Genomic DNA, 222547 nt, shown 5'->3' on the forward strand with positions numbered 1-222547 from the left:
GCCCTGGTTATAACAGGAAATACCTGCTCTTGCATCTCAGCAGGAGAGTCTCCTCTCGCAAGGTCAGGCTGAAGAAGGAAGTAGGAAATGAGGTCCGCAACCCTATCAGTCTAACATCTGAGTGAAGGTCAGCACAGGTTAAATCAGGAGGACCCTCTAGGAAGCTTGGAGGTTCCTCTCTTTGTCTACTCTTTCCCATGCACGCACATCAGCCTTCAGTGAGAGCCGACACTTCCAACACAGGGAGGCACTCAAATGTGGGGGAACACGTGCCTTTGGATGTAGAAGATCCCAGATTCAATCTCTAATTAAAAGAAAGATGATGTGAAAAACCACTGGCTGAGATCTGGAGAATTATGGCAGACAATACTAGGTAAGAGAGGCAAATTGCCAGACCTGGCCTAAAGCAACTTCCTATGCAAATGCATGCAGACTCATCTACATTACGAAGGCTGCCATCCTAGATCCACCCCACTGGGCAGGGGGTGGGGGCTGGATGGGATTGAGGTCTCCCTCTGTCCAGCCAAACAGCTCTTCTGTCCTTTGCTCATGGAGTGACACCAGTATCACTTCTCTGGCATGGAGCTCCCTGTTCCACCTTCTGATGGGATTCCCACCAAGAGAAGGCCCCAAAATGTTGTGTTCTGGGGTCGAGGGGTTGGGCCAGCCTGGGATCCACCCTAGTTTCCTCACTGCCATTACTTAATGGCATCAGGCCCAGTTGCTATGCCAGCTCACACATCAACCTGCTTTCAATGCTGTTTGAGCCTGCAGATGTTTTGGGGCAGCCACACTGCTTGATTTCCCATCAGTGCATATCCCATAACTTTCTGCTGAAGTCCCATAGATTTGTATACTACAAATGCTCTGTTTTATTTTTGTCCTGCTCCTGTTGTGCTATAGCCCCTCCGGACAGATATGATGCAATAGTACTGGAGAAGCATCGCAAAATGAATCCCCTGCTGATGCGCTAATATTGTGTCAAGTGAAATAAAAAAATTAAGGTCTTATATATATAATAAATGTTCATAAATGTACCAAGCAAACACGTACATAAATATATAAACCACATGTCTGAAGCAGCACAGGAAAACAGCCCTGAAACCATTTTGACTCCCAAACTGACCAAAGGAAAATGGAAAAGCCTCCCCATTGTCTTTTCCTTCACAAATCCTGTCTTAAGGGTACAGTATATCTGTGTATGAATAGGGTGAGCCTGTGATCTGGCTCAGGAACTAAGTATATCATTACAAAAGACTGGCCAGGCTCCCCAGGGTATCCAATCAAGTAACCATTAACAGGTCTGCCAGACAGGAGATAAACAACGCAATCAGATTTCTGTTGTAGACTGCTCTTTCTGTGATGTATGTAAGATGTTTCTGGGGGTTGGTCTTGGACTCCAGGGCGGGCAATTTAAAATGTCTATATAAGGGTGGGCACACCTTGGTTCGGGGTCCTCCTCCTTTCCTGCGTGTGAGGGGAGCACCCTGTTGAAACAGTTCAATAAAGATCAGGCTTACGAGCTGCTTTGCTTCTCCATATTCTCTGCTTGGCCTCATGTTATTTTCTCCTACCGATGGAGAACCTACAAAGGGCTCTATAAGGGCTCTTGTGACCCCCACAAGGGAATAAGGGCAGATTTTTGTTTATTACACAAGAACATGCTGCCAAATACACCTGCAAGAAAACCCCAGTCCGGAGGAGTCCCTGCTGCAGCACAGGTCAAGGGTGTCATTCCCGTGTATTCTGAACAAATTCAGGCCCTCCAATAGTTCACAGGCAAAGCCAGCAACCTGGCTGTGTTCTTGCAACATCCCTAATCCTAAACACACCGAGTACTAGTTCCTGCAACTTCTCCCAATTTCTTTGCATGCAGCTGTACTGCGCCAGCTCTGTTAGTTTACTCAGCCGGAGCCCTGGTTTCACACTGGCTTCAGAAGCAGGGTGTGGATCTAGTAAAACTGACCAGAGTGTTAAAGAGAAAAACCCAGACACACGACATTTGCCCTCTGATCCACCGCGTGTTTGCTTAGAACAAAATCAAGTGCCTGCAGGATTGCGGTCGTAGGTACACAAATGTATCCCCACTTTCCATTTGTGAAAATGGTGGAGCGTCTTAATCATTAGGCTTGGAGCTCTCTGCACAGCGCGACTCAGATAAGCCATAATCTAATGGAGAGCGCAAGGCTGAGCTGTGACTGTGAGTGACGTGAGGCTGCAGTGGAAGTGCAGAGAGTGATAAAGCATGAAGCCAAGGAAAGGGGCCCTTGAAAAGGTCTCGTTCTGTGGTGTGTGTGTGCTTTTGCGGGGGTGTGTGTGTGTGTCAAACTGTTCCCACCACCTGGCTAATTATGGTGATATTCATCCTGGGGCCTGTGTTTACAGCGAGTTTCCTTTGAGCCGTCACTTGTCAGCAGTAGCTCTGAGCTGCAGGGAGCCAGGCCCCATGCAGTCCTTCTCCAGGCAGCAGATCGCGCCACGTGCAGACCCTATATAGCCATGGCAGGCAGAGCGGAGCCCGGCTTGCTCGCAAAGTGGGATGTGAGTCCTCTGGTCTCCCTCTCCCTCAGCCGCACGGTGTCTGGGGCAGCAGGACGCTCCTGAGCAGGGTGGAAGCCAGAGCGTGCCTGTATGTGCGAGATCAGGGGGGTTAGGTCAGGCGGCTGATTTCTGATATTGGCCAGATGCAGAGAGTGGAGCCAAGCCTGCTCCCTGCTCAGCACTGCCAGGGAAGAGTGCGCAATCCTGTGCACAGTTGCCGGGGAATAAGTCCCTTGGGAAGCAATGGAACTTACTTCCAGGTATCCATGCACAGGATTGCACTGGAAGAAGGGAGTGGGCAATCCTAAAACTGAACTACAGGCCAGGTTCACCTGAATGGTCACTTCCTTCTCTAGTCCAGCATCCTGGTCTCACAGTGGCTGACCCTGGGGCCCCTAGGGAAGTCCCAGACAGGAAATCTGTTTAGCACTGGTTGGTAGGGAGCATCTGCCCAGCCCAGTCTGGCTCTGGCCATGTTCACACCATCATTTAAAGCAGCGCCATGTCACTTTAAGCAGCTGTGCCTTCCCTCAAAGAATGCTGGGAGCTGCAGTTTGTTAAGGGTACTGAGAGTTGTCAGGGGATCCTTATTTCCCTCACAGAACTACAGTTCCCAGAATTCCCTGTGAAGATGAGTTGATTGCTGAGCCGCTCGTGAGAACTGTAGCTCCATGAGGGGGCTGGGGGCCTCCTAACAACTCTCAGCACCTTTAACAAACTACAGCTCCCAGAATTCTTTGGGAGAAACCACAGCTGCTTAAAGTGGGGTCATAGTGCTGTAAATGTGTAGTGAGAATGTAGCCTCTGTCATCCTCCTCTGCTGGGGGAGATCCATTGGTGGGGAAGTCCAGTCCCCCGCCAATGAGGAGTATACCAGTGCACCTGCCCAAGCAGCTACTGCCACCACCAGCATCCCGACTGGTGGTAGAGAGGCTGTGATGTAGGCTGGGCAGAGAGAGAGAATAGCTGGCCCAAGTCCACTGAGTGAGCTTTATGGCTGGGGCTGCGGGGGGGGGGGGGCTGTCCAACACTAAGCGCTATATCACAGCAGCTCTCATGTAGCTGTCCTATATAATTTTATGGTGCCTAAATTCTGGCCCCGCAGTAGGGTTACATCTAGTTTGCACTTCCACCAAGCTAACCTGGTGAACTGGGGGTGCTTCCAGATGGCCAGTGAATTGAGCCTTTATCCTGGTATGTTTGCTGGGTGATTAGAGGATGTTGATTCTCATTTGTTTGTGGGGAGGGTGGGCAATCTGGGGTAAAAGCAAGTATTATCTCGCACCTTCCAGGGCATTTCTCTATCACTTTACTTAGTGCAGAAAGCACATTCTTTTCAAGTTGGGGCTTCATTGCACAACCTGAATACGCTGGCATGTCAATAAATCCCAGTCTTCAGACAATTCTTTCCACTTGTCTGCCATGGAATATCTGTGTATGTTGCAGAGGATTCTGGGATGCCAGATTCAAGGGTGCATCCTCAGTTTACATGGGGTGATACCAGGCTTGCTGGGCTTCACATTGCTTTCATCATAATCTTATCCTTACCCCAATTCTCTCTGCTTCTGACATGACTTGATTTAGGGAGGGTGTGTGTACATCTCATATATTTTATTGATCTACATGTGAATGCAACAAGCAGGTGTCTGGAAGCAGGTATATCATTTTGGGACAGTCTCCAGAAAACTGGCATTAGAGATGACTCCCTGGGAAGCAGACATTTTATAGCAAGCCTGGCTTTGCTGCTGCACAATAAGCGGAGCAGCCCTCCATGCTCTGTTAGTGAGTGTCCTGCTTCATCCAGTTCCCAACCAGATCACTTTGATCCCACCTGTAAAACAGTTCCCAGATAACTGCTGTGCTGAGAAATAAAGAAATACTTTGATTGGGGAGGGATCAGCCTTAGGGTGTTTCCAGACTAGGGGCTCCTAAAAGCAAAAAAGATATCTTGCACGGATGGTTATGGTTCCCATAACCAAGGGGGAAGTGTCTGCAGAAACAAAAGCAGAATCATGCACTAGTGCTGTAAAATAGAAGCTACATTTTCACAGGTAGAGAGGTAGAGTGCTGTGTTTGTGCCAGTACAGCTCACTATATTCCACTTGCACTAGACTAAAGCAGGGGTCAGCAAACTTTTTCAGCAAGGGGCTGGTCCACTGTCCCTCAGTCCTTTTGTGGGGCCGGACTATATTTTTTTTTGGGGGGGGATGAACGAATTCATATGCCCCACAAATAACCCAGAGATGCATTTTAAACCAAAGGACACATTCTACTCATGTAAAAACATGCTGATTCCCAGACCATCCGCGGGCTGGATTGAGAAGGCGATTGGGCCCCCGGGCCTTAGTTTGCCTACCCATGCACTAGAGGCTGTAACCCAGCCATGTGGGCAGGGGAGGAACAATGTGCTTAAAGCACACTACTCTAGCACTGGGTTTTTATTTTATTTTATTAAAAAACAGTTTTAACATTTGCACTAAACCTTTTTTTGTTTTGTTTTCATTGCTCAATTGTGAAAATCAGGAATGGGGAACCATTTCCTGCTGCCCAAGGCCTGCATTCCCTTGTGGGCATCCTGGGGGATGGCCACCAATGGTGAGCAAGGGCAGCAGAGGAAATGAGTAGAGCAACAGGTGTGACTCTTACCTTCTAGTCTACTGTAGTAGACTAGACTAGAACTTGAGCCACACAGAGATTTCTACAGACCCCCCCCCCGCCTCCAGGCAAGTAAGAGGCATCTTTGCAAGGCAGGCAGGCAAAGGCACTCAAAGAGGGCATGGATTAGAGAGAGTCCCAAGGGCCAGGTGGAAAGGCCCAAAGGGCCACATTCGCTACCTTAGCTTGAGAATCCCCACCCCTACTGTAAAAATAATTGTTTCAAATGAAAGGGTGCTTTTAAAAAGTTGGGTTTTGTGTGCTCCTTAAAGGAAAAGAAGTGGCAGAGGGGAAATGATGGCAAAAACCAAGATGATGACCATGTCACCCAGGCGACCCATAAAGAAAGGCTGTCAGTTCTGGAGTAAACACCCCCCCCCATGGAACCACCCCCAGCTGACCTGTGAATCTGAAAGTCTATTCCTGTGGAAGGATGAATCCTAACTTGTCCCAGGCTGCCACCGGTGATGCATAGCTTAAAGACTGAGGTTCAGTAGGTAATCAAGGTCATATGAGTCAGTGTGTCTGATGCTTTGGTGGGGGGCAGCACAACTGATTTCCCTGAGTCAGCCTTGCTTGGGGTTTCTGTGAGCTGTGTGACGCAGCATCACATCTCACTGCTTAGAAAAGAAGAAGTGAGAATCAGCTCTGATCACTGGGGTGCTCATGGCATGCGGGAGAAGCACGGGCTAACGCATGTCTGGGGAACATGTAGGTGCCTGCCCCCATCTCCAAAGTCCCGGCACACACTTTCCACAGTATGCCACTCAAGGCTCTGTGGCGCATCCTGGGGCTTTTCTGTTGGCCCATGACCTGCTGAACCCTTTGGCACAACACATCATTTGTTGTTCAGAATCCCAGGAGTGGGTGGTGCGGCTCCCCCAGCCCTCCCAGCCCTGGGGATCCAGGCTGCCGTTTACCATACAAGTAAAGGAATGTGAAGCTCCCCCATCGCTCCTTAGTCAGAGAGACAGACAGAAAACTGGAGCCTTCAACGGCCCTGTTTCCAAGAAGGGAATTTATTACTCAAAGTCTTGTGGCTGCAACGCTGCCTGTTCCTCTGAAAGGGCAAATTGTGTGTGTGTGTGGAAATGCCATTTCCCTGTGCTGTTCTTGCTCAGGCAGGGGAGATCTAGGGTTTCCCTTGCTAAACAAGGCAAGGATGAGGAAGGCTGTGCAGATGCTGGCATTTCTCACGAGGGATTTGTTGTTCCGGCCCCTTATCACTGTGCAAAGAGTTCGGGACTGATCCTAGCGTGAGGTCATCTTCACTCCATCCTGGCACCCAATGAGTCACAGAGCACACTTGGGTGGTCACACCCACCCATGCCATACACTGAAGACAGTATCATGCCGCTGTAAACAGTCACTCCAAAGAATCCTGGGAAGTGTGGCTTGATAAGGGTGCTGAGAGGTGTTAGGAGATCCCTATTTTCCTCCTCACTGCTCACTGGAAGGACAGATTGTGAAGCTGAGGCTCCAATACTTTGGCCACCTCATGAGAAGAGAAGACTCCCTGGAAAAGACCCTGATGTTGGGAAAGATGGAGGGCACAAGGAGAAGGGGACGACAGAGGATGAGATGGTTGGATAGTGTTCTCGAAGCTACCAGCATGAGTTTGACCAAACTGCGGGAGGCAGTGGAAGACAGGAGGGCCTGGCGTGCTCTGGTCCAGGGGGTCACGAAGAGTCGGACACCACTAAACGACTAAACAACAACATTTTCCTCCTAGAGCAGCAATTCACAGAGTGGTTTAACTCTGTCACTCATTCTTCCCAGGGAACTCTGGGAATTGTAGCTCTGTCGGGAACAGGGACCTCCTAAAAACTCTGTATCCTTAAAAAACTACGCTTCCCAGGATTCTTTGGGGGAAGCCATGGCTATTTAAATGGGTGTACTAAGGGCTCAAATGTGCAGATGTAGTTTAGCCACATCACAACACTAGCAAATGCAATTCCTTACCCTGCAAACCATTTCCTTCCCGTGAAGGGTAATTATTCAGAGAAGGGTAATTATTCAGAGAATACTCAAGTTCTAGTGAAGGACAAATATTCAGAGACCACTCTTTGAGCATGCTCAAACTTTTTGTTATGGGATTTCCACATCCCCAAGAGAGGAGAAGTTCCCAGGAGAGGGTTCTTGGTTTTGGTTTCATTTGGACAAAAGATAACTGGAAATTTATGGAACTGAAGATAAAGTCAAGAGAAGGTCAGCCTTGGGGGTTGCCCCATCTCTAATTAAGACAAAGGTGGGAGATCACAAGCCCCCTGGGAATGCACTAGGTCCCCACCACCCAACTTCCCAGCATTAAGTCACAGGATTATTCCACTTCATCCACGGGAGGAGGGGACTAATATGTAATTGGGGTAAGATTGTCATGGAAGGCTTATAGCAGTGTACTTCATCCTTGGGTTCCCAGATGTTGTTGGACTACAATACTCAGCAACCCTGAGTTGTAGTCCAAGAACATCTGAGAGCTCAAGGTTGAAGAACACTTCCTGAGAGGCAGGACACACTGCTTAGGAAGCTGTGCAAGAACTTGACTGTGCTTGAAAGGGCAGAATGAGCAATAGCAAACTCCTGGCTCCACCCAGCACCCTTACGTGAGGCCTCGGTGTGGCCATTCTACAGTGGAGGCTGGTCCATTAGGAGAAAGGGGGCCGTGCCCCCCCCCGCCACAATCTTGATTCTGCCAAGCCACCTCCCTTCTTGCTTACAGCCAATCCAGGGGGTGGCATGCCAGCAACACTCCCAATTTGAGTGGGACATCCAAGAATTACAGAAGCCACCCCAACTTCTGATTGGATCCCGGAATGTCCCATTTTTGGGTCTTGCACAAGTTAGCTGTTACAGAACTCAGCAAGGAAGAGGGAGAGGACCAAAGGAGAACTTGTTGCCTCCACTTGTAATTGGCTTTGGCTCCACCTACTGTTGAGTAGTTCCACCTTTTCTCCGTCACCCAATAGCATTTCTCCATCTTCTCCACACAGAGGACCTACTACTTGCTTGTTCTTCTTCTTACTTCAGACATAGCCAAAGAAACATTTATTATTTCTAACCTCCTGTGCAAGCCTGAGCTCATTCTGAGCTTTAGCCAGCCTGACTCCCCCCCTGCAACTGTTAGCTATTTGTGTCTGCTCCTCCTTTGTGATTCCCCCTTTCTTCCATTTCTTATACGTGTTCTTCTTAACTCTCAGTTCATCTGTAAGGTCCTTATGCTGCCACACCGGTTTCCTTAGATGCCTCCCACTTTTCTTTCTTGTTGGAAAGATGTGGAATTTGCACCGGCTGGAAAGGAAACAGTGTCACCACCCCAAAACTTCTGTATGCACAAACAGTACTGAAAGCAGGACCAGATATGAGCTTCCTGCTAGCATCATCAGCACAGATCCTCAGGAATGAGCAATAAGGAGGATATCGGTGGGTGGAAACTCCTGGGCACTATGCTGTGTGTAAGGATTGCCAAGGCTTTGCAGGGATCAGGGCTGGTGTGTTTAACCATCACCGGCACACAGTTAGCATTGCTCTGGAACAAGCACAAAGGCCTCATCAAGAATCTACTCGGGGAATTGTTGGTAATGAATTATAGACACTGGAAGAGGGCCATGTTTAAACTGGATGTACACTCTAGCCAATTTAAGCTTAATGTTTGAATTACAGATGCAAGGACTGCGGAACACTGATTTAAGCATCACTTGTGAAAACAAACCTTAGGCTTTATTGCAATTTGTAACTTCTTTACAAGGCCCTGGGCTCAAGCCTGCCTGGAAATCAAACCTGGTATGGAAAGAGTTTCCCCCAGATCCCAAGAAGTATGTGGAAGTTTGTTGTGACTATGAGAGGGAAAATACTCGGCATATGCTCAGTCGAACTCCTTAGAATTATCCTTTCGCACTTTTGAGGACTCTGCCTTCAGATCAGACTTTTTTCTAGTGGAAAGATCTACATCGTACATTCAAGGTACATTAAAGCGCACAGCTTCCCAAAGAAGACTGGGAATTGTAGTTCCCCCTGACAGAGTAGCAGTTTCCAGCTTCCTTAACAAATTATGGCTCCCAGGGTTCTTTGCAGGAAGCCACGTGCTTTAAATGTGCTCTGAATGTGCATAAAATGCCCAGAGCAGGAAGGGCTCACCAGGCCTTGAAATCAAGCTCCTTCTGGAAGTCCCAGGAACTTCTTTCAGTTTTACAAAACATGCAGAAATAATAATAATAATAATAATAATAATAATAATAATAATAATAATAATAATAAGGCCCCTTTGAAAACATACGGAATGCCATTCAGAACTAGTCCCACACATTTGGAGTTAGAGTAAGGAAAGGGCAAAGTTCTCATCTCACGGCATCTAATGATGGACTGAGAACATTGCTACAAGATCTCCACTTTTTTCGGAGAGCTTTGAGGGGCAGTGCCGCAAGGGTTTGGCTTCTTTTGAGACGTGCAGAGTTTGTGTAAGTTGGGGTTCATTTACAAATATGCAAGCGGAGTATCCGTGGAGATAAGCAGCATGTGCATTCCTGCCGGGCAGCAGATCTGCACCTTCACATCAGATTCTCAGTGAGATGTGCTTCATCCCAAGATGCTCAGCGTTGGGACTGGTAGGGCAAGAGGCAGGAAAGCCAACAGTAGGTGGAGCCCAAGCAAATGACTGGCAAAGCCGCCGCAGTTTGGTTATAAGCAAGAAGGCAGGCAGAGGTGGGGGCTGGCAGAGGGCAGAGGAGGATGGCAGGGCGATGGCCAGTTCGCCTCAGTGAACCAGCTTGCCTGCTTCCTCTCTTCTTCTGCCTCTGCCCTGAAAGCTCCACCCCACCCTCCACCCCACCCCTCATACACACACAGCCTGCTCCCTTTATTGATGTGGCCCTTTCCAAGCACTGAAAAGAAATGCAAATAATAACTGAAGGGTGTATTCTGCAACGTGTTCTTGATGCAATAAAAGTGCTTTTGGGGTGGACTGATTCTGCTTTCATTTGTTCTGTGATGCTGCCCCACTGCTACCACATTATTGCTGTCTGGAGGGGGCTGTAGTGGAACAAAAATGGATCATGAGTTAACCCAAACATTTGTAATATAAAACATTATGCTGGAGTCCAGCAACATCTGAAGAGTCACAGGTTTCCCACCCCTGCTTTAGGCGGAGAAAAGGAGACTGAGGACCGGAGAAAGTGTCTTGCCTCAGGTCACTGAAAGGCTTCCCAGCTGAATGAGTTTTAACTCTTGACTTTCGAGTTCACAATCCAGCTGCCCTCTACACTCTCCCTGCTACCCTGAGCCACTATTCCTCTGTCGATATTTTATAGTGGAAAATTACACTTGTTTTGCATTAAGCGAACAAGCGATTCACAGTGTGACGGTGAGAGAGCCAAATGAGTGAACCTAGACTTCTGCGGAGTCTTGCAGTCTGTCCTGCCAAAGGCTTTGTGGGCTGGTTTTTCTTTTCTGATGAAATAGTAACTTTGAAATGCACATGCTCCTGCAACTCTAAATGCACCATCCTGCATTTCAATATAATCAATTTGTAAGTTTTTACAGTCACATGACACATCTCCATCCCAAAATATTAAACACTTCCAAATTTCAGCTTTAGCCAGATTGTACAAACCCCCGCCCTGCTCCTTCCAGTCAAAGAGCACTTGCCTGCCAAAGTAAGCTCAGTTTGCCAAGTAAACCCCAGTATTAGGTACAAACTGTACACACAATGAAAGAGTAAGTGCTTTGTCTGTTAGGGTGAAGACAGACGTACCATTTGGGGGGGGGATCAGTTTGGCAGCAACCTCACTGCTAATGGTAACCGCCCCAAAAAAAATTCTGGGTTGAGCTCTGAATGTGGTGGGGTGGGAGAAGGAGAATATTCGGCAGCTTTTAAAAGTGTTTAATTTTTAATATGGAAAAGCTAGTTGTGCACCAATTTACTGAATCCAAATGGAACCTGCAACAAAATGTTGCAGTGTGAACTTTCCAGTCTTCTTCCCCAGTCAGTCAGCATCCCTTGTCATCTGAGCATTCTCCTCATTGGGCAGTGTGGAGGTTTCCCCCTTCAGAGGTTTTTTTTTAAAGGGGTGCTCACACATTCGCTTGTACTTGTGTACAAGTTGTCTTTACCTGGATTGTCTTTTCTCAGCTGCTCCTGAGATGAGCCTACATATGTTGATTTTGGTGGGCGGAGTGGGGGGGGGGTGGGAATCATCATGTGTAGCTGTTTCCTGAAGAAAGAGGTACTGTATTTTGCTTCCAGGTTGACTGTCTCCGCATGCTCTCCGTGAGGCTTTGGTCAGGCGCAGGCTTTCCTTTCTAGTGACGTTTTGTGCTTCTGCAAACCTCAGGGTTCCCCAAGACAGCTGCTCCCTCCCTCTTGCACATCTGTGATCCTGCTTGTTTGTTTCTTTTTGTTTGTTTACAGAAGCAGTAGTACTCTCTGAATGGCAGAAATAGAGGAACATTGATTGATTTCAGGTGTTGTATTTATAGAGTCTGCTTTCCAAAAAGCACAAGTTACAGGGAGGTGGGAGGGAACCTTTTTGAATGTGATGGCATCTGGCTGACATCTCCCACCCAAATCTCTCAAGTGCCAAAGGGAGGTTGGCAGCCCACCTGAAGTCTGAGAGAAGCGGTATGACTGAACAAGCATTTGGCTTACTGTAGGGCTGGGGAGTTTGCTCCTCTTCCATTAATATCAACCTGGTCTGCAGAAACTAGAATCAATGGGGTTTCCGGTTCCTATCTGCCTTAATGGAGGCAGCCCCCACGACACCACAGGGATCAAAGGCAAAGAAAAACAAGAATAATAGAGGGTAAATCATTCTTGGAAATTCCTACCACAGAAGGGCTGAACTGGCTTCACACGCAGTCCGTCTCGGTACCTGGCTGTCACTTCAGCATGGAATGTGGGGGGCAGGGAGGTGCTGAGTGTAAAAGCACTTTGCCTAGCAAAAACCCTCCTACGCCACTATTAAGAAGCTGAGGTTCTCCTGTTAATTGGATTTTTAATTGGCTTTAAAGTCAGGCATGCTCTGAGAGAAGATGTTGTGATCAGAACTGTGGAATTGCCCAGCTGCATTGATCTGAGGTTTGGAACTGAGAAAAGATTTTATTCGGTGTGGGCTGTGGATGGCAGAGAGGGGAGCCTCCGGTTTCCTGTTACTTTCAGCTTCTTTATTAATGATTTGGCAACCCTCTCCAGATGCAAAATTTCAAAGATATGAGGTTGGCTTGCAGTATGGAATATAGCTTGAGAATAAAAGAACAGTTAGCTGCGTGTGGTTTAAAGAGATGGGGAGAGAGCCTTAATGCTGGAATGGATTATCTTGGAAAATTAGAGCAGGTACCATCTCTACCCCCCTTAAAAACAACAGAGAAGAGATACAAATTAAGTGGACTTTGGCCAAAATGCAGTTGTAAAGATGAAAGGAATTTGGAGCCATGGACCAGGGAGGCATGGAGACTTCGATGCTGATTAATGAAAATGAAATACTCCAAGATCTCCTGTGGCAGAAGCTGGATCCCACTTTCTTGGGCTGTGGAAATTTCTAGATGTTGAGAGTAGTGAGAAAGAGTGGGCTGTTGGAGTATGATGTTGTCTGGAAACACCGAGCAAGATGAGAGCATGATGGGAGGGAGCTGATGAGATATTTTGAGAATTCTCCAGGATTATAGCCCCACCCCAGTTGCACTGAGAGACAACAGCAATTGGAGGAATTTCAAGAACTGGACAGCAGACAAAGGCCAAGGACTTTATATCTGGACATATTCAGACTGGCACACGCAGAGAAAAGGAAAATAATTAGAGCACCTCATTTGAAATCCTATGGAGAGTTAGATAAGATACAAATAGTAATTGCTAAAAATGCAGCTATTATCTTAATGATTAAAATACCAACTGAAATGTAATTAGATGTTAATAAACCACAGCAATATAAGAACTGGACAAAAAACATTGATCAAGGAGTGTGGGAAACCACTTTGATTAAATTGTACGAATTTGGAATTAATTGGAATTATTTTGATATTAATTGGAGTCTGTATAACTGGCAAAACTGTGGTAATATTGGGTGAATATTGGAAAATTAATAAAAAAAATTTTTAAAAAGAAAAGAAACTAGAATCAATGGGTGCAGTTGTTGCAGCAACATAGCGATGAGCATTACCACCTAATGCAGGGATGGCCAACGTTGTTGCACTTCACCTCTTAAAATTCCTAGCCATGGGGCTGATGGGGGCTGGAGTCCACCAGCATCTACTCCATTTTTATTAGGCTTTTAGTGTGCCAGTTCTTGACTTGATTTTATTTATGATTTTTATTGCTGTTCTGGGCTATCTCAAGCACCCCCAGTAGACAGAATGGTGTGATATGTACACTTTTAAAAATAGGATTTTATGATGCCTGTTTCTGAAGGTTAGGAATCTTGAATTAAATTGTTATATGCATGTGCACATGCACACACACACACACACACACACACACACACACACTAAAATGGGTTAGTAGTTAACTGCCATATATGGAGTGCCCCCATGCTTGTGCTGACTGCCCTATATTTAGGGCATGATGACATAGTAAGGGTAAGTGGAATCATTTTCCTGGGAATTAGTTCAAGGTAAGAGCCTTCTTGCTCCACACTTGCTGGCTTTTCCCATTTACTGCTTTGTTCAACAGGTAGGGTTGGCATCCATTCTAGAAAACAGAATTAAAGCAGAGTTGCTGCTTTGTGCCTGGAAACCAGCAATAGTTTTTAAGAGAGTTGAAAGTGGTTTGAGAGAGACTCCACTTCCTATGATGTACAAAGAACCAGCAATTATTATTCTTTTGCCCCCTTGTTGCCTCAGGATTAGCAGGATTGATAAGTTTTTTTGAAGCAACACAGAAACCTGCAGAACCTGTTTACGATCCAGAGGCAATTGTGGGATGAATATACACACCACAATCAGTTATCCTCTCCTGTACAATGCACAGCAATAGAAGGGTGGGAGATTAGTGGGAGACCTGGCATGCAGAAGAGTGCCAGCTTTAAACCCTGGACCCTCCATGTCATCTCATGTAGCCAATTTAGAGCTGAGCAGAAATGCCCTCTCCCAATTTGCCACCCTCTGGGGGATGGATTTAGGCTGATTTGGGGGGTGGGTGGGTATAGTATGTGTGTTGGGGAGGGGAATGCATTGTCTCCAGGTGCCAGACCCCAACAGCTCCCAAGAATGATGCCGAAGTGGAGTAAGCTGAACCTGCCCCAAATTTTGTCACTATGGACAGAGCCGTTTTGGTAGTGGCACCCAGCTCTGGTATTCTCTCACCAGACAGGCCCAACGGACACTCAGATGGGGAGTTTTTTGGTGCCGGGGGAAGACATTCTAGGCTTCTGAAATTTTGTGTTTTTAATTTTAAAATGTGTATAACCCCCACCTTCTTATATCTGTTTTGGTTTCCCCCTTGTTGGATTAGTGTTATTTTTATTGATGTTCTACTGCTTAATATTGTTTTTATACTGGCGTTGTGTTAATTTTGTGCTGGTGCTGCTTTTGCTTTGATTGTTTTCGCTGTTAATTGATCGTATTTGTATTTTATTGTTTTCACTTGGTGAGCTGTCCAGGGGATAGGCTTAATTGTGTGTATATAAATGCTGAAATAAATCAATACAGCTAAATAAAATAGATAGTATAAGACTGCTCTGTCTTTCAAAATGCCTCCAGACAGACACCTGTTGCTTGTCTCCAGTCTATAGCTTCAGAACAAAAGGAGGGTTCATAGCTCAGAGGTACATCATCTCCTTGGCATGCAGAAGGTCCCAGTTTCAATCTCCTGCACCTTCAGGTAGGGTTGGGCAAGACCACTGTGTTTAACCCTAGAGAGCCTCTGCCCATGAGTGTAGACAATCCTGGGCAAGATGGACCAATGGTCTGACCTGAAAAGCAGCTTCCTCAGTCCATGCCTCCACATCTAGCCTTAGTAAATACTGTGCACTGTGAACACTTACAGCACCTTCTGAAGGCAGCAGCAGCAATAACAAATTCCCTAGCCAGGTGGCCAGTCTAATAATCCATTGACTTTTGGAAGGTGCTACAATGCAGACAGAGAGTTCCTGTGTGTCATTTCCTCCTTACAATGCCTGTTTCCTCGCAGACTCTTGGATTTCCCACAAGGCGCTTTTCCTCCCTGCGCAGGGGAGTGAGGACGTGGCTGTAGTGGAAGTGGGGGTGGGAGTAGAGTGGCCTTTGTTTGTAAAGCCAAAGTGGGCTTCCCTTAGGAAGCTGAGAAGACAGTGGCTACCATGGTTGGTAGAAGATTCAAAGGCGAGGGGACAGCTTAGCATGCATACCCACCACACATATGCACAAAGCGTACAAGCATTTGAATTCCACAGAGCAGTTCAAAGCTGTGCTGCATTTCCACTGGTTTGGGAAGAAGAGTAGCTCTGCAGTAAAGCATCAGCTCTGCATGCAGAAGGATGCAGAGCTGGGCATGTCCCCTGCCAGTCAGTATAGATAATATTATGCTATGTGAACCAGTGGTCTAACTCAGGACAGGGCAACTTCCTGTGTTACTATGATGCTGTCCAACTGGTACCTCTTTATGAGCTACAGTTCCAGTTTTCTTGTTGGCCCCTTGCAGATGTACATTCTATGATTCTATGTAATGCTGCTCCCTCGCCCAACCATGGTCAAGTGATATGGCATGTCCCATGAACTTGTTAACTTCGTTGCACCTGGTTCTCTCTCACATGGCCATTCAATCTCCCACCATCCTAATGCTAAGCACAGGTAGACTGGTTAGTATACCCTCTTCTATGCATGTTAAACTGTGATCAGCGTTAAAAGTGCTGCACAACTAACACTAACTAGCCCCAGCCCTGTTACTTGAAGGAGCGCCTCCATTCCCATCATTCGGCCCAGAAACTGAGGTCCAGCTCCGAGGGCCTTCTGGCAGTTCCCTCACTGTGAGAAGTGAGGTTACAGGCAACCAGGCAGAGGGCCTTCTCAGTAGTGGTGCCCTCCCTGTGGAACACCCTCTCATCAGTTGTCAAGGAGATAAAGAACTACACGACTTTTAGAAGACATCTGAAGGCAGCCATGTACAGTATAAGGAACTTCTAAATGTATGAAGTTTTATTATGTTTTTATAAGTGTTGGAAGCTGTCCAGAGTTGCTGGGGCACCTTTCCAGTCCAAACATATCCAGCACCTTCAAATGTTCCTCATAAGGCTTGGCTTCTAGAAACCTGATCATCTTTGTTGCCCTCCTCTGCACACCTTCCAGCTTGTCAACATCCTACTTAAATTATGGTGCCCAGAACTGGACACAGGACTCCAGGTGTGGTCTGACCAAGGCAGAAGAGAGCAGTTCTATGACTTCCCTTGATCTGGACACTAGACTTCTGCTGATGCAGCCTAGAACAGCATTGGCTTTTTTGCTGCTGCTTCACACTGTTGACTCATGTGAAGCTTGTGGTCCACCAAGACCCCTAGATCCTTTTCACATGTACTGTTAGTAAGCCAGGTGTCCCCCATCTTATATTTGTGAATCTGGTTCTTCCTGCCAAGTGCAGAACCCTACATTTGTCCCTATTGAAATTCATTTTGTTAGCTTGCACCCAGATAATTTTGAATTCTGATTCTGCATTCTGTGGCATTAGCTACCCGTCCCAGTTTAATGTCATCTGAAAATTTGATGAGCACCCCCTCAATTCCTTCATCCAAGTCCTTTATTAAGACGTTGAACAACAACAGGCCCAGGAGAGATCCCTGAAGCACCCCACTTGTCACTTTTTTCCAGGATGACAAGGAACCATTAATGAGTTCAATTGTACATGTTTCTGGCCACTGGCTGAACTGCTCTGAACCAAGACAGAGATACAGTAGGCAGGAAAAGCATTACAAAAGAATAAGAAACCACTCCCTCCTTGTAGTTTAAAGAAATAATCCATGCCTAGACAACTTTCCTCCACAGATGACGACACTGGCATGCTAACTGCCTGCCCAGAACCTTTCACTGTCTGCCTCAATCCTCTTGATTATCCACCAACCCCCATCTCTACTCCTGCAGCTTGATATTTCCTTATCAGGAAGAGCGGCTGGGATGCCTGTAAAACTGAATTGCCTGCCTGCCTGTGTTTAGCTTTCAGAGACTTCAAAGGAAAGCATCAGCCACAAAAGCAAACAATGGATCTTGTCTTATGTTTAGAATCCCGTTTCCGTTAGACTGGGCTGGGGTCCAAGGGACAACGGGGATGGCGGTGAAGTAAGGAAACCCGCCACAGCCTGCACTGAGTCAAAGAATGCAAGTGTCGTTCCTGATACTGGGAAAGCACCCGCTCTGAACAAGTTTACCCTAGGCTAGGGTTCTTGACTCACAGTGCCATAACACCCTGTGACTCTAACAAACAACACATACCATATACTGTATTTAAAGCACGTCCCCCTGCAAAGAATCCTGGGAACTGTCATTTGTTAATGGTGTTGGGAGTTGTAGCACTGTGAGGGGTGGACCACAGTTCCCAGGAATTTTGGGGGAAGTCATGTGCTTTAAGTGCATGGTGCCTATGCAGCCCATAGAGCAGGCTTCGGGATACTGCCAGACTGTTGCTATTTTGCAGGGAGGTTTCAAGCATATACTGGAACTTTCAGTTTGCGCAGTTGAAGTGGATTAAAGGGTTTCGTCTCCTAGCACAACAAATCCTCTTTAAACAAGAATCAGACTTTTCGCAGTTTGGAAAGTGATGGTGAAATGGCTTGGAAAGTTTGGGATGAATGAGTGACTAACTAACAGGAAGATGTGTAGACACCCCGCAAACACATCAGAATGAACACTCAATGAAGACCAGATGCAGTCTAAGTTCCAGGATGAATGCGCAGTAAGCAGGTCGTGTGCAGAGGCCCTTCTTGTCCATCTGCCACTGACTCCGCACAGCAGCCTGGCCAAATCGCTTCTGGGGTGCGTGTCACTCGCAGCTGCACCTCTCCTTTTCTCATCACTTGTAGCAGATGTGGGAAGTGGCTCTATTGTGATGCGGCAGTTAGGTGATGTCATCTTAGGGTGCCCATGAGTTCTGCTTTGCAGTCCTCTACTTGAAGGGTTGTTCAAGCCCAGATCCAAAGTCATCCACATATGCAGGTCAGTGCTGGATGGCACCAACATCCACATAAGGGTCATACACATGAGCCAACCTTACATGTCACACATTTACATATTAGGAACATAGAAAACTGCCTACGCTGACTGGCCTCAGCTCTCCAGGATCTTGAGGCAGGTGGCATTCCCTACCTGGAGATGCCCAGGATTAAACCTGGGGCTTTCTGCATACAAGGCAGATGGTCTACCACTGAACTGTGGCCCTTCCGTGTTGAGAGATGGAAACACACATTGAAGGCTCTGTGAGGCAAGATGTTTGCGTGAAGTAGCTCCCCATGTGGCTGTAGCTGCGTATTTTGACCTTGCTGCAGCAAGCTTCTTCTTCTGCTGCTGCTGCTTCATTAAATTTGTATACCACTCTTCATCCATAGATCTCAGGGTGATTCACAACATAAAAATACAATATAAAAACACAAAATACATAATAAAAATATGAGCAGAAACAAGCCAATAATCTAGGGTTGCCACATTTCAACAAATCTAAAAGACCACCAGATGTCAATCAGTCAAAGGCCTGGTTGAAGAGGAACATTTTTGCCTGGTGTCTAAAGATATATAATGAAGTTGCCATCTGAACCTCCCTGGAGAGAGCATTCCACAAACGGTCACTGCAGAAAAGGCCTGTTCTTGTGTTGCCACCCTCTGGACTTCTCAAGGAGGAGGCACACGAAGAAGGGCCTCAGAAGATAAATCTCAGGGTCCAGGTCAGATCATATGAGGAGAGGCAATCCTTGAAATATTGTGGTCCTGAGACGTTTAAAGCTTTGTAGGTCAAAACCAGCACTTTTATTGGGCCCCAGAAACTAATTGGCAGCCAGTGAAGTTGGGCCAGGATCAGTGCAATATGCTCAATCTGTCTCGCCCTAGAGGTTACCAGAGGATAGACAACAGTAGTTAGGCAGTCCCTGTCCAGACAGGGGTGCAGCTGGGCCACTACCCGAAACTGATGGAAGGTACTCTGCGCCACTGAGGCCCTCTGAGCCTCAAGCTCTGAAGCCACACCTAGATTTTGGATTTCTAGCACAAGTGCTCATTGGCACCGCCAGGGTTGGTCCAAGACACTCTGCTGAGTACAACAAGGCAAAGGAAGAAAGGGAGTCCCCAGGCCTCCCATTCCACATCCAGAAAGCAAGCAGAGAGCAGCTGAATGCTAATTCAAGACTTGCAATGGGGCAGCAACCACCACCACCACTGAGGGCAACAGGCTAGCTTAGTGGGAACAGGGCAGGCTATGTGGCACACATAGCTCTGTCCTCTCACACCTGATGCCACTCTCGGCCCCTTAGCATCTAATGGTAGGGGCGGCTCTGGCTAATGCTAAGGCTGGCCCTGGAAACAGCTTCACAGATTTGTCAGGCCCTTAACTCAGGTCATTCAGCGATGGGGTGTATGACCAGGCCCCCTCCCACAACTCCCCTGCTGTCTGTGCTGAGATATATCACTCCTTTCTGGCGGACATTAAGAGGACACCTTTACTTGTTCTAGAGTCCAAGGCATGTTGTTCTAGGGATCGTTGCCCCCTGAGGCATGTACTGTCTCCCGGTGAAGGAATTCCAAGATTCCGTGCTTCATTTCACAGGATGCTGCTGGTTCTGATGGAGCTCTGAACTCCGCTCACACCACTGCAGGCTAGAGATAACAACCCTGCCTTTGTTTACATGACCATTTATCCGAGGATGAAAGAGAGGTGAGTCAAGAGAGAGCTCCCCTATCTTGCCAGTTTTTCTCTCAAGCCCAGACTCTGATTCACCCCATAAATGTGTAAACAAATGAAGAAGTTGACGTGAATCGAGGGCCTGATGTGGTCCCAGAAGAGCAGCTTACAGGCTTCCATGGCAGCAGGATCCATATTAATCGAGCATTTTTGTTATGGGAACAAGGAGTGTGGATCTGATTTGGTTCCTGGGCATTTCAGTGTCTTGTTAAAACACTGCAATTTGGCTCGTGCCTCGGTTTCAACCATGGTTGTTGTTATCCTTGCTATGATTACAATTATATTTATTTGTATCCTTCCTTTTTCCCTGACAGGGACTCACTAGTGGTTTTCTTACATTTCCCCCCTCATATACTGTATATAGAACACTTTTCTCTTGGATTTGTCTGGAGCAGACCCCACTGTGCATTTCCTAGTGGATTTATTGTCATTCCAGAGAATTAGGAACATAGGAAGCTACCTTACAGGGAGTCAGACCATTGGTCCACCTAGTTCAATACTGTCTACATGGACTGGCAGTATATCTCCAGGGTTTCAGACAGGGAGTCTCCCCCAGCCCTACCTGGGGATGCCAGAGATTGAACCTGGGACCTTCTGCTGGTCAAGCATATGTTCTACCATTGAACTATGGGTGTTATTGGGTGCATCCTGCAATGCTCCTTTTGGCATGGACAGCCAAAGACTTATTGCTGCCTGAAGCAAAGAACAAGATGACCCCCCCCCCCAATTTCACATGCAGAGACTAACTGAACTGGCAGTTGACTAGAATGTCAGCACTGGAAATAGAAAAGCACCCTCCTGCGCACTTGAGTGCAGCGGGCCACCTTAGGGCAGAAATACCTCAAGGACCGCCTTTCCCCATATGAACCGACCCAGACCCTGAGATGATCCTCTGAGGCCTTCTTCATGTGCCTCCTCCACGGGGGGTCCAGAGGGTGGCAACATGAGGATGGGCCTTTTCTGTGGTGGGTTCCCACCTGTGGGATGCTCTCTTCAAGGAGCCTTGCCTGGCACATTCATTGTACACCTTTAGGTGCCAGGCAACAAAGTTCCTCTTCAGCCAGGCCTTTGGCTGATTGATATCAGTATGTCTTGTGTTCCCATGAACACAAGATCTCTAACTAACAGCCGGAGAATAATTCTGATGAAACCTATAGTCCATAAAAAGGACTTTACCTGGCACAAGGCTAAATGACAACAAAAGACCATGGCAAAGACCTTCTTCCTGGACCTTTGCTACCAGATCTCTGATGGTGTGAGTGCCTAGAGGAGAACTGCTGCTGAGGTTGATCTGACAGATTGGGCAAGCTGATGTGGGGAAATGCTATCTTTTAGGTACTCTTGGTAGGTCTCAGGCTGTTGAGGATTTAAAAGGTCAAGGCTTTCAACTTTGAATTGTGCCTGGAAATTCAGATTGGTCTATTGTTGAACAGATATTTTAGTACTGGCAAGCTACATTATGATCAACGGATCTCAGTTAACCGCCTAGCAGCTGCTGGGTTGTGAACCAGCTGAAAGTTTCAGAACAATCTTCAGAGCAACCCTACATACAACACATTCCAGTGATCCATTAAGAAAGATACTGAGAGGGGGAAGTGGTGGTTTAAAACAATGACAGAAGTTTACTAAACAAAGATGGAAGAAATTGAGAGGAAAATGGCGGTTTCAAGCAAGTGTAGAGGTGTGAGTAAACCAGGGATGGAGTAATACTGAGAGGTAAAAAAGCAGAAAATTTAAACAATGGCAGAGGTTGGAGTAGAGCAATCGGGGGTAACACTGAGGTGCAGTCCCATGCCGAGGGGGGTGGGCAGCTAGGTACACTTGCCCTGGGCCCTGGAGGGCTAAACCGGCTGGGGGGCCCTACAAGGAAATGGCTGCTTCTTTGTTTGGATTTAGGGCCGCGTGAGCAGTGTGGTCGCATCTGAGAAGAGGACCCTGCCGGAGCCTTGCGCCTCCTTCCCAAAGCCCATTAAGAAATGTAACTTTACGAATGTGCTTGAATTTGTTTTCCCCTCCTTCCTGTTATGTCATGTCTAAATTGTGAGCCTGAGGGCAGGAACTGCCTTAGTGCTGATTTTTGTAAGGCAGTCTTGAGAACCCTTTTGGCTAAAGGGCAGGAGATAAATGCTGCCAAGAGATAAATATTACATCCCTATCCTCATACCAAGGTTGAGTACCATTCACACATTTTCTAATGTATCTATTTTATTCTATAATTTAACATCTTATTATTACGTTCAGGAGGTCACTTCTTGCCATCTGCTATAATGTGCAATAGCCTCTCAAGCTCTGGCTTTTAAAACAGGATGTGTGAGTAAACGGACCACAACCATTTCCTTCTTTAAAACATAAAAATGTTTAAAAGGGTGTTTAATCTGACAACGGATCTGGTTGTACTTAATCTAGAATAGCTGCTACTTGACCACATTCAGCAACATTTGCTCAGTGGATTGACAACTATTTGGGATGGAAGGGGCGAGTAAGAAGCCGACATAACTGTGTGCACACATAATACATATAAATACTATCTATTGGGTCTCCCAAAAGAAAGATAGGGATACTGATTTACCAATGACAGATACCAGGAAACAGAGGTTGTCCCTGATAGATACAAACCGATGGAAGGCACAAGTGAGTCCTGCAACGAAATGTTGCTGTGTGGACTCCCCACATTCAGGATAATCCATTCCGTTCCCTTTTGCCTCTTCCCGCTTTTCCTTCTACACACCCCAACAGTCTGTCCGCTTCCTGTGACCACAGAGCAGGCTCAGTTATCAGGCTGTTCAGGGGTTGTTCTGCCTCCCTGGCCCATGATCTTTTGTCCTTGACTGATACTCCATCGTGGTGCATGGGTGCGACTGGCACTTGGAGAACTGAGATCGCTACTGGGATACAGGATGATGATGATGATGGAACCTGTGGGTGAAGGCTGCACCGGCTTCATGCACATTTTAGTTGGAGATGAACTTAGCAACCTGGCTGCTTAGTGCACACACATGGCTTACAGAGTAGGAAGGGACCACGAGGGTCACCTAGTCTTAACTCCCTGCAATGCAGGAACTTTTGCCCAACATGGGGCTGGAACCCACAACCCTGAGATTAAGGGTCTCGTGCTCCACCAACTGAGCTATCACAGCTAATATTACATTCATATCCCACCTTTATCTCCAAGGAGCTCAAGCTGGAGCACACACTTACCCTCACAACAACCCTGCGAAGTAGGTTAGGCTGAGAGACAGTGACAGCCCCAAGGTCACCCAGTGAGCTTCATGGCTCGAGTGGAGATTTGAACACTGGTCTTCGAGGTCCTAAGTCCAGCACTCTAACCGCTGCACCACACTGGCTTTTAAGGATGAACACATGAAAAGGTTGCTGCTGATTTCTACTCTGCTCAGTGCATTCTGACAGCTGGTCCAAAGGTCAACAAGTTGGCCAGACAGCATTTCCCCCTGCTTGGCTGACAACTCTGGCATGAATGCCCATTAAAAGGGTTACCACTCCCCCTCCCTTTTTTAAAGCTGCTTGCCGTGCTCCTGTGTCCTTAACAGCAGCCTGAACTGCAGATGTTTGGGACCCTTTTCCTAGCAAGCAAGGAAGCAAATATGGAGAATGCTTTTCCTGATTAATTGTCCCACGAAAGGTTGCTGTTAAAGATAAAAGAATGGCACCCATTTGAAAAGTCGCCAACCCTAACTCTATAGAGCCTGAGCTGCAGAACCTAAGTAGAGCTCTGTTAGGTCCAGACCAAAGTCTTGCACAATGGGGCTTCCCCCTGTCTCTGTCCCCACTCAGCAATTTTTCTACTTGCATCATGGGAAGGTAGGGAAATGAGAATGAAACCACACCCATGTAATATTTACCTTTGAGCAGCAAACATCTGACATGACCCTTAGGAGGAAGAAGGGCTGAGCGCCTGTAGATCTGCCCTAATGAGACACCTCCCTTCCTTGACCCCACACGACCAGCCAAGGCCAGGGTGCTGAGGGCACATAACACCCTGCTCCCCCACCCTGCCATTTGTTTGCCTGGTTCGTGCCGCTTCAGCTGGGCAGGGCCTCCCTCTCTCATTTCCTCTGTACATTGTTCTGAGTTTTTCAATATGGGGAAATACACAAAAATTATCCCTGTGCCTTTGCCAAAAAATGTATTGATGGGGGATAGAGCTGGCGCCATTGAATAATAACAGCGGTTACAGGACAAGGAGGAGAGTGTGAATTTGGGGAGACTCCTTGGGCTCTTTCAAGATGGCACAGTGCTAGTGGAGAGGTGGGGGCAAACTTGTGGCCATTCAGACATAGTTGGTCTCCATCAGGCCCAGCCAGCACGGCCAATGGGATGATGGGAGTTGGAGTCCAGCCCCACTTGGAGGGCCACACTTCCCCATCCGTGCACTCCTGGCCAGGGGGTCTTCCCCTTCTGCCGCGACGAGCTCCCTTCCCCACTGCTCTCCCAGGACCAGAAGTATGAAGAGGGAGGAGCAAAGACAGGCGTGTCAGCATAGTCTCAGATGGTTTGGGGAGACTTAGGCAGCTGTGGGAAGGCAGGGACTTTCAGTCTCCACCACTGCCTCATAGGAGCAAGACCTGCCCAAGAAGAGATGCTGTGCTCATCCAGCCTGGCACTCCTGAGCAGATCCTGTTTCTTCTATTCATGTCACTCAGGGGCATAGTGTGGTGGGTTCCCGGGGGGGGGGGGGCTGTGGTCCCAGACACACCATTTTTGAGGGGGCGTAAACCAGGCACCCCCAGCGTGGCCCAGCCACTCCACCGGCTAAGGGCTTTGTCTTTTTTTTTTTATAATATTTTTATTTTTTCCATATAAACACAACATACATAAACATACAAAGACAAAAACAAAACAAAAAACATGTACCATTTCATATCCTAATTTCTTATACCTTTCTTCCCCGACTTCCTCATGCCTCCCTTTTCTGTATTCCAAATTCTTATCGATTGCTCAGCAAATCTTCCCTTATTTTAATTTAAGTTTAGACTAGTCTTCCTTATTCTCCTTGTCTTAACCATAGCTAATAGTAACCATTTACTTTCCAGTCCAACATCATTCTAACTTTCATTAATTTTATAATATTTCTTTAAATAGTCTTTGAATTTTTTCCATTCTTCTTGCGCTGCTTCTCTTCCCTGGTTTCGGATTCTGCTCGTCATTTCTGCCAAGCCCATGTAGTCTATCACCTTCATCTGCCATTCTTCCAGTGTGGGTAGCTCTTGCGTCTTCCAGTACTTCGCAATGAGTATTCTAGCTGCTGTTGTAGCATACATAAAGAAAGTTATATCCGTCTTTAACACCCCTTGGCCGACAATACCCAAGAGAAAGGCCTCTGGTTTCTTGGAGAAAGTATATTTAAATACCTTTTTAAGTTCATTATAGATCATTTCCCAGAATACCTTAATCTTCGGGCAAGTCCACCAAAGATGAAAAAATGTACCTTCAGTTTCTTTACATTTCCAACATTTATTGTCAGGCAAATGGTAAATCTTTGCAAGCTTGACTGGGGTTATGTACCACCTATATATCATTTTCATAATGTTTTCTCTTAAGGCATTACATGCCGTAAATTTCATCCCGGTGGTCCACAACTTTTCCCAATCAGCAAACAAAATATTATGACCAATGTCCTGAGCCCATTTAATCATGGCCGATTTAACCGTTTCATCTTGTGTATTCCATTTCAGCAGCAAATTGTACATTTTTGACAAATTCTTAGTACTGGGTTCTAACAGTTCTGTCTCCAATTTTGATTTTTCCACCTGGAAGCCAATTTTACTGTCCAGTTTAAACGCTTCATTTATTTGATGATAGTGCAACCAGTCTCTCACCTTCCCTTTTAATTTCTCAAAACTCTGCAATTTCAGTTTGTCCCCTTCCTTTTCCAAAATTTCCCAGTATCTTGGCCACTTGGACTCCATATTTAACTTTTTAACTGCCTTAGCTTCCATTGGCGACAGCCACCTTGGAGTTTTATTTTCCAGCAAGTCTTTATATCTAACCCAGACATTTAATAGTGCTTTTCTGACAATATGATTTTTAAAACTTTTATATGCTTTAACCTTGTCATACCACAAATATGCATGCCACCCAAAAATATTGTTAAAACCTTCCAAATCCAAAATGTCTGTGTTTTCAAGAAGCAGCCATTCTTTCAGCCAGCAGAAAGCTGCCACTTCATAGTAAAGTTTAAAGTCTGGCAGGGCAAACCCCCCTCTTTCCTTTGAATCCGTTAATATCTTAAATTTAATTCTGGGCTTTTTGCCCTGCCAGACAAATTTAGATATGTCTTTTTGCCACTTCTTGAAACAATCCATTTTATCAATTATTTGCAATGCTTGGAACAAAAACAACATTCTTGGCAATACATTCATTTTTATAACTGCAATTCGGCCTAACAAGGAAAGCTTTAAATTGGACCAAATCTCCAAATCTTTTTTCACTTCTCTCCAAGTTTTTTCATAATTATCTTTAAACAAATTCACATTTTTAGCTGTCATATTTATACCCAAATATTTCACTTTTTTAACCACAGTCAACCCTGTCTCGTTCTGAAACCTTTCTTTTTCTATCTGTGTCAAATTTTTCTCCAAAACCTTTGTCTTAGACTTATTCAATTTAAATCCTGCCATTTGACCAAACTCTTGAATTATTTCCAAAACTCTTTTCGTGCTAGCTTCTGGCTCTTGCAATGTAAGTACTAAATCATCTGCAAATGCTCTCAGTTTATATTGTTTAGCTCCGACCTGAATCCCTTTAACCAACTGGTCCCTCCTAATCATATTAAGCAAAACCTCCAGGACCGATATAAAAAGTAGTGGGGAGATAGGGCACCCCTGACGTGTCCCTTTTTCAATCTTGAACTCTTCTGTAACCACATTATTTACAATTAGTTTCGCTTTCTGTTCAGAGTATATTGCACCTATACCATTCTCAAACCCTTGGCCTACCCCCATCCCCCGGAGGTTCTTCAACATAAAACTCCAAGAAATGTTATCAAAGGCTTTCTCGGCATCCACAAAAATCAAAACCGCCTTGGTATTTATATTCACTTCCAACTTTTCCAAAATGTCAATTATATTCCTTACATTGTCCGACAAATGCCTTTTCGGGAGAAAGCCCGCTTGGTCCCCATGAATCTCCTCCATCAAAACTCTTTTCAGTCTCTTTGCTAAAATATCAGCAAAGATTTTATAATCCACATTCAATAACGAGATGGGTCGGTAGTTTTTAAGTTGAGTCTTTTCAGTCTCTGTCTTTGGTATAAGTGTGATATAGGCCTCACTCCACGTATCAGGTGCCCTTTTCCCCTCCATAATCTCATTACAGACTTCCTTCAAAGGCTGTATCAGTCCTTCCTTCAAAACTTTATAATATTTAGAAGTCAGTCCATCCGGCCCGGGGGATTTGCCCAGCGTCATGCCTTGAATGGCATCTTCTATTTCTTGTGCTGATATCTCCTGATTCAAAATTGTTTTACTTTCCTGCGAAACCTTTTTCAGCCCATTTTTCTCGAGGAATTGTTGTATATCCATTTCATTCTGCGGCCCTTGTGTGTAGAGTTGTCTAAAGTAGTTCTGAAAACAGTTCCTGATTTCCGCTGGGTTGCTTATATTCTTTCCTTCCACCTCTATATTTGTTACCGTGTTGAGTTTTTGTCTCTTCTTTTTTTGCTTTATTTGCTTTAAGGGCTTTGTCAGCCAGCCGGGCTCCTCCCTGCGCCAATGGGCAGACGGCTCTGTGTGGGGGTGCCATCACCCAGGCAGTGCGGGTGGCGAGGGCTGGGATGACCCCTCCCAAAAAAAACTGGCTCGCATATACTCTCCCCACTCACCGGTCATCAACTTTACACCACTGACTTCACTTACTCTGTGTAATTTATTGCTGACTTGCACCTGACAACAGGGTAGTGGTTAAGAAAACAAGCTGTGTGCTGGGAAGTCCAAATGTCAAATTTCACCCAAGCCTTGAATTTTCTGGATGATCTTAGCCAGCTCGGAGGGTAGTGAACTACATTCTACTCAGAGTAAGCCTATCAAAATCAATGAACCTGAGATAGTCATTACCTTTGTTGGGTCTGCTCTAAGTAGGACTCACATTGGCTACAACCAGTGTTTTTTTCGGTGGGTACACAGGGGTACACAAACCCCTAAACATTTTGTGAATCTTTGTAATTTTGTCCATTTACTGTATTTTCCCCGATTTGAACTATAAAATAGTGGTTTTCTTGAGTCAAAATGAGAGTACCCCTAAACATTTTTAAGAAAAAAAGCACTGGTTACAACCTATTGCTGTTGCTGTTGTTACTTTATGTGGCCTTAACTCTCTATGCTGTCCCTAACAGATTCTGCAGGTAGTTTTAGGACATATTGAGAAAGCACCACTGGTTTAGGAAAGTGATGAATTAATTTGGGACGAGGGGATGGGATGTGCTGGAGATCAGCTGATGAGAGTGTGGTGCTGAAAACACCGAGGTTGCAGGTTCAATCCCCATATGGGACAACTGCATATTCCTGCATTGCAGGGGGTTGGACTAGATGACCCTCAGGGTCCCTTCCCACCCTACAGTTCTACAGTTCTATTATCTATAAGAACATGTGATTAAGCACCTCAGCTATAAATTTCTGCTCTTTCCCATGCATTGCTCCTTTCCAAGTACAGTACATCACAATGTACAGGGACATCTAGCGGTTAAATAACTGCACTGCAGGGGTATAGCTATAAGTAGAAATAGAGCTATAGACAGAAACATGCCATTATTCCATGGTCAGGATCTGGGAGATGTATACAAGCCCTTCAACAGGGGAAGGTCTTCTTATGAGTATGTGGGTGCCACACTCCCGTTATGAATTTCAGACTCCCCTGTGGTATGAGTTTCTGGGTGCCAGACAATGAACCCCGGGACTCAGCAAATGTTAAAAGATAAGCCAGGCCTGTTTCCAGATGAGGAAATTGCATGGGATGATGGAGAACAAAAGGAAGGTGATGAGCCCTTGGAAAGCCTGAGAGAGGAGGATCTCTGCCAGAGGGCAAGCGGGAGGGGCCCCTCTCTCAGCTCTGAGTCCATTAGAAGACAAAGCCAGAGTTTTAAACTAGAGTTTTGTGGGGCTGGGGTGCAGCCTGGTGACAAAGCTGGAGCAGGGCTCAGAGTATGATGGTTGATTTCTGTTTGAATGCAAGGCTGCGGCTATGGGAGCAATAAGACCTTCTTGGGGTGACTATGCTATGAACCCCTCCACCGAAGGCTCAGCTTGTATATATGTGTATAAAAACTATATATCACAAAGACAGCACCGTCTCCACTGGGCCTCCTTTCCAAAAGGAAACAGACCGTAGGTAAGTGCCTGGAACCCCTGAACTCTTGCGCTGCTCAGAGACAGGGGTGGCGTGCAACCATAGGAGCCAACTCCTAGGGGCCATGGGGGCTCTGGCAACAATCTTTTGTAAAAGGGCTGAAGATTCAGCTGGGTCAGAATTCAAACTGCCCATTGCACCTCCCCATTCCATGTTCAGAAGCTGACTGGAGTGACAGTTGAATCTTCTTTCAGCAGTGGTGATGGGATCACGTCCTCTACCACACTTGAGCTCAGCAGACCACTTTAGGGGGCACAGGATAGGCTTTGCGGCAACAAAGGAGAATGGGAGCTGCTGCCCCGCCAATCTGCTGCCTGAAGTGGTTGTCCCACTTTGCCTCATGGCAGGGCCGGCAAGTGCCTGCAAATGCCATGGTCAGTGCACATGGGCCAATATGACAAATCAGGACAGAAGTCTTGGGGAACCAGTGAGCTTTTTCCAAAATCTTTTTTGAAATACTGACTCCATTCTGAATTAAGCTGAGGGGAGTTCACTCTCATGCTGCCATTCAATTTCCACGTTTGAATCTTCTGTTTGCTTATCTCTCTGTAGTCTGAGCCTGAACAAATGATTCTGTGCTGATGGAAGTTTCCAACTAATGTGTCTGATCCTCCATTTTAATACAGAAAGTGGCAGGAAATGCCATGTAATAGTTTTAACTGTGCCTCTTTCAGTCATCTGCAGGCTTGAAGAAACCACCTTCTTCTCTCTGCAACCTGTCACTGGATGCATGAGAAAGTCTGGCCAGGATCATCTTGACCACCCAAGCAACCCAGCAATCCTGGGCAGCAGCTTTTGGAAGCAGCCTGCAGTCTGAGAGATACGACTCAAAAGAACTAAGAAGAGACTTGCTGGACGGGAGCAAAGCTCCATCTATCCAGCATCCTGTTCTCACAGTGAGCAGCCAGATGCCCAGGGGAAGCCCAAAGGCGGGACACACAAAGAGCAGTACTCTGGTCCTCTGGCAAATCCCAGCAGCTGCTGCTCAGAGACATGCCTGCCTCTTCCTTCCTGCTCATCCCTAGTATTTGTGTGATGCAGGCAAAATTATATTGTTCCACATTTTACTCTTAACCTTGTAGGCTGCTATCACATTCTTTTCTACGCAGAGATCTGTAACGCTCACAACTTGCTGCTCAGCTTTTTCTCCTCCGGCTAGTCGATTGTGGGCTGTTGCCTTAGCTCTTGAGCCAGCTGTCTGAATATCCATCTGGATGATTTTCTGGATCCTCCCCTGAGCAGATCACACAGCAGGAGCAGGCCCCTTGATGATGTGTGCCCTGTAATTAGACTCTGCCACGGAGGCCGATGGCTCCCTCTGATGAGCCACCCACCAAACCCAGTTTAATCCTCCGCCATAGCTGAAATAAAGGGAAGGGGGTGGCAGCAGGTGACCCTGGATGACAGCAAATTTATCCCCGGTTCCCAGTCCTAAAATTATAATCTATGTCATGCTTGCAGTTCCTTCCCCACCCCAAAAGTATGCCCATGTGCCTTAATTTATAGTATCTGCATAATTTTATATATCATTTATTTTACATGTGTCTTTACTTTACATTATAAATAAAGAGGAGGAAAATAAACTTCTCAGAGGTAATGAGACAGTGCTATTCTGGCTCAAGGTAAAGTGAAAGCAGGGTCAGACAAGATTCTGTCCCCCTCCCCATTCCATATCTGGCTCTCCTCCAAATGCATTCATCCTCATTTGCTTACACAGAGTTTATGCGGAGGTTAGATTATATCTGGTCTTTATTGAGCATTCTTTCTGATTTATTTGCAGTGAACATCCCTCCTGCATTCATCCTGGTTTGTTTGTGGGGTGCTAACACGTCTACACGCTAAACACACCAAACATTCATTCACTCCACACTTTTTAATGCATTTCCCACCCTGGTTACTTTCCTAGCCACAGAAGCCTGTTGTTGTTTTACATGGATTTGCTGCTCAAAGGTGGCAGAGTGCTTTAATCCATTTCCATTGCACAAACCTAAATTTCCCAGTATTCTCTGAATCCCTCCCACAAAACACAGAGGGTCCGGAGGCAGCCACAAGGAAGCCCCTTGGAGTGCAGTTGAATGCCTTTTCAACACTGACCCTGGATCAGGCTCCTCCTCCACAGCTGAGGACAACAGGCTAGTCTGGAGGAGCAGGGCAGGCTGTGTGGCAGGCACAGTTCCGTCTTCTAACCCATGGCTGCTGCTCTCTGCCCCACACCATCTGCCGCCTGAGGAAATTAGCTTATTTCCCTACATAATGGTAGGGCTGGCCCCCAATCAGACCAGTTTCTGTGGTTTGATCCCCCATGCCATGGATGCTGTTATAACTCCAGGTTAACTTGTGCATTTTTTAAAATTCCAGATGATTACCATCAGCCAACATTTTTCCTCCCTCTCTCTCCTGTCAACCTATTGCTCTGCTTACCACCTACCCTGAATAAGAGCTCTGAAGAGCTTGAAAGCTTGCACACTATTTCATAACAGTGTGGTTGGCTCTAATACAGCTTTCAGATGAACTTTGTTACAGCAAGTGCCATCCTGGAAACAAAAAAATCCTGAAGTTCTGAAGTCTCCACTTGCATTGCCCACCTCTGTCCCCATCACCCATTTTAGTTTTGCTTTCTTCATGAGAAAAGCATGTTGTTTGGGCCCCAAGAGGACAGGGTCCCCTTCTACGAGACCTGGCAAAATTGCAGACATGAAGCGGTACTGCTGCTGCTGCTGCTGCTGCTGCTAGGAATCATTACATTCTAACAATAGAGACGCAGGCTCAACTCTTCTCTGGACACGATGGGAAACATCAGAGCCCAGTCTTAAAAGCATGTTGATTATACGTTTTGTGTTGTTGTTTTCAAAAGTAATATAACAGTAGCTCAGTGCAGACCAAATGGCACTTTATGCATGCTCAAAAACACACTCTCTTGTTCCATGCATCTCAACAGTGCCAGCCCCGGATCTTTTGCTTTGATGCATTGCCCAGATGGGATTTCATTGGAAAATTTAACAAAAGCTGATGCGCTCCCACTGAGCTATGGCCCCTCCTTTGCGTATCCTACCAGGAGATTCCTACCTGCCTTCTGCCCAAGCCTGAGCCTATGTGTCTCCTAGGCTGCTTGCTGCTTTGTGGGTCCCTAACCTGGAGCTTGGCCCAGTTCTCCTGCCAGGCGACCAGATCTGCCCTGGCGCCACCATGCCATTTTCTATTCCCTGCCCAGCGATCACCGTTACTGCTGTTGCTGCTCCTGTTTTCCAAAAGACAGAGAGGAGAGAAGCACCCGCCCTGGTGTCGACCCCTTCTCAATTCCCACTCTCCCAGCCTGAAGTCATCATGGTTACTGGTGTGTTTGTTTACACTTCCCCTCATCATCAACTCCTAGGATCCCCCCCCCCCGCCTTTCGCTCTCTCTTCCCCACGAAGGGCCTCTCCTGGATCCTGCACAGGAGCTGAGGATGGGATTCGGTGATGAGTCACCTCGGAGAGAGAGGAGGGAGGGAGAACAGGCGCTTCTTCCAATCAGATGGCAAAGCGCCATTTCCACCCCTAAGGCGTCCGGCGGGGGGGGGGGGGTTTCGTCCTCTGCAGCTGCTGCCTTTGCCAGAGCTAATGCGCTGCACGTGTCACCGGGCATCTTTCCCAGACCTCTCTGACCACCAGAGCATCTGCACCCCCCACCCCACCCCACCCTCTGGGAATCAGAAGGAGGGGGGAGCTTGAAAGCACGCCCCGCCCTTTCACAGATACAAATGAGCCGCGATGCTTTTATAGCCATTCAAAGCAGGATCCTAAAACGGGGTGACAGGAGGATACCGCGGCTGCCCCCGACCACCCGCTTCCTTCCCATTCAGCCGTCGCTCAGGGAAAGAGCATCTGGTTTGCATGCAGAAGGTCCCACGTGCAATCCCTGGCTCCCCCAGGCAGGCGGGGAGTGTTCTCTGCCTGAAACCCTGGAGAGCTGCTGCCAGTCAGTGTAGGCAGTATTGAAGTAGTCAAACTCTGCATAAGGCAGCTTTTAAGTTCCTATGAAAGGTGAGCACACGTCTTTCTTTCTTTTCCTACAAGGAAGGCCAAGTGTTCTTAGTTTCTTCGGTTGGGCTTATGGGAACAACACAGAAAAATAAAAACCCTTCCCTACCCTCCCACTATATATAAGGGTCTGGTAACTTCTGTTTCAGTGTATCTGAAGAAGTGTGCATGCACACAAAAGCTCATACCAATAACAAACTTAGTTGGTCTCTAAGGTGCTACTGGACAATTTCTTAATTTATTTCGACAGAAAAATAAGTTTCTGTTGCCAGAGTGGGGAACCCCTTTTCAGTCTCAAGCATAACGGTGCCGTTTCTTCCATGTGGCAACAGACAGAATCTTGCCAGTGCCATTTCAATATTGTGTTCTAACCATATACCTGCAATTTAGCTCCACCTACCTCATTAAAAGACAATTTTGAGAGGCTGACGTATGTTCCATAAATCTAATGATAGGTCCTTCTTTGATTGTACCACTCCATTTTGCAAGGGAGGGGCCACATTTTTAATCCTTGCTGCATATAGCATACCAGGAAGAGGACTAGGTTTGGACCTTTTTGGTGTGCTAATTTTATACATGTTAGGCGTTATCTTTCTTTTATGGGGGCACTGAAGAATGCAACTTCCCCTTACATTTGGTAGAATCCAAGAAGGATATGCAGTTTTGTTGAACATAGTTTAACTTTTAGTTGCTCCCCTGCCACTGAATCTCTCGGTGCCTTCCTCAGCCCTGAACTGTTCCCCGTTGGAACACTGATTCCTAGCCACATCCACAAATTGCGAACACAATATCATAGCCATGCCCCCGTGCCCTTGCCTATGGAACATGCTGTTTTAGCCACACCTTCTCTATTGGACTTTAATATGCATACTGACTAGGGCTGCCATACATCCAGATTTTCCCATACATTACTGTGATTTCAAAGGCAGAATTGACGTCTGGGGGGAATTTCAAAAATGAAGCTCAAGAACTTCAGGGTTTCCTGGTTTTTGCTTTTTGAAATATGGCAACCCTGAAGGGCTGATTCACATCTATTGATTACTCTCATTGGGACCAAAAACCTGCTTCCATGGAAAACTGTTTTATCAGAAGTGATAAGAAACCTCTTTGTGGTGTAGCTTTGTGGAAGGGCTGCTTCTCAAAAACACCTAGGTCAACACTTGATGTTGCTGTCACAAGATCAGCCGCAGCCCATCTAGGGCCAGATCTTTATGCCCAGGGGAAGTTAAAAGGCCATTGTGAAGAGAGGTCCCTTTATCCCTTCCTAATCTCCTGCAGTTGTACCTTCTGCATCCCCATCCTTCCTGCACCTGGTGCCCTCCAGAGCTTCCTGCCTATTGGCCTTGCTGGATGGGGGCTGATGGGAGTTATAGAAGCATACAACTGTAGAGTTGGAAGGGACCCAAAGGTTCATCTAGGCCAACCCTCTGCAATGCCAACAACACCAGGAGCACCACAAGTTCTCCACCCCTACCCAATATGACCCAAGGAACATGTGACAATGTTTCTCTGTTCAGACAAATCTGAGCCTGATTTCTATGAAGCAGAAATTAGCTGTCCTCTGAACATGGAAAAATTGTCACAAACAATTACTAAGAAGTCCCACTGGGCCCAATGGAACTTATGACCCACTCAGAATCTTTAATATAAAACACATATAAAACACTTTTTCTTTACCAAACTAGCTGAGTCCCAGGTCCTATCATAGAAGAGGTATTTCTCCACTAGCCTCCGAGGAGAAGGAATGGTGCCTGCCACCTATAATTTTTGCAACGGCTTATATTGAAAATATTTTTTTTCAGGTGCAGGCCCACTAATCAGCAACACCTTTCAACTCAGATAATTAAGTGATTAATCCATGAAATTGTGCATGATCCTCATTTCTCATGTACAAATGCAAGAACTGCATTCCACCCTGTACAAAATGCGACCAGTCCTTGACGAAGGGCCTGTGGGGAGGCCTGCACATGCAGCAATTTTATACACAAGGCTTGGCAAGGCAGGCAAGGCATGCTGCACCCAGCTGGCAGCGCACAGGGAAGTTTATGGAGGTGGAACATAAGCAAGTCAAACAAAGTGGCCAGGACTGCAACTATTAACACCCTGGTGTCCTTCATTCCCAGCTCACTTCAAATCTTCCCGGGCTGATATCCATTTCCTGAAGCTCCTGTTGCTTCTTTGCAGCTGAAACCATTATTTCTAGCACATGTAAAAACATTTGACAGTACTTGGCAAATGTGTATTCCTGCTTCCATTCTTTGTCTGGCCAGTGTCCAGAGGCTTCCTTAAATTTCCTTGCAGGGGCTTCCTTAGATTTTGATGTCCTGAGGACAGCAGCTCTGAATGATGGAGTCATCATTACACTCCTGATAAAAGGGCTGTTCTGTTTGTTTCCTGGTTGATTTGAACTTGAATGGCTCATTTGCCCAGTACAGTACTTAAGTCTAGGAGCAATGTATTTAAAAACACAAGGTGTCATACATGGTTAATTTATTCATTTAAGACCAAATTTATTTGTTTAGTACAGTATAACACTTTATCATTGGCTTTTCTAAGTGGTGTACTTAAAAACAAATGATAGTACAAATGAAACAACAAAATAAAAAAATACCATAAACCCAAACTATGCCTTGAAATGCAAGCTAGAAAAAGAAAGTCTCTGTCAGGTGTCTGAAGTTCAGCAAGGAGGGGGCCTGTCTAATCTCAGCAGGGAGGCAGATCCACAGACTGGGGCCCACTACATTCATGGCTTCTGGTAGTTCTAAACCATGAACCTGGGCCTCAGGGTACCACCAAGAGAGTCTCCCCCAAATATCTCAGGGACTGGGGTGGGATATAAGGAGCCAGGTGGTCCTTACGATGTCCTGGACCTAAGTCTTTAACAGCATTGCAAATTAATACAAGAACTGGTAACACATGGGCAGTCAGTGCCAGCTTTTATGCACTGGTGGTAGTCTGTCCGCATCAACCCTTCAGCCACACCATTTTGCACCTGCTAGAGCTTCCAGGCCAGACACACAGAACTCCTTGCAATACTTGTGTCTTGTGGGTGACCCACGGCCAACTTCAGGCTTGAGGAGGCCCTAGACAATGCGTCCTCTGGTGGGCCCCTCTACTAGTGGGCCTTGCAGGGCTTTTCTGGCTGTGGTGGCAACACTCCCCTTTTATTTACTACAATGCCGCAGAATAATGCCAGTTCAAGTGCATTGTGCATAATTAATAGAGTGGGTAGCTTCATTGGCCTGGCATCATTCAGAGTGCAGTGAATAAAGTGAGGCCTGGGCAAAGCGCCAACATCCTGAAGCCTTGGCAGCTGCCCAAGGATGCTGGGTGCTGATGCAAGCCCTGCACCTGGAAGTTCTCCTGCACACAGCTTCCATTTGTATTGATGATGCTCATGCAGAGTACAGTTATTTTGGGAAATGGTATCTGAAGACGTTTCGTCTATTACGGAACAGATGATACAATCAGTGCCTAGCTTTACTAACTCTGTTGTTAGATGGCCATAAGAACTAATCTTTTCTACATGTACAGCTAGACACTGATTAACATAATATTGGAAAGCAGATGCTCCAGAAGTTCTATGGAATAGAGCTCTTGTGAATAAACCAACAAAGCATCTTGGAGCACTAAGAAACACAAAGACCAAATCTGATTTTGAAATGGTAAAGTACATTTTTCTATTTAATACACAGGAAAGGACAATGCTGTCTCATCACCACCAACTCATGGCTCACTCTCAGACAATATGTTAAGATGGAAGCTAGAAGACACTTAACTGGTGCATTCTACTTTAAACTATTATACAAATCTGCTTAATTTTTGATTGTATAAGTTACATTGCATATGCAGGGAATGTTTCTTGTGGGATAGGGGTATAGCAGGATTGTTTGTTATATTTTTTAAAAACTGGCTGTGTTGGGGACCACTAACCACTGCCACTCAACTTCCGGACTATAGTTCCCAGGGTTTTCTGGGGACAGGAAATGCCTTTTAAACTTGCTTGTAATGTATATATCCTTTAGAGGTTTGCTTTAAAAAACACACCTATCTTAACATCCACAAGGAGCTTTTCAGATATCCCAGTCAAAGAACTATCAGGTCCAGCAATGAATCATATGCATTCCATCATCTCACGAAGAATTTCAAAAACAGCTGTTCAATTCCTATTTTTATGACATAACATAAAACAGTGTCATGCCATAAAACATCATTCCCCGGATCACTGAAATTAAAGCCATCTGGATGGACCCTTGGTGAGACACAAGGCAGGGTCTCCCCTCAAGTGACAGTCTCACAGAGACCCGGCATCATCTTTTATAACATTCCTAGCACATCACATGCCATAGCAGCACACAGTAACACAGAGAGAAAGGAGCAGAGAGAGAAGGAGAGAAAGAGAAAAGGACAAAATCCACGGCAACAGCCCTCCTGGACTTGGGAGGCGGACGCGGTTTCCATGTGACATTTCAAACACATGCTGTTGACTCAGTCTGGGTGGGGACCTGGCGACTGAGGCTTGGAAAAAAGCAGGACTGAGAGAGAGGGAGGCTAGGCAACTGCAGCAAATGGAGAGCCGAACTCTGTCCGATGTGAGGCAGCTGAGCATCTGTCAGCCTGCAAAGTCATGTATTCACATTGCAATGCAAGCCTATGAGAGGGACATAGAAAGTGTAAACCACAAGGGGTTTTCCCCACATAAGCAGAGCACTGCTGGATCGGGACAAAAGACCCATCTAGACAAGTAAAGGTAAAGGTAAGGGATCTAGACCAGTATCCTGTTCTCACCAACCAGATGCTCACACAGCGCTATCCCTACATGCTGTCCCTGCAGCCTGTTTTTAGGGTTTGGTAATGTTCCTGTTTTCTCCTGCCTGCCTGCCTGGGATAGCAAAACAGGATGATGACTGTTGCACACCCGGCAGGGCACAATGCAGGCATGCTGGACTGCAAGCCCACTATAAACTCATGACTTGGACCTGGTCCTCACCAATAGGGAGGTAGTAAGGGAACACTTCAAAGGAACTACTTCAAAGGAATTCAAATCTCCAGGGCCTGATGAGCTGCATCCAAGGATACTAAAGGAGCTTGTGGGTGTCATCTCACAGCCTTTGTCTATGATCTTTGAGAACTCTTGGAGAACAGGTGGGGTCCCTGCAGACTGAAGATGGGCAAATGGTGTCCCCATCTTCAAAGGGGGGGGGGGAGGAAGACCCAGGTAACTACTGACCGAGCTGCTTGACATCGTCCTATGTTCTGTTGCTGTGGTGATCCTGGAGCAGGTCTGCAAAACACAGGCCTGCTAAGCCAACTGCAGTCCTCCAAGCCATGCATGGTGTTTGCATCCATCTGTCTTGGGAGACAAAGGAGTGTGTCTCTGGAGAATCACAGCACTCACAATGACTGCGGGGACCAGCAGCTGCTGTCTCCTGCCTGCATTGTTTTCACTGTGTTAGCAGCACCAAGGTGACCTCTCTGGGGCGCAAGCCTGGGCAGTGTGTATGGAGGTCCTGAGCTGCCCAGATGACAAGAACCCCCACTCTTGGCCCTGCTGATGTGGACCATCCTGTATATGGCAACCTTCTATTTAAGAGCTATCCTGAAATACAGACTAGCAAGACTGCTGGCGGAGGAGGCACAGAGCACTTTGTTCCACCCTGCGCTGACCGTGGAAACCAAGAGGGAAGCCTCCTCTGCACCCAGCAGAGAAATGCAGCCTTCTGCCCCTCACTTTCCAGCCCCCAGCAGATTAGGGAAAAGAAAAGAAAGCTAATAACTTTTGATGGTGTATTTGCAAGGCTGGTGTGCTCTGCCCAGGATCACAAAAACAGAGTGGGTATGGCAATCATACCTCTGGTAATCTGGCAATCATACCTCTTGGAGAAAAGGTGAGCTACAGATGGGATAAGCAAATAGAGCAAAGAAGATGACAGGAACTGGCCGGAAGAGCTGTTGGTAGGTGAACATATGTGGCTGTTGTCCTTCACCTGATATGCAACACCTTCTTATTTCTGAAAGGAAGAAAGAGATTATTCCCTGTAGTTTCCACCACTGGAAGCCTCCCAGCAGAGCCTGCTTTGGCTGCAGCTCATCCTGTGCAGAACCATTGAGGGACCATCATGCAGGATGGATAGGAGAGTTAAAAGGCCTTCGCTGGCAAGCTCTGAAAGGACCTCTCTCTGGGTCAGAGCTCAGGAGGGTCTGGGAAGCAGGACACTGACATGTTCCAGGTGTCTGTCCAACTCTGGCCAGCAATTACTTTGCTTCCCAAGGCCAGAGGATGTCATTACACATCTCTTGGCTCAGTGAGAGCTTCCAGATTATCCGCTTTCCCTGCCCAACCACCCCACCTCCCATGCAACACCGGAAATACATCAGTAAAAAATATTCCCCCCCCACCATTTGGGAACTTTCACTGTTGCTTTCTAGCCAGTGCGGTGCAGTGGTTAGAGGGCTGCATTAGGTTCAGGCAGACCAGGATTCTAAGCCCTAAATTGGCCATGAAGCTAAGGGTGGCCTTGCACCTCAGCCCAGCCTGCCTCACAGGGCTGTTGTGAGAATAAAACAGGGAGGGGGGAGACCAAGGTATGCTGCACTTTTACAAGAGCTCTGTTCCTAGATCAAAGCAGAGGGTTAACATTTGGTAGTACTAATGGCACGGTGCTATCAGGTGTTGTTATTTTTGGGGCTGGGGTATTCCACTGCTCCACCCCCCTCCCTACCATTGCCTCTTCTTTCCATTCCTGGGGAGAAAGAGCATTGCCTAGTCCAGAACTGGACCAGCGGGACAAGACTCTTCTTCCTTTTATCTCCACAACATCACCTAATTTGTGGGTGGTATAAAAATGACCATTTGGGCAAGTTACTGCAATTTATTTAAAAGCATAGCTAAGCTGCTTAATATTTCACAAATATCTAAGTGGTGCACACTATGTACAATATAAAAACAATATCCTTTAAAACAAAAGTAAAGCCAATTTAAAAAACAATATAAAAATGTATAAAGGGGTAATATTGTCACCAGCAGACTCAAAACCTACCTGTCAAAAGCACCCTTCAAAATTGAAATCAATTTTAATATTTTTAATTGAATTTTCAGCTCAGATTTGCAAATACTCCTGAATTTCATATCCTGTTGGTTGCTGCCGTGGTGGTAATTGTAAGGGGTATCCTGTGTAGCCAATTTGTTCAGCATTCCAACACCTTGTCTTTTATTGCACTTGCAACCTGTTTCTGGTGCACAGTTGCATCCATAATTATCCCAGTCATATAAATCTGCAGACGCGGATGCTATCAGAATCACACCATTTGTTGACTGGGCAATGCATTGATGTGAAGGATCACAAAAACAAATACAGCCATTAACACAATGCTGGCCACTGGGGTTGGTGTTGCCTCTTGCCAAGATGTTAAAATGAGCAGCTTGCAATGGAGAGTTGGCAACAGCCCATGAGAGGCACTTATCTCAGCCTGTTTCCTCCAGTCCACCTGGCTACCAAAGAGAAGTTCCATTATCCTGATTTCTGTTTCCTTGAATACCTAGCATTTTTGAATAAAGTTCATGGGTTATCTAGCCAGAACTGGGAGGGAGCATGTGAGGAAGAGTTGGAGAGCCAGCAGCAAGAAAAGAAGAAATAAATAATAATAATAAAAATTGTCTGTACAATTTTAATAGCTTTTATAGCTTTTTTTTTTTTGCTTGAGAGACAAATTCCCTCATAGGCAGCCTTATGGGAATCACATGACAGGGCAGATTGGGCTGGAGCAGGGGACAGCAACCTAAGGCCCATAGGCTGGAAGTGGCCCACGGAGGTTGTTTCACCGGCCCCCGAGCCACCCCCGAACCAACCTGCCCGCTCACACGCTGTGCTAAACTGGTGCAGTGTGGCACAGGGACTTGCTTCCACGGCACCGGAAATCGCATCTGTGCACATGTAGATGCCAAAAATTGCAGGTGCGCATGCACGCGCACGATCCGGCCCACAGAAGGATCTCTGGCCCAGAGGGATCTCTGGCCCAGGTAAGATAAACCTTGCTGACCCCTGGGCTAGAGGCAAAAAACCAGTCAGGCACATTCAGCCCTCAAGCTTGAAGTTCACCACCCCTATTTTATCAGGGGCTGAAACAGAATTTTCCTATCCTTATGGGTGTCTATAATCTAATGATGGAATTGTAACTTGGGAATTCTACTTTTCCAGCATTTGTTTATTAAGATCTTGGTAGCTTAGAGACATTTTGGCATTTCTGTAATCCAGCGTTTCCAATAATGTCATGAATGTGATTCCACATTCTTAAGCATCTTATTAGCCATGGTGTTTCTTTAACCTTATCATCAGATTCTTATCACCCCAAGATGCCAAGGTCTTAAGTGATTCTTGCCAAGAGGCAGCAAACAGTTCCAAGCTGTTGTCTGTTGGCATCCATCTGTCTCAAGAGACAATGGAGTGTGCCTCCGGGGGCAAAGTCTAACTGCTGTGTTAGCAGCCCTGAAGTGATCTCCCTGGGGCACAAGGCTGGGCAGCGTGTGTGGAGGTCCTGGGCTGCTCAGACAACAAGACCCTCCTCTCAGTCTCACAGATGTGGTCCAAAGGAAAGCAGAGCAAGTCACCTGGAAGGAGGCATACAAAAGGCCATCCAACCGCCTTAAGGACACCCCTCCCGATCTGTGTAGGGTTTACTCCATAGCCTCTTCTTCTCCTGAAGATATCTCACAAGGCAGCAGAGGTTTAGGATCAGAGTTTTCCTTCTCCTAGATGGGCTCCCTTCCCGGTTTGACAAACCCCACCTGCCCCTCACTTCCCTCTTCAGCACTTGCAGAAACTGCCTTCTTGACCACTGGACCCACTATCGGTCTCGTTCATTCACTCCACCAGAGCCCGTTTTCCCATGCAGGGGAAGTCCCTAAATCGCCAAGGTCTGAGACCCATCGGCTCCCCTCACCTGGTTTAGCTGGCCAGTCGAAGCCGTTCCCGGGGTGTGGCTGCTGTCACATGCTGACAGCTTCTAGGAGCCACAGGCGAGAGCTGAGTGCAGGGTGGGGACCAAAAGTGGGCAAACTAACTCAGAAGGAGCATGATGTGTCCCCCACCAGAGGTGCTATCCCTCTCCTAACATCCCATACACCCCACAGTTCCACTTTTCTATCCTGGTTCAGTCCATCGCCCATCATTCACTGTTTGCTGAAGGAGGATTCCTCAGGCCTAGCTGGAGGCATATGCCCCAGGGCCGCTTCAATCCAGGTTCCAGCGCTCAGCCTAGCCTCCTGTTAAACCCCAAACCAGCCATCAAAAGGCTGCTCTGCACCTGTTTGTGCATAAGCTCTCCCTGAGGCAGCCCCTTCCCCAAAGCAAGGAAATAACAAAGAGTTAATTGATTGTATCCCTCAAAAGGAAGCAAGAAATGTGTGAGCAATCAGGCAAGTCAGCACATGCTCCCCAGCTGGGAGCCATAAATCCCTTGTCCCCATGGGACCTTATGGGAACGGAAGCTGGGGTACCGGAACTGCGCTCTCTCCCAGGATGTCCTGCCTGACCTAGCTGACGGAAGTGTGCCACGTGCTGCTTGCTGGAGCCCCTCGCTTGCTGCTGCTGCTGCTTCCAAGCTTTGTGTTGGCCCTTTGTCTCTGGCTATGCGGTATAGAAGACTCCAGGGAGTCAAGCAGCACAAGGGCAAGAATCTTGCCTGTTGAGCAGAGGAGCTGGGCTGCCCTCTGTACTGAGCATGTGCTCCTTCCCTCCCACACATCTGGATGAGGCACTGGCTCCACATGACAAAGTCAAGATCTCATTCTTTTCTTACAGCTTCAGCAGAAAACACTCATTTCTTCCCCCACCCCCCAAAAATACCCCATGACAAAACGCGGCTGGATTTCCCTGCTGCAGATGTTTTTTACATCTGGGCTGAAGAAGACAGGATGGGGTGCTCCATACCCAAATGTCTATGAAGTTACAATGTTTCCCTCTGGGTTAAAAGACGGGAAGGCTCTTTGAGGAACCGTTATCACAATAGCCAAACTATATATGCAGCGTGGAAGGAATAGTAATAATAATAATAAAAATAAATAAATAATAAATAAATAAATAATAAATAAAAATAATAATTGTTATTATACCCCTGAAGTGCTGTGGGTGGAACCTGCTGATTAACATAAGCCAGTTAAGGGGACCCTAGGGATTGATTGATGAGTCTTCCCATTTGCGGACACATGCGCTAAACCCTGTCTGTGGTGCCTACCCCTTTACCCCAAATGATGAGACAAGAGACCAGAGTATGGGTTCAAATTGGCCACAACTTTATGGAGCTTCAGAAGTGGGGAACTTGGCACAGGCCTTGGCAGGCAACCCTCTCAGCCCGCCTGGCTGAGGATATGCAGGCAGATGAGGCCCAGTGAGAGGGGACTGCAAAGCGCAAACTTACACAGCATGTCCTTCCTCCGACCTCGTCCCGGCAGTTTGACCTACATGCCGCCGTTCTAGGGCCAGGGACTCCCGGTTTTTGCCCTTTAACGGGCCCTGCAAGCGCCGCTGCATGGGGAGGGAGCATGAATGCACCCCCCCGACTTGATATTAAACTAAAGGCTACCTTGCCAAGGCCTAAAAACTGCCAAAGTTGTGACGAAAATGCTACGGGGAAGGCGCAACCTGCCAACGCAGGGAAAATTCCTTCCCGGTTCTGAATACAGCAACTGTTTTACGACTGCAGCAGCGCCTGCTGACCTGGAATGCAAAATAGTAGCCTGTAAGGAAAGAATCATTAAATTGAAGATCGCAGACCTAGGATGAAATTATGGAGGCAAGAAATTATTAATTTGAGGGAGGGTGCGTGGGTGATCCTGGAAGGAAGAACAGCAAAAGAGGCTTGAGCCAAGGAGTCAACCTCTTTTCTTTGGCCTTAGGCCCACCCCTGGCCATCCGTCCATTGTCCTCCCTGCCAAGGAGGGGTCAAAGGCCAGCTCAAGCAGGTGGGTGGCACCCGCCCAGGTGAGCCCCGCCCACCTTTGGGAAGCAGGGGGGGTGTGGATATTCTGCCACTGAGAGACCAGGGCACAGATCCCTAAGAGGATTGGCAGACAGGATCTGTTGGTAGGTTTGAGTATCAGGGCCAAAGTACAAGCTATGTTAACTGGGAGTAACTTAAGCCCCACTCAGCTGAATGGCACTTACTTCTCTGAGACTGTGTAGACACCACACATTTAAAGTTCGCTAAAGTCTGGGGCAACCAGGAACGGGTTGCCATGCCCTTTAATTCAACGTTTATCAGTTTTGTATGTTGTTCTAGTTGGTGGTTCTTGGGGTAAGTCCCACAAGTCTGAAGTCTGTCCTCTCCTGCAGTATGATATGGCATATGTGTGCTCATCTCCTGGTTTGCCCCCTTCCCATCCACGATTCTGACCCATTTTTAGCCTTTCTGCCAGCATATTCTTGCCAGTGCAGGAGCTGCTCCAGTGGCACGTGCTGCCAGAATAGCCAAGTGACTACAGCAACGTCCCTTTTATGGTGTCCTATTGAATGCTCCACCCGTATCACAGGTCTTCTGTTATATCCTATAGCTCCTCAGTCAATGTACTTCAAGTACCGGATTGCACCCAAGGCTGCAGTCTCCTATGCATGCTTAGCTGGGAGTAAGCCCCATGGAATGTGCTGGGAGTTGCTTCCGAGTAAAGAGGCACAAGACTCCACTCTTAGCATTTTAATAATAATAATAATAATAATAATAATAATAATAATAATAATAATATATTTCTACCCTGCCTATCTGGCTGGGTTTCCCCAGCCACTTTGGATGGCTTCCAACAAAATATTAAAATACAATAGTCCTTCAGATATTAAAAGCTTCCTTAAACAGGGCTGCCTTCAGATGTCTTCTAAAAGTCTGGTAATTGTATGAAGTGTGAAGCTAACAAAAAAGCAACCTGGGTATCAGCTCTAATGTTGGCCACGATGTCTGTTTGTGGTTGTCTGTGTTGGCAGCTCTGTCCAGTTATCCAATTCAACTTTGGACATCACTATTTTTTCCATCTAGGAAGGTGGATCCAGAAATCCTAATTCCAAAGCAAGTAACTTTGCAAAATTACAGTAGATAAGCAGGCCTGCTTGCTTGTAAAGCTCTGGCCTCCTGCCTCCAGCCAAAGAGGTACAAGATGGGACAGCAGCTCCAGCTGCCCTCTGCCCATATGTGCGCTGGTGGAAGTTTCAGACTAGGGAATGGTGCCTGCTTGGCAAGGACCAGCTCTTCCTTTCTCTGCTCTTTACATCTGCTCAACATCGAAGCCCTGCCCATTACAAATGTCACATATTCACACCAGAAACTAGGGCCAAATGTTTCACAGCAAGGGACTGATTAACAAGTTTCCCCTTTGCTAGAACATCACAGTGAGATTCCTTTGCTCGGCTGGTGACCTTATGCCAAGTAGACAGACTGAACAAACAAACAAACAAACAAACAAACAAACAAACAATGGAAATATGAAATTCAGCACCTGGGGTGGGGGCTGAAGAGGAATCTAACCTCCCTCCCTCCCTCCCTCCCTCCCTCTCCTGGTCAAAATAAAGGGTCATACCTGATGGGCATTTCATAAATAACTGGCACCTTGAGCCTCCTAGATTCAAGAAAACAAAGGTCAAGGAGAGAAGAGGTAGGTTTATGTGATGCTGTAGGGGAAGAATGGGGAAACTGTGGCCTTCCAGATGTAGTTGGTGTAGATCATCTAGCATGGCCAAGATGTAATTCAGCAGGTTCCCCATCCCTGTCTTAAACCCGTCTTCATCAGGTAGACTAGAACTGGGGAAGGAGTGGGGAGCAACTAAGAGAGTAGGGTCTTGTGTAATTTAAAGCATCACATGCTCCTTCACCAGCACAAGCTGGCCTGACATCCCACTGCGTGTTCTTTAATCTAGCAGCAAATGCCCATAAAATGGGAGCCATGTGCATGCTTAAGGTTTCTTTCTGGGTCTCCTGCACCACTTTGCCTGCAGTCTTTGCACAGTGCCAGATTAAACTATGGAGGCCCCTAGGCAGTCAAAATCTTGCCCCCCCCCCAATCTAGTGGGATAGCATTGAACCAAGAAAGCTTGACTGTAATTTTATTTCAAGATCAAATCAATATTATTTTGATCCATTGCTGTGGGGCCCCTAAAAGGTGTGGGGCCCACAGGCTGGTGCCTATTCTGCCTATTTGGTAATCCTGCACTGAAGTGGTATAGTCCATCCTACCACCTCCCTGGTCTGACACACTTGTTGACCCAGTCTGAGACAGGGCCAAGTATAGCGAGCACAAAAGTACATCTGCCATGCTCTCCTTGACTGGCCTCAGGGCCAGCCCTGCCGTTAGGCAGAGGGAGGGGGCTGCCTTGGGTGGCAGCTGCTGAGTAGCAGGGACCTGAACTGCACCTGTTGGCCTGCTACCCTCAGGCAGAAAGAAGGACATTGCCCCATCAGCAGGTCTGAAGTAAGATTCAATTGCCAGAGTGGTCCACTTTGTAAATGGAATGGGGAGGAGCACCATCTTGCACTTCACCTCACCTCAGGAGGCAGCAAAAATACCTGTTGGGCTGGGCCAGGCCTCCCTGCTCAGCTTCTGTTTCCTAGGCTGTGCCTTAGGTTGCACTCCTAGGCACCTTACCTGGGGAGTCAGTCCCACTGAACATAGTGGGACCCATAGCTGTCTAAACACACCTAGGAGTGTGTACTTCATATTTTAGCCCTTGCCTGCAGCATCCAGCACCTTTGCACAGAGAATGGTAGTTTATATCTCTTTTATGAGATGACATCACTATGAGAGCAGGTAAGATTTATCCAAAAAGGGCCAATGCCCAATGGGCTTCTCTTAGGAGGAAATTCTATAAATAAGTGACCTTTAAAGAAGGGGATTGTTTCCTGGTGGACACCAATTTCACTTACCATGCTGGCTGAACCTCTAAAACAGGGACGGCGAACCTGTGGCTTTCCATATATTATTGAACTACATATGCCATCATCCTTGACCATTGGACATGCTGGCTGGGTTTGATGGAGATGGGAGCCCAACAACATCTGGAGGGCCACAGGTTCCCTTTGCCTGCTGAACAAGCATCTCTGTTTCGGATGGCTGGGTTTGTTTTTGTTTCCCTATTTTGGAGACAGCTTATTCAACTAGCCTGGATGTAAGGGCTTTTATAGTTAAGGTGAACACCTCTTGAGGACATCCATTCTTAATTATGGGGAAGGGGGCACAGTGGGACACAGTGTAATAACATTCCTAGGCACATATTGTGTGGGATTGCTTGGAGCCAAGGGGTTTCCTATTGCCCTAGGCTGAAGCCAGCCTGATTGCAAAGGCATAAATCACCAGGGAAAGGGCTTGAGGGCAGGCGCCGGCCAAACCTCCTCTAGCCCCTATTCATCTCCTTAGACATGCTGGCTGAACTCTGGGCCCATGACAAAATGAAGGCGCCTGAGCTACATGTCAGAACTTAGCAGAGGCATAAATTGTCCTGTGAGCGGGAGCCAAGGGAGAGCCTGGCCAAGTCCTCCTGGTGTCAGCATGGGAGCGGAGATGGAGAGAAGCAGCCAAGCTGCAGCCCTTCAGTCCTCAAGGGCCAGAACGGACCTCTTGGGACTAACACAGCATGTTCTGAAGGGTGTTGTAAGATGACAGTAATCAAGAAGCAGCTTGAGTCCTTGGAATTGAAAGCTGCAGCTTAGTCAATGGGAATCTTAATAATAGAGTGAGGCAATTGTTAGGGTTGCAGACTAGCCGGCAGGATGGTGGTGTTAGGCGTGAATCTGCACCATTAGTAGTGGTTTCCAGTACCTGCCTGTCATGCCAAAATGGCAGAATCGAGAAATACTGTGTGGGTTTCGGCTTTCTGGGAATTAAAATTGCTCCTCCTTTATAAATCAAGTTGCTAGCCCTCATAGTTATGATAAAAATGTTGGAGGGGGGGACCTCCATTTCCCCTCCCCATCTTCATTCACCACATTCCTTGCTCCAAAGTTTCAGTTCTTTGAAAACCTGAATCACACTAGCATACTGAATTAGACAAAATGTTTCTAAGTTTTTCCATCTTTTCCCCTGGTCACAGCACTTTGGTTTCCTGACCATCAGCTTCCTGTTTACAGAATTTGCTGCTGCTGCTGCTCTTTTGTGCTTTACAACACAGCCTTGCTTTAGGGTGCTGTCCGCAGAAATGTGCAGGAAATTGGGTGAGAGAAAATGGAGGGTCCAAAGTTTGCAAAACTCCAGGGTTTTATTTCTAACTTTGCCCAAGTTTCTGTGAACATAGGAAGTGGAGGAGAAATGGCCTATAAGTCAGGCCCAGCAGTAGCTGACAAAGAGATGGATGGAGTAAGCTTAAGAAACTGCAGTATCTGCTTGGCCAAGGAAGGAAACTGAGCAGCTTGAGCTGTTTTGGCTCCATGGGTTATCTCAAACTGTCCAAGCTGTGGCTGGAAGCCATTGAGTATGAGAGTGAGGCAGAAGGGAGGCACAGACCCGCTGCCTTTTACAATTAACTAGGGGGAAGATGCCCATTTAAGGGTGGTGGCGGGGGGGGGGGGCTAGTATCTACCGTAATGTTCCTCAAACCTGAGCCCCAGCTATTGTTGGACTACAACTCCCAACATCCCTAGCTAGGAGGACCTGTCGTCAGGGATTGTGGGAGCTGTTGTCCAACAACACCTGGAGGCTCAGGTTTGAGAAACAATGTGAAACCTGTGGCCCTCCAGACTCCCAGCAGCCCCAGCCAGCTTGGTCAATAGTCAGGCATGATGGAGTCCAGCAGCAACTGGAGGGTTACAAGTTCCCTATTCTTGGTCTACAAGGCTGTGTGTATATGCAAGCCCAATATGTTCTGTGCACAGACACACATTGCTCCCCGCTCACCTACATGGGATCTTTAACAGTGAGGGTCTTTGGTGGGGAGACAGGAAATATGAGTGAACTCAGACTTTCTATGTCTGTGTTTTGTGTCACATTCAAAGCAGGGACTCCTCCATCCCTTGTTGGATTCCCAGATCCAGAGCTTGTGCATCCCTCCCTGCCTGCTGCCCTCCAAGGAGATGCATGAGTTGCAGTTTCAAGGTCACCTTCAAAGGTAGCCCCACATAGAGTGTGTTGCAGTAGTCAAAGCGGGAGATAACCAGAGCATGGACCACTCTGGCAGGTGGGGTCTCATCCTGCGTACCAGATGGAGCTAGTAGAGAGCTGCCCTGGACACAGAATTGACCTGCGCCTCCATGGACAGCTGTGAGTCCAAAATGACTCCCAGGTTACACACCTGGTCCTTCAGGGGCACAGTTACCCCATTCAGGACCAGAGAGTACCCCCCACCTGCCCGCCCTCTATCCCCCAGAAATAATACTTCTGTCTTGTCGGGATTCAGCTACAATCCGTTAGCTGCCATCCATCCTCCAACCGCCTCTAGACACTCACACAGGCAATGTGGAGGAGGTGCCTCAGGTCGCAACATTCCTTGGGTGGGCCCCTCTTGCAAGAAGTTTGCCAGTGGGAGCCGAGCTGGATGTGGATGGCCCACCTGGTGGAATATTATAATCTCTGAACAGGCTCTGCTTTGTGAGGAAACGGTCCCGGAGGCAGGGAATGGTGCTTGGGGATGCCCAAATTAGGATTGCAACCCTGAGGTTGGGCTTTAAGCCAGAACTCACAATCCCTGGCCAGGAGAAGCTGAGTGCAACTATATATGGCAAGCAGCATGATAACGTCCTCAGAGCCTGTGGAAGGGTGTGCTCAGGGTTATGTGGGTGACAATTGCATGAGATGTCCAAGGTTTGGGGGACCCAGTTCAAAGAGATGTGTGTCACTTACAGAAGAGCAATCTGACTTCCTAAAGCCAGAAGTGGGAAGGCAGAGGTGGAAGCCACATGCAGGACTATCAACAGCACTGCATTGACCGGTTGGTTTGTGAGTCTGGGGCACCAGGAGTCTCTAAGAAAGACCAAACAGTAGAGGATGCCCCAACCATTAGGTGGAATGAGACACTGCCCCACCAACTCAGCTTCAGCCATCCCTCAACTGCTTTCTTTTTGACAGCTGGCCCCTTAGTTTCCTCTTCAGTCTCTGCATTCATAGGATCATAGAATTGTAGAATTGGAAGGGAATAGAATTGGAAGAATTGGAAGATGTGAGTCATCTAGTCCACCCCTGAGATACAGGCATCTGAACTAAATGCCCTCCAGACATTAGCAGGGAGGAGGCTGATTTGGCTCTGCCTGTCATTGGCTCTGGCTCCACCTACGATTTGCCTCCCTGCCTTCTGTCCTGCCAGCCCCTATGGCTATGGGCACCACTGGGGCCAATGGTATGGTTTTTGCTGCCTGAGGAGGGTGGGACATGGATACAGCAAATGTACTCCAGAACCTTCTGCAAAGCAGCAAATTGGAATATTTTCATTCAGGGACCTAGTGCGATGAGTGCCCTTTTAAATTATTAATTAATTTATTAATCTAAAAAATAAATGCCAGAGACACCCACTATGGCAAGGTCATTGTTAGGGTCTTTTGCACTGGGGCCCAGTTCTCCTTTTTTAAAAAGGGTTTTGCTTACAGGGCAGTTTTCCCTCTGGAAGCTGGCTGAAATGTATACACATATAAATTAGCAGATACCATGTTATGCACATTTGTGTCACGGCCACACTCCCAGTCTTTGCAGGACCCAGCAAGCAACAGCCCAGTCCCAGGGATGCAGAGGTGGCAGGTGGAGGCAGCTGGAGAGGAGGCAAGGGCTTCCCTTTCTCAAGGGGTGAAAGTGCCCGTTCTGTGCGCTGCTTTTTGTCTTCTTGTCATGCAAACTTTAGCCGTCCCCACCCTCATTGCTCCCAGTTCCTGCTGGCTCCATTCTCTAGATCCTTTCCCCCTTCCCTCCTCCTGCCATTATTCCAAACAAATCTCAGAGGCAGAATAAATCATGCAGATTAGGAAACACATAAATATATTCGAAACATCACTCACTATTCCTTCTATCTCTGAAGTTCAGACGTGAGTGTAGATTTTTATGTCATCAAAACGGCCCCCTCCACACACTCAAGAGGCAAGTGTGAGCAGGCTTGGGGGGGGGACCCCAAAGTGTGCAGAAGTGCAAAGAAAGAAAACCTTAGGGGGCTGACAATTTGGATTTAACCGACATTTGGAGAACAAAGAATCCCTTGGGTAGAGAGGGAACTTTCTTCTCTGAGGCCAAAATGACATGGACAAGAATTGACCAAATTTGGATAACTAGAGGACTGGCTCCTAAGACTCGAAAAGTGGAAATATGCCCTAAAACTTGCTCCGACCATAATGCTGTGAAAATGGAGATGAAACTAACACCAACTGATTCCTTCAGATGGAGGATGAATGACACCCTGTTTAGAGATGAAGAGGTTACTAAGAAGGCCCAAAAAACCTTGAGAGACTATTTTGAGATAAATATGAACACTACTACTGAAAAAAGAGTAGTCTGGGACGCAAGCAAAGCAGTTATGAGGGGGTTTCTAATTCAACAGAATGCAATAAAGAAGAGAACTCAAAATGAGAAAAAGGACAAAATTTTGGAAAAAATAAAAGAGGGTGAGAAGAAACTGAGAGCGAAACCAAAGTCGCAAGAGATTCAGAGAGAAATAAAGTTATATCAAGTTCAATATATGAAGATGATGAATCAGGAAATAGAATGGAAAATTAAACAGATGAGACAAAGGACATTTGAATCAGCTAATAAATGTGGAAAACTGTTAGCTTGGCAAATGAAAAAAAGACAAAAACTTAACACCATTACCAACTTGGAAGTGGAAGGAAAGAACATTCAGAATCCAGTGGAAATTAGAAAATGTTTCCAGAGGTACTTTAAACAGTTATATACACAATATATAAATTGTCATGCCTTACCCCGGTGAATTCTAGGAACTGTAGTTTGCTACAAGTGTTGATCTCACCAACCTACAACTTCCAGCACCCTTAAGAAACTGCATGAGTGGTTAAGTGCTGTAAGAGTGCTTAAACTGTGACCAGAGTTTGCTCAGTGGCCAGGGATGCTGTTTGGGGGTGAGTGCAGAAAACAGGGGGGGGAGGAGTATCCTGGGAGAAGGGATGCATGCATGCATGCATGCATGTATGTATGTACAGTACCTCTGAACAGGAGCATCTGCGCTGCAATGTTTTATTTTATATTTCACTTGTTATTCATCTAATGGCAGGATTTGGTTCTCCCAGTGTGGAATTCCAACTTTTTGTGTTCCAACTATACAAAGCTCTGAACTATATAGCTCTGTGTGTGTGTGTGTGAGAGAGAGAGAGAGAGAGGGAGAGAGAGAAGAGAGAGAGAGAGAGAGAGAGAGAAAGAAAGAAAGAAAGAAAGAAAGAAAGAAAGAAAGAAAGAAAGAAAGAAAGAAAGAATGTCCTGTTCTTCTTGCCGGTCCAGGAGTGTTACACAGGAAACCAGAGTCAGATTTTCCGAGTCTCCTGGAAAGACTGAATGAATGTTAATCACATCTCAGCTGCTGAGTCAGAAGAGCAGGCCGTGTAGCCATGGTGCACCTTGCAACATACCTCACTTGGAAACAGTGCCCAGATAGAGTCAATGGGCACAAAATAGCTGTAGGATCATGGAGTCTGCTTGGCATCACAGCAGAGCTGGACACACATACAAAGGAAAATTTGTAACTATTTTATTTGTGGCAGGGGGAACTCCATTAGTATCAAATTGCCACAAACTGGCTGGACAATAGGAGGAATCCCCTGGGGAATCACCACCAAGGGAAGAAGTCTCAGAGCCTGGGGAGTGATGGTGGGACAACAATGAAGAGGGAGAAGAGGGAGAAAAGGTCATGTTGGAAGCTGAGGAGGTAACAGGGCTTAGTGAGCAGGGAGAGTCTGTGGCAGAGCGAAGTCCAGAATCAGAGGCAGAAGCAGAGGCTGGAGAGGCAGAGATGAGTCAGGCTGGCGAAGAGTTATGGGCAGGGGTGCCAGCTCTAGGGGGCAGAGCCCCTTTTGGCCCCCTCAATATTTGGGGGGTAGGGGCTGTGCCCCCTCCAAGTCCCATAAGTGAGGAGGCGAAGCATGGAGACCAGTGTGGCTCCAGTGGCCGGCTCCTTCTGCTAATCTTCCTCCATTCCAGGGGAAGAAAGGCTGAAGCAGCCTCCCGCCAGTGGTAGGAGCAGGAGGAGCTGCCAGCTGCTCCATTTCTTTCCCTCTGCTCCTTTTAAACTGGAGATTCCAGGGATTGAAATTGGGACCTTTTGCATGCCAAGCTCCACAACTGAGCTATTGTCATACAAGGTAATACAACAACAACAACAACAACAACAACAACAACAATATAATACCACTCTTCATTAAAAGATTTCAGGGCAGTTCACAGAATAAAATGTCATCAAAAGTCGGGGGGGGGGGGACAGGACATATTTGCCTGACAGTTAAAAGATAGTTGTACAATTTGGGTGCCCACACTGAGAAGGCCCTCTCTCTGATAGCCTGACCTCAGTATGTGGGAGCCCCTGAGTATAGAAGGACCTCTGATGAAGATCTTAAGCGATATGCAGATTTGTGGAGGAGAAGGTGATGCTTTTGTTTTCCTTGCCTCCTTCCCTGGAGGTTCCAGCTTGGTTCACTTGCTTCAATGGGAGTTAAGAGTCCATCAATAGCAGCAGCATCACAAGAAACATTTTTGCTTCCAGGAAGTCTGAATGCTAAGGGAGCAACTGCTGACATCTGGAGAAGGGGAGACAGAAGCAACTGATGTATCATGCAAGTACCAATATATGGTCTGGAGGCGAGACCTTTTACATCTAGGGTTCAGCTTCACCATTATTTGGAGTATTGAATCATCACTGTCTGGAATGCACTTCCAGCAGATAATGCTTTCTGCAGACTAGAGGGGCACATTTCTTGTCTTCAGCCTAGTGATTTGTTGTCCGGTGTCTACACCAGGTGGGTGGGAAACCTGTGGCCCTCCAGATGTTCCTGAATGACAGCTGTCATCCTCCCTGACCATTGGCTACAACGGATGGGGCTGATGGGAGTTGTAGTTCAACAACATCTGGCTGGCCACAGGTTAACCACCCATACACCAATAATGCTAAGCTCAGGACTCTCATGGTGGGGGCTTTCAATCCTTTCCCAGGACTTGAGAAACTGAAGATGGATTCACCTGGGAGGTTGTCAGTCTGTTCATTGCAGTTTCCTTGGGTGACAGATAATCAGCCAAGTAGCCTTGCTGCTTAGATGCCTCAAATGGAAATGGGGCCGTGGCAGAAGAGAGGAGCGGGGATGCTGAATCTCCTTTGCAGGCCATTTGTCCTGTAAATTGCCCAGCTCCTAAGACTGATCTAAATTGCTTTCCTCTCCTCAGGGTAAAAGGTATGTGGAACTGGGATCTGTTTATTACATATATTTATAAACTAACTAACTAACTAACTAACTAACTAACTGGCATAAGTACATAGGAAGCACCATCTTGCATTCAGCCTTCAGTCCAGCAAAGACAGTCTATGTTTTCCACAGGTGCTCTTGGAAACCAGGTGCTCTTGGAAAGCCCCAAAGCAGAACATTTTAACTGATTAAACAAGTTAGGGCAACAGCCTTCTCCCACTGTTGTTCCCCAGTGGCTGGTATTCAGAGGTCATCTAAAGGCCCCTCCAGACGTCCTTTTTATTGGGCATTTATGATGATTTGGGCACATTATGGCATTGGGGAGATTAGACGCAATCCTGCTTTCAATTCTGTTTTTACCCACAATATCTGGAGGGCCACTGGCTCAGCCACATTCGGTTTAGCATGGAGTACACAATGTTAGCCCCTTCATGGATCACTGCCTTGCCATGGCGAAGGGGCTTGAATAACCCAGAGAAGCTATGAGCTATGCCGTGCAGGGCCACCCAAGATGGACAGGTCATAGAGGAGAGTTTTGACCAAACGTGATCCACCTAGAGGAGGAACCGGCAAGCCACTCCAGTATCCCTGCCAAGAAAACTCCATGGACAAAGACAACAGGTATATAAAAGCTGGAAGATGAGCCCCTCAGGTCGGAAGGCGTCCAACATGCTACTGAGGAAGAGCGGAGGACAAGTACAAGTAGATTGAGCTGATATACCTGGAAGCGAAAGGAAAGTCCAATGCTGTAAAGAAAAATATTGCATAGGAACCTCGAATGTAAGACCCATGAACCTGGGTAGGTTTTTACAAATTCTACAAGGCAGGCTTAAGAAGTATGTGGACCGAGAACTCCCAGAAGTGCAAGTGGGATTTTGAAGGGGCAGAGGAACCAGAGACCAAATTGCAAACATGCGCTGGATTATGGAGAAAGCTAAAGAGTTCCAGAAAGACATCTACTTCTGCTTCATTGACTATGCAAAAGCCTTTGACTGTGTCGACCACAGCAAACTATGGCAAGTTCTTAAAGAAATGGGAGTGCCTGATCACCTCATCTGTCGACTTCCGGGTTAGCGCCATCGGCAATGGCGGAGTTCCTCTGATTGAGAGGAACCCGCTCCGCGAAAATCGGGTCTTGCCGCCGCGGCGAAGGCGGAGACCCTTCAAAAATCCCAGGCGGAGGAAGCCTGGGAACGTGGGATTCGGCTGACACCAGGAGCGCCTCCCCTACTTGCAAGGAAACCCCTTTTTCGGGGATCCAAAGCGACGTGGGGTGAGCGGCGCGGTGTTTTGAATCGACCGCTATTTTTACGGAGTGAAGCCGCACAGCCGTTGCCGGAGAGCGCTGACTTTTTCCTGTGGACAATTGGACTCTAAACAAGTACCCGTGAGTAGAACGGAAAATTGGATTAAGAAACATTTTAATTTGGCACTGAAGCGGGAAGGTTCTAAACAGGAAGTCCGCCTTCCACTTTTGTAAATAGACTGAAGCAAAAATTGTGGAAGCTAAAGTCTGGAAAGTCGTATACAAAGGTCTAAAATTCCTCCAGTTTTAACCACCAAAACCCCTCTTGGAAGCAGGAGTAAAGAGGGGGAATTTTGATTGTTCAAGCCTGCAGGAGAGAGAGTAAAGAAAGATAAATTTCCATCGTCTCAAACCTGGGAACGGGGTGTCAGAGACAGAGATTTTTGGGGAAGTTCATTGACTGTGAATGGAACGTCTTTTGACAGATAGTTAAAGAAGAGAAACAAATTGATTCCAATGTTGCCTTTTGTATTTAAAAGAAACAAAAAAATTGAAAAATGAAAGTAATTCTCTTTTGTTGGACCTGCTTTCAAAAGATGGATACAAATAGAAATTGTCTCCTCTAGAGGGAGCTTGTTAAATTGTTGCTGGAGTCCATCTGGGGATTTCACAGCTGTGGAGATTAGGATCGTGGGACCAGACTCTGACCTTGAATAAAAATGTGTTTGGAAGAAGTTTTGGTGCTTGCTTTTTGCAAGACAAGCGCTTTGTTGGAGCAGATGCATGAGAAGATGGATTTGATGACTGTTGCAGTCAAAAATTTTGGACAAACAGCGAATATTTATACAGAAACCATTCAGGAACCAACCCAGGAACCTGTTTTGACAGGGCAAGTGCAAATGCAGAAGATAATGGAGGAGGTTGCTGTTGAACCTCAAGTAACACAAATGGAGAGACCCGAGGCCCTGCAGGAGCATAAGCCGCTGTTCTTGAAGACTGAATTTGGAGTGGGCCAGGGGGGGGTCTGGAGTTGTGGGGGCCCTTAATTTTGGAGGGACTTTGAAACATGCTTTTAAATACTCTCTGGACTACACTGCTGACTGTGGGGAATGGGACTGTGGGGAATGGGCTGATCTGCTGAGGAGAGACGGAGATATTTTTGAGTTGGAGTATCCCCGAGACCTACTTCTCAATGAGAAAGGAAAGAAATTAAGAAAGAGATCAACAAAAGACAAGGTAAAGTGCAGGTATAAACAAGAAGAAGATCTGCAGAAGGGACATGGAAAAGACTTAAGAGCCTTGGACATAAGATTACCAGGTTGATGGACTAGATGGAATGGACAGTAAGGACTGACATAACCCGAGACCAGGAAGAAGAGACGTTGGATGAAGATTGGAAGAAATTTTTTACAAATTTATTTTGGGAATTAGTGTAACATTAACGAGTATTAGGAAAAATGTTGGAATGAAACTATTTGGCTTTAGTAGAAATGATATAAGGAATTATGTACAAATAAATATTAAGTTTTAAGCTTTAAGGTATTTTATGGTAAGATAAGGTTAAAATAAATTAAGGTAAATTGAACGACAGAATATAGTGAAAGATGGAAAGGATTTGCTGAGCTAATTAATAGGTTAGACTGTTAAGATAAATTACCCAATAAAAATTGAGAAAGATGGAAAGAATTTGCTGAAACAAATAACTAAACTAGAATACAAAAAGGGAGGTGTGAGGAGGTCGATGAAACAAGTAAATGAAAGATAAAGATATGGAATATCGGATGTGTGTTTTTTATTGTTATTGTTGTATTGGTTTTTATGCTTTCCCCCCTTTTTATGTATTGTTATGTATGTTTTGTTAAATTTTTTGTTGTTTTCTTTTCTTCTTTTTTCTGTAATTTTTGAAACTTCTAATAAATATCATTTAAAAAAAAAATAAGATCACCTCATCTGTCTCCTGAGAAATCTCTATGTGGGACAAGAAGCTACAGTTAGAACTGGAAATGGAACAACTGATTGGTTCAAAATTGGGAAAGGAGTATGACAAGGCTGTATATTGTCTCCCTGCTTATTTAACTTATATGCAGAATTCATCATACGAAAGGCTGGACTAGATGAATCCCAAGCCGGAATCAAGATTGCTGGAAGAAATATCAACAACCTCAGATATGCAGATGACACCACCTTGATGGCAGAAAGTGAGGAGGAATTAAAGAACCTTTTAATGAGGGTGAAAGAGGAGAGCGCAAAATATGGTCTGAAGCTCAACATCAAAAAAACGAAGATCATGGCCACTGGTCCCATCACCTCCTGGCAAATAGAAGGAGAAGAAATGGAGGCAGTGAGAGATTTTACTTTCTCCATGATCACTGCAGATGGTGACAGCAGTCACGAAATTAAAATATGCCTGCTTCTTGGCAGAAAAGCAATGACAAACCTAGACATCATCTTAAAAAGCAGAGACATCACCTTCCTACAGGCCTCTGGGTCTGCTCTGCTGGGAGACCACCTCCACCCTCACCTGTCAGCAACAGCCATTCCAGCAGACAGAGGAGAGCTGCATGGACTCTCCATCCGCTCTGCTGAAAACTAGCATCTTTTGGCTTCTTCTCGCATTGAAACCTTTTTGTTCCAGCTGTTCATCACCAGCTGGTAATTTGCTTTCCACCCCGCACCCCCACCTCCAAACCCCTTTTCCTTTTGTGTCTTGTCCTTATGTCCTACGGCTGACAGTTACAAGCTGCTCTGGGACCCCTTTTTGGCTGAATACAGGGATAAAAGTGGTTTAAATAAAATGAAAAATTATGGAACTGTGCCGCTTCAGGCTGCCACCTGCCCAACTATCTAAAATTGGAAAATTAGCATGTTAGGGGAAAGCTGGGCTTGAATTCTTCCCCCGACATCTTTAGGTGTTCACTTTGAAGACATGACAAGGGCGGCAGGGCGGCACACCCAAGCCCTGACAGGAGACCATTGCTCAGGGCAACCAAGATGACCAAGGGGGTGGAGCAACTCCCCTGGGAAGAAAAAACACAGTGTCTGGAAATCTTTAGTTTAAAGGAAAGATGAGTAAGAGTTGACGTGATAGAAGTTGATGAAATTATGCACTGTATGGAGAAAGTGGATAGTCCCCCCCCCTTCATCACACTTGTGGGCATCCAATGGAGTGTCAGGTGAGATAAAATAAAGCACATAGTTAAACTGTGGAACTCCCTCCCTCAGGAGGCTGTGATGATGGCTACCAACTTGAATGACTGTAAAAGAACCATTCATGGAGGAGATGGCTATCCTTGGCTCCTTGCCAGGTTGGTTCTGCTCCACCTCCGCAGCTGGAGGCAGAAATGCTTCTGAATTCTGGTTGCTGGAAACCACAGCAGGGGAGAGGGCTCTGGTGCTCAGATCCTGCTGGTGCCGGCACAGGCAAACTCGGCCCTCCCGATGTTTTGGGACTACCACTCCCATCATCCCTAGCTAACAGGACCAGGGGTCAGGGATGATGGGAATTGTAGTCCCAAAACATCTGGAGGGCTGAGTTTGCCTATGCCTGTGCTGGTGGGCTTCCTATAATAGGCATCTGGTGGGCCACTGTGAGAAGAGGTCGCTGGGCTAGAAGGGGCATAGGCCTGACCCAGCAGGCTCCTCTTAGTAGTGTGAAGGTGTGAAGAGGGATTGTGAACATGCTTGGCCAGTAAGTTGTTCCGCTTAGAAACCTCCCTGCACATCATAAGCCCTGGTCTGAGCAGGCTTCCCAGTTGCCGTTTGGCTTCTGAGCGTGTTTGGAGTGGGGAAAGGCCAGTGCACACACTTCTGTACCCCCTACACTTCATAGTTCTATAGAAGAAGAAAAACTCTGAGCCTTGTAGCCATACTCATTTGTGAGAAAGGCTTCAGGAGTAAACGCTGAGGAAAATCCATACTTACTGGCCTGCAGGGCATCTTCAGGAGAAGAAAGGCTAAGGAATAGACCCTACAAAAATCTGAAGTCCCTAAGATGGTGGGATGGCGACTTGTACACCTCCTTCTGGCAACTCCTGCAACAAAGCTGGTGCCAAACATCTTGCTCTGCTTTCCTTTGGACCACATCAGCAAGGCTGAGAGGAGGGTCTTGTCATCTGGGCAGCCCAGGACCTCCATACACACTGCCCAGGCTTGTGCCCCAGGGAGGTCACTTCAGGGCTGCTAACACAGCAAAAGCAACATGGGAGGCAGCAGTTACAGTAAGTGCTGCAACTATTTGTCTTCACTCCCAAGGCTCCCTCTTCCATGGTCTCCCAAGATGGACAGATGCCAGCCAACAGTTTTATAATTGGGAGTTCTGTCACCCCACCCCCTGCTTGCAGTCTGAAGTAGTACGATCCATGAATAGTTTTACCAAATGTTAAACTGGTTGTCTGGACAGGTGTTGCTTCGAACACCTCATTCCTGTGTGCAAGGCAATTTGGTGCAGGCATGTCTTGTTGGGTGTCACACACCACGATCCTGCACAATGTGTGTGTGAAACGGCCTGCAAAGCAAGCCTTGCATGTTGGCAGATCCTATGAATGTTGTGCAGGGTTCATATCCAGATTTTTGGCTCCGTGTGGTCTCTCCAGAAAAGGCTAAGCAAATTGCCAAGGAACAGGAGGGGAGGGGAGAGGACAAGGATCTGTGGGTGGATGGGGGAGACTCAGCTGTCATGTGTCTGCTCCTGCAGGAAAGTTGGCATTAGATAAACCAGCTGGCCCTTTCTGCCATCACCCTGGCTCTTTCAGCACTCTGGCAGCATCCGCTGCTGGGCAGCCGTCCACCATCTCCTTGCAGAGCAGCCAAACCCAGGCTGTCCCCTTGGCTTTTGCCCCCAAACTGCTGCTGCTATATCAACATCCCTTCCGCCCTGGAAACCAGAGGCGCTGTGAGAAGAGACACACTGATCCTTTCCATTGGCCTTTCTTTGATGTGTGTTGCAGACTGGGGAGGAATGGGAGAGCTGGACCTGGAAGCTGGATTTGGGCATCAAGATCAGAGGAGGGATCGCTGAGAGGAGCAGAGGCAGGAAAGAGGACTCTCCTAAGTGATGCTAGGGGACACAGTGTCCTTCCTTCCTTCCTTCCTTCCAGAAGAGGCACCACATTGCTGAGCTATGCCAGGTCTGATGGGAACTTTAGTAGTGCACTAGGTAAACGGCGTTTCCATGTGCTGCTCTGGTTTGCCAGAAGCGGCTAAGTCATGCTCGGCCAATAAAGCGAGATGAGTGCTGCAACCCCAGAGTCGTCCGCGACTGGACCTAATGGTCAGGGGTCCCTCTACCTTTACCTAGGCATGATAGTTGATGGAGACACAATGGGCTCTCGTGGGCAACTGACTGGCTTTGTTCCAAGGATCTGGAATGCGTCAGTTGCCTGTCAGAGTGGAGACTGGATTCCTATCTGCCAGATTTGGCAGAATTGCTAAGAGGTTTTTAGGGAGAAGCGGTTTTTTAAAAAATCGATGTGCTGTTTTGGAGCTAGCACTTTCTGCCTGTCTGCTTTCTTCTGTGCCCATATTTAGAAGCTCCAGCTCCTTTCTACAAGAAAGCACCAAAGGCTTGCAGTGCCTTTGTAAAAAATTATTTATCTATAAACATGAAGGTCAATCAGACATTTTAGCGAGCAGGGAAGCCAAACACACAGGCAGATTGGTTTCCAAGTCGCTACTAAGGCAAAATGTGTAGATTTGTAGGTCTGGCATTCCATTTTTATTTTTTTTAATAAATATTTTTATTCATTTTACAATACAAAATTATAAAAAACATACTTCCGGGTTAGCGCCAACAACGAATGGCGGAGTTCCTCCGACTGGAGGAACGGGCTCTGTGGAAATTGGGTCTTCCCGCCGCGGCGAAGGCGGGGACCCGCTAGAAATCCCAGGCGGAGAAGCCTGGGAACATGGGGTTCGGCAGAGCACCAAAAGCGCCTCCCCTACTCACGAAGAAACCCCTTTCCGGGGCTCCGGAGTGAAGTGGGGTGAGCAGCGCGGTGCTACGAACCGATCGCTATTTCCATGGAGGGAAGCCGCACAGCCATCGCCGGAGAGCGCTGACTTTTTCCTGATGACATTTGGACTCTAAATCAAGTACCCGTGAGTAAAAACAGAGAATTGGATCAAGAAATCTGCAAAATTTGGGAATTAGGCACGAAGCGGGAAGGTTTAAACAGGAAGTCCGCCTTCCGCTTTTTGTATATAGACTGAAGCAAAGACCTTGCAACCTAATAGCCTGGAAAACTGTTTTAAAGTTGGAAATTTCCTGCATCCACAACCAATAAAACCCCCTTGGAAGCAGGAGAAAAGGGGGGGGGGACTTGACTGTGTAACCCTACAGGAGGAGAGTAAAGGAATTTAAGTTTCCATCGTCCCAAACCTGGGGACGGGGTGTCGGGACAGAAATTGTTTGAGACGTCCATTGATTGAAAGTGGAGCATTTTGACAGATAGTCAAGAAAAGAGAAACAAATTAACTTCAACGCTACTTTCTGCATTTCTGCATTTTAAAGAAACAAAGTATCTGAAAATCGAAAGTATTTGAAATCGAAAGTAATCTCCTTTGTTGGATACTTTTAAAAAATGGATAAAAATAGAAATTGTGTCCCCTAGAGGGAGCCTGTCTGTTTGTTGTTGCAGCTTACTTGGAGACTCTACAGCTGCGAGATTGGGATCGTGGGACCAGCCGTTTGACCTTGAACAGAAATGTGTTGGAAGGAAGGTTTGGTGTCTGCCCTTGGCATGACAAATACTTTGCTGGAGCAGCTGCATGAGAAAATGAACTTGATGCATGAAAAGTTGGACGTGATGAATGCTGTAGCCAGTGAACTTGACTTAACAGGAAATAAGGATAAAGAAGGTATACAGCGACCAATTCAGGAATCTGGTTTGACAAGGCAAGTCCAAGGGCAGATGAGGAAGGAAGAGGCTGTGATTACTCCTCAAACAACACAAAGGGAGAGATCCAAAGTCCTGCAGGAACAAAAGCCACTGCGTTGGAAGATTGAACTTGGAGAGTGTTTGGAAGTGTTTGAAGTCAAGGAAGCTCTTAACTCTAGTGGGACTATGAAACAGGTGAACAACTATCTTTTGGATAAATATTTTTTGGATTACAAAGATGACGACGGGGAGTGGGAAGGGGCCAGTCTGTCGAAGGAAAATGGAAATTATTACCGGATGGAACCCTCCGGAGACCCACTCCCCAAGAAACCAACAATAGACAAAGAAGTGTGTAAGCACAAACAAGAACAAGAAAATCTGCAGAAGGGGCCTAGAAGAGACTTAAGGGCCTCGGACATAAGAACACCAGATTGATGGACTGGATGTAATGGACAGAAAGGACTGACATAACCCGAAACCAGGAAGAAGGGACGTTGGATAAAAATTAGAAATATCAAGGAAAATTTCCTTTGAATTTTGGAATTAGTGCAACATTAATGAAATATTAGGGAATATGCTGGAAAGGAACTAAAGTGGCTTTAGCAGAAATGATTGATTGAATAACAGATTATATTAAAAGATGGAAAGGATATGTTGAATTAATAAATAAGATAGATGGTTAAGATTAATTATTTACATTAAAACTGAGAAATATGGGAAGAATTTGCTGGAATAACGAATTAAATCAGAATACAAAAAGGGAGGTGCGAGGAGGTTCAAGAAATAAGCAAATGAAAAGTTGTAATTTGAGATTTGTATTTTTCTTCCTTTTTTGGTTTTTTCTTTTTGTTTTACTTTTTGCTGTATTTTTCTGTTTTTCTTGTTTCTTTTTTTGTGTTTATGTATTCATGAAATTTTGAATAAATATTATTTTAAAAAAACATAATTATAAAAAACATAACACATTTTTTTCACAGATACATTCTTTTGGACTTCCCTCAGCTCTTCTGAGAATCCTCCGTTTTGCTTCTTTCTTACGCATAGGTCTGGCATTCCAAATGCAGCCACACCAGAACAGCATTATGACATTTGCAATTCTAATTTTTAAATTTCCTTTCCTAATGATCTGTAGCTTTGAATTTGCCTTTTCACAGCTGTCTAACACTGTGACACATGGGACACAGAATAACATTGCTTCCCTAAGTTTATTTGAAAGTAAGTGGCACTGATCTCACTGGGGTTTCCCTCTGAGAAAACGTGTTCCGGACTGGCAGAGTTAATATCATTTTCTTTCTTTTTTCTTGTGATTCTTTCTGATTTAATCCTCAGTCAATGGCAAAACCCTAAGCATAGCTTCACTGAAAGAACCACTGGCTTTTGCTAACCCCGAGAAAAGTTTCAGCCTTTGTTGGCAGATCCAACAGAGCTTTTGTCTCCGTCAGAACTTGGGTTTGAATTAGGAAAATGTGAAGAAATGAGAATGCCTCTGAGCATATTGAGAATGCCTTTTTCTGAACAACGAGGAACCTTAGTGACAATTTCCAGAAGGGTAGCTGTGTTAGTCTGTTCCAGCAAAAGCTGCAAAAGCAAGTGGTTAGAGTGCTGCACTGGGACCTGAGAGACCAAGGTTCGAATCCCTGCCCTGCCATGAAGCTCATTGGGTGACCTTGAGCCAGTCACTCTCCACCTAACCTACATCACAGGGTTGTTGTGAGGATAAAATGAGGGAGAGAATTCCTCCAGCTCCCTGGAGGAAAACTGAGGCATGAATAAATACACAGAGGGTCGGTATTTCCCTGCAGGCAAATTTGAGGTCTAGCACTTGTTATTGCAGAAAAGAATCCCTGCTGGTAAACCGAGGTGGGTTCTTAAAATAAAAAAATGTGATGAACTTCATTTTTTTTTTTAAAGAACAAGTTGTTTGTTGAAAAAAAGATGTAGAGGAGAGCTTCTAAAAACACAGGCTTTTCCAGACAACAACAGGATGATAAAAGCAAGGAAGGAAAACCGGCTGGTGATGATATTGTGAGGCAAATTTATTAGCATTTCGAAGTCCCAACCATACAATGGAGGCCCAGTTGGCAGAGTTAGTAAGGTGGTGATGAAGACCTCACAGCTTAGCTAGCTTCCTTTGGCTTTTGTGCGGACAAACCGTTCAAAGGGAAGCTTATTGCCTCTGCAACTTCATAAGGGAAGATTCATACTTAACATTTGGTGCTCAAAGTGTGTGTGTGATTCTCCCTTCCACCCTTGATCCTGAGTCGGGGAAATGTTTGAAAAGTTAGCTTATACACATATTTTGCCATTGGTTATCCATCTGGTTGCTTTACAGTTTGATTATCATAATTTGCATTGGTTAATTGATTAACTGGTTAATTGATTATTCCTTTAGCACTTCCAGGAATCATTTGCATTTTAAGAGCCCACAACCCAGCTAGTGTTCAATCTCATTGCTTTCAATGGTAGAATGATTAATGTGCTTAAATCTCTCCCATTGAAATCAATGGGATTTAAACGGTGCTTTCCCCCTGAGAGGACAGTGCATCCTTTCAACTACAAAGTGCTTTAAAAACAAAAAAAACAAAACACATTGTGTTAGGTCCAGAGGACAAATGTGAAAGTTCAGCCATTCCCAGTTTACAAATTATTATTCTCTATAAGTGGCAAACAGAGGCAGTAAGAGACCATGTGATTCTAGGGTGCCACAGGAACAGCAGGAAGTCGAGTGAGCACTGTATACAACCACTAGGATCCCTGACTGGTTGCAAATGCCTTATTCCATTGCTGGAGACATTGGCTAGATGGCAACAACTTTGTTAGACTTGGTAGAATAAAGATTTACCAAGATCAAATTCTCGGGCCGACTGAAATGCACTGAACCATACTTTCAGAACAACCCTATGCACATCTTCTTAGAAATAAGCCCGACTGAGATCAAATTGTATGTTTAGGGTGCACTCCACTCTATGCTCCACTGAACACAATGGGACTTGGCTCTGTAACCATGAGTAGGATTCTGTTCCAAGTCCTTCTGAAATGAATGAGACCAGACCCATTGCTTGCAGTGGGACCCGAAGCTCAATCCTAAGCCCCACCACATTCAATGGGGCCTGCTCCCAGGCATAGGTTTCTTGGAAGCTGCTCCACTGATGAGGCTCTTCCCCCTCTGCTTGCATCACGGAGGTCACAACCACAAGGCAGAAAAGAAAATCCGGCTTGGTGTGTTGTAAACAATGCAGGAGAAGGAAGAGGCCTCTGCGCCAGGCACGCTGCCATGGCTTTCCAGGGACAAGGTGTTTCCTGTGATTCCGTCAAGGGCACGACATTCCGTCTCCAGGAATTGGTCTGGAGCTGCGTGTGGTTTGCTGCATTTGTGTGTGTACAAGAGGGTGGGTGGAGTTTCTTTAGGTGATGGTGTTGCTATTGCCGACATTCACACAATAAAATGAGGCACACTGTGCAGGAAGTGGATAGAGAGAAGGTTTTCTTCCTATCCCATAATACGAGGGGTCATCCAGTGAAACTGAATGGTGGGAGATTTGGGGCAGATGAAGGGAAGCAGTTATTTTGCTCAGTGCAGTTAAAACTATGGTATTTGCTGTCACAAGATTTGGTGCTGGCTACCAGCTTGGCCAACTCTGATAGGAGATTTGGCTATTTTCTGGAGACTAAGGCTATCAATGGTTGCTAGTCATGATGGATGGCTGTGTCGCCTCCAATCTCAGAGGAAGCATGCCTCTGCAACTAGAGAGTCTCTAGGGGAGTGTGGCACTCATGTCCCGGTTGTGGACTTCCCATGGGCTGGCCACTGTGGGAAGCTAGATTCTAGAGGACATAGGTATTTGATCTGATCCAGCAGGGCTTTTCTCTTCTTAAGGATGCAGAGGATCACGGGAAACTGCCTTATACAGAGTGAGGACCATCTAGTTCAATACTGCCTCCACTGGCTGGCAGTGGCTCTCCAGGGTTTCAGACAGGGAGCCTCTCCCAGCCCTACCTGGAGATGCCAGGGGTTGAACCTTCTGCATGCCAGGCAAGTGCACTGCGACTGAGCCATGGCCCTTTCCCAATGCCTACACTTGCCTGTGCTCATACTTTCTCAGTACTGTACAGAGCAATTCTTAAGGGAGAGGGAATTTTTGCTCCATCTGACTCAGCTCAGTTTCTTACTCGTTTTTGGCATAACCCAAGATTTCATCCTCAATATCAGACCTGCAGTTTTGAGTTTTAAGGTTGCAGGGGACATATTTTCACTTTGGGGATGGATCCATGTCTTTACATAAGGTTGTGTCAGGAGAAGTTTTAGCATCTGTAAGGAATGTTGCTTCTGGGGTGAACTTTGCCCCTTGGAACAATGCTGTCCCTAGTGGTCGGCCGTGTTTGAATTCATTGTCATAGTCCTCCAACCCCCTATTGCCAGTCCCACTCCCAGGGGCGGGACAGCAGTGGTCAAGCAGGGGTCCCCCTCTCCCCATCAAAGCTGCAGCTGTGGAACTTTGAGCATCACCAGAGCTCTTCAAGGAAAGAACCAAACAAGCCCTTTCCTGACCACAATACATTGATGCTCCACTGAGGATAAGTCTCTCCAGGGTTTCAGGCAGGGTCTCTCCTCTTAGGCCTACCTGGAGATGCCAGGGATCAAACAATATTAAGTGCAAGGGATCCCTTACAACAGTGATTCTCAATTAGCTAAGTACTGCAGACCCATGGCTTTTCAAAAGCCAAGCCATGGATGTCCTACTTTTGAAATTTTTGATATCTCTGTGATAGTCTTTGTTATGCAAATGGAGCCACAGATGGCTGCAAGGAATGCGGTCCTCAGGCTGGTAAAGGGTCCTTGCCCCTTGTTCAGAATATACATCTGGGCTCAAATCTGACCTTAAGCAGCCCAGCCCTACCTTACAGGATTGTTGTGAGGATAAACTTAGGAGGGAGAAACTAAGCATACAGCCCTGAACTCCTTGGAGGAAGAGCGTGATAACAGTACTTTAAATAAAAGAAATAATTCAGGCTTGCCCATAAAAATCACCCTACACATGCAATGATGAAGATGATAAGAAGACACATACTAGGAAGCCCCATTGAGAACAGTAGTGCTTACTTGCAAGGAAACATGCAAACCTTTGCTCTGCATGTTATTACCAATTTATAAACTAGTGAATGGAAAATGAGTGATTTCTCCAAGGCAACCCAGGAAAACCATGATAAACGGATTAGCTAGGATTTAATTTTAGGCATTCCAGATCGATGCCTCCAAACCGGGCCACTTCCGGCTGCTATCCCAGGAGAAGGAACTGTTTGCAAGTAGCATTGGATTAAATAGTTTTGCCAAGGACATCTTGAGAGAATCCACAGCGTAGCCTTTCACCTTCCTAGCTGACCAAAATATTTGGAACCCATCAAGCTTCCTGGTTTTGCCTTTCAAAATAGGCTCCACCTCTGGGGACCTCCATTGTCTTGAGATGCCCAGGGGCAGCTTAAGCTGTTGTTTTCTAATGACATTTTATCAGGAGTAGTTACTTTCCTAATTATGTTGTTTTGTTCTTGTGTAAGATTTCCGGGTTGGATTCGTTTGTGCAAATCTTGGGAAGGTCCTGGCCAGATTCTCTCCCCACCCCCCACCCCAATCCTTGACTGCCTGGCTTTGTTTCTGTTTACTTGGCTTAAATCCTCTGCAGCCTTGCCAGCAGAATCTGGTGTCTATTGCATCTCCAGGCAAGGCTAACTTTTCCCGCATGTGCTCTGACGTTTTGGGCTGGGACTTGGAGTCCTTGGGTGTGTGTTGCATGCAGCTGTGTGTGTCATGTGGTATGGCATGCTTTAAACTTGAACATTCCCCTGGCCCTGGCCCTTTTTTGAGTAAAGATGTGCAGCAAACAGACATTTCCAAACAAACATTTATACATTGCTTTTCTAATACAGGCATCTCTCAAAGCAGTTCACAACAAAATGTTTTTTAAAAAGTTACTGTCAGGACAGAGGATATTAGGGGTGGGAATGAGAAAGTATGAAGAATTTATCAGCTTTGCCTAAAATTTCAGGAGCAAATGTCCCCGGAACAACTACTGTGACAAGGCATCCATGGAGATTGTGGTTTCCTGCTCTTAATCATCTTCTGGCTCCTCTTTAATTGCATTGCAGACTTGTACTGTAGATTAAAGAATGTGCAATTGTGTTATCAGGCCAGCTTGCGCTGGGGAAGGAGCATCTAATTTTTTATGTTACACAACTCTTTTCATCAGGCAGAATAAAAAAGAAACCTCCATGCCTAGCTCCTCAAACCCTCCTCTTCAGCCCCATTCTGCCTGATGACGACAGGCTGAATCCAGGAATTCCCATCATCCCTTACCATTGGTCATGCTAGCTGGGGTGGGAAGGGACATGGAGTCCAACAACATCTGCAGGGCTACCGTTCTTGCACACTTTCTCTGCAACAGAAGCTAGTGTGACAAAAGAAATGATGATGATAATACGTGTCATCCACATTGTATCATGTTCCAGGATAAGCTGAGTGTGATTTTTGCATATGCCCATAGTTAGCATAACATGCAGAACACACACACACACACACACAAATATATATATATACTAAGGATATTTGCAAATAATCAAGTCAACATGCTGGCATGGTCATTTCAGCCAATGAAAATGAGCAGTGATGCAGGATAACATCTCTTTGAAAAACAACCAGAAAGCCAGATTAAAATCAAAGACTTTGGCCTTTTGATTTAAAATCTGCACGACTTCAGCCCATTAGCCCCATTTGGGTTTGAATTTTGCTTCCCAATGCCAAGAGTGGCATTATTATTATTATTAAAATTATTATTATTTCAAACTTTTAAAAATTAGTATGCAAATTAGTATGTTAACAAACATAAAATATAAAAGAAATATAAAAGAAACACTGCCACAATGTGTAGCCAAAAGATTAAATTCAAGAAAAGTGCCAGGTTGACAAAGGTTGGTTCACACTTATACTAGAATCATAGAATCATAGAGTTGGAAGAGACCACAAGGGCCATCGAGTCCAACCCCCTGCCAAGCAGGAAACACCATCAGAGCACTCCTGACATATGGTTGTCAAGCCTCTGCTTAAAGACCTCCAAAGAAGGAGACTCCACCACACTCCTTGGCAGCAAATTCCACTGTCGAACAGCTCTTACTGTCAGGAAGTTCTTCCTAATGTTTAGGTGGAATCTTCTTTCTTGTAGTTTGGATCCATTGCTCCGTGTCCGCTTCTCTGGAGCAGCAGAAAACAACCTTTCTCCCTCCTCTATGTGACATCCTTTTATATATTTGAACATGACTATCATATCACCCCTTAACCTCCTCTTCTCCAGGCTAAACATGCCCAGCTCCCTTAGCCGTTCCTCATAAGGCATCGTTTCCAGGCCTTTGACCATTTTGGTTGCCCTCCTCTGGACACGTTCCAGTTTGTCAGTGTCCTTCTTGAACTGTGGTGCCCAGAACTGGACACAGTACTCCAGGTGAGGTCTGACCAGAGCAGAATACAGTGGCACTATTACTTCCCTTGATCTAGATGCTATACTCCTATTGATGCAGCCCAGAATTGCATTGGCTTTTTTAGCTGCCGCGTCACACTGTTGGCTCATGTCAAGTTTGTGGTCAACCAAGACTCCTAGATCCTTTTCACATGTAGTGCTCTCAAGCCAGGTGTCACCCATCTTGTATTTGTGCCTCTCATTTTTTTTGCCCAAGTGCAATACTTTACGTTTCTCCCTGTTAAAATTCATCTTGTTTGTTTTGGCCCAGTTCTCTAATCTGTCAAGGTCGTTTTGAAGTGTGATCCTGTCCTCTGGGGTGTTAGCCACCCCTCCCAGTTTGGTGTCATCTGCAAATTTGATCAGGATGCCCTTGAGTCCATCATCCAAGTCGTTGATAAAGATGTTGAATAAGACCGGGCCCAAGACAGAACCCTGTGGCACCCCACTAGTCACTCTTCTCCAGGATGAAGAGGAACCATTGATGAGCACCCTTTGGGTTCGGTCAGTCAGCCAGTTACAAATCCACTGAGTGGTAGCATAGTCAAGACCGCATTTTACCAGCTTCTTTACAAGAATATTATGGGGCACCTTGTCAAATGCCTTGCTGAAATCAAGGTAGGCTACATCCACTGCGTTCCCTTCATCTACCAGGCTTGTAATTCTGTCAAAAAATGAGATCAGGTTCGTCTGACATGACTTATTTTTCAGAAATCCATGCTGACTATTGGTGATCACAGCATTCCTTTCTAGGTGCTCACAGACTGTTTGCTTAATGATCTGCTCCAGAATCTTCCCTGGTATTGATGTCAGACTGACTGGGCGGTAATTATTTGGGTCCTCTCTTTCCCCCTTTTTGAAAATAGGGACAACATTTGCCCTCCTCCAGTCTGCCGGGACTTCGCCTGTTCTCCAGGAATTCTCAAAGATGACTGCCAGTGGTTCTGAAATCACATCTGAAATCACATACTGCACCATTTGGGAAAACAACTTGCAGGCAGGAGGCACAATAATATAAAATAATATTGGGGTGAAGAGTTAAGGGTCCCTTTTGTATGTTCTCTGCAGTATTGGGAGTGGGACCTTTGCACATTTCCTTTCCCAGCCAAAGTTCACTAACAGCTTTTGCCGGGTTTTAAAGTTGCCAGTGGGGCTGTTCCTCAAACACAATCAGTGATCTTGGGAGAACATTTTTAGTGCTGCAATCATTCTGCTCCAAGATATATTTATAAACTCAGATGGTTTTGTTTTTTTTAAGTCTAAAGATATCCTGTTTATAAGGGATAGGTAATTGTTTGCATATAAATCTTCTATATTTGGCGTTAAGTAAATACAGAACTATTTAATTGGTTTTAACTGCTCAGTTTGGCTGCAGGAGCTTTGATGTCGCTCATCCTTCAACTTGCAGTGGTGGGGAATCTGAAGATGGCAGCGTGGCTGATCTTGTTTTCTTCTCCTTTGATCCTTACCGAGGCATTTTGCAAAGCCAAAATGAAAATTATTTAACATGTTTATCCCACCTTACTACCAAAGAGCTCAGATAAGTTTGTTAGTCTAGCAACAAACTTCATTCCTACTCTGGATGCCATAGGTGTCTTGATGCCACCTAAAGACCTTGGCATTTCAGGAGGCTGATGGCCTAACCCAGCTGCCACTCACCTTGGTGCCTTCCAGATGTTTTGGGCTACAAATCCTATCAGTCCTGGCTTATGGGAGTTGTAGCCAAAACTTCTGGAAGGCACCTGGTTGATGAAGGCTAGCCTAACTACAGATGTGCTATCTGCAGGTTGGCAGAGTGGCATAGGCAGGGCAGTGTTGCAATCCTGGCTTCCCAATGCCAAGGGTAGCTTCTGCTTGCCAGTAGGGGGAGAGGCAAGGCGTGGGAGCTCAGCATGTTGTTTGTGCCAGGGCAGAGCTAATCCAGCACTCCTGCTGCTACTATTTTGAGGCTGGCTGCAATTATGCCCTGGCAATTGTACATTGGCAAGGGCATGATTTTCACTTGCCATGGGCTGCAATGCAACTAGGAGGGCAATGCATAGCTTCTTGCCTGAGACCTGCGAAACCTGGAGCCAGGTCTACCTGTTGAATACAGGCTGCCCTCAGTCCAATCAAAGGGCACCACCCGACTGCCAGTATTTTGCAGGAGATTCAAGCGCATACTGGGAAATGTAGGTTTCCTCAATTAAAGTGGATTAAAGCACATTCATCCTAGTGCAACAAATCCACTTTTTAAAAACCCAGGTGTTCTGTGGCTTGCAAAGTGTGAATATAAACATCCCACAAACAAATCAGGATAGATGCTCCATAAAGACCAGATATAATCTAACCTCCGTGTAAGCTTTGTGCAAGCAAAACAGGATGAATGTGCAATAAGCAGGTCATCTGGAGGAGTCCCTAGAGAGGACAATGGTGGGAGGCTTATCGTCTTTCCAAACACATTCTGGATTTTTCCTCCCTCCAGGAGTTCTGATAAATTCATCTGGTCCTCTGTTTAAGAATCCATCTCCAGAATCCAGGTGGTTCCAGATTTTGAATCCAGGTGATTCCAGATTCTCCAGTCTACATTACTCCATGAATTTCCCAAGAACATTTGTTTACCAAGTTTTTGCCATTGGCACTGCATCCAGATGTCTGCCACAGCCATCTTCCTGTTGCTCCAGTGACGCTCCAGATTGGGGCTCCGCCTAACACATGGAAGGATTTCTCTTGTCCTCCGGCTTCATAGAAGCCAGCAAAATACACAGTTTAGTCCAATGTAAGACTCGAGGGGAGAGTTTTGCTTAGGAGGAACAAGACTCTGGATTGTTGTTGTCTTTGGTCTGGTGGCACACAGCATCCATGCTGTGCAAGTCCTGCATTCAGTGTCTCATCACTGTTAATGGCCTGCCAACCCATCAGTAGAATTGGCAGCTATGGAAGTGGAGTCAGGAAAGAGCAGTTTGTGTGTGAGAGGGAGGACTGCATTTTTTGGAAAAGAGAGTGCAATTTTCCATCCCCCAGAGGAGAAGATTTATTTGCTGCTTCCCTATTGGCCCAAGCTGCTTCCTCCAGCACCTGGATTTGCTATGGCTGTTCAGCGGGAGGTGGTGAAGATGTGTTCCAAAGAGATGCATTCTTCCACCCTCCTGGTTCCTGAGATTTTTTGTGTTAATCTCCCCCACCCCCCTCTGTGTGTGGTGTCTGAGGTTCCTGCTTCTCCATCCCCTCACAGCCATTTCTGCAAAAACACCCAGGAAGGACAGCCTTCTGCTAAAGGGGCGCAGAGAACTGGATGCAGCAAAAGGCAAACAGGCTGCCAGCTCATCATCTGGTTTGCACTTCCCAGGCAGAAAAAGGAGCATAAATCCAGCCTGTCATGCCCCTGGCTGGAAACAGTGGCTTTCCTTGGCCTCGTAAAGAGCCAGCAGATGTAGCAAGCGGGTGCCCACCCAGCGGACTAGAAAACATCTCTTCAGACAATGTTCCCATTTTAAAAAGAGGTGCTGAGTGCTCTGCAACACCACATAGGAATGTGCAGAAAGTGGTAAGGGAAGCCAGTAGTATGGGGAGTGGGGGGTGTTTGTCTCCTTTCTCTTGCTTAATACGTCATGCTGGCTGGTGCCTTTAGGGCAGGAAGATGGGAGGCCCCGGCAGGGTGGAGCCAGAGCCAAGGACAGGCGGAGGTAGAGCCTATGACAAACAGAGCGAACGGAAGCCTGTTTTGTCCCCATCTTCTTCCCTGCTCAGTTCTAGGAGGGCAGCACAGAGACCACGGAGGAGGAAACTGGCAGCAGGTGCCACTCGCTGGAATGGCTGTACGTAGGAAGGCAGGCAGGCAGGCATGTGGAATACTCACCACAAAAAGAATATTGCAGAGCAACAAGGTATGATAGAAACAATGGAACAACAAATAGGGATAGAAGTGGTGAAAAAAGTTAAATATTTGGGAATCTGGTTAACCCTCAAGAATATTGATTTGTTTCAGAATAACTATGAGCCATTGTGGAAGGGAATAAAGAAAGATCTAGAGGTGTGGGGACGAATGAAGTTATCTTTGTGGGGGAGAATTTCAACGATTAAGATGAGCGTGCTGCCAAAGATGTTGTTTTTGTTTGAGACAATTCCAATAATCAAGGGGACGGTGATTTTTAAAGAATGGCAAAGAGCAATTTCAAGATATATCTGGCAGGGTAAGAAGCCAAGAATTCAGTTTAAGTTATTAACGGATGCGAAAGAAAGAGGAGGCTTCGCCCTGCCAGACTTGAAATTATATTACGAAGCTTCGTGTCTCTGTTGGTTGAAGGAATGGATAAAGTTAAAAAATACTGATTTGTTAGATTTAGAAGGTTTTGATAACAGATTTGGCTGGCACGCATATTTATGGTGTGAGAAGAAAAAAATCCACAAAGGTTTCGAAAACCACATCTTTAGAAGATCTCTCATAGAAATATGGGAGAGGTATAAAAGTTTATTAGAACCTAGAACTCCCCACTGGCTATCTCCGTTAGAAGTTATGAGTTTTAAGAAAGTCAATATGAGGGGGAACTGGATTACATATAAAGAATTGTTAGTAAAAGAAGGAGGAAAATGGAAAATGAAACCTTATGAAGAAGTGAAGGAGCATGTATATGATTGGTTGCATTATTATCAGGTTAATGAAATGTTTAAAAAGGATTTTAAAGAAAGAGGTTTTGATGAAAAAATCAAAATTTCAAATGGAAATAATAAATAATGAGTACAACATTTTATCTAAAATGTATAAAATGTTGCTGGAATGGTACACAAAAGACGAGGAAATTAAATAGGTTATGATACACTGGGCCAGAGATTTGGGTCATAATATACAGTTCAATGATTGGATAAAATTATGGAATGAAAATATAAAATTTACGGCATGCACTGCGTTAAAGGAAAATGTTATAAAAATGGTTTATAGATGGTATATTACACCCGTAAAATTGGCAAAAATGTATAAAACATGTAATAAGTGTTAGAAATGTAAAGAAAAAGAGGGAACATTTTACCATATGTGGTGGGATTGCAAGAAGGTGAAGGGTTTCTGGGAATTGATATATAAAGAATTGAAAAAGATGTTGAAATATACATTTGTTAAGAAACCAGAGGCTTTTCCTTTAGGAATAGTAGGAAATGAGATAAATAGAAAGGACTGTAAACTTTTCCAATACGCAGTAACTGCAGCGAGAATATTACTGGCCCAAAAATGGAAACAGTAACAACTACCGACGTTAGAAGAATGGAGAATGAAACGGATGGACTATGCAGAACTAGATAAACTAACGGGGAAGATCAGATATCTACGAGACCAAAAGTTCATCGAAGATTGGGGAAAATTTTCAGATTATTTGAAATGTATATGTGATGAGCAAACAACGCTAGTGGGATTTCAAGAAGCTCTGTGAATGATTGAGGAATATTGTGTTGAAGAAAAATAAGAGGGTGAAGGTATGTAAATTGCAATATAAAAATCAGGAAATGTGTAACTGAAAAATTGAATAATGGATGATTGTTAGAGGGGCTGAAGGAAGTTCAAAAGAGAAAATATGTGATAAATTCAGATTGGATATTATAATTGTATGTTGGAAAATTAATAAAAATTATTTATATATATTTAAAAAAGAATATTGCAGAGCTGGAAAAGGTTCGGAACAGGGCAAGCAAAAGGATCAAAGGGATGGAACAATTCTCTTACGAGGAAAAGTTGCAGCATTTAGGATTTTTCAGTTCCGAGAAAAGGCAATGAAGAGGTGACCGTACAGAAGTTTATAAAATTTTGCATGGCAAGGAGAAAGCAGACGGAGAAATGTGTTTCTTGTGGACATCCCAATGAAGCTAAATGCTGGAAGATTCAGAATAGATAACATAAAGTACTTCTTCACAGATCACATAATTAATCTATGGAACTCGCTCCCCCACGTGGCAGTGATGGCCACCCACTTGGATGGCTTTAAAAGAGGACTGGACCAATTCAGGAAGGCTGTGCTCTACCCATGTTGGAGGCAATGTGCCTCTGAGTCCCAGAATGCTGCTGCACTCAGGTCCTGCTTGCAGGCTTCCCACTTGGAGAACAGGATGCAGGACCATGTGGGCCACTGGCCTGACCTGGCAGGCCTCCTATGATGTTATGCTCAGTAAGTATGGGTAACTTCAAATTTGCCTTAATGGACCAGTCTTCAATGTTAATAATCAGGAGCATTTATTGGGGGGCTTGAGCATTCTGGGGCTCAGTCTTTGACTTCACTGCCAGGGTTCGAAATCTCAGAATAATATTGCATGCAAGAATAGAGGAAAGGACCTCTGAGCACGTGCAGAGTGCATCTCTTTCACTTCAGGAAGCAACTGAGTATTAGGGAGTGGAGGGGAAACTGCCCAAATCAGACTGCTTCTTCCATACAGGCAAGTGCCCTGGGGCTCTTTCTAGAAATGCTGCAGGAGTGGGCTGGGTCCTGAACTTGTGGTCCACTGCAGTTCCATGTTATGGAGGAGGGCAATTTGAGGAGCCAGAAATAGAGACTATAGCAGTGGTGGGGCTCCTGTCAAGTCCTCAGATGTTACTGGACTACAGCTCCCATCATCCCTGACCACCTGTCACTCTGGCTGGAACTGACGGGAGTTGTAGTCCAACATCTGGAGGACCACAGTTTCCCCATCTGCAGCCAGGAGAATCTAAGGAGGATTTTTATTCCTTCTGGTACACAGGGATAATTTGGCATAGCCACAAGGGGAGTGGAGGGGGAGAATGATGCCTATGTATTCCACCCACTCCAAACATGCAGTTCCTTTAGCCCAGGGATCAGCAAACTACGGCCTAGAGGGCGAATGCAGCCCCCCTGACTCATAAATCCAGCCCGCAGACCCTGCCTCCCACTTGGTCAGTCCCGTGCGCTGCAGACGCCTTGCTGTGCGGGGACCGACTTCTGCGACGCTGGCATGGCTTCTGGGTGGGCGGCGAAGCTGGCGTGGCTTCAGAAAGCTCCTGCAGCCAATCCGAAGCAGCGATGTTTGGATTTGCGCACAGGGGAGCTGACGGCATGGACCAGTGGACCAGAGCAGAGGTGGCGCTGCCGCCCCCAGCACCTGAGCTGGGTTTTCCCCATGGCGATGGTGCGTGCTTGGCCGGGGCCCCTGGCTTCCCCTGGGCCTCCACCTCCTCCTCTGCCATTGCTGCTTCTTCTCCTGCTGCTGCTTCTCCTCCTCTCTGATGCCACTGCGCCGGCCGTGGCCCCTTTCTGGGTGGGTTGGATATGAGGAAGAAAGAGGTGCCGCCGCCATTGCAGGTAACCGGGCTTGGGCCTCAGGCGGGGGGCTGCTCTCCGTCTCTCTGTGGCGGAGCGTGCAAAGTGGCGGGGATGAAGATTTCAAGAAGATTTGTGTGGCGCTTGCACGGAGCCGGCAATTACGCACGCACACAGAGACCTTGCCACAATATTGTGGTTTTTTTTATAAAATATTTATTGAAATTTTACAAAAACATACATAAAAAATAAAAAATAAAAATACAAAATACAAAAAACAAATCAATACAAAAGAATTAAAAACGAACCCATTTTTTGTAACTTTAAACTCATTAGCTTGTTTCCTTGACTTCCTCACACCTCCCCTTTTTGTATTCCCATTTAAATAATCAAATCAGCAAATCCTTACCCTCTTTCGTTTATCTTAACTCTATATCTTAACATATTATAGCTCTATATTTTCATCCATTATCAACTCATTTTTGCATATTCTCATTAACTTTGTTGCTAGTGCCTCTTATTTTCAATCCAACATCATTTTTAACATTCATTAATTTTACAGTGTTTCTGAAGATAGTCTTTAAATTTCTTCCAATCTTCTTCCACCAACTCTTCTCCCAGGTCTCGGATTCTGCCAGTCATTTCCGCTAATTCCATATAGTCCATCACCTTCATCTGCCACTCTTCCAGGGTGGGTAAATCTTGTGTCTTCCAATACTTTGCAATGAGTATTCTTGCTGCTGTTGTTGCATACATGAAGAAAGTTCTATCCTTCTTTGGCACCAATTGGCCGACTATGCCCAGGAGAAAGGCCTCTGGTTTCTTCAGGAAGGTATATTTAAATACCTTTTTCATTTCATTATAGATCATCTCCCAGAAAGCCTTAATCTTTGGGCATGTCCACCAAAGGTGAAAGAATGTACCTTCATTTTCTTTACATTTCCAACATTTGTTATCGGGCAAATGGTAGATTTTTGCAAGCTTGACTGGTGTCATGTACCACCTGTATATCATTTTCATAATATTCTCTCTTAAGGCATTACATGCCGTAAATTTCATACCGGTGGTCCACAACTGTTCCCAGTCCGCAAACATAATGTTATGACCAATATCTTGTGCCCATTTAATCATGGCAGATTTAACCGTTTCATCCTGCGTATTTCATTTCAACAGCAAGTTATACATTCTTGAAAGTATCTTAGTTTTGGGATCTAACAGTTCTGTTTCCAATTTTGATTTTTCCACCTGGAAGCCAATTTTTTTGTCCAAATTATAGGCCTCTCTTATTTGATAATAATGAAGCCAGTCTCGCACTTTATCTTTTAATTTCTCAAAACTCTGCAATTTCAATTTATCTCCTTCTTGTTCCAGTATCTCCCAATATTTCGGCCATTTGGCCTCCATACTGAGCTTTTTCTGAGCCTTCGCTTCCATTGGTGACAACCACCTTGGGGTTTTATTTTCCAGTAAGTCTTTGTATCTTATCCAGGCATTGAACAATGCTTTCCTGACAATATGGTTTTTAAATGCTTTATGTGCTTTAACCTTGTCGTACCACAAATATGCATGCCACCCAAAAACATTGTTAAAACCTTCTAAATCCAAAATGTGTGTGTTCTCAAGAAGCAGCCAGTCTTTCAACCAGCAGAATGCTGCTGATTCATAGTAAAGTTTAAGGTCTGGCAGGGCAAACTTCTCTTTCCTTTGCATCAGTTAATATTTTGAATTTTATTCTGGGCTTCTTGCCCTGCCAGACAAATCTAGAAATATCTCTCTGCCACTTCTTGAAACAGTCCATCTTGTCCAAAATTTGCAATGATTGAAATAAAAATAACATTTTTGGCAATACATTCATCTTTATAGCTGCAATTCGACCCAACAAGGAAAGCTTCAAATTTGACCATATTTCTAAGTCTTTTTTCACTTCTGTCCAGCATTTCTCACAGTTATCTTTAAATAAGTTTAAGTTCTTAGCTGTCATATTAACCCCCAAATATTTTACTTTCTTAGCTAATGTTAAACCAGTCTCCTTCTGAAACCTCTCTTTCTCAATCGGTGTTAAATTTTTCTCAAGAACTTTAGTTTTTGACTTGTTCAGTTTAAATCCTGCCACATGACCAAATTCTTGAATCAATTCTAATACTCTTTTCGTACTAGATTCTGGCTCCTGTAACGTCAAAACTAGGTCATCTGCAAAAGCCTTCAATTTGTATTGTTTGTAAAAGGCGAAAGATTTATACGATCTGAAGAGAAACCAGAGAAACTTCCAGAGGCGGCGCGAAACTGTAATGGCGGTCCTCTTCTAGTCTGAAGAGGGGCTCCGCAGGAAAGGGTCGTTTCGCTGCGGCACAGCGACGACCCATCAAGAAAAACCACGAGCAGAGTGAGCTCGTGGCCGTGGGACTCGGCGGGCACCTGGAGCGACCCCGAAATCGCGAAAGGAACCCCGTAAGGGGCTCCGGAGTGAAAGAGGGGTAGCGGTGCTGTGAGTTCATCGCTCTTTCTGCGGGAGTGAAGCCGCGCAGCTGTTGCAGATGAGCGCCGACCTTTCTTCCTTTAAAGATTCGACTGAAACAACAAACCCGTGAGTAAGGACGTTAAATTCGGCAGTAAATTCTTGAAAAAAATTTTGGCTGTAACCGGGAGACGTTAAAAAGGAAGTCCGCCTCCCGGAGCTGCTTACAAGATCAAAGCAAGGGATCAGAGAAGCGAAAAGCGGCTGAAAAGGGATGTTTTAAAGAGGGACTTTCATGCACTTTCAGAAGTGACTGTTAACGAGAAAAGATAGACTTATTTGTGAGCAATTTTTTAAAAGGAAAATTGGAGCGATCCTCCCCAGTAAGATCATTCAAAGCTAAATTCCAAATCGTCGGGCTGCTGGAGGGGAAACTGTTTAACTGCGGAACTGTTACAAATTGTTACAAACTTTTACAGACGTATGGATACCCTTGAGCTTTTGAGCTTTAACAAGCTGGACTGGATACAAATTGTAGGCACCTTTTTGAAACTTTGTTAAAAGTTTAAAGTACTCTGCAGGACTTGTTTATTACCATTTGGGACTATTGCATTTCTGTTTTTTAACATACAGGGGACTTTAATGGCGGAAAAGTTGCCTTCTTCTTTTTGAAACTTTGGTGGTACTCCCCCTAGAGGATTTTGGGAATATAAGGCCTGGGAACAGCTTTTTATGTTTACTCTCTCTCACTGGATTGTTTTTAAATTGGATCTGTCTTTCCCATGGGACAATAACAATTTGACCTTGAACATTGACTGATGAGTGGTACAGGAAAGACAAGAGCAGCCAAAGCCAAGGAAGCTAAGGAGAAGGAAAAGGAAAAAAAGCAGGCACAGCTTGTACAAACAACTTTGACTCAGGGACGCAGATCATCAGTTCCAGCTGTGCTGGGCGTACAAAAGGCAGAAGCCGAAAAGTCTAAAATTCCAGCAGAGGAAGATATGGCAGCAGGAGCATCTGAGGGAGTTCTGAAACAAATCTTGGAGCAGTTGGCAGCATTAAATCAAAAGGTTGACAACCAATCATCAAAAATTGACCAAGCTACATCTTCGATCCAGAAATTGACAGATCAGGTTTCCCAGCATACACAAGCAATTGAAAAATTGCAAGGAGCTACACAAGAAAACCGTAATTTGGCTGGGGAAGCTGTTCAAATTGCAACGGCAGCTAGAAAAGAGGTCGAGGAAGTTAGAGGTGAAGTTAAACCTTTGCATAAACAAATTGGTGAACAACAAGCCTACCTCTCGATGGTGGAATTGAAAAATCGTGAGAATAACCTCAGATTAAGAGCAATCCCAGAAATTGAACAAGAAGATTTAATTGGATTTTTGACAACAGAATTTTCAAAATTCTGGGGCATTAAGGAAGAAACTGACTTTAAAATAGTGTCAGCTTTTCGGCTGGGAAGATTGGTAAGGAAGGACAGACCCAGAGATTGTTTGATAATTTTGAGATCAAGGGAAGAGAGAGACAAAATATTAGGCCTACATTTCGCAAATACATTGGTGATACAAGATAAAAGGGTGGAAATTTACCGAGACATCCCAAAACAGTTATTGGACTTGAGAACCACTTATTCAGAACTGGCAAGACTGCTGAGAATCAACACAATTCGTTATAGGTGGGAGTTTCCACAAGGGTTATCATTTACTTATAAGCAGAAGAAGGTAAAGATAAAAACACCAGAGGATTTACAAAAGTTCCTGCACGATCACGGTGAAGATCTCCAAAAAGAAGCAGCAGCACTTTGTCCTCTACCACAAGCTGGGATTCCGCCTGGAGGCGGAGCAGGCCCTACACCCTCGGGACCAGAAGATACATCACTCTAGGTGTAACAAAACAGTACAGGATGTCTCTGCAGCTACTTAGTTGGAATATAAATGGCGGAAATTCTCCGGAAAAAAGAAGGAAAATATTTCACATATTGAAGAAAGAACAATTGGACATTATTTGTTTACAAGAAACCCATGTGACCAGGCTTCACAGAAAAGTCTTAGTTAACAAAAGACTAGGCCAAGAATTTATTTCATCAGACAAGGTTAAGAAAAGAGGCGTGGTGATATATGCTAAGGAGAGCCTGGCACCAAAATTTGTATTTAAAGATGAGCAAGGAAGAATCTTGGCGATTGAAATCCAGACACAAGGAGAAAAAATTTTGATATTAGGAATATATGCGCCAAATGACGGGAAATCAGAATTTTTTAAGAAGCTGCATGAGACCATGTTGGACTATATGGACTACAACAACATCATAATGATGGGAGACATGAATGGAGTGGTATCTACACATATGGATAAGTCTCAAAATCAAAACTTAACATCAGATGGCAGACTGCCTAAAACTTTCTTTGAACTGATTGACAATTTGGATCTGATTGATATATGGAGGACAAAAGACCCCCTAGGTAAAGAAGGAACTTTCTTCTCTGAGGCCCACCTGTCATGGACAAGGATCGACCAAATCTGGACATCTAGAGGGCTGGCACCCAAGACTAGAAAGGTGGAAATCTGCCCAAAAACATGCTCCGACCACAATGCTTTGAAACTAGAACTTAGACTTACCCAAACCGGTTCCTTCAGATGGAGAATGAATGACACCTTATTAAGAGATCAAGAGATTGTGAAAAAGGCCCAAAAAACGTTAAAGGACTATTTTGAAATCAACCTGAACACTACAGTTGAAAAAAGAATGATCTGGGACGCAAGTAAAGCCGTTATGAGAGGGTTTCTGATACAACAAAATACAATCAAGAAAAAGCTCTGGAATGGAAAGAAGGATAAAATATTGGAGAAAATATATCAAGGTGAGAAGAAACTGAGAACCAATCCCAAGTCAAAGGAAGTGCTGAGAGAAATCAAATTCCATCAAGCACAATACTCTAAACTGATAAATCAAGAGATCGAATGGAAAATCAAACAGATGAAGCAAAGATCGTTTGAATCAGCAAACAAATGTGGAAAGCTGCTAGCTTGGCAGCTGAAAAAAAGACAAAAGTTAAATACAGTGACAAATCTAGAGATTGAAGGAAGAATGGTTCAGAAACCAGAAGAAATCAGGAAGTGCTTCCACAGATACTTCAAAGAACTTTATGCACAAGGGCCTCAGAAAGAGTTGGAGATAGATCAATTTTTAAGGATAAATGGACTACCAAAAATAACCCAAGATAAAAGATCAATCTTGAATTGTAAAATAACTCAACAGGAAATTGAAGGTGCCATTCAGAATATGCAACTTGGCAAATCTCCAGGCCCGGATGGGCTTACCTCCAAATACTACAAGACTTTGAAGGACTACTTGACACAGCCTTTGATGGAGGTATGCAACCAGATCATGGAGGGGAAGAGGGCACCGGAAACGTGGAAAGAAGCATTCATCACATTGATACCCAAGCTAGAATCTGAAAAGACCCAGCTTAAGAACTACCGTCCCATCTCACTCCTGAATGTGGATTACAAAATATTTGCAGACATTTTAGCAAGCAGACTTAAAAAGGTCTTAAATGAAGTAATTCACAAGGACCAAGCTGGCTTTCTCCCTGGTAGACATTTATATGGAAATACCAGAAACATCATTGACATTTTGGAACTATTGCAAACCAATAGGAACACAAGGGCGGTTTTAATCTTCATTGATGCGGAGAAAGCATTTGATAATATATCTTGGAAGTTTATGAAGAAAAATTTGGAAGGGATGGGAGTGGGACGGGGGTTTGAAAATGGAATAGAAGCAATCTATTCAGAACAGAAAGCTAAATTAATAGTGAACAATGTGGTGACGGAGGAATTTAAAATTGAAAAAGGGACACGACAAGGGTGCCCTCTATCCCCTCTTTTATTCATTTCAGTCCTGGAGGTGCTATTGAACATGATTAGGGAGGACCGGTTGGTACAAGGGATAGAGGTCGGAGTGAAACAATATAAACTGAAAGCTTTTGCAGATGACTTAGTTTTGACATTACAGGAGCCAGAACCCAGTACAAAAAGAGTTTTAGAACTTATTCATGAGTTTGGTCGGGTTGCAGGATTTAAGTTGAACAAACAAAAGACTAAGGTTTTGGCCAAAAACTTGACATCTACAGAAACAGAGGGGTTTCAGAGAGAAACAGAATTAAATGTGGTTAAAAAGGTGAAATACCTAGGGATCTATTTGTCTTCCAAAAATTTGAACTTATTTAAAGACAATTATGAAAAATGTTGGTCGGAAATTAAGAAGGACTTAGAAATTTGGTCAAGATTGAAACTTTCCTTGTTGGGTCGAATAGCAGCTATAAAGATGAATGTATTGCCGAAAATGTTATTTTTGTTTCAGACCCTACAGATCGTGGACAGAGTGGAATGTTTTGGAAAATGGCAGAAGGATATATCTGGGTTTGTCTGGCAGGGCAAAAAGCCTCGAATAAAGTTTAAAATACTAACTGACTCGAAAGAAAGAGGAGGGTTTGCCCTGCCGGACTTGAGGTTATATTATGAATCTGCAGCCTTCTGCTGGTTGAAAGATTGGTTTTTGTTAGAAAACACTGATGTCCTGGATCTGGAAGGGTTTGATAATGCTTTTGGTTGGCATGCATATCTATGGTACGACAAGGTTAAGGTTCATAAACTGTTCAAAAATCATATTGTCAGAAAATCAATTTTTGCAGTCTGGATGAAATATAAGGACTTATTAGAGAGTAAAACCCCGAGGTGGCTATCACCAGTGGAGGCCAAGGCTCGAAAAAGACCCAATATGGAGGCCTATTGGCCGAAATATTGGGAAATAATCGAAAAAATTGGAGACAACTGGAAACTGCAGAGTAAGGATAAACTAAAAAATAAGGTGCGAGATTGGTTACACTATGCTCAAATTCAAGAGGTTTTTAAATTGGATAAAAAAGTTGGTTTCCAAGTGGAAAAATCGAAATTGGAGACAGAATTGTTAGAACCAAAAACTAAGGTATTATCGAGAATGTACAACTTGCTGCTTAAGTGGAATACACAGGATGAGACAGTTAAATCTGCCATGATAAAATGGGCACAGGATGTCGGACATAACATTATGTTTGAAGACTGGGAAAGGTTATGGAACAACGGGATAAAATTCACGGCATGTAGTGCCCTGAAAGAAAATATTATGAAAATGTTATACCGGTGGTACATGACCCCAGTCAAGCTAGCTAAGATATATCACCTGTCTGATAACAAATGTTGGAAATGTAAGGAGGCAGAAGGGACATTTTTTCATCTCTGGTGGACCTGCCCAAAAGTGAAGGCCTTCTGGGAAATGATTTACAATGAACTGAAAAAGGTATTTAAGTATACCTTTCCCAAGAAACCAGAGGCCTTCCTGCTGGGCATGGTAGACCAGAAAGTGTCAAAGAAAGATAGAACTTTGTTTATGTATGCTACCACAGCAGCAAGAATACTCATCGCAAAGAATTGGAAGACACAAGATTTACCCACGTTGGAGGAATGGCAGACGCAGTTGATGGACTATATGGAACTAGCTGAAATGACCGGCAGAATCCGAGATTTGGATGAAGAATCAGTCGAGGCGGATTGGAAAAAATTTAAAGACTATTTGCAAAAATACTATAAGCTGTATGAACTTTAAGACAGTGCATGTTTTTGGAAAGGTTACGCTTTAGCAAATATGATTAAGCAAATGGTAAAATTAATGACAAATGAGAAAAGAAGTCAATGTGAATCAAACATTTTATGTTTATTTTAAAAGGTAACAAAGTTAAGATACAATATACTGAATATGGGTACATAATAATGGAAAGTTCCAACAAGGTTTGAAATAAGGTAACAAATTGCTGATATTGCTACTACAAAGAACGCAGATCTGGAAGGTGTGGGGAAGTCCAATGGTTTTCTTTTTTGTTAAAAAAATCAAAAATTGTTTCTTGTATTTGGGTTTTTCTGTATTGTATTGAATTGTCAAAATTATGAAAAGAAACGTAATAAAAATTATTTAAAAAAAAAAACAATTTGTATTGTTTGGCTCCGACCTGAGTACCTTTAACCAGACGGTCCCTTCTCTTGCCACAATATTGTTGTGACCATTGCATGGTGCGCACTTACCCAGGAGTTGTAGTGCTCTGGTGGGATGTGATGTCAACTTAACTTTTACGCAGAGGGCAGGCTCACTGGAATGAATGGACCTGGGTTACGCATGGCCACTCATGTCAATGGATCTACTCTTGAGTAAAAAATAGGGGTGCGACTTCCATGTAAATACGTATTTTTAAAAAACTATAGTCTGGCCCCCGACTATGTTTGAGGGACAATGAACTGGCCCCTGTTTAAAAAGTTTGAGGACCCCTGCTTTAGCTTCTCTTTCTCTCTCTCCTGCCCCCCCTTCCCTTTGCACATTTTTCTCTGGCTTGTGCATGCACAACATGGACCAGGCAGCATAACTAGTTATAATTTTGAATGGGTGACAGGCATGAACACAGTAGCACCCAAAGTTTTGACTGGTAGGTGAGCATTAGAGGATGAAGTTCAGGATCCTGCAATCATGGGACCTGCAAGCATTAACGGGGGGTGGGGCACATAAAAATGGGAGTCATGGTATTTGGAATGGTGTGCTTCCTTCTCTCCAAAGAAATAAGCAGAGGTACTCTTGCATATCCCATCAGGCCCTGCAGTATTTTGGCTTGGCACCAGAGAGAGAGAGAGAGGGGCATCCTCTGTAGCTGCCTTGGAACTCCATCCTGAGACATGCCTGCCATGCTCTCTGGCTTCAACAGACTTTTTCCTGGTTCACAAATAACTCTGTAAGTCTGGTGTGCAGAACCTGCAGCCTTCCAGATGTTGCAGACCACAACTCCCACCTTCCCTGGCCATTGCCCATGCTTGCTGGGGCTGTTGGGAGTTGTAGTTCAGCAACAGTTGGAGGGCCAAGGTCCCCCACACCTGCTCTGTGCCATGGTTTGTTTAACAAACAGCCACAAACTGTACCAAAGGCAATCAGACAAACCGTGGCTTGCTTCTCCGGAGGTTGGTTTCTTTTCCAGCTGCTCTTGCCCTGTGCTTCATACAGCGTGGCCCAAAAATAGATATACAGAAGTAGGTACACAGTTGAATCAATGAAATTCATCACGACAGATTATATAGGTGCACAACAAAGTGGCAGTTGGAAAGAAAAGCAAAGTCAGATGAAAGGATGATTTTTCTTTACTGATGTTGTGAATGATGATAGCGAACTTGAGTCAAGAACAAAGAAAGTGGATTCTAAAGCAGTGCACCTACTTTTGGGCCACCCTGTAGTTTTAGGTGAGAATCTGGGGTGGCCAAACAAACCATGGTTAAGGAAAAGTGCTGGGTCCACCCACCATGGGAAACCATAGGTAAAACAAACCAAGTTTCGTAAGCAAACAACAAACAACGGTGATAATTTGATGGCAGTAAATAAAGCTTAGTTAAGCTGCTGAGGTCACACATAATGCTAAACCTGTGAGACCCAGGTTAATGTTGTGTTGTTGTTTAAGAAAAATAAGGCACCTTTCATTTTTAAAATTAAACTAGGATATAAAATGTCAACTAAATTCATGTTTATGCAGCCCCTGCTTATGGCCGACTGCAAAAATCTCCCAACTATTCCACTCTAGTGAAAACAAAAAACCCAGTCCTGCTCACTTCATGACCACTCAGTCCTAGTCAGACATTCCCACCTAAACACATCAGTATTTCCTCCCTCAGCAAATCAGGTTTGGGGCTGGAAGTGGTTAGTGGAGTCACTGCTTGACTCTGGTTTGAACAAACCACAGTGGCCGCAATCTCCCTGCAGAGATGCTACCTTGGCCCACATTGCCCTGTCTCAGACACTTCCAAAAGCTCCTGGGTCCACTTCCCTCTGCTGTCTCCTCCCTATTAATTGGCTGCATTGCTGATCTGTTCTTACTGTCAAGTAATTCAGCGAAAATCTCCCTTCCTGTTACTCACACCAATTGAAACAGTCATGTTCCCCCTGCCTAAATCCTGGACACTACTTTGTTAAGGAGACCCCTATTCCCCTCACACAGCTACAATTCTCCGAGTTCCTTGGGAGGGGGATTTTGGCAGTTGTAGCTCTGTGAGGGGAATGGGGCTCCAAACAACCCTCAGCACCCTTAACAAACCACACTTTCCAGGATTCTTTGGGAGAAGCCATGGCTATTTAAAGTGGTTTAATTGTATAGTGAAGTCCCAACGGGAGCAGTGACTTGGAAACAAAATTCTATCAATTCATCCTAAAATTTGCATTAACCTTTTCTGTTGCCTCTTCACACTGCTGACTCATGCTCAGCTTGTGGATCAACAATCCCAATATCATATTCACATATATTGCTTCAATGTTATACTAAAGGTAAAGGTCGCGGATGACTCTGGGGTTGCGGTGCTCATCTCGCTCTGTAGGCCGAGGGAGCCGGCGTTTGTCCACAGTCATGTGGCCAGCATGACTAAACCGCTTCTGGCGAACCAGAGCAGCGCACGGAACGCAGTTTACCTTCCCGCCGGAGCGGTACCTATTTATCTACTTGCACTTTGACGTGCTTTCGAACTGCTAGGTGGTCAGGAGCTGGGACTGAGCAACAGGAGCTCACCCCGTCACGGGGATTCGAACCGCCAACCTTCTGATTGGCAAGTCCTAGGCTCAGTGGTTTAGACCACAGTGCCACCCGCGTCCCTAATGTTATATGACTAATATTAATTTTCCACCCTGCTCCAAAATGTGTAAAGTTGCTTTTGTTTCCTGTCACATTTCATTCTGCCAAGTTTCAGCATCATGTTAGTTTTGTCTTCTGAGGTATCCTTCACCCATTTGTAAGTCATTGAGATAAATGTTGAAGAGGGTCAGGGTTGAGGACAGAGGCCTATGATGGTCTGGACACGGAAATGCGATGCATGAGGTCACTGCGCACCAGAGGACACATTCTGGGATCTGAGAGCCAACACCAAGCAGTTCACAGGTTGCCCAATTATATAACGGAATCTTGCCAATGCGTCCTCAGGGACTTGATGTGAATTAGTGGAAATGCCTGCACTTTCTGGTAGCACCTGATATCACATAATTGCTAGGATGGTAACTTGCAGATATGCTCTAAGGTCACGAGGAAGCTGCTGGAGCAGAGTCAGGCCTGGGACACCTGTGCAAACTGTGGACTATCTCTGGGTATTTAAAGTTACGTTTCATGCCAGCCCTTGTTCTGTGCTTTCTGGACCCCAACATAATTACATATTTCACACCCCCAGCCAAGTGAGACAGCCTGGGCACAGAACTGGGGCCAAAGCTGGGTTTTTCCTGAGCCTGACCTCTCCCTGTTCATGGACAGTGCTGTTTTTGCTACGTATTAAGAATCCACATTCAAAAAACGAGTTTGCTATTTGTATACACGATTCTCCCAGCCCGTTCAGGGTTCCTGTCCTGATTTTGGATTGTTCTCTCAGCTCAGGCAGAGCAGAAGCAGCGCAATGAAACCCATTTGATTCTGAACAGCCAGTGTGTTTTGAAATCATAGATGCCTTCTTAAGCAGAGGGCAAAGAAGCAGCCGCAGTCCACGGTCTTAGAGTTAGTCAATTCCCCAGCCAATGAGCTGCTTGCCTGAAAAGGAAGAGCTTGGGATCTTCCCACAGGTCCAAGCCAGACGCTTTTCTGTGGGTAGCTAGAACCACCTACACACTGAGCTGTCCAGTTAGTGAGGTCACTGTGGGAATTCTCTGTGGACATGCAGAAAAATGCTGTGTCATAGATCTCCCACTGGCTGCGTGACACCATCCCCCCCTCTCCAAATATATGCGCTGGCAAAGTTTGTATCCCTGATTCAGAAGGCAAACATTCTTGCCCTTTGCATGGAGCCACAATCCTGGCCTGAAGTCATCAGAGCTGTAATAGGCAGCTAGATTAAAGGCAGTGGTGAGGCTAAGGATGGGGAGGGGAGGGGAGCAAACCTCCTGCTGATGCTAAGAGGCAAAGTTTGTGCACACTTTCCTTCTCTCTTTTCGCTCCAGACATCGCCAGTCTTTGCATCCTTTGGCATGGGACCCTTAACAACCAGGCTGCCCAGACCTCCACCACTACCACCCCACCCCTTTCACCTGGCATTCACTTTAGTATGAGTGGGGAACCTGGGGCCTTTTGGGACTCCAACTCCCATCATCCCGAGCCCAGGGAGAGATGGTGGAAGTTGGAGTCCTATAGCATCCAAAAGGCCACAAGTTCCTCACCCACTTTTTGAATAGTCCTGGCATGGCCAAGGAGCCTCTTCTCCCTCTTCCCGCCCAGCCAGCCATATGCCTATCCCCGGGGCAAGTGCTGCCATGGAACCACCTCTGGTGGCACAGCCAGGGCCAGCCCAAGACATTTTGCTTCCAGAGATGGAGGGCAATGCAGCGCCCGCCCACCCCCAACCCATGGGCAGAAGCAGACACTGCTGGCAGCTGATACTTAGGATGCTTCCAGAGACACTTACACTTCTCGGGTGCGATTCAGTCATGTTTCAGAAAATTCAAGTTGCATAATTGACATGTATATGGTGCTCCTCGTTAACAATCCCACAAAGCAAATTGATGGGGAAATGCACTGGCAAGTGAGAGATAACAGTTGCATGACTGTCTAACCAACCTACAAATAAAGCAGAATGAATGCTCAATAAAGAGCAAACACTGGTCACATCCACACCATGTGACTAAAGCACTCCTACACCATTTTAACAGTCAAGGCTCCCCCCTGCCAACCAGGAACCTCAGTTTTGTTCAGGTTGCTGGGAAATGTAGTTCTCAGCACCCTTCACTAACTACAGTTCACAGGATTCTTTGGGGGGAGCCATGACTGTTCAAGTGGTATCAGAATGCTTTAAACAGATGGTGTGGGTGCGCATCTCCTTGCAAACAAGTCAGGATGTTGTAAACTGCTCTGAGATCCTTGGATGAAGGTGGTATATAAATTTAATAATAAATCTACTGTTTATTTTGAAAGTTGTTGGGGGCCACCAGGTGGCGCATTGGAAGATGGCCGACAATAACATCTCTCCGACCCACACGAGGTAATTAAGAGGCTGCTATGGGAAGTATGAAGTCTTCCCGACCCCCCAAGGAGATGGGGGGGCTGCCTTGCCAGCGGTGGCCATAATGCACCCCCGGATTCGAAAGAAGGGGGTGCCGGCTACTTGGCACCAGCCCTCAGTGAAGTCGGCTCTTCCTGACGCTGTTTCCAATCTGTGCGTGCTGGTTCGCTTTAGCTCGAAAATATAATTGGAAATATATAATTGGAAAGAAGCTAAAGCACATACATCAAGCAAAGTTCGAGAGATAAGACTGCTGATTAATGGATCTCTGGGATCGGAGCGGCGGGCGTGACAAATAAATCAAGTGATGAAGTACCATTAAGAGACTGGTATGTCTGGAGTGAAGAAGGGGGGTGGAGGAAAAAACTTTTCTTTTCTTTGCCTTGTGAGTATTAATAACCCTCCACCCCAAAGAAGGAAGAATCGCCGTATTTTACTAATCACAAGCAGGAATTTAAAAACTGTGTGGGGTGAATTAATGATCAAAGAGAGGACTGGTAAATTTCGGAGAATGGAAAAATTCTATGACGCAGTTTTAAATGGCGTCTCGCAAGACAGGCTTGTCTAAGAAAGACGGAGGGAGGAGCACCAGGATCATTGGAATGTGAATGATGATTGGAATGCGATCTTAACCTGGCAGAGCCCTCTATGAGATATTTGACAAGCCTGGGAAAACTAAAGGGCAGACCGAAGATAAATTTTTGGAGGAGGAGGAGAATGGCGGCTGTCCTTATGAGATATGACTTGTGGAGTGTGCAAAACCCACAAAGACGACGTTTGCTTCCAACCTGCTTGTGAAGATTATCAGAGATCGCAAAGAAAGGAATATATGACAACAACAAGAAGATGAAGAAAGTAATAAAGAGACTATCTGGATAGAACTGGATAGAACTGTTTAATTAAAGCAGTAATAGAAGTGATGTTTGGATCCTCGTTCGGAGCTTGATGTATGGGTACCCCCAACAAAATTTAAAAATCTGGCTGTATAATTTGGAATGAATGTGATCTGAAATAATGTGATTTGATTGGCCTGTTAATAAAAAATATGTTTTAAAAAATATTTTGAAAGTTGTTTGTCTGTCTGTTCTCTATGCTTTTGATACAACTTAAGATATCTCAACCAAATTTTGCACAATGCTTCCCAAGATCCAGGAGCAGGTTTGGTCTGTATTCAGTTACAACTGAATGCCATTTTGAATCAATATGGCAGGCTGAACATTTTAAAATACACTGATTTGCTCAGGAAAGCAACTCTACTTCAACCCTCCCTAGCATGGTGATGGGATCCTCTACTGCTCCTGAGGGTTTGCAGCTCTCACAGCTCTGATCTCTAGCAGTGTAGATCAGCAGGCTCAAGAATATGCCCGGGGGGGGGGGGCTACCACTGCTGCCTTCCAGCATCTGCCGCCAAGCAGCATTGCCTCACTCTGCCTAATGCTAGAGCCGGCCTTGGCCACAGCCATTCATCTCCACAACGTACCTTTCCACTGGCAGGATGCTGCTTTCAAATTTGTACAGTAATAAGAGTACCTCTGAGCATGCACAAAGTGCCAGTTACTCAGCAACCATAGCCACCCACCTCTCCCTGACATATAGGAGCCCGTCCCTCCCACCCCCTCAACAAAGAGGGTTTTGCTTTTAAAAGCTGCCTTTGTGCTGTGGCTGCTCTCCCTTGAGCTATTATGCACTGGCCTTATTTAACTTGGATTGGCTTGGAGATTTGGGGAAGGACCCTGTGAGAAAGCTTCAAAGACCCTGGCCTGCTGCAATGGATAGGCCAGCTCTAGGCAGGTGCTCCCCATAAACTCTTTCTCCTATGCAGGCCTGCACAGCCTTCCAACAAGAGCGCTCAAGAGTCCAGCACACAGGGTTACACTGCCACCTCTGGGCAGCCTTGGGTACTTGAACCTTGAGTATCGGACTTTTGGCTTAGCACAGCCTGCTGCAGCCTGGAACACTTTGTCCCTCCTCCCCAACGAAGCTTCCATGTACAGTGGTGCCCCGCAAGACGAATGCCTCGCAAAACGAAAAACGCGCAAGACGAAAGGGTTTTTTCAGTTTTTGCGTCGCTTCGCTAGACAATTTTCCCTATGGGCTTGCTTCGCAAGACGAAACGTCTTGCGAGTTCTTGTGAGTTTGTTTCCTTTGTTCCTTTGTTTCCTTATTTTCTTAAAGCCGCTAAGCCGCTAATAGCAGTGCTTCGCAAGACGAAAAAACCGCAAGACGAAGAGACTCGCGGAACGGATTAATTTCGTCTTGCAAGGCACCACTGTAGCAGCACAGAAAGCATCTTGGCTGAGTCTTGGAAGTCCTCCTCCCTGCCTTGCAGGCTTTTCCCCACCTGGCCTGGGAGAGCCAGGCCCCAACTGACTTCAGCTACAGCAGCTGGGGCTGCTGAACACACTCTTGGGCTGGGGGATTGCTGGGGGGGGGGGCGTTGTTGGCGTGGGCACCATATTTTTTTGTATCTTTTAGATCTTATTATGATTTATGCGGAAATTACTCAGTTTGGTTGTGTACTTGTTAATGGTTTTTTTTTACAAGTACTTTCGTTATGTTGAAATTAAGTCTTTTTCATGTTGCAAGCCCCCTTAAGCACGTTTTAATTATGGAAAGGTGGCATACAAATAAAATTATGCATGTACCTGGAGGGGAAGGAGAGGGCTGAAAGGAATGCCCTTGCCCCACAGTTGAAAGGGAGTTGCTAGATGCAAGTCGGCTGCTGTTACGGTAGCTATTTGCTACAAGCCAGAGGCAGCAATGGCCATTTAAATAAGAAACGTTCTAGGAATATTCACAGAGAGCAGTTGAGCATCGGGTAAACGAATGCGGCCAAAACAGGCACTAGAAAAGCAGTAACCAGACATCATTGTGGATGCAGTGGCACAGACCCCATATGTGTGCAGGTTTTTATACAAATCTCCTTCATGGGGAACCAATGGCTGGCATAATGCATCCCAAACTCTGGAAGAGCCAGTGTGGTGCAGTGGTTAGAGTGTGATCCAAGTGATCCAGGATCAAATCCCATCCCAGCAACAAAATGAACAGACCTTGTGCCTGCCATTCTTTTCCATCCTAAACTGCTGCACTGGATTGTTTTGGGAAGAAAATGGGGAAGGGACCACACAGGCTGCCTTGAGCCTTACGGAGGAAACGTACACTTATGAACATTTAACATATATCTAAGACATCAAAATTCCTACCACATGTAACTTTACCTTTAAGCAATGCATAGGATTGCAGTCGTGGTGCATTATTGTTTTTTTGGGGGGGAATGTTAATTTGTTTTAATATTTTTTCAGTAACACTGATCCATGAGGTTGTAAAAATGGGAAAGAAAATCTTGCTAAAGGAGGCAATCAAACAATTTATTATCATCACCACTATTTCCCACTGGATTTAACATTTCCAGAATATCTGATTGGACATTAGTTGTAAGAGGGATTCTGATAGTTAACGTAATTCATCCAACATTTGCTTTTATTTCTCCTTATGCGCCAGACTAAAAATGTCACTGAAGTCTGCAAGCCAATATTCCATAACCTTCTCAGCCAGCTGTCCAAAAATACAGTCCCTTCTTTCTCCATTTAGAAGAGCTTCCCTTCTGGCTATTCAGTTCTAAACTTTGTTTCCAGAAAAACTCAACACAACTATTGGGAGTTCAAATGAAAGTTGAACTTTTCCCCAATATTTGTTCATTGTGGGATGTGCCTACGATATGTAAGACAATTATCAGCCCTGTTTCTGTGTAATCATGGTTCTTACCTTGACAGGCAACCACTATTATTGATGGTTATTTTATAAACTGGGAGAAATTGAGGTGAAGTCATAGCCATACGCGCAGGACCACACACAAGGCCAGTAACTCTGCAGACTTGAGATGGAGTCTGGAAGTCTGCCAGGCGACAAGGACAGACATTTCAAGAAAGGAGGGGATGGTTCTTCCTTTGTGTTATTGCTGAACTTTTCTTCATTTAACTGTACACTGGGCTGGGCTCTCATTATTTATCTAGAGGATTTATATCCCACCTTTCAGTCAAATGACCTTCAATGTCGATTAGAATGGATTATAATAATTCTGGAAACCAAGTCTTATGAGGAATGGTTGAGAGAGTTGGGTAGCCTGGATAAGAGGCGACTGAAAGGAGACAGGAGAGCCATCTTCAAAGGGAGCGGGAAGCAAGCTTGTTTTCTGCTGCTCGGAAGGCTAGGAACCAATGGATTTCAGTTACAAGAAAGGAGATTCTGCCTAAACATCAGGAAGAGCGTTCTGACAGTAAGAGCTGTTTGACAGTGGAACGCTCTATGTTGGGAGGTGGTGGACTCTCCTTCCTTGGAGGTTTTAAAGAGGAGCCTGGATGGCCACCTGAGATTCCTGCATCCCAAGGGGTTGGACTAGATGACCCTTGGGGTCCCTTCCAATTCCACAGTTCTGAGTCTGTCATAGTGTCTTTGCACTCATTGGCAAGAAAAAACAGCTCCTTTTCCCTTATAGGATATCCAGGAGCCCGTATGTAGTTTTCCTATCGGTAGGAGAAAATAACAGAGGCCCACCAGAGAATATTGAGAAGCAAAACAGCTAATAAGCCTGATCTTTATTAAACTGTTGCAACAGGGTTCCCTGCTTACCACACACAGGGAGGGAGGAGAGGAACCCCGAACAACAGTGCACAAGCCCTTATATAGACTTTTGAAACTGCCCACCCTGTAGCTCAAGACCACACCCCAAAACATCATACATACATCACAGAAGGAGGTGGGCTACAGCAGAAATACATCAAAGGGGGTGGTCTACAACAGAAATCCTGTTTTGTCAGGATACCTGAAAATGGTCACTGACTGCTCCACCTGGGTTGCCTGGCCATTCCTTCTGAGATGCTAAATGCTTAGTTCCTGAATCCAGGTCACAGGCTCACCCTATTCATACACAAATACGCCCTTAAGATAGGATTTGAGCAAAGAGACAATAGGCTTTCCCATTTCCTTCCTCACTGCAGAGAAATATGTGAGGTCACTGGGAGAGTCAAAATGGCTTCAGGATTGCTCTCTTGTACTATTTCAAACACATGGTTTATATACTTATGTATGTGTTGGCCTTGTATATTTATGAACATTTATTTTATATTTGGGACCTTAGAATTCTTATAACAAGTGGAAAATAAGAGCAAGTTTACCTCATTGCTCAGAAACAGAGTACGTTTTGCACCATTATCCTTCACTGCTAATAAGCAGGCTTTCTAAAAAAACAAAATAATGGAAAATTGGAAAAGGGGCAAAATATTTCAAAGGGTAATTCCCCCCCCACACCATGGGTTGGCTGTGGCTGCTCTCTTGGCGCTGTTCCACTTCCAGCAGAATGGCCTTCATTGTATCATACAAACTAAACATCCAAAGACTTACACCCGATCCCACCAGGTGCTTGGGAAGAAGTGTGAATTCCTCCAATGCAATTACCTCATGCTGTTTGGCATGGCAAGGTGTGTGAGAGAGTGTAAGAAACTGTCAGTCACATCCCACAGGTGAGACCTGTAAACATGCAGAACCACCAGTATTAAAGCAGCGTCATCTGGTGAAGTCATGGCCAAAGCATCTGTGCCTGGGGATTCACGGGCCGGGGCCGGGGGTGGGACACTGCAAATAGGAGGCCGTGATGTTCCAGAAACTGCCAGTAGTCAAGGCCTGGCTACAGTCTGTTTAATGCTTTTTATACTCAACTCCCCTTGGAGGAAAGGCTACAACATTTGGGGGCTTAAATCTAGAGAAAAGGTGATGAGAGGATGACATGATTTAGGTCAGGGGTCTGCAACCCGCGGCTCCGGAGCCTCATGTGGCTCTTTTACACCTTTGTCGCAGCTCCGGGGCGGATACTAGCGAGGGGAGGAGGCACATTGTGCGCCCCGACACTCCCCACTGTGGCGGGCGCTGTACTGGCTGTGACGTCGCATGGGGCCGGTGTGTGCGTTAGTCACGCAATGTCCCGACGTCACCTTCCCGCCTGCTGTCAGATCGGAGGGCAGCGGCGCGCATGCTTTAAATGTCGCAATGGTTTTTGGGCTCCCAGTTTTTTTTTCTTCGGAAACGGGTCCAAGTGGCTCTTTTTGTCTTAAAGGTTGCAGACCCCTGATTTAGGTGTATAAAACTATGCAAAATGTGGAGAAAATGGACAGGAACTTTTTCTCCCTGTCTCATAACTCAAGGACATCCAACAAAGGTGAACGTGGGAAGGTTCAGGGCAGACAGAGGCCCTTTTTCATGCAGCATGTGGTTGAGCTATGGTGGCTACTAACCCAAGAAGTGGTGATGGCTATCATTATAATAATAATGCCTTTATTGTCAATGTGCAACCTGTGTACAATGAAATTAACCGAGCCTCCCCACCCCCATTGCACTCTGTGTGCTTGTTGCACAACACACCAACCCTGAAAGTCAGTTGCACTATATTATTTTCCATTCAGCAGCCTAACAGCCCAACTGAGGATAGCTCCAAAAGAGAGTGGGACCAATTCATGGGAGATAAGGCCATCGCTAGCTATGAGCCACAATGGCTGTGTTCTGCCTCCGCTGTCAGAGTGCTGCTGGGCTCAGGTCCCCCTTTTGGCCTTCCCACAGGCAGCTGACTGGCCACGCTGAGAGCAAATGTTAAACATGACCTCCTTTTATGGGCTGCTCATTTCTGGAAGCCGTCAATGAGTTTTGGAGCACGTTATGTTAATCAAACATCCTGTATGTAATATACAAATATGGAAGCCTCATTAAGTGCAATAAACTTTTAGTTAAACCAGAATAACATGTTCCAGTACCACATACCCACCAAGTGTCCCAATTTTCCAGGGACAGACCCAGAATTACGTAAGACATCCCGGCTTCTGATTTGATCCTGGATTCCCCCACCCCCCCAGTGCCGCCAAGCTCAGGGAGGAACCTGAGCCAGGGATTGTCCTGAGCGACGGCGGTTGCGAGGGAGCACCCCGCTGCCTCTCCCTGGTCTCTCCGTGGCTGCCACCGCTGGCCTCCTCTCTTGGGCAACTTGCAGCAGCTGCTGGAGAGCGGGCAAGGGGTAGGAAATGCTCTGCAGGGGGATGGCAAAAATGTGGGGGGATCAAGGAGGGTCAGTGGGGGGGGGGGGAGTGAGACATTTTCATCTGAGGAATGTTGGGGAAAATGGCAACCAAAACATGTGGACTGTAGGTGACTCCATGATCAAAAATAATAACCAGCAACATTGTATCTGGGGGGCTTATCTTTCTCTGTCTGAAATCATGCATGGTCAGAATCTATTATACTTTGAACAAAAGCAGCCAGACTTACACGTTTTTTTCTTTCTTTCCCAATGAACTCCTTAACTAACTAACTAACTAACTAACTAACCAACCACTTCTGCTGCCTGAAGTGACTTTTATCTAGTACAAGGTAAACACAACAGAAAGTCAATCACATTGTAGGGGTCAAGAAAGGGGAGCTAAAGATAACAAAAAGATTAGCACATCCTACTTTATGCAAACAGGAGAGGGTTTTGCATTGAAAAAGCAGGCCAACTCCCTCAGAAATTGTCACAACATTCCTCTTGAATGCTGCCTGGCAAATTACAAGCATTTCTAAGTGGAATTTCTTAGAGAGGCTTTGAAGGAGGCTCTTGCAATCTGATTTGTCTCACAGCTCAGAAATCACAACCAAACTCTGGACTGGCAGTTACAAAACTGTGGCAAAGAGCAGTGTGGTAAACTGAGGTCACATCTACACCATGCATTTAAAGCACAGTATTTATTTATGAATCTATAAGCCACACTTTCATAAAAATATACCAAGGCAGAGTACAACATGCAAGGATAAGATCAACCAAGAATTCATAAAAGCTGCATTAATACCATCAATGAATACTAACTGGCTTTACCGCTTTAACAGTCACCCCCGCCTCCCGATAATCCTGGAAAGTGTAGTCTATCCCTCACAGGGACTTTCCATTCCCAGACAGCATTCCAAGGTTCCTTAGGGGAAGCCATACACTTTAAATGTATGGTCTAGATGTGGCCTGAATGCACTAAGCAAGCAAAGGAGGGTTGCTTTGCAGGTTAAGATTTCAGGGGACATTCTAACCACCAAGGATATTTGGTGATATCTGACTGTGTATAAAGGTGCCAAAGTACACACCTGCCTTAAAGACAAAACAAAGAATGTATCTGGAAGTCCCTGTGGTCTTTCCAGACATCTAAGCCTCTCCCTGTGTGACATGTTCATGGACTTGGGTATTAATTACTTTGGAGTGCTCCACATAGCTGCTCTGGTAGCACTAAAGGAATTCCAAGTGAATACAGACAGCTATTGCTGACCTCTCTTTGATCGGGTCAACGTCTATCTAAGAAAAGCCACAGATTCAACTTAAAAAGACCATGCTCTTCATCAGCTGGATGAGCAGCTCTGCACTAGATCAAAACCTTGCAACTATTTAACACACCAACAGATTCGGATGGGCCCATTAACTACAAACCCCAACATCTGGGATCCTCTCCAAACCTGTGCCAAACTGTTGCAGTTGTTTTGTAACATTTTGCAGTGAGACCCCCCCACGTTTTGCAGCACCCAACAAACTGAGCAACTGATACATCAAACACGGGGTCCATACTTAACATTAACTCTGAACCCCAAAATATGGGGTCCCCTCTGATGTAGAAAAAACCGGCTTTTATGGGGTATCCAAGAGCCCGTACAGAGTCCTTAAGTGGGTTCCCTATCAGAAGGAGAAAATAACAGAGGCCAACCAGAGAATATTGAGAAGCCGCCCATGGCGGGCTGCTTCCTGGGAGGGTGGGGGGAGGGAGCTGTGCTGCTTTGCCAGCAGCCTTCCTCCCTTCCCTCTTCCTTTTGACAGCTTGGGGAGGCTCCCCCCCCCGGAAGCAGCCCGTGAGTGGGGGGCAATGGTGCACTGCCTGCCTGTGACTCCCAAGCCTCCCCTGAGCTGTCAAAACAAAGGGGGAAGGCCGCCGGCAAGGTGGTGCAGCTCCGCCCCTTCCCCCGACAGCTCGGGGTAGGATTGGGAGTCGCAGGCAGGTGGCGTGCTGAATGTCACCCCCCTCAGTGATGACACCCAGGGTGGACCCTTCCTCCACCCCTGGCAACAGGGTCCCCACTCACCACATGCAGGAAGGAAGAGGAACCCAGAACAACGGTATGCAAGCCCTTATATAGACTTTTGAAATTGCCCACCCTGTAGCTCAAAACCACCCCCCAAAACATCATACATACATCACAGAAGGAGGCAGGCTACAGCAGAAATACATCACAAGGGGTGGTCTACAACAGAAATCCTGTCTGGCAGGATACTGATAATGGTCACTTGATTGCTTTACCTGGGCAGCCTGGCCATTCCTTTTGAGATGCTAAATGCTTAGTTCCTGAATCCAGGTCACAGGCTCACCCTATTCATACACAAAGATGCCCTAAAGACAGGTAAGCACAAGACAATGGAGAGGCTTTCCCATTTCCTTCCTCCTTGCAGAGAAACATTTGGGAGAGTCAAAATGGTTTCAGGATTGCTCTCCTGCACTATTTCAGACATGTGGTTTATATACTTACCTATGTGTTTGCCTTGTAAATTTATGAACATTTAATTTATATGAGACCTTAAATTCTTATAACACCGCCAAACCTATGTCAAACTTTATTGCTACAAAAAATCTGCCAAGCTTTGGTACCAGTTTGGAAAGGATCCCAAATTTGGGGGTTTATAGTTAATTTTCCTGATTTGGACCTAGTAAGAGCATCTCAACTCCTTCATCCAAGTAATTTATAAAGTCGTGGAACAACAGGAAAACACCTCTCATTTTTTTTTGTGTTCATCTTTGGTCCCCGCCCCCCAAGCTGATAAAATCAATTGAAAACAACAACTTGGAATAGCTGTGCAATTTCCCAGATGCAGGGGATACAATACCCTGCTTGGAATTGATTGCTCTAGCTTCCTTCTCTATGGTTTGTCTCTCCTCTCACTTTTAGCATTCCCCAACAGCGACAGTGTTAACAGGTCTGGGAGCCGAGTTGCCATTCTATGTCTGACTTGTAGCTGAACAATAATTGGGGGCTGCTGAACTGTCCCTGTACGGAGGCACATGCTGCTCTTTTCGTCCCTCCCCCACCTCACAATTTCCCTTTCCCAAACAAACAGCTAAACCTACTACAGGCTGTCAAGATACAATGGGCTGGAAGCTTGAATGATGACCCATTTAGGTACCAAGCAAACAGAGGGTGCCTGGGCAAGATGTCCTCGGTGGGCTTCCCACCTTCCCACCTCTGTTGCTTGCTGGTTGGCCCATTTTCTCTGTCCGTTAGTGCTGCTTGCTTCTGTGACTCCCTGCCTGCTCACTCAGGGGAGGGAAGAAGCACTTATAACATGAGGGTCAGGAGGCACCGTGGGTTGGCAGCCCTCCTCTCTCTGCTAAGGCTCCACAACACCCATTCCCCAAAGTGCCAGTCCTGGAAACATTTGAAAGAGGGCTATAGGATACCACCCTGCGGGGCAGTCAGAGCAGGACTTTGGGGCAAAGGTCTGTCCAGGGCCCAACTCAGAAGAATGAACAAGAGGGTCTTCCCAATGCAGCAGGGCCTGCATGCCACATTTTGAATTTAAACGAAGCAATACATGTTAACACTTTAAAATAAAAGTGGGGGCAGTCCAAACTCTAAAATGTCCTAATAGCAACACTGATCCCACTAGCCTTTACCAGTTTTCAGAGTAAGCGATCTTTCTCGAATTAGAGATCAATGAGGCAACAACATATTATTAACTAGAATTCTTTTAATAATTGCTGCTTTTAAATTATTTACAGCCAATTTCTTTTTGCAGAAACGCAGTCAGAAAAAAGGGATAAATTTAACTATTCAACAGAAATCAAAGTAGCCATTTCCTCAGGATCTAGAATTACCACGCCAACAGAAAAAAATCTACAAAGGTACCTGGGAAGTATTTTGGGGCTTAAACTTGACAACGCAACTGTTTGGGGTGAACGCTTAAATTCTCCAAATAAACCTCTAATTTTTATTCAGCAACTAAACATGCCCCTTCTATTGAAGTAACCCTGACTGCAGGAACTATCAGTGGCCAAATTGTGTATTTGCCAAAATTTTTGAGAAGTCATTGGAAGGGACAGCTTCTGTCACAGTCCTCAATTTGCAGCATCTGCAATTAAATAAAAAGCAAGCAATTTTAGGCCCTAAAATAGAAGCCATGATAATCCACGCACAATGTGTCAGGCAAAATGGCTTTGTGATCCCACTAACATAAAGGCCATTATCTCAAAACAGCACCACCAATCCTTCTCATAGTTTACTTGCTCACAGAGATATGAAGGGAGGGCAAAAATATCACAACAGGTTAAACACTCAAATTGCAAGCAAACGGAATCTGTACCACTCTTTGTTGATATGCATTACAAGAAAACAGAGTTTATACCTTCTTACAGCCATATGAGGAGCTGGGGAAGGGTTTTGCTGTTTACTTGAACAAAATGAGCTCTGTCACACTATTCCTGTATTTAACTTCAGGCAAAGAATGCATTCTCTGAGTTCTTGCTAAACTGAAATTGCAGTAGCAGTTCTGGAGTAATTCAAGAAAAGAGCCATATGATGGTAGCAAGGCTATCAAACTGAGACAGGAGTGAAATCCAGAGGCAAATTCATCTTCTTGGGTCAAAAACAAGCACATCACAATATATTTAACTGCTTATCTCCGAGCACCAATGATTTATCCTGAACAAGGTATTCAGACTACCTAAATGACCGTATTTACAAAGCTGGGATTCTGAAAGTTTGATATTGGATTACTGAATTTTCCACTGTGTTTGAGGTATCTTCCTTTCAAAGCCATCTATTTTAAGAGATTTAACTCTGCCAATCACTCAACAAGCTTAGATTATCAGCAGGCCAATGGGATTTATCAGTGCAGAGTAGAGGTTATTGATATTTTCCATCCTCTGAATCTGGGACCAAGTTGACAATCCTCTGAACACATGGAAATCTTTATTATTTCCATCCTTCAAGAAAATGCAGAATTAGTGACAGCCAAAAGTTGACAATAGCTTAGAGGTTTAAAATTTTATATACTATACTCTACAGTACTGAGTTTTGCTTTCCTAAAGAATGTGGACAAAATGTGTTACAAACACGAGTCCTGCTAGACAATTCTTTTCTGGATGATTAAATTTTATGAATTGAAAAAGGGAAAAAGGAGAAAAAGAAGGGATGTTTGAATTACTGTTCTAAAAACAGTGTGCCTAATGGGGCATTTTAAAATGCAGAACTACTCTACGGTACTTTCAACTGCACCATGACTCAATCCAGCTGCTTATGTTATCTCCTTGATTAACTTAAGACTACATTAATGCCTCTCACTTCCTTTCACTTAACTTGGCTCCACACAACCAGAGCAGAAGGTGATTTGTGTGCACACACCACAAGACAAGCTAAAGGTCACTTTGAAGAATTTGAAACTAGTTATACAAATGTGGAGAGGTTTTAAGAGGTCTTATGAACCAACAAGTAGGTCAGGCCTGCTCTGATTTCACCTTTACCCAGCTTCAAATCAGAGGTGTCTCCCTCTAGTCTTTCTGTATGTTTTAAAAGCCACTTCTCACCCTCAGGAAGGTGGTCCAAGGAAAACTGTTTCCTATTTATGCCAAGCTCCTGCTCCTTTCTTTGGCCACGCCTGCATATACCTCAAATATTTGCTCATAGCATTTCCCAGTTCTTCCTATAAAGCTATTGTCAAGAAAGATGGGATAATTTCATATTAGAAAGCAGAACTCATGTTCTTCCACCTCTTCATTGCCATAATCCCCTCCAGGTGGACAAGGAAAGGAATGTGTCCCTTGAATGAAGCGTGTTCAGAATTAGTCACTGGCCTGGGGCAAATAAAAAATATTTCCAGGCTCCATTGATGTTAGCTGCTCCAACAGAGTGGAAGGGAAAAGGCAGGGCAGCATTACAGAAGCTGCAACATGGAGTTCCATCTCTCAATAACCTAAAGAGTGACAAATTTAGAGAGGGCACACCCCTAAATTTCAAATTAAAACCTTTGGGCAGCTGCAGATCCTTCCTATCCCCTTAGCCTTAAGGAAAAGCTTAGATTAAGTAGAGCAGGAGTACTTAACTCCCACATTTTTTATTATAAAAAGTGAATGTACCCCCAGAGGTATTTTTAACATGAATGTTGCTGAGCAACTTAAAAAGTAGTAGCCTATTCATATTTGCCAGCTGGCAGCATTTCCAGCCTGCAATTTGTTTATTTTCGCCAGCCTGTTTTATTACTTATGTAAGCTGGATAGATGGGAGTGCTCTGTCCATCCTCTATCAGCCTCCCATGAGCAAATAGCAGGAAAGTAAAACTTCTTAGGGCCAATAGCTTTTGACATTAGCAAGACTGAGTTTCAAGTGCAGTACTGCAGATTCTCTTGGGTAGTTCAACATTCTGGACCCTAATGGTAATTAGCACCAGGGGAGCTGCCAGCACCTGGCAAAATGGGGCCAGGGAAGGGAGGAGGAACTAAGCATTTTTTTCTTTATTTCAGCTGAAGGCAACCATGTTGGGGAAGGCTAGGTTGCATGATAATTAAAGGGTGTAAAGGACAATGTATCCATATTGATAGCCATTTTTTCAAAGCAGGAAGTCTTGCATAAGGAATTATTATAGATAGATGTACACACACACGAGAATTAATTTCTCTGTTTTTTCTGTCATTTACGGAGCACTGCCTCTACTCTCACCTCTACTCTCAGCACAGAGAGGGCACAGCTGGGGAAATCTCACTAGTCACTGCAGAAAGCTATTTATTAGTCTTGCATGAAAAATAGTACATTCACACATACCGTATTTTTTGCTCTATAAGACACACTTTTCCCCTACTAAAAAGTAAAGGGGAAGTGTGTGAGTCTTATGGAGCGAATGTGGGCCGAGTGGCTATTCCAGAAGCCAGAACAGCGAGAGGCTATCCCAGAAGCCAGATCCCGCTTGCTGTTCTGGCTTCTGGGATTCAGAATATTTTTTTTCTTGTTTTCCTCCTCCAAAAACTAGGTGCGTCTTATGGTCTGGTGGGTCTTATAGAGCGAAAAATACAGTATTCCATGGGAAGAAGCTGAAGTCTAGAAACAGAAGAATGGAAAGACCTTCACACTTCTCCTTTTATCCACAATTTTGTCACCACAGGGATAGGACAAGGGGTGGGGGAGAGGAATGCTGAGCTGCTCAGCCACTTCACCCGGGAAGCGGGACAAAAATAATTCCATGCAAACACATTCCTGGTTGTTACTGCACATGAGATCTGAAGAGGAGGAGACTTTGTAAACCTAATGCAGCTGTTCACCACAAAGCTGCCACTGAATTTAGCAGGAGGGGATACTGAAAACCCCCACAACTGTTTTGGGCTCACTTAAATACCAGATACTATTTATGCTCCCAGACAGGCTTCTTCCAAAGCACTCCTAAACTTGTATTTCAAGGCAGCTGCTTGTCAGGAGGCAGAGGCAAACAGTGCCCTCTCTTGTCCAGTTAGACTAAAAAAACTAAAACTCTTCATTCAACATTCCCATTTATATATACAATCAATGGGCAAAATGCAGCTGAACTAACAGGGGCCAAGCCATGGTGCTGTCTTAGTTATGTGTGAACCTGGCCTCATGGTTTGTCTTACCCAAAACTCACAAGCTTGTGTTCTGTTTCTTCTATGACTTATCACTTGCTGCTTGACTGGGGGAGATAAGCCTGATTTTAGATTTAACACTAAGCCAGGGTGGGAAACCTCAGACTAAAATGTAACCCTCCAGACCACTCTGGCCCTCAGAATTCTTCCCTTCATTGACCCTGCATTGCACCTGGAGTGATTTTGCCAGGCTGGAATGTGATACTGAGCTGTGATGATGCCTCTTGCTTGTCTGCATGGAAGACAGAGAGGGGTATGCAAGGGGGTATAGAAAGTAGCTTACTGTACTACGGTCAAATTTACATCTATTGCTCTGGCTCCACCCACCTAGCAAGAGTCAAGGGGCCACACTAAAGTGGCAGGGGACCTCATGGTCCAATGTAGACTATGGATACAGTTCCAGCATCACTTACTGTTCTTCCATGGTAGTACATGTGGCAGGGACCTTGGAGCTCGTAGTCCTGAAGCTAGCTGGTTCTTAAGTCCCACGGCTGGGCTTGATCCAGAACTGTGGGGCAGGGGAGGGGAAGGAATGAAAAATTAATGTGGGGCCTTTGGGTGGTGAAGGGCAGATTATAAATGCTCTTTTCACTCTTCAGGCTAGGATAAAGTGCAGTAAACAAAGTAAAAGCTCTGGGCACTGAAATAACAAGGTTTAAAACGGTGAAAAGCAACTTGTTAATTAGTCTTGAAACACATTCATGCTGAGTGTTTGTTATGTGCTTAAAAGGGACAAAGATAAAAACCACTTGCTGCTTATCCCCAGTTAATACAATGGAAGCAGCCAATTTATAAGGCTGAGACAGACCAGACATTACTCCTGGTTTTCCACCTTTAAATTGTGATTATACTTTGCAGGTGACAATATTATTTCCAACTCTGAGCACTAATAGTCTACAGATTCCAAGTTGCTAAAAGGATTATTTGTGATGGGTCATGACAAACTAAACATGCTGCCAGGGGTTCTTTTTTTATACAGCTGCCTGGCAGTAGGTCTTTTAGCACTGCGACTGAAACAATGCTAGGGAGAAGGAGATGCATGGAACCGCCTACCTACCACAGTCCATTATGACTAGGGACTGTCAGACTCAGAAGATGGAGAGTAATGCCACTATAAGGTACTGGATCTACAACATAATGCAGTTCTCATGCCAAGGAGGAGCATCCCCCAAGGCTCATTGCTAGGAAACAGTAGAAAGTTTTCCCAGGGATCGAAAAATTGTCTGACAGTGGTTATCAACCAAGACTTCTGGTTGTTGTTAGGACTGCTCTCTCAAAAGGTGCAGTGTCTTGTCTCAGAGACTATACTCCCACGGGTCCAAATTGGGGGTGTTGTTCCAGCAATTGTGCTGTGCTTCTGTGGTGAGAGCACCAAAAACAAGGACCAGTCCCCAGCTCAAAGCTGTAGAGAGGGGCAGATCATCCCTAGTGGGGCTTGTTAGCTGAATCCCACCCTGGATTCCAATCTGTCTCAAGTAGCTGCTTTAGCTAGGAGTGCTTATGTCCAAGCTTAGATTAGTTCACTAGCTGTGGCTGTTCCTGGGTCAATATAGCATGGCCTCAGCAGTCCATGTTCCAATGCCCTCCCGCTTGGACTACTGCATTGCCCTCTGAGCACCAACTGTGTGATTGGAAGGCAGCTATTGTAACACTAATTGGATTGGAGGGTGAGGATTCCTGGGAGTTTATAACTCACCCACTGGGAAGAACCTTGAGGCTAAGTCATGGCTCACTGCAAGTTCCTGGTTGGATCTGGTTCCTGCTACGCAATTGTGCTGCTTGTGAGTGTGCAGGACGTCCAGAAGCTTCCACAGTAATCCAGTTAGCTATACAGTGGTACTTCGGGTTACAAATGCTTCAGGTTACATACGCTTCAGGTTACAGACTCCACTAACCCAGATATAGTACCTCGGGTTAAGAACTTTGCTTCAGGATGAGAACAGAAATTGTGCAGCGGCAGCGCGAGGCCCCATTAGCTAAAGTGGTGCTTCAGGTTAAGAACAGTTTCAGGTTAAGAACGGACCTCTGGAACGAATTAAGTACGTAACCAGAGGTACCACTGTAATCCAGTATTCCCCAATCCAGTATTCCTGGCACCCCCCCAGAAACTTTGGACTACAACTCCCATCTGACCCAGGTTGGGGAAGGTTGAACTGTGTGAGTGTTTGGGGGGCAGGGGCAGACAGCAAGAAAAGCTTACATGAAACAAGCCTCAGTATCATGAGAGCTGTCATCCTGCCAACCCACACAATGGAGGAAAGACAAGCTTGTCTTTCCTGAGTAGTGAAAGAAATCACTATCATTTGTGCCTCCAAAAAAGGAGAGAAGCCATCCTGCACAGAGCAAGAGGAGTGCAACTTACTGTTAGGTCGTACTGCACACTGCCATTCTCAATATAGAAAAAGAGACACAACACTCATCAAAACTCTCCCTCATGTGTTAGACCTATGCAAAGATCTGAAGGAGGCATATCTCCCACAAGTGTAAGCAAAAGCTTACATTGTTCATGATAACTCCCCAAATAATTTTTAAAAAAAGAATTACTTCTCTGTCCACAACAAACAACTGCAAAGGAAGGAAAAGATGAAGATGACATTCATCTTCGCAGTGACGGATAACCCAACTTTACCTGCTTGCCTCACCATGGTGGCTTGTGCCCCAAATGAAGACAGAGTTCGATTGGCCTGCTACGTCTGTCAAGTAAAACAAAAATATTACTGAAGCCACATATGAGAAGCATGGAATAAACACCAGACTTTACTAAGGAGAATACAACTGATGCAGTGCTGCCTGAGCAAACACAGCCATTTAATAAAGTAATTTACCTCAAGTTGTACAACGTATCATTTTCTTCCCAGCCCAGGTGATGGAAAATAATGGCTCGGGCAGAACAGGTGTTTGAAAAAAGCATTCCTTCTTACTAAGATCATTACAGTTTCAGGAGGGGACAGGCCCTTGGTCTTGCAGATGTTCTAGCAAAGTATCAGAAGTATCAGAAACACAGAGTCTCACCTCTGTCCCAGTCTTCTTCGCATGGAGGAGATTGCCAGGAGCTTACCACACTAACCTCTCTTCTGCGGCTATCCCCATGGATTGCTAAATGAAAGAAGTTTATTTGTGAGAAAAAGCATTGTATGAAGTGCCTAACACAGTGCTGGGCACCAAGCCTGCCTTTTCTAGAACAGCACAGCCCTTCCTTGGCTACGGGTGTGACAGAATATGGACCTAATTTCCTAACGCCCTCATCTTAATCTGCCCAATTCTTTAATGACCAAGCACAGGTAACATTTTTGTAAACTGAGCAGCAAAGCTGTGGTGGATGGCAGGAGTCTAACAAGAGGTCGGCCAGAATTATGGCTGTGCTGGCCCTGTAAGGACAAGTTTTCTTCATGGCTGTGATTAGAGGTTTGTTTGTTTTTTTTAATAAATATTTATTGGGGTTTTACAGAAAAAAATAAAGATTTACAAAATGAAAAAAAAAACCCACAGAAAAAGATAAACAATGAAAAAAGAAAACACAAAAAATACAAAAGTTCATACGAAAAGCAAATAGTTATAAAAGAAGTTAAAAAACAAATCCATTTTTTTTTGATATCTTTAAATTCATATGCTTGTTTCTTTGACCTCCTCACACCTCCCCCCTTTGTACTCCCATTTACATAATCAGTTCAGCAGATTCTTACCCTTTTTCATTTATCTTAACTTTATATCGTAACATATTATAACTCAATATTTTCGTCCATTTATCAATACATTTTTTTCATATTCTTATTAACTTTTGTTGCTAATTACCGCTTATTGCCAATCCAAACATGGTTTTAACATTCATTAATTTTACAGTATTTCTGAAGATAGTCTTTAAATTTCTTCCAGTCTTCTTCCACCAACTCTTCTCCCAGGTCTCGGATTCTGCCAGTCATTTCCGCCAATTCCATATAGTCCATCAGCTTCATCTGCCACTCTTCCAGGGTGGGTAGCTCTTGTGTCTTCCAATACTTTGCGATAAGTATTCTTGCTGCTGTTGTTGCGTACATAAAGAAAGTTCTGTCCTTCTTTGGCACCAATTGGCCGACAATGCCCAAGAGAAAGGCCTCTGGCTTCTTCAGGAAGGTGTATTTAAATACCTTTTTCATTTCATTATATATCATCTCCCAGAAAGCCTTAATCTTTGGGCACGTCCACCAAAGGTGAAAGAATGTACCTTCATTTTCTTTACACTTCCAACATTTATTATCGGGCAAATGATATATTTTTGCAAGCTTGACTGGTGTCATGTACCACCTGTATATCATTTTCATAATATTCTCTCTTAGGGCATTACAGGCCGTAAATTTCATACCTGTGGTCCACAACTGTTCCCAGTCAGCAAACATAATGTTATGACCGACATCTTGTGCCCATTTAATCATAGCAGATTTAACTGTTTCATCCTGCGTGTTCCATTTTAGCAGCAAGTTATACATTCTTGAAAGTGTTTGTTTTGGGTTCTAACAATTCAGTTTCCAATTTTGATTTTTCCACCTGGAAGCCAATTTTTTTATCCGAATTATAGGCCTCTCTTATTTGAAAATAATGAAGCCAATCTCGCACCTTGTCTTTTAGTTTCTCAAAACTCTGCAATTTCAGTTTGTCTCCTTCTTGTTCCAATATTTCCCAATATTTCGGCCATTTGGCCTCCATATTGGACTTTTTCAGTGCCTTTGCTTCCATTGGTGACAACCACCTTGGGGTTTTATTCTCCAATAAGTCTTTGTATCTTATCCAAACATTAAACAATGCTTTCCTGACAATATGGTTTTTGAATGCTTTATGAGCTTTAACCTTGTCGTACCACAAGGTGTGATTAGAGGTTTGAACCCATCTTTGTGTTCAAAGCTGTCGAAGCTGTATTGGTTATTTTATATCTTGTCCATCTTTGCATAGCCAAACTTACCTGCTGGAAAAGAGACCTCAAACATCTAGTGAACAGGAGGCATGAGTTACCCACCTGGCCCTTCTTGTCTCGTATTAACTCAAATGCCAAGTAGGTTTCATCTTAATGTGAGTAATTTTTGATACAATATTCAACAATAAAAGTCACTAGCCTGATGAAGCCAGGTGCTGAAAAAGCTTGCACGCTCAGCAAGAAAAAAAATATTATTCTACCCATACTACTTCAAATCACAATCAAACAGGCACCACAAACATGTGTTATAGATTCAAAAAGGAATTATAGAAGGCTGAGAGCAATCCCTTGGAAATGTTAAAAGTCAAGGTAAGAGGCAGCTGCCAGCCATTTCAGCCATACTGAAAAATTTCTTACCAATATCTTGCTCAATGCACCTTTTGTCATCACAGCTTGATATGTGTTGACTGATCTCTTCTCTGGGGACCTGATGACGGGCATTAAATGGGCATGTGACCAGTTGCTGCACTTTATCAGGATGGTTCTAGAAAACAAAGACATGGCTATCTTATTTTAAAGCTATGCAATACAGAACTATCAAACTATATACAGTATGTATATTTCAGACAACCCTGATTATGTGCATGGCAAAAGTTATTAGCTGTAGAACAAGTACACAACACACCGAAAGGCTCACTGAAAACAAACATGCAAATCAACTAGGAAATCAGGAGTTCTGTCCTAGCAGCTTGAAGTCTTGATTTGTGTATGCATGCTGTGAAAGGTCAGTCGTGTTTTTCTTTCCATGAAGTGTTAATTATTTTATTGTAAAGAGATTAAACAATCAGGCTAGCTGGGTATCAGTTAACCAATGCCTTAACTAACAGCATACAGTGGTACCTCAGGTTAAGTACTTAATTCCTTCCGGAGGTCTGTACTTAACCTGAAACTGTTCTTAACCTGAAGCACCACTTTAGCTAATGGGGCTTCCTGCTGCCGCCGCGCCGCTGGAGCCCGATTTCTGTTCTTATCCTGAAGCAAAGTTCTTAACCTGAAGCACTATTTCTGGGTTAGTGGAGTCTGTAACCTGAAGGGTATGTAACCCGAAGCGTATGTAACCTGAGGTACCACTGTATATGTTACTTAAAGACAGCAGCATGGTCCAGCATGGTGGCTTTGTCTAGCTTGTAAGCAAGGGCTTCCCCTGGAGGAATGGGGTGGGAGAAGAGCCTGCTTTCAGGCAAAGTTAGAAACAAGGGCTTTTTCAGAAAGAGTCAGGAAGAGTTGCTTAGACATGCAAGCACTCTCATGGTTAGTCTGCTGGGCTGGGTTTGGACATTCAAAGATAACACTGCTTTGTATTATGCACAAACCAGGCCTTTATGGCTGAGAAATATCTACCTTTCCACTGGGCCTGACCAAAACATCCCTCACAGAATCACAGAACTGTATAGTTGGAACAGACCCTGAAGATCATCTAGTCCAAAACCCCTGCAATGCAGGAATCTTGATTAAAGCACTTATGACAGTTGGCCATACAATCTCTGCTCAAAATCCTCCAAGGATGGAGAGTCCACCTTGCAATTGGAAGGTTTATATATCCTAGTACCAAGTACTGTAGGGCTAACATTTCTCTACCCATTATGTAGTTCTGGAGATAAATTGAAAAAATGAGCATCAGGTCAGATGGCTGATGTGCACTTCATTGGAGGGAGGTTTCAGTTTATCTCCACACTGTCTTTTTTTAAAATGTCCTTTAGTTGATAAAATTCATCTCACACAAACTGCAAAGAGTAACAGCACTGACACATCCCAAGCGTCAACAGGCATATAGACAGAGGTGATCCAGCTGACACAATATACTTGGACTTCCAAAAAGCTTTTCAACAAAGCTTTCAAAGACTCATGAGTCTGCTTAGCTCAATCAGAAACTGGTTAGATAACAGGAAGCAGAGAGGAGGAATAAATGAACATTTATTCCAAAAGAGGAATGTGGAAAGTAGAAGTGCCCCAAGTAGGGCTGGATGATATCTGGTTTTCCAATGTTGTAAAACCATATTTACTCATGTGCCATTGAATCTAATGCACACCTTAATTTTTGCAATGTAATTTGGCCAAAAAAAGTGAGAAATAGATTTGAGTAAATATGGTGTATCACCAGCTAACTACTGAAATACAGTGGTACCTCAGGTTACATACACTTCAGGTTACATACGCTTCAGGTTACAGATGCCACTAACCCAGAAATATTACCTCGGGTTAAGAACTATGCTTCAGGATGAGAACAGAAATCGTGCTCCGGCGGCACGGCAGCAGCGGGAGGCCCCATTAGCTAAAGTGGTGCTTCAGGTTAAGTACGGACCTCCAGAACGAATTAAGTACACTGAACACTGTACCACTGTACAGTGATGTATCATGATGTCTGAAATAACCCTGAAAAAAGTTGAAAAAGTGGCTGAGCTGTGGAGGGAGGGACCAGGAAGAAGGGACGGTGGCTGCCCACTTGCTTGGGCGAAGGAGCTCCTGCCCACTCCCTCCACAGCCCAGCCCTGGCCCTGGCCGAGGGAGCCTGAAAAAGTGCTCTGTCTTCTGCTTGCCTGCACGTCTGCCTTCATCTGAGCAAGTGGGGTCGGCTGCCTCTTTCCAGGGGTGTAGCAATCCCTGCTGGCACCTGGGGTGTGTGTGCATGTGTGCGCTAGGGTGCGGGGCACACTGTGGGGCGGGGTGCACACCAGAGCAACTGTGTCCCGAGGGCATCTGAGAGGAACGCAGTGTTACGAAAAAGGAGCAATGCTGCTGAGTGCTCCAGATGGCTGGAAAGCCAAACAGGATGTTGATGTTTTGGGACTGTACCGTGGGAAGAAGGGACAGTCTATTATGTGCACTGAGCACCGGATGTTAGCTCAGAGTGTCACATGACGCTGTACTGGAAGTACATGGGTGGAGTTTTTCTCTCTCTGCTGTGGCTGTAAAGAGGGTGCAGACATGTTGTTCTCTGCACTGAGGAAAGACAGAAATAAAGGCATGTAAATACATTTCTGTCTGTCTCTTTCCCCTCCCTGGGAATGGCAGGGAGTGAGGGAGGAGGAGTGGCTGTGTTCTTTCACGTTTGAAGAAGGATCGGCCGATAAAGACCTCGCCTTGTCTTGCCGGGAGTCGCTGACGGGGGAGGCCAACAAGGAATCAAGCCGGGCACCTGGAGAGTGCCAAATGCCTCTGAATGACAAGGCTTGATATCAATACGCAGCTGGCATGCGCAGGCCCAGTACTGCCTGAAAAAGCAGTGTGGGGTTTGCTGCCGGAGCAGCTGTGTCCCTCCCGGACACCCTCCAGCTAGATTGGCTATTGGCCTGATTCAGCAAGCTCTTATGTTCTTAAGTCAACTATAAAGCCACAAGATACAGGCTCCACACAGTCAATCATAGAATCTACATTTCCTACCTTACGACACTTGACAAGGTGGTAGGGGAACCTACATGCCCTGATTTTATGATTCTTGTCATATGGACACTGCATTAGTTTATCAGGATCTGAAGGATCAACTAGAAAAAAACAAAAATGGAAGCATGCTTTGTGGTCTAAAAGATGTATCACAGTTAAAAAGTGGGAACACACTAATATATTGAAATTAATCAGATAACTAAGAAAAGCTATTGGTTCTCAGTATTCCATAACCGCAGAATTACTTCAGGTTTAGTGGCTAAATACACCCACTTGTAAGATTTAGGTGATTAGGGTACTAAACAAAGAAAATGTAGTCAGTGGTGCAAGACTGCTGCAGACGTTAATGAGCACATTTATGAAATAAAGCGCAAGTTCCAAGGAACTGAATCCCTGAAGCTACTCAATTAGGCAGTCCAATTAAAAGAATTCTTCAAGGAAATTGAAGAGGTATGGCTACATTTCCCCCAATGGTCTCATAAGACAAGTGGGTCTTGGTTTGAGTGCCTTTGTATTAAGACTTTGCTACAGAGCATCGTATTACAGATTTTGCAGGTTCCTCTGTGCTTTTACTTCAGAAAACATGAAAATCCTATTTCTGGTCTTCACAGTTATGAAAGAAACGCACATGGAGTTTGGCAATAGTCTTACATTTGTCAAAACCAGAAGGGGTGGAGAAGCCTCTTAGTAGGTCTGGAGTTGGTCTGTTAGTCATCAGGTGTAAACTGCTTTCCTTTCCTTTCCTTCTATATCATTATTACCAGCAATATGCTCTATGAACTAAATCTCATCGGTGGCTGAAGTGCTCCCCTCCAGCCCCCGTGGCACCCAGTGCTGAATCTCCCCAGCTGCACTGAGAAATAACTAACTACCAAATCTAGTAATAAAACACGCTCATAACATATTGTATATTGCTAAGTAAATGTATGCTGTGCTTAAGTATAAATCATTTATCCAACGACAGAGTTTTGTATGGATCACAATGTTTTATTGCCTCATTTTCTCCTCTAGTGAGCTTCACAGCTGAATATTTGAAACAGTCTCCCACAAGAAGTCAAAACTGTGGAATGGTTATCAGCACAAAAATAAGAAAGAAAAAAAATTGGTACTTGCCATAGTTGTCTTCCATCTCCAGATTAGAGAAGCTATGGTAACTATGCTGCTGAGTCTCTGAGATATAATATCTGCCCTAAAGACCAGAAACCAGAAGGTAACAAAAACCAATTCGGTTAAAAGCGAACTCAGTCATACAGAGATTAGATGTACATAAACTAGTCTCATATATATGGAGCAGTTATTCCCCCTCAATTTCCCCTCTTGATTCTAAAAGCTCATGAATGACTGTACCAAAAAGCAAACGTATAATCTCCTACCTGCATACACACTTTTATAGCACATTCCCATCAGAGACACAAAAGCACCTGGCTAATGCTATGAAAAAACAGGGGAAACTTTAAAAAAATACATACACCTTATTGCTTTATTGAGTTTTCATAATGGGTAATACAGAAACCCAATAATGAACCCCGTCTTCCCTACAAATAACAAAAATAATTAGTATTTCCTTCCTAATGGGCTTACTTGTTTTTCTTCACTTTGCACAAAAGCCGCTATTTTTGAGGCAATTATTTTAAACAGTTTTATACTTTTGCCAAAGCTGGCATTACAGGCCACCAGTCTTCCCTAAAATAACGGGATTTTTCAATTTCCTGTCTAATAATAATAATAATAATAATTTAAATGCTGCCCACCTGGCTGGGCTACTCCAGGCACTGAGCAGCTTCCAAAGAATTACAACACAGTAAGATATTAAAAACTAATTAAAATGTTTAAAAATTTCCCTATTCAGGGCTGCCTTCAGATGTCTTCTAACAGTCAGATAGTTGTTTATTTCCTTAACATCTGATGGGAGGGCATTGCACAGGGCAGGTGCAACTACTGGGAAGGCTGTGTTTATTTGTGTATATGAGGGCTTGTGTACACACCAGATTTCACCTTGTTTCTCCCCATCACACCATCTGTTTTTCAATTCAGTGGGGTTTGCAATGGGGACATGACAGTGTAGGGCTGTAGCAATGGAAGACACAGAAGACCCACTTCCTAGGAGCTAAACGTGTTTGAAACAAAAACAAAAAAACCCCTAAACTGCAGCTTTTGTAAAGCTTCCCTGCCTGGTAGCAAGTCTTACTTGTCATGCAATAATATGATCAACTATTACAAAAGACAGTTTAAATGGGGTGGGTGTTTACACTGAATGTACAGCCAATGTCTGCAGTACACTTACCAAGATTGGGTTGCAAATTCAGTTAGTGCGGAAAACCTCACTTTCATACCACTTTCATGAACAGACACTTCTCACCCACATGGTTTAACAATTAAGCCATATGAACAAGGAGTACAGAAAAGTGCAACTCTTCTGTGTTCTGCAATTTTTCGGGGTGGGGACAGCAAGTGGGATGGATGCTTATGTAAAGTATAGGTTTTCTAGCAACCTTAAAGGTAAATCTTAGGTCTCAGCAAAGAAGGTACCGTAGATGCCGGCGAATTAGGCAACTGGGCGTATAAGACGACCCCCCAACTTTTGCTGTTAAATTATAGAGTTTGGCCGCCCGCCAAGCACTCAGTGACAGAACAACAGGGCTGGGCTGGTGCTGCCCAGGGCGGGGAGGAGGGGGCGGCAGAGCTCTCTGCGTCCCCTGCCACCCTGGAGGCGAGCGAAGGGTAAGGACGAGCGGGAGGCGGGCAGAGATGGAAGAGGAAGACTGTGGGCACAGCGCAGGGGCCAGGAGCTGGCAGCCATGATCATGCCAGCATGGGGGAGAGAAGAGAGAAGGCACAAAGTTAGGGAATGCCCAGGAATGGGCAACAAACAACTCCTGCCTTTAGGCTGCGGGGGTTCAGCACCGCTGCAGTTTGTTTCCGCAGGCAGATGGACACATACACAAAATCAGGATTCCATAAATTGCTGTGGAAAGAAAGGCAGGCAGACCTATTCCCACCCCCAGGATCTATCCCATATTGAGATGGCCTCCTTGCACAGCTGTTTCCTGTCCCCAGTGTGCAAGGGTGCCAAGCGCCACCAGGGGGAGAGCGTGCACCCCTCCGCTGCCTCTGCCGTCCCAGCAGCACCCGAGGCGAGGTGTTTGGTGCGTGGAAGTCCCTCCCTCCCCCCGGGAATCCGGTGGTCCCCATGGTGGCAGGGCGGGCGAGCCCTGGCTGAAGCCACGCACCACCTCACCGCGGGAAGGGGAGGCTGCCGCAGTTGCTGCTGCTTCGGGAGGCGGCTCTTACCATCCTTCTGCCCGTCGCTGTTCCAAGCCAGCCGCCGCCACCACCTGCCACAACCATACCCAGCATATAAGATGACCCCCGACTTTGGAGAAGATTTTCTGGGGTTCAAAAGTCGTCTAATATGCGGGAATCTACAGTAACATCCTACTGGAGAATGTGTGAGTCGTCACACATTGTGCTGAAGTTCCTCAACTCATTAAGCCCAATACCACTAGCACTGTGGAAAGTCTGGACATCTAAATATAAGTGGCATTGGAATGTGCACATTTTTAATGAGCATCAAAACCAAATGCTAGTACCAAAGATTTTTAAGTTACCTCAGTTATGTAAACTCAACATACACCTTAGAGAAAGCTGGAAAATTTAATCAAAGAGGAACTAAGCTGCCAAAGTCCTGCTCTGCCCTGGCAGCATAATCACCAATATTCTTTAAAACTGTTTAAAATATACCTTGTGACTCATTGTTGGTCTCTCTTTTCTTCTCAGTCTGAATTCGGAGTATTATTCTATTCTTAGCACAGCTGGGACGATCAGGAACAGCAAGAAAAGAACAGACAAGAAAACCAAACATGTATGTTCATCTATTAACTTTTTAAAAACTGACAATGAACAGAGGGAGAACCCAGTTTGAGGCACACAATTTCTTTTTCTATTCAAGACTAATTATTACAGGTGTGTTGCTGAACTACAACTCCTAACAGCCTGATCAAGTATGGGCAATGGCCAGGGTAATAGGAAGGCCTAGGAGCCCATTCCTAGGGTAGGGGCTGAGATCCCTTTGTACCAATAAAATATTTGAGGGGGCTGGGACCCACTAAGTTGAAGAAAATACCTTTTCAAATGGGGGGGGTGCGCACGCCATGTCATGTGATTGTTTACGAAGAGTCCCAATATTTTATTCATCCCAGTCTGGAGGACCCAATGTTACGCAGTCTTTTTTTTTTTTTTTTACTTTATCATGTCCTGCCAAGAATCCTGTGTGATCTATATAGCATGGGGGCAGCAACTTAAAACATAAGATACTTGCTGGAAAAGGCTTGCACATTACAGGACAGCAGTTCACTTCGATTTCTTTTGAAACGTTTGAGGTATCACCATAGCTTATTCTAGAGTTAGCAACTACAGTGGTACCTCAGGTTAAGTACTTAATTCGTTCCGGAGGTCCGTTCTTAACCTGAAACACTTCTTAACCTGAGGTACCACTTCAGCTAATGGGGCCTCCCGCCGCCGGAGCACGATTTCTGTTCTTACCCTGAGGTAATATTTCTGAGTCTGTAACCTGAAGCGTCTGTAACCTGAGGTACCACTGTACAGAAATTCTACCCGGCCCTTTTAGCGCCCTTGCACCTCTTTACAGGGTCTCCCTCCCAAGGCCCCCCCCCCGGCCTGCAGGCCTTGGAAGAGGCGCCTTACCCGCCGGCCTCGCCAGGGAAATGGCGCTCTCCGCCCAAGGCGCGCGCCTCCTCTCCCGCTCCTCTCCCGCCCCCACCGCGCGTGCGCACTCGCTTCTCCGCCCTCTGCCGCTGCTTTCGAAGGCGCGCCTCGCGCGCAGTCCCGTCGGAAGGGGGCGCCCGAGGCGAAGGGAGCCTTGGAGCAGGCTGCTCCCGCGGATGCCCAGAAGGGATGTTAGGTGAGAAGCGGCCCTTCTGGGCCATCAAAGTGGCGCTCCCTCGGGGGGGGGGGTCTTCCTTGCCTAACTCGCTGGAGGGACGTCGAAGGCGTGGATGCTCTGAGGGGGCATGAGGGGGGGGGGGGAGGGTCGCATAGGCAGAGCAAAGCCGGCGCCTGAGGGAAGCGCCCAGCGGGTCTCCGTCCGTCACGAGGCGGCCCGGGGGGGGGCATACAAATCTCCCTCGGGATCTGCTGCTTGTGCGGATCCCACCATCGCCTGAGGGCAGCCCTGGGCGGGGGGGGGGCTGTGAAGGGCCGGATTTAGATGAAGAGCGGCCCTCCCCCCATCCCCCACCCCCACGACTAGAGGAACGTGGAAGTGTTGTAAACAAAATTGAGTGAAGAGAAGATGATGGGTATTTAAAATTCTGAAATTCTCAATTTCTCCTCTAAAGGACATAAGATGTTATTCTTAACTTAAATACCATGGTGATTTTCAAGAATGCATAGAATTAACACTGAAAAACTTTTGCAATTACTGAAGTTTGTAAACCTGTTGTGGAATAAGCATACATTTTTAGGAAAACGAAGTTGTAATGTAATCCTTCAAAAAACACCTTGAGTTTACAAATTATATTGCCTGGGAAGTGTAAATAATATGATCATGATTACCTGACAGTGTAGCACTTTTAGGATCTACTTTATGTTGTTATTAAAAAGTCAGTTTTAAAATGGAAGTAAACTACAACCATCAAATACAGTAAGGCTAAAATGTTTTTTTCCTAGCCTTCCTCACATAGCAAAATCATCCAAAACTTCATCAAAATTTGTTTGTCTAAGTTTGTCACTTTCAGTGTACAGAATGCTCAGTGCGGAGTGGCCCTTAATTAATTTTTAATTCTTGAAAAACTCCTCTCTCCTGAGTTAGTGACCATAAGGCTAAGAAATAGCCACAAGATTGCTTCCACATTAGGAAAGGCCATCTGAATTTTTTCCTTGTATATAATTTGATAAAGGTCTGAATGAGACAGAGAGTGCTCTGCTGTAAGCCTATGGCTTTATGTCACATACAGGTGAAAGTCCAAAAGTTCATCAATAAGTTTCAGGTCAATATCTTCTGGGTATGCTTCCATCAACAGTTCAAGACCTTGCTTAGATGCTTCAAATTAGCAAGAATGGCAAACAATTGTGCAATATCACTGTACGCAGTACTTCTTTTTAAATTGGCTTCAAGTGCATCTAATACAGGAATAAAGGATTTTATTCTAAACCTACCGTATCTCTTGGAAGATAGTGCATCTAAGGCATCAGGTGCACTTCTGTCATTTCTTTGCCTTTCCCTCCCTCACTCTTTGTCTCCTTGTTTTGTAGTTAACATTTGGCAAGGTGACTTTTGCTTGTTTCTCAAGCTCATCAAAATCATCTCTAATTTTCCTTTAAAAATCCAGGAGTGAACTGTACAAACTTGCACAAGAACTCAGTAACAGGTCTGATTTCTGAAGGGCTTTGCTGACCTTGTGAAAATGACCTAGCACACGGGTCCAAAAATGCAGCATAAACACAAATTCCAGTTCTTCCATTTTCTGCAAAAGATTGTTAGCTTGGAGCCTGGTCTCCCCCTTCCCCTTAACATCAGATTACAAATGACTGAGGGCATCGGTGATAGCACTGTAACTTTCCAAAACAGCTTCTGTGGCTTTTGCGTGTGCGTCCCACCTAGTGTCTGACAAATATTTAGGCACTTTAAACTTAGGTGGCAAAAATGATTTTAGAACTGCCCATCTCTTTTTGGAGGATGAAAAGAAGGTATAAATTTCATTGATCATGCCAAAACAGTTCACTGCATCAAGGCAGCAATCCATAGCTGAACGGCCCACCAGATTTAAAGAGTGACCTGTGCATGGAATAAATTTTGCAAATTGTTTTTTTTTTGATGATTTTTGGCTGCATACCATTGTACTTGCCAGCCATGTTGGCAGTATTGTCATAAGACTGCCCATGGCATTTTCTAAAGTCAATTTCAAGCTCAGTAGTAAAATAGTTGAATACTAAATCAGCCATGCTTTCTCCTGAGTGGTCTTTTAGCTCAAGGAAAGTTAAAAATCTCTCAGTTGGCAAACCTTCTTCAGGTGATACATATCTGATAATTAAAGTCAGCTGATCAGTATGTGAAATGTCAGGAGTGGAATCTACTGAAAAGCTGAAATATCCAGCCTTTCTCACATCAGCCAGAATTGCATCCTTAACTTTTTTTGCCATGAGCTGAACAATTTCCTCACATACAGTTTTTGACAAATAAGAGGGAATGCCTGATCCAGAATGTCCATACCGATTGATATGAGCATGTAAAAATGGATCAAATTTTGCCACTAGTTCTAAAAGACCAAGATAATTGCCATTATTTGGCGATCCAAAGTGTTCATAATCTCCCCTGAATGGTAAGCCTCGTTCTACAAGAGTGCATATTACAGTAAGAATTCTCTCCATGACATGCCGCCAGTACTGCTGTTCTGCTTTTATTTGTTCCTCTAGCTTGGAAGTAAACATTTGCCTTCCTTGTCAGGTAGGCCAACATGGCATTCCTATGCTTCTCTGAGTTTTCATGACTTTGGATAAGATGGCGGTTGTGCCAGTCATCAAACCCTTCGTTAGCTAAAGCTGTGGAAGAAGATGCAAGGTCTGGAAAGTGTTTACAAACAAAGCAAAAAAATCCGCCCTTTTGAGGGAGAATATGCAAGCCACTCTCAGCTATATATTTCCTCATTTGCTTTTATTGAATAAAAAAGAGCTTTTGTGCAAAACCTGGACTACTTTTTGTACACTCGTTTGGAATTTAAAAATGGTCCACAAAGATGCAGAACTTGAGAGGAACCCCTCTCTACCCAGTAGGATACTTCCTCATGTGATAATTCTGACCACAAACCAACATCTGGTACAGTAGATATATGTTTGGCATCATCTTTATCTGCATCCGGAACACCTTGGACTTGGCCTGCTATCATATCAGGTGTGAACTGCAAAATCTGACTATTCACATTCTTTTCTTGTGGCTCTTTAGCCTCTCCCTGCCCAGTAAGTGACTCTTGAATTAGTTCTATTTTTCCAGTTTGAGCTAGTATCATGGCTGCTTCCTCATAATTAGCTTGCTCAGGGGTCAGCAAACTTTTTCAGCAGGGGGCCAGTCCACTGTCCCTCAGACATTGTGGGGGACCAGACTATATTTTTTTTTGGGGGGGGGGAAATGGAACAAATTTCTATGCCCCACAAATAACCCTGAGATGCATTTTAAATAAAAGGGCACATTCTACTCATGTAAAAACACGCTGATTCCAGGACCGTCCGCGGGCTGGATTTAGAAGGCGATTCGGCTGGATGCGGCCCCTGGGCCTTAGTTTGCCTACCCATGAGCTTGCTGTTCCACATCCTGCTTCACTGTTTCTCTTTCAGGGAGGTTTTTGTCTGGTTGAATGCCTGTAGCTGGTTCAGACTGAATAGCTTCACTGCTCACTCTTGTTGCTTCAATGAGTGGTTGATGCACAAAAGCAGTGATTGGTCTTAACTTCATTATCATAGCATTTCTGAGTCTCTGTCTCTTGCGCTTGCTAGCGCCACTTTTAAATCTTTAACTCATGCTTAGATTAGAATCTAAAAATAAGAATAAAAATTAATCTTCAACTGGGTAAACTCGGGCTTCTGTCACTCACTCAGTAGCTGCCACCACTCACTGACTTCCCTATGCCTTTCTTGAGGGGCAGTGAGACCCCTCTGGCTGACTCCTGGGGTTTGGAGAGGAAAACCCCTAACTTTGTGTTTCTCCTAGAGGCTTGGCACTTGCACATTTTTGGGCTTTGCCCCTCCCAGAACCCTTCTTAAGGCACTGGTAGAGGGCAGAGCGGATGAGACTGTTGGCACAGCACTAGACTGGGCTTTTAAACAAAGAACAAATATTTTCTTGACTGTCTACAAGTAACAGGATTTTAAACACAAAAGGCACTTTAAATTAAACACAGAAAAGGAAAACAACACCGGGCACAAATAAAACAAGACAAAACGCAGTTCCTCTGACCCTGAACTGATCCCTATACTTCTGTCCGCCCTCAGGATGAGGTCCAGTTACCAACCTGAAGCCTGGCCTCCTGCCTTCTACAGGTAGTTCTGGATCCCTCCAAGGATCCCTTCCCACTGCTGCCTTCCCTGGTCCCCAAGGCCTCTCTCTGCCTGTGGGCAGTCTGCAGTGCATGCTGCATGCACCAACAGGGCTCTGTGAAGTGTGAAAGATAGACTTCTCTGCCTGGAAGGGGTGAGGCCAGTGCCAGTCATGTGTGCTTGCCTTGCTCTGTTCAAGCCAAGAAGGAGGGAAGGAATGGAAGAGACTTGGGAGAGCTTGCTTGCGTAGTCTTATCTGCTCCATGCGGCCTTCCACTCACACGCTCCCACTGATTAAAGTGTAGCATGTACCACTACTGACCTGACCCTTGAGCTGAGGAAGGCTGTACAGCTGGTTGTTGACTCTCTGGGCCTGCTGGCTCTGGATTCTGAGATGGAAAATTCTGGGGTGTGAGGATACTCGTCAGGGCGAAAGTCCCCGCATATTTCTGCGGTTAACAGAAGAAGGAAGTTCCAACCAAATACAGGAGCAAAAGAGCGGTCAGTAGACCACAGTCTTTATTGTTGCAAAACAGGTTTCCACACAGAGTAAGAACATATGCGGAGCCATCATTGATACATCATTGATACATCATCATTATGTCACAAGGAGGGAGAGGAGTCGTGAGGTTACCCAAGTTTATCAACTTGCCCTGGGTATCAGATCAAGTTCCCAACACCATAAGTACCCGCCATCAATCTATGTTCATTGTTTCCCTCAAGGGAGGGGTGCTGTGTACTTGACTGTATATCCCAAGGATCATGGGGGAGGGTGGTATCTAAGTTGAGTACGTGACCTCTCCCTTACAGGATTATGGAGGAAGACGATGTCCAAGTCCGCCTTTCCTTTTGAAGCAAAATGTCATTGAAATGGGGGAGAAATGCCCTCGCATGAAATCTTGGGTTTGCAATTTTGGGAGAGGGGATACTGCAGTGCTGGAGAGCGGGCAGGCTGGCGAAGCCCCCTAGATTCAGAGGCCCGAGTTCCCCTGTCCTCGCATGAAGTCTTTGGTTTACAATTTTGGGAGAGGGAAGACTGCGGCGCTGGGGAGCGGGCAGGCTGGCAAGGCCCCCTTGATCTAGAGGCCCTAGGCTTCAGCCTACTTAGCCTATACATAAATCCGGCCCTGGGGCTGTGTGTCATTTTGGGCACCGTGAAAGGACAGCAGGGCTAGTTGTTCAGTTAGCTGTTGGGCTTAAATCCTTTCTGCTGAGGCAATTTTACAAATTTAAAATACTTAGAATCATAGAATCATAGAATCATAGAATCATAGAGTTGGAAGAGACCACAAGGGCCATCGAGTCCAACCCCCTGCCAAGCAGGAAACACCATCAGAGCACTCCTGACATATGGTTGTCAAGCCTCTGCTTAAAGACCTCCAAAGAAGGAGACTCCACCACACTCCTTGGCAGCAAATTCCACTGTCGAACAGCTCTTACTGTCAGGAAGTTCTTCCTAATGTTTACTTAAATGATGCAAAGTTAGCCCAGGGGTGGGGAAGGAAAGGAGACCACCAGATTAGCATTTTTCTAATATTTTGGTTAGGGAGGCAACCTAAGATTTGTCTCGGGTATAACTTGACCAGCCTTGGGTGCAAAATGTGCCTGGCTGGCCTTAATTTGCACTCGAGACTGCATAGCAGGGGTATGGCCAAGGGTGTGGGTGAAGAGGAGCATTTTAGGAACATGGTCAAGGGATCCAGAAAACAGAAGTAATGCAGTAAGTTGGGTCAGTCTGGGAATACAGGCAAAAGGTTTAAAAAATGGAGCATAATGGAGACTGAAAAGGAGGTAAGGTCACTCCTAGGAGTCCAAGTGGGGTGATCTGAATGTGTCATGTGAGGGATAAAGACATTTTTCTGAGGATATGGACAAGGGTGTCAAGGGTTTGTTGGAACAGCCTTACACATGTTTATCAGGAATAAATTGCATTGAAGACTTAGAATTCTGAGGAAATGGGCATAGAATTGTTCTGTAAGTGGAGAAAAGCCTTGGCCATAAGTAAAATGTAAGACAGCCACACATTTATAGAAGAGTTCTTTTGTACAGTACTCTTCTTGGAACAGCTGCATCTGTCTTCTCACCTGCATCTTTTTTTCTTTAAACCTCTGTGTGTGTGAATCTGTCTTTTTAGTTTACTGCATGCCCATTCTCTGATTGCTTTGTATAAGAGTATCCTTGCCTCCCATTTGTTTCAGACACGTCAAAATGCCCGATCCATTTTAAAGCTGTAATAATCACAGTAAAATTGCTTGCACTGTTACTCAATGGCCCGTAAATATCATTAACTCACATCTCAAATAGATAGAATTTTCAATCAAAGACTCGATAGAGCTTTTCAAGAGAACAGCTCTAACTCAGCCTTCATTCATTACTTTCATTTATTGTGAGGAGGGACTGTTGGTGTGTAAACTGTTCTGTTTGGTCCTTTGAAAACCTGTCAGTTGAAGGTGAAACTAGCTCAGACACAGTTCACAAGTCTTTGCCTCCATTAAAATAAGTGGCTTATTTCCTGCTCCTTTTTAGGCAAGTCTCCATCAGTAGAAACTAGCTACAATGATGTAACCATACGTTCTATTCAGAATTCTAGCTGTCAGGTCCCACGATTATTATTATTGTAGTGGAGTATTGTGCGTTTGACAGCTTCATTGCACAAAAGACATTCAATGGGTGAATGTTTTACAGGTCCCTTCATCTCAGTATTGGCAAAACAGCTGCTCTTGAATTTTTGCCTGCTTTGCTGCTGTTGAACAACCTTTCTAGAGGAAAGAGTAGTAACCATAGTGCCAACATTAGATGACTTGGTAAAATACTCATTTTTGGCGGACTTTACACAGCTGGGGGGGGCAGGTTTGGGTGAGCAGTGAAGGCATAGGTGAGTGATTGAGTGAGATAGGGTTGCCAAGCTTCAAACAGTTCGAATAACAGAATCTGAGAGTTGGAAAGGGATCTAGTCCAACCCCCTGCAATGCAGGAATCTCTGTGACAGATGGCCATCCAACTCTGATTGAAAACCCCCAAGGAAGGAGAGTCCACCAGCTTCCGAGGGAGTCTGTTTTACTGTCATTTCACAGCTCTCGCCATCGCAAAGTTCTTTGTGATATTTAGTCAGAATCTCCTTTCCTGTAACTTGAATCCATGGGTTTGGATCCTGCCCTCAAGAGCAGGAGAAAACAAGCATGCTCCCTCCTCCATGTGACAGCCCTTAAGATGTTTGAAGATGGCTGTCATATCTCCTCTCAGTCTCTTTTTTCCCAGGCTAAACATACCCAGCTCCTTCAACCGTTCCTCATAAGGATTAGTTTCCAGACCCTTGATCATTTTTTTTGCCCTCCTCCGCACATCTTCCAGCTTGTCAACATTCATCATAAATTGTGGTGCCCAGAATTGGACATAGTATTCCAAGTGTGGTCTGACGAAGGCAGACTAGAGTGGTACTATGACTTCCCTTGATCTGGACACTAGACTTCTGTTGATGCAGCCTAGAATAGTGTTAGCTCTTTTTTTGCTGCTGCATCACACTGTTTTTGGGTAAAATTGCTTTTTAAAAATACGGTTTTTGAGCTATTTTTATGGGGAAATGGCATAAGCAGCACTACCTACATGGACTGCCATACATTTGGATTTTCCCGGACATTTTCCTGATTTCCACCCAGACACTGCTGCCAACTGTGGTATTCCGGATATATCCGGGAAAATCTGGATGTATGGCAACTTTAAGTGAGATGTAAATAAGCAGGGGTTGGCAAAGTGGTTGCCAAGTAGGCAAGCTGAGGGAGCAGGGGTGGCAGCCCCTAGTTTGGAAAACACCAAACAAAATGTCATGCATCATTCCTTGGCCTGTCTTTGCACTTTGCACTGAGAACTTTGTACCTTACATAAGGACAAGCAGCAATCTCTTTTTTGTGGTAACACCTGTGCTGTGGAACATCTCATCTGTTAAGTATGCTAACTGACCAGAGGAGGCAGGAATGAAACTGATGGCTTGCTCTGCTTTATTTTCTGAAATCAGCCTTATCACTTGATAATGTCTGTACATTAGGCCAGGCTTGCTAATTAGGCCATAATACACTTGCAAGTCTTTCAAGGTGCCACAATCCTCATTTGATGGCTTTTGCTGCAAGAGAGTAAGATGGCTGCCCTTTGGAAAAACCTCTGCTTTTGTGGTTCTGGGCTTTCAAGTGCTCTAACGGTCCTGGAGAGGAGCCTAGGCTGTAGGCTGTAGGATGTGCCTTCTGGCCCTGAGTCTTCACAAAAGAAACAGGTCATGAGGAGATATGCCTAATAATTGAAGCTTGGATCATGCTTACCTAATTATATCCATGTTTTCTCACCTTGGGATTTGTCACCATCTCCTTAAATAATAGATATAGCAAAGTCTGAAGAATGTGAAAAACAAAACTAGGTGAAAACATTTAGTCCTGGGTTTCCTAAGGAAAAGAGCATTGGCCCTGGCCAAGTTTCACTGTATGTAAAATAGGGATTAGGTTAAGGCTGAATGTTACTCACTAATGTCCATTGTAAAGACCATGGAGGGTTTTCTATTTATTTTGAGCTGAAATAGTATTTAATGTGTTAAAGATCCATGTTGTCCTCACAGCAACCCTATGTCAGGTTTCTAGCCTGTGTCCGGAGATAGATTTTATGCCTTTAAATTATGTGATGGTAGGGACTAGGGAGACAAGACAACCATCTGTTCTGGGTAAAACAAGGGCTGCCAACATGGTGTCTGGGGGCATACAGAAGCCTTTCCTTGCATCCACAGGGTCTCCTAAAATCAAGCTTGAAAGTATCATTTTAGCCAATAAAATTGGGGTTTCAATGTGTAATTGTGTGTGTGATGTCCATGCCAGCTTCTTCAGTTTGCAAATGCTCACGGGTCCAAAAATGCTGGCTTCTCTGGCTAGGAAGTCTCCAGTTTATGCTGCACAAGTGGTGAAATTCCTTGTGCCCTGCTGCACAAAAAAACTTAAATGCACAGCGCAGATACTTGGATAAAAACTCTTAATTATATGAGAAACTGCTGTTATATCCAGTGCTCACATCTGATAGCAAGGATGCAAAATGGTGGCTACTAAAGGCTACTTAATGAATTCATGGCTTTGCTGGAAGTTGAAGCTTGCCTTCTGAAGGCAAAAATGATTGGGAAAATAATTTTGCTGAAAAGGCAATAGACTACCCAGCTGCAAAAGAGGAAGACTCTTAAACCTTTTATAATTTGTATGACAGAAGTAGCACCTGCTGAAATCCCCTTTGACACAACTATACCAAAGATTTAAGAGCCTCCTCTCTTGCATCTGGCTACCTTGCTGGTTGTTTACAACCATACAAGCGGTACAATTTGTTGTTTAGTCATTTAGTCGTGTCCGACTCTTCGTGACGCCATGGACCAGAGCACGCCAGGCACTTCTGTCTTCCACTGCCTCCCGCAGTTTGGTCAGACTCATGTTTGTAGCTTCGAGAACGCTGTCCAACCATCTTGTCCTCTGTCGTCCCCTTCTCCTTGTGCCATCCATCTTTCCCAACATCAGGGTCTTTTCCAGGGAGTCTTCTCTTCTCATGAGGTGGCCAAAGTATTGGAGCCTCAGCTTCAGGATCTGTCCTTCCAGTGATTTCCTTAAGAATGGAGAGGTTTGATCTTCTTGCAGTCCATGAGACTCTCAAGAGTCTCCTCTAGCACCATAATTCAAAAGCATCGATTCTTCGGCGATCAGCCTTCTTTATGGTCCAGGTCAGGAGAGTCCCCAGAACAGCAGGCAGGGGAAGGATGTTTCCATCTGGTAAGCTGAAATGCTTGTCCGGAGAGAGAAATTGCCTTAGGGTGGTGTTGAGTTCCTTTCTATATTTCAGATTTCTTAAGGTGCTGTTACCAATGAAGGAGCGTGTGAGAGATGTTTAATCTGAGCAGAAGTACAGCCATGAGATTTGGTGATTGGGCAAAGGAGGATAGGTAAGAAAATGAGATAGTTCAGCAGCCCTACAAAAAGTGAAAATGCTTTTGCTGTTCTTGAGCTATTGGTTTTGACCTTCTCAAGGTTACAGATAAATCCCCTGAGCAAATGAAAAGATCGGCCGTGGAGAGTGAATTGCTCTCTTGCTGTGGTGCACTTTCTCTCAGGCTTGTGTTGCAATTCAATAAAATCTGAAACACGGGGAAAGAATCTTGACAGGCTATGTCAAAGTAAAATTACAGGGGGGTTGCTGTCTGCATTCAGTAATTTTCCTCTTTTCCACTTCACTGGTTTTAAGAATGCTCACTCTCTCTTGCAGAGAGCCTGCTGGTGGTGCAATTTAAAAATGCAAATGCCTCATAGACAGGAGGACTTTGTAAGAAGAATTACATTTAAACAAAAGTCTTTTACTTTAGAGAGTTGTTGAATTAGATTGACCACTCACATTTGATTAATCAATGACAAACAGTTTCCTCTGGCCACATGGTGGGAGTGTTGTCTAGAGGTTTGGCAGATTCTCACCCAGTTTCTAAATTCTCAGATAGCCAAGAACTGGATGCAAGACCTAACACAATTTTGGATGGGAAGTAGTTGGGACTTGCAGCTAAAAAGGCAACTTGGAACAAGCTGCTGGGGTTTTTGTTGTGCTTTTGAGTCTAAAAAAGTGACTGGTTCAAAGACAAAAGCGTGATGTTAGAAGGTAGTTTTTATGTGATAAATGGAAGCAGCAACAGCAGCAGAATTGGGACCGTAGGTGCGATGGGGGTGTGACAGGGAAGAATTTGGTGGCTCTGGTGAAAGTCTTCTGTTCTCAAGATTGAATGGGTGAATTTAGACTTAATTAAATCTTAATTAAAAGTATGTTCATATTAGTGGCTTAGATGCATCAAAGTCACACACTCCCACAGTGCATTTCATGCTGTCTTTGCATGGTGGGGAATGTCTTCATCTAACATAAATGACCTTTTTGATCCTTCCCTCTGCAACCACCCCAACTTCTATTGTTACCTGCTCATGTGTGTTCACCTGGGCATGTGCTGCAGCTGTCTCAAACATTTGTGAAGTGAATGCAGTTTAATGTTAAATTGAGGCTGGTTTGAGAAATGGCAGTATTGGTCAAACTATAGGATCAATATGGATAACAGCTAAAGTTGTGTGAATGCAGCTTCCAAAACTAGCACTGGGCGCAGAGTAGGTGGTAATGGGAACATATCTGAAGTCTGAAGTCCTACTGAATACAGTACATGCAATCTCTCCTAAACATCTTCATTTCAACACGAATACTTCGAATGAATTAAAAGCTAAATAATTCCAAGCACTCATCCTCACTGCAGTTTAATGTGGATTTGAAGCTGCTAGTCTTTTTGCAGCACACATATGACACCCTCATCCGATTGACAGTCTGCACTTACCTCCTCATTAAATTCAGGTTTTTCTGATCCACAAATAATCATGTAAGGGAAGAAAATCCAATATAAAATTGCATGTTGCATGACTGTGGATGCACTGAAGCAAATTGTGTGGGTGACTCCCCGCCCCCATGTGGTGACATTTTTCTGGGTGCCTTCTGAGTGTCATATCCCCCTACTTCTATTTTGTTTCCATCAGCCCAAAAGAAAGGATGCAGCCTGCCCTTTTCTCACCTGCTGTTGCTGAAGGTACATTCTTATTATTTTTATTCGTAAAGCAGCTGTTTTGTGCAAAACTTCTTTTTCACAAAACAGTTGTATTGAAAATTAAAATTTGTCCTTGCAAGTGCAGCAGGCAGGAAAGGAAGCAGCAGGTTTTTGACTGCCTTAAGGCCCAAATACATGCCCACAATTTACCTCAGGTTTCCTGGTTTGGAGGTATACATAGCTTTAAAGGTTTTTTACTGTTCTTTTGTGCAAATCTGGTATATGAACAGGTAAACAAATGCCTATGCACACAATGGACTTTGGGTTTCTGGAATGTATGTTGAGCAGGAAAGTACTCTTACAAAAGCCTGCCCCTTTCTCCCCCAAGCAGTGGCCAGATTTCATGAGGCCACAGGTGCACACACAGAGTTTGTGTCCTTTGGAGAATAGAAGACATGTCTGAGACTGGCATGCTTTAAGAAATAGGGTTTAGTCACCTATTTACAGTCTGCACGGATGGAGTCCAGATCTTACAGCATGGCTCACAGAAGTGCAAGGAACTTTCCTCCAAAATGGATCTCCCCCTTACTTCCTCCTTCTTCTGTCCAGAAACCCTTGTTTCAAATCTCCCTTTTCCTGTCCCTCAAACACACAGTTACCCCAGCAACCTTTGTGACATCTGACTCCCCAGGCCAAAGAATCCTTCTATGGCCCATCAACACCTTTTTGTAATGCTAACAGGTCTGCTCTTCCCCTAACCAGCCAGGCTGGTTTGCATACAGCAGCCCAGGAATATCCTGAATTCCCTGTCTTGACACAGTTTTGTACTTTAATCCATATCACATTCAATCAAAATCCTAGTATTTATTCGGTCTTAGTGTTTAGGTGGATCCCCCCCCACTATTTCTATAACACCATTCATTGAGGGATGAAGAACAAATGCATCCCATAATGCACTGCGGTGGGAGAATGGGAAACATATTTTGGTGGCGCACAGTTGAAGGCACTCGTGTGTGAAGGTGCACAAGCATGCACACTGAAACAGTGACCCATGCACACGTTAATGTCTCAGTGCGGACACAGCTTCAGTTGCAAAGCACTTCATCACTACCAGGATCCAGTGGTCCTTTCTCTTACATTATCTTGGGATGGAGATTGGGGATGAGCATTGTGTGTGCTATTCAGGTTTTCAGGGTGAAGAAATTTCATACACTTGTTCCCTCTGTTTTTCTAAGGGACAGCACGAATTGGTGCCCTTACAAGTTCCACTTGTCTCAATCAGATACCACCTCCCAACTTCATTACAGCTTCATCATCAGCTAAATTATCTGGACAGATGTCTTCCTTATCCTCTTGTGGCTAGCACCTCAGTGTTTCTGTGTTATGAAAAAGGTTAGTTATACAGACCCAAGCTTTTCCTCTGCAATCACCCATCATGGCTGGATTAGATTAACAGAAACATATTGGGAGGAATTCAGTGTTGCACTAACACAAATTTTCCATTAGCACAAGCATTTTTGCTTGCCTGACAAAATGACCCCCCCTTTCCCCTTATCCGCACCCCCAGAAATGATTTGGAAAGCAAGTCTCATTAAGCTAGCAGGTTCGGTGCTGGTTCCTGCTAGTGCAACTACTTAGCTGAATCCGATCCATTGTATATTCCAGGGCTGCTTGCCCCATGTATGTCTTTCCTGTGGTCCATACCCAGCTTGTCATGACAGTCTGACTCTTTCTAGATACCAAGTATTTAAAGGTACTAGGTCACTGCAAGCTATCACAGATCTCTAAAATGTGTCTTGGCTTACTCTTGATTGCACTTAATGAAAGAGGCAGGAGTAGCCTGCCTCAAGCAATTCTTGCAAATCTTTTAGGTAAGATATGTCCAACCCGTCGATCCTGATTGATCAGTTGATCAGGGGGCTGATCTTGGTCGATGGTGGGCCCAAGGCACCCCCAGCACAGCACACTTCTCAATAAGTAGAAAGACAGCAGCTCCCAAGCACGAAAAGAGCTCTGCAGCCCAGCTGGTTTGAGGAGTGAGGCAGGATTGGCATCGCCTGCCCACCCTGCACCCATCCCTGCCCCTTCGGGGGAAGCAGCCAGCGCCCACCTGCCCACCCTGTACCCATCTCTGCACCCATTGGGAGCAGCTGGTGGCGTGCTCCCGCCCACCCTACACCCATCCCTGGGTAATAGATCACTGCCAGTTTTTATATTGGATCGTAGATCACACCCTACTTGTTGGACATGCCTGTTTTAGGTCATTCTCATACTGCTTCCTGCTGTTGGGGATTACCACTTTGAGAATTCATTCCACTTTGTGAAATACATAGACCTCTATTAGAAAGTGAGTGGTTGCATAAAACAGCAAACCCTTTACTGCCTTGTGTTGCGAACAGCCAGTTTGTTCTGCCAGTTATGAAATACCTTCCTAGTAAGTAAGGGAGTAAGGGACACGGGTGGCGCTCTGGGTTAAACAACAGAGCCTAGGACTTGCTGATCAGAAGGTCGGCGGTTCGAATCCCCACAACAGGGTGAGCTCCCATTGCTCGGTCCCTGCTCCTGCCAACCTAGCAGTTCGAAAGCACATCAAAGTGCAGGTAGATAAATAGGTACCGCTCCGGCGGGAAGGTAACCGGCATTTCCGTGCGCTGCTCTGGTTCACCAGAAGCAGCTTAGTCATGCTGGCCACATGACCCAGAAGCTGTACGCCGGCTCCCTCGGCCAGTAAAGCAAGATGAGCGCGGCAACCCCAGAGTCGGTCACGACTGGACCTAATGGTCAGGGGTCCCTTTATCTTTACCTAAGTAAGGGAGTGCCAGAATAATGTGGTATATTGGTTAGAGCATGGGTAGGCAAACTAAGGCCTGGGGCCCAGATCCAGCCCAATCGCCTTGTAAATTCGGCCCGCAGACGGTCTGGGAATCAGCATGTTTTTACATAAATAGAAGGTGTCCTTTTGTTTAAAATGCATCTGGGTTGTTTGTGGGGCCTGCCTGGTGTTTTTACATGAGTAGAATGTGTGCTTTTATTTAAAATGCATCTCTGGGTTATTTGTGGGGCATAGGAATTCATTCATCCCCCCCCCCGATTTAGTCCGGCCCCCCACAAGGTCTGAGGGACAGTGGACTGGCCCCCTGCTGAAAGAGTTTGCTGACCCCTGGGTTAGAGTGTTGAACTTAGGACGAGTGAGAAAAGTTCAAATCTCATGCATATATGAAGCTCACTAGATGGCCTTGGGCCAGTCACTCTAAATATCATGGAGCCATTGTGAGGATAAAAGGACCATGCTTGCATGCTTAGCCACTTGGAGGAAGAGAATAAGGGGGAAATTGCAGGCAACTGGATTTATAGAAATTTTATTGGAAAAGTATTTTTAAAAGCATTTCTTAGGAAGCTGCGTTTTTAAAAAAGTATGTATTCTGCTGCTCCTTCTGGTGAATCCCTGTGGTGATCTTGCAGTAACATTTTGAGTATTTTTTTGCCACTGGTAGCCTGACAGAGTAGATTAGGATGGTCCCCAAACCTTTGCAGTAGATTTCCAGAGCTGATAAAATATAGGAGAGCCTCTGGAGAGAAGGACAAAAAAAATTATTTCATAAAATGTAATTGTAAGCACCTCAAAATGGTTCACAACAAGAATAAAGTCACATCATTAAAAGCAGTTAACAGCTATTTAAAACATTCAAATAATAATTAAAATCAGTGATAAGCTAAAAACAGATCAAAGCACCTTGCAAACTTTCCACCTAGCTGGGTAGGCTTATCTAAACAAAAAACTGCAGATCAAAGCAGTTGATTAGGCACATATGGGATAAGACGATCTCACAAGTACCCAAATACATTCTCGAATCCATGTAGCATCAGTTGTGCCAAGTTTGATGAAGTTGGAAGGGAGAAGGGTCCCATAAGAGCAAGATATTAATACAAGGATTTCTCATCCGGGCACAGCAAGGGTTAATCAACTGTTCTCACTCGCCAAATTGAACAGGTTTAACACTCCAAAAGATGAGTTCCTCAAAGTTTTACTTGTTTTCTACTGTACTTAAAAAAATACTTACCGTTCAAAAAAGGAAAAAGGAAGATGTAAATTTCTAGCTCCTCTCACCAGAGTAGCTATATTAAAGAAAAAGAAAATGAAAGGACATACCCATTATAAACAAATCCTGCAGCTTTCAAAGAGGACTTTTCTTTATTTAGCTGACCAAACAGGTGTACTTAGCTCAAGGCAAGGGTGGCTAACACTTGGTCTGGATACCAGATCAGCCGCTGCCCCTGCAAATATTTCTGCAGTGGCAGCAAGAAAAAAGGTTGACACAGCTCTGTTGGGAATGCTAATTGTTTCCTCCCTGGTAATCAGATTTTCCTATTTGATGGTCATGGAGGGACAGTAAACTCCATCCTGATCTGTCATGGACTGGTTGGACTCAGAGGAATGGTGTGAGGCACCAGCTGGGGAACCCCCTAAGGGAGGAAGGTTCAGAGCCCAGGGTTTTGGTGGTGGGACAATGAGTGGTCAGGTGAAGAAGACTGGGAGGTGGTGGTGTCAGAAGCTGAAGAGGTAACAGGCTCTAGTGAGCAGGGAGAGTCTGTGGCAGAGGGAAGTCCAGAAGCAGGAGAGGAGCGAGGCCAAGAGGCAGAGATAAGTCAGGCTGGTGAAGAAGCCAGGGTGTCTCCACCTCCTGCTGCAGCAAGCTGCCCTCCCCCCTGATTTCCCAGATCAGTTCTCTTCCACCACCACTTCCCCCCCCCCATAGCTGCCATGACCACCCAGGTTTAGGGTGGCTTGGGGGAAGACCAATCAATATACCCCAATTATCAGGAGATTCCAGGGTTGAAGCCAAGAATTCATTCTTCACCACCAGGATCCTCTGTTAATCCCCATATGACATGGTATTCCAAGTGTCTCAGGCACTACATTCAAATCAAGGCAAATCCCCCCAAATACCCACCCCATAATGCAGGCATCATAAAAGAATAAATCTGCCTTACCTAATCTTAATACTTTACCCCCCCCCCCAAGAAACAACTAAGGAGTCCAACTCCAAATATCAGACAAGCAAACGAAAGCAGGAAGCCAGGTAGGAGTTAGCAAGGGGGCTTGATGGATTGAGGCAAATGGTTTTTTTATCCTTCTGGGGCCTGGCAGCACCGTTGTCTCAGGCCAGCCACTCCTTAGCTGTAACCAGTGCTTTTTTCTTCTTCTAAAAAAAGATGTTTAAGGGTACTCTCATTTTGACTCAAGAAAATCACCATTTTATAGTTCAAATCGGGGAAAATAAATACAGTAAATGAACAAAAGTACAAAGATTATTAAAATGTTTAGGGGTATGCGTCCCCCTGCGTCCCCCCAGAAAAAAAGTTCTGGTTGGGTGATGGTAAGAGGGGGTGGAGAGTAGGGCTGTGTGATAAATCGCTATACTGGCATTGAAATAACATTGTGATAAGTGTTTCAACAAGGCAATATGCAGGGAACAAAAGTTCTGTTTGAGGATAAACCCTCACACAAAGCAGTGAACGCTTTCGTTTTCAGGGTATCTTTCCATTTAGAGCTCAGCTAATTATGCAGAGCCTGCTGACAATCCAGGAGGGACCTCCCACAGAACTAAACAAAGAAAAGGAAAGCACTTCTTTCTTTCCTCACACTCACCCCCACCAGTGAAAAAAAGAGGGGGAAGAGTTTTCTGGTGCTGCTTATGTTGTTGGTTCCCCTTAAATAGCTTTCCTCCATATTAAAAGGGAAGGCTTTTTTATTATTTAAAGGAAACTGTCCTTTTGCCTGCTTGCTTGCCCTCCCTCCCTTTGATAAAAAGGGAGAGATTGGTGGGATAGGGCCCTTCTGGGTGGGGGGAGAAGATTTAGCAGGCTGCTTTATGCTGAAATGGGAGGTTGGGTGCTATGTGAGATGATGGGAGAGGGTGTTTTTCAGTAAGCAGTGCAAGCAAATGTGTTTCTACTCACAAGCAAGCCCTACTGAATTCAATGAGGCTTGCTCCCAGGAAAGTAGAAGTACCGTATTTTTCGCCCCATAAAAAAGTGCGTCCTATAGGGCGAAAAATACGGTAAGTTTAGTTGAACTCAGTGGGGGTTTTAGATTAGTTGAAAATATTAAATTTATTATATGGAAGTTTATTTAATATTTTTATTAAATCTACTACTTCCTTCCATTTTAAGGCCCTCCACCACTGCAGGGAGCCTCGGCAAGGCCCTCGGCCGCTGTGAGGAGGTACGGCAGGACCCTCTGCCACCGCGGGGAGGCACAGCAAGGCCCTCTGTCGCCGCAAATATATATTGTGAGATATCGGGATATTTAGCTGGTGATATATTGTGATGTTGAAAACCAGATATCGCCCAGCCCCAGTGGAGAGTCTTATGAAGGCACAGCTGAACAATGTTACTTTAACTGCTGGAGTTTTAGACTGGCCTTGGACAATGGTGTGAACTAGATAAGCAGGTGCTGTAAATTTGCCAGCTCATTGGGAGGGGGAGAGGTTAGGAGTCTCAGCATTCTCATAAATCCAAGTCTCTCAAAATAGATCCAAAGTTCTATTTCTGCAATCACCCCCAGGGTTAGTGGCATGCAATTCCTAGATTCTGACACCTCCTGCAAGCAGGGGGTTAGAATTTGGGGTGAGCAGGATAAGAGTTGGGGCATTATTTATTTCCCTTGCATAAAAAAGTCTTACACTCCTCCTGCATAAACAGGAATTGACATTTGGGGTACTGAGAAGCATTCTACTTGTAATCCTCCAGGCTGTGGGAGGAGGAAGCAATGAAATGGCCAGAACTTACAAAGCAGCAGCTTTCAGATAAAGGCACTGTGGACTGGGAAAGCCTTAATAGAACTTTACCCGTCCACATTGCAACACTAGCTAATCCAACTACCATAAAAAGTGACCACAAATCAGGTTTGAGAGATGGAGGAACCATGCAGGGGACAACAAAGAACACTGGAATGCAACTACGGTCATACCTCGGGTTGAATGTGCTTCGGGATGAGCGCGTTTGAGTTGCACTCCGTGGCAACCCGGAAGTAACAGAGCGCGTTACTTCCGGGTTTCGCCGCTTGCGCATGTGCAGACGCTCAAAATGATGTCACGTGCATGTGCAGAAGCGCCGAAACGTGGCACGCGCAAACGCGCGTACATGGGTTAAGTTTGCTTCTAGATGCAAATGGGGCTCTGGAACGGATCCCGTTTGCATCTAGATGTACCACTGTACAATTGGTGAAGTGGATCCTCTGTTCAAAAAAGTAAACAAAAGGCAGCAGTTCCATAGACAGGGATTACTATGGAAGCACCTCTAGCTGCGGAGCTGGAAAGGGGTAAAAACATACTGATTGTTGCTGTTCTCTGTAGGTGAAATTCTGTGTTTATGTGTCTAAAGTTGCACATCTGTTTACGAGTCTGTGTTCAGTAACTAACGCTGTCAAAGTTCCCCAGCTAACCATTTAAACCTTTCCATGGCTTATGTGTATAGTGTCCTTAGTCATTTATTTTAAAAGAACAAGTCTTCTTCATCTTAAAATAACAAGTCCTCTTCAGTGTATGGAGAGGCAAGATAAGTGTTAAATATAGTCACAAAAGCCAGTTCTGTCAGAGAGAAAAGCCACTGATGAAATATATTTGAGAGCTGAACTGATAAATTTCCAGTAATAAATGTCTTTTAGGTTTGTACTACAGCCTGACAGTGTGTAAAAAGTAACATCAGCCCACCTATGTGTTAAAGCAGATGTAGCCAATGTGGTGTCCTCCAAATTGTTGTAGTACTAGAACTCACATCACTCCTTTGGGTGATGACCTTTGGTTATGTTGGCTGGGACCAACAGGAGTTGAAGTCTAACAGGCTTCCTCAACCTCAGCCCTCCAGATGTTTTTGGCCTACAACTCCCATGATCCCTAGCTAGCAGGACCAGTGGTCAGGGATGATGGGAATTGTAGTCTCAAAACATCTGGAAGGCTGAGGATGAGGAAGCCTGTCTAAGAACATACGATGGCTATTACATTGACTTTCCCAATGCTGCCAAGTGGGAAATAGGCACAACAGCAAAGTTACTTGAGTAGATTCCTATTTTATTAACAGCAAAAGTGAGTGGTGATTATTTACTCTTGGAAGTGAATGCGTCTTAATAAGTGCCTCCAGAGGTTAGAGGGGGATATCCTCTTTGTTGGCATTTTTGCTCCATTGGCATTTGTATCCATGGTGTTTGCTAGCCAGGCTCTGAATACAATTAGATTTTCATGAGGCTACAAAGAAACCTGTGTAGTCTTACCTGGTGCCAAAAACAAAAGGAGGAGCAGGATATTCAGCAGCATCTTAGGAGAGAGTAACAAAATCATTAGGCAGAGTTCTCATAACGGGGCACTTCATCCCCCTTGCCATAGTCACTCGCATTTTACAGGAGTACTCAGACTCCAGATTGGATGGGCTTTCAGGAGAGTCTAAATTGGATCGAGTGACACTTCAGAGCAGTGGGGTTTTCCTGATGTTCTTTGGAATACCTGTATGAATTGTTTCCTTGAAGAAAAGTTACAGATTTGCTCTGGGACTGCTAATGGTTGTAACACCCTCATTTGCCCTTACTTCAGCATTATTCTATTTATAAATCAGCTACATTTTTGCAGGTACTATACTGTGATTAACAAGGTAATGGGGAGGACAGAAGAAAACAAAATTAGATTTCAGTTCTTAGGCTGTACCAGAGCAGACATTGAAAACAGGGCTACTCCTGTTAAGCTCTTTGGGGAGACCAGCCCTGTTGAGACCCTCTTTCCAATAACCATTTTGATTCCAGCTGGTCATTTAATAATTATGATGTGTTTCCGTGCGCTAGTTCACCAGAAGTGGCTTAGTCCTGCTGGCCACATGACCTGGAAGCTGTACGCCGGCTCCCTCGGCCAGTAAAGCGAGATGAGCGCCGCAACCCCAGAGTCATCCATGACTGGACCTAATGGTCAGGGGTCCCTTTACCCCTGTTATGGTAAAAACATATATGGTATATGGTAAAAATTTAAGCCTGAGATTATATTATTTGTTTTCCTCTGGAGTCCACATGTATTTCCTTATAACTTGTGTCATTTTGATTGCAAGCCCATGGACCAGGGGCCGTCTTGTTATAGTATTGCCCTTATGTAATAAACTGCTCCAATGCTTTAATAAAAGTTACAAGAAGCTATGCATTCTGCCTCCTCAGCAGCAGGTCACTAGAATAATTTGGAACAATCTGACCAGGACAATGAACTTTTCAATTTCTTCCTCTGGTAAACTTTCATGTTCTGAGGCAGAACATGCGACAGACACTGGATGAGGTGCCATTGTCATCATTTCCAGCAGCATCTAGCAGGCCACTGTTTGAAATAGGATGCTAGACACTTTGTCCGATTCAGCAGGGCTTCTTCATGCCAGAGGCCCAGTTCCTTACCAAAGTGCCAAGCTGGTGCCTCCAGGTTAAGCATGTTAGAAGGTTGGGGGGGGGGAGGGGAATATTCTAAATGCAGCTTTCTTTTAGTAAGCCAAGCACACTCAAATTCAGCCAGGGTGTGGTGCAACCCGGAAAGTGTGTTTTTGCACAAGTGGAAGAAAAACAACAACTCACCAGCCTCCCAGTCTTCTTCTGGAGGGGGGCACTGCCAGGCTGTCACCTCTTTGATTCTGTTCTTTGGATCACCTCTGCTTGAAGTAACTGTCAAAGTATTAAGAAAAGAAAAAAGTTAAGGCATCTTGGTTTTGGAAGTTAGTTCTAGTTTCAGAGATGGCTGCTCCATGCTTTGGTATTGTGTTTGTGTGTTCACATCAGGTGCATCTTTTCAGACTTTCCTGCTTAAACATGGGGAGGCCAGGGGTGGAATGAGCATACCTGGGGTCAGGGTTGCCAACTATAGGGGGCTCTGGGTGCCTGAGCACCCACAAAATTTTTGTTGTGGGTGCTTAGCACCCATACTTCAGGGCCCCTGACGCAACTTGCGAAGTCACGCAAGGCCTCAAACAGCATCTCAGAGGCTTCGTAACCTGACTTCCAGTGGCACTGGAAGTCAGGTTCCCAGGCCGGGGTGTGCGCATGTAACGTCATGACATCACGCTGCACGTGATGTCATGACGTCATGCACACTGGGCACCCATAACCGAGGGCCCAAGCCTGGGGTAAAGATGCCTGGTGCCCCTCCCCAAGTTAAACCCTCACCGGCTCTTTTGAATCCATGAACAGGGCTACAGCGAGTTATGGCTATACCAGTGGTTTGTGTGTATAGCTATCACCACCAAAATATCCCAGTTTTCATATATGAAGTTTTATTTTAGGCTATCAAATATAACCAACCATTTTTAGTGGAAGGTATACATTGTATACTAGAGTTTTAAGCTGGAAAATACCTGTTCCCCACATTCGTAAAGGCTGCTCCTTCCGGCTAGGGAACGGTGATAAATTCAATTCAGTTTGAATTTCAAGGCAAATCTACCCAATTTGCACTTTCAAAAATGCTACATGAACTGAAACACAGACATCCTTCAATATTCATTCTTTTTCAATTTTGTAATGTAGTTCTACAGGCCTGCCTTTACTTCATGTATTATAGATTGCAGCCTCCTGTTTTATAGTTTGTGACATAATGCCTAGATCCTTACCTTACAGCACTTCTCCCTTCACTTGTTTGACCAGTAAGTACTTCAATCAAGTTAGTTTTGAATTTTAATCCCATCTTCCATTACATCACACACTTCAGGAAAATGGACTGGCACTCAGCCAAGTCACTCCCCCCACCTGAATACTGCTTATTACACCCACCCTGCTCAGTATAATTCATTCATTACTTATTTCACCCCAGCTTTTACAACCAGTTGAATGCTCAGTATGCAGTGCAATCAGAGCATGTATCTCCAGCCTAGAGTGCCCAGAGCTTTGCTACAGACAGCAAGTTATTAAGTTTTCTTACACCAGCAGCATCAATATTATACACACAGCATGCTCTACTGGGTTTTAGAGCAGACAGGAGCAATTCTCTTACCCTCCAAGACCTCTGGAGAAACTTTGTTCTCACAAGTTGCAATGTGCAGTTTTAACTCCTGCTTTGGAACTCTGTGACGGGCGTTGTAGGGGCATGTTGCGAGCTCTCTGGCGATCTTCTGGTTGTTCTGGGAAAAAGACGTTAACAGTGCAGAGCTAGGCCTCCATCAAACCCACCCAGCACTCAAGAATGAAAGGGGATGTTCTCTACTATGATAACATGCCCACTTAATCCATGTTGGCTTCATATGGGATGATTATAGATTCTATTCCTCTCTAGTGAAGAGTAGAAGAATAATTGAACCCAGCATTCTTCACTGGATCCACCATGGCTTTCCTAGAAGACCTTGCTACCTGGTCAGTCCTATTCACAGAGAGGAGAGAGGGGTGAAGAACCTGTGGCTGTCCAGATGTGGCAGGACTTCAACTCCCATCAGCCCCAGCCACTGGTGAATGCGCAGGAATGGTGGGAGTTGGAGTCCAGCAACATCTAGAGGGTCACAGGTTCCCCACTCCTGGATTAAACAAAGGCTGTATATTTGAAAAAAACAACAGTTAAGTTAATGATTCTTTACTCCACATCCCACTTGGACAAGTCCTTTCACTATGAACAGATGTGCCAGTTAGTAAGCCCCCACCCCAGAAAAACCATTGTGGACTTTGTGAAGAATAGTTCCTTTTTTATTTTCAGGACTGCTTTTCCCTAGAGGGCTAGAATATCTAAATCTGTATTGACTTTACTTAGGAGAGGATTAATGCTGGTGTAATTTGCAAATATGTGCAGAATTGCACTAACTGCTTGGTTTGCGTCTTCCCCCATGTCTGATTTCTGTTCAGAGTTAGGATGCCAGCTGTGGTGGGCCTCTGGAAACAGTTCAAGGCCACAGGCCTTTGGCAGGACTCCTCCATCTCCCTTTCTCCAAAGAATGTGTATCGGTGCATTGCCAGCTATAAAGCCAAGGCTGTATTCAGCAGCAAAAGGCAGTGGTGCATCTCTCCTCAAATGTGGACCTCTTTGTATATTTGAATCTCTTCAGTTTAATTTCTAAGACCAGCTTACTATAGCATAGTTTATGATGCACGAGCATCTCTTAACTTTATGTATATAGTGTGTTTGAATCGTCTTGTGTCTTGAAGCAATAAAAGACTTTACACTGAACTGTGTTGTGGTCAAGGAGTTTCCTTCACTGTTGACTCTGGAAAGGCTGACAGCTCGAAAAGGAAGAGAAGACTCTGAAGCTTTGCTAGACTACTCTGCTGGTGCTGTGCAACTCTGGTGGTCACACTGATATAGGTGTGATACCAAGATGCTATCACGGGGCATGTTATCAGAATTAAAAACCACACAGTATCTCACTGCAAGGTCACAAAAACAAAATTGTTAAAATGAAGAGTCCTTCCAATAGAAGAACATGTGTACCAAACAGGAGACTCTAGACTTGCTCAAATGGCTTCATTGTGCAATTTTGTTTGAACTTGTTTACATCTGTTTGGATGTTCAACATGTCACATAACCTCAGATCAGAGCTAACTTACTCTGCTTTTGAAAAGGGAGCCAATGCACAAAGTGGTAATTAGATTTCTGCTTGCTTTCACCCATAGGAGCCAGGGTAGCTCATTCTTCTGTGGTGAATTAACACACTTCAACCATTTCCTACAAATCCAAGATGGGCAGGACCATTTTAAGAAGAGAAGTTATTTGTGGTACCCTACCAATGCCCTTCTTTCCCCCCTCCTCTTACCTTTCTGCATTTCACCAAGTGGTAAGGTAACCTGCAGGCTCTGATCTGGTGGTTCTTATCATAAGGGCATTGGACAAGCCGTTCAGGATCCATGGAATTAATATAGGACTGGCTGCGTACTGTGCTCCTAGCAGTGTTTAAGAATGAGATGTTACAAAGCATCAGGGCAAAACCATACAAGAGAGACACATGGTCTGAAGCCTAAGAATCTGACCCTCTGCTGAGATAGCTTATTTGCTCAGAAGTGCTGCTTCTGAACTTATTTCAGACATTAGTTTAGAGCACAAGAGCCCTGGTTATCAAACCACATGTCAACCTAGTCTAGCCCATTTATACCAGATGGATGGGGTATAAATAAATTTTTTATTATTATTATTATTATTATTATTATTATTATTATTATTATTATTATTATTAGCATCCCATTTCTAGCAGTTGATAGCCAGATTCAAAATCAACCACCAGGATATGAAGGCAAACAGCCCTCCCTTGTTAGCTGCCCCTTCCCCTCAAAGTTTTTGGAGGAATCCTTGTTTAAAAGATTTGGAGATTACATTTATATTGATGCCAGTGCTGTTGACCCACTAGTCCTCTGTAAGAGTGTACAGAGGTGTACCTAGTGGGTGGATAAACTGGCTTCTGCTGGGGGCACAGGCTGGGGGGGGCACCACAAAATTCATCTATCACTATGGAGTGTATGACATATATGGCAACATGCCACTGCTATCATGGGGAGATCAAATGCAGAAGCAGCTTCCCATCCTTGCACCACAGCACAAACGCATACAGTAAAGTTTTTTTTGGGGGGGTATTGATACAGCTCTTTACCAAGGGCACAAGGGACCCTAGGTACACTTCTGTTTGTCTTGTCCCATTTATAAAACCATCACATCACCACATTTGGCAATGATATCCCTGTTCATTATGTGTTGTGAAAAATACCTTTGTCACTCCTATATTTATGCCAGTTTAATTGGGCAACTTCTAGTAATATGCAAGGGAATATGTTTGCCAACCATTCTGCTACCATTCATAACTCAAGCCTCCACTATATGTCCTGTTTTCTAAAGAAAGTATCTTCAAACAATATAGCTTTTCCCCATAAGCATCTGCACTATCATTTTGATTGGCCCCTTTCTTGCATTTTTTCCAGCTGTATTGTGCCCTTTTGGGGATGCACCAACCTCACAGTACAGAGCAATACAATAATAATTATCATATTTTAGCATAGTAGGCATTACAGTCCTGTCAGTTTTATTTTCAATACTTTTCCCAATACTCCCCCTTACAAAGCATGGATTTTGCTTTTGCCATTGCAGTACACACTGTTGATAGCTCAATGTTGACCCCTTGTTCTAAGGTCTGTGTCATTGCTGTTACAAGGAAATTTTGGGTTGCCTTTTAAAGAGTAAACTGACATCGTGGTACGTGACACGCAACATTCTCCTCTGCCATTTTATTTCCCATTCACCTAGCTGGAAGAAATTACTTTGGAGCTGCTCACAGTCTTCTTTGGCTTTCACCATCCTGGTGATATGGGCTTCCTCTTTATGCTTTTCAGCAAGGAGGTAGACAGGCTATGGGAGGGAGTTGTACCGAAGAGGGCCCCCCCCCCAAAAAAACCTGGCACCAACACACTCAGCCGTACCTACTCTCACAGGATTGCTGCAGGGGGTTGTGGGGGGAAAGAATGTGTGCTGCCTCACTGTCTATGGAGGGATGTCAGGACTGCAATGCAGTAGATAAAAATAAAGAGTGTGTGTGTGTGTGTGTGTGTGAGAGAGAGAGAGAGAGAGAGAGAGAGAGAGAGAGAGAGAGAGAGAGAGAAAATGAGAATGAGAATGAGAATGACTATATAAGGCCTGTTGGAGCTATACTAATGTGACAGGAGGACCCAGCATTACTTTCAGTAGCAAAAGTCAGCTATCGTTGCTGTGTGTAGAGATCACACAGTTAGGGCAGCAATCTCCAGATAACAAAGCATTTGCTAATTACTTGTCCTTGGACAAGGAGGATTTATAAGTTACTCAGAAAACACAGTCTGGGCATCCCACTGGGCAGGACAATTCTGCTCAGCAGGAAACATTCTCAAGCAATAGTGGCAGAGAAATCCTGATTAGAATTCCCCTCCCAGACTACTAGAAAGCCTACTTCAGAAGGCAGCCAAGATCTTTTGAAGTCACTGAGGCAAGGACTGCCAGGAGTACCCCTCCGTCTCTTACAGCAAAACACAACAAAACAAAATAAGGAGTTCTGTGGCACCTTAAAGACTAACAAATTTATTATGGCGTAACTTCCATGGACTACAGCCTACTTCCTCAGATGCATCAAGGCAAGAACCACATCAAATATTCAGAGCCCATACCCCAATGACTTTTGTGGGGTTTCTTCAGTAAATATTAATCCTGGCTTTCCAGCACTAGTGCCCCAAAGTGGCTTAATAAATCCTACAAAATATTTCAGGGTTCTGCAAACTGCAATCCTATTGACACTTAACCTGGGAGTACAGTCTGCTGAATGCAATGTGATTTCTGAGTCATAGAATCATAGAGTTGGAAGAGACCACAAGGGCCATCGAGTCCAACCCCCTGCCAAGCAGGAAACACCATCAGAGCACTCCTGACATATGGTTGTCAAGCCTCTGCTTAAAGACCTCCAAAGAAGGAGACTCCACCACACTCCTTGGCAGCAAATTCCACTGTCGAACAGCTCTTACTGTCAGGAAGTTCTTCCTAATGTTTAGGTGGAATCTTCTTTCTTGTAGTTTGGATCCATTGCTCCGTGTCCGCTTCTCTGGAGCAGCAGAAAACAACCTTTCTCCCTCCTCTATGTGACATCCTTTGAACATGGCTATCATATCACCCCTTAACCTCCTCTTCTCCAGGCTAAACATGCCCAGCTCCCTTAGCCGTTCCTCATAAGGCATCGTTTCCAGGCCTTTGACCATTTTGGTTGCCCTCCTCTGGACACGTTCCAGTTTGTCAGTGTCCTTCTTGAACTGTGGTGCCCAGAACTGGACACAGTACTCCAGGTGAGGTCTGACCAGAGCAGAATACAGTGGCACTATAACTTCCCTTGATCTAGATGCTATACTCCTATTGATGCAGCCCAGAATTGCATTGGCTTTTTTAGCTGCCGCGTCACACTGTTGGCTCATGTCAAGTTTGTGGTCAACCAAGACTCCTAGATCCTTTTCACATGTACTGCTCTCAAACCAGGTGTCACCCATCTTGTATTTGTGCCTCTCATTTTTTTTTGCCCAAGTGCAATACTTTACATTTCTCCCTGTTAAAATTCATCTTGTTTGTTTTGGCCCAGTTCTCTAATCTGTCAAGGTTGTTTTGAAGTGTGATCCTGTCCTCTGGGGTGTTAGCCACCCCTCCCAGTTTGGTGTCATCTGCAAATTTGATCAGGATGCCCTTGAGTCCATCATCCAAGTCGTTGATAAAGATGTTGAATAAGACCGGGCCAAAGACAGAACCCTGTCGCACCCCACTAGTCACTCTTCTCCAGGATGAAGAGGAACCATTGATGAGCACCCTTTGGGTTCGGTCAGTCAGCCAGTTACAAATCCACTGAGTGGTAGCATAGTCAAGACCGCATTTTACCAGCTTCTTTACAAGAATATCATGGGGCATGAGTAAACATACATTAATTGTAATGTTCCTGTGCAATAGTCACATTAATTATTCAGCTTTTTAATTTGTTCAACCAAGCAGCTAAAAACACGCTGGCCCCATGGTTTAACCACAAACTGAAGATTTTACAGACTAGTTCAGATTTTTATGAGTGGTAGTTGTGTGCTCCTGAATCCCAGCTTTGACCTACCACATATTATATCTTTGGCAGATTGATCACTTCAAGATTAAAAATGCTCTCTGATAAAACTTTTTCTTTTGTAAAATGTTCACAGATGTGTGTGACACCCACCCACCCACCGGGCCACAGCCCTAACCAGCCCTGCTTGCGGCCTCCTTTAGTGCTTGTTCCTGGAGGGAATGTGCCCTTGGAACTCTGATAATGCTTCTTGCTTGCTGGATGGAGGGTAGAGAGAGGAGCGCAAGTGTGAATAAACTAGTTTACTAGACAGAGAGAAAAGTAACCTTTAACGCTCTACCTGCTTTTGCCTTTGGCCATCCACCCCTGGAATGCAGCCCAAAGGAATCTGGCCTGGGGGCTAAAAAAAAGTTCTCACTCCCAGGGGGTAGGATTAACTTCTGTTTTTCAGATTAGAGGCTTATAAACTCTTGGTTCCTTGTTAAGTTTTCTGATTGTGCTCCATTTTGAACTTGTACAAATAAGAAGCTACTAACCAGCTTCAAAATTGTACTTTGGGCCCCTTAACTCACCTAGAAACTTGCCTGGCTCCTTCAGCATTGGAATCCCCCAACTCAACAGCAGAAATAATAATGCTAGCAATCCTCTCCGCACTATCAAGCATCCTGCCATCATCTCTGGTTAAACACTAACCATAGAAATGAATTACTTTTCTTCTCTATATGAAGATTTTAAACTCCAAATTAAGGTTAGACCCACTGAAGGCCCATGTTAGTCATGTCCTTGAATCTCAATGCATTTCCTCAGGCTGGAATTAACCCTTGATTCACCCCATCAGGTCCCCTCACAGTCCCAGGATAATCTCCCACAATTAAAATTATACAAAATTAAACACAACCAGAAAGCCTTGCCACATACAGTGTCCCAAGGTGCAGTTTGAAAGCAACTCCTTGCTAAAGCTAAGCAGCGCTGCCTCAAGTCATTCCCTAGGTAAGAGAGGGTACACCATGGGAACCACATGCACAGCACTTGGGGTTCCAGGATAGAAGATAAAGGGAAGACAACAATAATACCAAGTCTTTCAGTTTACCTCCACACACACAAATTAAGAGCACCTTACTTTCGACTCAGATTCGTTGATAGCCTTTTCTACACCCCAACCCCATTATCTGATAATACATGGAAGCACTTGCCTTGTCTGCAGCTGGCTGGCTTTGAGATAAGGGGCTGACCAAATCAAAGAGCCTGGCGTCAACAGCTGCTGAATCCAAAGTGACTCAGCTTTCAACTTACCCTGCTGTTTAACTGTAAATCCAGCCAATGGGATGGTGGCTTTCTGAAGAACTTTGTGACATCATTGTAACTAAGGTACCTATTAAAGCCATAGATACCTGATGGATTTCACTCTTTCTCTAAAGGCAAGTCTTGTCAGCATGGAAGGGAATTCGCATGGCCTTGGCCCTCTCCTCTCATTAAGAGAGAGCAGTAGTTTGTGCACATGGATCTGCATACTTGCCATTCCAAGCTACAACCTTGGGCAGCCGTGCCTTGCCGGTTGGTGGGAACTGGCACATTAGTCAGATAGAAGACTTCTGTACTTTTCCATATGTAAGACTATTCTTTTAATTCAAAAATCATGTTCAGAATTTGGGGTCATCATACATGGGTAGTGCATTGTGGGAACGTGGGATTGGTTGCTGCTGTGAGTCAGAGATTGTTATTGGTAGCTGTGGCAAGGGCTGGTGTTGATTTGCTGTCCTTGCAGCGATTTGCTGCTTTTGTCAGGGAGGGAACAGAGGATAGTTTGCTTTGTCGATGTGTGTGAGTGGCATTGTTGGTCTGTCGTGGGAGCTCAACAACTTTGGAGGACCACCCCTCTTTTCTTAAATTTGAGTCCCGCAAAGTCACATGGGGGCATATTATACACTGAAAAATATGGTATATTTCCTCAGAAAATAAACAACCATGCTTGATAGCAGAAATATGAGTTCTTTCCTCCTTCCCCAACAGTTACCATGTTATTTGCCGTTTGAAACAGTGGATTTGATTTAAATAAAATCTATTTAAATCACTAGTTTGATGTAATTTTTTTTCTTTTTAAAAGGCGAAAGATTTATACGATCTGAGGTTTTTTTTAACAGAAAGACTCATTCTTGCTGGTATAAGGTTTCATTTTTGGAATAATAAATTTTCAAAGTAGTTTTTACAGTTATATCAAAAATTACTGATTTGGTTTTATCATTAGAAATACATTATTGCAAGGCTTAATAAGTTTAACTGTTTGCAGTCGTACCTTGTTTTGCAGCCGGGATCTGTTCTGGAGCCCCGGCCGCTAGCCAAAAAGGACAAAGGGTAAAGTGCTGTGTCTGCACACGTGCATGGAGTGGCTTGTGCGTCTGCACATGCGCAAAGCACAATTTAGCGTGTTTGTGCATGTGTGAGCTGCAAACCCGGAAGTAACCCGGTACTTCCGGGTTTGCTGTGGACATTTGCTGGAATGGACGCTAGACAAGGCGGACGTTTGCAGAGGTATTACTGTATATTTGGACAGCTTTTCTGCTGTACTTTTTCTAGAGGGGCGGGGGGGGGGGGGAGATACAGTTGGTAGGCCTGGGCTGGAAGAGGCTTGCAGAAAGAGCAGGCTGAGGAGAAACAGGCTGGTGGAAAGCTGGAAAAGGGGAACCAAGGACTGGAGCAGAGAACTTCAGGACTGAAGTTCCAGGTAGAGACTTTATCGTTTGGACAATGTCAGGCGAGCTCTGGGAAGAAGGGCCTGGAACCAGTGAACTCTTATTAGTTGACTGGCAAGCACTTCAAGGTCTCGCCAAGGTCTTACAGATCCCTGTTACTAATTCCTCCTCCTCCACCACCCTTTGGATTTGCTTCTACATTCAGGTGCCTATTCTGCAGAGTTAAGTGTCAGTGCAGTTGTTGGGACCCGGTGGGATTGGGAAGAGGTTGCCAGCCCTGAAGTGCCTTCAGCACTTGCCTCAAGTCCGAGTTGCACAGACATGCAACTGACTTGCACAATCCTTTCACAAAGATCCCAAGACTTGTGGAGTATTCTGCTCACAAGGTTTGCACTTTCATTTTTACTGCTTCACACTTACTGGTAACTTAAATAGAAAACTATCTTTAGAAAGATTTTTCCTCCAAAAGCATTTTATTTTATTTTTTAAAAAATCTGATTTAAATATAAAAAATCTATTTTTTAAAATTATTTTTAAATAATTATTTTATTTTTTAATTATTTTAAATAATTATTTTATTTTTAAGCCTCACTCCCCCTGCTCAAATTCTGACCGTGAAAAGTTAAAGCACGGCTTAAATTCGCGACCATACAAAAATGGGCTTTTACGATATCGCTGCTGAACCAGACATACGGTAAAATGGAACGGGTGTGAGTGCCTGCAGAATTTTAAGAGAGCAGCTTATATTCGGGTATTGTATTTTTTTCTCCCCCCCCCCTTGAATTTTAAAGCTGTGGCTTATATTTGGGTGTGGCTTATATTTGGGCCAATACGGTAAATAATAGCAACAACTGCCCACCCTTGAGTGCCTTGGAGGAAGGGTGGAATACAAATCTAAACGTAAAATGGTGTCACTCTCATAGTGAGTGCCCTTAACTGCTTCCCAAAAACATGGTGTGTGTGGGTGTGGGTGTGGGTGTGTGTGTGTGAGAGAGAGAGAGAGAGCGCACAAGAGCAGGGTAATTAAATCAGTCATTGCTGTTCTGTTTTTTTTGTCTGGTGGTATTTAACAGCTACTCAATGGACAGAAGTTCAGCAGCTTGTTGCAGGAACCCACCCCCAATCATTTAGTTTGTACAAACTTGACACACACACACACACTCACACATGACATACGCAATGTTTCTGTTATAAATTCATAGAAAATCAACCATACATCGGATCTGCACCGTTCCACTTTTATTTTGCTCTATGTAGGAAGGACTATCAAAAGGGGATGGTTTGATCCAGGACGGCCATAATCCCTTGAGCCCTTGAGTGTACCAACATGTACCAGGAGCCCTGCCCGGTTGGCATGCCAACCTTGATGGTCCTAGACAGAAGACCATCAAGGACACAAAGAACTTACATATGGGAGTGGATTCAACTCGACTGGAACAAAGGACAGTGATTAGCTCTTCCCTCTGGGGGCAGGAAACTGCCACCTCCCTTTGTCCCCTGGAAATGACTCATGGGGAGGGGGAAAGGAGGAACCAGCCAGGTGACAAGATACTCAGGTTACCTCCACAAACTCCTCCCGCAACCCCTCCTTTTTGTGATGTATCAGTGATGTAGTTGTGTAGTTTTAGGGGTGTATTTTGGGGGGTTAGCAACTAATAAAAGTTGGGGTCTTCTTTTGTTCTGGACTTCCATCTTGTTTCACCTGGTGGCAGGTGGGAGTCCAGATGCGACAGTCTTCAATAAAGACCAAGCCTACTGGCTGCTGTTTTGCTCTGGTATTCCTGGCTGGTGTCCTTGTTTTTTGTCCAAGGGAGCCCTCAGATTTCTCCGTTAACAAGCTTCACCTCCATAATTTCTATCCGCTGTCCAGCTTGAAAAAGGCACCAGGAGAAAATAGGGTAGTTCCAATTTTACAATAGGTGTGGTTTGGCAGAAGCAGCAGAGTTAACTGTCTAGCAGGAAGAGGTTTGCTTCCACAGAACAAAACTAGCATGATCTGCAGATCTGCTTTGCAACAGAGCTGCTGTGCTTCTTAAGCGCTCCAGCCACAGGAAGTCTCAGCCCCCAAAGGGAAGCAGCGTTCATCGCTTCTCAAGGGGGAAGTGTCAGGAGACAAGCTTGTGTGCAGCTGCCCGCCCCAGTACGAAAGCAGCAACGCAGGCCCTCTGCAGCTTGTGTTGCTGGGTGTGGCCAGACCTCTTGCCCCCCTTTTAAATTTTCCCCTTGAAGAGATCACGGCACTCTATTGCGCCTCTGGTTTTGAGGTCTTGCTTCAAGTGAAGACTGAGAGGGCACTGAGAATTCAACAGGGAGATGTCTCTGCCCTCCGTGTATCAGCACAAGTTTGCGGAGAAGCTGACCATCCTCAATGAGAGGGGCAAGGGGGTCCTTGTTCGCATGTACAACATCAAGAAGGTAGGAGCTGATGTGACCCGTGGCAGGTCTTCGTGCTCTCTGCAGGGAAACGGATCTGTGCCCAACTTTGAGAAGGATGTCATAGGGTCTAGTGGTTTGGAAAAGGGGTGGTGAGGTCCTCTGCCGTGCTCTGCTCTTGGCTTGGTGCAAGAGGAGAGATTGGCTCTTACAGCCATGGGTGCAGGTAGCTAGAGATCAGGGCTGCTAGTTACTTTTATTGGGTTGAGGAAGTCCTAGGCTTCATTGACTAGTAGACACAGCTCCTATTTTGATCCCAGTAGTGAAAGTATGATGCTCACCCCCCAACGAATATGAACTGGGAAAGGTCCAAGGAAGAGTTCATGGCTCTTCAGTCAACTGCTGATGCCTTCTTAGAAGCGGCTGGCAGTGGATCTAGTGGGTTAATGGAGGAAATGGGATTCTTGCATACTGCTGCTCTGAAAGAAAATACTTCTTTCTGGATCTGCAATCGATGCCAATTTTCTCTAGCTCCCAGTCCCAAGCCGTTTCTTCAACTCCCAGCAGAAAGAGTTTTCTTTATTTGTCCAGCCAATTCCTTCCTCTCTTCAAGACTAATTTTTGACCAGCACAAACCTTTCCTGAGCCACCTTAGTGTTCACATATCTACTGCAACCTTGGGTGCTCCTGACTATCCCCCTTTGTCCATCTCCTGTCTGCCCATCTTAGTCTTGTCCATCGAATACATATCACCAGTGGTTGGAGTGGCAACTGCTCCGTATCTGTGATCTTGATCACTGTTGCATGAATGCTGTAGAAAGGTTCAGCAGGCAGAGGAAGATGTGGTAGCGGATATAAATTGCATATGCCTGCCCTCCTCCCTTCTGGGGAGCTCAGTGAAGCTTACATTTTATCATCACAACCAGAGGTATGTTAGACCTGGGTGTGTGAGAAACTGGCCCAAAGTCATGCAGTGATCTTCATGGGGCTTTGAACCCAGGTGTGCTAATCTAACTTTTTGAACTGAGCCATTTGTTTGGCTCCTCTTTATCTTGTCTCAGTAGAAGACCTGAAAAGACGTAAATAGATCTTCCACTAGCTGAAACCTTGGAGCTATTCTAAGCATTTTAGCAGACAAGGAGATACCACACGCATGTGGTTCCTCTTCCTGTTGCATGTGAGTGTTGGCTGAGGACTCTCTGAAGCTTCCTCTTTCTGTAGGGGCAACAGCAGATCCGATCACAGCTTACAACAGAATTGTCTTGTTGGCGGCACCTCCTTTCCCCTTCCGGTTTTGATCATGATCTCTACTGCAAACTGTCGCAGGTTCCACCACATGTACATCACTTACATTTTACCTTAGGGAGTGATTTGAGCTTGCTATCTGATTACTGTGGATGGATGGGCCTGTGTTTTTTTCTTTAAAGTGCCTCTTGAATTAGAATCTTGGATTTGACAAAACAATGTTATTTTCTTAAATGGCTGTGAATGGTCCTTTGAATGGGTGGTTCACTGACAAGGTTGGGATGGTACGATCTGAGAGGTGAATGCTTGACCTTGGCAGATTCAGTATGACAGTGACTAGCTAAGCTGCTATTACTATTACTACTACAGAGAAAGTTGAGAGTTGACTGTATGGCTGTATGCTCTGTATGGTTTGTATGGGATTTGGAGTCTCTGTGGGGATCTGATGTGTGGTTATGGATCTGCTGATTTGTAGGAGTGCCTGTTGTTTACCTCCCCTTATTAATAAAGTGACTGTTGCTATTGGTTATGATCTTGCCATATTAAATATCTGGTCTTATTAGAGGAAAGGGAAATGGGTACAGCTTTTAATGCAGCTGCTCATAGGATAATACTGTATTTTTCGGCCCATAGGGCGCACCGGCCCATAGGGTGCACCTATTTTTTTGGGGGGGGGAATAAAGAAAAAAAATTATTTCCCCCCCCAGGCGTGGGGCTGGGGCGGGGGCAGCCCGAGCTTCCCCCGACCCCAGCCCCCAGAACAGGCAGCTCTCCGCAAGCCGTGGGAGGGCTGTGCGAAGTTGCGCAGCTCTCCCACGGCTTGCAGATAGCTTCCTGAAGCCTGGAGAGTGAGAGGGGTTGGTGCGCACTGACCCCTCTTGCTCTCCAGGCTTCAGCGAAAGCCTGCCCCATAGGACGCACACACATTTCCCCTTCATTTTTGGAGGGAAAAAAGTGCGTTCTATACGGCAAAAAAATACGGTAATCCGTAATTGGAAAAAATGTGTCAACTGGAGGATTGGACATGAATGCCGAGCCTTCTTACATGTAAAGAGCTAGGAATCCCAAACCAACATCATGAAAACAATGATCAACCAGTCAGATTGAATCAAATTGAATTCTCTTCCTACAACTATGTTTCCTAAAGTGGTTTAACAATCTCTTCCCAGGGAACATGGGGGATTATAGCTATGTAGGGAGAACAGGGGTCTCCCAACAACTCTAAGCTTCTTAACAAACTGCTTTCCAGGAAGCCATGACTGCTTCAAGTGGCATGATGCTGTTTTAACTGTGCTGTGCAGATGGGGCCTTGCTTAAGTTTAGTGAAGTCAGAAATTAGATATTCTGGAAGACTGCAGTGTTCACAGGTGGCGTCCAACTTTTGTAACATCTCCCTTGCTCTGCTGTTATTCTTATAGGCAGGTCCTATTGGCACTAAAAGGCACTCTGTGTGTGTGTGTGTTGCAACTGCAGTAGGGTAAAGGGTTAAACTTTCTTCTCCCTGGATGCTGTGTTCCTGATGAACAGTGCTACCCGCTTCCCCTAGAAATTAAATAGAGCAGCACAATTGGCATTGCACGTTGCTCAGTTCTGAGTGCAGCTTTGTTGACTTTTGCAGACATGTATGGATTCCCGGACCAAGCCAAGCTTCTTCACCGAGAAGACCATGGAATCCTCTATCAAATACATCAACAAGAAGTTTCCCAACTTGGACACACGGAGCGGCACGGTGAGACCCCATGTCAGAGCTGGAGTGGGGAGTTGGAGGGATTGTACTCTCTGGGAACAGAAAGTGGCCATTGCTCTTCTCCTGGCTTAAAGAAGAGTAACTTCTGCATGAGAAGAACTGCTGCCATCCTGGGTGTATTCTAGGGGTTGAGTCAGGAGGCATTTTCTTGATGGCCCCAAATTCCAATTACATTATATTAACTAGGACAGAGCATAAGTAGAAATATTTTCTATCCCTGAGTAGTAGGAAGCTGACTTTCACTGAGCCACACCACCAACCCATTTATTTAGCCTAGTATTGTCCATGTGGACTGGCAGCAGCTGTGCAGGATTTCAGGTAGTGGCTTTTTACAACCCTATCTTGAAATGCAGAGAATTGAAACTGGGACCTTCTGCATACAGAGTATGTGTTTGACCATGGAGCTCCAGCCCTTCATAATCCACATGAACGTATGAATCTAGTCAAGGGCTGTTTTCCAATTGCTCTCCAAGGAGACCTTTCCTTTTCTAGCCCTGATACCTCCTGAGGTCCTTTCAGCTGGAGCTGGCAAGGGCTGAACATAGGACTTTTCCTTGTAAACATCTGTGCTATCACTATATCTCCCTGTATATATTGGGGAAGGCCTAGATGATATTAATTGCTCTTCAGGAACGAAACGTTTGCAGAGCTGGATGAGTTCATCAGTCTCTTTAAAAAAATAGATAAATGGTAAGTGTCAAGCAGGGAAGGACTTGGGCCACTCCTCCCAGTGATGTGGAGATGCCAGGTAGCCTTTGTGTATTTGTTCCAGTCTGGAAAGACTTGGCGCTGTTGCCCTGTGGCCTGGAAGCAAGTTGTGAGGTTAGGCCCAAAACCATGCAAGCTTATTCTGAATTCATTCTTCCTGTGTTCATTGGAGCTTATTGCCTAGTAATTGTGTTCAGGATTGTGGTGTCAAACATACAAAAGATAATAATTAGCTGTCACGTGACACTAAAAAAATGAACAGAAGGAGTAAGCCTAAATGTAGCCAGAGTGTGACTAAAATGAATCCAATAGTTTTCAGATCAAGTATTTTACCTGTTTCATTTTTGTTTTGTGGTCAATTGCTTTTGTCACTTGAGTTACCTGTATATCTGGACATGGAGCCTTAATAAAACTCAATAAATATAATTTGTTTTTGCAAAAATCCTGCTGAAATTAAAAGAAATACAAGCTAATTTCTTTAAAATGATGGTAGGGGGAAAAAACACCAAAATCAGGGGCCAGATCGATAGCTTTAGGGAGTCCATTCCCTAGCAAGGGAGCCACTACTGAAAAAGCTCTGCTCTGTTTCCCAGAGGAATGAGGTTGCTGGTGATCAGTCATACTTGTCCATGCTTTGTTTGCTTTTCTTTACAGCAACATTTGGGACCAGTATACAAGGAGAAAGCAGATATTTTCCGGGCACTCACTTCCTATTATCAAACCTTTGTGGATGTAATGGAATTCCGGGTGAGTGTTAGTAGGGATTTGAGATGTTGCTTTTGAGGCTGCTATTGGTTTGCCCTGGTCTGACTCGAAAAGCCTTCTACCTTTTTGAAAGAGGAGAGCAGTGGTTCTGTAGTTTTTCTTGACCTCTTTGTGTGAAAGACAGGGATGACTGCAACTGCTGAGTGCTAAGCCTTTGTGGAGTCTTTACTAGGCCAGAAGTCTTCTCCTTGCATATAATAACTTGGCTGACCAGATGAAAAAGAAGGCCAGACTCCTACACCTTTAATAGCTGTGCAAAAGTGGTCATTTCAGCTGATGGGTAAGTTATAATAAAGTGAAATAATAGTCATAATGCCCAAAAGGTCATCAGACCATTTTCCACTTTGGCATTGCAGAATTTGGGACATGGCTGTTGTCAGAGCGAGTGGTTTCTGCATTATTACATTATTATTATTAATTATTATCATTATCACATTTATATCTTACTACATTTATATCTCACCTTTCCTCCAAGGAGATCAAGGTGGGGTACCTTGTTCTCCTCCTCCCCATTTTATCCTTACAACCTACCCTGTGGGGTAGGTTAGGCTGAGAGACAGTGGCTGGCGAAGGTTATCCAGTGAGCTTCACAACTGAATCCTGGTCTCATGTCTCAGCCCAGCCCTCTAACTGCTATGCCACACTATCTCTAGGTGGATTTTAACTTGGACACTTTATTTATTTTTATATTAGCAGTCTCATACTTGCTATTGCTTGGGAATTCTAAGAAACCAAAAAACCATGCAGATTTTAAATCAGTGGCTAAAATCAGTGCAGTTTTGAAAGGTTCAGTTGCCATCTTGATTTGAAAGGGCATCCAGTTGCCTCCAAACATAAATGAAAATCTGTTCCTTGATCCCAAGAACCATCGTGCAAAATTTTGTTATGATAACTTAAATGTATGGTGAACGAACAACTTTTCAAAATCTATAGTAGATACAGTATTTTATCCAGTTCTCCTTCCAAATACATTTTATTCCCCAGTCCTTCCTCACAATAACACTGGAATGTAGGCTAGGCATGACTACCCAGTTAGACCAATCAAGGGCTGGGTGGGGTGGAGGTACAGCAACACCCCCTGGCAATGTAAAACCTGTTCAGAATAAAACCAGAAAACAGATTCTACTGTACAAAAATAGAATTAAAATGAAAAAGCAGTCACATCTGTGGACAGAGGACATTTGCTAAATAAGCAAAGCTAGCAGCCAAATAAATAATCCTGACACATCTGTGCTTAATAAGAAAGCCAGCCTCTCAAGAATGGAAGCAACAATTTTTTAAAAAAGAAAGATGAAGTGTTCATGTCTCTTTTAATGCTACACAGAGTTTACAGTTGAATTCATAATCAGGTAGCTCTTTAATGTCCAAGGACAGAAACACAAACATCTGTCAGTGTCATCAGCAGCAGTCTCGAGCAAAGTCTGAGATGATTCATACAGCTTTGCGGGGGCATGGAGTGGGGAAAGGTAAATGGTTTCATGCTGGGTTGATCTTTGCAACCAGACTGTTTTAAATTGGTGTGGGTGACTGTTGTATAAAATTGGAGGTTGGCTTTTGCTGCCCAGCTCCCCAAAGGACTCTGAGTCCCCTATATCAGTTGGAGAAGAATGGATGGAAACAGGATCCAGTGAAAGCAAGGCAGATCTTTATTTTTCTGTTGCAACAGAGTCCCACCCCCCTCCTTCCAAGGAGGTGAGAGAACCCAAGAACAAAGTGTACAGGAACCTTTAAAGACTTCAGACTTTTCCCAACCCCTTAGCCAAAGAAGACCCTAAAAGCACCATACATACATCACAGAAATTTGAGAGTATGGGTTCTCCTGTCTGCCAAGATACCTGATAATGTTTTACTGATTGTATTACCTGGGCAGTCTGGCCTTTTTACCTTAGTTCTCGAATTCTGGTCATAAGCCCACCCTATCCATACATCAAATATGCCCTTAAGACAGGATTTGTAAGTGAAAGAACTACTGAGAAAGGTGTCACCAAGTTATTTCCTTCTGTAGAGGAAATTATTTATAGTCATTAGGAGAACCAAGATGGCCTTTTTGATTGTTCTGTGTGCTAAAATAATGTGTACTTTTCTCAGGGAATATTTCCTACATTTTGAAGGCTAAAGATTGGCTTTATGTGAAGTGTGTGTCTGCTATGTGTGTGTCCCCTAAAATTTTATAATGGCGACCTTGGGCCAGTCAGTCTCTCCCTCTCTCTCCTCCCACCCTCTCTCTCTCTGAGTTTAATTCACCTCACTGAGTTGCTGTATTAATGTGGGGAGGGGAAGAACCAAGTACAGGCCATTGCAGGAAAGGTGGGCTATAAATGCAATAATAAAAATGAATGATATGCAGTGTGTGGAGTTCAGTTCTCTACCCCAATAGCTTCATTAATGCTAATATTTCTTCTTTAGGACCATGTCTATGAGCTGCTGAACACTATGGACGCCACCCTGTGCCACTTTGACATTGTGAGTATCTTTTGAATAAAGTATGGATGTGTTGGCTTCTGAGAATTAAAGGCAGATGGGCATTACTTTTAGTTTAACGCAGAGAGGGTATGCAACTGTGGACATTATGCCTTATATTTTTATCTTGATGCTGGGCCATTGGCAGCTTAGAAAGTCAGTTGGGGCTTCCGGTTCCTGTCTGCCTTAATGGAGTTACCTCCCACGACAACGGGAGATCGTTGGCAAAGGTTAATCAAGGATGATTGAGGATAATTATCCCTGGAAATTCCCCCCAGGGATGGTGGGAACGGGCTACACTCGCAGATCATCTCGGTGCCTGGCTCCCGCTCTGGCATAGAATGCGGGAGGCAGGGAGGCACTGAGTGCAAAAGCACTTTGCCTCTTGGTAACCCTCCAATGACGCCATTAAGAGCAGAGGTTCTTCTGTTCGTTAAAGATTATTTGGGATTAATGTACAGACGCGTGCTGGAAATGATGGGACAAGATCAAAAACTGCTGAATTGAAACAGCTACAAGGTTGTAAAGATATGAATCGGAAAGAAGACTTCATTCAATCTAAAAAACAGTATGTGGAGTGGGGGGGGGAAGCCAACGGCTTCATTATAAATCCTTTGTTACAAAAATGACTTGGCAAACCCCCTGAGAATGCAATAAATAAACAAATTCATACAGCAGGTGAAGATGAAGGGAGATGGGAGTATAGATATTGATTACAATAACAAACTGAACTGTGTGAGGAAAACATAATAGTATGGAATAATTTTTAAAAGACTTGGAATCTCTATGAAGTTAATCCCCCCCGTCTGAGGGGAGGACGGATTGGACTTTGAGGACTTGCCAGGGATTTGGCAGGGTGCCAGGCGACTCCCCTCCTGGGACTGGAAGTAATGGCAATGGAATTTTGCAGCTGCAATCAGAGGGGCTGGAGAACAAAAGAGGAGAGATCTATCTAGCGTGACACCAAGTCAGCAGCGCCACAAGGCACAACAGAGATCGGGAATAACCAAGGTGGACATAATATTTGACAAAGACGTAAAGGAACAATGGATTAAGATTAATACCTCACACAGGAAGAAGAAAGGAGAACTTGACTAGCGAACTTATAAATTACTAAATGTGTTAATATGAATTGAAGTTAAAACATTGTAGCTGTGGTATAAGGGATTTTATCAGGACTGGATTGTAATTGGATTGAGCAATAGTGTGTAAGCAGAATTAAAGGGAACTAGTAGACCTTGAAGTCCAGCATGCGGGGAGCCACCTAAATTTTATAATTGGCCATGTGATTGATTTGTATTTGAATTGTAATTGTATTTTGGTATTGATATTATAAAGCTTATATTGGATTTTTGTAATTCAAAATTAATAAAAATTATTTTTAAAAATAAAAAGTAAGTCAGTTGGATGGGAATAAGGAAGCAGCAAGGCAGTAAGGAGTTGAGCAGATAGGAACCAGCTATAGCAGAAATCGTCACTGCTCCTGCTACCCAAGCAAAACTCAAGCCTGACCTGAAAGCTTTGATAGATCCCTATCAGATGAGGATAAATCAGTGGGCTGCCTGGCTGGGCAAAGTCTTACCAGAGCCTAGAAGGAAGTTAGAGCCCTTTTCCTGAGTGACTTACCACAAGGGGCAGCCAAGCATGGATCCTTAAATTCCCAGCTCTAGCTCTGGACAGGAAGTGAATGTCCTCAGTATGTGGAGAGGAAAATGGAACCTTTCTTCCCATTCCTTTTCCTGATGAAAACCCCACTTCCTGAAAGCTGCTGTTGGACTTCGTAGGGAAGCTGTTATAGGTGCAAATGGACCACAATTCAAACTTTTTGGCTATTGACAGTTTGCTAACTGAACTGTCAGTATGATTCATCCAACACATGAATGCTTGAGGAACTGTGTCTTTTTTCCATGAATCATAGGTTTGGAAGGGCTGGGCAAGGAGATGAATAAATGTTCTCTAGTACATTTTTTTAAAATGTCCAAGTAAGGAGATTTTCATTTCGTTACCTCTCAAGTCTGTTGCTGAACTGATCTTGCAGCATAGAAGTTAGACTTAGCAGAGCTCCACCTTCCCCTTTCAGCTAGTCTTGCACTCATTGGGAGGGATTGATCTCCTCTTCCTTCTGCCATTAAAAGAAAAGTATTTTGAATTTTGAAGTGCCTGTTCTTCACAACTAACTAACTTTTGTAGCCCTCAAAGTAGCACTTAATTCATCAGCCGGAAGCAAGACTCCACCTAGTGCCTGTTTAGTGCTAACCATATTGCCCCAATGTCTGAACTGGCAAATTATGGCTTAGTGTTTTTCCTCCGGAACAGAATTGGAAACTAGAATTTAAATGCATTTTTTATTCTGGCAGTGGAAGGCAAATACAAATTGTGGTTGACACTTGGTACATTGTGGCAAACTATGGCTACTGCTAAAACAGGAAAGTAAGAGAGAAGCTGTGTGTCAGAGCGGAGAAGGGTTCATGCAGCCTTTAGGCTCATTCACAATCCTCCAACATGGCTTGGAGACTCACACAAAGTGAGCCATTGTCTAAGACAGGGAATGAGGAATGCCTTACAATCCCATCACAATCTGCTTAGATAAGGGATGTGGAGCCTGTGAACTTCCAGGTGTTGTTGAGACTATAACTCCATATTGCCAGTAGCTGGGAATGATGGGAATTATAGTCCCAATAACATCTTGAGAGCCACAGGTCCACCATTTCTTATCTGAGCAGATTGTGCTGAGATTCTAAGAAAAGTGCTGCTGCCAGGAGTCAGAATCTGCCCAGAGTTGATGAAGATGTCAATACATTTCCCTTTTTATCAGATAAATAAAACTGACTTTTTTTCTTTCCTTCTGCAGCATCTAAACTATGACTTCACCAAGAATTACCTTGACCTGATTGTCACCTACGCATCTGCCATCTTACTCCTTTCTCGTATTGATGACCGCAAAGCCCTGATTGGCCTGTACCAGTGTACCCATGAGATGATCCATGGATCAGGGTCAGTGTCCATATATTCCACTCCCTTGGCCCAATAGTGCATTCCTAATGCCTATAGCAATCCCTAACAGGTGGATGTCTGGCCTTCTCTTGACAAGTATTGAGGAGGAGGTAACACTTCCTCCACCCCAACAGCTATTTTGCTATTGTATGCTATTATAGTTAAAAGACCATTCCTAACTTTTAACCTAAATATGCCATCTGTAGCTGAAACCTACCATTTTCTCAAAGATATGGGCCTTTCCAGATGTTCTGTTGTTGTTTGGCTTTTGTGGGAGATTCAAATGCAAATTATTTCTTTTATTCTGTATTAGTATTGTTTTTGCTTTGTAAAGTGTTATGGGAGCTTTGGTTGAAGAGCCGCTAATAAGGAATGTAAATAAACAAATTACTCCCCCCCCTCCTATGCCCCCCAAGCTAGCCCATCTATTGAAAGGTAATTGCATTAAACACCAGTATTTTGATATGGAAAACACAGTTCCTCCCTCTGCTTTCCTCCTTAGCAAGAGGACTGCGTGGAAAGTCCTTGTGCAAATGTCACAGATACCTGTGACACCGCTGTTGGTGGTGACCCACACATTTCATAAATTTTCTAGAAACAGGGCACTCCATGATGCCCCTTTCCACCAGCAGCACTCAAGTCGTCTCTTATCCTGGAGGAGAAACACCAGCCAGGCTTCCACCTCCTCCACAGCAATCCCCTTGCTTTTCTTTATTCCCCTCACCCCACCACCAGTATGGGAGCACACATCTTCTTCAAGAAGGAAAGAAAGAAAAAAACAGTGAAATAGGCCAACCCCACCCCATAATCCTGTCATCACCACAGCATGAGAATCCCTTCTCCTGCAAGGCCACCCTCCCACACTTTTGGAGACCAGGTGTTGCATTCTCCTGTATTTTGTGTTGTTGCCTGGATTGGCCCAATAAGGTTCTCTGGAGCCCAGGGCTTCTGTCATTGGAGCACTCTTGTCATGTTTTGCAGTGAAATGGGTGGGCAGTGTCAGTGATGGAGGAGGGCTTCTGTTGCTGGCAAACACCTCTGACTCATTCCTTATCTGGCTATAGTGATGCCAGTTTCCCTCGGTTGGGTCAGATGATACTGGAGTACGAGAATCCCTTGCGCAAGCTGATGGAAGAGTTTGGGCCCCATACCAAGGTGAGATTAAAATAAAGAATGAAGTGGGAGGCACCAAAAGGGAGTGTATGAGGACAGTGTGGTGCCCACAGGCCTGCCGTTGGGGTCTCAGCATTAGACTCTATCTCCATTAATTTCTTAGCACATCCAGCTTCACATTATGATTTTGTAACATGCATTCTTCCTGCGTGTGTTGCTGTGTTCTCAAGAATGGGAGTGTTGGTTTTTATGCAGTATCATTAAGCTGCTTCGTCCTGACTCAGACCAGTGGCTCATCTAGTCTTGTCAAATTGTAGAGTCTGACTGGCAGTGGCTCTCCAACATCTTGGAGATCTTTCCCAGTGCTTGGTCCTGTGAGATCCCTTTTGTTAGAGATGTGAGGAATTGAACATACAAGGTGTGACTGGAGAGTTTGGAGAGTGGTCACAGAAATTGGACAGCAAGAAATATTCGAACATACAGTCGGCATCGGAAACCCACAAAATGCTTACAATTCTGTACCGAGATGAAGCTGTAACTCAAAAGCCAGTGTATGAGTGGTTTAAGCGTTCCATGAAGGGAGGCAACCATTGAAGATGACCCTTGGTCTGGCAGACGGTTGATGAGCAGAACAACGGCAAATGTCAACAGGGTTCATGAGTTATTGAAGTGGGATCAGCGTTTGTCCATCCGAATGATGATGGAAGAATTGCATATTCCGTGTGAAATGGTTACTGAGTTGTCCCACCCTCCATATTCTCCCCATCTGGCCCTATCAGATTTCTTTCTTTTTCCAAAACTGAAATCTGCTATGAAAGGGCACAGATTTTCCAACATTTCACATGTCCAAGCTGCTGTGACCAGGGAACTGAAAGCAGTACGAAAAGAGGACTTCTCCAGAAGTTTCTAACAGTTCTACGAACGTTGTCAATGGTGGATTGTATCAGAAGGGGCCTGCTTTGAAGGCCTGTGAGGCATGTATGTTCAAATATTCCTCGCTGTCCGATTTCTGTGACCGTTCACCAAACTTTCCGGTCACACCTTGTAGAATCATAGAATGGTAGAGTTGGAAGGGATCTATTCCAAACCCCTGCAATGCAGGATCTCAACTAAAGCACCCATGACAAACGGCCATCCAACCTCTGCTTAAAAATCCCCAAGGAAGGAGAGCCCACCACCTCAGAACCTGGGAACTGAGGTGTGCAAAGCATGTGGTGTACCTCTGAATTGTGCTTCCATGGAGGTGAATGTGGTTCTGTAGTTGGTTGGAGAGAATGAACATTCTTTGCTCCAATTTCTCATGGTGTTGGCTGAAGGTAGCCCAATTACAATTCTTATTGCGAGCTTCTTCCCTTTTCTTTTGCTGCTTCACAAGTGTATACAAATAACATTTTGAGAAATGTGTGGGGAGTTTTGGTGGCAGCCGTGACTGGAACAGGAAGTAAAAAAGAGGGAAGTGGGTAAACTGCAAAACCAGAAAAGCTAATAATCAAGTCATCCACACGCTGGAGGGGGGCGGGGCGGGGTAGAGAAGGGATAGGGGAGGAAGGAGGACAAATGTATTCAGCTTTTGAACAAACACTGGATGATCCCAAATCAAGCAGGAGTTAGGTGAATGTGTGTTGCAGAATTGGTCAATCCAGTTAAAAATTTCGGTTAATATTTGAATGATAGTTTGCCATCTGTGGGTAGAGTACAAGTTGAGGAAAACACGTAAGTGTGGGGCACTTGTAGGGGAGAAGTAGTGGGTGACCAGTGGATACTTAACTTTCCCTTGTAAATAAATACCTGTAAATCTGGCTGAAGCTGAGCTGTGGGGGAAATTCCTCCAGGGGAGCATTTGCAAGAGAGAAAAAGCAAGTATGGGAAGATTTAAGTGCTCCTCCCACCTCCTTGAAGCTTCTTCATGTCATGTGTGCCAAGGGTAACATGTAGTTCTGCTTTCTTCTCTCTCTCTCTTTCTGTCTCTCTGTGTTTTGTCATTTCCTGCTGCTAACAGAGTTCTCTTTCCAGGCTGTGAGCAATGCACTTCTTTCGCTGCACTTCCTCTTCGCCCGTAGAAACCACTCAGCTGATCAGTGGCGAAGTGACCAACTCTTCAGTCTGATCAGCAACCCCGCGAACATGCTCGCTCCTGCCAGTTCAGACACGGTGAGCATGTCCGTGTATAGAGACAGTGACACTTTTGCTACCTCTCCAGCACAGCCCAAACTCAGGCTTTCTGGGCATCTTAAAATCAGAGGCCTGCATTTTGGATCAGCAGTGCTACCTTTTACAGAGCTCATATATGCAGGCTCTGCCCTCTTGTAGATGTTTCTTGAGGTTCAACGGACTTCAGTGAGATAAGTCACTGTTTCCCAGCATGCAGTGCAAGCTGATTGTGATGTCATTGAGGCTATAATGCTGACAAGTTCTGTTACTATTGGCAGTTGAGCTAGAGCAGGGATGCGGAACCAGTTTGATGGCAGTGCTTTGTGGGCAGCCTGCAGGGTGGGGGTGAGCACATGCCACCCAGGCGCACCAAGTGATTTTCAATGAAGGGGCTGGGCCCCTCAAAGTTCTGCAGCAGCCGTGCGCACACACTGTGTGCTCATGTCACAGGAGTAAGCCACGGGGTGTCCCCACGACACATCATCACTTGTGCAGGCTGCAGGAGGGCACTGGCGTCATGTGTGCATGTTGTAGGGTGCGCTGATGTTGCATGGCCATGGCCCTCTCAATCACGGCCCCGGCCCCCTCAATCATGATGCCACCAGAGGGTGAGGCCACAGAGACAGAAAAGAGAGCAGGGTAATGGATGTGAATCTTCAGTTTGTATGGTGGGCTACTTTCCACCTATAGACAAGTTAAGGTTCTATGTGGGCAAGCAAGAGGTATTACCATGGTTCCGGGCACTTGAAAAAGGCCCGAAGCAGGGCCAGTGAAGGGGGTGACCTAGAGAGAAGGGGTTTGGCCTTGGGAAGAGATATGGCTTGGGGAGAGTCCCAGAGGCTGCAAAAAGGGAGTCTGGAGCGCTGCAGGCCTGAGTTCCCCCCACCGCTAAGCAAGAGAGTGAACTGCTGCAGCAGACTGTAATGCTGGCTGTTCTACCAAATGGTTCCCATGTGCACCCAGTGAGGCCTTGCTACTCCAGACCTCGTAGAAAATTATGCTGCACACGTTAAAAAACCTTAGTAGAGGCACTGAGTATTTAGGAAGGAAGATGATGATACCAGATTTCTGTAGGCAGAAAACTCATATTTCTTTCCTGTTCCCAGATGGCCTGTGAATACCTTTCTCTGGAGGTTCTTGAGCGATGGATTGTGAGTAAGTCGCCACGTTGTTCTTTGCTGATCTGGTAGGCTGGGGAGGATCCAGGCTGGATGGTCAACCTGCTTGACTCAGTATAGCAAGAAATCTTATCCAGAGCTGGGTAATCATAGCCAAAAGGTGCAGAAATTGTCCAAGATCATCTTCATTGACCGCAGTGGGCATAGGCAGACATATGCTTGCGCTCTGGGTTCCCCACCCCCTGCCTCACAAACTTAGCACCCAGGTAAATTCTACAGCAAGAAACGCTATGGTTTGTAATGCATTTGCTTGATTTGCACAATTCATTTTGCTCCTGGAAGTGGGTGGCAGAGAGGGGCTAGCTGCTGTATGGAGCAGGGAGGGTCGGTGTGCATTGGTTCCTTATCCTTGCCTTTGACCATCTTCTACCCCTGCAGTTGGGTTCTTGCTGTGCCACAGCTGCCTGGGCTCTACCCAAAGCTGTCTGGATCTGTGGCGGGCAGCTCTCCGTGGCTCTCTCTACATTGCTCTAGTACGGGATGAAGTGCTTTCTATTCACAAAGTGGCGGAGGAGGCCTTCAGCAGCATCAAAGGGTAAGAGACCTGTAGAGGTGAGATAGACCCACAGGCAAATTTTGGCATGTTTGAATCCCCTCTTTTACACTAATGTTAGAAGCACATGAGTGGTACAGTTGTGAAGACCATGACTGGGAAGACCTGGATCCAAATTCCCACTTGACTATGAAGCTCACTTGGGTGAGGCTTGGGTAAATTGCCAACTCTTAGACTAACCTACCTGACAGGGTTGTTGTGAGGATAAAATGGGGGTGAGGGTTGATGAAGGGCTGTGCATACCACCTTGAGCTCCTTAGAGGAAAGGCAAGTTATAAATGTGCTTATGAGTGGGAGCGTCCTCCTGTTTTGTATTTGTTCACCCTCTGTATGCATGAAGCTGCCATCCATTGAGTCGCACCTTCTCTCCTTCACGGCCAGCACTGCTGATTGTGACTGGCAGTTGCTGTCCAGAGAGTCAGATGCAGGCCTTTCCCATACTTTCTTCCTGACATCTTTATCTGCAAATGCCCTCGATTGACCTTCTGCATGTACAGTATGTTCTCTGCTCCTGAGCTGTAGCTTGTCCTGGAAAACATCACAAGAGACAAGAAAGCTTTGGTGTAGCCATTTTTAAGTGAAGGGTTTGCCATTGTGCCACTGGATTTTAAAAATCATTCAATTTTTAAGAAAACTTGTCCTTGCACAAAGTTGGCTTTGCTTGGATGGACGAAGCGACAGAACACAACATAATGTTTTGGAGGGGTTTGGCTGTGATCTCAGTGTCTCTCTCTCTCTGCACAGTTATGGAAAACGCATAGCTGATATCAAAGAATGCAAAGAGCACGCTGTAGCAAACAGGTAGGAACAACCCTTTGCTTTCTTGCTCATTGCTTTGTCTGCCGTGTTAATGCCTAAGTCTGCACTTTGTCTGCTCCAGGGTTTTCCTAGTAGATAACCAGGTCTCTTCTGCTTAATACTTTGCCTCACTAGCTTTACCTTTCCCCTCATGTCTGAAATTTACTTCCCAGCCCCATTTGACCCATGTCCCCATCATCCCTATTTCTTCATTGTATTCCACCAGCTGCCCTTTGTTACTGAAGTTGCCACCTTTTGCCTTATAAACTAGATGTCCTCCACTAAGACTGTGGTCCTGCACATCAGGGGTGACTAACCTTTTTTGACATTTTGCTGCTTTCAATTGCCATGGCCAACCTTCTGGGTGGGGGAGCAGGCCAGGGGCAGAGGTGGCTAAAACTTGGTGTATCCATCCCACACGCTCAGGCACACACAGACACTTGCCCTCATTAGCTATCTGTGCAAAGAAGTTGTCAAGACACAAGCTCCCTCTCTGCTCACCTCATCCAGTGATGGATCTAGTGGCCAGGAAGGGGACAGTTTGACTCCCCATTGGAAAAACTGAACTCTTCCCACCCTCTAGCTGTGTCTGCTTTGTTATATATGTTTCTGCCACCACTACCAAAATCAATCAGTTCTTGGAGGGCTTGTAAAATCTGCTTGGAGGACTGGATCAGACTTCCAAAACGGGTTAGCCACCACTGTCGTATGCACTTGCTCCCACTTTGAAGCCCCACTGAAGTTAGTAGGACTAATTCCTGAATAGACGTGTAAAGGATTGCACCATAAATCTCCTTTGGAGAAGGGGGAAAGGTAGCCCCACTTTTCTGCAGCTCATCCTGCATGTTCCCTCTGAGGTCCTGCCATCCACCTGCTCCCTCATCTATTGCACAGCACATCTAGGAGTCTGCCCAGCCTGAGCATTTGGTGGACAATTCTAGGCATCATGCGAGGGCATTTAATAGATGATGGTGCTTTTATTTCAATTTTCTGCCTCTAGTACCAAAATAACTTGACCAGCTTTGGGTACTATGTACCTTGACTGAGTAGCTGGGCATTGTCATTTGCTGCTGCTTGTGGTGTGTCAGATGGGGCATGGGGCAGCTGTCCTCTTCATGTGTGAACCTTCCAGCGGTGTCTTGACAGTGGGCAGCTGCATCGAGGTCGGCGCCATTTCCTGAGGAATGCTGTACGGGAGATGGAGACCATTCTAGCCAACGAGCCAGGGCTTTTGGGGCCAAAGGCAAGTAGACAAGAGCTGGGAACGTGGGAGAAGACAGTCTTGCATGCATGATGTGTTTGAGTTGGGCAACTGGACAAACACGCATGTGTAAGTGTGTGTGCGCGTGCCTCTATGCATTTGCCTGTGTAAGTGTGCCTGGGAAGAGGAAGCCAGATGTAAGGGTGTGTATACATATTTATTACCTGTTAATTGAAAACAAGCAATTATAGATCGATTTTCAAATTAAAATAATGAAATGTTGACATAAAACCACAGCATAAAAACAGTGCAGAACCAGAAGAAGGTGAATTTCAATCTGAATAATCACAACCATGTACCTGACATTAAACTCCAGCAAAGCCTGGGTGAACAGCCAAGTCTTCAGCTGACGCTGGCAACTCATCAGTCTTGACCCCTGTCATAGCAGGGAAACTGTCCCAAAGCTGGGACAGCAGCACTGAGGACCCTTTACCCCATGTTGCTGCCAAATGCTGTGGTGACCTTGTATTCGAGTCTGACTTGATACAAATGTGGTCCTTACCTATAGTGGCTTATTTTTTGACATCATACAAAACCACAGTAGAAAGGGGTAGGGCAGGAAGGGTTGTCCAAAAAGCAGTGCCTGTTTTTATCCTGAAATTCATGTAGTTTCTGCCTCTTGAGAATCAAAGCTTTTACTAAAAACAAACCATCATATTTCTAGCTTTCCTGGTTGCTTTATCTTTATAATGTATCTGAGCAGTCCCAGCGGCATCTGCAGCACTCACTACAAGCCAAACTACCGGTATATGCAGCGGGTTGCATCTTTTAACCACCAGCTGCTCCAGTCATGAGTAAAATGAAAAGTGCGATTTAAATGGCAAAGGCAGCCCCCCTCCCCACTGCTTCTCTTCCTTCCAGCAGGTTTCCTTCTGGTCAGGCAGAGCTTGAGGGAAAATGGCACTGAGAGTTTCCAGGAGGGGGTGTGTGTGTGGCGTGTGTGAGGAAAGAAATCCTGTATAGAAACATTTATGAATTTATAGATCTATGTAGATCTATTCCATGCATAAGTATTTATGTTTCCAGTTTTTACCCTTCTGCTTTTCTCATCTTTGCATATTGGTGGTCCTCTCAGGTCTCTCCTATTCCGTGTTCCCTTTCTCCTTCATCACTACAGTAGCAAAAGGAAAATTTGAAGCACAGAAAAACATAAGCCAGACCAAGCTGCAATCAACAAATGTCATTAATTTGCATGATGGATCCCCTCCCCACCCTGTTTTAGGCTTCTCATTATGCAATACACAATTCAAGGACATTGGCTAAGTAGAATAGAATAGCTTTTTAAAAAGTTAATGTGCAGTGTTGGGCCATATTGAACGTCCCTTTCTTGAGCAGGCCTTACTGATTTGAAGGGAGGGAATATTTTTCTCATAAAGTCCCTTCTCGCTCTTTCCCCCACAACAGGCTGTTTATGTCTTCATGGCCTTGTCGTTCTGCCGTGATGAGGTAACCTGGCTTTGCCGACACAGTGAACATGTTAGCAAGAGCAAGAACCCAGAGGAATTCACTGACAGGTACTGATTTGGGTGTTTTTTTGCTTAAACTATTTATGAATAATCATCATATGTACACGTGACCCTGAAACACAAAACCAATACACAAATCATAATTACATTCCAATATTAAAAAGTTCTATGTCTGCATCTGTTCTAGAATTAGAGTCCAATTTTCCTGCCCCTGAAATGTCTCTTTGTGTGACGTTTTTTCTTTCCCACAAATCTTTTTATGACATGTATTGATTGGGTGGGTTCCAAGAATGGGGGGGTGGCGGCTTGAAGATGGGGTGGAGGAGATGGATCCCAGCATGCTGAGCACAGATGGATCTTGCCCCCCTCCAGTTCTTGACCATGTAGCACAGAGTGAACCCGTGAAAAGGAGGATGCAGCTTCTGTACCCCTAAGAGCTGGCTAGAAGGGGGGATTACAACCGTTCTCCTTGGTCTCACATTTTGGGGCAGTGCCATGTGAGAATGGAGGGAAGGGAAGAAGCTAATGCTTGTCGGAATTAGGTAAAATTCGTCTGGCATGAACTTGGGGAGTATTGTATCCAGGCTGGCAGGTCAGAGGTGTGTCTTTGTGGGTGTTAACAGCCAAGGGAACCTCACACATACAGCATACTAGGACACCTAGTCCATAGAATCACAAAACTGTTGAGTTGGAAGGGACCCTGGGGATCATTGAGTCTAACCCCCTGCAATGCAGGATTATGCAGCTGCCCATATGGAGATCAAACCTGCAACACTGGCGTTACCAGCACCACACTCTTAACCAACTGAGCTATCCTCTCCCTATATTTCATCCAAAGTCTGATCTATCCCCCCTTCAATGGCATTCTGAATGTTAGTCTTAATCTCCTTTTTTAAGAAGGCATTTGGGTTGTAGTTAGCTGCTTTATTTATTAATCTGCTGAAATGATTCTGTAGGTGTACTGTGGGACTGTGTTTTCTTCCTCACCCCACTATTTTTTGTGTTCATTTTTAAAAAAATTGTCAGCTGCCTTTTTATAAGGAAAGGTGGGGTTCCAAATGTTTTAAATAAGCCAACAAACGTTCTGTTCTGCCTCTCACCAATAGCTACCTGGCTGAGCTGCTGTTTCTGATGGAAAAGCTCCGTCGCCTCGTCCGACGGCACCAAAATATCCTCCAGCGCTACCATGTACAGTACTTGTCACACTTCGATGCCCAGGTGCTCAGCAACATTATCCAGGTATGGGAGCTGCAAGGAAGGAGGAAGACGTGGTTGGTGGGATTATGTGTGGTAGTCTCTAGGAGCTTCCAATTCCAGTGAGATTCCTTGGTACCAAACAGATGTGAGAAAGAAGAGAATGGACAGAGAATGATAAAAATGCTGCAAATCAGGCATATATCAGTGTTAGGGGTGCATGCTTTGCATGCAAATAGTCCCTGGCAATCTCCAGGTTCCCAGATCGCAGGTACTAGAGCAGACTGCTAATGAGAGTCGACAAATCTAAGAATTGTAGAGTTGGAAGGGTCTAAAAGCCTCATCTAGTCGAAACTTCACAATGCAAAAACAGCAGCTTTCCTCAACCCAGTCCTCTACAGATATTTTGAATTACAGCTCCCTTCAGCAATAGTCCAATAACATCTATTCTGGAGGGCATCAGGCTGGCATGGTATAAAGCAGCCTGACACAGTCTGCTGTGATGCTGTAGAGCAGAATCCTGTTCACAAGGCAGGTGCTCACATGAAGTAGGGTGAAGCAATTTGCCGTGCCACAGCTTCACCTGTGCCACTGTTGCTGCCACCACAGTGCCCTTGCCCTCAGCACTAGCACGCCCTCACCCCTGCCATTGTGTCATGGTGGCAGTGTGGACACAGCGGTGGTGCAGGGAGAGGTGCCAGATCTGCTGGGGGTGGGGGCAACACGTTTTGCTTACGGAGACAAAACATCCCGGGCCTCCCCACAATTCACAAGCCAGAAATTATACAAGAGAACAAAGGGGGCACTCTGGGATTATATCCTTGTCCTGAGGCCATCATTTCTTGAGGTTATGAGTAGCCTCACTGCCCAAAGACACTCAAGGGATGTACAGGTTTAAATCTGGCACATGAATTCATTAAATAATCACATTCACTGAAATCCATTGCAAACAAGCTACTGTACAGTGGCGTAGCGTGGGTTGTCAGCACCCGGGGCAAGGCAAGTAATTTGCGCCCCCTAACCCATGGATTTGTGCGCCCTAACCCTAACCCCCAGATGTTGCGCCAGGTGTGGCCGACCCCCCCTGCACCCCCCACGCTACGCCACTGCTCCCATCCTCTCATAGCTGGAGGTGCCGGCGACTCAACCTGGGGGCCTTTTGCAAGGAAAGCAGCGCTCTCCCATGCAGCCACGAACTGTAGTAGACCGGCTCTTTTGAGAAGCAAGGCGGCCTCGGCTGAGGGACGTGGCTGGTCTCTGCAGGGGAAGGAAAGGAAGAGACTGCGGGGTCTTTTTCTTCCAGGCATCCATCCAAGAAGGAGCGCCTGCCTCTGGTTTTAAACCTCGCTCACCAGAAGAGTTGCAGATCCAGCCGGGGCCGCGCACGCTTTCCTGAGCGGGAAAGCAAATGCGGGGGAAAGTCTCCTGAGAGGCGCCCTCCCTGCTCTCAGAATGGCGGGATGGTGAAAGGCACCCTCTAAGGGACAAGAGACCCGGGAAATCCACCTCCCACTGAACTGAGCTGGGGTGGGGGGGGACTTAATTGGAAAGAAGATCGCAGCTTCCTCGAAGGGAGCCTTTGAACTTGAAGCTTGCTGCTGGCAGGGTGGCTTTTTGCGGTCGCTCCAATTTAGGGCGCAAATACCCGGCGGCTTCGCCCCCAACCCCCGCGAAGATGTGGCTTGGGGGGCGCGCACACGTTTCCACCTGACTCTCTCCCTCGCCCCCTCCCCGGAGCGTTGCAGTGAGAAAGGGAGAGTCTCCCGCTCGGCTGCCGCTGTTTCTCTCCACGTGTCCGCCGCCAGAGGCAGCAGCGGCGGCGGCGGGTGGCCGTGCCTGTGCGAGCAAGTCTGGTGGCAGAATGGTGGCGAGGTGCTGAGGCTGCCGCCGGGCCCTGGCGGTGGTGCCTCCCGGCGCGCTCTGCCTGGGCGCGGCGCTCAGTGGGCTCTTCAGCTTCGGCTTCTTGGCCGCGGCCCTGGTGCTACAGCCTGCGCCCGAGGCTCTTCGGAGACTCCGGAGGCGGCGAGCGCGCCCCCCCAGATGTTGCGCCCGGTGCGGCCGGCCCCCCCTGCACCCCCCACGCTACGCCACTGCTACTGTATATAAATGCAAATAAAGCACTGGCCCCGTCTCTGAGCCCTATTGCCTCTTGCAGGACCTGACTGTGTGCCCTGAAGAGGAGTCTGTGATTATGTCATCCTTTGTGAACTCACTCTCATCCCTAACCATCAAGCAAGGTAATTATTGTGTCAGCTGGAGGTTGCTATGGATGGATGTGGGCATTTTAACCCTTCCTGTACAAGACTAACTCAAACTGAGTGCCAAGGGAGGGTTAGGCTTTGTGATTGGAATATATTTGGCAAGTTGTGCATAAATTGTGTGGTTTTGTTTGAATCCTGCTTGTGTTAGCAGTGGGGTGGGGAAAATCTTTCTGACTGAAGGAAGCTCTGCCGGCTTTGGCTTCTGAGAGTTTACCCTGGAGGCTGACCCACATTCAAGGCTATGTGTGGATTTGACAGGGTCCTGATGAGTCATAAAGGTCAATGGTCTCCCCATTGGGGATTGAACCCTGGTCTCCCGTGTGACAAGCGGGGATACTTACCACTATACTAACGAGGAGTTGACAGGGTCCTGATGCCTAGAGCAAAGCTGTTGGCGTTTGGTGTAAGGACAAGTTGTAAAAGGTAAAGGGGACCCCTGACCGTTAGTTACGGACGACTCTGGGGTTGCATGCTCATCTCGCTCTGGCTGGGGGAGCCGGCATTTGTCTGCAGACAGCTTCTGGGCCATGTGGCCAGCATGACTTAGCTGCTTCTGGCGAACCACAGCAGCGCACGGAAACGCCGTTTACCTTCCTGCCGGAGCGGTACCTATTTATCTACTTGCACTTTGACATGCTTTCAAACTGCTAGGTTGGCAGGAGCAGGGACCGAGCAACAGGAGCTCACCCCGTGGCGGGGATTCGAACCACCAACCTTCCGATCAGCAAGCCTTAGAGGCTCTGTGGTTTAGACCACAGCACCACCTGCGTCCCATAAGGACAGGTTGTAGGTGCAAGTAAAAACGGAACCCACTGCATCCCGGAACAAAGGGATGGTACTTAAACTCCTTATAAACTCCTCTAGAAAGGGCTGTCGGAAGGCAAATCATTTTTCTAGGAGGAGGCCTGTCTTCCCACTGCATTTCATCCTAAATTTTCTCATCTGTAAGGCCTTTGAATGGTGGGCGAGACCCCTGTGGCTCTTTCTAGCAGCTTTGCCTCTGTTAAATACTTTTCTTCTTTGCAGTTGAGGAGAAGAAGAAATTTGAATTTTCTGGGCTGCGGCTGGACTGGTTCAGGCTGCAGGTAAGATTCTTTTGCCAGGATTTGCTCCCCTTCCTCTTCTGCCCCAGCAACATGCCGGTGGAGACCTGTGTGTCCTGTGCAGTGGGAGACCTTGCTGCCTCTTAGGACTTTGCATGCTGCCTGCTTGGCCGAGGGACTGGGGCATCTGGAGGGGATCACAGTCAAACACATAGGGGAGTGCTGGCTGGTCTTGGTTATCTCCACTTGAAATCTATTTTTTCCTAGAAGTTGGGAGGAGGAGAAGAAGGGAAAATTAGCTGCTTAAGGAGAGAGGTATGAAGAGGTAAACAACAGACAAAACAAGCTGGCCAAGTCTCCTCCTTCCCCATGTATTTAAACCTTTTCCTGCTTTATCTGTTGTTGGTGCTGGGAGACTGCAGATGCCCCATGGAGCCAGGCTGCTTTCATGTGGGAGGGCTCTGAATGAGGTATAACTGTGAATCACTCTGACATGACAAACCCTGTGTTGCAGTTCGCACACTGAGTAAGTAGGGGCTAAAGAGTCTTTTGCCTGTGCTGCTAGCCTGGAAATACATAATTTTATTTTTATTTATTTATTTATTTGATTGATTGATTGATTGATTTATATACCACCCTTTATCTAAAGAAGCCAGGGCAGTGTAGAGCATTAAGAACATAATTTACAGAGCATTTTTTAAAAAGTAATACAGAGCATAATAATAGATAGCATAATAATAACAATCCAAATAACAGCCCCCCCCATCTAACAGGCCATAGATTATTTAATGACCAAAGGCCTGTGTAAAGAGAAAGGCTTTCACCTGGGGCTAAAGACATGTAACCATGCAAAGTCTAAGTTGTTGGCCCTTAAGCCTTTGCCAGCTTCAATATACATCCCTGTTAGGTGCATCAAGGCTGCCCAGCCTTTGTTTGAAGACCTCAGGTGGCCTTTCTATTGACAAATGCTGTTCCTGTCATCAAGAAGCATTTCTTGATGCTTTAGCTAAAGTTCTGTCTGTCTGTTTCTCTCTCTGTTTGTGTATTCTGATTTATCTGGTACATCTTATGGTAGTGGATTGGCTTTCTGACTTCTGCCATTGTCTTAACAGTGGCAACAATTAAAAAACCTCCAGTCTTTCCTAAATTCAGTTGCCAAAAAAAATGCTTTGGGGGATATCCAAAGGAGTGGTACAGTACAGTTCAGTTGCCCCTCAACTTACGTGCAGTCAAAGGAATGTGCGGCACCGGGAAATAAATAATTCAATTCAAACCGAAAATGGTGGGAGAAAGCTGGAGAGTCCTCATAACTTATGAGGAGACCCACCCCGAGGCCCAAAGAGGATGTCAGTGAGGCTGGAGGAACCCCTGAAGAGACTGGGGGCGCAGCGGGGCTTTGCTCAGGCTGCCCAGCCTCCCTGCCTGACAACTGATGTGCAGGGTAGCACAGCCGCCACCGCGTTCCTGCATGTCCACCAGCCTCCTGCTGGCCCCAGAGCTTCAGTTCTAGTTGTGGATATTTTGGGATGCAGTATTTTTGGTATGTATTGGAGAAAGAGCAGCAGAGAGGATGTGTAGAGGGTGCTCCCCACTTCACATGGTTCCACTTATGTATGCAGAAGCCTCCATGTAAGTGGGGAGTCCCCTGCATAGCACTTGTGAGCTTGGTTGGGGAACTGATCACAAATTCCTGGGATGAGCATGGGCTCAGAGGCATCCTGTTCTTTAACACTTAACATATGTTTGCCTGGCTAAGTCGCTGTTTTGGACCTGCCTCTTGTTGGTGGATCTCAAGGTTCTAGTAAATAACAAAAGTAGATTCCACATTCCTGAGGTTTGAACCTGCATATTCCATAATGACTGAGTCTAGCATTAGCGTGTGTGTGTAAATGAGCCATCACAGATTAATTACTGCACGTACAATTTTACTGTTTTTTGATTAACGCTCAAAATGTAATATTGCTCATTTGAGACAGTCACATGTTCAGTTGAGAAGAGTCAAGGGTGTGATCAAATGATGTACATGTGTATGTGAATTGGCCCTGTCACTCTGTAATTTAGAGCAATCTTGCTGTTGGGGTTTGTCAACCTGGGAAGGTAGCCCATCCAGGAGAAGAACAACTCTGATCCTAAACCTCTGCTGCCCAGCGGCTATCCTCATTCATGAGAAAGGCTTCAGGGGTAAACCCCAAGGAAAAATCCTGCAAGAAGATTCCCCAAGGAAAAATCCATACCCACTGCCTTGTGGGACATGTTTGGGAGAAGCAAAGACTAAGGAGTAAACTACACAAATCTTGAGTCCCTAAGATGTTTGGATGGCCTTTTGTATGCCTCCTTCCAGCAACTCCTACAGTCCAGCTGGTACCAAATGTGTCACTCTGCTTTCCTTTGGACTGTATCAGTGAGGCCAAGAGGTCTTGTTGTCTGGGCAGGACCTCTACACACGCTGCCCAGGCTTGCACCCTGGAAAGGTCACTTCAGTGTTGCTAACACAGCAAAAGTAATGTGGAAGGCAGCAATTACAGGTTGCTGGTCTCTGCAGCCACAGCAGGTGCTGTGATTCTCCAGCAGTTTGACTTCGCTCCTGGAAAAACACCCCATTGTCTCGAGACAGAGGGATGCCAACAACAGCAATGTGCTACTCTCAGTGTTTAGGGTGAAGTGTCAGAGAGCATGGGTTCTTTCTCCCAAGGAATATCTTTTTTCCCCTTCCACTAGGCATACACCAGCGTTAGTAAGGCTCCCTTGCAACTGCGGGAGAATCATGACATTGCCAAGGTGATGAATCTCATCGTCTTTCACACTAAGATGCTGGACTCTGTGGAGGACTTGATGGTCGAGACATCGGACCTCTCTATATTCTGGTGTGTATATGGCATGGAGGAAGGTAATAGTGACAGCAGAGCAGATTTGGGGCACACAGGGTGGAGCATGTCGGCTACCAGAACATAAAATATTTCAGTCAATGCATTTAATTTGCATAGTTGTCTGGTTTGGTTTTACATGGCAAATGTTGGGAGTTTTTTTTGAAGGGAAGGTTAGAAAATAAAGGCCCCACCATAGGCAGGTTCTCTGGGTATAAAGAATGAAGAAAAGAGGGTGCCAATTCACACAACCATCCTGGCTGCAGTGTGGTACTGTTTGTTGCCAGCTCAGATTGTGCTAAGGAGGTGATGAGCAAGTGTGTGAAATGGGTGTGTGAGTTGAGAAAAATAAGGAGAAGGGACTAAGAAAAAGGAGGAGATAAAGATGAAAATGGTGGTGCAAAGGTGTTTGCAAAAAAGGAGGGAGTAGGAGGCATGGGAATGGTATTGGGGATGAAAGCAGGGATATGAAAGGGTCTGCAGAATTGGAGAGAATGGTGGCTTCATCATTGGGCAGAAGGGGAAAAGGGTGCTTCATAGTTGCAGCACAAGGTTGTAGGTGTGTGTGGAAGAGGGGTTGCACAAAAGGAGTGGGAGGAGGAGGCATGGACATGGGGATGAAGGTAAAAAGTGGTGCATAGCAGGGCTGCAGAATACGAGAGAAGAGTGGGTTCAGAAATAGGCTTGGGAAGGTGAAAAGCCAGCTGAGTAGTTGCATGGCATGGGAAGGGCTTAATGGGGGGATTACACAGGGGGCTTGGTGAGCAGAGCGGTGATGTGTATACTGCTTACATGTCTGGCAAACAGGTTGCAGTGTTTCAAAACTTAGGACACGAAAACATGTGTACACTGAGAAGCAAGACTTCTCTCAAACCAGAGAACTTCCTTTGAAGTTCACACATTCATATTGGTGCCCATTGGCACATAGAAGCACCTATTCTTCTATGGGGAACAACCATAGCTCAGTGGTAGACCATCCACCTTGCTTGTAGAAGGTCTCCGGTTCAGTCTCTGGCATCTCCAGGTATGGCTGGGAATGACCTATGAAATTCTGTTGAGCTGCTCTAATCAAGGCTTATCCACACTTCCTCTTCTCCTGCTGCTTTTCCGTGGGAAAACCCACTCTATGGCACTCAGTTGGAGCAAAGGGCAATTTGAGTGATCTCTGGATTAACATTAAAGGGCGGATTTTCCCTGGGAAAGGAGCAGGGCCTGGGGAAAACCACTCAGCATGGGTCAAGCAGAAACTGCCCAGACCCTTCCTTTCTAGGCATGGGAGAAGTGGAAGTGTGAATGAGCCCTCAGTGTAGACCATCGTGGAGTAGGAGAGCTGAAAAGAATGCCAAGATGTTTCACATCTGGCAACCAATGTGCCCCTTTGGATTCAGATAGTACTTGGGTAGACGAGTCTAAAAAGCCCAGGACACAAATTTTCACAGCCCTCTAGCGACTATGGTAGTTTATTTACCAGAAGTAATGTGTTTAGGGAAAAGCCTCCTAGAAGGCTTAGTTTGGTTAGAATTGAGTACAGTGGTACCTCGGGTTAAGTACTTAATTCGTTCCGGAGGTCCGTTCTTAACCTGAAACTGTTCTTAACCTGAAGCACCACTTTAGCTAATGGGGCCTCCTGCTGCTGCCGCACCACCAGAGCATGATTTCTGTTCTCATCCTGAAGCAAAGTTCTTAACCCGAGGTACTATTTCTGGGTTAGCGGAGTCTGTAACCTGAAGCGTATGTAACCTGAAGCGTATGCAACCCGAGGTACCACTGTATACACTTTCAGAGTTAAATACCTTACCTCTGGTAAATGAGCCACGTATCCGCTAGAGAGCTATGAAAATTTGTGTCTTGGGCTTTTTACACTCGTCTATCCATGTGCTATCTGAAACCAAAGGTGTGCATTGGTTATCAGACATGCAATTTTTTTTCAGCTCTCCTACCCCCCTACCATGGTTTCTCAACTTTTAAAAACCCATGTCCCCTTTTAGCTAACTTTGACATTCCATACACACACTTTGAACCTGGCTTCCTTAATTATTTTATTTGAGTTTTCTGGTGGATTGAAATTTTGTGACTTTTAATTATTTACAGTACTTACCGGTACTTTGTACATAATTTTTGGAAACACTCCTTCCCCACCCCAAAATATTTATATGCAATGCTGAGCTCGATGGACTTACAGTCTTACTCTGCGTAAGGCAACTTCATGTGTGCCATTGATTGCTCCCACTTGCCCTGGTTCATGACTTCTCATTTCCTTTAACAGTTTCTATGTGCGCCTCTTGGAGAAACTCTTTGCATCCACCATGGAGGAGCCATCAATGTTGCGCTATTCCATTGCTTTCCCGCTTCTGTGTGCTGACTTCAGCCATGCCTCCCACCCATTGTGCCCTGAGGAGGTGCGTATGCATGTGATGGGGAGGGCAAGGAGAAGCAGCTGGAGCTGAAAGAGCAAAGACGCCAAGTGTCAAATCATTGAGAGTGCCCTTACTGGGCTTATATGAGTTCAGCTTTCATGCTTTGTAGTCAGAGCTGGGTCTACTTTGAGATAAAAATGTCAAATCCTGCACCAAGATAACCAGAAAAACAGAACTTTGTCCACTGTATTCATTTATGTAAATGAAGCTTATTATTTGGATAATTTATTCTGTGTGGGTTTGAAAATAGAGGGCCAGATTCAAGTAACCTGGTGTACTAGTACAAGGACTCCCATGAAAGCAATGGGACTTTCCCCGCTCTCTCACATTTCCTCCAGAGGGTCAGGAGAACCCCCAAATAGCAGGGGGAGGGGAGGGGAAATTGTTCCATCTGGCAAGCAGAAATGCTTTTGCTGACGGAAAGATCATAATAGTGTGGCGCTGAATTCTACCCTTACTTTTGTTTAATTTAAGCTGCAACTTTCTAGGAAGTAAGCCTTACTGAACACGGCAGACCTTTCTTTGGATTAAAAAACGCATAGGATTAAGCTGGTAGGCCTGCAGATTTATGCTCACTTTACTCAAGAATAAATCCCACTGTCGGTGGACAGAGAGCTTTGCACTACTGGAGGCTGCTGTGACAGCAGGCCTTTGGAGCACCCTTCTTTTAACCCTGTCTTGTGACAATGAACAAGGAAAGTGCCCACTCACAGCCTCTGAGGGGGCAGCCAGCAGAGACTTGCAGCAAGCATGGCACCTAAGGCTGCCTTGTAGATCTCAGGCGCTTCTTTCTTTTCCTGGTTCAGTATCCTCATCTGCAGAGCTGTGCCTTGGGTCTGTGCAACAATTTCCTGGAAGAGATGGCTAAACAGGCTTGCACTTGTATCCTGGATGCCTCTGCTGAACAGCGCAACCTGAGTGAGCAGGTAGGAAGCCAACTCCTTTATGGACGCTGGGCAACGGGCATCGGAGGCAGATCTGGGACTGGCATGAAGAGAGTGGGGAAAGTGGCAGTATCCTAGTGGAGTTCTGTGCAGCATAGGATAGCGCAATCACTATTCTGTGATTGGAGCATATGGGGCAGGGGACAGGGGAAGATCGGGCAGAATGTATGACTAATTCAGCTTGCCAGACATTTCCTGGGCATGTTGAACTCAGAAAAGATGGTTGGCCAAAATGGAATGAAACAGGGAAACCCAGGTAGATAAAATCTGATTTGGAAACTTGAAGATATCTTGCACTTTGAATGACAAGTTTGAATCCTCCTGTTTTATTATTGTGTTACATTTATTTCCCACCCAATGCAGCTCACAGTAAAATCCAATGTCTCATAAAGAGGCAAAACTACAATAAAATGGTATAAAAATCATATGAGAGCAGATAAAAACAAAAAAACTGCACGGATTGTTGGCTTGATGAATCTGGTTTGTTCTTCCTCTCCGCATGAGGCCTATGTTATGTACTTGTTCTTGGCTGATCTGCAGAATGAGCATTGATCTTACTGGCATAGCAGGGTGATAATCCAATCTCTTCTAGAACACATTCAAATAAGCATCAAAAGCAGAGTTAAAATCTTACAATCCTGGTTGCAGTCTCTTGGGCAGGACAAAGGAATATGATATGATATGATTTGATATTCCACTTTTCCAATAACAAATGTTGAGCTCAGAGTGGCTCACAATAATCATCATAACATTGCAATCACTGTATTATCAAACACAGTTGCATATGAACGAAGCAAACAACAACAGCAACAAATTCATTAAAACAATTAATACAATTCAATACTGTCAGGGTACAGTGGTACCTCTGGTTACATACTTAATTCGTTCCAGAGGTCCGTTCTTAACCTGAAACTGTTCTTAACCTGAAGCACCACTTTAGCTAATGGGGCCTCCTGCTGCTGCCGCGCCACAAAGTTCTTAACCCCAGGTACTATTTCTGGTTTAGCGGAGTCTGTAACCTGAAGCGTATGTAACCTGAAACATATGTAACCCGAGGTACCACTGTAAATCAAAATATCTGCTGAGCACAAGCCCCATGACAGATGACGTCTTCTCTCTGGGAAAGTGCTTCCATCTTCTGTCAGTGCAGCAGGCAGCACTCTCCCAGGCAATGAGATCCTCCACACTTTTAATGGAATGGAACCCAGGGTGAAGTTATGCCAATGAGGCTGTGTAGCTATGATGAAAGAGGTTCACTCAGTTCTCAGTGGCTCCTGTTAAGTCTTGGATAGTTTGGGAAGGAGCAAAAACTGCACACTTCCCTGGCACTGAGAGAACACTCCCACATGCAAGAGGAGTTCACTGTGACTGTAGGCACAATGCAAAAAAGGGGGCAGCCGGAGTGATGAGTCTGCAAAGGATTTATCAGAATAACTGCCTTGTACAGATTCCTGGTGACCAGGGGTCATGCCTGGCTGTTGAAGCAAGGATTGCCCAGGGAATAATTTTTCTCCACCCCCACCTCACCCCTGCTATCCTTGTATTCTGAACCACAGACCCCAAGGAGGGCTTGTGCAAGTGATTTGGTGCAGGGTTACCAAAAATGGATGCCTAGAATGCCAGAATAGCCAGTTCTAGCATTTTATTAAGGAAATATGTAAACTTATAACACAGCGTGCAGGGCCTCACTGGCTTTACAGTCACGGGAGGGGCACCACAACAGTGAGAGGTCCTCATGACATGTCTGCGCCCAAGCAAACAGGCCTTATGCGCAAAGCAACATATGTCAGTTTCCCCAGAACCTCCCATCACACCAGGCTGGTGAAGCCATAGATGACAGCTATCCAAAGCTTCTCCCCTCTCTCGGCTTAGAGCCCAGCATCCCAAGCAAGGCCAAAGATAAGCACAGCATCAAAGCAAGCCAATTAGCATATATCAAAGCAAGGAAACGTAAATATAGACAAGCTCATTATTTCAACAACTACCAATTATTTTGGGGGTCATCTTGACTACCAAGATGGTGTTTGCTGGCCTTCCAGAACATTTCACCTTTGGTTCAACACACCTTGTGATTTGCAGCAGACCCTTTCTTAATACACCCACCCACACACAACCCCCTCGCCTCTTTTATGTCTCCCAGCTCTTACCCAAGCACTGTGCTGCCACCATCAGCAAGGCTCGGAACAAGAGGACCCAAAAAGCATCGTCCAAGAAGGGAGAGCCAGAGAGGGACAAGCCTGGTGCAGAGAGCCACCGGAAAGACCGTAGCCTGGTCACCAAGTAAGGCCACAATGAACCCATGCAGCACGTCATGGGCAACGTTAATGCTTAGACTTCTTCATACCAGCACGATTGAAGCCTTATGGCAGTGTTTCTCAAACTTGGGTCTCCAACTGTTGTTGGACTACAACTTCCATCACCCCAACCACTGATCCTGCTAGCTAGGGATGATGGGAGTTGTAGTCCAACAACAGCTAGAGACCCAAGTTTGAGAAACACTGCCATACGGTTAAAACAGGACCAAGGGTGCACTTAAAATGATACCACCCCACCAGTCAAGCATGCAAAGATCTGTCTGGTGGTTAGCATGGAAAATGCCATTAATCCTAGGTGTTTTGCAAGGTGTTTCTATGGCTCCAACTAGGGGGCGGGTCAAAACAAATGTTGTGTGCATGCTCTCACATCTCCTTACGTTCTGGAGTTTTAACTTAAAAAGCAGTCATGGCAGTTCCATTTTTTTATTGAAGCAATGGCTGCAAGAGAGGGGATGTTTAAACTTCCCACCATTTTTCCCTGGCTGAAATTGCTTGCTGACCTGAAGCTATTCATAATTTCAGAAATAAAAGACAGACATAATATGGTATATGTATTTCCTGCCCAGCAGGGCTAATAGCAGCTTTGGAGAGGGGAAGCTTGGTCAGGAAAACAGTACAGGGGGAAGGGTTATTTTTCTGCAGTGGAGGAGGGATCCTCAAATGGGTTGTTGCAGTTCTCTGCAAATTAGGCTACTGTTTCCACCCAGGGTGAGAGGATGACATCCCTAGTTCCTTCCTGCCCACCTTCCTATGCAGGGCATGTGGGAGGGTCCTCCAAAACTGCTGCTCCAATGAAAATTGGAGCATTCCTGGCCCCCACCCCAGCTTCTTTTTGAAGTTTGTTTTAAAGTCAGAAGATCAATCACGTCTTATTTTAGCTGTAGTGGTAAATAAGGCTAAAGCAGCCAGAGGTGGACAATGTTTCCCCTGCACATGGCAGAAAGCTTGCCTATAGCTATCCTGCCCCCCACCCAAAAAATGTGGAATATTCTCCCACAAAACACTACACGGTGGTGCTATTGCAGGGTCTCTCGAACTAGAGACTTGCCAGTCAGAGGTGGAATGAATGAGCTCCAATTTTCCCAGCAGTGAGGTGCAAGTCTGACACTGGGAACATCCATAGTTCCTAATGTGTATTTGTGGGGTGGGGTGCTTCCCTGAAGGGAGAACTAGAATGGCGGCAGCAAGATGTGATTCTGGTGTCCTTAGGGAACCAGAGGACGGAATGAATGGGAGGACCCAAACCAGCTACACTCTGTGTTTTTGGGGTGGAGTGCAGGCTTGGGAGAGTGGGTGATCGATAAACTAATGGCATTTTATGCTTTAAATGACTTGCTACATGTTGAATATTCAATATAATTGGGCCTGTTTGACCAGAGATAGGGCATTTTGCTTATAATAGGTTGCATTTTCATATACATATTGTGTGTGTGTAAACAGACATGATCAGAAGAGCAGGGGATGGGAAGACAGCGTATCCTACTGCCCCTCCTTCTGTCCTTGGCTCTTACATCTGACCTGCGAAGTGCTTCTGGAGTTGGACTGATGAGGTTCTCGCCTGGCCAGTACTTCTCTGCCTCCTGCAAACCAGGCAGCCGGTATCAATTGCTCTAACCCACTATCCTCTTCTCCCCACCCCCACTTCCAGTCTGGACAAGCTGCACCTGACGCTGACTGAGATCTGCTGGAGCCTGAACAACGTGACCAGTTTTGCTGTCTTTGAGCACACCGTGACTCCAGCAGAGTACCTCAGCAGCCAGCTGGAGACACGCCTTAGCAGGTACAGGACGTGAGGGGCGCAGCAGAAAGTGATGTGGCACTATTCATTATGGGTCTGTTCTCGAGAGAAGCCATAGAAGTACACAGCTATGGTGCATGTGCTACACCTTTTGCTCAGTAGTGCCGATTATGTGGGATAGGCAGGAAGGTGACAGTGGGGTGGATTTGTTAGATATGAACACCTGAGTCTTGCTTAATTACACTGAAGTGTAATTACACTGATGTGTAATTAAGTTGGCTGCCCCCAAAGTGCTGCTGCTATCCTCTGTCCCATTCACTTGCTTCTGTTGGCTTAGTGCTTCAGTCCTGGTGACTGCATCTCCTGAACATGTGCTGGTAAGATTTCACAATTTGAGCTAGCTGACCTCGTATTTAGCAAAACTTAATCGGTTCCTCTGCCTCTTCCATGGAGTTTTCTTAGCAGGGATGCTGGAGTGGCTTGCCGGTTCCTCCTCTAGGTGGATCACGTTTGGTCCAAACTCTCCACTATGACCTGTTCATCTTGGGTGCCCTGCTCGGCATAGTTCATAGCTTCTCTGAGTTATTCAAGCCCCTTCGCCACGGCAAGGCAGTGATCCATGAAGGGGTAAAATTGAGAAAGGAGTACGACAAGGCTGTATATTGTCTCCCTGCTTATTTAACTTATATGCAGAATTCATCATGCAAAAGGCTGGGCTGGATGAATCCCTAGCCGGAATTAAGATTGCTGGAAGAAATATCAACAACCTCAGATATGCAGATGACACCACCTTGATGGCAGAAAGTGAGGAGGAATTAAAGAACCTTTTATTGAGGGTGAAAGAGGAGAGCGCAAAATATGGTCTGAAGCTCAACATCAAAAAAACGGAGATCATGGCCACTGGTCCCATCACCTCCTGGCAAATAGAAGGGGAAGAAATGGAGGCAGTGAGAGATTTTACTTTCTTGGGCTCCATGATCACTGCAGATGGTGACAGCAGCCACGAAATTAAAAGATGCCTGCTTCTTGGTAGAAAAGCAATGACAAACCTAGACAGCATCTTAAAAAGTAGAGACATCACCTTGCCAACAAAGGTCCATATACTAAAAGCTATGGTTTTCCCAGTAGTGATGTATGGAAGTGAGAGCTGGACCATAAAGAAGGCTGATCGCCGAAGAATTGATGCTTTTGAATTATGGTGCTGGAGGAGACTCTTGAGAGTCCCATGGACTGCAAGAAGATCAAACGTATCCATTCTGAAGGAAATCAGCCCTGAGTGCTCACTGGAAGGACAGATCATGAAGCTGAGGCTCCAATACTTTGGCCACCTCATGAGAAGAGAAGACTCCCTGGAAAAGACCCTGATGTTGGGAAAGATGGAGGGCACAAGGAGAAGGGGACGACAGAGGACGAGATGGTTGGATAGTGTCTTCGAAGCTACAAACATGAGTCTGAACAAACTGCGGGAGGCAGTGGAAGACAGGAGTGCCTGGCGTGCTCTGGTCCAGGGGGTCACAAAGAGTCGGACACGACTAAACGACTAAACAACAAACAAAACTTAATCAGCAAAGCTGTTGAGGTTCGGTTTTGCAGCAGGTTCTGACAGCAGGCTTTGACTGCCATGCCAGAGGCGAGAATTTTTGCCATTTACCATCTAAGCCAAAGGCTGTTTCCTCTGGGGATGTTCTTCTGCTCTTTTAAAATGCCCATTCAGTTCCCAACACCTACTAGGGTGCTCTCTTCCCCTTAGTAATGACATAGTTATTTTGATACTGAGGGCTTTTTTAAAGAAGCATGTATCTGTTGTGAAACTGTTTTGATTTGTCTTTGTGGAAGTATTATGGGTAACAATGTATTGTAGGTGTTTTCATATTTTAATTTTTGTTTCGTCATTCTTTGTGGCAAAGTGCTTATGACTAACTGTATGGAGAAAGTCAGCAAATCAAGTGATTGCTGCAAAGATTAAAGTCCCAGAACAGAGCTGGCAGGATCACAGCAAAGCACTTGATATTCTCATCACCCTGACAGGAGCTGGGCTGGGCTCAGTGCTGGCTAATTAGTTGAGCAATGGGGAGCAGATGCTCAAACTTCGCTAATTTTCAAAGGACCACTATTTCCCCCAAAGCAACAGCATTCAGTCCTTGCAGTTCTCCCCATGGCTGCTTCTTGGCAGCCAGTTGGAAAACTCAGGCTTGTGTCTCCTTCACTGGCTACATTTATGTTTTTCTCATACTGCCATCTACCGCACCCCCCCTACCCCCGCCGCTGCCAGTAGAGCACAGATTTCAGTCCCAAACATCCAAGTAGATATGACCTGTCTTCCTTGCCTGGAACATCACCTGATCCTCAGTGCTCATTAAGAAAACAAGCTATTCAACATAGCACTACATATTGGGAAACTTTAGCTTGAGAGGTAGGCAGAGTGATGGCATCAAGCTCCCAACTGTGTAGGGGCTGTGGTGTTGGGGTGCTTTTTTCTTTTGGCCAATGTACATCCAATAACCATTCACATCCCCACCCCCAGGTCTTTGGTGCGGCTGGCAAAGCCAAACCCAAGCTCCCCAGAACTGGCACGTCCCTCAGAAGCATTGGCAGGTGTGCAGGCCTATACCACTTTCCTGGTTTCACTGATGCATCGCATAGGTCTGGATACTGGGCGCCTCCTCCGCAACGTCCTTCTGCAGCAGACCCAGCCCCTGGATGCAAGTGGGGAACAGACCCTCACCACACTCTATACCAACTGGTATGTGGCTGGGGAAATGGAGGGGCTGGTTGGGGCATTGTGCTGTCATAGGGACGCGGGTGGCGCTGTGGGTAAAACCTCAGCGCCTAGGACTTGCCGATTGTATGGTCGGCGGTTCGAATCCCCGCGGCGGGGTGAGCTCCTATCGTTCGGTCCCAGCTCCTGCCCACCTAGCAGTTCGAAAGCACCCCTAAGTGCAAGTAGATAAATAGGTACCGCTTTATAGCGGGAAGGTAAACGGCGTTTCCGTGTGCTGCGCTGGTGCAGGCTCACCAGAGCAGCTTAGTCACGCTGGCCACGTGACCTGGAAGTGTCTCCGGACAGCGCTGGCTCCCGGCCTCTTAAGCGAGATGGGCGCGCAACCCCAGAGTCGGTCACGACTGGCCCGTACAGGCAGGGGTACCTTTACCTTTACCTTTACTGTCATAGTAGGCAGGACATAATTTGTTTCAAGACCCCCCAGGACGAGCCCCTGAATCTGCTTTAAATGCCAAAATTTCAGATATTAATGAAGAGAGTTCTCCTAAGTATATGCAGAGAGCTTTCCCTAAGCACTGAGCAGCCTCACTCATGCATATGGAAACAAAGGCTCAGCAGATATGGCTCAACTCTGTCATCTCTGTCTCTCTCCTTTGAAAAAAGGTCAGTAGCAGTAGTAAGAGAGGCAGGTAGGTGTCAGGTAGTTGTTACTCTGGGCCAAAGTCCCGTTTAAGGAGGTTTTCCCATAGACATGGCTCCCCTCCCCCACCTGCTAATCAGCTGACTCCTCCAGCAGCATTTTGTTGAGCTAAATTATATCATGTTTCCTTTGCTGTCACTCCCAGGTACCTGGAGTCACTCTTGCGCCAAGCCAGCATGGGCTCCATTGTCCTTTCCCCATCAATGCAGACCTTTGTCAGTATACCCAAAGAAGGGGAACAGACCTTCAGTGCTGAAGAGTTTTCTGATGTTTCAGGTAGGTGCTCACACTCCCAGTCTGGAGCACCCAAGGCTTAGTTGCAGTCGTGGTTCTTGAGCTGAATTTGGCAACAAGACTGACCACCGTGATGCCACGATGAGTGGTTATTCATCCAGGAATGGAGAGGGGTGGGGTCATGATCTCACTCTTCAAATACCCAAGTGCCTGTCACATAGCAAAGACTTGTTCTTTCCCACCCTAGCCATCAGGACTAATGTTACTTTAGGAAAAACCTTAATGGTAAGAGCTGTTTGACAGTGAAACCATTGGTGATAGGCTCTCCCTTGCTCCTTTGGACAGGCATCTGTTTATGATGCTCTTGCATTGTGCATTCCTGCACTGTGACAGTGGTTGGACTGAACTGTATGAGTGCCCCTCCAATTGTATGGTTCTGTGACTTTGCTACTCAGTAGAAGTCACAAAATCCATTAGCAAGCCCATTTCTTTATCTTGGGCAAACAGTCATGTGGATTATAGTGGATGTTTAAAACTGAAGAAGCAATCCATAGTAAGGTGTGGAGAAGCAAGTAAAGGAGGATAGAAGCTGGAGCTCAGGAAGTTGGAGGAAGCAGAGAGTAATCCTTATCTGGCTGCCAAAATATTCATGGTTACGATTTGACCTGTCCTGAAAGGAGAGGAGGAAAGGACCTGTCCTGAGAGGAGCCAATGAGAGCTTGAGATGTCCTGCACAATGCAGAGAAAGGTGGGCAAGGCCTCTCAGTTTGTCTGGCTGGCGTAGGCCTCTGTTGCTGCCTGCATCATCAAGAGAGGAGCCAGCACTTGGCAGACATCCGCAGGGAACAGCAATAAAGAATTGGCCACACTGTGGCTGCTGCTGGTCTGCAAAGTATGCGGTTACCTTTTCCTCCCTCTGCAGAGATGCGAGCCCTGGCAGAACTCCTTGGGCCCTACGGAATGAAGTTCCTAAGTGATAACCTCATGTGGCACATCACCTCGCAAATGGTGGAGCTGAAGGTAGGAAGCCAGGAGGAGAAGGGAGCTTGCTGCAATTTGCTGTCCTGCAACTCAGCTCTGACATATCGTGTGAACAGTGGTTCAGGGGCACTGATTAAAACAGAGCATCTGAGTGTTATAAATGTCCTTGTGTTTTGTGGGAAGGAATGGGCAGGTTGGAGCTGGACTGCTTTTCTCAAAAGGAGCTTCCGTATGTCTGTGCCTCTGTTGATTCACATGCATCAGTGGAACCAACTGATTTGCTGTTTGCTGTGCTGCCGCTGGGTTCTCCTGTGCGACTGATCCACAGGGTTGAGGGAGTTGGTCACCCACTGATGAGAGTACAATCCTGGTGTGCAGGGTGGTGCATCAGGCACCACTCAGTTGAACACTCAAGGCTATCCTTTGTTGTCAACCAATTGCTCAAGGCATCAGAAGGAAGAAAAGAGAGTTGTCTATCAACCATGTCCCTTCTCATCCTAGTTTCTGACTCTGAAACAAGCTCTGGAGATCCTTCTTCCTCAGCATGGCATTCTCTTGTATAGCCACACCCATTTCCTGTTTCCCGTGAGTGGGCCTTTACAGCCAAGCAGACCATAGTCCCGTCTCTTGGCTGGGGAGTGTTTGGGGCCACAAGGGTGGCAGCATCAAGCTCCTTCCCTCTGGGTTGACAGCCAGGGAAGACACAGGTGTCCATCCCCTCTCTGACTGGGCTGCTGTTCCTTCATGGTTGGCCCCTTGGACTCAGCCCCTATCTCCTTCCCCTTCCACCCTCTCTCAGCATCTTGCCACCTCTCACCACCACCTTAGTGTGGGGTGGTGGGGTATTTCTTGAACTCAGGCACAACATCAGGACCATGGTTGGTGCTGAGCTGCCCTGTCAGGACATCGTATGGCCAGTTTTCAAAGTCTGTGTGATAGAACTTTATTTTCTTCTTTTTAGAAACTAGTGACAGAGAATATGGATGTACTGGTTCAGATCCGATCTAACTTCTACCAGCCAGAGCAGATGGCCGCACTGCTACCCCGCCTAACTGGTAGGTGACAGGCAAAGGTTACGCACGGCCTCAGTTCTTCTGTTCTCTGCTCCAGAAGCCACCAGGCTGTAAGAATGCCTGCTCAAAGATCCAAATAATGAAACCAGATTACACATCCCTACTGGGGTTTCTGTCCTAAAGTGGGTTGGACTGTACTGTTTTCCATAGAATTAACTAAGCAAGTTATGCACATCCAGGAATTCTGTGGCTGCTAGAAAATTGGGACCAATAACCATGTGTTCTCCACAGCCGCCGAAAATGTTTTGAAGAGGATGACCATAATTGGGGAGATTCTGTGGTTCAGGTCCCTGGCGCAAGAGGGCCTTCAAGAGGTGAGTGATCGCAAATCTGTGTATGTATTCCCAGCCACACCCAGAGCAAAAGCATTCATTCCTGCTCCTTGATTTCCTTTTGATCATGCTGGATGATAAAGTATAATGGTTTTATGCAGCAGGACTTATGGGAAGGGCAGGCAATACAGCAGTATAGCAAGCAAGAAGAATCAGCACTTCTCTGTTGCATCACTTCTTGCATTCTGACTCTTGGCAGGTGTTCACCAATCACTGCCCTTTTCTGATGGGCCCCATCGAGTGCCTGAAGGAATTTGTCGATCCTGACATGGACATAAAGGTGAATTTAACTCTATTTGGTATTAAAAATGCCTGGGAAGAGTCTGTTATATAACTTAGCTTCTGCCAGGTGAGTCAGTTCTCCTGCATGCTTCCAGAATGCTACTGTGACAGTAGCCTTGGTTCTTTGAATCCCACATTCCCGGGCTTAGCATGTCTAAACTGTTTCTCTTCAGCCTCTACCTGGCCCCAAACACGGTGTTCAGATGGTGGGTTCACATGTGGCATTATCTTGGGTGGAGATAGGGAACCATTATCACCCCTAGGGCTGCATTCCTTTTTGGTGAGCCTTCGGGGGCCCACATGGCAGTGGAACAATAAATGTATTTTTTTACCACTTTTCGGGAGGCTTGTGTCTATGCACACTCGCCCATTCCTCTCTATCCTCCACCCAGGCAAGCAAGAAGCATGATCAGAGTTCGAGGACACATTCTAGCCAGGCATAAACACCCAAGGAAGATGCAGAAGAGGGCTGATAAGGGGTGTGGCCTCAGGAGTCTCCCGAGAGCCAGATAAAGAGGCTTCGGGAGCCACAGTTGGGGTCTGAAGCTCCCCCTTCCCAATCTAAGAAGGGGCAGCGAAAATTAATGTGTGGATTGAAAGACTAAATGAAGTGAAGTCCTTGCTGAGTACGATGGGAAAAGCTGCTTGCTGCCAAAACAGACTTGATAAAGAGACAGATGTAGCATTCTATTTTCCTGCCTGGTACATAGAATCATAGAGTTGGAAGAGACCACAAGGGCCATCGAGTCCAACCCCCTGGCAAGCAGGAAAGCACACAACTAAGGTACAGCTGGACTGCTCTGCATGCTCTCCAGCTGCATCCCTCCTTCCTTACAAACTTAAATGTGCTCTAGTTACAAAATGATGGAAGTTCCTAAATTATGCTGAGTCCCCAGACTTTCTTCCTTGGTCTGTGACACCTCCCTCCTCCTCCTCCTCAATAAAAAGGGGTAGAGTGTGAATTGTAATTTGTTTTAATCAAAATGTAATAATGTTGGTATGAAGTGAATGGCACTGGGAAGCGCTATGGTGTGGAGCTTGCCAATTAAGCTTGGGTGACCTAATATGATTCCATTGGAGGCCCTGCACAGGAGTCCGGTGGATCCATTGCCTTAGGTAATTTCAGCCCAGTTCTGATGGCTCAAGGTTTAGGATTCATGCTGTGCCATCATTCCGGTTCCACATACTCTGCATGGCTGAACAGTTTACATTGAAAGCCATTGCTGCAAATAGTAGGGAGGGGTTGGGGAGCAGAGGACATAAGCTCATCTCTCTGCATTAGTCAAACTGTTTGAGTCCTCCTCTGCCTCCATTTGAGGCAAGGGTGTATCTCTGTTCCATTTCATTTATCTATATGCCACTGTGGGGATTGGTTGTCCTCCCCTCCTAGAAGCTCTGATCTCCCATGGTGCGGAGTATCCTGTGACATGTCCTGACTTAAGCGTCTCATTCATGGTTGATTGCGTCATGGCATTGAGGTTGCAACCTTGAGAGGCTCCCGCAGAGAGTGTCATCTTGGTGTGTGATACGTCAGTTGCAGACCCCTCCACCCCACTGCAGAGCAGGGGTACTTGTGGAGGTCTTTGGGTGTTGGATGAGCAAATTGGTCTGCTTGCAGCCCAGCTGCAGGGTTGGGGCTGCAAGAATAGCCAGTATCCTCCCTTCTGGCTGGTTCTGCTGTTACTATGCTTCTAGCAGTTGCAAGGTGCAAGTGGAACAAAGGAACATAGGTGAGTGTCATATGCCAATGCTTGTCAATCCTAGTCCAGGATTGTCTTCTCTCACTCTTGAAGGTCACAGGCAGAGGTCTCTCTCTGCCTGATACCTGCTATAATTTGATGACAGTGGTGTTGTCTATGAGCCAGTTTACAACAATAGGAGCTGTGTAAGGCAGCCTTCACAAACTGGGTGCCTTCAGGATGCTTTGGACTGCAGCTCTCATTGTTGAGCTTGCCCTGTTTCTCCAAGGGGTGGGAAGGTCAAGGAGACAACATTTACCAAGGTTGGATTTCCTTTGCTCAGTGCAAACTGTGCTTGAGTAAACCAATTGAAATCAATGGGCATGACTAACAGGTGGGTCTACTCAGAGTATAAGTTGGTTGGATACAGCTCCAGGAAAACAAGGACTGAGTAAAAGGCCTAGGTTTAGGGCAATCCAGGTTGCAAAACTGCAGTTCCTTTCATGGGTGACAATTTCATGGGTAGCTTTATCTGGGCTGCTTCATGAAATTCTAGAGGTAATTGGAACCTCTGGAAATCGCAAGGAGCATTGAAGTATGTACTAAAGCTAGAGTGGGGAGCCTCACCTGTGCTCCTCTAGATGTTGTTGGACAGCATTTCCCATCAACCCTGGCCGTTGGTCATGTAGGCTCAGGAGGATGAGATTTGGACTATAGCATGCATGCTCCTGCATTGCTCCTGCTAAAGGCCATGCAGCTCATGTTTTATGGAGGTACTGGATGCAGAAAAGCAACGGTATGGTTGAAAACTACTTCTTAATCATTTGCTTACGAACTTTCTACCCAGATTTCTCTTGCTGCCTTGTGTCTCGGTGTACAGGTGACCACGCCAGGAGTTCTGGCAGTTTGAATTCACGTACTGTGGAATTGCTGAACTTAATGAATTCCACAAACACGCCTGCCTGCATTGGATATGACGTTTGTTCTGGGTCCTGCCACTAGGGGCATTTGTTCACCAGAGTATTTGGCTCCTGTGCCATCCCTGTCCCTAAGGTCCATGAATAATCATAGTTTAGAGGTCCCGGGCCCTACGGAAGTCAGATTATCCTCCACGAGGGCCAGGGCCTTCTCAGTGATGGCTCCGACCTGGTGGAGTGCTCTATCCAATGAGACTCGGGCCCTGCAGGATTTAATCTCCTTCCACAGGGCCTGTAAGACAGCTATTCCGCCTGGCTTTCAATTTGAATTTAGCCTGCTCTTTTATTCCCCTCCCCTCCCCTCCCCTCCCCTTTTTATGAAGATTACCTGCTCTGGAATCCCACAGCTAATTCTCTCCTGGCTTCCTCGCTGGCCCAAATAGGACTAATTTAGCCAGCTAGCCCTGGTGATCACCTGATTTTTATTGGATGGATTTTCCCCTAAATTGATTTTTGAACTTTGAATTTATTGTTATTCATGCTTTTATATTGTATTTTATGCTGATTTTTGTTGTATCACAATTAAGTTTTTAAAATTTGTTGTTAGCTGCCCTGAGCCTGGTTTTCTGAAACGGGAATGGTGGGGTATAAATAAAATGTGATGATGATGATGATAAAACAAAAAAATTTTTTTCCTTCCAGTAGCACCTTAAAGACCAACTAAGTTAGTTCTTGGTATGAGCTTTCGTGTGCATGCACACTTCTTCAGATACACAGTGTCTGTGTATCTGAAGAAGTGTGCATGCACACGAAAGCTCATACCAAGAACTAACTTAGTTGGTCTTTAAGGTGCTACTGGAAGGAATTTTTTTTTTTTGTTTTGACTATGGCAGACCAACATGGCTACCTATCTGTAACTGGATGATGATGATGATGATGATGATGATGATGTTACCTCAACAAGAGCACCAGTGAGGCCAGGATGTGTGTGGAGAATGTCCACGAGGAGGCTGATGAGTTCCTAGGCAGGGCGGTTAGGGCTCTCTACCTACCCAACTCCCCCCCCCCTTGCAATGCAGCCTGAAAGTTAATTACAACTATTATTAGTGGTGAGGCCCTGTGGATGAATAGAGAAGACTGATTTGCATCCCCAGCCACTTGCAGGGGAAATGGTATTTTGGACTGTATCAGAGAGATGGTGAACATCTCTCCTGAGCAGAATGACAGCGGGGGCAGCAATCAGTCTCTGTCTGGAGCCATCCAGAACCAGAGAGACACAGGCTTGTGGGAAACCAGAATCATGATCAGGTTGTTTCCTTAGGAGTTGGTTCCAGCAGACAAGGAAGGCCCTTTATGCAAGACCAGGGCCAAGTATTACAGGCTGGGGGGTGGTTTGGTGGGAAGCTGGGGGGCGGCAGCTGTTAGATTGGCCAAGTGACTGGAAAGAATGGGGAAGTGGAGAACCTGTGTGCTGCTGTGCAGTACTTGAATTGTGAGAGCGGGGCAATGGAGTCTCAGCCCCCCTTGGGAAGGCATGATTTGGCTAAAGCTGGAGGGAAGGAGGCAAAGGGACTTCATTAATACACGCACACACCCCAAGTTCAAGCACTGGAGATGTGAAAAGCTCCAGGAAAAGGACAAACACAAAGTGATTAATTTTCTGTGGTTCTTAATCACTCCTGCACATGCACAAGCCACAGCTTGGTCATCACGATTATGTATCTACAGATGCGAGCTCTCTCTCTTTGCAAGATCTGCAGTGTGCTCTGTTTAGATTAAAAAACATGGCTTCTAATGCCAGGACTCAATCCGGGGCTGTGCAAAGGAATTTTAAATAAGATATTATCTCTTTCCTTACCCCTAAGTAACTGACCTGTAGGAACCATACATGTGCCACACGCGTATGTATGCATGCAAGGGCTTCCATGCCAAAGGGGTGTTACTTCAGGTGGGCTTGATCTTGAGGGCTACCTTCTCAGAGATCAGTGTTGTATCTAGCCGAGGGGACTTTTGGGGTATCCTGCTTTTGTCGCCCCCTGCCCAGTTTTTAACTTCCATTATTCCTACTGTCCAGTACATAGCTCCTTCCTCCTTTACAAATTCTTCTCACAAGAGCCTGCACAAAGTTCCATTACCCAAATACAGCACCACATGCATGAGGGTGTCTGATTTCTATTGCATGTTTTGTGTTTGTGCTGGAATTGAAAGAGGTTTTTTTGGAACTTGCAGTTCTGCACACCTGCTGACTTCGGGCAGCCTGCAACTGCCTAAATTTAGAATGTACTATTTGGCAACGGCTATGCTGCTTTAACTTAGAGGTGTGTGTGTTTTGCTGTTACTGACAAGGACCAGCTCCGTAGTGGTGTTGCCACATCAGCATCATCTGAGGCTTCCGGGAGGCTGTATCCTTGCTGCTGTTGCAGCCTCAGGTGTCCCCAAGGGGGGCTTCGCAGGCTGAGTGCAGGAATCCAGCTGAAAGGAACTGCTGCCCTTGTTGCATAGCTACATGTAGCCCTGCTTAGCTTCCCTGCAGTTCTGCTGCCACCGTCCTCTTTTCAACTGCTTAGAGACATCAGCTCCTCTCTGGGTTTCTTTCAAAGCAGCATTTCTCCAGGGGAGGTGGGCAGAGCTGGCACTGTAGGTTTCTCTTTCCCTTTGAAGAGTAAGCTTTTTCTAATGTTCCTTCCCTCCTCCACCTTTTTTGATAAAGAAAAAGCAATGGCAGCAGAGTCTCAACTGTTGCACTAATGAAAAAGGCCATGTCCCACAGAGCTTTTTAAAAGCCGTTCGTATGCATCTTAAAGGAGTATTTCCTGGCTTATCCTGGTGTCACTAGGTGGTGCTGTTTCACACACCTCTCTTAATTCCTCATCACCATCCACACAAGCCTTTGGGAGCAAAGACATGGGTGCTCTCCCCTTTGCCTTGCCAGGCCTTAAGAAGAAGTAGGAACAGGCAAGTTCCTCAAATGGGCTATGGATCAAATTGGAGGGGAACCCAAGCTACTTTTTGGTGGGAGGAGCTGGGGGTTGGGGAATGATCAGTGGGAGATATGCCCATGTAATGCCTTCTGGTTGCTTACGTGTGTGTGTGCGTGCGCGCGCACTATTTGTATACAAATAGCATTGAGATGGACCAGCAGGGAGGGTAATGGCACGGACACTAGGCAGGTTGTTGTTGCTGTTGTTAATTTGCCATGCCCTCAGGACACATTTCCTGCCACACATAGGTGAAAAGTGACAGTTCCGGCCAAGCCATGCGGCATGTGCTTTGGGGAATGGGGATGCCTGCTGCATATGCATGAGATCGGAACCCTGGGGCCAATGCAGGTAATCGGCCACTGAGCATCTATATGGAACTGGAGCTTGCAAAGGTCTGGTTTACAGTGCCCAGCAGGAAGGACACAGTGTCTCTCCTTTCTCAGTCCCCATTTTGTTTGGCTGATTCCAAAACCAAACATGGCTAGAAGGGCTTGGCCAGTCGCACATTTTGTAACCCTGCTGTGTAGGGCTAGCCTTGCTACCCAGAAATCTGTCTTCCAGGAAGATGGAGGGACACCCAGATAGACTTGTTTTCTTTTTTTTTATATATAAAATATTTATTAGCATTTTCAAGAAACACACAACAAACAAAAAACCAAAAAATAAACAAAACAAAAAACACAAAAATACATAATATTCAAAACTAAACACAAAAAAAATAGAAAGAACACATAAAGTTTCTGTTACTTATGATTCTTAACCTTATTTCTCAGACCTCCTTACACCTCCCCTTCTTGTATTCCAATTCAAATTGTCAATTCAGCAAGTCCTTAACTTATTTCTTTACCTTAGCTTAAACATTTATTCTAACATACTATTATTTTATTTTACTTCTTTTTTCCATTTCCTCAATTTATTTTTAACAACCTTATTTTCAATTAATTTAAAAAGAAAAAACCAATTTTACCTTTTTAAAATTATACATCAATACTTATACCTCATTATTTATTCTTAGACCTTTTTCCTAAAGTCGACCAAAATTTCCCTTCCACGATTTACCCAATTTCCTTACCACTAACAAAATATAAAAAGCAAATTATCCTTATGTACCCTTTGGATTCCCAGCCTCCACCCACCCTTTTCCCGGTTCCAGTCCCCAACCAATATCCGTCAGTCTTTATGTTATTTATTTAGCCTGGAGATCTCACGTCCGAGGCCCTTATATCTCTCTCAGTTCCTTTCTGCCGGTCTCTTTGATAGTCTTTGATATTAAGCCCCAAGTCTCGGAGGGGCTCCGGCCCAACAGAATCCATGTTACTTCCAGCCGGTCCTCCATCCTTGAAAGCAAAGCCTATGGGGTGCTCCAACTCTTGTTTCAAATTTCTTTCAGATCCAAATGTCCCCAAAGCTCCAGCTTTCCCCTTCAGCAAATTTGTAATCCTCAGGTCTTCAGATCTCCTCCAAAGAGGGTCTCTCCATTTTCCAGACTCCCATTCAGACCAGGCTTTCCACATCCAATTTTTATTGTCCTTTTTTGTCATCATGTCAGGCCTCATATTGTAACTCTCCTTTAACTCCTGCAAATCTCCTGCTCCTCCTTCATTTTCTTCAAAAGCCACATATTGCTCCATCGTATCTACACTTTCAGTTTCATTTATTTGTTCAGTAGAATAGGCTTCCTGTTTCAAGTCCTTATCAGACTCAAAAATGTTGTTTACTGTCCAGTGTAGTAATGATGCCTCTGTAGACAAAGCATTGTATTCATCTTGCAAGTTTCCCAAGAGAACGAGTGCTCTGTCCAATTCTGCTTGAAATTTACGTACTCCAGCCATTTTTATGATGTAGTGTCCCTATTACCCCTCTAGGGGGATTTTAGTTCCTTAGTATTCCTTTCAGCTCAAAACCAAAAGTCCAGTTATTTTGTAACAGTCCTCCTTGTTTTCAACAAATTATACCAAATAAACCAGCAAGAACAGCAGAAACAATGTTCTCTTTTTCCAGCTGACAACTAGCTGACTAGCAGCTCACTTGACAGCTGTCAAAATCTTCAATGCAACAGGCTTTCTCATAGGACGTTCCCGGGTCTCGGGGGGGGGGGTGAAATTTCAACTCCCAAAATTCTTTTTATCCTCCGGTAAATCTTCTTATCGTGTCAAAACCGTGAAGTCAAGATCTTTCATTAAAAAACAAAAACAAATTCTCTCGACCTTAGCTGCCCAGTCCTTTGCTTTAAATTGTTTACAAGAGGGGGGGGGTGGACTTCCTTTTTAGCCCCTTCCCGCTCGTTCCAAATCCAAAATTAAAAAATTTTTTAAGGTTCCAATCTCCGTATTACTCACGGGTTTATGTTTTAGAGTCCAATCGGTCCTGGAAGAAGTTGGCGCTCTCTGTCAATGGCTTGCGGCTTCACTCCGTAGGCGAGGGAGTACTCTCAGCACTACCACCCTGCCTCCGTTCCGAAGCCTTTAAAAAGGCTCCGTCGCGGATTGGGGGGGCGCAAATGGTGCCCGCCGAGTCTCTGTGTTCACAGGCATCCGCGCCTGTGATTTTAAGGGTCTCCGCTTCGCCGCAGCGGCCAGACCCAGACGCTACGGAGCCGATTCCCTCCGGAGATCGGAGGGAATCCGCCATTAAACAATGGCGCCAACCCGGAAGTCCCAGATAGACTTGTTTTCAAGCCTCAGCAGTGAGTTTCCTTTTCACTCGGCAGAGTTCTCTGATCTTTCACTAGCTGGAGAAGACAGAATGTGAAGCAACAGCCAGGAATTAAGAGTTAGAAAAATATTTAGAAATAAGTTGCAATGTTTAACCACAAGGGTGATTAATTGGCACAGGCTGCCCAAGGAGGGGGGTGGGTGCTCTGTCATTCACAGCCTCTTGAATCAAGATGAGAAGTGTGTTTCACGGAGATGCTTCAGATAGCACACAAGAGTGGGCTCGAGGCAGCTGTAGCTGGTCGCTTCTGCTTTTAACAACTATAAATGTTTTAAAACTTTTTCCAACCCCCAGCTGCCTACTGTGCCAACTTACATGAAATCTGCAGAAGCCTTTCACGTTTAATTAATTTCTCTTCTCTCTTTCCCCACAACTCCCTCTCTTCTGGAAGCAGCTAGAAATGCAATTCCATTTCATAAGTTTACAGGGCTAGTACTGCGGCCCAATTTATGTGATACAGGAGCAGTCATGGGCCCCACTTCCCCTGTCTCCGCACATGAAGTGTGCCTGCCATGCATCAACCGATACACATGGAGGACTGATTCACATGGTTCTTCCTCCTTATAGAAAGGAGGTCATGCAACTTGGGTTTACACACTTGAGGGCTTCTGCATGAAGCACGTTGCATTGCATGTTGCATTATGTCAGTGTGCCTGTCGTAAAACATGCAGAGACTCACCAGCCAAATAATTCAGCAGAATACTGTTCACATCTACAAAAGTTTTGGAGCCGTCATACTGCTTAATTTCTAACTAGAGCATATCCTGCAACTTCCTGCTGAAATTGTGTAACTTTTCATACCACAAACATTCTCTCCCCCCCCCCCTTGGTGTGCTATAGCTGCTGAAGACAGCCATGATGTGGTAGCATTGGGGAAGCACCGTAGAACAGCTAATAAAGCAAAACAAATGCACCACTGGTGCACTATTATTGTGTGAAGAACATATTGCAGGATACACTTGCCTAAAAACACCAGTCTCGCAGTTCCCTTCGTGCCAGTGGTGCAGTAGGTGTTGTTGATGCATCCCACCTCCATGCCCAGAGGACTTATAAGCTATACAAAATGATTCACAGGAAAGGAGAGAGAGCAGGGTTTTTCAGTGAACAGTAGAGATGTGCTAGAGAGAGTGATGGTGGCAAGGGGAGTAAAGGTTATTTCGGGAAGGTGAATTAAAATTCCTGAAAGGGGGATTCGGAGATTGTAGTGAAATCAAGGACCTAAGCCTTCGGTTGTCTCGTTTCGTGTCTCTTGTGATTTGAGCGTCAGTTCCTCAGCTTTCATATCGATTGTATTCATTGCTGCTGCTGCTGCCAGGGAGAGGGAACGCGAGGGAGATTTCTCTGACTGCTCAGATCCAGGGAAGCATGATAGGGGTGAAGAGCTGTCAAAAAGATCCTAGTGTGGGAGGAAGGGAGTGGCATCATGCCCGCTTCCCTAGCATTTTTCTCAGCTAGATTTTTATGTCAGCACATTTGCCTAGTGCAAGGAATTGGAGGACCCTAAATTAAGCGCCTTCTGGACAAGCTCGCACCTGGCAGCCTTCTCTGACCACTGTTTGAGGCCTCTACATCTACTTATTCTTTTTACTCTTGTCCCTGGTACTTGCGGTGACTGCTGGATCCCAGACGCCATTTTCCCTTGCAATATTGCATATGCGTACATAGGCACACTTCAAAAGAAAAGTCCCAAATGGCCCAGGCCCAGAATAACACAAGGAGCATCTCCTCTTTTATGAACCACTCCATAATACAGACACTCTAGGTCTCTTCTCTTTAAGAGGTTATGCTATCTGCGACTCAGAGTGTAGCATTCTCAGTGGTGACACCCCAACATTGTAAGGAGTCCTCTAAGAAGGCTTGCCTGTGCCTGATCCTGGGGAGTTTCTCAGCCCTTGAATGGATACTTACTTAGATTTTGAACTCTCGGGACAGCTTTTCAGCTGCCAGTGCTATTCATATTGGGTACGGTTTTTCTTAAGATGATCCTTTATGGTTTTGCTCATATTGTACTATTGTTTTATTGTGGATCTGTGTTCTGCCTTGAACAGCTTTATGGTTGGAAAAGCAGCTGACCATTGTGAAGGACCAAATCAAATAAATACATGGGTAAATAAAAGGGAGCATAGTAGCTAGACTCAAAACTATGGGTCCCTAAGAGGTTTCCCTCCCCCGTCCCCATTAATAAACCAGGACTTGTGTTTCCTTGCTCCACAGTTCGTTTGATTCTTCTCAGTGGGACTGATTCCTGACACATGATATTACTTGGTGTTCCCATTCTAGAAGCCCTGATTTGGTTGTTTATGCTGGGTACTTCTGGGCTTAGTAGGATTTGTCTCCATGTCTGTATATGCCATTGAGGCAGCAGGATGGAGCAAATGTCCTGATGGGCCTCTCATGTCTTATGTAATGTATTTACCATATCTGAAATTCTGTTAAATAGTGCAGTGTTTTTTCAGCTTGAAATTAGGTGAAATGCCATGTCTTAGCTAGCTTTGTCTCTTGCGTGAGTACTCCTGTAAGATTTTTTGTTTGCTCTCCTTAGTAAACTAGTATAGCAGGAAAGTACAGTGGTACCTCAGGTTTAGAACTTAATTCGTTCCGGAGGTCCATTCTTAACCTGAAACTGGTCTTAACCTGAGACACCACTTTAACTAATGGGGCCTCCCGCTGCCGCACGATTTTTGTTCTCATCCTGAAGCAAAGTTCTTAACCCAAGGTACTATTTCTGGGTTAGCGGAGTCTGTAACCTGAAGCGTCTGTAACCCGAGGTACCACTGTACTACCATTTCTCCATTATGTGTGCTGCCTCCTTTTTTTAAGTGCACAGTTTTGTTTTATAAAACATGGAGAGCAGTAAAAGGTTATATTCCCCACCTGCAGAATCCTACCACCTTATTTTTGTGCATGTGCCAACCAGGTCTGATATGTTGCAGTGAGACCAAGAGACCAAGGCCCAGCAGCAGCATTACTAACACCTGGTTCTGCCCTTTCATCCTTCTCTTTAGGTGACCTTGAGCATCTTTGAACTAGCCACAGCTGCAGGGGTCCCTTGCGACATTGACCCAGCCTTAGTATCTGCCCTTTCCAGCCTCAAGAAAGGTAAGAGCCAAGGCTTGCCCATGTTTCCATGTACTGTTGTGATAAGACTGAGCTGTAGGGCTGTGAAATGTCTTCCCTTTATCTACTAGGCAAGAGATCCCAGAAGGCAAGCATTCCTGGTATCAGGAAAGCTCCGCTTTCAAAGGAGCTGCACAGGGAATCTTGCCAGGTGGTACATCATCTCAGCACTGATAAATATTTAACTCTGTCTCTAGGAGGCTGTCACTGCTTGGATGCTGTCACGGGTTTGTTTGTGTTTTAAAAGGCCCACTCCCAGGCTTCAGCCAAGAATCTCAGCTTTCCTGAATTTTGCTTTGTGCCTTTCCCAGTTGGCAGTGGCAAGCTTTTGATCTTCCAGTACACGCACAGCCATTTGCACACCTGCATCTCACCAGTGGGCTGAATGCTATCCCCCTACCTGGAAAACACTCATGTATTTAATAGCTTCAGACCACAGACACAATTGATGCAATTTGTCTTCCTCCAGAGCTTTGCTTCTCTGTGCTGCTGCTTCATTTTCTTCACATTGGACCCGAAATCCAGATAGTTTAGGCCTAGGGTGGGCTGTGGCCCTCCGCATTTGGCCTGCCAGGCCATTTCCCCCAAACCACGTCAACCTGCCCAACGCCTAATATCATATGTGATGTCTAGTATACAGCAGGTAGAGATGCAGTTGGGCAAAGCAGGATTGAACTCACTGTGTGTCAGCTGATGCACAGGAAGCTCAATCTTGCTTAGTCGCTCTCTCCCCAGTGACCTAGTGCCTGGGATTACTCAAGGCCTACACAAGGATAACGTCACGCTGGTACAACCTGCCAAAACCCAGGGGTGGGGAATCTGGTTGGCCTATTGGGTAATTGACAGGTGGGTGGCCCTGCCCATCTATCAAAATTGGCCTATGAGGTGAAGGTGGGAGAATCTGGCCCACTGGGCCAAATAAGTGTCTCAGCCCTGGTTTTGGCAGATGGTATCTGTGTGTGACATTGTCCTCCTAAAGGCATTGAGGCCTTGAATAATCCCAAGTGACTGTAGTAGCTAAAGCTCCTCTTCTGGAACCTAGAAGTCTGTCCTTCTCTTAAAATAGCAGACCAGAATCAGAGGAAGCCTTCTTATACTGAGTCAGACCATTAGCCTGTCTAGCTCAGTACTGTCTGCAGTCATTGTGCAGGGGCCTCCAGGTTTCAGACCAAAGTCTTTGCCAGACTTACTTAGAGATGCCAGGTATTGAACTCAAGACCTTCTGCAGGTGAAGTGTGGCCCTTTCCTGAGCTTCTCTGATGAGATAGCCTGTGCTCCATTGCCTTCAGGGCAACCGTCTCTTCTTTCTTCACCACAACATGGACAAGAGACATAGAAACCCAGAGTGGAGCTCAGACATGGACTTGGGAGACCAGTGTTCAAATACCCACTTGGCCATGAAGCTCATTGGGTAACCTTGGACCTGTTCCCAGCTTGTAAGTGGGTTGTTGTGAGGATAGAAAGGAGAGGGAGAGAGCCATCTAAGACACCTTGAGCTCCTTGGAGAAAAGGTGGGAATATGAATGCAGGAATAAACAAACAAGCTTGCCACCTCACCACCTTCACCAGTGCAGATTGCAAGAGCCCTAGGAGCACTAGAGCACAGCTAGCCAGTCATAGCTTTGCTGGGGTTATATTGACAGCAGCAATAATAGTGGCCCATGTGCCCCAGTCTAGCCCTTCCCTCTCTACCCTTTTGAGACTCTTGTTGGTACCTGAGCCTCTTAAAAAATTTCTCCAGCCCCTGCCCCATAACTTGTCTAAATCAGTGCCATTTTTCATGCATCAGAATGTAGCTGTGTTTCTTCCCAGCATGGTGGCAAAGCAAAGAACAGCAGTAGCTTAATTTTCCTGTTTTAACTGACGCAGGGACTTGAGATCATGGGGGTTTGAGGCTTCCATTCTGTAGTTCACTCTCAACTCTCAACTCCAGTCTTTGGTTGCTTGTAGTTTCTGCTTTCACTCCTCTTCTCTTCCCAGCTTTGCATCTACAATCACTAAGGATCAAAGAATTGTAGAGTTGGAAGGGACCCTGAGACCATCTAGTTCAACCCCCTGCGATGCAGGAATCTCAACTAGATCATCCATGACAGATGGCCATTCAACCCCTGCTTAAAAACCTTCAAGGAAAGAGAGTCCCCACCTCTCATGGGAGTCTGTTCCAGAGTTTTGTTTTTAGCTGGGGCAAAACCAACCAAGCAATTGCCTCCCTGCAGTGCTGGCCTCAAACTGAGCCTGTGCTATTCCCTAACATGCTCTAGGACCAGGCTGGGGGGGGGGCACAGATCCTTGTCCAAATCCTTTTGAGAGCTGCAGGCATGCTATGAGTGGGGCTACAATCAAAAGTAATGGATATGACCTGTAACTTTTTGCAGCCAGGGAGAAAGCAGAGTCCACAAATAGGAACATCTCTCCATCCAGGCAAGTGAGAAGGAGCCATTCCAAGAAGGCAAAAGTACTCAAGGAGGACTGGTGGGAGGGGAGGGGCCTGGGGGAGAATCTGGAGGGCTGAATAGAGATGCCAGGAGGGGGCACATTTCTAACCTTGGCCTGAGTCTCCCTTCTGTAGAACCTGTCTTGGTAAAAGAGGTTTTTCACAAGGCTGGCCAGCCTCTCAAAAATCTTGCTTACTATTTTTCTTGCTGCCTGGGAGGCCATAGTTCTGTGGCTGCAGCTAGTCTACTTCTTAGTCACTGGCTTCATTTCCAGGGCAATTGTTGTACAATATCTGCCCCTGCCACTCTTGCCCCGCCAGTCCAAGGCTTCTCTCCCTGTGAGAGGGCTGCTGTCAAAGAGGAGTGCTGTCCTGATCCTCCCTGGCTGGAAGAGGGGTGGCCTGGCGTTTCATAGGCTCTGAATCCAAGCAAGTCAGATGCAGATGCTCAATGGTCCAAGCTGCTGGGAGCGCCTGGCGGTCTAAGATGCAGCAGTCCAGAGTCCCTGCACACACCCACACCCACACACCACTGCCAGTGCTGAACTTTTTCTCTTAGTTTCTTCTTCCATGTCTCACCGACACACACGTGTCGATTCAAGCGGAGCCAAGCCGTGTCAGTTCTGTTCAGCTCACCAGCTCCATCCATCAGATAATTTATTGGCCTGTCACAGCTGCTACAATTCTAAAAAACCACCACCCTTTTTCTGCTAGGGTTTTTTGTTTTTTTGTCAAGTCTGTTGAGCAGCCGAGCTGGGGGGAGAGAGGAACCAACAGTGTAAATCAGGCTTATTACTGAAATCTCCTCCTATACATCATTCCTTTTGCCTCCCTGATAGACAGCTCTTCCACAGAGGAGGACTACAAGGCTGCCTGCTTGCTGCTGGTCTTTGTAGCCGTGGCTCTGCCGCTGCTGGCCACGGACCCTTCCTCAGTCTACACCACCGAGATAGACGGTAAGAGGCAAGGTGCAGGCTTACAGCTCCCTCCCCAAACCTCCTGTATTGATCCACTCACTCATGGAAAATCTTCAAGGCAGAGATGCCTGCCAAGTATTAGTCACAGTGACTGCAGGCGGTGATAGCTTCCTGCTCAGCACCTCCTTTTGCTTAATGGTTTGCGATATAATGCTATCATTGTCTGTATCTCTATGGAGGCCGGCATTTCATCACTCAGGATAAGGCTATGCAAGATAAAAGGGCAGGGCAGGAAGTAGGTGTGTCCCTCATCCTAATGCAGGGGTAGCCCACGAGTGAACTTCAGACAGCTCTGGGCCACAGCTCCAATCAGCCAGCAGGGCTGCATTTTGCACCACTTTACGTTTCTGGACCATCCTTAAAGATAGCTCCACACACTACACACACTCCACACACTAGCAGCCCAGACTGATGTTTCAAAAGCATAGGTACCAGGAACATTTAATAGGAGCCACACAGGAAAGTGGGAGAGGTGGAGACCTGAATGTAACAGGGAGAAAAGGGATCTGGTTTGCATCAGTCCACCTTCAAGGCAGTGCTTAACTGAGAGGGGCAAGGCTTGCACTTACCTCCATAGACAAGTGCCAGTCTCCAGGTCCATTTAGCTGCTCAAAAAGTTTGGAATTGGTGTAAGTTTCTCCCCCCCCCCCCGTGTGTGCGCATAGGCTTCATCAACAACATCCACTGCCTAGCCAAAGCCATCATCCAAGTATCGGCTGCCCTCTTTACAATCTACAACAAGAACATTGAGACTCATCTCAAGGAATTCCTGATGGTAAGTGAAGCTCTTGATTTTCTCTGGGCGATAACATGCATTGAACACCACCATGTAGAGCTTTGGGGGCCCAGCATAGCTGGGGTTATCTATCCACAGACAAACCCTTCAACCTTGATCAGTATAATACTGCTTGTAATTATGAGACGTGCTGTATAAACAAAGACAAAAGTAGTAAGCCTAGAGAGAAGCTTGTGTAGCATAACAGTTAAAAGAATGGACTATGTTAGAAGCTTCTGATTCGAGTCTCAGCTTAATTGCAGACTCCTTTGCCATCCTATAACATGTCTACACAGAAGTAAGGCCCATTGTGCTCAATGGCACACACTCCCAGGGAAGTGGATATGAGATTGCAGTCTTAAACAAGCCACAGCATTCTCATCTGCAGTATTAAAGGGGCAATACTGGCACGCGGGTGGTGCTCTGGGTTAAACCACAGAGCCTAGGACTTGCCGATCAGAAGGTCAGCGGTTCGAATCCCTGCGACGGGGTGAGCTCCAGTTGCTCGGTCCCTGCTCCTGCCAACCTAGCAGTTCGAAAGCACGTCAAAGTGCAAGTAGATAAATAGGTACCACTCTGGCGGGAAGGTAAACGGCATTTCCGTGTGCTGCTCTGGTTCGCCAGAAGCGGCTTAGTCATGCTGGCCACATGACCCGGAAGCTGTACGCCGGCTCCCTCGGCCAATAAAGCGAGATGAGTGCCGCAACCCCAGAGTCGGTCACGACTGGACCTAATGGTCAGGGGTCCCTTTACCTCTATCTTTATTCATACTGGACTACCTCACAGCGCTGTTGTAAGGATTAATATGGTAATACAGGTGAAATGCTTTGAACACTGAACATCTGAATGTGTTATATCATTGCCTGTTTGTTGTTATTAACAAAAGCTGCCGTCTTCCTCTCCAGCGGCACGCTCCTGTGCAAGCTGGAACTCTGTGTCATGTGAACTAAACTTAAAAATCAGAAGCAAGGATTTCTTTCATACTGTAAGATCTGTCTCTTTTTTATCAGGCTTTGAAAAGCACTCACCCTGGGACTGCATGATAAAAATGTTGCTTGCCTGGTTTTTGAGAGTCCTGATAAGGGGAGCATTTGCAACAGATGCCTTCTGCTGTTCTGAACAAATGCTCAGGAATGTGCCATTCAGCTAAATATGCTGCATTTGTGGTACAGGTGGTATATTAGATGATCCCCCCACCTGTCTTTTTCAATGCCCTAATAATAAGACAAAAATATTTCCTTGCTTTTGCTGTTCAGCCTACTGAAAATTGAAATTTTGCTTGCTAGTGAGGAGTTGTTGATTACTGAGAAGCAGTTTCTTTTTAATTTCATTTTCATTTGCTGAAAAAACACTGGGACTATGTGGACTTATACATGGTGGGCAGATCTGAAGTCTCCTGGTTGATTTTAATTATACAGTATTCTTCCAGTGTGGTCACCATGGAAATGTTACATATGGGTCTGATTGTGGTGTGTGTGTCTGAAAATCCATTGCCACTCACCTGTCACATCTGCTGGGGTCTTGACAGACCATTCTTCGCTTCCCCTTTGGCCTGCTGGAAACCCCACTTGGGCATTGCCACAGCCAGACACAAAGCTTGTTGCCTTCTCAAGCCTCTTGCCTCCTATTGGCCAGAGACAGAGAATGCCCATAATCTGGGCTGCCACTTGGTGCAAAAGGAAAAAGGGAAAAAGCAGTCTGCGAATTCACAGGTGTGACCAAATTATCTACTTAGGATTTTTCCAGAGTTGGCAGACAACACATACATTGCTCCCAGGAGCACTGAGACGCCAGATTGAATATGATTGCAATTTACTGCTGGCTCCTCCATGGACTTTAACTGCCTGTGTGCTCAATTGGGGATGGATCCCAAGGCCTTGCAGATGCCAACAGATAGCTTTCTTCCTGCTAACATTTAAGGCTGCTCGTGTATCACGCAACTGTATTATCCCATGGCTGGCAGTATGAGAAGAGTCAATCCCGCTGGCTGTGGGTGATGGATAGAGGGACTGCTAAGCATGATCACTTTCTTATTTCTGGCCTGTAGGAGTTGGTATGATTTATCTGTTGATTAGCTGCAATGGCAGTTCATGTTTCCGGCACCATCACACCAGGTGAAACGTTTCCTTTCAGCTCATTTCAGCAGAGATCCCATAGTAGGCAGTCGGGTGCATTGGAAGTTAGTGGCCTGGCACCTGGATAATGTCACCCCCCCCTCCCCCCAGCAAGCAGAAATTCAACAAGGATAGCTTTTCCCATGGCCTGGAGGTGAAAAGATGGAGAAGCATTTCACTGTTTGAATTTCTGCCTGTTGTGTAGGAGATCTATCAGAACAGGAATGGCAAAAAATACCTGGAAGATATGTTCTTTTTGCAACTAGCTCTGGCATATAGAATTAGATGTGCTCCTGCTGAGATTGTGAACCAATTAAAGATACCCTAGCTTTTAACTTAAGCTGATTAAATTTACATATTGCACAAAAGAAAGGTGCTTTTATGAAGATTCTGAAGAAAAACGACAGTTTCTGTTTGGCATGTAATACACTGGTGTTTTTTTTAAGGGTTCTTTGTTTTAAAGAAAGAAAAGCCATTTTCATTATTTTAATCACATCTGGTGGGATGGGGAGGCATATGCACCTTGACCCTCTTTGGTTGCTGCATTTGACTGCTGTTTGTTTTAAATCTGTTTTTTAAATCAGCCCTGCATTTAACAACTCATCTGGTAGTCATAGGTGACCCAGAATTGCATGCAGGCAAGAGAGAGGGCTGGCAGAAGACAGGTCCACTCCATTTCAGCTCTGCCAGACGGTTTGGTTTCCATCTTAGCTGTGGAGGAAGAAAAGTCTCTTCCACCACCACAAGCAGGGAAAGCACAATGTGCTATCAGAGGCAGAAGGGAGTGATCCATTCCTCACCCACCAACCCACTTGGCTAGAAGTAAGCACCCACTCTTTTTACTTGCTTAGAAGGCTAGCGGCCTGTGTTTTCATGCTGGCCTTAGAGGAGGGGCCTTTGCAAAGCTAAGCATGCTACTAGCAGCTGCCCCCCATCAAGTAAAACAATAGAAATACTTAACTAATTGACCAGTTACATTGGTTCTGCCCCCCCCGAAAAGTCCTGCTCCCACCCTAACAAAAATCCTGGCTGTGCCCATGCTCTCTCCCAAGTTGCTTTACCACACGTGGAATTACTTTTTTTCCTAGTGGGGAGAAAAACAGATTGAGGAAGGCAATTTTGAGCAGAAAAAAATGGCTCCAGGGGTTAAGCATCTAATCTCAATACCTTTGGTCTTCCTCTTTTTTGAAACCAGCCTCCCCCACTGCTTTTCATTAAAATAAAAATTTTAAAAAGTGGTTGCCTGCAACTGTGCTGGCTTGTGTTAGAGAACACAAACATTTCTTCCTTTGGACCCTATATTCCTTTGTTTAAGCAAGGGTTGTTAGAAGGGCACAAAGCCTAGAGACTTCCCCAATTTAACCAGTATGCTTCTTCAACCTACAAGGAAAACTCTGATTAATTGTACCCATTAAATTTATTATGTATTATTTATTTATTTTATGTATTATATCCCACTCTTCCTCCCAAAGGAGCCCAGGGCAGCAACCATCAGTGATAAAACAGTAAAAAAAAAACTTTAAAGTGATTCCAGTGCAGATGCAAACTAGAAAGGTTTTCCATCTCTAGCTGCTGTTGACCACAGGCGGTTTGACTTGGCTTTTATTGTCTTTTTCCTGTCTTCCTAGCTGGCCTCTGTTAGCCTCTTACAGCTGGGACAAGAAGCTGACCGGCTGAAAACCAAGAACAGGGAATCCATTTCACTCCTCATGCACTTGGTCAGTATCCTATAGGGGAATGAGTTTGAACAGGAGGGGGGCTTCCTCTGGACACTGGCGGAGGAAGGCAGGTGCGGGGGGTGCGGTGCGCACTGGGTGTCAGCCGTGAGGGCGGGTGACATCGCCGCATTACCCCCCCCCCCACTCGCTGTGCAGGTGGCGGGCCGCTAGGGACGATGCAGCCGCGGGTGGCTAGCGGCACCCCTCCCCGTGCGGGCAGCAGGCGGCTAGGGAAGCTCACCGTGCGGGCGACTAGCCCTGCTCCCACACCGCTCTGCCCCTGCCTCTGAATTGCACTCATATGAGAAAAAAGAGGGCCTCCTATGAGAATACTCATATATAATTTTTCAGTTCCAGCTCCTTTAGAGTTCAAAGTAAGGCAGGTGTGTGTCCAGCAACAGAAGCTTCAAAGAGCACAGACTTGTTGGACAAGCAAGCAAAGCCTGATGATGATCTAGAAACTTATTATAAGGATCAGGGAGCATCAGCTAGCCCACTCTGTCCTATTTTCCCTCTCCCTCATTCCTTTTCCCTTCTGAATTGTGTCCCTTACATTGTGAGCCAATGGGTACTAACAGCCTTGGTTTTTAATTTCTGCACAACACTTAAAGCTCTTTAGAAATGGCCCCAGAGTTCCCTCCTTTGGCTGGAGGTGGGTAGGAGCAAACCGCCCAAATGCCCACCTGGCAATCCTTGGGTCCTGGATTGAAGGACCTGCAGCAGCTTCAAATCCTTGCATCTTTCCATATAGGAATCAACATGCAAATCTTTTTTGGTGTGTGTGTGTGTGTGTGTGTGTGTGTGTGTGTGTGTGTGTTCTTGCTCATTCTGCTTCATAGTCCTGCCCTGACAACACCTCCACTGCTCAGTCCTCTCCTTCTCTACCTTTAAAATGGGATTAATTATCACTGAATGTTGTAAAAAAGAATAATAGCTTTATTTTTAAACGGTTCATGTGTAAAAAATGCTTTATAGACATTGGTGGCTGTGCTTTTTTTCTGGTGGTACACAACAGTACATAGTACCAGCGCATTTTTTCTAGGAAGAAACTCTCTCTCCATATATATATATATATATATATATATTTGTGTGTGTGTGTGTGTGTGTGTGTTTGTCTCTTTGCCAGCTGTCAGGTTGGCTATTGAGCCTTCAGCTGCCACCGCCTCTCCTGTCCAGGTTTGCTGCCTGCCCTCGCATCCTTCCATCTTGCTGCTCACCTCCCTCCCTCCCCCCCCCCAGATCTGCTGCTCACTTGTGTCTTAAGATGTTGGCCAATGTGGGACTGATGTTTCAATATTGGAAGGGCTTTGATTTACAGTAGCTGCAGGTCAGGCTCCAGGATCCGCTTCTGGGTGGGTTTCCTGTCCATACCCCTCACCCTCGTCCCCCACTTGCCCTCTCCTTCCGTCCCCTTTATTTTCCTGCTTTCCCCTGAGGTGTGTGTCTGTGTCCCCCCTTTCCCCTCACACCCTTTGCCTTAAAAAACAACTGCCACCCTGCTTTAAAAATAAAATAATAATGTCCTGGCAGAAACAGCGGCTTCTCCATCTCTCCCTTGCTCCTGGCTCCCCTGCTTTTTCTGCCCCTCAGGCTGGCTGGCTCTTCGGTAGCAAAGCGACAGCCAAGGGCTGCCTAGGCTGAGCTCTCTTTTTACCTTGCATCTCTGTCATCACCGTGCTTTGCTGCTTTGAGGGGTGGAAGATAAGTATTTTCTTGATTGAAGCTTATTTTATCAGTCTGCAGGAAGTCGTCCGGATGCATAAATGGGGCCCCAGAAGCAGGAAAGTCAGACTGTCCTCTAGGCTCCCTTCTCCAGCCTGTGAGGAGGAACTGCTTTGCAAAGAGGCAGCAGATCAGGGCTTGCCATTCTTCCAAGGCTGGCTAGGAACAGAGCTGTTTTGATAAAAGGACAAAATTAAACTCCGTTATAAGTAGGGTTTTAAGACGTCTTAAATGACACATAAATGAGGAGGATGACACACACAAGATTTTAACAGGCGCAAGCAGAAGTCATGATACCTACTCTGGATTCAGCCTCAATGTTTGAAACATGCTTCTTTCTTTCATTATGGAGCCCCATGATTTCCACCTCTCTTGCACAAGTGCATGTGCAAAGTGTCTTCTGAGCCAGCCTTGCCTCCATAATGCTCCCAACACATCCTCTTATAACCGTCTAGTTGGAACATTATAGCCTCCTTGGTGCAAACTTTCTGTTCCTTTTTCTTCTGTATTTCCATCTCTTTTGCACAACGCTCCAAACTACATTTTTAAGAAATAGATAAAGAAGGGGCAATGGAAAGGTGAAGGCCCTGGTTATATAGCGGAGACTGCGGAGAAGGACTATGCTGTAGGTAACCTATCTGGCGTGCTCAGGTGTAGGTGAGGCAATGTATGCCTGGTGATACTCTCTTGGACACTGGAAGCCAGATTCCTCCAAGCGGAGGGGCAAGCTGAGGCTACAGCTGGATGAGGACCATGGTGGAGGTGAAGGAGCAGATCCAATATATGCCTTGCTAATTTGCCAACTGCCATGGCTCAAGCAAGGGAGCCAAGCCATGTGGCATGGGTGGGGTGCAGTTTTGAAAGTGGCTGATAGATGTAGGACCATCAAGATTTTGTGGAGAACAGGTGGGCCCATTCATTTTGCGAAGGCCAGTGGTGTTGGCTTTTTGTTGCAAATTGGCAGCACAGATGTAGTCCTTTGAAGGGGAGCCTCCAGTGAGGAGAGAGCTTAGTGGTTTCAGGCCAGGTGAAGAGATCCAATCTGTAGAAGCAAGAGGCCACACTTTGGTACCTGAAGCAGCGCAGGTGATGCATCTCCATTAGGAGCTCCCGTGGCAGCAGGAGATGGTTATTGATTCTTCTGCTGATGGTAGGAGACGTCTCAGCTAGGGAGTGCCTGGATTCCCCGGAGGGATTGATATTCGCCAGGCGAACTGCTTTTGCGGCAAAGCAATTTAAATGCAAATGTTTCAATCTGGAGCTTGCGAACGAGCTGGCCAGCATGGCGTTCACTCTCTGTCCCAATTGGAGGGCTGGGATGGCTGCTCCTCTGACACTGGCTTAGGCAGAACCTTGCTGCCTTTTGGCTTGCTAGCAGGATGGGGGCGGGGGGGGGGATGTGGCTCTTGGCTGACAGCTGGGATGTGTTGGAAACGCAGGTCAGTGGTGTCCCAGCTTCTGACCTGTTCAAAGTGGGGGAAGTGATTCCACAGAGCACAGACCTGCTTGGCCTTTTTGTGAAAAGCTCCAGGGAAAACAGATCCCCAAACCTCCCATGGCAGGCGGATAGCTATTGCAATACGTATCTGCCTGCCATGGAAGGTTTTGGCATCTGTTTTCCCTGGAGCTTTTCACAAAAAGGCCAGACAGGCCTCGATCAGGATGCCTTGAGCTGTGGAGTTAGATGATCTGACCTGTATGAGCACTTCTAGTTATCTGATACCTTCACTGCTTTATTCCCACATGCAAAGGGCTCTCTACGTGCCCTGATTTTCTGTTCTCTACCTATCACAAGGAGTTGAGAGGTTGCAACTTACCACTCCAGATTCTCAAAGCAGCCAGACCTGAGGTTTGACATTCTGTCCAAACTAAGAGCACCTTTTTTGTAATATCAGTGAGAGGTGGGAATGTAAACATTGTGTTATTTATTTAGAATTCAGAACCTGAACATCGTGGGCTAAAGGCAGATCATATTATGGTGGTTTCCCTTCTCTCCAGAGTGGAAGGCAGGTTTGAAAGAGGACTTTATGCTTGTGGTGTATATACACTCTTACCACTTTTCCCTCTGATAAACCAGTATTGTAATCTGTAGAAGGAGAAAAGAAAGTGCGTCAGAAGAAACGTGTGTGCACATCATGGGACATGATGTCTCTCCCCACCCACTTTGCCTCTCTCAGAAACCTGCCTCCTTGGTGTCAAGCTGCAGTATGTCAGCCGGCCAGCCCCCAGCCAAGGCTCCGGGGTTTTTCCACTGGACCTGTGGAATTGTCATAGAAACAGATATCATAACACAGCAAGACTGCAGGGTTTACCATAGTTTTTAGGACTGTTGAAAGTGGTTTGACACAGGTTTCATTTCCCTTTTGCTACATTTTTTTGCCCTGCTGTGTCAACTCTGAGGTGAAACAGGTTTTGATACCATGTTTTTAAAAACTGCCAAAACCTGTTCAGCAGACATGAAAACGGGAAGAGTGTGCATATCACAAGCCCTCCTTTAAACTGCCTTCTGCTCTCTGGGGTGGGCTGGGGTGGTATCATTGGTGTCATTAGGCAACATCCAAAATATATTTGGGAGTACAGAATCTGGATATTTTCTGCACCCAGTATGCATCATGCTGTGGCCCTTAAGTGAGCTGGCAGTACAAGATAATACACATTTTCCCTGCCTCTTTTTCAGCTTGTGGAGGAGTCGTCCTTCTTGACCACTGATATGCTGGAGACCTGCTTCCCTTACGTGCTGCTGCGCAATGCGTACCGAGAGATCTCCAGGAGCTCAGCCTTGAGCCGGCTTCCTACACATTGACAACCTTTTCCCTTCACCGATAACTCAGAAGGTCACAAGCTGCAGCTACCCACCACCACATAAATGCAGAACTACCTTAGAAAAGATAAGCAGGGTAGCAGAGGATAGTTAGAATTGGTGCTTCTCTTACGTGCCTTAAGTTACGATCTAATGGCAAGAGTGTCGAACTTCTAGATGTTTCTGCAAAAGAGCTGCTGGTGAGCTTGCTTTGGCTTAGATAATTGCTTGTTCACAAAGCTGAGCAGTGGGCAGCAACATGCTAATTTTGTATGCCACTTCCATGACAGTTGCCAGCCCCTGTCAGGCTGCTTATTAGCGCCAGAGATGCCACAGGCTCTGCCCTTTGCGGCTTGCATGGTTTTATTAAAAATATGCCACATTTCATTTGCCAGTGTTGAGATCCCATTTAACCCAGGACTGCCCATGCCATCACTTTGGGCTTAGTAGTTGCCCCTGCAACAAAGCCTAAGTAAAGATATCTGCTCACATTCTTCCTATCTTCCTCTTGCTTCTGTCTTCCTCCGGTCAAAATTTAGATTGTAAGCTCCTTAGCAGCAGAAAAGCAACTTTAAAACATAAATTAAAGCTTACATTCTGCAAAGTGTCACAAACTTCAGTAGCTCTATGTCAATAAACAATAACAACAACAACTCCTCAAAAATGTCTGAGACATACACATGCCAGAAATTTAAGCTGGCTTTCCGGTCATGCCTGCCTTATGAAAAATCCTGGGAATTGCAACTTTGTGAAAGCTGGAAAATACTCTTCTTCTGCTGCACACTTGCTTTTCATGGGGACCATTCAGTGGCAATGAGGTGAGATGGCGCCAATAAGCAACCCCACCAGGGGAAATATGGCTGATAGGTAAGGCCTGCATTTTTGTGAGTAGCAGGGCTTACTCAGGTGCCATGCTGAGCCCTGCAGAGTGAGGCAAAAAGTGGCTCCACTCTCCTTATCGCCAGACCAGGTGGCAGTGGTGTGAGAGAGTTGTACAACTTAGAATCATTGAGCCTTTGAGTTGGAAGGGACCTTGCTCATCAAGTCCAGCCTGATTCTTTTGGGCAACAATAAACTAATGGTCCTTGTCTAAACCCTTTTGTTTCTTTTTTTCTGAAATACCTTTATCATATATGACTTTATTTTTTGCTTTGGACATTTTCAAATACGAAAATGCATTTAAAGTCACTTGGTTTTAAGAAATAATAAATACTTTTAATGGAACCAATTTATCTCACTTGCTCTGTTTTCTCAGTGCTTCATTGTGCTTTACATGTAAACAGTTTATGACAAATCCCTTTTAAATGTTTTATTTGCACATTTAACAAGAAAAAGGGGAAAGCTAACAAAGAGGGGGGAAGTGAAGGGTGGGATTCGACTGAGCTTGTGTGCACAGAATGAGGTTTGCTTGTGCAATGGGACTCACTCTCACCTTGAGGACACACAGGTGCTGTTATTGTTAACAGCTTTTTTAAGACAAAGAAACAAGTACTTTTTTTACAGAATGCATGATGAACTATGCAACTCATTTTGCCAGCTGTTTGTAACAACTACTAGCATATAATTTTTAAAACTTAGTATGTATGACTTACTGGCAGCTGAACACAATGGCTGGGTTAGCTCAGTTGGTAGAGAATGAGACTCTTATTCTCAGAGTTGTGGGTTTGAACCCCACATTTGGCAAAGGATTCCTGCATTGCAGGGGGTTGGACTAGATGACCCTCGTGGTCCCTTCCAACTCTACAGTTCTATGATTCTACATCCTCAGTGTTTGAATGTCACATGTGTCTGACGACCAGATGCTGAGTTAGGTGTGAACATCAACATTGTGTCTTTCTTGTGAACCTGCCTCCTCCAGCATCTGCCTGGCCTTTGGGAGAAGAGGAGGCTTAAACAGACTGTTGGTCCAACTCCAGATGTGCTTATGTTCAGACTGCTTCTTCTGAGTCCTGAATCCCCAGAAGAGCAGTTGGAGCATGATATTGCTGCAAGTATGAACTAGAGCAGGAGCCCTTGACTGAAGAAGCAAAGAGGACATTTCTCTCTTCTTTCGGTCCATCTTAAGGAGTCCAGATCTGCCTTGGGTGGCTTCTCTTCCTCCTCATGCCAAGTAGCTGAGGAGGAGATTAGTTCCTTCCACAGGCATAGCAACCATATTGTTGTGCTCCAGAGGGGCCAGACAAGCTGTAAAACGTGAGTTGTAAACCTGCCTATTCCAGAGCTGACTCATTCCTGAGAAACTGCAGGCAGCCAAGCAGAGACGGACCTGGCACACGCAAAAGTGTCAGCAAGACCCTTCTTCCTGTAGAGTTGACTGGAGTCGGGGGGAGGGGGGGATCATCAGGAATCATCAGATGTAGAGGTGTGTGTCCGCAGGAGTGCACCAGCCTCAGGATCCATGTCCAGCCTGGTGACTGCTCCTCTATGCATACTACATAGAACTAAGGGCTTAAGGCTGCAATCCTTTGCCCTCTTTTCTAGCCCCTTTGGCCAGACCTTCCACTTTGAGCAGGCAGATGCAGGATTGTACCACAATCTCTTCAAAAAGAGGGTAGTTCCCCAGGGGCAAAACTTCTTGCCCATCAATAAGGTTTGCAGCAACACAATAAATAGCATCGTCTCCTAGGAGCAAATTAATGAGATGATATACCTGCCACAATTTGTGAGCTACAGTAGCAGGACGAGGGGTGGGGGAAGGGACGGATGCAAGCAAAGTGCCTCTGATGATGAACATTACACACAGCGCCTTTTCTTGTACGTATTCATTTCCAGGCACTCAAGCAGAGCTTCCTATATTCTTTTGAAAGATGGCAAGCGGCACTTCCTGGCTGCCAGATACACCAAGATACCTTTATATTAGAAATGTTTTAGAAAGGAAATTGACAGTGAAGTCTCTGCTTGCGCTTGGACTTCCATGTTGCTTTTCACTTTGCTTCGATGCAGCCTGGTTCTGTTAAGAATCCTGCCCCCTGGCCAGAAAATAAAGGAATGGAACACAGTGAGAATAGCACATTGCACCTGCTTGCCGAGAGGGGAGTGCTGATGGTTTTCTGGGAATGGGGCTGAATCCAGGCAGTGAGCCTCTAGGCAGGGGTGCATTCACTCCTGCTAGCGCCCTGCAGGGGTAAAGCACTCTGGGGTCACTTTAACTGCCATGGCTTCCCTTAAGGCTTCCTGAGAACCATAGTTTGTTAACGGTGTTGGGAACCATAGCTTGGGCAGGTGGGTCACCTGATGAAGGTGCTGAAAGTTAACAAACTACAGTTCCCAGGATTCCTTGGAGGAAGCTTAAAGTGCCTTGAATGCATGGTGTGAATGTGGTCTGTATTAGCTCACGGCCCTTGGTACATGTTAGGCTAGGATGTGACAGAGCTACTAGATTATTTTACAAGGCAGGCTTTTTAATGGACTAAACTGGCAGCTGCCTCAGGTGTTGAAAAACTAGGTTAGGCTGGTACAAATTAAGCAAATGGCAAACTGGCAACCCCAGGGCCTGTGCAAATGAGTCGTTTCTTTCAAAGATTGGGTGCTTTGGATTCAGCTTGCATGAGAACCATGACCTCTGAACTCTTAAGTGCTTTCTTTCCTCAATTGCAGGGATATGGACAGGCATTACTCAGGCAGCATGCAGGTTGTTTAGTCGATTAGTCGTGTCTGACTCTTTGTGACCCCATGGACCAGAGCACGCCAGGCCTCCTGGAGTTTCATCAAATTCATGTTGGTCGCTTCTGTAACACTGTCCAACCATCTCGTCCTCTGTCATCCCCTTCTCCTTGTGCCCTCAATCTTACCCAACATCAGAGGTTTTTTCAGAGAGTCTTCTCTTCTCATGAGGTGGCCAAAGTATTGGATCCTCAGCTTCAGGATCTGTCCTTCCAGTGAGCACTCAGGGCTGATTTCCTTCAGAATGGATAGGTTTGATCTTCTTGCAGTCCATGGGACTCTCAAGAGTCTCTCCCGGAAACATAATTCAAAAGCATTAGTTCTTTGGTGATCGGCCTTCTTTATGGTCCAGCTCTCGCTTCCATACATCACTACTGGGGAGACCATAACTTTAACTATACGGATCTTTGTTGACAAGGCAGCATGCATACCATACATTTAAACACATTTTCCCTCCTACACCCCAAATCCCAAGAACTGTAGTGCTTAGAATTGCTGCTCTGTGTGAGTGAACTATAGTTCCCAGGATTCTTTGGAAGGTATGTGCTTTAAATGTGTGTTGTGTATGTAGCCTCAGGAAAGGCCTTCTCCACATGCACAGAGCCACTCTGTAAGACAGATGAGAAAATGTTTGGTGGGTTCTCAGACTTTTGTTGACTGTAATGCTTTTTGTTGGAGCCAAATACAGGTACAAGGAGGAGCTCCGTCTCACTCTCCTGTTTCCCAACCGGAGGAAAGAGAGATGTGTGAATGGAGAGGCAGCTGTGACAACAGTATGGACAGTCCACTTTATGAGGCCTGGTCAACCACCCACAGTACCTCTCCTCAAAGGCGACCCTCTTGTCAAAAAAACAGATCAAAACTAGTTACTGTCTCCTTGGCTCTGTTACTGCCTTGATGGTCTCTTCTGTTGCAACGGAAGCCATCCTCTTTCAACAAACATCACTCTCCCTGTCATATATATAAGACAAGAGACATTTCCCAACTGAAGCCATGAGCAGGAGCACACTTGATGGGATCGTTGGGGCAGGGACAAGGCCCACGGGAGAAGCATGAAGGACGGGCATTCAAGAGTCTGGCATTGAGGGATCCAGGGGGTCATCCACTACCTATCCTCACCCTACCCGTGTAACCCTACTCCTGAGGGCTTGTCCACACTTCTGCTTGTCCTGGGCCTGGAAAGCCTGGGGCTGAGCAGTTTTCCGCTTGTCCTGTGCTTTCCAGGCACAGGTCTGAATGGCTTTGCCTTTGCCCCACCACTTTCCCCAGGAAAACCCAATTGCCATTTTTTCCGATTGAACACAGAAAAGCGGGTTTTCCTGGGTGAAAACTGCAGGGTAAAGTAGGTGTGGATGAACTCTATGCCAGAGAGTGGCTTAGGACTGTTCTTGCTTAGTTTTGGGGATGTTTCAGCCAGTTTCCAAAGAACCATGCATTCGCCATGTGCCAAATTAAATATTCAAAAGAGACACCTACAAAACCGGAGTGTTTGGCTTGACGATGATCCACAGCCCCCAGCCCGTCATGCTCTGACTGGAAACCGCTGTGATCCAGACACAGGCAACCGATGCCAGGAACGATTGATGGCTTTAATTACTGTGTGTGTTTGTTTATCAGCCACCATCTGAGCTCAGAGGGGGTTGCATTCTGTCTTAGTATACATCCACATATAAATATCAGGGCTGTCTTTCGCATCCCGATTTCCAGAGAAGTGCTTTGTGAGAAACACACTTTTTCAAAACGGGCAGAGACCACAAAGCCCTCTGTGGCCACTATTGAAATATCTCTGCCTGTTACGGTAAATGTCAGAAATCTGGGGAATGTTAACTTTTACCAATAATATTTAACATTTTAGGAGGCCACTGATACTGTTGGAAAATTCTGACATTTACAATTCAGTCTCAAGGACAACCGTCATCTCTAGGCTAATAACTGAAAAGCAGTTTCTAAGCTTTGTGACACACAATGATTTCTGACATTCAAAAACAATGATATTTAAGCTACAGTCCTATCTCCGAGTTCCTGGGAGTAAGTCCCATTGAACTCAGTGGGATGTTTTTACGAGGCAAAAGTCAGCACAGCGATGAATGCAATTTTTACCTTGAGTCAGTAGACCAGTTCCTGCACTCCCTTCTCATCCTCATCCAGCCAAGCAAGAGGCGTTTTCCGACACAGTCCAGCCAGGCGGAAACACTCCAAGAAGGTGTATCTGGGAAGGTTCCAAGGGCCAGAGAAAGCGGTATGGAGGGCCACAATTGGCCCTGCATCTCAGCTTCCCTGTCCCTGCTAATGGCCAACTCTCAAGGGGTTCAGCTTGAGGAGGGGCTGTGGTGTGGGGAAGGTTCTGAAAAACTTGGAGGGCCACATATAGCCTCTGGGCCTGAGGTTCCCCTGCTCTGAACCAATGCATTGCCTCACTCCTTCTTTGTTCCTTGCTCTGTCACAAAGCAGAGAGCATCATGGGTTTGCCCAGCACACACAGTGCAGTCATTGGTAAGCAAAAGGTGTGGCTCCTCCTGGATAGACACTCCTTGAAAAGTTGCCAAATGCCTGCCAAGAAATATGTTCCCCAGTCCTGCAGGGCTGGCTTTAGCTGTGTCCCCAGCAACAGCACCTTGAACAATGCCTCACCTTTCCCTAGCTGTGACGAAGACAACAAGAAGACTGAGCAAGTGTTTGCAAAAGGAGAGCCCATGTTGCCTTACAAGGGCTGAAGCAGGGGCAAAACTAGTCATTTTCACCAGGGTCAAAGACCCTGTTTGGTACCCCCATGTGCATTTGCCTACACACACACCAGGAGCCTCAATGGTGCCCCTCTGGAGGCTTCACCCGGGGCAACAAAACTGGCTAGCGCCCCCACCCTGGACTCTGGCTTAAGGCACATCAAAGAGGCTGATAAAATACAGGCTGTCCACTGACTTCAACCCATGGATGGAAGGAAAGGGAGGGCAACCAAGAAAAGCCAGCTTTATTGACTGCCATGGCCCCCGTTCTGCTCTCCAGGGCATTCCTGGCCTTCGCAAGGAACAGCGTGTTGTTGTCAC

The 222547-nt window shown here is 45.5% G+C and overlaps 3 protein-coding genes and 5 long non-coding RNA genes across 17 annotated transcripts; 4 read left to right on the plus strand and 4 right to left on the minus strand.

The window, feature by feature from the left end:
• Positions 1 to 58958: 58958 nt before the first annotated feature.
• Positions 58959 to 66329, plus strand: LOC310756394. The gene is made up of 2 exons (XR_014544852.1): positions 58959 to 59167; positions 66053 to 66329. It is a non-coding gene; the product is annotated as an uncharacterized lncRNA (long non-coding RNA).
• A 35588-nt stretch (positions 66330 to 101917) lies between these two features.
• Positions 101918 to 118981, minus strand: LOC310756124 (gametocyte-specific factor 1-like). 2 transcript variants are annotated; one of them, XR_014544707.1, is made up of 10 exons: positions 118861 to 118981; positions 117898 to 117968; positions 115270 to 115345; positions 114157 to 114257; positions 111133 to 111259; positions 108843 to 108926; positions 108460 to 108523; positions 106244 to 106338; positions 103770 to 103893; positions 101918 to 102316 (listed from the first exon to the last, which is right to left on the minus strand). XR_014544707.1 is itself a non-coding variant. In XM_083599818.1 (9 exons), exons 2-9 carry the CDS (start codon positions 117907 to 117909, stop codon positions 102303 to 102305), a joined length of 573 nt encoding a protein of 190 aa, XP_083455944.1. In that variant the 5' UTR covers positions 117910 to 117968; positions 118861 to 118981; the 3' UTR covers positions 101918 to 102302. The 2 variants fall into 2 exon arrangements, 1 of the variants encoding a protein (XP_083455944.1); XM_083599818.1 differs by lacking the exon at positions 103770 to 103893.
• A 21-nt stretch (positions 118982 to 119002) lies between these two features.
• Positions 119003 to 139037, plus strand: LOC310756156. The gene is made up of 3 exons (XR_014544730.1): positions 119003 to 119077; positions 120430 to 122130; positions 136946 to 139037. It is a non-coding gene; the product is annotated as an uncharacterized lncRNA (long non-coding RNA).
• On the minus strand, positions 134115 to 165414 carry LOC310756130 (gametocyte-specific factor 1-like). Of its 5 annotated transcripts, none has more exons than XM_083599826.1 (8): positions 165274 to 165414; positions 161284 to 161399; positions 143513 to 143639; positions 141772 to 141898; positions 140367 to 140453; positions 139044 to 139086; positions 134833 to 134887; positions 134115 to 134340 (listed from the first exon to the last, which is right to left on the minus strand). In XM_083599826.1, exons 2-7 carry the CDS (start codon positions 161316 to 161318, stop codon positions 134866 to 134868), a joined length of 441 nt encoding a protein of 146 aa, XP_083455952.1. In that variant the 5' UTR covers positions 161319 to 161399; positions 165274 to 165414; the 3' UTR covers positions 134115 to 134340; positions 134833 to 134865. The 5 variants fall into 5 exon arrangements, with proteins under 5 accessions (XP_083455952.1, XP_083455951.1, XP_083455955.1 ...); XM_083599825.1 differs by having other exon boundaries at positions 165173 to 165402; XM_083599829.1 differs by lacking the exon at positions 134833 to 134887 and having other exon boundaries at positions 165173 to 165402.
• Positions 141913 to 142929, plus strand: LOC310756173. The gene is made up of 2 exons (XR_014544749.1): positions 141913 to 142127; positions 142608 to 142929. It is a non-coding gene; the product is annotated as an uncharacterized lncRNA (long non-coding RNA).
• NCKAP1L (NCK associated protein 1 like) lies at positions 148766 to 217064 on the plus strand. 5 transcript variants are annotated; one of them, XM_083599731.1, is made up of 31 exons: positions 148766 to 148897; positions 155216 to 155326; positions 156707 to 156799; positions 159224 to 159280; positions 162129 to 162271; positions 163336 to 163426; positions 165398 to 165535; positions 166642 to 166690; positions 167092 to 167248; positions 168011 to 168067; positions 169211 to 169307; positions 170730 to 170839; positions 171898 to 172030; positions 174141 to 174222; positions 175273 to 175331; positions 178008 to 178153; positions 180420 to 180552; positions 181377 to 181496; positions 183655 to 183794; positions 185478 to 185609; positions 188092 to 188310; positions 189135 to 189265; positions 190146 to 190243; positions 191166 to 191259; positions 191509 to 191591; positions 191809 to 191889; positions 203189 to 203282; positions 206574 to 206690; positions 207377 to 207486; positions 211229 to 211318; positions 215718 to 217064. In XM_083599731.1, exons 2-31 carry the CDS (start codon positions 155222 to 155224, stop codon positions 215841 to 215843), a joined length of 3285 nt encoding a protein of 1094 aa, XP_083455857.1. In that variant the 5' UTR covers positions 148766 to 148897; positions 155216 to 155221; the 3' UTR covers positions 215844 to 217064. The 5 variants fall into 5 exon arrangements, with proteins under 5 accessions (XP_083455857.1, XP_083455860.1, XP_083455858.1 ...); XM_083599734.1 differs by lacking the exon at positions 148766 to 148897 and adding an exon at positions 149797 to 149818; XM_083599732.1 differs by lacking the exon at positions 148766 to 148897 and adding an exon at positions 149896 to 150011.
• On the minus strand, positions 167149 to 169232 carry LOC310756161. Its single transcript, XR_014544735.1, has 3 exons — positions 169102 to 169232; positions 167628 to 167794; positions 167149 to 167257 (listed from the first exon to the last, which is right to left on the minus strand). It is a non-coding gene; the product is annotated as an uncharacterized lncRNA (long non-coding RNA).
• On the minus strand, positions 169991 to 172041 carry LOC310756148. Its single transcript, XR_014544717.1, has 2 exons — positions 171902 to 172041; positions 169991 to 170436 (listed from the first exon to the last, which is right to left on the minus strand). It is a non-coding gene; the product is annotated as an uncharacterized lncRNA (long non-coding RNA).
• Positions 217065 to 222547: the final 5483 nt, after the last annotated feature.

The sequence above is a fragment of the Podarcis filfolensis genome, assembly GCF_964270895.1.
Source record: "Podarcis filfolensis genome assembly, chromosome: 2".
Classification (NCBI taxonomy): domain Eukaryota; kingdom Metazoa; phylum Chordata; class Lepidosauria; order Squamata; family Lacertidae; genus Podarcis; species Podarcis filfolensis.

Coding starts and splice junctions, on each gene's coding strand:
- LOC310756124 (XM_083599818.1), bottom strand. Junction 111,260..114,156: donor ACCTTGTCAAGTGTCGTAAG/GTAGGAAATGTA, acceptor TTTGTTTTCTAG/AACCATCCTGATAAAGTGCA. Junction 108,524..108,842: donor CGAAGAAGACTGGGACAGAG/GTGAGACTCTGT, acceptor TTTACTTGACAG/ACGTAGCAGGCCAATCGAAC.
- NCKAP1L (XM_083599730.1), top strand. CDS start 152,293: ATGTCTCTGCCCTCCGTGTATCAGCACAAGTTTGCGGAGAAGCTGACC. Junction 172,031..174,140: donor TGCTCAGCAACATTATCCAG/GTATGGGAGCTG, acceptor TGCCTCTTGCAG/GACCTGACTGTGTGCCCTGA. Junction 206,691..207,376: donor CTACACCACCGAGATAGACG/GTAAGAGGCAAG, acceptor GTGTGCGCATAG/GCTTCATCAACAACATCCAC.
- LOC310756130 (XM_083599829.1), bottom strand. CDS start 161,318: ATGCTGCAAGATCAGTTCAGCAACAGACTTGAGAG. Junction 140,454..141,771: donor TTCTCCAGAGGTCTTGGAGG/GTAAGAGAATTG, acceptor ATACTTTGACAG/TTACTTCAAGCAGAGGTGAT. Junction 134,341..139,043: donor CCTTTTGTTTTTGGCACCAG/GTAAGACTACAC, acceptor CCTTCTCTCCAG/AGGCTCTCCTATATTTTATC.